The 288358-nt window shown below is 39.8% G+C and overlaps 2 protein-coding genes and 1 pseudogene across 10 annotated transcripts; 1 reads left to right on the forward strand and 2 right to left on the reverse strand.

Annotated features, from left to right (window-relative positions):
* The first annotated feature begins 1852 nt into the window (after window positions 1-1852).
* On the forward strand, window positions 1853-174679 carry DMXL2 (Dmx like 2). 7 transcript variants are annotated; one of them, XM_004010612.6, is made up of 44 exons: window positions 1853-2211; window positions 35281-35406; window positions 37851-37922; window positions 41169-41247; window positions 42076-42211; window positions 42843-42909; window positions 90724-90902; window positions 92609-92792; window positions 95280-95454; window positions 99742-99981; window positions 101174-101445; window positions 102285-102981; window positions 103311-103432; window positions 109199-109288; window positions 112092-112209; window positions 115817-115936; window positions 118131-118358; window positions 120453-122129; window positions 125114-125224; window positions 128488-128657; window positions 131257-131354; window positions 131785-131950; window positions 135021-135285; window positions 139873-140954; window positions 141356-141547; window positions 144678-144754; window positions 146256-146383; window positions 149289-149537; window positions 153251-153429; window positions 157796-157926; window positions 158394-158479; window positions 158879-159080; window positions 160095-160212; window positions 163661-163723; window positions 164516-164602; window positions 164686-164807; window positions 165983-166121; window positions 166791-166851; window positions 166986-167113; window positions 168759-168836; window positions 170110-170201; window positions 170863-170915; window positions 172331-172548; window positions 173225-174679. In XM_004010612.6, exons 1-44 carry the CDS (start codon window positions 2125-2127, stop codon window positions 173432-173434), a joined length of 9174 nt encoding a protein of 3057 aa, XP_004010661.1. In that variant the 5' UTR covers window positions 1853-2124; the 3' UTR covers window positions 173435-174679. The 7 variants fall into 7 exon arrangements, with proteins under 7 accessions (XP_004010661.1, XP_004010660.1, XP_042108396.1 ...); XM_060417975.1 differs by having other exon boundaries at window positions 2208-2301; XM_060417976.1 differs by lacking the exon at window positions 1853-2211 and adding an exon at window positions 32720-32805.
* A 31393-nt stretch (window positions 174680-206072) lies between these two features.
* On the reverse strand, window positions 206073-208671 carry LOC114115724 (TAR DNA-binding protein 43-like; annotated as a pseudogene).
* Window positions 208672-214198: 5527 nt separating this feature from the next.
* On the reverse strand, window positions 214199-271743 carry GLDN (gliomedin). Of its 3 annotated transcripts, XM_004010614.6 has the most exons (10): window positions 271345-271743; window positions 251362-251413; window positions 239512-239529; window positions 239044-239151; window positions 230664-230801; window positions 228288-228425; window positions 224894-224977; window positions 223265-223390; window positions 222125-222275; window positions 214199-219343 (listed from the first exon to the last, which is right to left on the reverse strand). In XM_004010614.6, the coding sequence occupies exons 1-10, from the start codon at window positions 271705-271707 to the stop codon at window positions 218866-218868; spliced, it is 1656 nt and encodes a 551-aa protein (XP_004010663.1). In that variant the 5' UTR covers window positions 271708-271743; the 3' UTR covers window positions 214199-218865. The 3 variants fall into 3 exon arrangements, with proteins under 3 accessions (XP_004010663.1, XP_042108398.1, XP_060273960.1); XM_042252464.2 differs by lacking the exon at window positions 239512-239529; XM_060417977.1 differs by lacking the exon at window positions 228288-228425.
* Window positions 271744-288358: the final 16615 nt, after the last annotated feature.

Below are 288358 nucleotides of genomic sequence, written 5' to 3' on the forward strand. Positions count from 1 at the left end.
TTGCAGTTTCTAGTTTGGATGACTGGGGGAACAGTTATGCCATTAATTGAAAATGAAAATAAAAAGGCCTTAGGTCACTGGGAATTATCTTTTGACTCATTTCACTAAACAGATTACCAACTCTGGCCAGGTTTTTGCCTGCAGTCTTCCCCAAACTTCTAATTATGCTCACAGTGATAACAAAGTCACCTTCCTAAAGAAGCAGAGGTTTATACATTTCTGCATTTGAAGCGTTTGATGGACACCCCCATCCCCACCCCACGAGATTCCCAGGTGGTTCAGTGGTAAAGAATCCGCCTGCCAGTGTAGGAGACAAGGTTCATCTCTGGGTGGGGAAGATCCTCTGGAGGAGGAAATGGCAACCCACTCCAGTATTCTTGCCGAGAAAATCCCATGGACAGAGGGGTCTGGCGGGTTACAGTCCATGGTCGCAGAGTATGACATGACTCGATTGAGCAGGCACACATTCCTCGCCCCAACCCCCCACCCCCAGCCACACACATTGCAGGCAGATTGGAATCTAAAATCTAAGCTTTTTAGTGGAACATTCAGGACTCCACATGTTCAGGCTGGCCCCAAGCTAACTTCTTGGAGGTATCCATCTCATGTTTACTACCTTTCCTTTTTCCCACCCTATATATCTTCAGACTTAAACGTTAATCTAATCTTTGTTCCTCTAACCTGCCGGCTGCTAGGTCGCTTCAGTCGTGTCTGATTCTTTCCGACCCTATGGACTGGAGCCCACCGGCTCCTCTGTCCATGGGATTCTTCTGGCTAAAATACTGGAGAGGGTTGCCATTTCCTCCTCCTGGGGATGTTTCCCACCCAGGGATCGAAACTTCATCTGTCTTCTTACATTGGTACATCCTGTCACTTTACACTTCTAAGCCTTAGCTCAGGTTATTTTCTCTATTTGAAGGCAGCGTTTATGTCAGCCTCTTCCTAACACCCATCTTTTTCTTCTGTGGTGCATAGGCTTTCGTGTCTCAATCCTAACACTTTCGGCGTTCTGCTTGGTTTTATAGATGTATCTTGCTCCCTTCTACCTCCTTGCCTCAGTGACTTAAATCACACACACAGTATAGGCTGAAAACCTTGTGATGGACAGTCTAAAAAAATCAGGGAATCCATGCCATCACGCATGAAAAAAGAGTGTAGAGGAGTCACTCATTCCAGGGGGCTCCTTTCTATGGTCTAGAACAAACTTGTGACGAAAAGGGGGAACAAAATAATTTGCTGTTAGACGGCTTCTCTACACAGTTGCAAGATATTTTTACTGTTTACATCAAATAAAATATCTAATGCACTGTACTTTTAAAAAGCACGAAGGGATTTAGATTTACAGAGGTGGAATTTCCTGGTAACGGGTGTCCTCCTGAGGTCAACTGCCCTGACCGTCATGCAGTGTGCTTGGTGTTGGATTAAAGACTCAGAGAACGAAACACAAACCAGCGGTGCGTCTGCGAGAGGGATTGGGCCTTGGCCAGGAGCGGCCTCCACCCCGCCCCGCGGCCACCCCGGCGACCGCCCCCAGCGGCCGCAACCCGGAGGCTCCAAGGGAACTCCCGCAAGTCTGCGCGCGCAATCCCGGGACAGGGGTCCGCGAGGCGCGCGCTATTGCCCTGGAAACCTCTGCGCGCGCACGCGCACAAGCGGGGCGTGAGGAGAAGGACCCTGCTGAGGGCTTAGCAGCGGGAGGAGGGGTTTACCCTTCCCCTCGTCCCGCGCTGCCCAGAGGGTGGACGCGCGCGCCGCCCACCTCCCTCGGGAGGAGCGTCTCTTCCAGCACGCGCCCGGCTCGCGTTCTTCCTCACCCTTACCCCTCCCCCTCCCGCACACTTGCTCTCCTCCCGCATTTGTGCGCCGGTGCAGCCGGCGGTGGGAGCATCCGGGCATTTCCGCAGCCGAGCGGCGATCCGGGCGGCGGCGGCAGCGGCCGAGGAGCTCCTATGGCCGGGACGACGTCGGGGGGAGACGAAGGGGGAACGAGGCCTTAAGCCAGAGCCGCAGCGGGGTGGGTCCCGAGAGAGGCGGAGCGGGAAGCTTTCTCGCGCCCGGAGGAGGGCCGGGAGCAGGGCTCTTTGCGCTCCTCGCGCGTCCGCCTCACCAGCCGGGTCTCCGGAGATGCATCTGCATCAGGTCCTCACCGGAGCTGTCAACCCTGGAGACAACTGCTACTCCGTGGGCAGCGTCGAGGATGTCCCTTTCACGGTGAGCCTGAGGTCCGGGAGTCTGAGGTGAAGAGGCCGCGGGCTCGACGCAGGGGCCGAAAACACCTTGTCCCGAACCCACGCCTCCTCGGTAGGCTGCGAAGTGTTGGGGGGCCCCGCCCGCGTCCTCTTTGCACCGCAGCTTAGGGGGGCGGGCCGTGGGACTGTGAGTCCTGCGGCTGCTGAAGGAAATTACCCGTCTGGGGGAAGGTTTAGGAATCCACCGTACTGTCCGTCCTCAGCAAGCGGGCCCCTGGGGTGACTGGACTAGAAGGTTCCTCGCCTAGGATGGTCCCCGCGTCTGGGTGGAGGAAGATGAAACCACTGAAAGCCCAGAGCGTCCGTTTCGCACCTGCTCTTGGAGGCGCAGAGACTCGGTCTGTCTCGGCGCGTGGAGGCGATGCTGCACCTGGCTCCCCCTGCCCGCGGGGTTAGGGCAGCGAGGAGCCGCTGGAGCCGATGGCTTTAAGCCCGACCCTCTGCCTCCTGATATGCAGAATCTTAATTCCCACACGAAAATGAAAAATTCATTCTCTGCCCCCGAGAAATTTAGAATAGAATAATTAGAGTGACAGAGGCCTGGGGAGCTGTTATTTATCACGAGATCGCGGTTTGGTAACCTCCCTAGATAATATTTTAATCCGTTTGCGAGGTAGGCTGGTTTGTTTATAAGATAAGGCAATGTGCAAATTTTATGACAGTGTTTTTGTTTGTGAGGTTAAAGTGTATGTAAACAGTAATGTGTTAGATAGAACCTCTTAAAAATCTGGGTGAAACAGACATGTTTCTCAAGGAGCATGGCTAAATTAGTCCCTTTGAGAATGGGATGTTGTTAGTATAGCCAATTCAAACCAAGCCCTGGAGCTTCTTTTACTCGTAGGGAGACTCCCATGGATTAATATGAGTTTTTTGTCCTCTTCAGAAAATTCGTTCTTTTCAGAACAAAATGTAGACGATGAGACCTCGACTAAATACACATTGTTATCAATAACCATTCTGCTTGGTAAAATTGGAAATAGTATAATGATGTGCTTTTAAGAAAAGGGAAACACTTTGTCTGCTTTCCAGAAGCATGTTTTTAAAGCTGCAGAAATAAGAAAAGCTCCTGCAAAACTGCAGAATCATTATGTAGCACAGTGCATTCTGGAGCAGAAATTATCTATCATTGTGATGCATTAGAGATAACCCCATAATATTGCTTTTTAGGCACTCTAATTGTAAATGTAATCAACTTGGCTTTGTATCAGTTTAGAATGGACCATTAGAAAATATAATTTGCCTGACTGTATGGTTATACCTATCCTTGTCAATGTTGTCATCTGTGTTTTGTGTACTGGTAACCTAAAAGATCCATATGGTGTTGAACTTGGGCTTTAAGTGTGTAGACAGTTTGGGGGATGTAGAAGATGTTTCCTTCTCCCCTAGTTTTGTAGCTGGAGGGGAAGTTCACCAGGGTTAGAAGAGGAGGCTTTCTCCATCAAGAAACCAATCTGGAATCTTGGCTTATGGGGTATCTCTATACTATTATGGTGGTGGTAGTTTTCAGTTTCTATCTAGAATAGAGCGGTGTCTTATTGTGAGGCTGGTATATAGGGCTAAACAGGTTCAGGTGCAGTCAGGAAAAGCCAGTTAATGCTGCGCAGGTGTGGTTATGCTGTAGGCTGCCCATGATCAGGTCCTTGGAAATCATTTTCAAATCTTTTTACTCCTCCCTCATTAGTCTGTTACCAAGTCTAGCTGACTCTCTGCAGTGGCTAGCAGATTTACCCCCTTTCATGTCCTTAGCTTATTGTAGAACCTTATTTGTATTACTTAATATTAAGGATTTCAGAACTGGATTTCCTGACATCACTGATCACTTCAGTTCATCCTCCACACAACTGGTGTATAATAACCTTCAGATACCATTTTACCCTATTATTCTTGGCTCAATAATACTTAGTTGTTCCTGATAGCTGTATTGTGAAATTTAAACTTGTCAGATATTCTTCTGCTGTCTTTGACTTTATATTTGAGTGTATACTCTTTATCTTGGCCCCTCTGCTACAGACATACTAATCTTCTTACTCCAGCCTACATTTTTATGTTGCAACAAGAGAATCCTTTTTGTTTTCCTGAATAATGACTCACAATTTACCTGGTTTAGGATGACTGCCTGTGACACTGGTCATTTGGAATTTATACTCTTGTTGTATACCATCTCATTTTAATATCTTGGTTTTGAATGCACTGATCCAGCTATAATTTTGCCTTGAACTAGAAATGACCTTTTGGGCTCTGTGAAGAACAGAGTTGCTTGAAAAAAATGAGAACAAACTGTTTTTCAAGTACTTAGGAATCAGCTACCAGTTATTTCAATGCCAGTGCTAGTACAGGGAAAAATGAAATTAAAAAAACCCCTCCTTTATGTTAGTATGCCATTTGACTTGTACAGGAATCAGATGAAACAGCTCTAGTTCTGAGTCAGGTGACTAAAAAGGGGACCAGCCAGGGCTGTAATGGAAGTCTTGTGACTTCTCATCTGGTGGGCTTTTTTTCTGTATATGCCTCTTTCCTGTCAGAGTGCTTGCTCTGAAGGGTGTGTTTGTGTGAAAGGCCTAGACGTGGCCAGTGTAGAAGGAAAGACCGTCTTGGAGCTAGCCAGTAGTAATCTGAGGACCTTTGCAAAATTAGGCAGATCAATTATATCAGAGTCTACACACAAAGTTTTTGAAAAAGAGTTGTAAAAGAATTTTGATGTGTTCATGACATTGTAATTGAAAAGCAGCCATCTATACGAATTGCACTGTGTGTGGCTGTGTTGTCAGGGCATGGGCTCTGCTCTGCTGACATGTGGTGCAGTTGGTAGTGGACCGTCCCAGTGATGGGTGTACTTTTAGTGCTGGCATCTGGGCTGTGATGCTTTTCACTTGTGTTTTGACAGTTTTTTAAAAACACTCCATTGCAATTTTATAAATACACTTACATAAATGCCACCTTTAAATCGTTCTTTTCTCTTCAATATAAGTTCTGAGTTCTGGAAATATTGTTATCTTGCAATAAGTCAAGTCCCAGGTAGTTCAGGGTTGATCTTCTACCATGTATGAGCTTTGTTGTGCTTTTATTATGCCATCAAGACATTTCCAACCACCTTCTTATAGTTAGGTAGGTAGGTGGATGTTTAAGGCTTAATGCAGCAGATAGTGTAAATTTCTCCTTATTTATGTTATTACTCTCTGAAAATAGTCTTTAGTTTTTTAATTTTACTTTTCTGTAAGTCTAGTCAAGGCTATGGTTTTTCTAGTAGTCATGTATGGATGTGAAAGTTGGACTATAAAGAAAGCTGAGCACAGAAGAGTTGATGCTTTTGATGTGTGGTGTTAGAGAAGACTCTTGGACTGCACAGAGATCCAACCAGTCAATCTTAAAGGAAATCAGTCCTGAATATTCATTGGAAGGACTGATGTTGAAGCTGAAACTTCAAAACTTTGGCCACCTGATGTGAAGAGCTGACTCATTTGAAAAGACCCTGATGCTGGGAAAGGTTGAAGGCGGGAGGAGAAGGGGACGACAGAGGATGAGAGGGTTGGATGGCATTACCGACTCAATGGACATGAGTTTGAGTAAACTCTGGGAGTTGATGATGGACAGAGAGGCCTGGTGTGCTGCAGTCCATGGGGTGGCAAAGAGTCAAACACAACTGAATGACTGAACTGAAGCATTAGAATATTAATTAAAACAATGATGGTGTATGATGATGATTAATATTAAAATATTTTTTCACTTAAGGAGTATAGTCTATATTTTCAGACATATAGAGGGTGTTGATGTTATTTACTCGATTCTGATATGAATTCAACACACTGAAAAATATTAACAAAAATTAGCCACTTCTAGCCTCAGTGAATTTACACTGGCAGAGATTAAAATGATGTACATAATTACAATATAAGGCAGATGAAAGCGATCACATGTAGTTGGGAAGATAAAATATTTCCTGGAAGATTGATACTTAGAAAGACAAAGAGTGGTATTAGGTGTTTCTGGATGGCAAGAACAACAAGTGCAGTGCACGGGACACGGGTTCAATCCCTGGCCCAGAAAGATCCCACATGCTGCGTGTAACTAAGTCCGTGTGCCACAACTACTAAGCCCATGCACCTAGAACCCACGGGCCAAGCTGCTGAGTCCATGCTCACAACAACTAGAGAAAGCATGTGGGCAGCAACAAAGACCCAGAGCAGCGAAGTCAAGGAGTGGCACAGTATAAAGGATGTACTTGTTTAGTTGCTCAGTTGTGTCTGACTCTCTTGCAACACCATGGACTGTAGCCCGCCAGGCTCCTTTGCCCCTGGGATTTCCCAGGTAAGAGTTCTGAAGTGGGTTGCCATTTCCTCAAGGAGATCTTTCCCAACCCAGGGATTGAACCCGTGTCTCCTGCTTTGGCAGGTGGATTCTTTACCACTGAACCACCTGGGAAGCCCAAAGGATGCATTATTGGGTGACTATTCTTTCACAAAAGTGGTTAAAATACAAACACAGGACTTAAACAAAACAAGACTTCTTTATTAGATAGCGAATTCAGTTAGAATTTTGAGAAATAGGATTTGCAAACATTACCTGGGGCTTTTTAAATTTCTTTGCTTCTCTGGGTCTTTGTTGCTGCCTGCATGCATTCTCTAGTTGTGGTGAGCATGGGCTTCTTTTCTAGAGTGTGAGGGCTTCAGTAGTTTAGGCTCATGGGTTCTAGGTGCATGAGCTCAGTAGATGTGGCACTTGGCTTAGTTGCCCCACAGCATGTGCGATCTTCCTGGGTCAGGGATTGAACCCATGTCCTGTGCATTGGTAGGCAGATTCTTAACCACTGGACCACCAGGGAAGTCCTTTACCTATAGCTTTTTAGGAAAATGTATTTTCTGACATTCTTGACTTTTATCATTTTTTTTTTCTAGTCATGAATGAAAAAACCCTTTAATTAAAAGTTAGAAGATAATATATGATTTTTTTGACATTTAGATATATTTTAATTCTACTGTAGCATAATAGTATTCTAGTCCTAGAATTACAACACCACCAAACTTTGAAAATAATCAGCTTGTTTATACATTTAACAGATATTTGTTGAGCACTTGGATGTGTGTGGCTCTGTGCAGATTTAAGAAAACAGAACAGAACATAGTCCTGATTTCAGGGAGTTTATTAAAAAGTGTAAGAACCTGGTAATCTACTAGGGGAATTAAGACATATACTTCACCACAGCAGACCAGCTGTGTGGTATTGTGAGGTATTTAAATTCTTGTGGGAATTCAGAGGAAAAAGAGATCGCTTTTGGCAGGGGAAACTGGGGAGTTGGACAGAAAAACTTCTCCTATACTGACTGGTTATCAACAGGTATTAAGGACTTTGCCTATGCTGAGAATAAAGGGAAAGACAAGTCAAGAATTTAGAGTGGACTTGTTTTCCAAGAGAAATTGGCCCATTTATTCTGGGAGAGTAGCTTCTTGTGTGTTTAAATTGATACATTTTAGAGTTTGTAGCCTTTAGGTGAATAGGAGGTTCTGTAAATTTTTACTTATGTCCCTGTGTAGATTGTTAATTAGCCTGCGTTGTAGAGAAGACTCTTGGCAGCTACCCTGAAACTCTGGTACAGCCCCAACTAGTGCCTCCCTAGAAATGGGAGGTCAGACTACTCAGGCCAACTAGTCATTGGACCCTTGGTTAAATCACTGAAACTTTTTTAGGTTTATCATCTGTAGAATAAAGCTCTTAAATTAGGTTCACTTTAAGTATTCAGACCTTGGATGGCATTATATGGACCTCTCTAGAGTTTGCCAAGGGGCAAAGAGAAAATGGAACCAGAAACATAAAGTAACTGTGGTGAGGTTGTGGGTCTGGAGTCTGTGTACACTGCCCGTCCACTTGTATGTATATACGAGACTGTTGGTCACACTTCACAGTCAGGGAACCTGGACCTCCATTCTGGCTCAGAGATTAAGCCATACAGAGCCTTTGTGAGGTAGTGGGTCTTCTTTGGGCTCACAGTTGAGAAGGAGGCTCTTGTTTATGATTGTATTCTCAGTATCTGGTCCTTGGTACTGTCAGAGTGCAGTATGGAGTGGGAGATGGGGCCAGGGTTATGGTGTTTAGGGTCTCTATCCTGCTAGATAGATTTACTCCTTTACTTTCTGTTCTTAGCTTTTTGGGTATTTAAAAGATGACTTTAGAAATTATCTTAAAAGATGATATAAATGAACTTATTTACAAAACAGGAATAGATTCATATAAAAAACAAACTTGGTTATCAAAGGGGGTAGTAGAGGTGAGGGAGGAAAATGAGGAGTTTTGGTTAACAAATGCACATTACTATATATAAACTAGCTGAACTACAAGGGCCTGCTGTATAACACAGGGAACTATACTCAACATCTTAGAATAACCTACAAGGGAAAAGAATCTGAAAAGGCATGCATACATGTGTATACCTGCATCATGTTGCTGTACATTTGAAAGTAACATAGCATTGTAAATACGTAAATACTTCAATAAAAATTTAATATCTTTTTAAACTTGGATCTTGAGACACTTAGAACAAATCAGTTTCAATATTTAATCATCAAAAAGAGTATAGGATGTTGGGTTACAACCTCAAAGGCACAGTGGAAAAACAAGTCATGCCTGACCAATTTAATTTCCTTCGGTGATAGAATACAAAGCAGTGTTTAAAAGGGGATACTAATAGAGAATATCGGTAATTCAGATTCAGTAAGGGTCTTCTAACTTGTGGCTTAATTTTTAAACAAATTTGGAAACCAAATATTTTAATATTATGAGAAGTTTCAGGGTTTTCAGTCTTTTTCAGTTTGTAGAATCCTTTTTCATTGTATTTTTGCTCTGTAATGCTAATTCATGATATATTAGGACCTGTTATTGAGGAAGCAGGTGCAGGCTACACAGGTGGTGTGGCTGTAGCTCACGAAACCCTGGCACTTGGTATATGACACAGGAAACCGATTGACTGTGCTTTTATTCTCAATCTTTCTCATGTTATGATTGCTGAGGGCTCCTTTAATGCTCCCCTTTCCCTCCATCCTAAACACAAAAAAGATATAGTTAGCTTACATCTTTTTGATGGAGAAGTCACTCAGTATAAAGGGGTCACTGGATAGAACCAGGCTCTTTTGAACATTGTACATGATATTTTGGTGTGGTGATTTGAAAAGCATAATGACATCCTCTTAGATTATCATGTTCCTTTAGGGGTATTCCTTTTAAAATTGGACCCTTTCAGGAATAATAATTTAATTCATACTAAGTCATGTTTTCTTTTGTGGTTTTAGAAGAAACCTAGGAAGCCAGAGACTATTTGGGCATTATGCAGTGGGGCATAGAGAGGCTCCCCCCGCACCAAAAAATAAAAATTTTGGCTCAGTCTGAATTCAGAGAGACAGATAGCTTATATGGTAGCTACAGTTCAATTTAAGGCTGATATTTTTCCAGGAGTAATGACTTTGGTTTTGTGATAAGCCAGCAGCCTCCTCATGTTTTCCCTGGCCTTGACTATGTCTCTACTTAAGCGGATCTAATCAGAAGGAGATATTCAAATTATTATCATGTACTCTAACCATAGCATCTTTTATATGGATAAATTGTCAGTGTTTCCAGCAAAGGCCAGTTCCTCTATTGGTACTGATGATCTTAAATTGGAAGTGATTGTACCCCACGTAAGGCATTTGGCAGTATCTGGAGATGGGTTGTTGATAAGGTTGTGGGGGAAGGACTAGCATCTAGTGGGAAGATGCCAGAGATCCTGATCAATATCCCATGATATCCATGACAGCCCCCCACCCATGAAGAATTAGCCTGAATTGTCAATGCTGCTGCCATTATGAGAAACCCTGGTTAATATCCTAGGTCCCATCTCCTTTTATCTACTCAAGGGTATTGCTTTAGCAGTTTTTCTTTTTGCTGTCCTGTAAAATTGCTTTTTATTCTTCTTTGAAATAGTTTCTTCATTTTCCTCTCCTGGTTTTCTTTTACTTCCCTTAAGTACTTCTCAGCCTGATTCCAGATTGCTGTAACTAGCTGTTTCTTTGATATCTCCCTCTTGAGTGTAATAGCTATCTGATAATATTCTTCTCCTTCAGCCTTCTCTAAATCAGTAAATGACTACCTTATCTTTTTCCCTCCCCCAGTTCCCTTGGAATCTTTTCTTTCATTTCCACCCCAGACCTAATGTTGGCAATTTCTGTTGGCTATTCTTCAAAATGCATCCAGAATCTGCCCACTTATCACCTGTGCTGCTCCCACCCTGGTCCAGGACACCATCATCTTTTTCCATAGTTTTGGCAATAGGTTCTTAATGGGTCTCCCTGCCTGGTCTGCCTTTAGTCTTATCCTTCTTCAGTTTATTTTCAGCATAATAGTTGGAATGATCCTGCTGCTGCTGCTAAGTCGCTTAAGTCGTGTCTGACTCTATGCGATCTCATAGACCGCAGCCCACCAGGCTCCCCCGTCCCTGGGATTCTCCAGGCAAGAACACTGGAGTGGGTTGCCATTTCCTTCTCCAGTGCATGAAAGTGAAAAGTGAAAGTCAAGTCGCTCAGTCGTATCCGACTCTTAGCGACCCCATGGACTGCAGCTTACCAGGCTCCTCCACCCATGGGATTTTCCAGGCAAGAGTATTGGAGTGGGGTGCCATTGCCTTCTCCTGTATAAATCAGATCTTGTTGGTTTCTTGTTCAAAATTTTCAAATGACTTTTTTTTTTTTTTTCCAGAGAAAAGGCCCAAGTGCCTTCAATGCCCTTTATTACTATTTCTTTAAGCACCTAGAACAAAAACTTGTTGGGGTGTAAAAAAGTACCCAATGAATTAATAGATGAAAAAGGACACCTTAGTATAATATGAAACATTCCTAGGTAAACACTGCCACTTTTATAAGATTATTTTATAATACATTTGATATAGGTCAATGGCAGTTAGGCCGTATTTGTATAAATGAGTTATAGGGTGGGCGCAGGGAAAGCTCAGAGAATACAGTCCAGGTATAAAGCTTTATTGGTCTGGTTTAATCTGTGTGTGTGCTCAGTTGTGTCTGACTCTGTGACGCTATGTACTGCAGCCTGCCATGGTCCTCTGTTTGTGGGATTTCCTAGGCAAGAAAGTGGAGTGGGTTGCCATTCCCTACTCTAGGGGATCTTCCCAACCCAGGGATCAAACACGCATCTCTTGTATCTCCTGCATTGGCAGGCAGATTTTTTTACCCCTGAGCCACCTGGGAAGCTCTTGGTTTAACCTAAGGATGCATCTTAAAGTATTAAGAGGAATTGACAGATTTTGTGCCCATTAAGCAGTTCTAAATTTTTCACAATTGTGTTTTTAAAAGACTTTAATACCTAAAAAATTAGAAATTAACCTAATGCCTGGGCTGTAGGGATTCTGTATTTTAAGTTACAGGTTTTTAAAAATAGCTGAGGTGGGGTGGGGCCTGAAATTGAAAATCGAAGAGTCCAACAAAGACTTGATTGAGTTAGTTGCCCCACGTGGTGGTAAACTGAACTCAGCTAAAGCAGTATTCCTGATTAGAAACAAGATTTTCTTTAGGAAGTAATTTTAAGAATGTTGGGAATTCCCTGGCGGTCCAGTGGTTAGAACTCCATACTTTCACCTGGTTGGGGAAAGCCTTGGGGCACTGCCAAAAAAAGAAAAAAGAATGCTAATAAATACATTCATGGAACATTTAAACATGGCTATCATTTTATGCTGAAAATATTTTATATAATCAAAAGCCCAGGTTGGCCATTAAAACCAAAAGCAAACAAAAATCATTAAGAACTCGATTTTTTATTTTAATATTATTAATATGGTATCTAGTGTTAAAAACTCAACAGTGCAAACAATGATGGAATATAGTAAGTGGAAAGGAGAGTTTCCTTTTCCCAGTAGAATTTTGTTTAGCCTAACTTCCTGGTTATCTTTGATTGAAAAAATATTTGAGTGCTTAAGCATTGTACATACCCTCTAAGGCAAACCAGCTATTAAAAATGCACTGTTGTATACTGTTGGTGTGTATTGTTATAAGCTGTAAACTAGTAAAATTGCTAAAGTAGTTGAACAGTAGCTCTTCTTTCTGGCAATATTTAATAGTGTCCGTTGTATGTGGTTGACATAGAAACAATTCTTTTGAAATGAAAGGATTAATATTCATCTTGTATGTTAAAGTGGTATATGAAATGAAACGCTTTACAATTTAGATCTAGTATAGGAATTTTCAATCTCAGAATTAAAGAATTTAGTCAAAGCCACACAGCAAAACCGGTGGTAGGATTAAGACTGGAACCAGTAAGCAGATGGGATCTAATTAAACTTAAAAGCTGTTGCATAGCAAAGGAAATCATTAACAAAGGGAAAAGACATCCTGTGTAATGGAAAATATTTGCAAATGATGTGACTGACAAAGGATTAATGTCCAAAATATATAGGTTAAAAAAAATAAAAAACAACACAATAAAAAAATGAGCAGAAGACCTGAGTAGATGTTTTTTGTTTTTCCCAAAGAAGACATACCTTCCAAAGAAGGCTAACAGGCACATAATAATCGATGCTGAGCATTTTTTTTTTAATCAGAGAACTGCAAATTAGAACAGCAGTGAAGTGTCATCTCACACCTATCAGAATGGCTGTCATCAAAAAGTCTACAAATAATGAATGTTGGAGAGGATGTAGAAAAAAAGAAACCCTTGTACATTCTTGGTGGAAATGTAATGATGGTGTGGGTACTATGGAAAACAGTCTGGAAGTTCTTCAGAAAACTAAAACTATCATATAGTTCCATGCCTGAGTATATATCCAGAAAAAATGAAAATACTACATTGAAAAGACAGCTTCACCCTGATGTTTGTTTATATTATAGCTGGGATATGGAAGCAACCTAAATGTCTATCAATAGACAAATGGATAAAGAAGACGTGGGGTATGTGTGTTTATATTTATATACACACATATACATACACAATAAAATAGTATTCAGCCGTGAAAAAGAATGAAACTCCACCATTTGCAGCAGTGTGGATGAACCTGTGAATATTACGCGTAGGGTTGTTGATGTTTAGTTGCTAGTTGTGTTCCACTCTTTAGTGATGCCCTGGGCCATAGCCTGCCAGTCTCCTCTGTTTGCAGGATTTCCCAGGCAAGAATACTGGAATGGGTTGCCATTTCCTTCTCCAGGGGATTTTTCCTGACCCAGAGATGGAACCTATGTCTCCTGCTTGGCAGGTGGATTCTTTACCACTGAGCCACCTGGGAAGCTCCATGTTTAGTGAAGTGAGTCAGGTAAAGACAAACACTTCATGATGTTACTTACCTGTGGAATCTAAAAAATAATATAAAAAAATGATACTCAAAAATGAAAACAGAAGTGCACTCAGATATAGAAAATAAACTAGTGGTTACCAAAGGGGAGAGGTAAGGGGGGGGTGCAAATTAGGAAAAGGGGATTAGGCTACCCAAAAAGTTTGTCCCATAACCCAAACGAACTTTTTGGGCAACCCAATAGAATAGGTAAGCAGCAGGGATATATTGTAAAGCACAGGGAATTATAGCTATTTATCTTATAATAATTTTTAATGTATAATCTACAAAAATATTTTTATATTTGCTGAAGAGACTCTTCTCCATTGCGTATTCTTGCCTCCTTTGGTGATGATTAATTGATGGTAGGTATGTCAGTTTATTTCTGGGCTCTCTATTTTGTTTCATTGATGTATATGGCTGTTTCTGTGCCAATACCACAGTGTTTGATTACTGTAGCTTTATAAGTCTGGGAGGATTCAAATTATATTTCTTCTTGATTCAGTTTTGGCAGGCTATATGTTTCTAGAAACTTGTCCATTTCTTCTTGGTTGTACATTTTTTTTTTTGGCATTTAGCTGTTAATAATATTTTCTTATGGTATTTTGTATTTCTGTGATTTTGGTTGGTGTTTCTCCTCTTTCATTTTTTATTTTGTTTATTTGGCTCCTCTCTCTTCTTCTTGGTAAGCCTGGCCAGAGGTCTATTTTTGTTTATCTTTTCAGGTATTATTGACTTTTAAAAAATCTTTTATTTATTTCCTCTCTGATTTTTATTATTTCCTCCCTTCTGTTGATTTTAGGTTTTGTGTTTCATTCTTGAAAGACATTTTTGCTAGGTTGAGGATGGCAATATTTTCTTTTTCCCATTTTGAAGATGTCACTCCTTTGTCTCCTGGCATCCACTGTTTGTGTTGAGAAGTTAGCTGCCAGCCTGTTGCTCCTTTGGAAGTTGTATTTTTGCTTTTTTTCCCTCTAACTGCTTCTAAGATTTTTCTTGTCTTTCTGGAGTTTAACTGTGTTGGGTCTAAGTGTGCCCTTTTTTTTTTTCTTTCTTTTTTTTTTAAATCTTCTTTGGGACTTCTGAGATTTTTGAACCTATGAGTTGATGTGTTTCATCAAATCTGGAAATTTTTTGGCCAATAGCTCATTGAATATTGTCTTTGCCCCATTGCCCTCATGAGACTAATATATTAAACACATATTAGACTTTTAGTTCTATGTCTAAAACTATCTCTACTATATTTTGATTGTTTTCAGAAATCGGTTTTTTCTAAATCCATTTGCTAGTCCTATCTTAAGTAATATCTGATTTGCTCTATTGTACTTACTGCACTGGCTAGTCCTAGTTTTGTTTTTTTGTATGTGTATTATAGGATTGAAAAAAATGTTCCTTTTTTGCTGAAAGTTTTTATCATGAAGACATCTTGAATATAGTCAATTTTTTTCATTGATATGGTCATGTGATGTTTTCTTTAAGCTGTTAGTGTGATAAGTTACATTGTGATATTTTGCAAATTGAATTAGCCTTGTATTGCTGATATAAATCCCACTTGGTTATGGTGTGTATTATCTTTTTTATATAGGACTGGATTTGATTTGCTAATATTCTGTTGAGTGTTTTTGCATCTATGCTCATTCTTGACCCATTGTCTTTTCCCCTCATATTGTTTTTGTTTAGTTTTGGTATCATTGTAATGCTGGTTATGTAAAATGAGTTTGTAAGTGTTTCTTCCTTTTCTATTTTCTACCAGGGATCAGGCAGAATTGATATCGTTCTGTAAGTACTTTAACAGTTAAAGAACTATTAAGGTAATTAATTCATCTTGGGTGTATTTTTGTAGTTTCTCATTTTGGAAGAATTAGTCTTTTTCTTCTATTTCACTGTTAGATTTATGTGTGTAGAGTTGTTTAGTAGTAGTGAAAGTCACTCAGTCGTGTCCGACTCTTGTGTCCCCATGGACTATAGCCTGCAAGGTTCCTCTGTCCATGGGATTCTCCAGACAAGAATACCGGAGTGGGTTGCCATTTCCTTCTCCAGTAGGGTTGTTTACAGTATCTTATCTTTTTAATGTTTGCAATATTAGTACTGATATTCTTTCTTTTATTCTTGATATTTGTAACTTGTGTCTTCTCCTTTTCTGTGTATACTTCTAGAGGTTTATAAGTTTAATTGAACTTTTTCAAAGAACTGTATTTAAAAAAATTTATTTTAAATCGAAGGATAATTGCTTTACAATATTGTGTTGATTTCTGTCATACATCAGCATGAATCAACATCAGTTCAGTTCAGTCGCTCAATCGTGTCCAACTCTTTGCGACCCCATGAATTGCAGCACGCCAGGCCTCCCTGTCCATCACCATCTCCCGGAGTTCACTCAGACTCACTTCCATCGAGTCCGTGATGCCATCCAGCCATCTCATGCTCTGTCATCCCCTTCTCCTCCTGCCCCCAATCCCTCCCAGCATCAGAGTCTTCTCCAATGAGTCAACTCTTCGCATGAGGTGGCCAAAGTATTGGAGTTTCAGCTTCAGCATCATTCCTTCCAAAGAAATCCCAGGGCTGATCTCCTTTAGAATGGACTGGTTGGATCTCCTTGCAGCCCAAGGGACTCTCAAGAGTTTTCTCCAACACCGCAGTTCAAACGCATCAATTCTTCGGCGCTCAGCCTGAATCAACATAGGTATACATATGTCCCCTCCTCCTCGAATCTCCCTCCCTCTTCCTACCCCGTCCCCCTGGGTTGTTAGAGAGCCTCATCTGAGTTCCCTGAATCATACAGCAAGTTCCCGTTGACCATCTGTTTTCCATACGGTAGTGTATGTGTTTCCGTGCTGTCCTCGCCATTTGTCCCCCTGGCTCTGTGTCCACAAGTCTGTTCCCTATGTCTGCATCTCCATTGCTGCCCTGCAAATAAGTTCATCAGTACTGTCTTTCTAGATTGCATAGATATGCATTAAAATACGATATTTGTTTTTCTGACTTATTTCACTCTATATAATAGGCTCTAGGTTCATCCGTCTCATTAGCACTGACTCAAATGCATTCATTTTTATGGCTGAGTAATATTCCATTGTATGTATATACCAGAGCTTCTTTTTCCAGTCAGTCATCTGTTGATGGACATCTGGGTTGCTTCCATGTCCTAGCTATTGTATATAGTGCTGCAGTGAACATTGGGGAATGTGTGTCTTTTTCAGTTATGGTTTTCTTAGGGTATATGCCTGGTAGTGGGATTGTTGGGTCATATGGTAGTGTTATTCCTAGTTTTTTAAGAAATCTACATAATGTTCTGTTCTCCATAACGTTTGTAGTGACTGTATCAATATACATTCCCACCAACAGTGTAAGAGGTTTCCCCTCTTACACCCTCTCCAGCATTTATTGTTTGTAGCTTTTTTTTCTCTTTCTTTTTTTGATAATGGCCATTCTGACTGGGTGTGAGGTGATAGCTCATTGTAGTTTTGATTTGCAGTTCTCTAATAATGAACGAGGTTGAGCATCTTTTAATGTGTTTATTAGACATCTGTATGTCTTCTTTGGAGAAATGTCTGTTTAGGTCTTTTGCCTACTTTTGGATTTGATTGTTTTTCTGGTATTAAGTTGTAAGAGCTGCTTGTATATTTTGGCAATTAATCCTTTGTCAGTTGTTTCATTTGCTTTTATTTTCTGCTATTCTGAGGGTTCTCTGTTCATCTTGTTTATAATTTCCTTTGCTGTGCAAAAGCTTTCAAGTTTAATTAGGTTCCACTTGTTTATTTTTGATTTTATTTCATTACACTAGGAGGTGGGTCATAGAGGATCTTGCTGTGATTTATGTCATGGAGTGTTCTGCCTATATTTTCCTCTAAGACTTTTATGTAATTTTTGTCTTACATTTAGGTCTTTAATCCATTTTGACTTTATCTTTGTGTATTGTGTTAGGAAGTGTTTTAATTTCATTCTTTTACACATAGCTGTCCATTTTTCCCAGCATTTCTTATTGAAGAGACTGTCTTCTTCGCATTGTATATCCTTGCCTCCTTTGTCAAACATAAGGTGCCCATAGGTGTGTGGGTTTCTTGCTTGGCTTTATATCTTGTATCATTGGTCTATATTTCTGTTTTCGTATTAGTACCATACTGTCTTGATGACTGTAGCTTTGTAGTATAGTCTGAAGTCAGGAAGGTTGATTCCTCCAGCTCCATTCTTCTTTCTCAAGATTGCTTTGGCTATATGGGGTCTTTTGTATTTTGTATTTCCATACAAGTTGTGAAATTTTTGCTTCTAGTTCTGTGAAAAGTGACACTGGTAATTTGATAGGGATTGCATTGAATCTGTAGATTGCATTTGGTAGTATAGCCATTATCACAATATTGATTCTTCCAACCCAGGAACATGGAATATCTCTCCATCTGTTTATGTTGTCTTTGATTTCTTTAATCCATGTCTTACAGTTTTCTGTATGCAGCTCTGTTGTCTCTTTATGTAGATTTATTCCTAGGCATTTTATTCTTTTTGTGCAGTAGTAAATGGGATTGAGTCTTTAATTTCTCTTTCTGATTTTTTGTTGTTAATGTGTAGGATGCAAGTGATTTCTGTGTACTGATTTTGATTTCTGTGACTTTACTGTATTCACTGATTAGCTCTAGTAGTATCTTTAGGATTTTCTATGTATGATATCAGGTCATCTGCAAACAGTGTGAGTTTTACTTCTTCTTTTTCATCTGAATTCCTTTTATTTCTTCTTCTTCTCTGATTGCCATAGCTAGAACCTCCAAAACTATTGAATAATAGTGGCAGGAATGGGTACCCTTGTCTTGTTCCTGATCTCAGAAGGAATGCTTTCAGTTTTTCACCATTGAGAATAATGTTTGCTGTGGATTTATCATATATGTCCTTTATTATGTTGAGGTAAATTCCTTCTCTGCCCATTTTGTCAAGAGTTTTTATCATAATGGATGCTGAATTTTGTCAAAAGCTTTTTCTGCATCTATTGATTATCATATGGTTTTTATCTTTCAGTTTGTTAATATGGTGTATCACATTGATTTGCTTATATTGAAGAATCCTTGCATTCCAGGGATAAACCAAACTTGATCATAGTATAGAAGAAAGTCACTCAGTTGTGTCCGACTCTGCAACCCCATGGACTATCCAGTCCATGGAATTCTCCAGGCCAGAATACTGGAGTGGGTAGCCTTTCCCTTCTCCAGGGGATCTTCCCAACCTGGAGATCGAATCCAGGTCTCCCACACTGCAGGCAGATTCTTTACCAGCTGAGCCACAAGGGAAGCCCAAGGATACTGGAGTGGGTAGCCTATCCTTTCTCCAGCCAATCTTCCCAACCCAGGAACTGAACTGGGGTTTCCTGCATCGCAGGTGGATTCTTCACAAACTGAGCGATGAGGGAAGCCTGATCATAGTGTGTGGTCTTTTTAATGACTTGCTGAATTTTGTATGTTAGAATTTTATTGAGGATTTTTACATGTATGTTCATCAGTGATATTGACTTGTAATTTTCTTTTTTGTGTGTGATGTCTTTGTCTGATTTTGGTATCAGGTTGATGGTGGCCTTGTACAATGAGTTAAAAGTATTTCTTCTTCAAGTTTTTGAAAGAGTTTCAGAAAAATAGGCATTAGCTCTTTAAATATTTGATAGAATTCACCTGTGAGGCCATCCGGCCATGAGCTTTTGTTTTTTGGAAGATTTTTGGTCACTGTTTTGATTTCAGTGCTTGTAATTGGCTTGTTTATCATTTCTATTTCTTCTTGGTTCAGTCTTGGAAGGTTGAACTCTTCTGAAAATCTGTCTATTTCTTCCAGGTTGTCCATTTAATTGGTGTATAGTTGTTTGTAATAGTCTCTCATGATCCTTTCAAAGAACTAGATTTTTATTTTGTTCATATTGTTTTCCTGTTGTCATAGGACAACAATTTCCTGTCCATTGATTTTTCCTTTTATCTTTATTATTTCCTGACTACTGCATGCCAGGAATTTGAATTTGTTTTGCTCTTCTTTTTCTAATTGATCTTGAGAGTCCCTTGGACTGCAGGGAGATCCAACCAGTCAATCCTAAAGGAGATCAGCCCTGGGTGTTCTTTGGAAGGAATAATGCTAAAGCTGAAACTCCAGTACTTTGGCCACCTCATGCGAAGAATTGACTCATTGGAAAAGACTCTGATGCTGGGAGGGATTAGGGGCAGGAGGAGAAAGGGACGACAGAGGATGAGATGGCTGGATGGCATCACGGACTCGATGGATGTGAGTCTGAGTGAACTCCGGGAGTTGGTGATGGACAGGGAGGCCTGGCGTGCTGCAGTCCATGGGGTCGCAAAGAGTCGGACACGACTGAGTGACTGAACTGATGAGCATTTTTATAGTAGCACTTTAACATCTATGTGTGATAATTTCAAAGTCTGTGTCTGTTGATTGTCTTTTCCCATATGAGATTTTCACAGCTGTTTGTATGCTCAGTAATTTTGCATTGAACCTGGGCTGTTTAAAGTATTGTGTTATGAGACACAGTATTTAGGTTTTGTGTAAATTCTGTGGAGGATGTTAATTCAGCAGGCAGTCAGCTTATTTGGGTTCATGCCAAAAGGTCTGACTGGCCTCCTATAGGTTGTAGTTTCAGTGTGAGTTCCATTTTGCAGTGCTATTTGGAGATAACCTGTGTATATGCAGCAAGTGGCCAGTATACAGTAAGACCTGGGCAGTGGTCTTGCCCGTAGTTCAGATCCCCAAGGTGTTTATTCTGCTGTTTTAGGTATGATCTGTGCATGTGCTGCCCAAGGATGAGCTCAGAAATTTATAAAAATAAGCATCGGATTGTTCTTCCGAGCTCTTTCCTTTTTGTGATTTCTCTGATACTTTCTGGTTTGCTAGGGCTCCCCTTGGTGGTTCTCTGACTGGAAAGTTGAGAGTTCACTTACCCTGCTCTGTGCTTCCTGTGTCTGTGTGTGTGTTCAGTGCCAAGTAGCAGTAGGGCAGAGAAAGGAAAGTACCAGGGGTTTCCCCGAGTCTTGTGGGATTATAGCTCCTCCTGTTGGAGCTCTGAGATTGCTTGGGGATGACATATGAGAAAATGGAGAAAAGAACAGAATAAATGGGGAATTTTCTCTCCCTCTTTTGGAAAATTGAGAGTCTCTTTTCCTACTTCTTGAGCCCAAAGTAAGTTGCTGCTCCTGGAGCTCTTTTTTTCGTGTGTTCTGGTTTCATCCTAACTTTATTTTTTATTTATTATTTTTTAAAATATAAATTTATTTATTTTAATTGGAGGCTAATCACTTTACAATATTGTATTGGTTTTGCCATACATCAACATGAATCTGCCATGGGTATACACGTGTTCCCCATCCTGAACCCCCCTCCCTGTACCATCCCTCTGGGTCATCCCAGTGCACCAGCCCCGAGCATCCTGCATCGAACCTGGACTGGCGATTCATTTCACATATGATATTATACATGTTTCAATGCCATTCTCCCAAATCATCCCACCCTCGCCCTCTCCCACAGAGTCCAAAAGACTATTCTATACATCTCTGTCTCTTTTGCTGTCTCGCATACAGGGTTATCGTTACCATCTTTCTACATTCCATATATATGCGTTAGTATACTGTATTGGTGTTTTTCTTTCTGGCTTACTTCACTCTGTATAATAGGCTCCAGTGTCATCATCCTAACTTTAAACTCTCTGCTAGTACAGTAAATTTCAAATTTTGTTCTTTGCTACTTCACCTGTTATCATTTACTTTTCAGTTTTAAAATATTTATTCCATGCATTTTATCCATGTTTTAATAGCTGCATTCAGTGGCAGAGACATACTGTCATCCTTACTTGGACCTGAAACTATGATACTGTTTTTCATATCATCAGAAAATATCAAGGATCAGCAATAGATCTAATAATACATGCAGAAGACTTCTGTGGGTAGAATTTAATAAGACTTTATTGAGAAACCTAAACAACAGGACGTAGATACCATTTGTATGGACTGGGAGAATCAGTACTGTAAAGGCATCAATTATTTCCAAGCTTATTTATAACTTTGATGTATTCCCAGCCAAAAATTTAAGAGGATTTGTGAGATGTGATGGAATGATTCTAAATTTGATGAAAATAGATAGGGCCGAGAATAGGAAAGTCTTAAGATGAGAGGACTTCTGCCAGCCCAAGATTTATAAAGTTGTAGTCATTAAGGTAGTGTGGTGTTGGTGGCCTAAAAATATACCACAGTAACAAAACAGAGCGCCAGGAACAGACTCACACATTCCTTGATGCTTTTTTTTTTCTTTTGGACCATGCTGTGCGACATGTGGGATCTTAGTTCCCCTGTTGGGAATCAAACCTGTGTCCCCATGCATTGGAAGCTCAGTCTTAACCACTGGACCACCAGGGAATTCCCAATTGATGCTTGGTTTATGTCAAAGATGACATGGTACAATAGTATAGAATGATTGATTGTCTTAGTAATACTGGGACATTTTCTTATTTATATAGGAAAAAAAAGAGACTTGGCCTCTATCTCACCCCATACACCTCATCTGGTAGGTTACAGATCTAGTCTGAAAGACAGAACAATAAAGCTTTTAGAAGGCTTTATTTTCTATATTTATTCATGACCTTCAGGCTTCAAAGTATTTCTTAAACAAAACACCAAATATACCACAATTGTATATAAATAAATTTGTTTTTTGATATGAACCAGATTTCTCATTATTGAAGAAGGGAGTTAAAAATATGTAATGTATGAAGGCTAGAATGAAACCTGTGGTGGATATAATCCGATTAGAGCTGTCAGTGGGACCTCATATATATATGTGTATATCCATATATGTATATGTTATATATTTATAATGTATAAATATGTGTATATATTTATATATATTTAAAGAGCAAGAGAGGGAGAGAGCAATGATGTATAGGTATAGAGACATATAGATATGGTGGGAATGTGTGTATGTCCTGGATGTCATTGCTTCTAAACCTTTCAGTGGAGAGTTGAAGATGTATGTTGGTGTCCACATACATACACACATGTGTTTATGAATGTAAGCATGTGCACACACAGACATATCTGTTTCCTAGTCTGTCAGCTGAGAGGGGCCTGGATGCAGTTAGTACTCCAGTAGCAGAAATGACTGGCATCAAGATCTTGGTTTCTAAATGCTATTTTCCACTAAAAGGAAACAGCATTGGAGAAACATCTGATTCTAGGTTGGATGATAAGCCTAGATGGAACCTGGAATATCTTATGCCAGAAAGTAAGGAATTGTTCAAAGAATGGCGAGAATATGTCAAAAGAACGCAGGGCTAGCTTGAAGGATTCCTACTGGGCAAGTCTGGGACAACTGGAATATGAAAACAGGTGATGGTAGTCGATTATCACCCTTTGAATGAGGTAAGAATCCATGATCTTTAATATAAAAAGGGCAGAAATCATGAAGAAAACTCAAAGGGAAGGGATAAATGAGGAATTTGGAATTAACGTATACACATTACTATATATGAAACAGGTAAATAGCAATTTCCTACTGCATAGCACAGGTAACTATATTCAGTATCTTGTAATAAGCTTTAGTGGGAAGGAATATGAAGAAGAATATATGTATGTATAACTGAATCACTTTGCTATACACCAGAAACTAACACAGTGTTGTAAATCAGCTATACTTTAACTGTGCTTCAATTAAAAAAAAAAAAAAAGAATTCCCTGGCAATTCAATAGTTAAGACTCCATGCTGTCACTGCCAAGTGCCTAGGTTCAATGCCTAGTCAGGGAACTAAAATCCAATAAGCTGTTCAGCCAAAAAAAGAAAACTCTTCCTTATAGAAGAAAGTCAACTAATAATGCAATGATGGAATTAGAAAATTACCATTAGACAGCCATCATATTTAATAGTGATAACTGACTAGGTAAGAATCATCAAAGGGATGCTTGCAGGAATATCTTCCTGCAAGATACTTATTAATTACAAAGGAAAATTAATACTTTCATAGAGGAGAAACTTTGCAGATATCGCCTTTATCAACTGATCGAAGTTAACATCACCAGAGATGGGACAGATAGGTGAATGTGCTTCTTAGTAAAATGCTGTGAGAAAGTGGCTGCATTTCTATGCTGTTTCTGCCCCAAATGCATAACTGGAATCTAATTATGGGGATCTGAAAATGTAGCCCATGGATTTGGAAAAGATAATTGCCTCACATATATTTAACAAAGGTTTAGTATCCAGAATATAAAATACCTACAAATCAATAAGAAAAGAACCGAGAACTTTTTAGGAAGTAGATAAAAGTCTTGACCAGGTATTGCACAAAAAAGAGAAAATCTAGATGAATTACAAGCATACGAAAAGGGAATTTTCCTCCATAGTAATCAGAAATGCAAGTTGAAAGCATGAAATACCGTTGCATACCTACCACATTTGCAAAAGATTAATTTGACGTGTCTGGTGATGGCAAGAATATCCGGAAATGGAAATTCTTATACTTTGATAGTGAGAATATTATTTCATACAGCTACTTTGGAAAATGTTTTATCATTATATACCAAAATCTAAGATACATAGACTCTATAATCTATCAATCAGTTCCTCCTCTGTATATATATTCTAGAGAAAAACATTTGATATGCAGTATATTGCTACAAGAATGTTCAGAGCAGCATTCTGGTTTATTTGTTTTTTAGAGCAGCATGGTTTTTAATATGCAAGCTGTTCAGGGACTTAGACTGGATACATTGTGGTACATAAAAGGTAATATTAATGAGTAAAGAAAGTGAATGAATCACAGCTACATGTATCATGAATTTACCTCTGACTAAATATTCCTGAAGAGAGAGCAAGATAAAAGAATATATGCATTATGCTTTCATACACACAAAGTTCAGAGAACTGGCAAAACTAAACCAAATTATTTAGACATGCATGCACAAGTAGAAAAACTACAGAGCAAAGCAAGGAAGTGGTTTCCCAAAAAAGTCAGGGTAATGCTACTCTGCTTGCAGGAGAGAAGTGTACTTTTGAAGGGACATGTGGTCTTTTGGACTGCTGGAAATATTGTCTTTTTTAAGTGATGGTTACACACATGTTCATTTTAAGTTTATTCTTTGTGATGTCTGTTTGTTTTATGTAAACCTCTACGTTTAAAGAAAATTGGCTTAGTGGAGTTTTCTGAGTAAGTGAATACAGATGTATTTTGTTTTTTTGTCCATGATTTTTAATGAGAATCTGAAGCCTTCTTTGTAAATTAAGAAATATAAAAACAAAAACTTATCATCCTCCTCTCCCTTTCCCTGGCAAAATGTAAACTTCATATGATGGAGAGACCCTGCCTGTTTCCTATCACGTTATGTCCTGAGTGCCTGGTCTACACTAACTGCTCAGTAGACATTTGTTGACTTGAGTCCCCAACAGTCATCTTGCTGTAAATACTTGTTCAGAGTTAAGTGGAACAAGTCAAGATACAAATTACCTAGGTAATGGGGAATTGTAAGGATATGGAAGAGTAGAAGACTGACTGACTGAATGAAAACTGTTGCCTGCCATGTCAGTAAACAAAGGGTGTTGCAGCTTGGAACACAGGGCAGAGATGACTGGGCTGCCTGCAGCCAATCCTCAGCCACTCCAGCCACCCCTAGAGGTGAACCGCCAGGGCACTCAGGATGGGAAAGAGAGGGAGACTGGTCCTAGGTAGCTAAGGTGCATATCAAGCTATGCTTTCAGTGAGCCAACTCTTTCATTTTCCCATACATGGAAAAGTGCTCAATTCGTTAACTTGCGATGTCTGGTTTTCTTTAGTTAACAGTGATCTTTTAATGTTCTGACTACCTGGTCTTTGTTGCAAAACTCCTATATATCCTAATTTCTCCCTTACTACTTCAGAGCAGTCCCTCAGAGCTATCTGAGAGGCTGCCTCCCAGCCTTGAGGTCCTCAGAAAGTCCATCAAATAAAATATAATTCTGAACTTTTAGGTTGTGTATTTTATTTTTTTTCAGTCAACAAGAAAACTCTTCCAAGAATCTTGTAACACAGGGTGTACATGGTACAGCTGGGCCTCGGAAAGCAGGAAGCCGGTTCTCTCTGGAGCCTGGTTCCTTTGTCTCTGTGGGGCTCTGTGGCTCTCATAATATCTCAGTCTCTCTCTCTGTTGGATCCATTAAACCTGGCTTACATGAGGATCCCAGGGACTGCCTTGGTGTTTGTGTACAAAGTCCTGTTGGCTTTACTGCCTGCTACATTTCTTAGTATTTCCTTGAATATCTGGAAATTAGAATCTGACCCAGGTCACCTTTTTAAGCCAGGCCACATCATGGATTGCCTGCTGGAATATAATTTTTAGTATTAAATTCTTGGTCTTCAGAATCAGTGTCAAACCCTGGCTGGTCCAAGCAGCTGTATGCAGTGAATGCTGTCACGGCTGCCCTCTCAGAAGGACTGTGGGTGGGGCAGTTTCGCTTCGAAAGGTCTGTGAGTATGGTAGACAATACACTTGACATGATAAAGCATAATTTTTCTGTTATGGGATGTTTCAGTTCAGTTCAGTCGCTCAGTTGTGTCCGATTCTTTGCGACCCCATGAATCGCAGCACGCCAGGCCTCCCTGTCCATCACCATCTCCCGGAGTTCACTCAGACTCGCGTCCATCGAGTCAGTGATGCCATCCAGCCATCCCATCCTCTGTCGTCCCTTTCTCCTACTGCCCCCAATCCCTCCCAGCATCAAAGTCTTTTCCAATGAGTCAACTCTTCACATGAGGTGGCCAGAGTACTGGAGTTTCAGCTTTAGCATCATTCCTTCCAAAAGAAATCCCAGGGCTGATCTCCTTCAGAATGGACTGGTTGGATCTCCTTGCAGTCCAAGGGACTCTCAAGAGTCTTCTCCAACACCACAGTTCAAAAGCATCAGTTCTTCAGCGCTCAGCTTTCTTCACAGTCCAACTCTCACATCCATACATGACTACTGGAAAAACCATAGCCTTGACTAGATGGACCTTAGTCGGCAAAGTAATGTCTCTGCTTTTGAATATGCTATCTAGGTTGGTCATAACTTTTCTTCCAAGGAGTAAGCATCTTTTAATTTCATGGGATGTTTAGATTTCCATTAAAAATTTTTTTTGTGTGAAATTCTTAATTGGAATATAATTGTTTCACAGTGTTGTTAGTTTCTGATGCACAGCAACGTGAATCAGCTGTATGGATGCATATGTCCCCTCCCTCCTGAGCCTCCTTCCCACCTCCCCATTCCACCCGACTCCTGTAGGTCGTCACAGAGCCCCCTTTTTTTTTTTTGACTTTAAATAATACTGCAGTAAACATCTTGGTACTAGTTGTAATGTTTGTTTGCATGTCTGAATGTCCTTCAGGATAGAGTCCTAGAAATAGAATCTAAGTACTTAAATCTCTTTAGAGTCTCTTAATTCATATTACCAAATTGTTTTCCAGAAAAGTCACATGTTTTTATACTGCAATGATGTATGAGAGTGAGAGGTGTACCATATTCTTGCTCATTGGTTTTTGCTGTTTATTCTTCAAAGGTGAAAAAAGTATGCTTGGCTCTTTAGTGCTCCAAAGCCTTTCTCCAGATACATATTCTGGGTTCCAAGGGGTCACATTGTTTTGCTAGCTTTCTATCCTAGCATATCCTCATTGCTACTGCTGCTGCAATATCATGGACAATTCCACATTTTCCCTGAAGCCCTGCTCTGCATGTCCCGTGTTTGTACCAGTTGAGGTTCCACTCAGGGCAAGGGACAGAGGAACTGAAGTAAAAGCAAGGTTTATTTCTGTATACACATTGAATCATCAAGGAGGGCAGCTGAGCTTCAGAGTGATTTGAACTAAAAAACTGGTAAGATCAAACTGCCCCTTCTTAAAGAGTTTGGATGCATGTTTTCTTATAAGTTCTTTCTTATTTCTTGTTATCTCATCCATTTCCTTCTCAAACTGGTGTTTTCAATTTCAAAGTGCACATGGGTCTTAATGACTGCCTTATCCCTGAATATGTATGACTTTTCAGATCAATTCTTCTTGTTGATTCTGGTTTCTTTGGCTTAAATTTCTTAGACTAGACTTTGGCATAGCTCATCCTTTCCATCTGTTAGCCACTGGTCATTATTCTGGACCCATCCTTGTCTCCTGTCAGCTTTGAGTAGGGGAAAGAGTCATAAGGTATAAAACATTTAGCTAGGGTTCTGTGTATGATACTGTACACTGGATTACGTGATCTTTTTATCAAGATATTTGGAAGCACATTTATGTACACTTAACAGAACCACAGTTTAAAGGTGAAAGGAGTCTCAGAAGTGATCTAGTCACAGTCTTTCATTTGACTGACTGAAGAACCATGTACAGAGAGACTATGATTTTTCCATTGTTATAGTCAGTGTTAGCACCCCTAGATTCTCAGGAATGTACTCTTCCCATCATATTGTAGGGTTGGAAGTTTAATTACAATTTAATAGTTTAATCATATTAGCTGGGAAATATTTTTATGAATACTGTCAGGACTGTCTTTCTCAGAATATCAACATTTAGGTTAAAAGATTTTCTGTAAATCCCCAGTAGTTACAAAATAATTGAAAGTTTTCATAAACATTACATATTAATATTGCTATATAATACACTTAACTTTAAAATTCTTTCACATGGAAAGCATATTGAGAACAAATTAAGAAGCAAAATATTGGATACTTTCTCTATTTCTAATAATTTAATGTCCAGAAAGTTCATTCTATTTCTTTAGATGTAGAAGTTTTAAAAAGTAGTATTTTACTTCAGTATTCTCTATGAGGCAAATAGATGGAGAAACAGTGGAAACAGTGGCAGACTTTATTTTTTCGGGCTCCAAAATCACTGCAGATGGTGATTGCAGCCATGAAATTAAAAGACGCTTACTCCTTGGAAGAAAAGTATGACCAACCTAGACAGCATATTTGGAGAAGGAAATGGCAGTCCACTCCAGTGTTCTTGCCTGGAGAATCCCTGGGGCAGCAGAGCCTGGTGGGCTGCCGTCTGTGGGGTTGCACAGGGTCGGACACGACTGACGTGGCTTAGCAGCAGTAGCATACAGCATATTGAAAAGCAGAGACATTACTTTGCCAATAAAGGTCCATCTAGTCAAAGCTATGGTTTTTCCAGTAGTCATGTATGGATGTGAGAGTTGGATTATAAAGAAAGCTGAGTGCCAAAGAATTGATGCCTTTGAACTGTGGTGTTGGAGAAGACTCTTGAGGGTCAATTGGACAGCAAGGAGATCCAACCAGTCCATCCTAAAGAAGATCAGTCCTGAATATTCATTGGAAGGACTGATGTTGAAGCTCAAACTCCAATATTCTGGCCACCTGATGCAAAGAACTGACTCATTGGGAAAGACCCTGATGCTGGGAAAGATTGAAAGCAGGAGGAGAAGGGGAGGACAGAGGATGAGATGGTTGGGTAGCATCACCAACTCAATGGACATGAGTTTGGGTAAACTTCAAGAGTTGATGATGAACAGTGAGGCCTGGCGTGCTGCAGTCCATGGGGTTTCAAGGAGTTGGACATGACTGAGCAACTGAACTGAACTGATGAGGCAAATTACTTTTAAGCTTTAGAGTACAGATTTGAGGTTGAAAGGTAATTCTCAGTTTTTATATGTGCTGGCCAGTCCATAAGGCTTATTGTTACCAGAGTATAAATGAAAGTGTAAAAAGATCCAAATTTGTATGCCAGTATGTGTGCCTTGTGACTTAAAATTTTGATTAAATTGTGTAAACTTCTATTTCCTTATAGTAAAGTGGGATTAATAACTAACTTGTAGATTTACTGCAATCTTGAAGACTAGGAATATGGAATGCCTAGTATAGAACTTGTTACCCAGCAGGCTTTCAATAAATGGCAGTTTTTTCTTATATTTATTTTTCTAGCTTTTAATTATGGGTGCCCTATATTTATATGAATCAAAATCTCAGGGAGAGGTGGTAGTTTAACAGTAATACTCTGTGGAGTTTTCTTGTTAAATTAGACTGTAACACTTTATTAGTGAAACCTTTCAACGTGCTTAGTGCCTCTTGATTGATCAGTGCTATTCTTTTTAAAATATAGACGCATCTGTCACCAGTTGTCAGGGATCTTAAACTTTGCCCATTTAACTACCAGGATGTTAAAACATCCAACTGCTTCATAGAAAATGCCAGTTTAATGTACTTGTACTCTGTTTTCTTTTAGTAAAGGTCATGTTTGTGTAAGATTTTAAAGAAAATTGGGAATTCCCTGGTGGTCCAGTGGTTAGTACTCAGTGCTTTCACTCCTAAGGGCCTGGATTCATTCAACCCCTGGTCAGGCAGCTAAGATCCCATTTCTTTACAGTTTAATTTAGCTAAGACTGAAGGGAAATCTGAGAAATTAGAACTGTGTTTGTGTTATGGATATTAGTTATTTGCATTTAAAAAAGTAATATAGTCACAGTGATTAGCGTCTGTAACACTGAGGTTAGAGAAGACTCTGTATGCCTATTCAGATATACTTAATCACCGTTGAGAAGGACACTGAACCCTCTCGAGGAAGCAGCAGTATATTATGATCATGATAGTGTGTTAATTCAGAGAACTTTATGGCATTAGAAAATGAGACTTACATCTTTTTCATGTGTAACATTTTAATAAAGTAGAAGAGAGTCACTTTGTTTTTCAGGCTCAACTAATTGACAGGACTCCTAATGAAATTTTGGGCATCACAACTAAAAACATAGAATCTTGGTAATAACAAATACACAAGTTTTTAGCTTCCATGTAATAATTTTGTGGTAATATAACACTTTGTCTAAGGAAGAGATTCTTTAAGACAAAGGAGATTTATGGACCCCGGGAAAATCAGCATATTCACTTGACTTTAAATATTATTTGCAGCATTTCAGAGACCTCTCCAGATCAACTATGACTGACTCACACACATTAGGCTCAGGTTGAAAAGTTCAGCCAGGTTGGAAAGTTAGTTTCGGTGCTCACAGAGGAGACTGAACCTCTCTTTCCTCATAGGATGGATTTGGTCTCCAAAAGTAAGGTTAAAAGAAGTGAGGGTTGATATTTTTAGAGCATGTCATTGCCGTAAGAACTTGTGCTACACAATTATCTCTTAGTTATAGTAGTTATCTTTATCATCATAAGGACAGTTTAGTCCTTCCATAAAAGAAACTCCCACATGAATAGAAGGAAAAGATGCTTTTTAAGACTCTCCCTCTTTTCTTGGACTTCATCTTTGTGTCTGGACAAATCGTATCCTTGACTTAGGGATGAAATATTTTGTAGATCATACTGTTATACATACTGGTATATGGTGCTGCGGCATAGGGATGGTTCTCCCAGGAACCCAAGGGAAGATGAAGTTAATTAAGGGATTCCATTTGTTCGAGAAAGGGCTTAGTGCCCATTTTCCTGCTTCCCTGTAATGATCCTGTGACCTCTCTACCACATGTGGAGTAGCTAGTTTATGTTTGGCCAAGTCAGAGAGATTTATTTACCTAGTACAAAGGAGCCCACATCCTGTACTCTCTGGAGTTATGTTAGTATTTGCTTGTAGTCCCAGTGAGTACTTGCTTTTCTTCCTGCACTCTAAATTCTTCCTCTGGTAAAACTGAATTCTGATAAAGAAAAATGGAAAAAATTGCATTTGATCTAAAATTGAAAGAGTGGAAATCTCTTGAGCAATTATAGATTTTGTATAAACCTTCTTAGTTGCTGGTCTAAGATAGGTGCTGCGGGAAATTATACTTGGGATTGCAATCCCTTGTGGCTCAGCTGGTAAAGAATCTGCCTGCAATGCAGGAGACCTGGGTTCAATCCCTGGATTCGGAAGATCCCCTGGAGAAGGGAAAGGCTACTACTCTGTTATTCTGGACTGGAGAATTCTATACAGTCCATGGGCTGGCAAAGAGTCAGACACGACTGAGTAACTTTCACTTTTCACAAAGATGTACATAGGCCTTTAAGACATCTTAACGGCAGAGAGTTGGGGTGATGCAGTGGAAAGAGAAGGAGCTTTATTATGACACAAATGAATCCTCACTGTGAACTTGGGAGAGTCACTTATCCTTTCGGGGCCTTGGTTTCTCCATCTTTGAAAGGGGGCCTGTGAAGATACAATGTTCATAAAGCCCCTAGCAGACTGCCAGATCATAGAGGGTATTCAATAGATGGTAAATAATTAAGGAAGGCTTTGATAGATTCCCTTCTGGTGGGTCTTCTAAATCCATGATGCTATTAGATTGGAAGATGAGCCAAGATCTCTTTCTTTGTATAGCTACCATCATAAACTTGGCCAAATTATTAGTTTATATTAACTGTCTGAACTCCATATTCTTTAACCAAGTTTCCAGGTGCATAGACATGTGGACCCAGAAATTAGGATGATTTTGAATCATTTATTTGTCATACAGGTATCTGTATCTATTGAGGGCTGCTTATGTGCTCGGTGCTGGGACTACCGTGGTAAGCAAGAACCTGATCCTTGCTCTGATGGACCTTTCAGTATAGCAGCAACCGGATAAGCGCACGTGTATATAAAATCTTGTGAGCCTTCATGTAATTAGAATGCATGTGACTCAGTAGTGGCTGATGAGCCCTCTGTCCTTCCGTACTCGGGGGTTATGTGCACTTTAGACTCTTTGGAGAAAGGTAAAGAATTATAATATTCAACTTCTTCTGTACTTTCCCACCTCTGTGTGTGCAGTAGTTCATGGGTTCCATTTTAGCCATGACCATGGATATTATATAAAATAGTAGGCGTTACCCAGGTGTGGTTCCACAGGAGCCTAGTGCCACACATTATTGTTCTGTTATGTTGGTTAATTACTAGTTTGATAAAGGATTTGACTCTGTTTTAGACCAGTGTTCCCTAAACTTTTAGTGATGGTGTAGTATTCTACTCTATGGATATTCATTAATTTATTTAACCACTTCTCTACTGATGATGTTGTTGTTCACTCGCCCAGTCATGTCCCTCTTTTTGCAACCCCATGGATTGCAGCACGCTAAGCTTCCCTGTCCTTCACCATCTCCCGGAGTTTGCTCAGATTCAACTCATGTCCATTGCTTCAATGATGTTGTCCAACCATCTCATCCTCTGATGCCCTCTTCTCCGTCTGCCCTCAGTCTTTCCCAGAATTAGGGACTTTTCCAATGAGTCAGCTGTTCACATCAAATGACCAAAATACTGGTTCCTACTGATAGATGGTATGGTTATTCTCAGTTTTTGCTGCTTTAAATAATGAAGCAGTGAATATCCTTCTCTATATATTTTGGCAAACTTTGTAAGTATGCTTATAGTAAAATAAGGACTTGTCTAATCAAAGAGTATGTTGTATTTAATTTTGATAGATATTGCCAAATTCTTTTACCCATGAAGATTCTCATTTAGTAAGTCTTAGGTGGGACCAAGCAGTTTGTATGTTTAACAAGTTCCCTAGGTGGTTTTGATGCAGCCAGGTTTGAGAACTATTGCAGTTCAGGAAGATGGCAAGATTCTCTACTGCTAAGGAGCACGGTACATGTCCTGTAGTAAAGGTCAGGCAGTTACGGCCATCTAGGGAGAAGTAAAAGTCCTCTTCAGTGACTGAGCAGCAGGAGCCCAGGTCTGGAGCAGCAGCTGCTGGGGATGGCCCATCTTCCACAGGAGACATATCTGAACTATTTCATGTCTCTTTGACATGTCATGTAGGGGAAAAGAACATAAGAATTATAAGGACCTGAATTTGAATATCTTCCACTTACTGTATAATTTTGGAAAAATAAATGAACTTGAATCTTTATTTATATAATGATAGTCTCTTCCTTTCAGGTTTGTTGCAAAGGTGAAAGAGGGAGTGACCTAATGTTTATTGAATGCCTTTTGTCTTCTGCGAGTAACTTTAACACATCTCTCTCTGTTGTGGCAGTTTATCCTTTAATTGTGATTGGTGATTCACTAGGTGATCTCCCTGTTAGACTCACTGGGACCACATCTTGGGTTTTTGTATTCCCAGTTGCTAGCCCAAACTTGGGACATCATGCACTGTTTTGTTTCTTTAATGAGTGATGTGTGCTAAGCACTGTAGACAGAGTTTCTACTTTAATTCTATTATCCTATGAGGTAAGTACTGTTTCTTCCATTTTACCACAAGGAAAAGCTCAGAGAACTTTGGTAACTTGCTTAAGATCACGTAGTACTGCAAAACAAACATTGAAAACCCTGCCTGTGGTGATTCCAATCTCTGTCAAGGTTTGCTCTTACCATCAGTCTGCTTTGCTGAGGTAATGCTATAAAGCACTTTGGAAATTGTGAAATGTTTAAGGGTAAGATTATTTTTGTTATTTTAATAATGTAAGTGTAAAGACTTTTCTGCCTGTACTATTACCAATCAGTTTAGCTTTCTCGAATGTATAGTGTGGCAAATCTGCCTTGTCTGGGAGAGTGTAAGTAGTTATTTCCTCCTGTGAGTGATTTTTTCCCCTGTATTTCCTGTGCTTAAAATTCTGTTTTTGTTTTTCCATTTGGGAAACTTTTTGGTACACATAAACACAGGAGTTGAAGATAGTTTATAGTAGTTAGAGAAGGGTTTTGGTAACATTGGAAGTTTTGGTAACAGGTAGAAATAGTGTCTGTCTTTCTCTCTGGTCTTTACCTTCAGTTCCCTCTTTCATTAACAGCTGTATGTGGACCTCACTGGCTTAGGTGTTAGCAGATGTCAGCCCTGGCTACTGGATATCTATATTTTGCAGGATGTGACCATGTTGCTTAAGGCTGTAGAAACAGTTGGTGGGGGAAACACCTCATAAACCTTATATTTATGGTACTTTTAAATTTGAGAATTATCTTGCTAGGTGTTTTGAATATTTACTTGTAAGTTGAGTTTGGAACAAAAAGAAAAATGTCCCCATCCTCTGCCCTTTGTGTCATCATAAAATTCACAAAGTTGCAAAACAGGAATAGCACACACCAAGAAGTGTGGCAATAGGAAGAAATAATGTGGTTTTGCTCAGTATAGTTCTGTTGAACAAGGGAATTTTCCAGGAACTTGACTTTGTGCTTTGCTTTCCATAGCAAATATTTGTCACATTTTATATATTGGTTTGTTTTTATTTTGTTTAAATGTGTGTGTGTGTAGTCACTTTGAAATGGTTTCCTCCCCATCTGTTGTGTCTCTCTCTCTCTGTGCCTCTCTTTATCTATGCTTGAGGGGAGGGGGCAAGCAGGCTTCATCATGGATTTATTTAGGCAGTTGAGTTTGGTTAGTGTTTGCCTGTAGTACATGTAATTCTGCCTCAGGGGTTCATGTCTATTTAACTAGCTCTTTAAGCCATGTGGAATTGTGTTGGAAAATGCATCTGATTTCTATCTTGATCTTCCTGAAGCCTGGTTTGAACCCTGGGAACACAATTGCAGCCTTCAATGCCTTATTACTCTCAGATGAAGGTTTTATTTTTTAGGGTCTCATTTCATCTTTGAGATGAGCATCAGAGAGAAATTCCAAACAAAAGGATTAACGAGGTATGGAGGCTGTAATGTTTAAGACCTGGAAGAACCTTTTTTCCTGTTAGTTAGCAGTTATTGAATGATCATGTATGGTGTGTCATGCCTTTGGTGTGACTTTTAATGTTCTGATTTGGAAATTGATATTTTTAATATTACGTTAACTATATTTGTAAGATATATCATAGTATCCTTTGCAATAGCAACAAAAACGAAGATAAACTAATAGTAATTCACAAGTTACATATTTTACATAATATAAAACTTTTGTTTTTAGGCGTATGGATCAGGCTGTGATATTGTTATTTTGGCAAGTGACTTTGAATGTGTGCAGATCATCCCTGGTGCTAAGCATGGAAACATCCAAGTCAGCTGTGTGGAGTGTTCTAACCAACATGGAAGAGTAAGGGATTTATTTACTTTCTAAATATCATCTTTTAATATATTTAACTATCTCAGAGAATATTCTTATGCTTCTATACAAGGCTTGCCTACATTTTCTAATTATAAATAGTATACCTTGCTTAGGTGGCTATTGGTAGCAAAGGGTAATGATAGGTTGTATACAAATTAGGAACAACTGTTAAGCTGATAAGTGATAATTGTTCTTTCTGTATATACTGTCTTAAAAGATCTGCAGGCTTCACATTCCTGTACCTATTGATATTCTGCCAGTTGATAATTCTGGCAGCTATTATGCCAGGAGCAGGAAAGTGAACTTTTATCTTCTATACCTAGCATACCTTATCTCTCTCAAATTACAATAATGTCAGATTTTTTATCAAGAAATGTAGCAAGTTGTTAACATCTAGTATAAAATTTGTCATATAACTGACTCTTTGTAAAGTTTCTGTTAATTTAATGAAACTATTTGTTATTTGAATATTAAAGCTCATACATTCAGATGTTGAACAGAGAATTTATTTTAAAATTATTCAAATTTCAGCATTTGTTGCTCTCCCCCGAAATTTCAAACATGATATACATCAAATTTTGATTATATGTAAAGTAAATATAGCATTTATGCTGTATATTCTAGCAGTTCTTTAAGGCCAGTGTTGTGTAGCAGAGTTAAATGTTTCTATGAGAATATAAGAATGATATTTTTCCTGTAATAGTTTTAGTGTTCTAGAAATTTGTATTTACCGAGTAATAACAAATTTTATCAAATATTTGTTTAATCAGAATATTTATGGTGCTACAAAGTAATGTAAATTTATGCCAAACAATAAATTACAGTTATTATACCATTTCTACCCCTGCCCACCTGCTGGGTACCACATCGTCCTACCTTCCTGTTTGTATCAAGCTTTAATGTTTGTATGAATAATATGACAATCCAGTATAAAAAAAAACCTGACATAGTATAAAACACTGAATTTCCTGGTGTTTTCTGATACTTGTTTCTTGCTTTTCTGATTTTTTTCCCCTATTTGTTCTCCTTAAGTATTATTTACTTTTTAGAAAACACTCAGTGTCAGATTTCTCATTAATTTTTCATTGCTTATCTCCCTATGCCAAGTGTGGTAACTTTAAACCTGCCTAGAGCTGTTATGATAGTTGTCAGAGATGCGTTTTAAAAAGTTATTTATGTGCTGGTGATAATAAGAATAAGCAGATTCTCTGGGAGCAAAGTTTTGTTTTTTTTTTTTTAATATAGAAGACCTTGGTTTTCATAAGTGTGATTTTACTTTTTCTAACCTGGTTGGAGGTAAAGAAGACCAGGTTGGGACATCCCTGATTCATTGTCTTTTATTGCCATCTTTTAAAATTTTCTTTATCTCCAGTCCTTGTGATGATTACTCTCAATTTAGGACTTTGTATCAAGCCATGATAACCATTTGTTCATTCATTCATCTACATGTTGAATGTGATCATTCATAACACTTTCACCTGAGTGTTACCTTAGCCAGGCATTTTAAGTAGCTGTCCTCCTACCATTGTGGAGGGAAAGCTTTTTCTTGAAAAGAGTGTTCGATATTGAATAACAATTAAAATAACTTTTTTTTTTTTTTTGCATTAGAGTGCCCTGAAATCAGAGTGGGTCTTTTTGGTTGATCTTAAAAACCAATGCATAATTTAGCTTTATAGGTTAACTCATAGACCCAGAGGTGTGAGAAGAGAGGGTTTTTGGTCTGTTTCCTGCAATTGATTCTCTCTTGCCAACAGGAGGATAAACTGGGAACTGGCTTTCAAGCAATTACTAGAGAACAGGCATTGATAGCTCCTAGGGAAAGAGGAATTTGTGTGTCTTGTTAGGTGTGTGACCTGGAACAAAGTCCTCTTGGCCCCCAGACCCTTGGCTTAAGTTCATTGGAGATGTCCGAATCAGCTGTTTACCCTCGAGTTGCAGAATGTCTCTCTGGTTTCTCGCCAGTCCCTTTTTTCTATTCCTTCTTCTCCATGGTGTTCCCAATTGGTAGTTTTTGTTTCTTTGTTTGACGGTATAGTTCATGTCATTTTTTTGATATATTTTTAATACCTGTTGCTCTTTGATGTCTTTTTCTACTTCTCATGGTTTTAATAGTATTTTCACTGGACTGTAAGTAAATTTTACTTTGTTAGTAAAATTTATTTCTGTATTTAAAAATGAAATTTTTATAGGAAAAGATGATTTCTTTGAATAGGTCAGCCTTATATTTGATACGTGAAATAAAGCCTGCTGAATTCTTGAACAGAGAAGAGATTCTTAAGTCCAGGACTTTTCCAGCTATATTTATGGAAAAGAATAAACCATGAATACTGTATTCAGATTGCATGCAATCAGTTTACACATTATTGTAAAAAGGAAGTTATTTTTGTTTTCTTTTTTCCTTAAATATTAATACTTTGTTTATTCTCTTTTAGATTGCAGCTTCATATGGTAATGCTGTTTGTATTTTTGAGCCCTTGGGCATAAATTCTCATAAGAGAAATTGTGTAAGTATTAAATGGTAGTAGAAAAATTTTATAACTGAGTTGGAATCCAGTTGACAGCAGTAAAGAGCTCCTTAGGAGCAGGTGCTGAAGGTGGGCTGGAATATCGGTGTGAAGTTAGTCTGGTGATTTATGGTAAGATCTTTTACGTTCACTGGAAATATATCCCTAGGCCTTTTAGAAACTCAGTTTTCTAGAGTATTCCTAATTGAGATTGCCTTGTTAATTGGAATCTACCCTAGTTGAACTCTTATTTATTATTTCTTATCTAGATAACTAGATTAGTCTCTTATCTAATATCTATACCCCTTGCCTCTTCTCTTAGCAGAGTAGATCATGACATTTTTCTGCTAAAAACTCTATTATGGCTTCATATTTCTCACATTTAAAGCCAGAAATTCTTAGAATGGACCACAGTTCTTCCTCCACCCCTCGTCTTGCCCCCTCAACTGTTCCCATTTATTACTTCTCAGAGCTCATCTCCTATTTTTGTCCTCTCTGGTCACTCCAGCCATAGTGGCATTTTCACTGTATGGATAGTTGCCCTCCCATCTTAGGGCCTTTACATTGGTTGTTCTTTTGTCTGGAATGTCCCTCTTTCTCTAGATAGCTCCAGGGCCAGCTCTTACAGGCCCTTTAAGTTTTTGTTCAGTGGTACCTTTTCAGTGGGATGTGAGTTGACTGTCAGAATTGCCACTTGCTTCTCCCGCCTTCATTCTAACCTGCCTGTCCTTCTATTTTTAACTTTTTTCCATAACACTTAACCTTGTTTATTTATTTATAGATTACCATTCAGTAAGTAATGTAAGCTCCATGTAAGCTCCATGAGGGTAGGGAGCTTTGTTACTTTAGCTCACTGATGCCTCTCAAGTACTTAGAACAGTATCTGGAACATTACTTCTACTCTCTGGGCATTGAATTATATTTTATGTTATTTAATACTCAGAAAATCCAGTATGGGTAGAATGCTTTAAAAAATTTAAAATTACTATATGCATTGGGACTTCACCATCTGAGATATATTTTCAACTGCCAGTGTGAAATCTGACTGCCAGGATTTCACTTTTTGACATGTTTACCAATAATTTAAAAAATATTATATTATTAAATGCAGTAAATAAGTGGTTTTGATATTTTTCATTAAATGTATGTATGTTAATATTACATTTCTTTTCGGAAGTACAAATTATATCAGTATTTTCCCTCTAATAGTGTTATGAAATACATATCAAAGTTTTGGGTACTTAAGAGTCATCTGGAGTACATATTTAAAAATTCAGATTAAGTGAATAAATGATACAAATGAACTTACAAAACAGAGAGAGACTCAAACTTCAAAAACAAACTTACAGTTACCACAGGTAAAAGATAGGGGGAAAGTATAAATTAAGAGTTTAAGATGAACTTATACACACTAATCTATATAAGATAGATGATCAACAAGGACCTACTGTGTAACATAGGGAACTCTACTCAGTATTCTGTAATAACCTATATGGAAAGAAATCTGAAAAAAATATATGTATATGTATAACTGATTCACTTTGCTGTACACCTGAAACTAACACAATGTGGTAAATAACTGTACTCCAATATAAAATAAAAATTTTAAAAAAGGAAAAAAATTCAGATTCCAGACCTCACTTCCAAAATTTTTGCTTTGTAATTGGTCCACAGGTTATACTCTGAGAAAATATTAAAGGAAAGAATACTAGGGATAGCTCCAGTTTTAGGAATGATTTAATTATTATTTTAAAATAGATCTGTTGAACAGTATTTAAAATACTGTTGTGACTTGTTGGGTTAGTAGGGATAGGGTTTAAAAAATAACCTTTTCCCTAATTAAAAAATATAAAAATTTATATATATATATATTTTATATATATACTGAAATTCAGGTTTTGTAGTTGTATTTTAAAATTCCACTTCTAGATAGTCATGAAATCTTGAATAAATTATTTAATTGTTAAAAATATTTTTAAGGTATTGTAATTAGGGTATTATCATTTATTAAATTATACTTGCCAAGCAATTAATATATAACTTGCCTAATAAAAAGCCTTGACATGGCTTTATGTTGCACCATACTTTCACGAAAGTACATTTTATGTTTGTCTACTGCAAAGAAATAGCTAAACTTTTTTTTACTGTATTTCATGTGAAAGGCCTTTGGCTTTTAGATTTTAAATCTTCTTTCTATACTTTAGAGTGAAAATAGTAAGAAAATAGGATGCAGATTACTCAAATATATATATGTCAGCTTTGTGGGTTTTATGTATTACATAGTTTAAATTTGTTGACTTTTTGGAAGGTTGAAAGAAAAAGTGAAAGTCGCAGTCATGTCTGACTCTTTGTGACCCCATGCACAGTCAGTGGAATTCTCCAGGCCAGAATACTGGAGTGGGTAGTCTTTTCCTTCTCCAGGGAATCTTCCCAACCCAGGGATCGAACCCAGGTCTTCCACATTGCAGCTGGATTCTTTACCAACTGAGCTATCAGGGTAGACCTAGTTTTATTTTAGACTTTGATGCCAGCAGATGATGTTAATTTGCACTTCATTCTAATGTGCATTTGCTTTGTTTTTACAAATGTTTATTGAGCATCTATGTACTAGTCATTACCACAGTCAGTACACAAAGCTCATTATGGCATAATTCCTGCCCTTGAAGAGTTACCGTGTAATAGGAGAGTCAGACATATAAGCAGATAATTCAGTCTGATCAGCGTTATCATGGTGCGTGTGTGCTAAATTGCTTCCATTGTATCTGACTCTTTGCTACCCCCTGGACTGTAGCCCTCCAGGCCCCTCTGTCCATGGGATTCTCCAGTCATGCATTCTGGAGTGGGTTGTTACAGTGGTATAATGGAAGTAAAAACTGCTCTGAGTGCTGCCAAAATGTCAGAAGAGGCTTCACTGGAGAGGTAATGGTTTAGCTAGTTATTGATGTAACTGTAGGAGTGTGCAGGTAGAGAAGAAAAGATACCGTAGGAATAAGAATGTGTTTATAGACAAGGAAGGAAGCCTGGGAGACATGCTTTGACTGGGCATGGCAAACAGCTTTATATAGTAGAATAGTAAGTTGAACCACTGTAAATGATTTTTAAAACAGTATTTTGAAAATAATAGTGAAATATTTATATCTTTGTTTCAGATCATAAAGTCTTAAGTTGAAGAAGATGATAATATGGTAGTGTTTGTGGATATTATTTTGAAAACGTATCTTTTTTTTCTTTCTCTATGTATTTCAGCAACTCAAGTGTCAGTGGCTTAAAACTGGGCAGTTTTTTTTGAGTTCCGTGACATACAATTTAGCATGGGACCCTCAAGGTATTTAGCAATTATCTTTAGAAATTATGGAAAGTTAATAATTTGTTTTAAGTGTATGATTACAATGTGATATAGCCTCCCACAATAAGAAAATAATCAGTAATATTCTTTTTTTTTTTTTTTGCTACTGAATGAGTGTACTTTTTCCTTTTTCATATACACTGCTTTGTATAGTGCTTAATTTACTGTTAGTTCTGTGCTTCCCCCCCTACTTTTGAATGTTTTGTTCCAAGAAACGATGACGATTTGTTTCATTAGTTAATGTGCTGCACTTTACTCTTATTCTATTTATTAAGAAATCAAATCAGGAATGAAACAAGATTAAAAAACCTATCTCACTTTGTTATTTGTATTTCAAGAAATTATTGTCTTTAATATTGAAAGATTAGAAACTTATAATAATGATGGTTATTGTCCCTTTTTACATTCACAGTTAATGAAGGTAATTTTAATAGTCGATGTAGAAAAACAAATTTTATTAATCTTTAGTTATGTCTTATAGCCAGAGAATATCCTGTGTTGTATATATCAGAGTTTTTTGGGGTTTGTTTTGTTATTCTACTTTGCTGTTTTTTTTTTTTCCTAGATTTTACCTGATAGACAATGTCTCTGTAGGCTTTTTTGTTGTTGTTGTTCTCAGATTTCTCTCAAGTTTTCTTATCTAGTAGATTCATGCAACTTTTTAAGTAGATATACTCTACAAGTGTTTTTCATAGACAGTTTTGCTTATTTTTCACAGAACAGTTTATAGACTGGAGTAGACGCCCTCATGTGCATTTATTTCTCCAGATAATCCTTGCTTATTACAGAACATTCTTTAATTTTCAGATAACAGATTGTTGACAGCAACTGATGCTCTTCAGCTGTGGGCTCCTCCAGGAGATGACATTCTGGAAGAGGAGGAAGAAATCAATAATAAAATTCTTCCTGTTTTAAATGATTGGAAGTGCATCTGGCAGTGCAAGTTAGTGTCTCACTCTGTTGTTCATTAATTTAAAAAATGCTTTCTAAACAAAGTTCCCTTTCATAATGATCTTAGTAGCCTAGAAAATAGACTTTTTCTGGCCAAAACCCATTATAACATCATCCTCTAATATGTGCTACCATAGATTATTTAAAAAAAATGAAGATATTTTCATAGTTAATAACCTCAGGACTTGGGTTGAGAAGGTTGACATAAAGGAATTATTTGTTAATGCATAAACTATAGATGGGAAGATGTGGTGAAAGGATGGCTGTACCATTGACAACACAGATTATATGAAGGGATCCAACTAGCCAGGGAAGGTGATGAACTCAGTTTTTAAAATGTTGCATTAAGATGTTGGTGGAGCATGTAGGTTGTGATATCATGTAAGCATGTTAATTGCATTCTTTGGATCCCCACAGTGAACCTTGGGTTGGTTTTAATGAGTTAATTTGTATTTTTAGGGAGGTGAAATATTTAGACTTATTTTTAGAGAGGTGAAAACACTCTTGTTTGATGCTATGAAAAATCTTATTTTGACCATTTATATATATATATATACATATATATATATATAAAAGGTGTTCTAGATTTTAAAAATGCTAACTGTTGAACTTTGTCTTTTTAGAACCTCAGTATCTGTGCATTTGATGGAGTGGTCCCCTGATGGTGAATATTTTGCTACTGCTGGAAAGGTAAAGGAACAAACAATACATAAATAGGAAAAAACAAAAGAATTAGAAATATTCCTCACTCATTCTCATTTTCAGATTTTTCATCTGTAAAATTGGAAGGATCCTGCATTACAAAGCTGGCCTGAGGAATAGGTGATAGCTTTGTGAAATATCTGATATGTCTCTCATAGGCAGTTAGCATTTGAGAAATAGTGGCTATAATTTTTATTATTTGACCATTGCAAAAATTTACGGTTTTTTAAAATAATTTTTATGTTTAAAAAATAGCATATATGCATAATTTTAAAAGTAAAATAATACTACTAGATTTGCAATGAAAAGATGCACTCCCTTCTTCCCACTCTTAATTCCTGTGTCCTAGAGGCAGTGATTTGTAAAATTGCATATTTAAATACTTCTTTCCATATTCTTAAGTAATTTGCTTATGCTCCCATTGTTTAATTATTATTATTTTTCTTTTTGGTTTTATGTATCATCTCTGGCCTCACTACTATGGAGGCTGAGACTAGTTCTCTAAGCTGATGTCCCCAATTCCATCTCCACTTAACCATACATATGTGTATTCACTTCCCTTCCTCCTATCTTTCTGCTCTAAGTGTCTCATAATATTTGGGAAAACCAGTATTTATTATGCACATTATTAAGAGTATGTAAGAGGTTCTTCATAGAATAATTACTTTGGTGTTAATAATATGTTTTACTGTTTGCTTAGTTTTCTGTATACCTAATTCCTATACCTAATTCATCCCTCACACCTCTGACGTTCTTTGCATCTCCTCTCAGTATAATTCCCAGTAGAAGGTATCCTGGAAACATGTATTCTCTTTGCTCTGACTTAGTTGCTCAGTCTGGCTTAGTTGCTCTTGGAGTCTAATATAGAGCTCTCAGTTCAGGATTTTCTTCTACCAACCTCAGGGGATTCTCTGCCCATCTCCTTTCTTAAATTCTCTATTTCTTAGCATCATTTATCTTCTTTCCTTGTTTTGATGGAGATATCCTTTAGTAGGTTCCTGAGAAAAGATGAATGGGAAAAAAACACATTAGAGGCCTCTCAAATCTGAGCAGTTCTTTCTTCTGCTGTTATGCTTTATTTCATTGGGCATAGAATTTGGTAGGAACTAATTTTCCTTGAGAATTTTAAATGTCATGGTTCTGTTGCCTTCCAGTGTTGCTATTTGAGAGGTACAGTGCCATTAAGACCCTGTTCTCCCAGCTCCATCCATTTTGTAGAGGTTTTAAGAATCTTCCCCTTATCCTGGTGTTCTGAAATGTCAAGATGTGGTGGAATGGGTCAACCAGCTATAAGTATTTGCATACAAATATATACATATAAGGGATAAAGACTCTTTTTGTGTAGGTAATTTGATGTACCCATTCAGTCTGAAAGCTCATGTTCTTCAGTTCAGGGGAATTGCTTTATATTATTCCTTTTGTGTCATCTCCTTCCTTTTATACTCTGTTTTCTCTCATTCTGAATCTCCCCTTATTCAGTTGTGGATCCTTCTATACTGATCCTCTAATTTTCTGTGGGCCCCCTCATTTTTTTTTGTTTGTTTAAATTCTGGGGTTTTTTTTTAGCTTTAATTTTGAAATAATTTTTTCCTACTGTCACATATTTTATTTTCAGGAGTTTTTTTCACCTAATTCTATGAATGCTCCTTCAAATTTAGGTAGTATTTCATAAGTATAAAATGATAATTGAACACATGCAATGTATTTACTTATATTCAGTTGTGTATGGAATTAAAATTTCCATATTACAGTTCACAAGGCAAGGATAGGTTTTCCAACAACATCAGAATTCACTCAAGGCTCTTTGAGTTAATCTTCAGTTGTAGAACACTCAACTGTTTTGTGGTTGAATAATTATATGGCACAGAGCTAATCAGTTGCTCAATAGTTGATGACATTATAGACAGGAAGACTCTGTAACATAGGCAGAAAGACTGCAATTGTGTGCACTTTAGTAGTAAACTGATAAATAACTATTTCAAAGAATATTTGGAGGTATTTGCATGAGGTGAGCTGTCATGTAATAGTAACATATCTGTGATTTCTTTTAGACACAAAGTCACAAATACTGTTAATACCATTTTGGTATGTTCTTTATATTCATAACTGAAATTTAGCAATTCCTTCAGTTCACAGTTATGAAAATAGAGAAGTAATTATTTTCCCTGACTCAAGTTCCTGGTATCTTTGGGTCTTGGTTTCTCAAGAAGCAGACTCCCAAACAAGGATTCTAGTTCAAGTTGTTAATATGGGTGGTGCTCACAAAGAAATATACTGGATTTGAGGCAGAGAAGTAAAAGTGCTTTAAAAAGACTGTATTTATAGGTGATGAACAGGCTTAAATCTCTGGGTAACTCTGGTGGCCAGCGCTGCTTGCAACATTATGTTCCTCACACTCTTCACACACATCGCACATACACACATTAGTTAAGGGCTAGTGAGGGCAGAACATTGGTTCTCAGCTTTTACAAACAATTTCTGAAAAACTCAGGCAAAGTTATGTAGATACTGTCAATTGGAAATAGCTCACTGAAATGCTAAGGCATGAGAGGATACAGTTGATGTATCAAAAATATTTTTTGTATCTTGAATTCTATCTGCAGGTGCCTTGGACTAGAAGACCTCAGAACCTCTGGTCTAAACCTGGATATTTTATTTATTTATTTTTAATTAAAGGATAATTGCTTTACAGTATTGTGTTTGTTTCTGCCTGACCTATGAATCAGCCATAGGTATACATATGTCTTCTCCCTTTTGAACCTCCCTCCCACCTCTCTCCTCATCCTACCTCACTAGGTTGTTACAGAGCCCTGGTTTGAGTTCCTTGAGTCATAAAGCAAATTCCCATTGGCTATCTATTTTAAATATGGTAATGTAAGTTTCTATGTTACTCTCCCATCCATCCCAGCCTTTCCTCCCCGCAACCCCTGCACTGAGTCCGTAAGTCTGTTCTCTGTGTCTGTCTCCATTGCTGCCCTGCACGTAGTCTCATCAGTACCATCTTTCTAGATTCCACATACATGCATTAGTATACAATATTTGTTTTTCTCTTTCTGACTGACTTCACTCTATATGATAGGTTTTAGGTTCATCCATCTCATTAGAACTGACTTAGATGCATTTCTTTTTATATCTGAGTAATAGTCCACTGTATATATGTACTATAGCTTTATCCTTTCATCTGTCAGTGGACATCTAGGTTGCTTCCATGTCCTAGCTGTTGTCAATAGTGCTGCAGTGAACATTGGGTACATGTGTCTTTTTTGAATTTTGGTTTGCTCAGGGTATATGCCTAGTTCTGGGATTGCTGGGTCATATGGTGGTTTTATTTCTAGTTTTTTAAGGAATCTCCATACTATCTTCCATAGTGGCTGTATCAATATACATTCCCACCAACAGTGCAAGTGCAGGTCGACCAGTCGTGTCTGACCCTCTGCAACCCTATGAACTGTGTAGCCTGCCAGGCTCCTCTGTCCTTGAATTCTCTAGGCAAGAATACTAGAGTGGATGGCCATTCCCTTCTCGAGTATCTTCACAACCCAGGGATCGAACCCAGGTCTCCTGCATTGCAGGAGGATGCATTACCATCTGAGCTACTAGGGAAGCCTAAAAGTACTGGAGTGGGTAGCCTATCCCTTCTCCAGATCTTCCCCACCCAGGGATCAAACTAGAGTCTCCTGCATTAAAAGAGGCGGATTCGTTACCAGCTCAGCTACCAGAGAAGCCCAGCAGTGCAAGGGGGTTCCCTTTTCTCCACATCCTCTACAGCATTTACTGTTTGCAGACTTTTTGATGATGGCCATTCTGGCTGGTGTGAGCTGATATCTCATTGTAGTTTTGATTTGCATTTCTTTAATAATGAGTGATATTGAGCATCTTTTCATGTGTTTTTTTAGCCATCTATGTGTTTTCTTTGGAGAAATGTCTGTTTAGATCTTTTGCTCACTTTTGGATTGGGTTGTTTGCTTTTCTGGTGTTGACTTACGTGAGCTGCTTGTATATTTTGGAAATTAATCTTTTGTCAGTTGTTTCATTTGCTTTTATTTTCTCCCATTCTGAGGTTGTCTCTTCATCTTGTTTATAGTTTCCTTTGCTGTGCAAAAGCATTTAAGTTTAATTAGTTCCCATTTATTTATTTTTGTTTTTACTTTCATTACAGTAGGAGGTGGGTCATAGAGGATGTTGCTGTGATCTAACTTATAGAGTGTTTGGCCTATGTTTTTCTCTAAGAGTTTTATAGTTTCTGGTCTTACATTTAGGTCTTTAATCTACTTTTAGTTTATCTTTGTGTATGGTGTTAGGAAGTGTTCTGATTTCATTCTTTTACATGTAACTGTCTAGTTTTCCCAGCACCACTTATTGAAGAGGCTATCTTTGCCCCATTGTATATTATTGCCTCTTTGTCAAAAATAAGGTACCCATAGGTGTATGGGTTTATTTCTGGGATTTCTATCTTGTTTCATTGTTCTACATTTCTGTTTTTGTTCCAGTACCATAATGTCTTGATGACTGTAGCTTTGTGTTACAGTCCGAACTCAGGAAGGTTGATTCCTCCAGCTCCATTCTTCTTTCTTAACATTGCTTTGGCTATTCAGGGTTTTTTTGTTTTCATAAGAATTGTGAAATTTTTGCTTCTAGTTCTGTGAAAAATGACATTGGTTATTTGATAGGGGTTGCATTGAATCTGTCGATTGCATTTGGTAGTGTAATCATTTTCACAGTATTGATTCTTTCAATCTAGGTACATGGAATATCTCTCCACTTGTTTATTTGTCTTTGATTTCTTTCATCAGTGTCTTAAATATTTTTCTGAATATAGCTCTTTTGTCTCCTTAGCTAGGTTTATTCTTAGATATTTTATTCTTTTTATTGCATTGGTGAATGGGATTGATTCCTTAATTTCTTTGATTTTTTCACTGTTATTGTACAGGAATGCAAGTGATTTCCATGTATTGATTTTGCTTTGCTAAATTCATTGATTAACCTTAGTAATTTTCTGATAGTATCTTTAGGGTTTTCTATGTACAGTATCATGTTGTCTGCAAAGAGGGAGAGTTTTACTTCTTTTCCAATCTTGATTCCTTTTCTTTCTTTTTCTTCTCTGATTTCCATAGCTAGGACTTCCAAAACTATGTTGAATATTAGTGGTTAGAGTGGGCGCCTTGTCTTGTTCCTGATCTTAGAGGGAATGCTTTCAGTTTTTCACCATTTAGAATAATGTTTGCTGTTGGTTTATCATTTATGGCCTTTGCTGTGTTGAGGAGAATTCCTTCTATGCCCATTTTTTGAAAAGTTTTGTGTTGTTTAAAATCAAAAAAGCCTTTGAATTTTGTCAAAGGCTTTTTCTGCATCTATTGAGATTATCATATGGCTTTTATCTTCTACTTTTTTAGTATGGTGTATCACATTGATACAATCTGGATATTTTATTTTTTGTCATCCACATTTAAATCTAAAATCCATGTACAAAAATTCTATGGTTTGACAAAGAGGTCAGGTTTCACTTTTTCCATATGGATATCCAGTTGTGCAGCTAAATTTATTGAAAAGCCTCTGTGTTGCCACCTTTGTCAAAAGCAAATATCCAAACTAGTGTGGCTTTGTTTCTGAATTCTTTTCTTTGGTCCATTGGTCTTTCCTTGTAGCAATGCCACCTTCATTTCTATAGCTTTTAAATTGTCTTGATGTGTGAAAGAACATATCTTCACATCTTGTTTTTCTTCTTACAAGATTATCCTATCTACTTTTGGCCCTTTATATTTCCATATAAACTTTAGAATGAGTATGATAAATTTTATAAAACCAACAGAAAACCTCTTGTGATTTTAATTGATATTTCATTGATTCTATAGATTAGTTTTGGGAGAATTGACGTCTTTACAGTTGAGCCTTCTCATCTATGAACATGACATAATTTTTATTTAGATCTTTTTACTTTTCTCAGTAATGTTTTATAATTTTTTGCAGCAGTCCTAAATATCTTTTGTTGGATTCATTCGTAGGTATTTGATATTTTTGATGTTGTAAATGACATCATTTTATAATTGTATATAGAAATGCAATTAATTTTGGTCTTTATATCTAGCAGTCTTAGTAAACTCAATATTAACAAGTCCTCTGTAGATCTTTCTGTATTGTCTGTGTGCATAATTCTATTATTTGTGAATAATGACAGTTTTATTTCATCTTTCCTAACTCTTAAGTGTTTTAATGTCTTTTCCTTTTTTTACTCTAGTATCTAGAACTTCCAGGATAGTATTGAGGAAAGGTCTGGGATTGGTTATCTTTTCCTTGTTCCCAATATCAAAAGGACACCTTTCACAGGGTCGCCATTAAGTATAATATTTACCATAAGTGCTTACTATACTCTTTTTTAGATGAAACAAGTTTCCTTCTGATTTGTAGATTGCTAGAATTTTTAAAATAGCAAATACTTTTTCTGCATCTAATGATATTGTCATTATTTTCTTATTTTCTTTATTAGTGAGATGAAATTTGTTGGACTTATTTATATAAATCTTGTGTTTTTGAAATAATCTCAACTTAATTGTAATGTGTTGTCCTTGATGGATTTGTTTTGCTAATGTTTTATTTAGGATTTAGGAGAGCTCTCTGTTAGAGTGAGACTTGGCAAATATTTTTTCCTTTTTTATACAGGTATACCTGGTTTTATTGTGCTTTCCTTTATTGGGCTTTGCAGTTAATGTGTTTTTTAGCACCTTGAAGGTTTGTGTCAACCCTGTGTTGTCAGATGATGGTTAGCATTTTTTTAGCAATAAAATATTTTAAAATTAAGCTATGTACATTTTAAAAGATATAATGCCATTGCACACTGAATAAACTACTGTATAGTGCAAATGGAACTTCTGTGTGCACTGGGAAACCAAAAAATTCGTGTGGACTCCCTTTATTGTGATAGTATTTGCATTATTGTGGTGGTCTGGAACTAAAAATGTAACATCTCTGAGATGGCCTGTAGTGATTTTGATTTCAGTGTCATGCTGGCCTCATACAATGAATTGGATATATATATTTAAAACATAGTCAGTAGAATGGGTTTCTGCAAGGTTGGTGTTTTATTCTTAAATGTACTGGTGAAGCCATCTGGACCAGGAGTTTCCTTTGTGGGATTCAGTTTTTTAAATAGTTATAGGGCTGTTCAGATTTTATATTTCTTTTTTTATGTAAGTTTTAGTAAATTAGGTTTATATAGAATTTGCCTGTTTTAACTAAATTTTCAGATTTATTGGTGTAAAATTGTGCAAAACGTCTTTTTAATATCTGTAATATATATGTGATGTTTTTTTCATCTTACTAAGAATTTATCAATTTTATAAATCTTTTCAAAGAACTGACTTTTGGTTTTGTAGGCTTACACATTGTATGTCTGTTTACTCTTTTATTAATTTGTTTGGTTCTGTTTTTTTCTCAAACTTTTTAGATGGATGTTTAGCATTTTTTGTTTCTTTGCTTTTTTCAGCATTTGTTGTTTCTCATGTGTACATTTAACTCTATAGATGTCCCTTTAAGCTTAGCTTTATCCCATAAGGTTTTTTATTCCATAATTTTTGACATGTATTATTTTCATTATTATTCTAAATACAAATTTTTCTAATTTTCAGTGTGGTTCATTTTTTGATTCATGGGTTGTCCAGAGTATGCATTAGAGCATGGTTCAATTATGTTGGGTGGTGGTGGATGATGTAGAAGTGTCTTCTTGGTGGTGACAAATTTATTTTGCGTTACTAAGTAAACTTAACAAGTAATTGGTTGTTAAAGTAATAACCAGCGATAGTGTTATAATAGCAACTACTAGTAGTTGACAGTTATGTACCAGAAACTGTGGCTTCAAAAGCTATGGGGCAAGTGTTTTACAGAAGGGTAAACTGCAGTTTCACAACTTGCCTGAGAATACAAAGGTAGTCAGAAGGTAGAGGTGGGATTTTAACTCAGATGTTTTGGATTTCATACCCAAATCAGGTGGCTTTATATTTCATGAAGAAATACTGCAAGTGCATTTGTGCGGATGCTTTGAGGCTTGAGTTGAGTATGCATTCTTCTAGGAAAGGTGTATATAGTTTCTACCAGGTGCCTAGGAAGTGAAAGAAAGTGTTAGTCTCTCAGTCATGTCTGACTCTTTGTGACCCCATGGACTGTAGCCTGCTAGGCTCCTCTGTCCATGGAATTCTCCAGGCAAGAATGCTGGAGTGGGTTGCCATGCCCTTCTCCAGGGGATCTTCCCAACCCGGAGGTTGAACCTTGGTCTCTTACACTGAATGCAGATTCCTTACTGTCTGAGCCACTAGGTACCTGGGGGCATGCCCAATTCAAACTAAATTCTCAGCTTGGCAGTCGTACCATACATTGTGTGCTTGGGTCTCATGAAACCTGTTTTGTGGGTGCAGATGCCCAGCAGAGACTTCTTCCTCCACTCAGCGTCCAGGTGCAGGAGAATCCTTCCTTACCATACTCCTTTTCAGAGAGGGTTTTTTCTTGATTTCACCCTTTCATTTATGGATAGTCCTTAGGGTTGTTCTTTTTTTTTTTTGTCCCTTTCTTTCTTTTTTTTTTTAATGGTGTTATGCAAGTACCTCTGGTCTGACTTCTCACCTTGCATGTACACTACGTGCTGTCTCTATGTAGCTACTGTATTTTATTTTTAAAATTTATTTTTGATTGGATCATAATTGCTTTGCAATATTGTATTGGTTTCTGCCATAACAGCATTGTGAATCAGCCATAAGTATGCATATGTCCTCACCCTCTTGAACTGCCTTCCCACCCACTACCCCACCCCACCCCTCTAGGTTGTCAGAGAGCACCAGATTGAGCTCCCTGTGTTATATAGCAGCTTCCCACTAGCTAGCTATTTCACATACAGTAATGTATATGTTCTAAAAAAGGTTTTGTAGGTCTTCAAAGAACCGTTCAATACTGGTTGGGGCATAGACTTGGATAACTGTGATATTGAATGGTTTGCCTTGGAAACGAACAGAGATCATCCTGTCATTTTTGAGATTGCATCCAAGTACTGCATTTCAGACTCTTTTGTTGACCATGATGGCTACTCCATTTCTTCTAAGGGATTCCTGCCCGCAGTAGTAGATATAATGGTCATCTGAGTTAAATTCACCCATTCCAGTCCCTTTTAGTTTGCTAATTCCTAGAATGTTGACATTGACTCTTGCCATCTCCTGTTTGACCACTTCCAATTTGCGTTGGTTCATGGACCTGACATTCCAGAGCAATATTACTCTTTACAGCATCGGCCCTTGCTTCTATCACCAGTCACATCAGCAACTGGGTATTGATTTTGCTTTGGCTCCATCCCTTCATTCTTTCTGGAGTTATTTCTCCACTGATCTCCAGTAGCATATCGGGCACCTACTGACCTGGGGAGTTCCTCTTTCAATATCCTATCATTTTGCCTTTTCATACTGTTCATGGGGTTAGAACAGTACTGTTCACCTTTTAAAACTAACACCCCAAAAAAGATGTCCTTTTCATTATAGGGGACTGGAATGCAAAATTAGGAAGTCAGGAAACACCTGGAGTAACAGGAAAATTTGGCCTTAGAATGCAGAATGAGGCAGCACAAAGACTAATAGAGTTTTGCCAAGAAAATGCACTGGTCATAGAAAATGCCCTCTTCCAACAACACAAGAAAAAACTCTACACATGGACATCACCAGATGGTCAACACTGAAATCAGACTGATTATATTCTTTGCAGCAAAAGATGGAGAAGCTCTATACAGTCAACAAAAACAAGACCAGGAGCTGACTGTGGCTCAGTTCATGAGCTCCTTATTACCAAATTCAGACTTAAATTGAAGAAAGTAGGGAAAACCACTAGACCATTCAGGTATGACCTAAATCAAATCCCTTATGATTATACAGTAGAAGTGAGAAATAGATTTAAGGGCCTAGATCTGATAGATAGAGTGCTTGATGAACTTATGGAATGAGGTTTGTGACATTGTACAGGAGACAGGGATCAAGACCATCCCCATGGAAAAGAAATGCAAAATAGAAAAATGGCTGTCTGAGGAGGCCTTACAAATAGCTATGAAAAGAAGAGAAGGAAAAAGCAAAGGAGAAAAGCAAAGATATAAGCATCTGAATGCAGAGTTCCAAAGAACAGCAAGGAGAGATAAGAAAGCCTTCCTCAGTGATAAGTGCAAAGAAATAGAGAAAAACAACGGAATGGGAAAGACTAGAGATCTCTTCAAGAAAATTAGAGATACCAGGGGAACATTTCATGCAAAGATGGGCTTGATAAAGGACAGAAATGGTATGGACCTAACAGAAGCAGAAGATATTAAGAAGAGGTGGCAAGAATACACAGAAGAACTGTACAAAAAAATCTTCATGACCCGGATAATCACAATGGTGTGATCACTCACCTAGAGCCAGACATCCTGGAATGGGAAGTCAAGTGGGCCTTAGAAAGCATCACTAAGAACAAAGCTAGTGGAGGTGATGGCATTCCAGTTGAGCTATTTCAAATCCTGAAAGATGATGCTGTGAAAGTGCTGCATTCAATATGCCAGCAAATTTGGAAAACTCAGCAGTGGCCACAGGACTGGAAAAGGTCAGTTTTCATTCCAATCCCAAAGAAAGGCAATGCCAAAGAATCCTCAAACTACCACACAATTGCACTCATCTCACATGCTAGTAAAGTAATGCTCAGAATTCTCCAAGCTAGGCTTCAACAATGCATGAACCGTGAACTTCCAGAAGTTCAAGCTGGATTTAGAAAAGCAGAGGAACCAGAGATCAAATTTCCAACATTTGCTGGATCATGGAAAAAGCAAGAGAGTTCCAGAAAAACATCTATTTCTGCTTTATTGACTATGCCAAAGCCTTTGACTGTGTGGATCACAATAAACTGTGGAAAATTCTGAAAGAGATGGGAATCCCAGACCACCTGACCTGCCTCTTGAGAAACCGATATGCCGGTCAGGAAGCAACAGTTCGAACTGGACATGGACAACAGACTGGTTCCAAATAGGAAAAGGAGTATGTCAAGGCTGTATATTGTCATCCTGCTTATTTAACTTCTATGCAGAGTACATTATGAGAAACTCTGGGCTGGAAGAAGCACAAGCTGGAATCAAGATTGCCGGGAGAAATATCAATAACCTCAGATATGCAGATGACACCACCCTTATGGCAGAAAGTGAAAAGAAACTCAAAAGCCTCTTGATGAAAGAGGAGAGTGAAAAAGTTTGCTTAAAGCTCAACACTCAGAAAACGAAGATCATGGCATCCAGTCCCATCACTTCATGGGAAATAGATGGAGAAACGGTGGAAACAGTGTCAGACTTAGTTTTGGGGGGCTCCGAAATCACTGCAGATGGTGACTGCAGCCATGAAATTAAAAGAATCTTACTCCTTGGAAGGAAAGTTATGACCAGCCTAGATAACATATTGAAAAGCAGAGACATTACTTTGCCAGCAAAGGTCCATCTAATCAAGGCTATGATTTTTCCAGTGGTCATGTATGGATGTAAGAGTTGGACTGTAAAGAAAGCTGAGCGCTGAAGAATTGATGCTTTTGAACTGTGGTGTTGGAGAAGACTCTTGAGAGTCCCTTGGATGCAGAGAGGTCTAACCCGTCCATTCTAAAGGAGATCAGCCCTGGATGTTCTTTGAAAGGAGTGCTGCTAAAGCTGAAACTCCAGTACTTTGGCCACCATGTGAAGAGTTGACTCATTGGAAAAGACTTTGATGCTGGGAGGGATTGGGGGCAGGAGGAGAAGGGCAGGACAGAGGATGAGACAGCTGGATGGCATCACTTACTTGATGGACATGAGTCTGAGTGAACTCTGGGAGATGTTGATGGACAGGGAGGCCTGGCATGCTGTGATTCATGGAATCGCAGAGTTGGACATGACTGAGCAACTGAACTGAACTGAATATGTATGTTTCAACGCTACTTTTAGTTTGTCCCACCCTCTCCTTCCCCTGCTGTGTCCACAAGTCTGTTCTCTATATCTGCCCTGTGTGGGTTCATCACTATCATTTTTCTAGATTTCATATATATGTGTTTAAATAGAGGAGAGTGAAAAAGTTGGCTTAAAGCTCAACATTCAGAAAACGAAGATCATGGCATCCGGTCCCATCACTTCATGGGAAATAGATGGGGAAACAGTGTAAACAGTGTCAGACTTTATTTTTGGGGGCTCCAAAATCACTGCAGATGGTGACTGCAGCCATGAAATTAAAAGACGCTTACTCCTTGGAAGAAAAGTTATGACCAACCTAGAAAGTATATTCAAAAGCAGAGACATTACTTTGCTGACCAAGGTCCGTCTAGTCAAGGCTATGGTTTTTCCTGTGGTCATGTATGGATGTGAGATTTGGACTGTGAAGAAGGCTGAGCTCCGAAGAATTGATGCGTTTCAACTGTGGTGTTGGAGAAGACTCTTGAGGGTTCCATGGACTGCAAGGAGATCCAACCAGTCCATTCTGAAGGAGATCAGCCCTGGGATTTCTTTGGAAGGAATGATGTTAAAGCTGAAGCTCCAGTACTTTGGCCACCTCATGCGAAGAGTTGACTCATTGGAAAAGACTCTGATGCTGGGAGGAATTGGGGGCAGGAGGAGAAGGGGACAACAGAGGATGAGATGGCTGGATGGCATGACGGACTCGATGGACGTGAGTCTGAGTGAACTCTGGGAGATGGTGATGGACAGGGAGGCCTGGCCTGCTGCGATTCATGGGGTTGCAGAGAGTGGGACCCGACTGAGCGACTGAACTGAACTTAACTGATACATGATATTTGTTTTTCTCTTTGACTTATTTCATTGTGTGCAACAGGCTCTCTATTCATCTGCCTTGCTACAACTGACTCAGATTTGTTCCCTTTTATGGCTGAATAATAGTCCTTTGTATGTATGTACCACAGCTTCTTTATCCATTCACCTGTTGATGGACATTTAGGGTGCTTCCATGTTGGCTATTGTAAATAGTACTGCAGTGAACATTGGGGTACATGTGTCTTTTGAATTATGGTTTTCTCAGGGTTTATGTCCAGTAGTGGGGTTGCTGGGTCATATGGAAGTTTTATTCCTGTTTTTTTTTTTAGAAACTATTATATTGTCCTCCATAGTGGCTACATCAATTTACTTTCTCATTTTCAGTACAAAGAGGGTTCTGTTTTTTCTACATCCTCTCCAGCATTTATTTTTTGTGGGTTTTTTGATGATGGCCATTCTGACTGGTGTGAAGTGATACATCATTGTAGTTTTAATTTGGATTTCTCTAATAATGAGTGATATTGAGCATTTTTTCATGTGTGTATTGGTTATCTGTGTGTCTTATCTGAAGAAATGTTTAGATCTGCCCTTTTTTTGATTGGGTTCTTTGTTTTTCTGTTACTGAGGTGCATGAATTGCTTGTATAGTTTGGAGATTAATTCTTTGTCAGTTGCTTCGGTTGCAATTATTTTCTCCCATTCTGAGGGTTGTCTTTTCCTCTTGTTTACTGTTTCCTTTGCTGTGCAAAAAATTTTAAGTTTAATTAGACCCCATTTGTTTATTTTTATTTTTGTTTTTTCATTACTCTCAGAGGTGGATCAAAGAGAATCTTGCTGCGATTTATGTCAAAGTATGTTCTGCCTATGTTTTACTCTTAGTCATAGTTTCTGGTCTTACATTTAGGTCTTTTATCTATTTTAAGTTTATTTTTGTGTGTGATGTTAGGAAGTGTTCTAATTTCATTCTTTTGCATTTACACATAGCTGACGAGTTTTCCCATCACCACTTATAGAAGAGAATGTCTCTTCTCCATTTCTTGCCGCCTTTGTCAAAGATAAGGTGCCCATAGGTGTGTGGGTTTATCTCTGGGCTTTCTGTCTTGTTCCATTGAGCTACATTTCTGTTTTTATGCCAGTACCATACTGTCTTGATGACTATAGCTTTTCAGTATAGTCTAAAGTCATGAAGGTTGATTCCTCTAGCTCTGTTTTTGTTTTTCAAGATTGCTTTGGCTATTGTGTTTCCATACAAGTTGTGAAATCTTTTGTTCTAGCTCTGTGAAAAATGCCACTGGTAATTTGATAGGGATTGTGTTAATCTGTAGATTGTTGTGAGTAGTAGAGTCATTTTCACAATACTGATTCTTCTAAGAATGTGATATATCTCTCTGTTTGTTTTGTCTTTGATATCTTTCATCAGTGTCTTAATAGTTTTCTGTATACAGGTCTTTTGTCTCTTCACAGGTCGTTTATTCCTAAGTATTTTATTCTTTTTGTTGCTGTGGTGAATGGGATTGTTTTCTCAAGTTCTCTTTCTGATTTTTTGTTGTTAGTGTATAGGAATGCAAGGGATTTCCATATACTGATTTTGTATCCTGTGACTTTACTAAATTCATTGACTTAGCTACTGTATTTTAAACTGAAGCTGTATTCCATTGGACATTGGTAGAGTCCCTTATGCAGTTCATGCTACCACTGTAAGCATTTGAGCAATTCAGTGTAATCAGAAGAGAATTTTGATAAACTCCCGCTATGTACCTACCCTTGTCTCCCTACATCTGTGCCAGTGTGTTCTGCCTTCCCTTGTGTTGCCATGGATGAACTGTCTGCTTTTATACAAGTCATTTCTTCCACTTTTGGGCTGGATTCTGTTTGTCCAGGCTTCCTCAAGGACCTCACTGTTGCAATCCTCTCCTCTTTTCTCAGTTTCCCTTCTCCATTGGGGCATCATATTAGCATGTGTTATGGACTGAATATTTGTGTCCCCCCCTCCCCATTCATATGTTGGGCCCTAACCCCACCCCTCAAAGTGATGGTATTTGGAGATGAGGCCTTTTGGAGGTAATCAGCTTAGATAAAGTCAGGAGGGTGGACCTCATGATAGGAATAGTACTCTTATAAGAAGAGACACCAGAGAGCTTGTTCTCTCTCTACTACATGAAGACATACCAAGAAGGTAGCTGTCAAAAAGCTGGTAAGAAAGGTCTCACCAGAACCTGACCATGCTGACACGCTGATCTTAGACTTCCAGCCTCCAGAACTGTTAAGAAATAAATTTCCATTGTTTCAGTCACCCAGTGTATAGTATTTTGTTATGGCAGCCTGAGCTGACTAATACAGCATTGCATACCAAACATGCTCTATATAATCTTGCCCTCATTTATATATAATCTATCTAAAACAGACAGCAGCAGTTAACACAAACCATCTCTTGACCTTCTCTCTCAGCTTCCGTTAGTTCTTTGCCTCATAACACTTTGAAGGGGTTGCTTATAGCTGCTGTCTCCAAGTTTTTCTGTTTTCTTATTTTCTATTACAATTGTTATTCTCTTAACCCAGGAAAATCCTTTCCCCAGAGACCTGTGTGGCTTTTCCCCTTAATTTCTTAAATGTCACTGTCTCAGTGGGGCTGTCCCTAAGCACACCTTTTAAGATTGCATCTCACCTACCACTGTACTTTCTTTTCCCTTTGCCTGCCTTAATTTTACTCACAACATTATCACTGGGAGTTTGTGTTTGTTTTCTTTTATTGCATAACAAATTACCACAAACTTAGCAACTTAAAACCACACATTTATTATTACAGTTTCCATGGGTTAGGTGTCTGGATGCAGCTAGCTGGGTGTTGTGATCAAGGACTCTAAAGGCTGCAGTAAAGGTATTGCTGAGCTGAATTCTCACCTGGAGACTTGCCTAGGGCAGAATCCTCTTCCAAACTCTCTCAGGCTGTTGCAGGATTTCTTCCTTTGTAGCTGAATGACAAGGCTGGTAGTTGATTTCCCTCATATATTTTAATGTTTCTGTTTATCTCCTTTTGCTTACCCAGTATATGATGTTTGCCTTTGCTATGTGTTACAGCTGGCTAAGCTATGAGACTATTTTAGGATATATGGTCTTTTGACAGGGTCACTTGGTGCTTTAAAAAATATTAATGAGCCATGGAAGATGATCATTATTCATTGTCTGAACATCTTCTGATTATTTGAACTATCTCCTCTAATGAATCTGAAAGATACCTTTGTGCTTCAGACAAAAAAAAGTAATAAGACTAAAAGGTATGTCCTCTTAAATGGGGCAGCTAGATTTTAAGCTCCTCAAAGATGAGTCTGTTTGTACATTCTGTAATGCCTCATATCCTTTTTTCCCCTGAATTTATTGTGCACAGCCTTAGTGATTGATTGATTTTTTCCCACTGTGTTAATCATATTCCCTTAAGTTTTTAATGTTCAATTCTCCTGAGAGCTAAGTGCTTTACATTTCTTAGGGAAAGATAAGAACAGTTTTGGGATTGACATATATACACTACTATATATAAACGCTTCCCTGGCGGCTCAGAGGTTAAAGCGCCTGCCTGCAATGTGGGAGACCCAGGTTTGATCCCTGAGTCCGGAAGATTCCCTGGAGAAGGAAATGGCAACCCACTCTAATATTCTTGCCTGGAGAATGCCATGGATGGAGGAGCCTGGTAGGCTACAGTCCACGGCGTCGCAAAGAGTCAGACACGACTGAGTGACTTCACTTTCACTGTCTTTTCATATATAAAATGGATAATAAGGATCTACTGTATAGCACAAGGAACTGTATCCAATTCTCTATAATGATCTACATAGGAATATAATTTAGAAAAGTGTGGATATATCTATGTATATCGAACTTACTTTGCCATGTAGCAGAAACTAACACAAGGTTGTAAATCAACTATACCCTAATAAAAATTAATTTAAAAAAAAAAGAATGCCTTTGGGGGTTAATAAAGTATGTCATGGATTTAAAAAACTTACTTTTTTGAGAAGATAACCACATCTGATTAATATTATCTTGATAAAAAGAACAGAAACTAACATTGTAATGTTGTCTCTCCCTCCTCTTCAGTCTGTTCTGCTGCTGTTAATAAAGCCAAGTTTGTCTGACTTGATGAAACAGATGGTGACTGTGATCTACCACTAGAAGGCATTTTCCACCACCTCTGTTGCACATGACAGGATTTCAGTTATGGTGTTTGGGGACTAAAATTCAATTAATTTCAGGATTTCTAATATTCTAGTTCATTGAGTAATTTTGATGGTAAGATCTATATTTTAAATTTTATTTCAAATGAAACAAAGGTGAATATTTTTAATGATAAAAGGTGCAGTTCACAAAGAAGATAGACATCATAAACTGCTAGACACCTAACAACAAAGAACAGAGATAAATAAAAAATTAAGAAATGTAAGGGAGAAGAAAAAAGCATATGATCGTAGTGAGACGTATTAACATTTCTCTGAGAATATTTTATCAAGTGAAGAAAAAATAACAGCATCTTGAATGATGTCATTAATCATTTAAATATAATAGACTTACCTTTAGTTAATTTATATTAATCTTGTATCCTACACAAATAGATTTAAAATTTTGTATATCATACATTGTTATTAGATATCCATAGGACATTTAGAAAAACTGGCAAAAGACATTACTAAATTTCAAAAAGTAGAATTCTTTTTTTTGTGTGTGATTCAGTTATATGTATACACATATATTATTTTTGAAATAATTTTCCATTATAGGTTATCACAGAATATTAACTATAGTTCCCTGTGCTATGTAGTACACCTTTGCTGCTTCTTGCATATCTTATTTTTTTAAATTAGAAATCTAGCATTCTACTCTTACTAAGTCAAACAAGTGGAATCAAAATGTCATAAACTTTTTAGGCAAAAATTCATAAGTTTTCAAAATATATTTATTATACATATTATTTATATATATGCATACAAAAGCTTTTCTTCTGTACTTGATAACAGCTTGAGAGGACCTCAAAAAAAAAAGGAGAAATTGGAAAATATAAACTGAATGAAATGGGAGCACTGAATATCAAATAGAAAACGTGAAACAAATTAGATAAAAGTAAAAGATAGCCCAGTTGTTTTTAACGTGGGCTGCTCATTAGAAACATATCTGGAACTCTGGAGGAAAAAAAACAATACCTGGGCATTTGTATTTTTCAAAAAATTCCAAGGTAATTCAATATGCATATGGATTTTAAAGAGTGATTACAGGTTTTTCTATTAAATGATAGTTTTGGTGAAACAGAGTTCTATTATTTTTCTGTTGACCAATCATGATACAATGGTATTAAGTGAGTAATAGTTACATAATCACAATAGTAAAAGATGTTTATGAGTTTTCATAATCAATAACCAGACAGAAAATAAAAGATGATTACAATTACAAGCCATAATGGGAACATGATTAACCTAACATGCATCCCTGGTGGCTCAGACCTAAAGAATCTGCCTGCATTATGGGAGCCTGCGTTTGATCCCTGGGTTAGGAAGATGAGAGCATGGGAACCCACACCAGTATTCTTGCCAGGAGAATCTGCATGGACAGAGGAGCCTGGTGGGTTGCAGTCCATGGGGTTGCAAAAAGTCAGACACTACTGAGCACCTAGGCAGGCACGCACATAAAGTAATTACTTAGAATGGGGATGGCATGGGTCAAGCAGAGAGATGGGGTAAATTGGAAGTGCATACATGACTGTGTTTTCATTGCTCAGACAGTCTGTATCTTTAGGTTGGTGCATTTAATGTATTTATTGATATATATGACCCTGTTATTTTCTTAATTGTTTTGGGCTTACTTTCTGTAGGTCTTTTCCTTCTCTTGTTTTCTGTCTAGACAGGTTCCTTTAGCATTTGTTGTAAAGCTGATTTGATGGTGCTGAATTCTCTTAACTTTTGCTTCTCTGGAAAGCGTTTGATTTCTCCATCAAATCTGAAGGAGAGTCTTGCTGGGTAGAGTATTCTTGGTTGTAGGTTCTTCCCTTTCATCGCTTTAAATATATCATGCCATTCCCTTCTGGCTTATAGAGTTTCTGTTGAGAAATCAGCTGATAGCCTGATGGGAGTTCCCTTGTATGTTTTTTGTCATTTTTCCCTTGTTGCTTTTAATATTTTATCTCTTTTAATTTTTGTCAGTTTGATTACTGTGTCTTGGTGTGTTCCTCCTTGGGTTTGTCCTGCTGGGAATCTCTGTGCTTCCTGAACTTGATTGACTATTTCCTTTCCTGTGTTTGGCAAGTTTTCAGCTATTATCTCTTCAAATATTTCCCTAAGTCCTTTCTCCCTCTCTTCTTCTGGGACTCCTCTAATGCAAATGTTAGTGCACTTAATGTTGTCCCAGAGGACTCTTAGGCTGTCTTCATTTCTTTGCATTTTAATCTTTTTCTATATTCTGTTCTGTGGCAGTGATTTCCACCTTTCTGTCCTCCAGGTCATTTATCCATGCTTCTATCTCAGTTATTCTGTTATGGATTCCTTCTTGTGCATTCAGTTCATTTCAGTCGCTCAGTCATGTCCGACTCTTTGTGACCCCATGAACCACAGCACACCAGGCCTGCCTGTCCATCACCAACTCCCAGAGTCTACCCAAACCCATGCCTATTGAGTCGGTGATGCCATCCAACCATCTCATCCTCTGTCGTCCCCTTTTCTTTCTGCTGTCAATCTTTCCCAGCATCAGGGTCTTTTCAGACGAGTCAGCTCTTTGCATCTGGTGGCCAAAGTATTGGGGTTTCAGATTCAACATCAGTCCTTCCAATGAACACCCAGGACTGATCTCCTTTAGGATGGACTGGTTGGATCTCCATGCAGTCCAAGGGACTCTCAAGGGTCTTCTCCAACACCACAGTTCAAAAGCATCAATTCTTCAGTGCTCACCTTTCTTTATAGTCCAACTCTCACATCCATACATGACCACTGGAAAAACCATAGCCTTGACTAGACAGACCTTTGTTGGCAAAGTAATGTCTCTGCTTTTTAATATGCTGTCTAGGTTGGTCATAACTCTCCTTCCAAGGAGTAAGCTTCTTTTAATTTCATGGCTGCAGTCACCATCTGCAGTGATTTTGGAGCCCCCAAAAATAAAGTCTGACCCTGTTTCCACTGTTTCCCATCTATTTCCCAGGAAGTGATGGGACCAGATGCCATGATCTTCGTTTTCTGAATGTTGAGCTTTAAGCAAACTTTTTCACTCTCCTCTTCACTTTCATCAAGAGGCTTTTGAGTTCCTTTTTATTTTCTGCCATAAGGGTGGTGTCATCTGCATACCTGAAGTTATTGATATTTCTCCCGGCAATCTTGATTCCAGCTTGTGCTTCTTCCAGCCCAGCATTTCTCATGATGTACTCTGCATATAAGTTAAATAAGCAGGATGACAATATACAGCCTTGATGCACTCCTTTTCCTATTTGGAACCAGTCTGTTGTTCCATGTCCAGTTCTAACTGTTGCTTCCTGACCTGCATACAGATTTCTCAAGAGGCAGGTCAGGTGGTGTGGTATTCCCATCTCTTTCAGAATTTTCCACGGTTTATTGTGATCATTTCTGTTTGTTTCTTCTTTAGTTCTTTTATGTCTTTGGTAAACATTTCTTGCATCTTCTCAAGCTTTGCCTCTGTTCTTTTCCAGAGATCCTGGATCATCTTCACTGTCATTATTTTCTGAAATATTGCCAGTCTCCACTTCATTTAGTTGTTTTTCTGGGATTTTATTTTGTCCCTTCATCTGGGACATAACTTTCTGCTTTTTCATGGTTATTGATATTCTGTAATTGGTTTTGTTTTAGTTGCTGTGGGATTGTGGTTCTTCTCACTTCTGTCTACCCTCTGGTAGAGGAGGCTAAGAGGCTTATGTAAGCTTTCTGATGGGAGGGACTGATGGTGGGAAAAACTGGGTCTTGCTCTGGTGGGCAGGACCTTGCTCAGTAAAGCTTTAATCCAGTCATCTGCTGATGGTTGGGGATGGGCACTCTCCCTGTTAGTTTTTTGGCCTGAGGCGACCCAGCCCTTGGGGCTTGTTGTTGTTGTTGTTCAGTCCCTCAGTCATGTCCAAATCTTTGAAACCCCTTTCTTTGACTGCAGCAGGCCGGACTTCCCTGTCTTTGACCATTTCCCAGAGCTTGCTCAAACTCCTGTCCATTGAGTCAGTAATATCTTCCAACCATCTCATCCTCTGTTGTCCCCATCTCCTCCTGTCTTCAGTCTTTTCCAGCATCAGAGTCTTTTCCTAGTGAGTCAGCTCTTCGCCCCAAAGAATTGGAGCTTTAGCATCAGCATCAGTGCTTTCAGTGAAAATTCAGTGATTTCCTGTAGGAGTGACTGGTTTGATCTCCTTGCAGTCCAAGAGACTCTAAAGAGTCTTCTCCAACACCATCATGCTCCAACACCAAAAGCATGAGTTCTTTGGCACTCAGTTTTCTGGTCCAAGTCTCACATCCATACATCACTACTGCAAAAACTATAGTTTTGGCTGTACGCTTATGTTGGCAGAGTGATGTCTCTGGTTTTTAATATGCTGTCTAGGTTGGTCATAGTTTTTCTTTCAAAGTGCAAGTATCTTTTAATTTCATGGCTGCAGTCACCATCTGCAGTGATTTTGTAGCCCAAGAAAATAAAGTCTGTCACTGTTTCTATTGTTTCCCCATCTATTTACCATGAACTGTTGGGACTGGATGCCATGATCTTCCTTTCTTAACGTTGAGTTTTAAGCCCACTTTTTCACTTTCCCCTTTCATTTTCATCAAGAGGTTCTTTAGTTCTTCTTTGTTTTCTGGCATAAGAGTTGTGTCATCTGCGTATCTGAAGTTATTGATATTTCTCCCAGCAGTGTTGGTTTCAGCTTGTGCTTCATCCAGCCTGTCATTTTGCATGATGTACTCTGCATAGAAGTTAAATAAGCAGGGTGACAGTATACAACCTTGATGTATATTGAACCCGTCTGTTGTTCCATGTCCGGTTCTGTCTGGTTGGTTCTTGCCCTGCATACAGGTTTCACAAGAGGCAGGTAAGGTGGTCTGGTATTCCCATCTCGTGAAGAATTCTCCACAGCTTGTTGTTTCACACAGTCAAAGGCTGTAGTATAGTCAGTGACACAGAAGTAGATGTTTTTCTGGAATTCTCTTGCTTTTTCTATGATCCAGCAGATGTTGGCAGTTTGATCTCTGGTTCCTCTGCTTTTCTAAATCCAGCTTGAACACCTGAAAGTTCTCAGTTCACATACTGTTGAAGCCTAGTTTGAAGAATTTTGAGCATTACTTCGCTAGCATTTGAGATGAGTACAATTGTGTGGTAGTATGAACATTTGGTGTTGCCCTTCTTTGCGATTGGAATGAAAACTGACCTTTTCCAGTCCTGTGGCCACTGCTGAGTTTTCCAAATTTTCTGGCCTATTGAATGCAGCACTTTCACAGCATCCTCTTTTAGGATTTGAAATAACTCAGCTGGCGTTTCATCACCTCCACTAGCTTTGTTCTTAGTGATGCTTCCTAAGGCCCACTTGACTTCCCATTCCATGATGTCTGGCTGTAGGTGAGTGATCACACCACCATGGTTATCTGGGTCATTAAGATTGTTTTTGTATAGTTCTTCTATGTATTCTTACCACCTCTTAGTATCTTCTGCTTCTGTTAGATCTGTACCATTTCTGTCCTTTATTGTACCCATTTTTGCATGAAATGTTCCCTTGGTATCTCTAATTTTCTTGAAGAAATCTCTAGTCTTTCCCATTCTCTTCTTTTCCTCTATTTCTTTTCATTGTTCACTTAAGAAGGCTTTCTTATCTCTCCTTGCTGTGCTTTGGAACTTTGCGTTCAGATGGCTGTGTTTTCCCTTTTCTCCTTTACTTTTTGCTTCTCTTTTCTCAGCTATTTGTAAGGCCTCCTCAGACAACCATTTTGCCTTTTTGTGTTTCTTTTTCTTGGGAATGGTTTTGATCACCGCCGCCTGTACAGTGTTACAAATCTCTGTCCATAGTTCTTCAGGCAGTCTGCCTATCAGATCTAATTCCTTGAATCTATTTGTTACTTCCACTAAAGGGATTTGATTTAGTTCATACCTGAATGGTCTAGTGGTTTTCCCTACATTCTTCAGTTTAATCTGAATTTGGCAATAAGAAGTTCATGATCTAAGCCCCAGTCAGCTCCCGGTCTTGTTTTTGCTGACTGTATAGAGCTTCTCCATCTTTGGCTGCAAAGAATATAATCATTTGATTTCCGTATTGACCATCTGGTGATGCCCATGTGTAGAGTTGTCTCTTGTGTAGTTGGAAGAGGGTGTTTGCTGTGACCAGTGCATTCTGTTGGCAAAACTCTGTTACCTTTGCCCTGCTTCATTTTGTACTCCAAGGCCAAATTGCCTGTTCCTCCAGGTATCTCTTGAATTCCTACTTTTGCATTCCAGTTCCCTGTGATAAAAAGGACATCAGTTTTGTTTTTGTTTTTTTTTTGGAGGGGGGGGTGATAGTTCTAGAAGGTCTTATAGGTCTTCATAGAACTGTTCAACTTAAGCTTCTTCAGCATTAGTGGTTGGGACAGATTCTTGGATTTCTGTGATATTGAATAGTTTGCCTTTGAAGTGAACTGAGATCATTCTGTCATTTTTGAGATTGCACCCAGGTACTGCATTTTGGACTATTTTGTGTGAGGCTTCTCCATTTCTTCTAAGGAATTCTTGCCACAGTATTATAATGGTCATCTGAATTAAATTAACCCTTTCTGGTCCATTTTAGTTCACTGATTCCTAAAATGGCAATGTTCACTCTTGCCATCTCCTGTTTGACCACTTCCAATTTGCCTTGATTCATGGACCTAACATTCCAGGTTCCCATGCAGTATTGTTCTTTACAGCATTAGACTTTACTTTTCACCACCAGACACACACACATCTGGGCGTTGTTTCTGCTTTGGTCAGCCTCTTCATTTCTTCTGGAGATGTTTCTCCACTCTTCTTCAGTAGCATATTGGACACCTACCAACCTGGGGAGTTCATCTTTCATTGTCATATCTTTTTGCATTTTATACTGTTCATGGGGTTCTTAAAGGAAGAATGCTGAATTGGCTTGCTATTCCCTTCTCCAGTGGACCATGTTTTGTCAGAATCTCCACTGTGACCTGTTTTGGGTATCCATACATGGCATGGCTCATAGTTTCATTGAGTTAGACAAGGCTGTGATCCATGTGATCAGTCTGGTTAGTTTTCTGTGATTGTAGTTTTTATTCTGTCTGTCCTCTGATGGATGAGTATAAGAGCCTTGTGGAATCTTCCTGATGGGAGAGACTGGCTGTGGGAAAAACTGGATCTTACTCTGCTGGACAGGTCATGCTCAGTAAATCTTTAAGCCACCTCACCTTGGCTTCTTTGTCTTTGGACATGGGTTATCTTTTTTTTTTTCCCTAGGTACCAGCATCCTCCTACTGATGGTTGTGATTTTGATGCCCTCGCAGGAGGAGATGAGTGCATGTTGTTCTACTTGAACATCATCTTGAACCCTAAGCTGATATCTATATATATATATATTTTTTCTTCTACCTTCCTGTTTTATTCTTTTTTTTTTAATTTTAATTTTTACTTTATTTTACTTTACAATACTGTATTGGTTTTGCCATACATTGACATGAATCCGCCACGGGTGTACATGAGTTCCCAATCCTGAACCCCCCTCCCACTATATTTTTTTAATGTGTAGTAAATTAAATTTGTGGAGGGCTTACGAGTATTTTAACTTTTTGTCTAAGTAAAGTCTTACTTATTAAAGAGCCCTTTCCCCCAGGACACACCCAAGTAAATCTTCAGCTCAATAATTGTTTTTTTTCCTTTGGTTTCCTTGATAGGTTTATTTAAATTCTGTGTATGTTTCCATATAAAATTTGAAATTATTTATTCTAGTTCTGTGAAAAATGGCATTGATATTTTGATAGGGATTGCATTGAATCTGCAGATTGCTCTGAGTCCTAACCACTGGACTGACAGGGAATTCCAAGTATGGTCATTTTAGCAATATTAATTCTTGCAGTTTAAGAACACAGCATATCTTTCCATCTGTTTGCGTCATCTTCAGTTTGTTTCATCACTGTCTTACAGTTTTCTGAGTATAGGTCTTTTACTTCCCTAGGTAGGTTTATTCCTTGGTATTTTATTATTTTTGATATGGTGATAAATGGGATTGTTTCCTTAATTTCTCTTTTTGATACTTCATTGTGACTTTTAGAAATGCAACAGATTTCTGTATATTAGTTTTGTATCTGGCAACTTTACTGAATTCATTGTTGAGTGCTATTAGTTTGCTGATAGCGTCTTAAGGGTTTTCTGTGAATAGTGTCATGTCATATGGGAACAGTGACAATTTGTATTCCTTTTATTTATTTTTCTTCTCTGATTGCTGTGGCTGGGACTTCCACAACTATATTGAATACGTGTGATTAGGGTGGACACCCTGTCTTGTTCCGGATCTTAGAGGAAGTGCTTTCAGCTTTTCACTGTTCAGTAGGAAGTTTACTTTGGGTTTGTCATATATGGCCTTTATTATTTAGAGGTAGGTTCCCTCTGTGTCCACTCTCTGTAGAGATTTTACTGTAAATGGCTTTTGAACTTTTTATTTTATTTTTTTTAATTTTTATTTTTACTTTATTTTACTTTACAATACTGTATTGGTTTTGCCATACATTGACGTGAATCCACCATGGGTGTACATGAGTTCCCAATCCTGAACCCCCCGCCCACCTCTCACCCGATATCATCTCTCTGGATCATCCCCATGCACCAGCCCCAAGCATCCTATATCCTGTATCGAACATAGACTGGCAATTTGTTTCTTACATAATAGTATACATGTTTCAATGCCATTCTCCCAAATCATCCCACCCTCTCCCTCTCCCTCAGAGTCCAAAAGTCCGTTCTATACATCTGTGTCTCTTTTGCTGTCTCGCATACAGGGTTATCATTACCATCTTTCTAAATTCCATATATATGTGTTAGTATACTGTATTGGTGTTTTTCTCCCTGGCTTGAACTTTTTAAAAAGCTTTTTTTAAAATTTATTTTTTAATTGGAGGATAATTGCTTTACAATGTTGTGTTGGTTTCTTCTGTAGAATAGGACAGATCAGTCATAATTATATATATAAATCCCTTCCCTCTTAAGCATCCATTCCTTGTTCCATCCCACCCCTCTAGGTGGTCACAGAGTGCCAGGTTGGGCTCCCTGTGTTACATCAGAGTGCCAGGTTGGGCTCCCTGTGTTATATAGTAGCTTTCCACTAGTCATCTGTTTTACATATGATAGTGTATATATCTCAGTGCTACTTTCTCAACTCACCCTACCCTCTCCTTTACCCATTGTGTACACAAGTCCATTCTCTTAAGTCTGCGTCTCCTTTCCTTCCTTGTAAATAGGTTCATCAGTACAGTTTTTCTAGATTCCATATATATGCATTGATATAGAATATTTGTCTTTCTCTTTCTGACTTACTTCACTCTGTGTAACAGTGTCTGTGTTCATCCATCTCACTACAACTGGCTCAAATTCATTCCTTTTTATGGCTAAGTAATATTCTGTTGTATATTTCCTTTTATATATCTCCTTTATCCATTCATCTGTCAGTGTACATCTAGGTTGCTTCCATGTCCTTGTTATTGTAAATACTGTAAAAACTTGTTATTGTAAAAACATTAGGGTACATGTGTCTTTTTAATTGTGGTTTTCTAAGGGTATGGGCCCAGTAGTGGGATTGATGGGTCATATGGCAGTTTTATTCTTAGTTTCTTAAGGAATTTCCATACTGTTCTAAGAGTGGCTTTATCAATTTATATTCCTACCAATAGTGCAGTAGGGATTCCCTTTTCTCCACGTCCTCTCCAGCATTTACAATTTTTTTTTTAATTTTTATGATTGTCATTCTGAATGGTAGGAGGTGATACCTCATTGTAGTTTTGATTTACATTTCTCTATTAATGAGCAATGCTGAGCATCTTTACAAGTATTTATTGGCCATCTGTATGTCTCCTATAGAGAAATGTCTGTTTAAAAGCTTTTTCTACATCTATTGAGATGATCATATGGCTCTTATACTTCCTTTATTAATGTGATGTATCACATTGATCTGCAGATACTGAAAAATCCTTGCATCTCTGGGATAAATCCCATTTGATTATGGTATATGAGACATTTAATGTACAGTTGAATTTGGTTTGCTAATATTTTGTTGAAGATTTTTGCATGTATATTCATCAATGATATTGGCCTGTATTTTTTTTTGTGTGTGATGTCTCTGTCTTGTTTTGGTATCAGAGTGATACTGGCCTCATAGAATAAGTTTGGAATTATTCCTTCCTCTGCAGTTTTTTGGAATAGTTTCAGAAGGATAGGTGTTAAATCTTCTCTAAATGTTTGGTAGAATTCACCAGTGAAGCCATCTGGTCCTAAACTTCTGTTTGTTGGGAGTTTTAAAATTGCTGATTCAGTTTCATTATGGATAATTGGCCAGTTCATATTTTCTATTCCTTCTTGTTCAGTTTTGGGAGGTTGTACCTAAGAGCTTGTCCATTTCTTCTAGGTTATCCAGTTTATTGGGATATAGTTGCTTATAGTATCTCTTAATGATCCTTTGTGTCTCTGTGGTGTCACTTAAAACGTCTTCTCTTTCATTTCTGATTTTACTGATTTGGGCTCTCTGTGGTGTACACACACACACAAACACGCTCTGTGGTGTACACATACACGCACACACACACACACACACACACACACACACAGTGAAATACAACCCAGCCATAAGAAAGAATGAAATTTTACCATTTGTAGCAATGTGGATGGACCTGGAGGGTATTACACTAAGTGAAATCAGACGGACAAACACTGTATATCACTTATTATATGGAATCTAAAAAATACAACAAACTAGCGAATTAAACAAAATAGCAGGCTTACAAATTTAGAGAAAAAACTCTATAGAGATAAATATAAATATTGAGAACAGTGGTTAATGTAGGGAGTGGGAAATGGGGGAGGGGCAATGTAAAGGTAGGGAATTTTGAAAAGGGCGTTATTATGGAATTATATGAAATCATGTGTGTGAAACTTTAAAATTATATAACACTATAGATTTTAAAGGATCTTTCAGTATAAACAAATTCTGTTCATGTTTATGAAGTTTATATCTAAATACTTTGTATAACAATTGATTACTTTTTGAAATTTGAAAGTAACTTAAAATATCTTGTTTTTTCCAAAAACATTTTTCCTTAATAGAGGATTACCCACTGAGAAAAAAACTGGGCTTTCTCAGGTCTAGAGTGAGATGAATTTTTGAAGAGGATGATTTTGGCAGGAAGGGAAGGAGCAGGCTACAAAATGTTCCCTGAAACTTTTCCTCTTCTTGAGAGTGCTTCTCTTTACCTAGGTATGCTGTTTTGGTTACTCAAAGATTGGCTTATTGACCTTTATTTCCCCTTTAACATGGAAATATCTTTACTTCTTTAGCATAATATGTATTTTTATTAAGAGAAACATGCAAAGAAAATAAAAATCCCCTGCCAAATAGACCTACCTCAAGTAACAAAAACAAAAGGCCACTGTTCTCTATTTAATATATATTCTTTTAGACATTTTGATGCCTTTGTAAACTACACAGAAGTGTATGTGTATACATATTCTTTAAGCTGATTTATTCACTTAATGTATCAAAGACTAATGTGTCAATACACATATATCTTCAAAGGTTACATAGTTTTCCATTATATGAATGAATGTATATCACAGTTAATTTAACCAGATAAATATTAATGAACATTGAATAGTTCTCATTTTTTTCTGTTGCTATAAAGAATGAATATCCTTTTGTGTAAATCTTGTCCCTGTATTTTTTTGTAATTAGCTCTATGTGGTGTAATTGTCTCATTAAGGTAATTAACCTAAAAGGTATAACTAGCATAAAATGAAATTATATTTAAAATATACAGTTCAGATTATTTTGATAAATTTAGAGACCTGTGTAATCACCACCACGATCAAGTTATTGGACAGTTCCATCATCTCAGAAGGTTTCTTTTACCTCTTCCCAATTAATCTTCACTCCTGTTCTTAATCCCAGATAATAAATAGCTGCTGTTCTTTCTATCACTTAGATTTGCCTTCATTAGAGTTGCATGTGAATGAAATTGTATAGTTGAATACTAGTATATATATCTGTTGTGTCTGCATTCTTGCACTTGGCCCCAGTATTCTGTGATTAATCTATGTTGTATGCATCAGTAATTTGTTCTTTTTATTTCTGAGTTGAATTCTATTACTTCGATATTTCATAATTTGTTTATCCATTTATCTGTTGATGGACATACAGGACATTTGGCGTTTTAGGCTAAAATGATCAAAGCTACTACAACCATTCATTTGCAAGTCTTTGTATAAACATTCTGTTTCTCATGGTTGGAAAAATACAGTAGGAGTGAAATTGGTGGATCATATGGGCTTCCCTGGTGGTGCAGAGGTTAAAGCATCTGCCTGCAATGTGGGAGACCTGGGTTCGATCCCTGGGTCGAGAAGATTCCCTGGAGAAGGAAATGGCAACCCGCTCCAGTATTCTTGCCTGGAGAATCCCATGGACGGAGGAGCCTGGTGGGCTACAGTCCACGGGTCGTAAAGAGTCGGACATGACTGAGCGACTTCACTTCACTTTATGGTGCTTTACAAAAAGGTACCAAATACTTTCCAAAGTTGTACCATTTTGCATGCTCACCAACAATTGAATAGTTTCAGTTGCTTCACTTGCTTGCCAACATTTGATACTGTCAGCCTTTTTAATATTAGCCATTGTAATAGTTTGTGTAGGTGGTATCTTACTGTTGTTTTCATATGCATTTCTCTGACTTCTAATGATGTTGACCATATGTTTATTGGGTGTCAGTATCCTTTGGTTGGTAAAGTGTTTATTTGCCTTTGTCAGTTTAAAAACATTGGGTTGGTTTTCTGATCATTACAGAATTGTAAGAGTTCTTTGTAAATTTAGTGTAATTGAAAGATAAAGGAGAGCAAGAAGATGATGAAGAAACAGGATGGTGAGACCACTTTCTCCCTCACAAATTCATTGAAAGATCATTTGAATGCTGAACAAATTCCACAAAACAACTTCTGAATGCTGGTGGAGGACACCAGCCACCCAGAAAGGCATCCCATTCTCTTCAAAAGGAGGTAGGACAAAATATAAAAGAGAAAAAGAGAGACAAAAAAGTTAGGGACAGAGACCCATCCTGGGGAAGGAGTCGTGAAGGAGAAGTTTCTAAACACCAGGAAACCCTTTCACCGGTGGGTCTGTGGGGAGTTTTGGAATCTCAGAGGGCAACATAACTGGGAGGAAAAAAAAGAAACAAAACACCCCCACATATTACTCACCTAACGGCATTTCTCAGCAGATAAGTAGCGCAGATGCTTGCGTCCGCCAGTGGAGAGCTGGGGCTAAATAGGGAGGCACCAGCTACATGCTTAGGGTAAGGACAAGGGCTGAATGCCCTGAGGACAATCTGAGGGAGCTAACATGAGATAGCAATCCAAACTGTGGGATAGCCAGAGAGAAAAAGAAAATGAGAGAGAGAACTTTCCCAGGAAAAGCTCTAACCTGAGGAATAGCCTGGCCCACTCACAGAACAAAGGACTGAGCGAATAGCAGAGGAGAGCTAGTTGGCTACGGACTGGCCCCTCCCTGCACTGGAGGCAGAGAGGCAGGTGGGCGACAGCCAGAGCCGGAAGGCAAGGGGCAGTCTCATCCCTGGAGATGGTACCCTCTACCAAACTGCAAGTGGTCTCCCAGTTGCTAACCAAGTCTTTGTGGGATCCTGGATGGTTGACATCCGCAGTCAGAGATCAGCTCCCCAGAGGAGATACACAGCACACCTGAGATTCACGGTGCACCTGGGAAACCGAGTGGCTGGGACCTGGGAGGTGATGACGCACCGCCCACTTAGGGAGAATGTGCTCGTCAAGCACTTGGTTGCCTGAGGTGCTCGGACCTGGGAAGGGCACAAAATGCAGGTTCAAACGAGTCTGTGCCTTTGTGGAGTACCCAAGAACCTGAACCTGAGTGGCTTAGACCTGGGAAGTGCACGCAACCCAGGGCTAACTTTAGACAGTTCCCCTGCAGAGCAACCTGGAACCTGAGCAGTATAGACTGAGAAAGCACACACGTGAGCGGGGGCAAACCCAGCATGGTCCAGACACTGTGAGCACTCCCCAGATATGCCAGTGATATTTGTTTGCAGTGTTCCTCCCTCCCCACAGCACAACTGAACAAGTGAGCCTAAATAAATGACCACCTTTGCCCCCTTGTGTCAGGGTGGAAATTAGACACTGAAGAGACTTGCAAACAGAAGAAGCCAAATAAACAGAGAAGAGGGAACGGCTTTGGAAGTGACAGGTGCAACAGATTAAAATCATGTAGTTAGCACTGACTACGTTGGAAGGGGCCTGTAGACCTTAAGAAGAAGTATAAGGTGGAACAAGGAACTATCTGAAACTGAACTGACCCCACACTGCCCTCAAAAGCTCCAGAGAAATTCCTGTATATATTTTACTATTATCATTTTTTAGTTAAAAAAATTTTTTTTAATTTAAAGCTCTTTATTACTCCTTTAATTTTAATTTTTAAAACCTACTATCACCTTGCCAAAAAAGACCTTATTTTAAAGCAAATTTCATATATATGTATTTCATAATTTTTGCAATTTTGTTTTGTTTTTTAATATTGTATTTTTGAGAGTCTAATCTCTACTCTGGATTTTTAATCTTTGCTTTGTAGTATTTGTTACCAATTTTGTATCTTTAGGAATCCAATCTTCAGTCCCCATTTTTACTTAGGAGTGTGATTACTGACTTGATTGCTTTCTCCCCTTTTGACTCTCCTTTTTCTCCTCCAGGTCACCTCTATCTCCTCCCTCCCCCTTCTCTTCTGTACTTAACTCTTTGACTCTCTTTGGGTGTTCCGGGCTGTGGAGAGCACTTAGGGAACTGATTACTCGCCAGATTGGTCTCTCTCCTTTTGACTCCCCCTCTGCTCTCCCAGGTCACCTCTATCACCTTCCTCCCCCTTCTCTTCTCTGTGTAACTCCGTGAACCTCTCTGAGTGTTCCAGACCGTGGAGAGCAAATAGGGAATTGATTACTGGCTAGCTTGCTCTCTCCCCTTTTGATTCCTCCTCTTCTCCTCCTCGTCACCTCTAACTCCCTCCTCCCTCTTCTCCATGTAACTCAACCTCTCTGGGTGTCCCTCACTGTGGAGAATCTTTCCACTATTAACATAGATGTTTTATCATCAGTGCTGTATGGATGTAGAGGTCTTGAGGCTGCTATAAGAATAAGACTGCAAACCAGAGGCAGGAGGCTTAAATCTAAAACTTGAGAATACTGGAAAACTCCTGACTCCAGGAAACATTAATTGACAAGAGCTCATCCAAGAGCCTCCATACCTACACTGAAACCAAGCTCCACCCAAGAGCCAACAGGTTTCAGAGCAAGACATACCAAGCTAATTCTCCAATAACACAGGGACATAACCCTGAGCATTAAAATACAGGCAGCCAAAAGTCACACCAAACCCATAGACACCTCAAAACTCACTACTGGACACTTCATTGCACTCCAGCGAGAAGAGATCCAGCTCCACCCACCAGAACACCCACACAGCAAACTTTGACAAGCCACTCGTCCAACCCCACCCACAGGGAGGAACCTCCACAATAAAGAGGAACCACAAACTTCCAGCCTACAGAAAGGCCACCCCAAACACAGCAATCTAAACAAGATGAAAAGGCAGAGAAATATTCATCAGGTAAAGGATGATAAATGTCTACCAAACCAAAGAGGAGGAGATAGGGAGTCTATCTGAAAAAGAATTCAGAATAATGATAGTAAAAATGATCAAAATCTTGAAAACAAAATGGAGTTACAGATAAATAGTCTGGAAACAAGGACTGAGAAGATGCAAGAAAAGTTTAACAAGGATCTAGAAGAAATAAAAATGACTCAATCAATAATGGATAATGCAATAACTGAGATCAAAAGCACTCTGGAGGGAACCAACAGTAGAGTAACAGGCGGAAGATAGGATAAGTGAGGTGGTAGATAGAATGGTGGAAATAAATGAAGCAGACGGGAAAAAAGAAAAAAAGAATTAAATGAAGACAACCTCAGAGACCTCTGGACAATGTTAAACACCCCAACATTCAAATCATAGGAGTCCCAGAAGAAAAAGACAAAAAGAGAGGCCATGAGAAAATTCTTGAGATAATAGTTGAAAACTTCCCAAAAGTGGGGATGGAAATAGCCATCCAAGTCCAAGAAACTCAGAGAGTCCCAAACAGGATAAACCCAAGACAAAACACCCCAAGACACATATTATTCAAATTAATTAAAAATCAAACACAAATAACATATTAAAAGCAGCAAGGGAAAAACAACAAATAACACACAAGGGGATTCCCATAAGGATAATGGCTAATCTTTCAATAGAAACTCTTCAGGCCAGAAGGGAATGGCAGGAAATACTTAAAGTGATGAAAGAGAAAAACCTACAGCCCAGTCACTGTACCCAGCAAGGATCTCATTCAAATATGAAGGAGAAATCAAAAGCTTTACAGACAAGCAAAAGCTGAGAGAATTCAGGACCACCAAACCAGCTCTTCTACAAATGCTAAAGGATCTTCTCTAGACAGGAAACACAGAAAAGGTTTATGAACTCGAACCCAAAACAACAAAGTAAATGGCAATGGGATCATACTTATCTATAATTACCTTAAGTGTAAATGGGTTGAGTGCCCCAACCAAAAGACAAATACTGGCTGAATGCATACAAAAACAAGACCCCTATATATACTATCTACAAGAGACCCGCCTCAAAACAAGAGACACATACAGACTGAAAGTAAAGGGCTGGAAAAGATATTTCATGCAAATGGAGACCAAAAGAAAGCAGGAGTAGCAATACTCATATCAGATAAAATAGACTTTGAAATAAAGGCCATGAAAAGAGACTACATAACGATCAAAGGATCAATCCAAGAAGAAGAAATAACAATTATATATGCACCCAACATACGAGCACCGCAATATGTAGGGCAAATGCTAACAGGTATGAAAGGGGAAATTAACAGTAACACCATAATATTGGGAGACTTTAATACCCCACTCACGCTGATGGATAGTTCAACTTAACAGAAAATTAGCAAGGAGACACAAACTTTAAATGATATAAAGGACCAGTTAGACCTAATTGATATCTAGGAAATTTCACCCTAAAACAATGAATTTGACCTTTTTCTCAAGTGCACATGGAAACTTCTCCAGGATAGATCACATCTTGGGCCATAAATCTAGCCTTGGTAAATTCAAAAATTAAAAAATGGAAATCATCTCAAATATCTTTTCTGATCACAATGTGGTAAGATTAGATGTCAACTACAGGAAAAAAAAACTATTAAAAATACAAACATATGGAGGCTACACAGCACACTTCTGAATAACCAACAAATCATAAAAAATTTAAAAAAAATCAAAATATGCATAGAAACGAATGAAAATGAAAACACAACAACCCCAAACTTATGGGATTCAGTAAAATCAGTGCTAAGGGGAAGGTTCACAGTAATACAAGCTTACCTCAAGAAACAGGAGCAAAATCAAATAATCTAACTCTACACCTAAAGCAACTAGAAAAAGAAGAAGAACCCTAGGGTTAGTAGAAGGAAAGAAATCTTAAATGCAAAAGAAACAAAGGAGACCATAGCAAAAATCAACAAAGCTAAAAGCTGGGTTTTTGAGAATATAAATAAACCATTTGGCCACACTCATCAAGAAAAAAAGGGAGAAGAATCAAATCAACAAAATTAGAAATGAAAATGGAGAAATCACAACAGACAACACAGAAATGCAAAGGATCATAACAGACTACTATCAGCAAGTGTATGCCAATAAAATAAACAACTTGGAAGAAATGGACAAATTCTTAGAAAAGTATAACTTTCCAAAACTGAACCAGGAAGAAGTAGAAAATCTTAACAGATCCATCACAAACATGGAAATCAAAACTGTAATAAGAAATCTTCCAACAAACAAAAGCCCAGGACCAGATGGCTTCACAGCTGAATTCTACCAAAAATTTAGAGAAGCACTAACACCTATCCTCAGACTCTTCCAGAAAGTTGCAGAGGAAGGTAAACTTCCAAACTCATTCTATGAGGCCACCATCATCCTAATACGAAAACCAGACAAAGATGCCACAGAAAAGAAAACTACAGGCCAGCATCACTGATGAAAATAGATGCAAAAATCCTTAACAAAATTCTAGCAAACAGAATCCAACAATGTATTAAAAAGATAATACATCATGACCAAGTGGGCTTTATCCCAGGAATTCAAGGATTCTTCACCATTTGCAAATCAATCAATGTGATATACCACATTAACAAATTGAAAGATAAAAACCATATGATCATCTCAATAGATGCAGAGAAAGCCTTTGACAAAATTCAGCATCCATTTATGATAAAAACCCTCCAGAAAGCAGGCATAGAAGGAACATACCTCAACGTAATAAAAGCCATATATAATAAACCCACAGCAAACATTATCCTCAGTGGTGAAAAATTGAAAGCATTTCCCCTAAAGTCAGGAACAAGACAAAGATGCCCACTCTCACCACTGCTATTTAACGTAGTTTTGAAAGTTTTAGCCACAGCAATCAGAGAAGAAAAAGAAATAAAAGGAACCCAGATTGGAAAAGAAGTAAAATTCTCACTGTTTGCAGATGACATGATCCTTATGTAGAAAACCCTAAAGACTCCACCAGAAAATTACTAGAGCTAATCAATGAATATAGTAAAGTTGCAGGATATAGAATCAACACACAGAAATCCCTTGCATTCATATACACTAACAATGAGAAAGCAGAAAGAGAAATTAAGGAAACGATTCCATTTACCATTGTAACGAAAAGAATAAAATATTTAGGAATAAAACTACCTAAAGAAACAAAAGACCTATATATAGAAAACTATAAAACACTGGTGAAAGAAATCAAAGATGACACAAATAGATGGAGAAATATACCATGTTCATGGATTGGAAGAATCAATATAATAAAAATGAGTATACTACACAAAGTGATCTATAGATTTAATGCAATCTCTATCAAGCTACCAGCGGTATTTTTCACAGAACTAGAACAAATAATTTCACAATTTATATGGAAATACAAAAACCCTCGAATAGCCAAAGCAATCTTGAGAAAGAAGAATGGAACTGGAGGAATCAACCTGTCTGACTTCAGACTACACTACAAAGTACAGTCATCAAGACAGTATGGTACTGGCACAAAGACAGAAATATAGATCAGTGGAACAAAATAGAAAGCCCAGAGATAAATCCACACATATATGGCACCTAATCTTTGACAAAGGAGGCAAGAATATACAATGGAGAAAAAGACAATCTCTTTAACAAGTGGTGCTGGGAAAACTGGTCAACCACTTGTAAAAGAATGAAACTAGAGCACTTTTTAACGCCATACAAAAAAATAAGCTCAAAATGGATTATAAAGATGTAAGACCAGAAACTATAAAACTCCCAGAGGAAAACATAGGCAAAACACTCTCTGACATAAATCACAGCAGGATCCTCTATGACCCAGCTCCCAGAGTAATGGAAATAAAAGCAAAAATAAACAAATGGGACCTAATTAAAAGCTTTTGCACAATGAAGGAAACTATAAGCAAGGTGAAAAGACAGCCTTGAGAATGAGAGAAAATAATAGTAAATGAAGCAACTGACAATCTCAAAAATAAGCAACTCCTGCAGCTCAATTCCAGAAAAATAAGTGACCCAATTAAAAAGTGGGCCAAAGAACTAAACAGACATTTCTCCAAAGAAGACGTACAAATGGCTAACAAACACATGAAAAGATGCTCAACATCACTCATTATCAGAGAAATGCAAATCAAAACTACAATGAGGTACCATCTCACACCAGTCAGAATGGCTGCTATCAAAAAGTCTACAAACAATAAATGCTGGAGAGATTGAGGAGACAAGGGAACCCTGTTACACTGTTGGTGGGAATGCAAACTAGTACAGCAACTATGGAGAACAGTGTGGAGATACCTTAAAAAAATGGAAATAGAACTGCCATACGACCCAGCAATCCCACTGCTGGGCATACACACTGAGAAAACCAGAATTGAAAGAGACACGTGTATCCCAATGTTCATTGCAGCACTGCTTACAATACCCAGGACATGGAAACAACCTATATGTCCATCAACAGACGAATGGATAAGAAAGCTGTGGTACATATACACAATGGAATATTACTCAGCTATTAAAAAGAACGCATTAGAATCAGTTCTAATGAGGTGGATGAACTCGAGCCTATTTTACAGAGTGAAGTAAGTCAGAAAAACACCCAATACAGTATATTAACGCATACATATGGAATTTAGAAAGATGGTAACAATGACCCTATATGCGAGGCAGCAAAAGAGACACAGAGGTAAAGAACAGACTTTTGGACTCTGTGGGAGAAGGTAAGGGTGGGATGATTTGAGAATGGCATTGAGGCATGTATATTCAGTTCAGTTCAGTCGCTCAGTCGTGTCTGACTCTTTGCGACCCCATGAATCACAGCACGCCAGGCCTCCCTGTTCATCACCATCTCCCAGAGTTCACTCAGACTCACGTCCATCGAGTCTGTGATGCCATCTAGCCATCTCATCCTCAGTCGTCCCTTTCTTCTACTGCCCCCAATCCCTCCCAGCATCAGAGTCTTTTCCGATGAGTCAGCTCTTCGCATGAGGTGGCCAAAGTACTGGAGTTTCAGCTTCAGCATCATTCCCTCCAAAAGAAATCCCAGGGTTGATCTCCTTCAGAATGGACTGGTTGGATCTCCTTGTAGTCCAAGGGACTCTCAAGAGTCTTCTCCAACACCACAGTTCAAAAGCATCAATTCTTTGGCGCTCAGCCTTCTTCACAGTCCAACTCTCACCTCCACTCATGACCACAGGAAAAACCATAGCCTTGACTAGACAGACCTTTGTTGGCAAAGTAATGTCTCTGCTTTTGAATATACTATCTAGGTTGGTCATAACTTTCCTTCCAAGGAGTAAGTGTCTTTTAATTTCATGGCTGCAGTCACCATCTGTGGTGATTTTGGAGCCCAAAAAATAAAGTCTGACACTGTTTCCACTGTTTCCCCGTCTTTCCCATGAGGTGATGGGACCAGATGCCATGATCTTCGTTTTCTGAATGTTGAGCTTTAGGCCAACTTTTTCACTCTCCTCTTTCACTTTCATCAAGAGGCTTTTTAGCTCCTCTTCACTTTCTGCCATAAGGGTGATGTCATCTGCATATTTGAGGTTATTGACATTTCTCCTGGCAATCTTGATTCCAGCTTGTGTTTCTTCTAGTCCAGCGTTTCTCATGATGTACTCTGCATATAAGTTAAATAAGCAGGATGACAATATACAGCCTTGACGTACTCCTTTTCCTATTTGGAACCAGTCTGTTGTTCCATGTCCAGTTCTAACTGTTGCTTCCTGACCTGTATACAGATTTCTCAAGAGGCAGGTTAGGTGGTCTGGTATTCCCATCTCTTTCAGAATTTTCCACAGTTTATTGTGATCCACACAGTCAAAGGCTTTGGCATAGTCAGTAAAGCAGAAATAGATGTTTTCTGGAACTCTCTTGCTTTTTCCATGATCCAGAGGATGTTGGCAATTTGATCTCTGGTTCCTCTGCCTTTTCTAAAACCAGCTTGAAGATCAGGGAGTTATTACCCTATATATATTACCCTATGGAAATAGATTGCCAGTCCAGGTTTGATGCATGAGACAGGGTGCTCAGGGCTGGTGCACTGGGTTGACCCTGAGGGATGGGATGGGGAGGGAGGTGGGAGGGGGGTTCAGGATGGGGAACACATGTATACCCATGGCTGATTCATGTAAATGTATGGCAAAAGCCACTATAATATTGTCATTAGCCTCCAATTAAATAAATTTTTAAAAATTTAAAAAAGGAAAGATAAATCTATTGTAGATATTTCCTCCCAGATTATGACTTGCTTTTTAAATTTTTTAAATGGTGTCTTCCGATGTATGTTGTTCAGTCACTCAGTTGTGTCCAACTTTTTGTGATCCCATGGACTGCAGCTTGCCAGACTTCCCTGTCCTTCACCATTCTGGAGTTGCTCAAACTCATGTCCATTGAGTTGGCTGTGCCATCCAACAAGTTCGTCTTCTGTTGTCCCCTTCTCCTCCTGCCTTTGATCTATCTCTGCATCAGGGTCTTTTCCAGTGAGTCAGCTCTTCTCATTATGTGGCCAAAGTGTTGGAGCTTCAGCTTCTGCATCACTCCTTCCAGTGAATATTCAGGGTAGATTTCCTTTAGGATTGACTGGTTTGATCTCCTTGCTGTCCAAGGGACTCTCAAGAATCTTCTCCAGCACCACAGTTCAAAGGCATCAATTCTTTGGCACTCAGCCTTCTTTTATTGTCCTGCTCTCATATTTGTGCATGACTACTGGAAAAACCATAGCTTTGACTGTACACACCTTTGCAGGCAAAATAATGCCTTTGCTGTTTAATACACTCTCTAGGTTGTCTTGCTTTTCTTCCAAGGAGCAAGCGTCTTTTTAATTTCATGGCTGCAGTCACCATCCACAGTGAATTTGGAATCCAAGAAAATAAAGCCTGTCACTGTTTCCATTTTTTCTCCATCTATTTGCCATGAAGTGGTGGGACCATATACCATGATCTTTTGATGTGTAGAAGTTTTTAATTTTGAAGAAATCCAACATAATTTTTAAAATATTGGTTTGTGCTTTTTATGGCCTAGATTTAAAAAATTCTTTGTCATTAAAAAAAATTTTTTTGTCTATCCTGAAATCACAAAGATATTTTACTATGTTTTCTCTTAGAAGTTTTACAGTTTAAAAGAATATATATATATATTTTATTGAAGTATAGTTGACTTACACTGTTCCAAGTGCACAGTAAGGTGATTCAATTATAAAAATATACATATATTATTTTTCAAATTATTTTCTATCATAGGTTATTATAAGATATTGACTATAGTTCCCTATGTTATACAGTAAACCTTTGTTGCTTATTGCATATCTGTTTTTTTATTAGAAATATAGCATTGTACTCATACTAAGTCAAACAAGTGGAATGAAAATATAATTTATTTTAGTTAGGCAAAAATTGATGTTTTCTAATATATATTGTACATATTTATATATATACAAAAGCTTTACTACAGTTGATAAAGGCTTGAAAAAGAATAGCAAAAAAAAAAGACGGAGAAATTGGAGAACATAAACTAAATGAAATGGGAGCAATGAATATGAAATAGAAAAAATGAAACATACAAGATAAAAATAAATGATCCTCATATAGTCAAGTTGTTTTTAAACAGGACTGTTCATTAGAAACATATCTGGAGCTCTGGAGAAGAAAAGCAATGCCTGAGTATTTGTATTTTTCAAAAAATTTCAAGATAATTCTAATATGAATCTAGATTTTAAAAAGTGATTACAGGCTTTCTTATTAGATCCTAGTTTTGGTTATATAGAGTTCTTATTTTTCTGTTGACCAAATAAGTCAGTGATATTAAGTGAGAAGTAGTTATATCATCACAATAGTGAGAGATGTTTATCAGTTTTCACAGTCAATAGCCAGGCAAAAAATAATTACAATTGCAATTCATAATGGGAACATGATTAACTTAACAATATAAAACAATTTTGGGGAGGGTGTCAAGTAGAGTGTTGTGGTAAGTGGAAGTGCATGCATGCACGTGTTTTCATCTCCCAGCCAGTCTATGTCTTTTGGTTGGTGCATTTAATCCATTTACATTTAAGGGAATTAAAAACTCAGCAGTGGCCACAGGACTGGAAAAGGTCAGTTTTCATTCCAGTCCCAAAGAAAGGCAATGCCAAAGAATGCTCAAACTATCGCACAGTTGCACTCATCTCACACGCTAGTAAAGTAATGCTCAAAATTCTCCAAGCCAGGCTTCAGCAATACGTGAACCGTGAACTTCCAGATGTTCAAGGTGGTTTTAGAAAAGACAGAGGAACCAGAGATCAAATTGCCAACATCCGCTGGATCATCGAAAAAACAAGAGAGTTCCAGAAAAAACATCGATTTCTACTTTATTGACTATGCCAAAGCCTTTGACTGTGTGGATCACAATAAACTGTGGAAAATTCTGAAAGAGATGGGAATACCAGACCACTTGACCTGCCTCTTGAGAAACCGATATGATTTCTGTCTTCCCTCTGATGGATAAAGGCTGAGGCTTCTGTACAGCATCTTGATGGGAGGGAGTGGCATGGGAAAAACTGGATCTTGCTCTGGTGGGCAAGGCCTTGCTCAGTAAAGCTTTAATCCAATTATCTGCTGATGGGTGGAGTTGCACTGTTCCCTGGTAGTTGTTTGGTGTGAGGTAACCAAGTCTGTGGGCTCTATGGTTGGGTTAACAGTGAACTTCAAAAGGGTTTGTGCCAAGGGAAACCTTCCAGTGCCCCTGTCCTTGTGGTGAGCCGCTGCTGACCCATGCCTCCACAGGAGGCCCTCCAACACTAGCACATAGTTTTGGTTCAGTCTCCTGTGGGGTCACTGCTTCTCTCCCCTAGGTCTTGGCGCATGCAAAATTTTGTTTATGCCTTTCCAGGCTGGAGTCTCTCGTTTCCCCAGTCCTTTATAAGTTCCTGTAATCAAATCCTACTGGCCCTCAACACCAGATTCCCTGGGGATTCCAGTCCCTTTGTCAAATCCCTAGGCTGGGAAGCCTGATGTTGGGTTCAGAGCCTTCACAACAGTGTGTGAACTTCTTTGGTATTATTGTTATCCAGTCTGTGTGTCACACACTTGTCAGATATGGGATTTGATTTTATCGTCATTGTGCTCCTCCGACCGTCTGCTGTGGCTTCTTCTTTGTCTTTGGACATTGGGCATCTTTTTTTGGTGGGTTCCAGTGTCCTGTCAATCATTGTTCAACAGCTAGTTACTGTTTTGGTGCTCTCACAAGAGGACAAGAGTGTATGTCCTTCTACTCCACCGTCTTGAACCAGAAGCCCTTAGAGTTTTGATTTTTACATTGTGGGATTTTTTTTTTTTTTTGCATTTGGTTTGAAGTCAGTTTTTTCCCAAAGGGATATCAAGATAATTCCAGTTACATTTTGAAAAGAGAATCCATTCTCCATTGAATGTCCTAGACAACTTTGTTGAGAATCAGTTTTCCATACATACGTGGATCTGTTCTTGGCTTCCTTTTGTTCCATATATAAGTTAACACACACATTTATGTGTGTGTGTGTATGTGTATGTATATATATATATGCCTTTATGCTAATGATATGTGTCTTGATTACAATGACTTTATAGTTAGCTTTGAAATTGAGTAGAATGACTCCTCTAACTTTTTTTTCCCCTTTGGGAATTATATTTATATATACTCCTCAGCTGTTCTTTTTTTTTTGAACTTTTATTTTGTATTGGAGTATAGTTGATCATAAACTCCTTATTGTCAAATTCAGACTTAAAGTGAAGAAAGTGGGGAAAACCAATAGACCATTCAGGTATGACCTAAATCGAACCCCTTATGACTATACAGTGGAAGTGAGAAATAGATTTAAGGGACTAGATCTGATAGATAGAGTGCCTGATGAACTGTGGACAGAGGTTCATGGCATTGTACAAGAGACAGGGATCAAGACTATCCCCAAGAAAAAGAAATGCAAAAAAGCAAAATGGCTGTCTGAGGAGGCCTTACAAATAGCTGTGAAAAGAAGAGAAGTGAAAAAGCAAAGGAGAAAAGGAAAGATATACCTATTTGAATACAGAGTTCCAAAGAATAGCAAGGAGAGATAAGAAAGGCTTCCTCAGTGATCAGTGCAAGGAAATAGAGGAAAACAATAGACTGGGAAAGACTAGAGATCTCTTCAAGAAAATTAGAGATACCAAGGGAACATTTCATGCACAGACGGACTCAAAAAAGGATGGCAAGAATACACAGAAGAACTGTCCAAAAAAGATCAAGACCCAGATAATCATGATGGTGTGTGATCACTGACACTCACCTAAAGCCAGACATCCTGGAATATGAAGTCAAGTGGGCCTTAGGAAGCATCACTATGAACAAAGCTAGTGGAGGTGATGGAATTCCAGTTGAGCTATTTCAAATCCTGAAAGATGATGCTGTGAAAGTGTTGCACTCAATATGCCAGCAAATTTGGAAAACTCAGCAGTGGCCACAGGACTGGAAAAAGTTTTCATTCCAACCCCAAAGAAAGGCAATGCCAAAGAATGTTCAAACTACTGCATAGTTGCATTCATCTCACATGCTAGTAAAGTGATGCTCAAAATTCTCCCAAGCCAGGCTTCAGCAATACATGAACTGTGAGCGTCCAGATGTTCAAGCTGGTTTTAGAAAAGGCAGAGGAACCAGAGTTAAATTGCCAACATCCTCTGGATCATGGAAAAAGCAAGAGAGTTCCAGGAAAACATTTATTTCTGCTTTATTGACTGTGCCAAAGCCTTTGACTGTGTGGATCACAATAAACTGTGGAAAATTCTGAAAGAGATGGGAATACCAGACCCTGGACATGAACAATAGACTGGTTCCAGATAGGAAAAGGAGTATGTCAAGGCTGTATATTGTCACCCTGCTTATTGAGCTTATATGCAGAGTACATCATGAGAAATGCTGGGCTGGAAGAAGCACAAGCTGGAATCAAGATTGCCAGGAGAAATATCAATAACCTCAGATATGCAGATGATACCACCCTTATGGCAGAAAGTGAAGAGGAACTCAAAAGCCTGTTGATGAAAGTGAAAGAGGAGAGTGAAAAAGTTGGCCTAAAGCTCAACATTCAGAAAACGAAGATCATGACATCCAGTCCCATCACTTCATCGCCAGTAGATGGGGAAACAATGAAAACAGTGGCTGACTTTATTTTTCTGGGCTCCAAAATCACTGCAGATGGTGATTGCAGTCATGAAATTAAAAGACGCTTACTCCTTGAAAGGAAAGTTATGACCAGCTTAGACAACATATTCAAAAGCAGAGACATTACTTTGTCAATAAAGGTCCGTCTAGTCAAGGCTATGGTTTTTCCAGTGGTCATGTATGAATGTGAGAGTTGGACTGTAAAGAAAGATGAGCACCAAAGAATTGATGCTTTTGAACTGAGGTGTTGGAGAAGACTCTTGAGAGTCTCTTGTACTGCAAGGAGGTCCAACCAGTCTATCCTAAAGGAAATCAGTCGTGGGTGTTCTTTGGAAGGACTGATACTGAAGCTGAAACTCCAGTACTTTGGCCACCTGATGCGAAGAGCTGACTCATTTGAAAAGACCCTGATGCTGGGAGGGATTGGGGGTAGGAGGAGAAGGGGATGACAGAGGATGAGATGGCTGGATGGCATCACTCACTCAATGGACATGGGTTTGGGCAGACTCCAGCAGTTGGTGATGGATAGGGAGGCTGGTGTGCTACTGTTCATGAGGTCACAAAGAGTCGGACACGACTGAGCAACTGAACTGAACTGATAGTTGATTAAGAATGTTGTGATAGTTTCAGTTGAAAGTGAACGGAACTAGCCATACATATACGTGTATCCATTCCCCGCAAAACGGCCCTCGCTTCCAGACAATCATACAACACTGAGTAGAGTTCCGGGTGCTATACAGTAGGGCCTTGTCGGTTATCCATTTTAAATATAGCAGTGTGTGCATAACCATCCCAAACTCTGTTTCGAAGTCTGTTACTCCTCTTAACTTTTTTCTTTTCAAATATTTTTGGTGGTGCCAGTCCTTTGATTTCCTCACAGATTTTGTCAGTTTCTACCAAAAAAAAAAAAACCAAAACCTGCTGTGATTTTGATAGTGTTTACATTGTATCTCTACAGATCAACTTGAGAAGAATTCTACATTAATAATAGTTGGTCTTCTCATCTACAAATGTGGTATACTTCTCTTTTTATTTAGGTTTTCTTTCTCTGAGCAGCATTTCATCATTTTCAGTGTACACTATTTATCTTTCTAATGTAAAATATATTTACAGAGATTGCATTTCTAATTATTGGTAACATATAGAAATAGAGTTGATTTTTGAATTTTCAGGCCTTAATCTCATGACCTTGGTTATCAGTTCTAGCAGCCTTTTTGGGTAGTTTCCTTAGGATTTTGTGAATAAAGACAGTTTTACTTCTTTCTTTCTAATCCGTATGCCTTTTATTTTTTTCCCTTACCCAATATATCACAAGTACTAGGACATCTAGTCCAATTTGTTGAATAGAAATGATGAGAACAGATGTTCTTTTATTGCTCCCAGTTTTACAGGAAAAGCATTGTCTTTCACCACTATATATGATATAAGTTGAAGGTTTATTGTAGACTCACTCAACTTGATCATGTGATATATTCCCTTTTATTTTATTTCTGTGTGTTGAGAATATTATTTTTCTTCCATAAATTAGTGTTTACTTTTGTCAAGTGCTTTTTCTGCATATAGTGAGATAATTATGTAAGTTTTCTTTTTCATTCTGTTATCAATAATATGATGAAATGCAGTTACTGATTTTTCCAGTGTTAAACCCACTTTTCTTTGCTGGGATAAACACTTGGTCAAAACTTGTATTTTAACATACTGCTGGATTAAGTTTAAAGGTGTTTGCATCTTTGTTTATGAAACATATTCATATATAGTTTTTTTATGTCTTTGGTTTTGGTGTCTGGGATAAACACTTGGTCAAAACTTGTATTTTAACATACTGCTGGATTAAGTTTAAAGGTGTTTGCATCTTTGTTTATGAAACATATTCATATATAGTTTTTTTATGTCTTTGGTTTTGGTGTCTGACTAATAATAATGCTCTTATACAATGAGATCATTTTTTCCTCAATTTTCTGAAACAGTTTGTGAAGGATTGGTGCTATTTCTTCCTTAAATGTTTGGTAAAATTCACCAGTAAAGCCATCTAGGCTAGTATTTTAGTTACAGTTTTAGGGTTTTGTTTCGTCCTTTGGTGAGAATATTTCAAATTGTGAATTCAACATCTTTAATAGATGTAGAACTATTCAGGTTTTGTATTTCCTTCTTTGTCAGTTGTTTTGAAATTATCTTTTAAGGGATTTAACATACATTGTTGAATTGATTGGGATAAAATGGTTCATGATATTCCCTAGTTCCTTTGTTGTTTATGGGATCTGTAGTAATGTCCTATCTCTCATTCTTGATAAAAGTAATTTGTGTTTTCTCTCTAAATATTTTTGATCACTCTAGATCATAAATTTTATTGATCTTTTCAAAATAGCTTTTGGATTAATTGATTTCTTGATTTTTTTTCATATTTTATTTCTTTGGTTTTTATTCTTCCTCTTATCTCTTTAATGTGAGTTCTCTTTGCTCTTCTTTTACTTGACGCTTCAGGTTGAAGCTTAAACCATTGATTTGTGACTTTTCTTCTTTCTTGATTTATAGCATCTAAAACTATACATTTCCTTCTAAGCACTCATGTAGCTACGGGCCCCCAAGTTTGATGTTTTGTTTTTATTTTCCTTCAGTTCAAATATATAAAATTTTCTCTTGTAATTTAGAAGTGTTTTTGATTAGTTTATAAATACTTGAGAATTTTCTAATACTGATTTCTAGTTTAATCCTTTGTGGTTTTAGAGTTTTAGACAGTAATATATAAAAGTGTTGAGGCTGCTTCACTAGGGGGGAAGCTAGTGTGAATAGGAGAAGGGGCTCGATTGCCTTGGTTGTGGAGGCTCTCTGACTTTCCTTTTTAACTCCTTAGGGGCTCTCAGGTACGTTAAGCGTTTTTATGATACATAATCTGAAACTACTGACATAGATTGTGCAGTAAATTTGGGAAGGTGAAAACGATGCTAGGTGAAGAAGGTACTTGGAGGAAAGCAACTAGTGCATGGTTAAGTGCTTTGCCTCAGAGTAAGTACTTAAAGAGATCTGTTGTGTATATCAGATATCTGAATAAATGACCCCTCAGTAGAAACATACATTATGTAATATATATTGAGAATGAATACTAAGATGGAAAAGAGGCAGAAGTGTTTGTCCAGTTCAGATGAAAATATTTTCACCTATACACACTTTTCAGAAACACATAATTTCATTGTTTCTTAGAGATTGAGTTTTTTCCCCATAAATGTTATTTTATTATTTTCTTTTATAAACTTTTCACCATTGAGGATGAAGCACTATAAAAGAGATAGTTCCTGTTAAATAAGATAAAATTGTTTAGGCCTTTTAACAAAATTCTTAGAGCTAAGAAAAATGATTGTCAGTGCCTACTGGTATACCTGTAAATATCTTAAGTGGGCATAAAGGTGGTTCCCAAAAACTGCCTAAATGCCTTCTCATCATAAGAACGCATTATGGCCCAAGAGCCAAGAATGGATTTTACATTTTTTAAGGATTATAAAGAAAAAAAAAAAAACACAACAAACACAAAACCAAGAAAAATCTGTATCAGAGGCTGTGTGTTCCACAAAACTTACTTGGCCCTTTATAGGAAAAGTTTGCTGCATCCTGACTTAGGACAAGAAGCAATTTTTTAAAAAAGGTTTGACTCATCCTTTCAGATCTCTTCAGAAAGGAGAAAAGGATAACAGTGCCAGATAACATGGCTTCTTTCTTATCCAAGCTATCATCTGGTTTCAGAGTCTTTTGAGTCTTTTCTTTACAGGGAGCACCCTGGTGTATTGAAGTGGGGGAATTTGGCTTCAGTCTCTATTTGAAAACCACCTTTGTGTAGAGAATATTGGTAATGAGCATATGGTCCATTTATCCTTCATGAATGGTATCATTTAGAGTAATAAGCATCATTTTATTAATTTAGTTCTGTACTATATATATAAACTTTATATGTGTTTTTAATATATAGGTTAATTTTTAAAGCTTCTGTTCAAACCACTTAAGTTTTGAATATATATTTTTACAGGATGATTGTCTTTTGAAAGTATGGTATCCTATGACTGGTTGGAAGTCTTCAATTATACCTCAGGATCATCATGAAGTGAAAAGGAGACAGGCGTCTACTCAGTTTTCCTTTGTGTATTTGGCACATCCACGAGCTGTAACAGGTTTTTCATGGCGTAAAACTAGCAAGTATATGCCCAGGTTAGACGAGTGTGTCATATAACTTCATTTTGTATACTTATATATTTATAAAAATAATGAAAACAAAAGTTCTTTTGATTGATATGGTGACAGTTAAGAGCATAGGTTCTGGGTGTCAACTGCCTGAATTCAGATTCTGCTGTTATTACCAGCTTTGTGAGCTTTTGACTAAAGTTCTTAAGCTCTTTTTGCCCTTGTAGATGAGGGTAGCAATAGTACCTGCCTCAGAGAGTCGTGAGAGACTAAAATATGTGAGTGTGTGTGAATGCTTATACAGGCCTTTGCACATTGTGTGTGCCCAGGCAGCATTAGCTAATATTGTCAGTATTAGCAGCAGCAATAGATTCTAAGAAGCAAACGTTTGCAGGTAACAGAAAGGCACACATTAAGGAAGAATAAAACATAGTAATAAACTGTTGGTAATCCACATGCTGGTAAAGTGTAATCACATACAGTGAATAAAGTGTCCCAACCTTTTCTTAAGGCTAGCAACAGAAACTTACCAAATTTTTCTCATTGTTATAGCATCTTTTAAAAGCATTTGAAAGATTAAGCAAGCTATAAAATAGCCTAAACAAATGATTCTTGTATTATATTTAAGTTCTAAAAATGCTTGCTTAGAAATCTGTATTCATTCTTGAGGAAGGGTTATTTCATCTGCTAAGTATATCTGAGCACCATTTGCCCTTGATGGGAAATATAGCACACTCAGTGTGGGGCTCAGTAAATGATAACATGGGGAATGTATACAGTTTTGGAATTTAAATAAAAGGCTATTCTAACTTAATCTGCTTAAGTTATTTGCACCTGTGGAAAACATTTGCAGAACACTTTACCTTTGACTGAGTCAGATTCTGTGTAAGCATTTTTTTAACAGGAAAACTTTTTGTGCTTTTTTTTTCATGATGAGAGGTTAAGTCACTTCAGCTGCTTGATACTGTGACATTTTTGCTTAACTTAATGGAAATTGATTTATAGTTTGAAATTATAGTCTCCTTACAGTTTTATTAATACATGTTTCCCTATTTGTAACTGTTTAGATTATAAGAAGGATAAAGCGACTACTGTGATAAACCACATAGTTTAATTATAATTAATGATCTTTTATTATGATCATTCTATAATTTGTAATGACAGAAATGTAGGTTTCCTTTTGCTGTTTTTTTGTTTTGTTTAGGAGATACTAATCCTCCAGAGCCTTGTTTTCAAGCAGCACATGTATGTAATCTGGCATTAATTAATTTGTTTCCTTTGTCACCCCCACTTCCTAGTTTTTATGGTGTTCAGCCATACTGTGTGTGATTTCAAGCTCTTTGATTGATACTTTTTCTCCACACAGTGTAACTTCTAAAACAGTTGGACGCATACTATACTGTCATTTAGTTTAGCTATTCAGAGTTTAAGTTTAATGTATTAAGGTGAGTGTTGGGCACAGTTAGGTTGTTCTTATTTCATGGTAACAGATTGCATCCTGAGTCCAGCCTGCCACCTTGCAGGTCTGAGCAGGTAATAAATGGGTGTTGGTGAGAGTGTGAAATAGTCAGTAGAAATCTATTATCATTATTGGAAAAATAACTGCAGGTAGATATATTGTTAGTTTTGTACTAATGTCATCTTTAAGCATGAGGAACTAAGTATGAATAGCCTTTAATTTTTGATGGCATTGGTATTCATAGTAACTTCTGTTTATTTCTCTTTATCATTAGAGGTTCTGTCTGTAATGTGTTATTAACTTCATGCCATGATGGTGTCTGCCGGCTCTGGGCAGAAACCTTACTTCCAGAAGACTGTCTTTTGGGTGAGCAGATTTGTGAGACTACCACTTCCAGCATTTCCAGCAACCTTACTCATGCTGGAAAACAGAAAGACAGAATACAGCATGCTCTTGAGGTATTGTATTATATAAAACAGTAAATGAATCTTGAAGATAATGTGTCATGTAAAAGTCCTTGAAATTGGTTGTAATTAAAAATATTTTGTAGGGAATTCCTTCATGGTCCAGTGGTTAGGACTAGGTGCTTTCTCTGCCAGGGCCCAGGTTCAGTCCCTGGTCAGGGAAATAAGATCTTACAAGCTGCATGGCACAGCCAAAAGATAAAAAAATAAAATACCACAATAACCTTTAAAAAATAAACAAATATTTTGCTTTTGTTTCGTGAGGATTGAATCTTACCAACTAAAAGTGACTTGTAATTAGAAAATAAAGTTAAAAATGACTGTGAATAAGAATAAAAGTGTTAAGATATTAAGTGAACTTATATAATTGCATAATTTTCATGGTTTACTATTTTGAAAGTGAAATAATATTACTAATTTTAAAATATACTATAAAAGTGCTTTCTAAGAAGTTATATTTTTATAATATAGTGTGAACTATTGTGCCCATTATGATTAGGGAATAAAATGAGATAAACATATTACTTATGCTTATTCTAAAATTAGATTAGGAAAAAGAAAAAAAATGAGTTTATAATCCAACTCTTCCAGTATGTGTGTTTGTGCATTTTTTTTCTTTATTTATAAGATTGAGATTGTAGTAATGTTTTATAACTTGCTTTTTATACTTAATGTGTTATAAATATCTCTCTACATTACTAATTATACTTTTACATTGCATATTTACATGAACACTTTAATGGTTGCATAGCCAAAATGGTTTTTGCATTTTCAGCAGGCAGAAGTATTTTGGGGGTTTGATAGGCTTAAGGATATTGTCCTTTAAAATTTTATATAAAGTAGTCCTGCTCTGATACTATCTGTAATTAGGCAATATTTATACATTTTTTCAACATTTAAATCATAAATGTAATTAAAAGAAGTCAGAACAGAGTTATAGTATGTTTTGATATTGATTGCAATTTAGTAGGGAAAAGTATTTTATTTACTAGATGTTTACAATAATTTATATATACTTCTGTAACATTTTATCTTTAAACTATATATAAGCTTTTGGAGGCTTAAGGACTTTTAGATATTTTTGTATCCTGCATGTTACCTAATATATTACTTTCCAAGTATTTGTTAAACTTAATTACTGCCACATACAGTAAAAGCAAAAATGTAATATGTAATCAGTAATTTGACAGTTTTTGCACTCTTTTAGTAAAATGTTGTTCAGTAGTAGTGTTAAAATTGTTTTTAATAGAAGAAGCCTGATTACCTGACTTACAAGCTATTTTGCTTTCTAACACCCTTTCCTACGAAACTCCTCACTGTAAGGTATATATAATTCTATATATACTTAAATTATACCTTTTGTTTCTAGGAGAAAATAATTGGCCTTGCCAGTCTAATTTAAAATAATGATAAATGTCAAAGATCGAGTGAAAATAATTTGATAGGTATAATCAAAGAAATAAACAGGGAGACCAGAGACAGAGGACACACCATAGAACTGATACTGTTTTTCACACGAAAAGGGACAAGAGCTGTGGAATTGAAAGGACGGTGCAGATATTTTACCTTAACACAGAAATAACTGAAAGGATGCTACATTTTAGTTAACTGAATGTGAGGAATAAATGAAAAGAATGGAATATTACTAAATATTATTAGGCATGGTTTTGGAGGTGGTTATGTGACACAATAAGGAAGTGCCATGAGGTGGAGTTATGATGTGGAGAAAAGATGGTGCCAAGAGTTGACATGGCCCCATATCAGAATAGTTCAGATGATGGGGTATGTCAGTACAGAATTTTTATCATAGATACCTATCACAATTTAAGCAAATTCCATAGGTCATCACTTTCATGAGGTCTTTTCTGGCTACACTAAGTTAAGGTTTCCCGTTGTTATTCTGTATTTTTGTACCCTCTTTTTGTCTTTATAATAGAGGTTAGATGTGATTATTTAGCTGGCTATGTAGTCCTTGGGTCTGCCCTGGTGGCTCAGAAGGTAAAGAATCTGCCTGCAATGCAGGAGACCTGGGTTTGATCCCTGGTCAGGAAGATCTCCTGGAGAAGGAAATTGCAACCCACTTTGATATTCTTGCCTAGAGAACAGTGAGAATTTTGAGGAGGAATATTCTTTCTGGTAGGAAGATTTGGAATTTTTTTTAAACACTCATATGACTAGTAAATTTCATCTCAGTACTGGGATATCCCCAAAAAACTAGACTTTGGATTCCTAATCTTTATAGCAGTTTCTGTAGATAATAAATGTTTTTGAGCAACTGCTGCCTTGAACTATAAAATTTGCAAGGCCAATGGAGAATATATTCAAAGTTGTTCCGTTGTAGTTAAATTTTCCTATAAGATAGGTTTTACAGAAAGGAAAATTATAAGATCCTTAATTATCAAAAGTACTTTGATCAGCATTAGTTAGACTTCCCAGACTTAGTAATTATTCCCAGATTTAGTAATTATTTTTCTGTTTTAGACAATACACCATTTGAAAAATTTAAGAAAAGGACAAAGGAGATCTTCTGTTCTTGTAACTCACACTGAATTAAAGCCTGACCAGACGACAACACATGAAGTTCAAAGACATATTTCCCACCACGCAAATGCACTGTGTCATTTTCACATTGCAGCAAGCATCAACCCTGCCACAGGTAAAGGATAGTAAAGTTTTACTTACTATCTGCTGAAATAAGATAAATAAATAGAAAGTAGGAATACTTTTATAACCTGTTTTTAATTTTATATTAATACTCCATGTTTCCTTTTAAAATACTTCTTAATTAGAATAGAAATATAAGATGCCATTTCTTAAATTGAGACTGTGATTCTCAGGGAATAATTTCAGATAAGTATTTTTGACCTTAGTTTGTCTAGAATATAGCAAAGTTTCTAAGTAAATTAGAGCTTTAGTTGAACCTGGGGATGAACAGAACTGGCAGCTTGGTTAATTAGTGTGATATTCCTTCCTTCCTTCTGTATTTTCACTATTATTCTCTCTTCTCAGCTCTTCTTTATAACTTTATTTTTGTATAGTTTCCTTTATATTTCAGCATATCTTGTTTTATACTCTCATACACTTTCTTGTCCTGCATTCAAGAATAGTTTTTCTTCTAACCTTTATATTTTATTTTTGCTTTTTTCTTCCCCTGTAGTTGAGAAGTATTTTGAGGCAGGTTCATTGTTGGTAAGAGCATATTTAAAACTTCTGTTTAAGTCATTGTTTTCTTTCTGCATGAAAAACATGTGATAAGGCCTAGGAGTTTCATATTATATTGCTAGAAGAACTATATTTTTACAAAGTTATAGGAGGGATTTATCTAGGCTTCCCAGATGGTGCAGTGGGTAAAGAATCTACCCGCCAATACAGGAGATGCAGGAGATGTGGGTTTGATCCCTGGGTCGGGAAGATCCCCTGGAGGAGAAAATGGCAAGCCACTCCAGTATTCTTGCCTGGAAAATTCCATGGACAGAGGAGCCTGGCAGGCTACATCCATAGACTCACAAAGAGTCAGACATGACTGAGCATGCGCACATGTGGTTATGGGGCTTCCCTGGTGGTTCATTGTTACAGAGTCCACCTGCCAATGCAGGAGATGCCGGTTCAACCCCTGGAGAAGGAAATGGCAACCCATTCCAGTATTCTTGCCTGGGAAATCTATGGTCAGGGGAGCATGGCAGGCTACAGTCCATGGGGTTGCAAAAGAGTCAGACATGATTTAGCAACTAAACATAGGTATGTTTTATTGAAATGGCAGTCTGTTGCTTCAGGGTGAAGACAGAGGATTTTATTTTAAAATATTTATTTATAAAAGATGATACTCAACAAATGAAGCTGCGAAAAAGTGACCTTTATTATTTTTTAAAAATATAAATTTATTTATTTTAATTGGAGGTTAATTACTTTACAATATTGTATCGGTTTTGCCATACATCAACATGAATCCGCCACAGGTATACACGTGTTCCCCATCCTGAACCCCCCTCCCTCCTCCCTCCCCATACCATCCCTCTGGGTCATCTTAGTGCACCAGCCTCAAGCATCCAGTGTCATGCATTGAACCTGGACTGGCCTTCAGATGCTTACCCCCATTGTGTTGAATAATAGTGGATATAGGTGTGTGCTGTTCAGTATGGTGGCCATGAACCGCATGTAGCTGTTTGAGCAATTGCGATGTGGATAGTCGAAACTGAGATATGCTCTAAAATACACACTGTATTTTTAAGACTTTAGAAAACAACGAAATAATATAAGATCTCTTATTAATAATTTTATTTAATATTGATTACATGTTGAAATGATAATATTTTACATATATTGGGTCAGATAAAATATATTATTAAAATTGTTTACCTGTTTATATAATATGGCTATTAAAATAAAAATTATGTATTGGCCTTGTATTTGTGGTTTGTATTATACTTCTGTTGAGTAATAGAAGTTTGCTGTGCTACTTGATTAAGTGTTTTTTTAATAGATTATCTTTTCTGACCTAACATCTTAATTGTATTCTAAGATTTATAACACTACTTGTTTTCAAAATGGTGGTGGTTTTAGATTTTTATAGATTTTCAACCTTTGTAAAAGAACCTTATCTTGAGTTATTGACTATGATGAAGACTTGAGTTCAAACAAAAAACAGTCAGTGATAGTATGCAGATACTGTGTTAGAAAGTTTTGCATTTTACCTGTATATACTATTCTAATCAAATGAAATAGGACCACAGGATCATTCCTTGTGTATAGGCATTCTATTATATCATTTGAGTCTAAGTACTAGATGTGTTCTTGTGGCCATTAGGCCTTGTCTTCTAGCATTTTTGTTAACTTTCACCATTTAACCAGTTTTAACCATCTTCACCCTAACTTATCTACACATTATTTTAAAAATTATTTTGTACTAATATTTAACATCATGTGTTTATAGGTACTGTTTGTTAAAAAATACATTTAGGTTGACCTAATTGTTTGTTAAATACAAATAATTTTTTTTAAATTTATTTATTTATTTATTTATTTTTAATTTTAAAATCTTTAATTCTTACATGCATTCCCAAACATGAACCCCCCTCCCACCTCCCTCCCCATAACATCTCTCTGGGTCATCCCCATGCACCAGCCCCAAGCATGCTGCATCCTGCGTCAGACATAGACTGGCGATTCAATTCACATGATAGTATACATGTTAGAATGTCATTCTCCCAAATCATCCCACCCTCTCCCTCTCCCTCTGAGTCCAAAAGTCCATTATACACATCTGTGTCTCTTTCCCTGTCTTGCATACAGGGTCGTCATTGCCATCTTCCTAAATTCCATATATATGTGTTAGTATACTGTATTGGTGTTTTTCTTTTATTGCAGGACTTGTCTGCCTTTTTTTTTTTTTAAGGAAAACCTCTCAACCTTAGAGTAAAGCTGAAAGCATAGTATAGTGAATACCCATGTGCTCTTTACCCAAAGTCAGTCATTAACCTTTCACCATGTTTGCTTTTATTCTGTGTGTGTGTGTGTGCGTGCATGCGTGCGTACGTGCGTGTGTGTGTGTACCTTTTCTCCCTTCTCCATTATCTTTGGCGGAGCCATTTGAAAGCAGTCACTGACATTTTCCTTCATCCCCTAAATATTTTACAACATTACCTAAATATTTCAAAATGTATCTTCTGATAAAAAGAGTATATTATAATGGTATAGTTCCTGTTAACATCTAGATTCTTTTTTTTAATGCATTTGTTATTTCTCTTTAAATCCCACTAATTTAGAATAATCATTCTTCAACAAAATGTCTCAAGACAGTTATCTCTCAGTTATCTTTTAAGATGTCTTAGAGTAAGAATATTTGTCCATGATAAGATTTGGGTTGAGATTTGGATTTTTACCTAGTACATAGGTATGTAGGGGATGTACTGTTTTATAGGGTTGTTAATTTACATTTATTTGATTTGTTTAATTTCTGTTAGAAAAGCAGGCTTGTAACCCAGGAACTGGAAAAAAAAAGAACACTTTGGAGCTTTATTTAACATTGATATTTATGAATAAAACACTTCTAGAATATATTACTTATTTCATCTTTAGATTCTCACTTCTTTTGCAGAGGACAGTCTTTTTTTCTTTCTATTGAGTAGATTTCTTTATAATTTGATTTGGGATTAAGGAGATTGTTGTTTGTTGTTTTTGAATTGTACTATTTTGCATGAACTGATCTATAGCATGAATTTCAGTTACCCCACGTGGAGAAAATCTGCTATACTTAGAAGTTTGCTTGCCTTCCTGCGTTCTTTCTTAGCATTATTTGCCTCAACTTTTAAGGAAAGTTTAAAACAGTCAACAAAGTTGGAAGAATAGTACAGTGAACCCTCATTTCACCCACTTTGATTCAACAGTTGCTAACATTTTCCCAATTGCTTTATTCTCTCTGTGTATACACACATATGTATGTGTGTATGTGAGGGTGTGTGAGTGAAATTTTTTCTTAATGTTACAAAATAACACATCATAGCACGTCACCCTTACATAATTTAGCAAGTGTCTCCTAAGAATAAGGAAATTCTCTCACATAATCACAATATCATTATTGTACCTAAGAAAATTAGAAATAATTCCATGGTCTCTAATCATCATAGTTAAATTTCAGTCATCTCAAAAATGTCTTTTAGAGTTGCTTTTCTGTTACACCTTTCTGTTTCCTTGTCCCCAAACCAAGATTCGATAAAAGTTTGTGCATTTGGTGTGTTTGGCTTTTAAATGATTAATTCCATGTAAGTCTATGCCAGTAATTGATTTACCATTAAATTTAATTAAAATTTCAAATCCTGCTAGAGTTATATTTACTTTTTGTTTAGCACATTTTTTTGTGTAATGGAATTAGTCTTTCTAAGCACGTGTAATATTTTAAAAGATGTTAAGAATTGATATAGAAATTTTATCTTTTTTGATTTTACAGATATTCCAAATGTCTTGGTTGGCACTGTATTTAACATTGATGATGGAAATGGGGGCTTTGTAGTTCATTGGTTAAACAACAAAGAATTTCACTTTACGTCATCTACTGAAATATTTATGCAGCAATTAAGAAAACTTTCTGAAAGGCAGGTAGATCATGAAAGTGACGAAGGTGATAAAGAAGATGAAGAACGTTCACAGGAGGAAAGAGAGAGGGGTTTACATATGAAACTAGATCATGGTGAGTATCCTGTATTCAGGGTTTTCTTTTTTTCAGGCTGACAGCTTTTTGTGAAGCCACTTTTGGTTTGTAATCTTTCCTTCCTCCTCGCCTTCCTTTTTACTTTTCCATTCATTCCTCAGGTCTTTTCTGACCATCTAATATGGACCATCTAACTTTGCTTTCTTATAATGTATTGCTTTGAATAATGTATTACTTTGCAAGCAGTGTTTTTTGGCGGGGGTGGGGGGTGTGTGGTGGGGGACAGGTTTTGCTAATAATAGAAATGATAAAGATAATGTGATAGTGTGAATGAAATTTTGATTTATCTAAAACTAAGAAATGTAGTAAGTTTCAGTTCAGACCAGAAAATAATTTTTTTCTTCTTTACATACAATTTTTATTTCAAGTTTTTAAACACTGTATTCCTTTAAAAAATTTTTTTTATTTTTACTTTATTTTACTTTACAATACTGTATTGGTTTTGCCATACATTGACATGAATCCACCATGGGTGTACATGAGTTCCCAATCCTGAACCCCCCTCCCACCTCCTACCCCATATCATCTCTCTGGATCATCCCTGTGCACCAGCCCCAAGCATCCTGTATCCTGTATCAAACATAGACTGGCGATTCGTTTCTTACATAAGAGTATACATGTTTCAGTGCCATTCTCCCAAATCATCCCACCCTCTCCCTCTTCCTCAGAGTCCAAAAGTCCGTTCTGTACATCTGTGTCTCTTTTGCTGTCTCGCATACAGGGTTATCATTACCATCTTTCTAAATTCCATATATATGTGTTAGTATACTGTATTGGTGTTTTTCTTTCAGACCAGAAAATAATTTCCTTCCTTGTTTTTTTTTCCCCTGGCCATAAATTGGTAAAGGGACTCATGATCTCTAAAGATAGTATGTTGTTTATTGATTGTCTCGTATGTAAATAGGTTTCCTTGGTGGCTCAGAGGGTGAAGCCTCTGCCTGCAATGTGGAAGACCTGGGTTCAGTCCCTGGGTTGGAAACATCCACTGGAGAAGGAGATGGCAACCCACTCCAGTACTCTTGCCTGGAAAATTCCATGAAAGGAGGAGCCCGGGTACAGTTAATGGGTTTGCAAAGAGTCAGACATGACTGAGCGATTGAACTGACTGAGTATGTAAATGAATTTTTATAGTATTATTAGTATGTACTGATGAATTTATTTTCTGACTTAGAATTATCCCTAGATAGAGAATCTGAAGCAGGTACAGGATCGTCAGAACATGAAGATGCGGAAAGAGAAGGAAGTCCTAGAACCTATTCACGGCCTATTATATCAATGCCACTGCCTACGGTCCTGCTTGATCGGAAGATCGAAATGCTGCTAGCTGAATGGAATAAGAATCCTGACATGCTTTTTACCATACACCCAGTAGACGGTACCTTCCTAGTGTGGCATGTAAAGTATTTGGATGAATATAATCCTGGAATATTTAGACAAGTCCAGGTATATTTTACTGATGAAGCAGTTTTTACATTTCTTGAAAAAGTGAAACAGATGCCGTTCAGATTTAGCAGTTTTTCAGAAATATTTAACCATTTTATTTTTGATAAGCAACTGAAAAGAGAATAACTTGCTCCCAAAGGGGATCAATTATAGCCAATTTTACAAACTTGATTGATTCAAGTACAGTAAATTTAACTATGAAATGCAATAGTGAACGTCTGAATATGTGTATATTAGGTTTTTTCCCTAGGAATTACCAGTATTTTGAATAAACTTTAGAAATTACCCTACGGGGCTTCCCAGGTAGCCAATGCAGGAGACATAAGAAATGTGGGTTCAATCACTGGGTGGGAAGATCCCTTGGAGGAAGGGATGGCAGCCCACTCCAGTATTCTTGACTGGACAATCCCATGGACAGAGGAGCCTGGAGGGCTGCTGTCCATAGGGTGCAGAGTCGGACATGACTAAAATGACTTAACACTCAAGAAATTATCCTAAAAATGTGACTCAGGATGAGTCCCCCCACTTCTCCAGTTTTATTCCTTAAATCTAGCTATCTTTATCTGTTACCTTTCTGAACAATATTTGTTTAGATTTGTAGTTGTAGTCATTTATATGTACAGGCAAGATACCTGCAACTATTTCTTCACTCTCCTCATAGGCTATGAATAGAGATGATATTATATAAATAGAGGGAAAGGATTAGAGCATAATGAAGTTGAAAATGATATTTTTTGCTAGGAAGCTGAGGTGTGACATTTTGAAAATTAAAGTATTTTTAGAAGACTTTGAGAGGAGACAAACTACTTACACTGAGTCATAATAATTGTGTTTTTCAGGTTTCTTTTTCTTCTCGGATTCCTGTTGCGTTTCCATCTGGTGATGCAAGCTCTCTCAGTAAAAATATCATGATGTATGCCTGTATAAATGCTGTAAAAGATTCTCACCACACTCCCTTACACCAAGACATGCTGGCTGAATGCAGTCCTCGCGGATCACTGACGCACTCTGGATCACACAGTACAAATATGAACATTTTAGCTCCCACAGTAATGATGGTCTCTAAACACATAGATGGCTCTCTCAATCAGTGGGCAGTCACGTTTGCTGATAAGTCTGCCTTTACCACTGTTCTAACTGTATCTCACAAATTTAGATATTGTGGTCATCGGTTTCACCTCAATGATCTGGCATGTCATTCCGTTTTACCATTATTATTGACATCATCTCATCATAATGCTCTGTTGACTCCTGAATCAGATTTTCAGTGGGACTCAGACAGTAAATTAAGTAGATTGATAGATCCTGTAAGACACATAAAGGGTTCCTTGAAACAACCTCTCAGAAATGCAGCAACACGTACATTTCATGACCCGAATGCCATCTACAGTGAACTTATTCTGTGGCGTGTGGACCCAATAGGACCCTTGTCATACACTGGAGGAGTGTCAGAGTTGGCACGAATCAACTCTTTACATACTTCAGCCTTCTCTAATGTGGCTTGGCTTCCAACTCTTATTCCCAGTTACTGTCTTGGTAAGTGTTCATTTTAATAGTAAAATTAATAAATCTTTAAAACTGTTATTTATATACAAAGTAATGTATACTTATTATTATTAGGGGGCTTTTAATAAGTATTGAAATGTAGGTATCTGTCTTTAGAGTTTTGTTTTTAATTTTTTTTGCTCTCATAACCTATTTTCTATTGAATTTTTTGTTAATAACTTTATATTTATTAATTGTATCCATTTCATTGTGATTCTGGACCATGGTTATACCTAAAAAGAGAAGTATGGAATTTTTTTTCTTGTACTTCAGTTAGTTAAAAATATATATATTATAATGCAGAGTGTTTACTTTCTCAGGCACGTATTGCAATTCTGCTAGTGCTTGCTTTGTTGCTTCTGATGGCAAAAACCTGAGACTCTACCAAGCTGTAGTAGATGCAAGGAAATTATTGGATGAACTGTCAGATCCAGAATCTTCAGTAAGTATTTCCTAATCTTTATTAATATATCTAAGCTAAGAAGCCATTCTCTTTTGTCTAGGACTTTCATTTGTTAGTAGGTGTTCAGGGAGTAAGCATTTGTTCTGGGCTCTCTGTAACTAGTTTGTTTTTCCTTAATTTGTGTTTCAAGGTAAATGAGTCAAAATTACCACCTAATGATGCCTTCACTGCTATGGCCCAGATTCAGTCCCTGGTTGAGGAACTAGAATCCCCGTAGTCCAGAAAAAAAATTACAGTTTATACAGCACACATCAACTTTACATTTAAAGAAATAAATATGAATTTTTTCCTAAACTATATTTTTTTTCTTGACATTTTTCACTCTGTCATTTGGTTCTGTTAATTTTTCTTTGTTCAAGAAAGGTTTTAAGGGAGCTTCACCAAGCTGTATGTTTAGGTTGGGAAAATTTGAACTTTTCTTAGCTTGAGTCATTATTTTAAAAAGTCCTGTGGTTAGAATATGTTATCAGTGGGTGGCAGTATCTCATTCCACTCATTCTGTATTTCAGCTGGAAGTCATGCATGTTAGTTAATACTCAGGTTTGAATGGTGAATTTTCCATTTCGCTGTGAAAACATGGCTTTTTATAAAATATTTGTTCTAATAAAAATGCTCCCAGTATTGAAAATCAGTGACTGGTTTTGAATGCCTGTCATGTGTCCCTAGATGTATAGGGACTACAGTGTCTGCCTTTAAGGAGATTTAAATTTAGTTGAGAGAAATTATTAAAAGTTTAAATAACAGTTTAAGACAGAGAGGTATCTGAAGGTGATATATAATCAATTGGCAAACACTATTTCATAATTCAGAGGCGAGAGAGATCAGATTAGGGTAGCCATAGAAGTTTTTATTAAGGACAGTATTCGAGTTCATTTTTGATGAATGGATAAGATTTAGAAAGATAGATCCTTAGTCTTTGTTGAGTGAGAAGATGGCCTGAAAGTGGATACAGGAAAGCACGTGTCTAACTCTTATTCCAAAAACAGTGATAATTGGATTGGAGTCACAAGGTTTACATAGAGAAAGTCTAGAAAAGTAGCACTTAAAATTACGTAGGTGGAAGATTTGAAGTTCCCCTAGTCTAACTAGCTGTCTGATGCTTTGTTTCTCTCTACCATATTCCTGCCAGCTTGTCTTCCGACGTCTGAGGAGGGAAACTCCACTCTAAATGCAGCACATTCAGTCTTTGAATTACCATCACAGTTATATTGAAGTTAAATTTGTAATACTTAAACTCTACTTGTTAGCTGTAGTTTCATTTAGAATAAGTCTAATGTTTCTTCTGGGCTTCTCAGGTGGCTCAGTGGTAAAGAATCCACCTGCCAGTGCAGGAGACGTGGGGTCAATCCCTTGATCAAGAAGATCCTCTGGAGAAGGAAATGGCAACCCACTCCAATATTCCTGCCTGGGAAATCCCATGGACAGAGAAGCCTGGCGGGCTACAGTCCATGGGATCTCAAAAGAGTCGGGCACGACTGAGTGACTAAACAACAACATTTCTTACGTGAGAGATCACCTCAGACACCTATCTTGTAATCCCCAAATTTGTTCCCTCAGGCCAGACCTGCTGCTCCTCTGCCGATAGATTTATCTAACTGCTTTGTATTTGACCCTGGTTACTGTTCTGAGCAACTTTCAGTTTGTTTATACACTGGAAATTGTAGGATCTCTAGAATATAGCAGTATTATGCCCTCTCTCAGTAGATTATGTCTTGTCAGTCATGCCACATTCTTTGTATGTAATTCATATTGAGCTTTCAAGTAAACATCAGAGTCTTTTTTTTTTTTGCTAGCAAGCTATCTTATATTTGTGCATTTGAGTTTGGGACTCAAATATAGACTTACTTCCCTATTACATTTCACTAAAGGTACAGATGTTTAGTATCTTTTTGAATCCAGATTCTGTTAATTGTGTTACTTCTATATGACTTACATCATCAGCCTGTTCGATGAATGTTGTTCTGCGTTTTCATCTAAGTCAATTAGATGAAATTCAGATGTAATTTCTGAATTTTATTACAGAAATGTTAAATGTACTGGGCTGAAAAAAGGACCTAGCAGTATACATTTGAAATCTTTCTCCATTTTTTATTGTCTAGAATATTTCTTCAGCTTATCCCAAGTATTTCCATGAGTCAGCTTATCATGCAAATAAAATACACCCTGTCTGCCAAATCTCTTGTAATCAAAAAAGGAAGTCAGATTTGTATGAGATTGTTTTAATGTATAGTAGATTGTGTGTACCCTGATGTCTTGATGACTAAAATGTACTAAATAGACATCAGGCTCTTTATTCCAGCTTACAGAAGTATGCTGTTTTCCTTTTTGAAAATAATAACATTTGTCTGCTTTTTGTCTTTTGGCTGTGTCAATCCCCATAATTTCTCAGAGTACATACTCTATGGTTCATTCTTCTCACTGGCAAAATGTATCAATAACCTGGGCATTATTTTTCCAGGAAAATAGAAATTTCATTTAGAGCAGATGAATACGTTCTTGGAATTTTAAAATTTATCTTGGTCTTCTGTTCAAGTGTAGTTACAAATGTAGTTTTTTCTTAAACCTTCCATTTTCATTTTTTTAAAGTTAAAATGTAATATTTATTCATTGTAGAAAATTTTTGACCCTTTCTACTTTCATAAGCTAAATTCTTGAACAGAAGACTCCAGAGACAGGACTTGCCTGGTGGTCCAGTGGTTAAGAATCCACCTGCCAATTCAGGGGACATGGGTTCCATCCCTGATCTAGGAAGACCCCACGTGCCCTGGGGCAACTAAGCTGGTGTGCCACAGCTACCAAAACCCCACACTCTAGAGGCCGTGCTCTGCAACAAAGAGCCCTCACAGGCAAAATTAAAAAAACAAAAAGAACACATTCCAAAGTGCGAAAAAAAATCTACTTATCTAATTTTCTCTATTTGAAATTTTCTGTTTATAAATCTGTTTCTTATCAGTTTAGAGTTGTAACTTAAAATGAGTAAGAAGGAGAAACTTGGGAAGAAGAAAGTATGTTTTGTGGGTATAAAATTTTAACAAGACGTGTGAAATGAATCTGAAATGAATGGAAAAAAGTTGGAAATACATTATCAGATGTGATATTAATTATTATTAGAAAAAGTACATGTCAGATAAAAATTGTTGGTGGATATCTGTATCAGTTTCCTACTGCTGATGTAACAAAATTCCACAAACGTGGTGACTTAAAACAACACGTTTATTATATCTTTGAGGTTAGAGGCTCTAAAACCAAGATATTGGCCAAGCCATGGTCTCTCTGGAGACACTAGAGGAGAGTCTTTTTTTTCTTTTTTAAACCTTTTCCAGCTTCACAGGCTACCTGTATTTCTTGTCTTTCTTCCTCATCTTGCCTTTTGAAGATAGCAACATAGTACATAATATTTTCAAATCCTTTTCTCTTTCTGGTGTCTGCTTCTCTTGTCATATCTTTTTCTCCAAATCAAACCATATTTCCTCTCTTTAAGATTATATTGGACATAATACAGGATAACCTCTTCATAGCAAGATCTTTAATCGCATATGTACTTTTTTTTTTTTTTTTGCCATGTAAAGTAACATATATTCATAAGTCCTAAGAATTAGAATGTAGATACCTTTTGGGGCCATTATTCTGACTACTACAGCACACTAATTTCATGTTCAAAATGAAGATATGAAAAATTAACTGAAATGCTTTAGATTTAGAATTGCTCACTGGAGCAAAATAATGTTATATGGATAATCTTGTTTACAAAAACCAGCCACTGACTTGGTTTTTAAATATTTTGATAATTTAAGTCTTAATAGAAATTTCATCTCAAATAGTTTTAAGTGACATGCAGTGTCAGTAATTTGTAATATAAAGTCAGCATTGTGTTTGGATTTTCTAGAACCAATTCACAAATTTTACTTAGTGCAGTCTTATCCATACTTAGAGGTGGACTTGGGAACTTAAAAAAAAAATCCAGTCACAATGTTGCCCTTCAAAAAGAAGTTTCGGTAAACTGAAGTTAAATTATTTTTGGTAAAAATAAATTTTAAATGATTTTGTGAGTTTCAATATACTACCTTTTATTTTTTAATGTTTTTCAACCACTTTAATGTTCTGAAAAAAATTAACCTTAAAAAAACATATGAAAACATGTCTGTGCAGTTTTGCTTTTGTCTTGGGCTTCAGTATGGCTCATCAAGACACTATTGAATCCTGTATTAAAACATTTGCTACTTTTTCTTCATTATTATTTGCTGTATTAATTTTTATTTAAAAATACTGCATTAAGAATTTATTGATCTTTATTTTTGAGCTTTTGATGCCCCCTTAAAATTGAAGGTGACATTGAGTGGGATCCTGTAGTGTTGAACAAGGCATTCAGTTGTTTGTTAGTTATAGTGCTGGCAGATAGATATTCCTGTAAGGGGATATCAACCATGGCCATATGTTGGATGTAGCTGAAGAGCTTGTAAAATGCCTGATGATCAGATTATACCCAAGAACCAATAAGTCAGTATCTACAAATAGGACCTAAGCACCAGAGATTATTAGTTCCATATGCTGAGAACCATTGTTCATAGTTGAACCATAGTTCAAGGCTGAGAACCATTGATCTGCAACAGTACTTCTTAAACTTCAGCATGCCCATGAATCATCTAGAGAGCTTATTAAAATACACATGTGTTAGCTTTGGAGTCTAAGAGACTGCATTTGTAAAAAGCTGCTGCTCCAGTGACCACACTTGTAAGGAGCAAAGATTCATGGTATGTTAGAGAAATTCCAGTGTTCTAAACTCACTAATTGTAGGTCACAGTTGAGTCCAGGTTTCAAATGGACAAACCCAGCAGACTGTTGGCAGCACTTCCAGGTGTCTGAACTAACATTTAAAATCCTGAATCTTGGGTGAATGTACCTATAACAATAAATTCATCCCTGCCCAAGCACTTATTTTGTCTTTGTCTAATAACCCTAGAATCTGTTCCCATGCACACCCTCTGGAATTCTGCTGATATAAATTGGAAAGATTCTACAACTCCAGTGTATATTGCTACTTTCCCATAGCTAACCTTGTACTTACATGCTGGGCTAAGCTGGGATCTTACTACTCTGAGTGCTCTGAAGGCGGTAAGAGTGGAGGTAGTGCTGAGGAGGATGGGCATCTCCACGAGAAGTAATTGCTTCAGGTGATGTAACTGAAAGATTTCTGTGCAAAGAGAGGGCTGCTTGAAAGGAGAAGGAAGGAAGGCTGTGTTTTATTTATTTATGTTATTTTTTAGCAGAAAGATTTTGTGGTTTGGGGATCCAGAGTTAGGCTTCCTCTGTTTACACATCTCCATCCCAAGTCACAGAATCCTACTTCTTCTCATCCTTTGCCCCTATCGTTGAGGGCAAGTACAAGCCCTAGCAAGATTGTGTTTTTAAATAGCATTGTAGGTCTGCAGCCATCCACATAGGCATAGGGCCATGTCCTCAGCCAGGTCTGTGTTGGAGCATTAGGGTTGCTAAATGAAGACATGTTCAAAGAACTAGATGTCTTGAAATCGTATACTGCTTATGTAATCACTATAGGTTTTTCTGCTTAGTTAATTTTAAAAATGAGAGTGAGTATAAAAAGTTGAAATATTTCTTTGAATTTGTGAATTGCCATTGCAAATCAGTGACTATTTAGAAGAGCCTTAAATATCCAAGGTGCTGTGTCATACTGACAGTAGATATATTATTGACTATGAACCTTTTCTTTCTTTCTTTTTTTAACAGAAACTTATTGGAGAAGTGTTTAATATTGTGAGCCAACAGTCAACTGCTCGACCTGGCTGTATTATTGAACTTGATGCAATAACCAACCAAGTAAAAACGTGTTTGTGAATTGGTGGTATTAACTTGCTTTATCCCAGAGTGCTTTACGGGCATATGATATACAGTTGAACCTTGAACGTGGGAATTAGGAGCACTGACCCTTCTCACTATAGAAAATTCACTTATAACTTAACAGTCGGCTCTCCACGTCCTCAGTTCTGCATCTGTATATCCAACTAGCTGCAGATCATGTAGTACTGTAATATTTACTATTGAAAAAATTCCCACCGAAGTGAATGTATATCATTCTTACGTGTTGTTCAGAGGTCAGCTGTATTTCATTCAGAGAGTAATTCTGTTGTTTGATACTAAATATAGCCAATTTCTTTTGATTACCGTGGTGAAAATTTATAATGATTTATATACAGTACAGCTGCATAGAGGCTCAGTTTGTGTTTTTTTTTAAATATAAATTTATTTATTTTAATTGGAGGTTAATCACTTTACAATATTGTATTGTTTTGCCATACATCAACATGAATCTGCCACAGGTATACATGTGTTCCCCATCCTGAACCCTCCCACCTCCTCCCTCCCCGTACCATCCCTCTGGGTTGTCTCAGTGCACCAGCCCCAAGCATCCAGTATCATGCATCGAACCTGGACTGGTGATTCGTTTCATTTATGATATTATACATGTTTCAGTGCCATTCTCCCAAATCATCCTACCCTCTCCCTCTCCCATAGAGTCCAAAAGACTATTCTATACATCTGTGTCTCTTTTGCTGTCTCGCATACAGGGTTGTCGCTGCCATCTTTCTAAATTCCAAATATTATTACTTACTTCAGCTCAGTAGATGCCTTTGGAGTGTTTGGCTTGTTAGGCTAGGTATTATATATTTTTTATGAGATCGATTAAAATGAAGATAGAAGTAGGATCAAAGCATGCATTTACGCTCTAATCACAGTTCTTTGATGTGGGCAGTGTTCTTCCCTAGTTGACTTAGGAAAGAAGGAGAATGCTTTTATCTATGGGGAGTTTGTAAATTCCATCATAGCCCTCAGGATATTTGTTTCTTCAGGGTCATGTTTATGGACTAAAGGGGATAGAGTAGTGTATTCATTCCAAATATGAAAAAAGGTTACTTTGGTGAGGAAGTTGCCAACAATTTTCAAACAAGGAAATGAAGAAAGAGCTGACCATATTTAAAAACAAATACAGTTAGGTCATTATTTTTTCATAGCCCTTGCACATTATGTCAGGAAAAGTTTCCACCACTGTAGAGAAATGACCACATCAGCTCTTGGCAACAGAAATGTGGCTGCCAGACGTTACTAATTTCAGGAAACCCTTAACCTATAATTTCCTTTTTTTACTCCACAGGGATATAGGAGAAGAGTGTATTAGCTTCATTCACATAAATGTCTTAATTTTTAGTGAACTGGCTGTTAAATTCATTTCCCCAGGGTACCCCCTTCTCTACTCTTCACTATGGTATATTATTACAGACCTTTTTCACTTAGCGTTTTGATTTTTACTTCATTCTTATTGAAGAATTTTTTCCCTTTCCATTTGTGGCTCTCTTTATCACAAGGGCTGGTAAACTGCAAGCACTGACAAATGGCTTATGCTTATGAATTACAAACTTTAGAACTCATTCTACATTTGTTTCCAGTGTGCTGTATTATTTCTGTATCCATAAAGGTGTCACCCTTCCCTTTTCTCACATTTGGGCATCCCTGGTGGCTCAGTGGTAAAGAATCTGCCTTCTAGTTAGTCCCTGGGTTGGGAAGATCCCCTGGAGAAGGAAGTGGCAACCTACTTACTCGTGGACAGAGGTGCCTGGCAGAGTACAGTCCATGGGGTTGCAGAAGGTTGGTTACAACTTAGCGACTAAACAACAGCAGCAACATTCTTCTTCCCTGGAGGAGATGACTGTTTATGCTTTGACTGTGAAGGGATTTTTTTTTTTTTTTAGTGTTTCTATATAGAGAGACATAAAAATACCTTATAATTTTCATTAAAAATTTGTTGGTCAATCTGATCAATAGTCCTTTAATTTCCTTCTACTATGAAAGGAGGCTGATTTGCTTTATACCCTAAGATTGTAGCCCATCCACTGAGTGCCAGGATTATCACAGTTGCTTCCCCTCCTTGAAATCCATTGGATAGCCATCTAATTAATTGTCTTGACTTACTTCCACAGTACGTTTTTGTTTGGGTTTAGCCTGTCTTTGAATTTCAGTTCACTTTTGTGATTCCGAGTAGCTATTTGTGATCATCTTTTCTTCTCTGTGTGGTCCCACGTGATTATGTAGAATCAGCTGATTGTGATGTTTCATCCATTCTTTTAGAAATCCTACTTACTTAAATGTAGATACATTTTTTCACAGATGTGTCATTCCCACTGGCTGTTATGGGATTCTTCATAATTCCTACCAGACAGAGTTTTTGGAAGTACTTTGAGGAATCTTCTGGGTTTTCTTTTTCTGGTTCTCAAGTGGAATAAGAAAAAGGGACCTGTAGTAGTGTGCTTAATATGGTCTGCATGGCCTTCTCCATCCGGTGTTGAAACCTGTTTTTTAATTTGTTTTTTGGCAGTACTTTTTTTTTTCCGAGATGCAAACCTATTGATTTGTTTTTATTAGTTTCACAGTTCTGCTATTGACTATAGAATATATGAAAGTAAATTATCTAATGACTTTTTCTCTTGTTTTTCCCACTATACTTAGTTATTCTATAAAGAATAGAAATTGTTGGATTTATTTCTTCTGCATTGGGGTTCTTGGAGAGGTAGTGAGTGGAAGATATGGAATTGCAAAGATAAAACTTTACTTCTTTTCATATTTGTAGTGTGGCTCAAATACACAGTTGCTTCATGTGTTTCAAGAAGACTTCATTAGAGGATATAAACCACATAAGGAAGATATGGAAAAAAAGGAAACAGAAATATTTTTTCAACCATCCCAAGGTACTTTTAAAAAATAGTCTTGAGTTTGATACCTTAATCTTAAAAAAATTCTAAACTTTCACTGAGTGTAGGTCTTTTATCAAAAGTCATCACTCTCATGATTTTTTTACAAATACACCAGTTCTGTCATTATTGTTTTTTTCTGGGTAAAGAATATATGTGGGTAAAAATTGGATATATTTATTTTTTAATTAAACTTTTAATTTTGTATTGGGATGTAACTGATTAATAATGCTGTGATAGTTTCAGGTGGACAGCAAAGGGACTCAGCCGTACATATACATGTACCCATTCTCCCCCAACCTCCCTTAAAATTATATTTTGAAAGATACTTTCACTGGTGACATAGCCTTTGCCAATAAATGTTATTTATGGAATCTAGTTTAATTGTTTAAAAACTTAACCCTGATTGTTCAACACTACAGTTAAATTATTTTGATTGGTAGTAGGTATCCCTGTGGTATCTTAAGGAAGCCAATTAACTGTAGTATAAGTTTACTAAAGATTATTGATGACTATAGAAGGAAGATATTATGTTGTATGGTATACCAGGAAACTCAGGTACTCTGAGCATTAAAGGTACTGTCTCATAGATTTCCTGTCTGAAAGGTTGTATTTCCTTCTTGAGAGAAAGTAGTTCTCCTAAGGCCATTCAGGGATGGGGAGGGAGGTTTAAGAGGGAGGGGACATATGTATATCTATGGTTGATTTATGTTGATGTATGGCAAACACCATCAAATATTATCAAGAAATTAACCTCCAATTAAAAATAAAATGTACAAATGTAAACCATATGCTGTTTAGTTTAAACTTTTATTATTTAGCTTAAAATATTCCTTTTAGAGGTTACAACTTTGTAATTATAAAACATTCATGTTCTATATGAAAGTGAAATTTGAAAATAGCCATACTGAGTAGAATACTTTCTGTTTGAGGGTAGAAAGATATGTCCTACTTTAAGAATTCATTTTCTGTAATGAATAGTTTTTAATTTTCGAAGAGTTTCCAGATACTTTATCTGGTTGTAGCTTGTAAGTATTAGAAGGTCATACTTTATTTTCTGAGTATAGCTTTTATTACAGAATTATGTATAGACTTTTAAGGAAGACGTTTCTACTGAATTTGTATGGTTAATTTCATTTCCTTTAGTGGAAAATCAGAATGAGTTCCTGTACTCTGTGAGGCTAGCTCAAACATCAGCATGAATCAGCCATAGGTATACATATGTCTCCTTTAGTTTTTGTACAGTTTCCTCAATGTTCTTGATTTTATAGCTGTTTTCTTAAGGGACTTGAAGTGTGTGTTTCTCCTCTTCCCTTTCCCTGCCGCATTCTGTACACTGTTAAGTGCTTTGTTTCGGCTATGCTAAGCCTTTGTTGCTGCATGGGCTTTTCTCTACTTGTGGCAAGTGGGGGCTATTCTTTAGTGGTACCTGGGCTTCTCATTGTGGTGGCCTCTCTTGTTGCAGAGCACAGGCTTTAGTAGTTGCAGCACACGGGCTCAGGAGTTACCATTCCCGGGCTCTGGAGCACCGGCTCAGCAGTTGTGGTGCATAGGCTTAGTTGCCCCAGGGCATATGGGTTCTTCCCAGATCAGGGATGAAACCCACGTCTCTTGCATTGGCAGACAGATTCTTTACCACTGAGCCACCAGGGAAGCCCAGCATTGTTGGTTCTTAATTTGTTTGGATCCATATCCATATAGAGTCCACACATAGTGTTTCATTTCTAGGAGTCTTTTAAGCTAAAGTAATCCCCCTTTATACTCTTATCATGCCACTAATTTGTTTTAGAGAAAGTTATTTTATAGCAGTTTTTCTGACCAGTTACTTGTGGATGTCATTTAAAATTTTTCCTGTGAAGTGCAAATGAGCTCTTATGTCCATCACAGAAGGACATAAGAAAGAACATAATGTTAGGATGTCTCATTTTTAGTGATGCTAGGATTCAGAAAATTGACCTGGTGCCGCCAGTGTAACATATGCCGGCAGTCTATTATCTCATGGTTTCTTCCATTGATATTGTTGCTTTTAAGTCAATTATTTCATGAAGGATTTTCAAGTATGATTTTCTAGTTTTATCAATTCTCATTTATTTATTAGCTGGAAAGCATTTGGAAGGAAAAGCTTTTCCTTATCCACGAGAGCTTTTTGGCTGTCTTGAAATAGAGTTCTTTTTAGAAAAGGCGGAGTAAGTGCTTAGTTCTTTCTCTTTAATTGATGAATTCAGAGGAGTTTGTTCCCAGGTTCCTGTTGGTGGTTATGGATGAATGTTGTTGTCTTTCTTTTTATTTTGTGTGTCATTATGAACCCATTTTATAAAAACTCTTTATTGAATAATATGCATACAAAGATATATCAGTCATTAATTTTTATATACTTAACATATTTCAGTCAGTGCAATCATAATTTTAATGTTCACATTGTCCTGTATTAGACTGGTGAAGATACTTTCAGTTGGTCCCGAGTCCTTTTGACACAACCCATTAGTTTTGATAATTTGCTTTCTTTCAGGCACAGCAAGATATACCAGGCTTCTCTTGTAAATAGCCTTTGCAAGAATGGAGTCACCCCCCACCCCCAAATTGTTCCTTCCCATGGAGCATGGTATTCAGAGGCCACAATTTGCGTTTTAGCAGTGCTCCTTGCCAATGACTTGCCATTATGAGTTTTCATTTTTTTCTGTTCTTTCTTTTCATTGAATGAAATATTCTTTAAATTCTGTGGTGCTTTACAGTTTTCAAAAGTCTCACACCCATAACTTCATATAATGTATAGGTTTACATTTTTCAAGAAAGTTTTTGCTGTCCTTTGTGGATCTCATTATCCTATATGAAAAATGTAATTGTCAACAGGAAAAATTGTGTTCACAAATAATCTTTTCATAAAATGTAAAATTTCTAAAAAGTCTCTCTTCTGTACCACCACAATCAGCCCTCTATCCATGACTGTCTTACATATCTTACATATAGAAAAAGCAGAATATATGTTTACTTCATTCTTTGCATTTAATTTCTAGTTTTCCATTTAAGGAGTTAGTGCCCCAGTTACTTCCAGGGGCATCCAGTGAGGCTGACTTGCTCCCTCTCTCCCTCTTGCTTTCTCTCTCTCTCTTCCTTTCATTTCTTCCTTTTGGTCCTCCTTGTCCTTCCTTTCTTCACTTACCATTAAGTGCCCTCTCATTTTTGGTATTTTTATGAATGTGTTTTAATAAATTGTGTTCTTTTTTATTCTTTGTTGTTCAGATGGTCCAATCTTTGATCAGTAGGCATCCATTCATGTTGGCTTTTGTACTTAATGACATAGCCCCATTAGTCTTTGATAGCCACTTAACTTTTAGCACAAAAGATATAAAACTGTTTCTAAACATCTTTTCTTCCGTTTCCTTCCAGTACATACCAAGAGATTTTGTTTAAACAAATGTCTTTCTCTTAACCCTATAGAAACATGTGAACATGTAAAGTCACTCAGTCGTGTCTGACTCTTTGTGACGCCATGGACTGTAGCCTACCAGGCTCCTCTGTCCATGAGATTTTCCAGGCAAGGGTACTGGAGTGGGTTGCCTATAGAAACATGTTAACTTAAATATTTCTTTTCCTTTAACAATAGGATATCGGCCACCACCATTTTCAGAAAAGTTCTTTCTAGTAGTAATTGAAAAGGACAGCGATAATTGCTCTATTCTCCACATGTGGCACCTTCATCTTAAATCCATACAGGCATGTTTAGGTAAGTAATTATATAACAATTTTATGTAGCGATAATATGAGATAAATTCATTTTTACTGGACATGCTTTAGGTTGGTTAACTCTTTAAAATGGTGATCCAGTGAACTATAAATTGAATTGCTGAGTTGAAGTATGTATATGCCAAACTTTTAATTATAGGGCCATAAATTGTTAATGAAACAGGTTAATCTAAAAACAAACCAAATGGGTACATTAGACATATTGAATTAATAAATTTGATTGATTTTTAATTAGTTTGTACTAAAGGTCTATTATGACTCTGTTCTAGATACCATGTCTCTATAAGTCAGTTTTGCCTGTAAAATTAATATTATAATTTTTTGTTGGTTAATACACACTGTCATCTGATACTGTGCACATTTGCTATAGCATCTCTAAAAGAAGCAGATTTGCTATTTAGAAAAATGTGATTCTGAAGTTCAAAAGGGTGGAACTGATTTTGTGGAATATTAGGAAATACAGCAGTGATTAAAAAAAAATTTCAGCCATACTTTTGCCATTCATATTCATATTGATGTTTTTGCAAACCAGAAGATGTATAATATGAAGTACAGAAATTGATTATGAATCTTTCTTTTTAAAACAAACTTTGACTTCCTGAGAGAGAATTTAAATGAATAATTGCATGGTTAGCCTTATCAAACTGTATCCGCCTTAAATTGATTATTCCAAAATTTTTGAGAGTTTTGAAAGTTGATTTTTATATAATTTTAATGATTTTATACATACTAAACATTACAGAAAAATACTAGTGTATATGTTTTTTGTTCCCTTGGTAATCAACATCATCATGTAACTATGTAAATAGCAGTTCTAACTGGGCCCTGAACTGGCATTGAAAAAGCCAAATGATTCAGTAGAACCTTTACCCATGCCTGGTTGAGCCTAATCCTCTTGTGGTAGGAGGAATCCCCAAATCTTTTCAAAGCCTTTGGAGTTAATTCTTGGCATATGTGTTGTTTCACAGAAATGTACGAGTTGAAGGATCTAAAATCTTGTCAGGAGGAGAATTTTATTTCTTTTTTTTAAATTGAGGTTGATAGCATTATATAAGTTTCATGTGTACAACAGTTAATTTGACGTCTATATACATGACAGTTTGCTTACCACCAAAAGTCTGGTTCCCATCTGTCACCATAGAGTTGACTCCCTTTACCCATTTCACACCCCCCACCCACACACACACAGCCTTTTCCCCTCTGGTGACTACCAGACTTTTCTCCGTTTCTGTGTTAGTCTTTGTTTTGTTTGTTCATTTATTACTTAAAAATATTCCACGTATGAGTGAAACCATATGATATTTGTGTTTTTCCATCTGACTTATTTCACTTACATAATACCCTCAAGGAAGAGAATTCTTAACCTACCAGAAAATATAGTATTTTCTAGAGATAGGCACAGAGGGTGAGATGAACATGCAAATAAAACAAATGTTGCAGAGTATCTCATACATGTCACAGAAGCACAAATAACTAAATCTGTGTAGAGATTTTTCACTTGACCTAAATTTGAAAGCTGGAAACTTTTTAAACAAAGGTCAAGATCACTGTGCTTACAAAGCCATTCAACTAGTACTGTCTGAAGTTTGTCTGAAGTTTCCTATGTTCTTGAAATCGTGTTTATTGTTTCAGCATTTGATAGTTGATAGGTTCGTATTTTAGTGTCTTCTTTGCCACTAGCTAATTATAGGAGCTTAGGAAAATCATTAAGCTTTCCAAGTTTAAATTTCTTCATCTCTGAAGTGAGTCAGTATCTTGTTATTTGTCAATTTGATTTATGACCTATCTCTTTCAGAAACACCTCTGCTGCTTATTAATGCAGATTTCTGGAATCTACCCCAGAACAACTGACTCAGTGTTTCTATGTTTAGGCCTGAGAATCTTCATGTTAAAGCTTCCTCAAGTTTTTGATGTATTTTCAAGGTTGAAAACAGTGAAACTAGGGAACTTAAGTTTTTTTCCTATATCTTACATGTTGTGCTTCTTCACTGTGATGTAATTGATGATGCTAAGAAAGGGTAAAATAGTTTAAGAAAATTCTCTCAAGGAAAATTTTAAACTTGATCTTGTCTCCAGAACACTTTGAAGAAACTATATTTCTTATATTATAACAAAGTGTTCTAGTTCATGTACACAGTGATGATAGTAATGTATTTCATAATTTGTTTTCAAAGCTAAAGCTTCAGAAGGTGTTTCATCAGACAGTCTACTTTCAGTCCCTGGACAGAAGCATGTAGACTCTTCTCCAGAAACCTCTCCTAGCGTGAGCCCCATGTCACATTCCTCATCAATTGCCAACCTTCAAACTGCTAGTAAACTGATTCTGAGTTCTAGATTGGTATATAGCCAACCTCTTGATCTCCCAGTAGGAGTTGAACTAATAAGAGCAACACCTTCAGCAGGTAAGATGTTAAAACTGGACACTTGTAGCTCAGAGCAGTCTTCAGTGCATAAGATGGATGAACTCTTCTGAAGCAGATGTAAAGTTGACACTAAAAGTTTTGTTTTCTAACAGACTCACAGACTTAGAAAATGAACTTATGATTACTAATAGGGGGAGGATGGAGGACGGGATAGTTAGGGATTGTGGGCTGGACATATACACACTGCTGTATTTAAATGGATAACCAACAAGGTCCTACTGTATAGCACAGGGAACTCTGCTCAATGTTATGTGGCAGCCTGTATGGGAGGGGAGTTTGGAGGAGAATGGATACATGTATATATATGGCTGAACCCCTTTGCTATCCACCTGAAACTATCACACCATTGTTAACTAGCTATGAAAAGTGAAAGAAAGTGTTAGTCTCTCAGTCATGTCTGACTGTTTGTGACCCCATAGACTGTAGCCCGCCAGGCTTCTCTGTCCATGGAATTCCCCAGGCAAGAATACTGGATTGGGTAAGCATTTCCTTCTCCAGAGGTCTTCCTGACCCAGGGATCAAACCCACATCTCCTGAATTGCAGGCAGATTCTATACTGTCTGAGCCACCACTGCAGTATAAAATAAAAAATTAAAAAGAAAGATTTGTTTTCTACTAATGATGCATCTTTTTAGAAACATGTATATATTAGAAATTATTTCCTGTGATAAATATAAAATAAATACAATCAGCTTGTCGGATTATGGTGTGAATGTTTTAATGCAGGGTTTCTTGCCTGCGCTGTGGTTTCCAAGGAATTCTCCAGGCAAGAATACTGGAGTGGCTAGCCATTCATTCCCTTCTTCAGGAGATCTTCCTGACCCAGGGATCAAATCCACGTCTCCTGCATTGAAGGCAGATTCCTTACCATCTGAGCTACCAGGGAAGCCCCCTATAAATAGGAATATTGTGATAGCAAAATTGCAAAGAACATACATGTTCATATGTGAATTATTAAAGCTTTTTTTTTTTAATTAAGGCTTTTCATCCACATTGTGCTATTATTAAGTATGTTTAAACAGGAGTTGGCAGATACTTTGGGGGGAAAATACAGGATACAAGTTTATAGTTTGGTTTGTCTAAAGTGATACTGACTTTAGCAAGGCGGATAAAATAGTTTGGAGAGTAGGACTGACATCTGAGTTTAAAATGATCTGTCATTTGTGGAATTTGTGATTGAGGAGTTCCTAGAATAGTGGTTTTGAAGACTCAGAATCAGAGGTTCAAGACTATTCTGGTTACTGGCGAATGATTTTGAGTATGAGATTCTCTTACTCATCCCTAGCTTTTGAAACTTTCAAAGTGTTTGGAAAGTTTACGATATACTCAAATAAGTTTATTAGAATTAATAATGATAAATTCTATTTTGCAGGGACTTTATAAAATACTTTCAAACATCTTACTGGACAGTAACACTCCAACGGAAGGAGTAACATAATCCCCATTAGATAGGTAGAACAGACTCAGATGTTTAAGTGGGTTTCCCACTGTTAGGAAGGTGTTGATAGACTGGAACTTGAATCCAGGCTTTCTGATCCCAGTCTTAATCACTGTTACCCCTCATGTTATAGTTGACAATAAATAGGAAGTGTTAATTTTTGGCCATCAGGGATAAATATGATGGTTCTAGTTCAGTGTTAGGAGAGCATGAATTAAACCTGTGAAAAAGGTGAGATCTAATGTCTGTCTGGTTGACTGAAAGCATTTTGCGGTGGAGTAGATCTAGTGTCTGGATTATTTGAGGGCCAGTTAGAGGAATTTGAAGGGAAAATTCTAGTGACTGTTAATGTATTTATGATGAAAGTGATAAAAGATACAGCATGAAAGTCCAGTGAAGTATGTGTGGTAAAGATGTAATTTATAGCAGATAACAAGTTTATTGATCGATTAAACTTTGACTTGTTTAATTGATTTTGAGTTTTATTTTAATGAAATATTTGATTTAGTAAGGGACTACAGAGTTATTCTGAACAAGTTCATAGTGGATTTGAATTAATCACATTCTAGACTTTGAGTATTAGCATATTGTTTTGTAATTCTCTTATTATGATGACCTACTTTTTCTTTTTTAAGGCCATTTGAGTTCCTCTTCAATTTATCCAGTGTGCCTTGCACCTTATTTAGTCGTTACAACTTGTTCTGACAATAAAGTACGCTTCTGGAAATGTTGTATGGAAACCAACCTACAGTGTAAAAGTGATGAGAAGGAAACCTATCATTGGAGAAGATGGCCCTTGATGAACGATGAAGGAGAAGATAATAGCAGTACAGTGAGCATTGTGGGAAGACCAGTTGCTGTTAGCTGTTCATACACGGGTCGCCTTGCAGTGGCTTACAAACAACCGATCCACCACAATGGTTTTGTTTCGAAAGAATTTTCCATGCATGTTTGCATATTCGAATGTGAATCTACTGGAGGGTCAGAATGGGTTTTAGAACAAACAATTCATCTTGATGATTTGGTCAAAGTTGGGAGTGTACTTGATTCACGGGTCAGTGTTGACAGTAATCTCTTTGTGTACAGCAAATCAGATGCACTTTTGAGCAAGGATAGATACCTTATTCCGAATATCAAACATTTAGTACATTTGGACTGGGTATCCAAAGAAGATGGTTCCCACATTCTCACAGTGGGGGTCGGTGCTAATATCTTCATGTATGGGCGGCTTTCAGGAATTGTGACTGAGCAAACCAATAGTAAGGATGGAGTAGCTGTCATTACTTTACCACTAGGTGGAAGTATCAAGCAAGGAGTTAGGTCACGATGGGTTCTTCTTAGATCTATAGACTTAGTGTCCTCTGTTGATGGTACACCTTCATTGCCTGTCTCTCTCTCTTGGGTAAGAGATGGGATCTTGGTGGTAGGAATGGATTGTGAAATGCACGTATACGCGCAGTGGAAGCACGCTGTCAGATTTGGAGACGTTGACCCTGATGGTTCTGATGCAGAAGAGACAGCAATACAAGATCATTCTGCCTTTAAATCTAGTATGTTGTCAAGAAAAAGTATTGTTGAAGGAACGGCTATTGCTGACGATGTATTTTGTTCACCAACTGTAGTTCAAGATGGTGGCTTATTTGAAGCTGCACATGTCCTTTCCCCTACTCTCCCACAGTATCATCCCACCCAGCTGTTGGAATTGATGGATTTAGGGAAAGTTCGCAGGGCCAAAGCTATTCTCTCTCATTTAGTAAAATGCATTGCAGGAGAAGTTGCAGTAGTTAGAGATGCTGATGCCGGAGAAGGAACTAAGCGACACCTCTCTCGAACCATTAGTGTAAGTGGCAGTACAGCAAAGGATACAGTCACCATGGGCAAAGATGGTACTCGAGATTATACTGAGATAGATTCTATTCCTCCACTACCCTTGTATGCATTGCTTGCTGCCGATCAAGATGCAACGTACAGAGTTTCAGAAGAAAGTACCAAAGTACCACAGAGCTGTGAAGATCATGCAGAAAGTCAACCAGAGGACCAGTACTCAGAGCTGTTCCAAATCCAGGATATAACAACAGATGATATCGACTTAGAGCCAGAAAAGAGAGACAACAAATCAAAAGTAATAAATCTTTCTCAATATGGACCAGCTTACTTTGGCCAAGAACATGCTAGGGTACTTTCTAGTCATCTCATGCACTCAAGTCTACCAGGCCTTACCCGTTTGGAGCAGATGTTCCTTGTAGCTTTGGCTGACACGGTGGCTACCACCAGTACTGAGCTTGATGAAAACAGAGATAAGAGTTACTCAGGTAAATACTCTCACTAAAAATTTATAAAGTTTTTGTCAGTAGAACTGTCTGTGTTATTTATGTAATGACTCACGTATTAAATTGCAGTCTTTCTTTAAACCTTACAGGGAAATGTTCTCTCTAGTTGACAGTTAATATTAGGTGAAATGATCAGTTGTGAAAGAAAAGACAGTTGGGGTAGACTCTGACTTGTGCACATAACTTTATGTATTTGTGATATCTTTGTGCATCCTCACCTGAGTTTTTATCCTGAAACTCATATCATTTTGGACATACAGTCGTTTTTTTTTTTTTTAACAGATTGATTCCAATGGTTTATTTTTATTTTGCTTTTAGTGATAAAAATGGCCCATTTGTTAATTTTACTATTGAACCACCAGGTTTGTAAGGAGCGCCCCCCACCCCAACTCCCCCGGCACAACTTGTTCATCTTCACATTTCTAGGTACAAATAATTTTTTTATAATCACCTAATTTTCTCCAAAAAGTCTTGAGAAAGAGGTTTTCATACATTTTAATGTAATGCGTGTCTTGCGTAATTCATTCTGTAACCAGAAAAATTTTGGCTACCTCCTGAAACTAGATTCCATTCTTTCCTATGCAGATAGTTGAAGGTAATGGTGTTGATTCTAAATGATGACATTAGCAAAGGAAACTGAAAATGATTGATCATTCATTCATTCAGTAAATACTGTGGAGGAGTGAACAATTGCTCTGTGCCAGGAGCTTCATGTGCTTTATCATATTTAATTATCACAACAATCTGCTAGTAGGTAGTCATTATTATACTTGATTTTTTTAGAATAAGACACTGAGAGATTCCAGAACATATAAGGTCTCATAGATAGTAAATGGCAGAAGTGGGATTCAGATGTGGATAAATCATTGCCTCCAAGCCTGTACTCTTAATTATTTCACAAGATTTACAAGTTTGAGAAAAAAAGTCTGTTCCTAAAGCTACCTGGAATATCTCTCTTCATATAGACTTATGCCCTTACAATGTGTCTCCAAAGTTTTTTGTAGATTCAAATAACTAGTGACTTTTAGAGGATTTTGCCTATGACTTATTTTATAACTCTAGTAATTAAAATTTTTTTGAATCATTATGAGGTTGTGTGCAGTAGAGCAGGATCCTTCCCAGAAGAGCCTTAAGCCTTTGTTGCAAACTTAATATTTATTAGTATATATTAGAGATTTTACACTGGGGTATTAAGAAAATAGCTATGTCATAATCTGTGAAAAATAGTTAAAATTTTCAGATACAAAACTGTATCCTTAGGCAATATAAAAGTGGTTCCTCCTATCACAGACTTTCATGAGGTAGATAAGGCAGGAATGAATGTCTCCATTTCACAGGTGGGAAACTGAAGCTCAGAGATTATGTAGTTACTTATCTCAGTTGATAGATTCTAAGTAAATGAATCCCTCCATTGTTCAGGTGAGACAACCTAGAGGTATTCCGGACTCAGCCTTCTTTCACGCCCCAGTCTAGTCCATTGGCATATGCTGTTAGTTCTGCTGTGTGGAGACTGCAGACATTTCTCATTACCTCTCCTGTTACCACTCTGGTTCAAGTCACTGTCACGTCCTGCCTAATTACTGACAAAGCCTCCTAAAACTGGTTCATTCCTGTTGCCTCAGTCTGTCCGTCACGTGGGAACTAGTGATTGTTTTAAAACAAAATCACCTTAAATCTCACCTCTGCTCAACAAACACTGATGGCTTCCCATGTCGCTTTAGAAGAAAAGCCAAATCCATCAGTGGCCTTCAAGGCTCCAGGTGATCGGTATTCACATCACTCTACTGCATTGCCTTCCCTGCTGTCCCACAAACACACCAGGTGCAGTCGTCTCAACATCTTTGTACATGCTGTTTCCCCTGCACGGAATACTTGTCTTCCAGATTTAGGCACCCTTCACTCCCTAACCACCTCAGATTTGTGCTGAAATGTCATCTTGGTGGATAGTTCTTCCCTAGTCGCATAATATAAAATAGAACCCTCTTACTCCAGCACTCGCTTTTCTCCCAGTTCGGCTTTATTTCTCTCTGTAGCATTAATTTTCCACTAGACACATTACTTCTTTGTTGTTTGTGCCTGTCTCCTAAGATGTAAGCACCCTGGAAGTAGGGACCTTGCCTTATTCCTGCCAAATCTGCAGTACCTAAACTGTGCCTCCGATGTAGCAGATGCTTCATTTGTTGAACGGATACATGATGAGTGTATGAACAAATACAGCTAATGGGAAGTAGAGCTGGAACTTTGACAGTTTAAGATGTTTTATTTTCTTCAAGAAAATATTTGATTCAATACTCTTGAGTACTTCCTAAATGGCAGTTACTGGGCTAGGTGCTATTAGTATTTTTCTGTTTTGTTTTTTTTTTTCATCCAACAGTGGCTATAATTTTGAGTAAACTTACCATGCTTTCATACCTCTGCTCAACTTTTGACTAAGAGCACATTTGTGAAATCAGAATTGAAGTTCAGCCTTAACTTGGTAACACTAGCCTGAGGAGTCAAATTTCAAATATGGATAGTACTGTATTTCATTTGAGCTAACCAATCTAGAAAATATTACCTATGTAATTATATTAAAAATAATTTTACTTTATTATGTAATTCCTAGTTTTTAAAATAGGAAAAATTCACATAGGAAATATTTTTATAAAATATACCTAACTATTAGTTTTTATTGGATTTCAAGTTTACTTTCCTTTTCATTAATTATGAGTAGCTCTAAGTACCGTTATTACCTGTACTGATAGGTGCTCACATTTTTTGTAAATTTTTTCTTTTGACAATTTTATTATATACATGTACTTATTGAGAAGCTATATATATTGATAAAGATATCGAAGTATTCAGAAAGGAATACACTCAAAAATATGTATTTTTTGTAAATTATTATTTAATGTTTATTTTCTAACTTTCCATTGGTTTATGACCTGTTGCATTCCTTTTTCCTTAAATTTATTTACTCTTTAAAGGAAGAGACACATTGGATGAGTGTGGTTTACGGTACTTATTGGCGATGCGCTTGCACACTTGCCTTTTGACATCGCTGCCTCCGTTATACCGAGTACAGCTACTTCATCAAGGTATTGTTTGAACCTTTGTGTAATTTTTATTTCATATTGAAGTGGTTGGTATATTCACTGTTGTGTATAAACATTAGATAAGTCATCACATGCATACCCATCACTAGCCTTAAGATCTTCCTGTCACAGGGTACCCACTTACCCTTTTACTGTGTTATTTTTCAGCTGTACTCTGTGACTTTTGCTCATCTGTCTCAGTTTCTCAGACTTCAGTCATCAAAAGTCATAGTAGTTTAGGAGTAAACTGGGTAGTCTGGCTTTACAACCTAAAGTGTTCCTGAATTTCTATGATATCTGATACACTTTCTTTAAAAATTTTGCCCTATGCATTGTTACTTGTGTTTACTTTAATATAAGCATTATGTTCTAAGTTATTTACTCACAACTAAAGCTGATGTTTTAGGAATATCTGCCATATAGTAACCCAGTAGATTTGCATACTTCCAGCACACTGCCACTCTGATTTAAGATATATAGACTTGTATCAGCCCCCTAACTTAGAGATTAAAAAATCAAAACTGTAGAGTTTAAAGTGACCTGGCACTTTATTATTAGAGTTTGAATTAGAATTCCAGTGTAGTGGGCTGTGTCCCTTTTGAAACCAGCATCTTGGATACAGCCCCATAAAATATTGTTTAGTATTATAGGACCTAGAATATCAGGCTTTATAGTTCATTATTCTTACCCATAATACTTACCCTTTACTGTCAATAAATGCTTTTTTTGAAAATATGATTCTAACAGCTGTCTAATAGTCTATCATGTTTTTAAACTATAATTCATCTGTCCTTTACTTTTTTTCTAAAAATACAAATTTTGCTGTTTTTTTCTTACTTGAATTATCATGCTACTGAATGACCTTACAACTTTACATATAAATATTCATATATATCTAATTACTTCCTCATATTAGTTTTCTAGTGGTGAAACTACTGAATCAAAGGGCTTGAAAATTCTTAACACTTGTAAATATTGCTACTTTCAGAAAGACTGTGCTAACTTAAATTCCCAGAACCAATGTTAATGATGCCAAAACTCAACTCATTGCAATACTTGATATTATTTAGAACAATCTATGCCATTTGGAATAGGTTAAAAAATGGTATCTCAAATTTTAGTTTTAATATTAAAAATTTTAGTTTCAAATGATGGTCAGATGGTACTGAATCACTTAATGACAATTATGTACATTGCCTAAGGAGATTTAAAACACCTCAAATTGCTAAAGCTTTGTCAAATTCCATTTTCCCTTTGGTACAGTTAAAACACTGGAGATGAGAAAAGTGACTGGTATTGTCGGTGATGGTCTGGGGAACAGTTTTCAGGGAAAAACTTAAGTAGCTAGTTGTTGTTCAGTCACTAAGTTGTGTTTGACTCTTGTGACCCCATGAACTGCAGCACACCAGGCTTCCCCATCCTTTACTATCTCCCAGAGTTTGCTCAAACTCAGGTCCATTGAGTTGGTGATGCCATCCAACCATCTCATCCTCTGTCCCTCCCTTCTCTTCCTGACCTTAATCTTTCCCAGTATCAGGGTCTAAGTAGCTAGTAGACAAGCTAAAGAAGAACAAAGATATATTGCAAAGAATAGCCTGATGTTGGTAGACAAAAATAAGTGCCTGTTGGTGTGCCTGGTTTTTTTCTTAATACCTTTTTTCTAATAGTTAGGTTTCCAAATACAGTCGCTGCTCTCTTAATCTTATTTTTGAACCAAATTCCTCTGACATGCCTGTGTGTATTTTGGTTTCCCTTTAGTTATACCAAAAATTTAATTAATGAAATTAATTTAAGGGTATAGGGTATATTTTGTATTGTTATTTTATATTAAAATATTTGTGTCAGCAAAAGTATGCATTTTGCATTGGCTTATAATAGCAATTTCTAAATCAGTGTTAATTTTTTAATAGTTATTTTATACACTTAACTATTTCTTAAACCAGACAGATTTGATGGTGGTGGTGGTTTTTTTGCTAAGTCGTATCCAACTCTTGTGAACCCATGGACTATAGCCTACTAGGCTCCTCTGTCCATGGGATTCTCTAGGCAAGAATCCTGGAGTGGGTGCCCATTTCCTTCTCCAGGGAATTTTCCTGACCCAGGAATCAAACCCAGGTCTCCTGGATTGTAGGCAGATTCTTTACCAACTGAGCTGTGAGGAAAGCCCCAGACAGATTTAAATAGAGAATTAATCTGCATTTTAGGATCTGACAAAATACAAATTGATGTTTTTAACTTTTGTTCATTTTCCTCTACATTTATAGTGACAGTTAAGGCTTTTTGCATTGATTTTGTGGTACGATTTCAAACACAGTTGTATGTAAATGGTAGCAATGAGAAATGTGTTGAGAGTCCTGTGTAGTAGTAATGTGACTATGAGACTGTCAGTGGTCTCAGGCATTTCTTTGTTTCCAAAGGGATTCTCACGGATGGCTAGTTTGACTGTCTGGCTTCTTTCCTGGATCCTCAGGGCTCTTCCGGTAGCATTCTCACTGTCTCACATCACTCTGTGGGTCATTTCTGTCATGTTTCTTTTTCACCTGCTCCAAGTGGAATAAAGCCGGTCATTCAGCTGTTGACAGACTCATGGAGTGTGTCACTAAATCCATTTTGTTGCCTCTAATACAGCCTAGATCCCTGTCAGTTTTTTTTTTTTTTTAATCAGGGCAAAAAAAGTATTTGCTGTATATCATTAGTAATTAGGCAGCTTTAAACTCTTTTTTTTAAAGGAGACACCAAAGACAGAGGAATGTGCCTCCTAACAGTTCTTCCCTGGGGCTGTCATTAAGGTTAGAGTTTGCTCTTAGATAATACGTGTAGCTTCTTGGCCAGAGGGATGGATGGGGCAGTTTTCAGTGTCCAGTAGTGATGGATATGGCCTGCAAGCAGGTGGCACTGTGAAATGGGACCTACATGTTCATGGAGCACATAGGCTTGACCAGACCTTTTATTCTTGATTGGTTTTGGTATGTGTGAAAATGTATGAATGGCTAAATATTCAAATATCTTTCTTTCTAGTGATTAGGTTTTAATGTTTCCATTCTTCCAGTAAATACATTTCAGAAAAAGAATTGGTTTTGTGTTCCCTGTCAGTGATCTTGTATTTAATACTTACACTATAAAAGTCTGAATGAAGAAATCCTTTCATACTTTTTTTTCTGCTTGAAAATTCTTTCCAGGAGGAATAAATACATGAGTATGTAGAAAATTATTTTTGTTTGTTTTGATAGAGTTCTGATGCTTATTATTTTGTGTTTCTAATTTAGGTGTATCTACTTGCCATTTTGCCTGGGCTTTTCATTCTGAGGCTGAGGAGGAGCTGATTAATATGATTCCAGCAATTCAGAGAGGGGACCCTCAGTGGTCTGAGTTGAGAGCTATGGGAATAGGTTGGTGGGTCAGGAATATCAACACTCTTCGAAGATGCATTGAAAAGGTAAGTGTATGTCATTGAATTTTGGAGTTAAGTATTTTCTTACAGCATAAAAGATATTATCTTCCAGAAAACCTGTGGTGAGGGATTCATACAGATGAATCTTGAGATCTTGAGAATTTCTTAAATAAAAATTTTTGGACATTTCTGAATCTTGACCTTTATAAACTCTCCATTCAGTATATCAGTTGTCTTTTACCATATATACTAAGTATATAATACTTATGGAATATAGTATATTCTGCTATAAGTTGAGATGTGTCCCAGTTTAGAAAAATACAAACTGTATGTCAGTTATATACATTAGATAGAAAAAACATTGTTTGTATAAAACAGATTCTCTGCATGGCTAGGTTAATACATAACAAACTTCCTTTGCACATTTAAAATACCATTCAAAAAATTTTGATTTGTGACACTTGAGGAAGATATCTATGGCAGCAAATGAAACATGCTATACATTTTAAGATGGGTTTTTGAAATCAGTTTTCTAGTAGGAAAAAAAGGTTAAAAAATTTTTAGTAGAAGCTGGAAGTTATTTCAGTGTTGGCAGAAACTGACCATGACTGAGCACTTTTTGTGTACCAGGCTTGGTTCTAGTTGCTTTTCATAAAATATTTCATGTTATCTTCTCATCAGCTGCATGTTACTGTCTCGATTTCCACCTGATAGAACTATGACTCAGAGAGGTTGGGTAACCAGTCCACTGAAGTTCTCAGAAGTACAATTCATGACACATTTGTGGAGTATGAATTCATTTCTTTCAAGAGGAATTTACTCCTCTAAAGTAGTAGTTCTCAAATTTTAGTGTCTGACGAATCACCTGGCAAACTAATTTGGAACACACATCCCTCACTTCCATTCTCAGAAATTTTTTTTTGTTTTTTTGTTTGGCCACACTGTATGGTTTGGGGTAGTTAATTCCCAGACCAGGGATTGAACCTGTGCCCTCAGCAGTGAAAGTGGCGAATCCTAACCACTGGACAACCAGAGAAGTCCCTGTTAAATTTTTTCCATATCCTGAAGCAAAGGGAAAATGAGATCATATTTTCTCTGAAATATTCAGATATTGCCTACAAAGTCTCTTTAGTTTCTTATCAACAGTGTGTTTTGTCATTATAAATTGAGTATTTTTATAATATATATAATTAATTTACACAAGTAATTTATCTCTTAAAATTCAATCAAAAGGATAGGTAAGATTTTTTCTCTTGAAATGTATGTTATAAATCATTAACTGAAGATGAATAAAAATTCTTGTAAAAATTATTAAATATTGAAGTACTAAAATAATTGAAGGCAGAGAAAATGCTTAAAAAGGGGGAAGAGAAATAAAAGCATTGAAAGTAAAGCATTTTTGTGATGTGACTTTTAGGTATCTTCTCCTGTCTCTCCCATGCCTTGGTAGTGTTCTACTCTACCATCAGGCAATGTTAGCTGAAAAAACATATCGTTTCGCTTCTAAACTTAGTTTTATGCAGATGTTAGCTTGGTAGGTTTGAGAAGTATATGGTCTGCATGTTACTGTGTTCGAAACAGTATGATATGTACAATAATGTTACTGGGTTAATAATTTTTAAATTTACATTGAGTTCATTGGTTCTGCATAATTTAGCAAGTTTGGCCATATGGCTCAAAGGAGGTTGTCTGTTTTGGTACGTGGGGAATTATGTATTCATTAAGACTTTTTTCTCATGAAATTTCCAAGAACTAAAATTTGAAGGCTGTTCAAAATAACAGAGCTTCAACCATCTATATTTTAATCACATGCCAGAAAGCATGTGACAGTCCTTCAGCACTGTCAAATTTGGTTGAAAAATACCAAGTTATGTTTGTTTTTTTAAAAAAAGAACATTTATTTTTGCCTGTAGTTTTTTAAATGTATGTGTGAGTATAATTGATATTTGTTCATAGACGTCTATCAATATTATGAAATCACATATATATGTGTGTATATATATACCATAGAAGTCAACATTTTAACTTTAACAAAACATTAAGGAATTTAATATGCTTAATTTTTAAGAAAAGTTCTCACCAGGAATTCTCTGGTAGTCCAGTGGTTAGGACTCTGTGCTTCTACTTCTGGGGGCCCAGGTTCAATCCCTGGACACAAAACTAAGATCTGGCAAGCTGAGCAACACAGCCGAAAAGAATAAGTCATGTCTATCAAATATTCTGCCTTCTTTACTGTTTCCTATGTTAGTTTTATCACTATCTGGTTTCTAATGCCTTTTGCACCCCTTATTTACTGTGTGACCTCAACTAATTCAGTTAACCTCCCTGTGTCTCAGTTGCCCCATGTAAAATGGGGATAGTAGTAGTACTTCTTGGATCATGGTGATTCAGTAAGACAAATGAAAGGTGCCTGGTACATGGTAAGTAGTCAGTAAATACTAGTTGCTGTTACTGTTTTTATTGTAATTACAGGTATGCCAAGGGTTGTCTCTAGGAGCATGTGTTATAAGCTACTGGAGACTGTGGAAGAGAGGCAGTTCTTCCCATCTTCATAGTTTCTGTCAGCCATGGAAGTAGTAGGGAAACATTAATTGTTGTAATTCTTTTATCAAATAGTTAATTCAGCTTTTTATTGACCATTTAGGTTGCCAAAGCTTCTTTTCAGCGTAACAATGATGCCTTGGATGCTGCATTATTCTACCTTTCAATGAAGAAGAAAGCAGTTGTGTGGGGTCTGTTTAGGTAAATTGCTTCAACACTTAATATGATTTAATAGAATTAAGATTGTGCTGTGAATCGAAGATGTAACACTTTTGAAAGTACTTGGATAAATTAGTTTCCTCATTTGTGCCTTGGTTCCTTTATTTGAGAAAAATAAGCACTGTATTATTTGAGCTTAACTAAAGAATGGGATATTGTTAAAAATAAGTTGATGAAAACAACTGGGGAAGTAGAGTGCTCTTGCTTCCTACTTATGTGTATGTATTTTGAGTTTTCTCCTTATTAGAAGAAATGAAGCGAAGCTTGATAACAAATACATCTCACTAAAGTTGTTACTGTTCTTCTTTTAGCTGGCTGTTTGAGATTTTCATTGTCTATTTTCATATACTCTGTACAGGATTAAATATTTGAAATTTGGTTTAACCACTTATGTTTGTGCTCTGATACTCAGGTCACAGCATGATGAAAAAATGACAACATTTTTCAGCCACAACTTTAATGAAGATAGATGGCGTAAAGCTGCTTTGAAAAATGCTTTCTCTTTGCTTGGAAAACAACGCTTTGAACAATCTGCTGCTTTTTTCTTGCTAGCTGGTTCATTGAAAGATGCCATTGAGGTATGACTGAGAAGATGTGCTATGAAATACCTGTAAGAGCTTGAAAATCTGGGAAGGTCATAGAGGAGATTGTAATGTTTGGTCATGTGTTTGTAAGGATAGAGGGTAGAGAATGAACACAGAGGTTACAACTGTGCCACATTGTTACACACACAGTTAGAGGTTACAACTGTGCCACATTGGCACTGTGACAATGGAGTTATAAACAGATGCAAGTGAGAAGCATAAATGGGACATTTTATATAGAGAATACTGCGTTTCAAGGTAAGTATATGCATTTCAATTATAAATACATAGAAACAATGGCTTATGAATATCTTCTTCCTGGCCATCTTGTGATGCTAAACTATTCAAAGTATGCACAGGTCAGAGTCCCCTTACTTGGTATAGACAGGCAGATATTTTAAGTTCTTTTTCTTCTAAATGAAATTCATAGCTAAAGAACTGAGATGCAGTTTGTACTGTTTTGTAGTCATCTTAGATATTGGAAGGTGAGTGGGAAGAGATAAAACTTTGCATTTTTGGATATAGAATCTTGATAGCTGATTGAGAGTAATTACAAATATTTCTATTTATGAGATAGTCTTCTTAGGATATCAGTTTTAATGAATAATCCAAACAGGTGAAGGAAAAGTGTAATTGGAAATAATACATCATAGAAAATATCCAACAAAGTGAAAGTACTCTATGTATAGAATTAGTCCTATTTTCAAAATTATCTCAAGGTATGTAACTTTTAAAAATAACAAATATTTATAATTTTCAAATGGGAAGTTTAGCCTAGAAAATACTCAGGCAAGAAGGGAAATATTGATTGAGATGCTCATATTGCCTGAAGGATCTCAAATTCTCAGATGAGTAGTTACTTTAGAATACAAACTCAAGAGAGAGTAAGAATAGCGTATGTAGCTTTATTTTTTAAGCTACTTGCTATGTAAATAGAAGATTCTTTTAATATAGTAATAACAGAGCTGGACATAGAACAACAGACTGGTTCCAAACAGGAAAAGGAGTATGTCAAGGCTGTATAGTGTCACCCTGTTTAACTTCTATGCAGAGTACATCATGAGAAACGCTGGGCTGGAAGAAGCATGAGCTGGAATCAAGATTGCCAGGAGAAATATCAATAACCTCAGATACACAGATGACACCACCCTTACGGAAGAAAGTGAAGAGGAACTAAAAAATCTCTTGATGAAAGTGAAAGAGGAGAGTGAAAAGGCTGGCTTAAAGCTCAACATTCAGAAAATGAAGATCATGGCATCTGGTCCCATCACTTCATGGGAAATAGATGGGGAAAGAGTGGCTGACTTTATTTTTCTGGGCTCCAAAATCACTGCAGATGGTGACTGCAGCCATGAAATTAAAAGACGCTTACTCCTTGGAAGGAAAGTTATGATCAACCTAGATAGCATATTAAAAAGCAGAGATATTACTTTGCCAACAAAGGTCCATCTAATCAAGGCTATGGCTTTTCCAGTGGTTATGTATAGATGTGAGAGCTGGACTGTGAAGAAAGCCGAGCGCCGAAGAATTGATGTTTTTGAACTGCGGTGTTGGAGAAGACTCTTGAGAGTCCCTTGGACTGCAAGGAAATCCAACAAGTCCATCCTAAAGGAGATCAGTCCTGGGTGTTCATTGGAAGGACTGATGCTGAAGCTGAAACTCCAATACTTTGGCCACCTCATGTGAAGAGTTGACTCATTGGAAAAGACCCTGATGCTGGGAGGGATTGGGGGTAGGAGGAGAAGGGGATGACAGAGGGTGAGATGGTTGGATGGCATCACCGACTAGATGGACATGAGTTTGAGTGAACTCCAGAAGTTGGTGATGGACAGGGAGGCCTGGTGTGCTGCGATTCATGGGGTTGCAAAGAGTCGGACATGACTGAGCAACTAAACTGAACTGAATTGTGTTTTTATGTGGGAATATATTTGGAAATTAAGAGGAACTGATTATATAAAGTCGAATATCACAGGTGTTATTTAATTTAAAAACGAACCTTGTTTAATCCAAGTCTGAGATGGTACTGATATACCTTCTTTTATGCTTATTTTATAAATGAACTTTCTAGGTTGGAAGCTCCTAAGTTCGCAGTTCAGTCGCTAAGTTGTGTCCAACTCTGTGACCCCATGAATCGCAGCACGCCAGGCCTCCCTGTCTATCACCAACTCCCAGAGTTCACTCAAACTCATGTCCATTGAGTCGGTGATGCCATCCAGCCATCTCATCCTCTGTTGTCCCCTTCTCCTCCTGCTCCCAATCCCTCCCAGCATCAGGGTCTTTTCCGATGAGTCAACTCTTTCCATGAGGTGGCCAAAGTATTGGAGTTTCAGCTTTAGCATCAGTCCTTCCAATGAACACCCAGGACTGATCTCCTTTAGGATGGACTTGTTGGATTTCCTTGCAGTCCAAGGGACTCTCAAGAGTCTTCTCCAACACCGCAGTTCAAAAACATCAATTCTTCGGCGCTCGGCTTTCTTCACAGTCCAGCTCTCACATCTATACATAACCACTGGAAAAGCCATAGCCTTGATTAGATGGACCTTTGTTGGCAAAGTAATATCTCTGCTTTTTAATATGCTATCTAGGTTGATCATAACTTTCCTTCCAAGGAGTAAGCGTCTTTTAATTTCATGGCTGCAGTCACCATCTGCAGTGATTTTGGAGCCCCCGAAAATAAAGTCAGCCACTCTTTCCACTGTTTCCCCATCTATTTCCCATGAAGTGATGGGACCAGATGCCATGATCTTCATTTTCTGAATGTTGAGCTTTAAGCCAGCCTTTTCACTCTCCTCTTTCACTTTCATCAAGAGACTTTTTAGTTCCTCTTCACTTTCTTCCATAAGGGTGGTGTCATCTGCATATCAGGTTATGGATGTTTCTCCTGGCAAACTAAGTTCTAGTTTCTTGAATTTCTTGCTGTTTCTTAGTCACTCTCTTAGCCTCTGGACCTCTTTCCTCTACTCTGATAATATAAATAGTGTATAATTTCAGGAGTTTGGTGGGATATTTCATATCTCTAAATAATTATCATTAAATAAGTATTTCTTAATATTTAAATTTATAGGTATGTCTTGAAAAAATGGAAGATATCCAGCTAGCCATGGTAATTGCCCGTTTATATGAATCTGATTTTGAGACTTCTTCCACTTATCTGTCCATCCTAAATCAGAAGATTTTGGGTTGCCAAAAGGATGGCTCAGGATTCGATTGTGAAAGATTACATCCTGATCCTTTCCTCCGTAGTCTTGCTTACTGGGTAATGAAAGATTACACCCGAGCATTGGACACGTTATTAGAACAGACACCGAAGGAGGATAATGAACATCAAGGTAGGACATTTTGTGGGTTTCTCTTTTTTCTTTTTTAAAAGGCAGTTTCTGAATAGATAATACATATACTTAGATAATACACACACACACCTCATCACCGTACACACAGACACACACACACACACACCCACCTCATCGTTGAGAAATGAGTATCAAAATTTTTTGTGTGGCTAGAGGTTCAGTCACTTACTCCCTGTGATTGAATCCGGCATTTTGTTGTCATAATTTTAGCAGTACTAAAAAGACTTCACACACGTTTTTACTCTCATAGCTATATATCAAGGTATATAAGATTACCATACTATTCTAATTTCATATATATTAAAGTGAAGCATACAGCATGTTCCCACATTACATAGCTCTTTCTAACTTACTTCACTCTGTATAATAGGCTCCAGTTTCATCCACCTCATTAGAACTGATTCAAATGTATTCCTTTTAATGGCTGAGTAATAGTCCATGGAATTTAGAAAGATGGTAACAATGACCCTATATGCAAGACAGCAAAAGAGACACAGATATACAGAACAGTCTTTTGGACTCTGTGGGAGAAGGCAAGGGTGGTATGATTTGAGAGAATAGCATTGAAACATGTATATTATCATATGTGAAACAGATCACCAGTCCAGGTTCGATGCATGAGACAGGGTGCTCAGGGCTGGTGCACTGGGATGACCCTGAGAGATGGGATGGGGAGGGAGGTGGGAGTGGGGTTCAGGATGGGAAACACATGTACACCCATGGGTGATTCATGTCAATGTATGGCAAAACCCACTACAATGTTGTAAAGTAATTAACCTTTTTTTTTTGCAAAAAAAAAAAAAAAAAAAGAACCCAATATGGTCCTTGTTGTATTTATGTACATATGTCACACACACATACTGTGTGCGCACACAGACTGTGTCTGGTTTCCCACACTCTCTCCCTTTTTTGTTTTCTGGAACAAATCATAAACTAAATTGGCGCTGGTTACCTTTTAGGAATAGGAGTGGAGAGATACAAGCTTTTACTTTCATTTTGTACTTTCCTTAGTTATAATTTTATGTGTTATTTTTAAATACTTAGAGAGCTTAAATGAATAAAGAGATTCAGGCTCATTTTTTAGTTTCTTCTTTACAAAAAGAAATGTAATAATTTAATACAGTAGTCCCCTCTTATCCCCAGGGATTATGTTCTAGGACCCCTAGTGGATTTCTGAAATGGTGGCTAGTACCACATCCTATATAAACTATGTTTTTTCATATATATATGAGATAAAGTCTAATTTATAAATTAGGCACAGTAAGGGTTTAACAGCAGTGACTAATAATAAAAGAGAACAATTATAACAACAATATACTGTAATGAAAGATGAGAATGTGGGTTTTCTCACTCAGAATCTTATTGTACAGTTTTAATGCCTTTTCCAACTTTAACAAAGCACTTATCATGTACTGTGCCCATAACTTCTGCAGTTTGAAGTGTGACAGAAAAACTAACATGAATTTCTTTTTCGTTCTTCACAATTTTGTGGATAGATTTTTTCTGACCATAGATCATAGTACCCTTGGCTTATGAATTTTTTGCTTTCCTTGCTAAATAGAGAACTTTCAAATTTTCATATAAAGGAAGCACTTGCAGCTTCTCTTTGGCATAGAAGAACTGCCAGCATCATTACTCTTGCATGTGGGGCTCTTTGTTATTAAATAAAATGAGGGGGACTTGAATGCAAGCACATGATGCCCTGATAGTGGATCTGATAATCACAATGGCTACTAAGTGACTAGTGGATGGAACACTCTGGACAAAGGATGATGATCCGTGTCCTGGGGAGGATGGAGCAGGATGGTGTGAGATTTCATCTTACTTCTCAGAACAACTCACAATTTGAAAGCTTATGAATCGTTTGCTTCTGGAATTTTCCATTGAATATTTTTGGACCTCAGTTGACCTCGGGTAACTGAAACTGTAGGAAGCAAAACTGCAGGCAAGGAGGGGACGACTGTATATATTAAAACAAATTTTAAAGCAAAGGAAATAAAACCTTTAGAAGAAAAATATCTGAGCTACCCAAGTAATTTTAATAAAAGGTACACATTTTTACAGAAGGAAGATTCTATTTATTTCTTAATATTTTCCAGGTTAACTTTTAAGAGGTTGTTATTGGGGAAATTTTAATGTATACATAAAGAGTTATACCCATCTAACACAATCAGCTGTATTAATACTGCACTGTAATAGATTTATAATATTTTTCACACAAATAATACGTAAACACAAAAAATAATAAAACATTTTTAATTATACGGTATCTTGAAAAGTGCACCAAACATGTGAACTAAACATGCAAATGCCTGGTCACATCTTTGAAAGTTTGCAGTTTGAAGGTTTGTATGTAGGGAACTTACTGTATAGATATATTTTGAAGCAAACCCAACAGATCATTTCGTCTGTAAATATTGCAACATGCATCTCTAAAAAAATAAAGACTCTAAAAGACATAGCACATGTCAGTTATAACACATAACAGTTTTGTGAGTAATCAGATCCTCAGTGTTCAGATTTCCCTGGTTGTCTTATAAAATCTTATACAGTTTATTTGTTTGACCCAAGATCCAGATGAGGCCTGTATCGTGATTGGTTGAGGTGCCTCTTATGTCAGTTTTCATCCATATTTAGTTACTGCAGCGTGCCTCACCCCCCAGTTTATTTGTTGAAGAAGTCAGATTGTTTGTCCTGTAGTTTCCTGAGTTTTAGATTTTGCTGGTTGTATTCTTGTTGTTTCATTTGATGTTTTTGCCTCCCTCCGTTTCTCTGTATTTCCTATAAATTGGTAAGTAAGATTTTAGAGGATTTTGGTAGTTTTTTCTGGCAGAAATATTTAATAGGTAGGTAGAGCACTTCCACCAGGGAACTCATTTGAAAGTGTTGGTTGCTCAGTTGTGTCCGACTCTTTGTGACCCCATGGGCTGTAGCATGCCAGGCTCCTCTGGCGTGCTTCCATGGTGTGCTCCATGGAATGCTCCAGGCAAGAATACCGGAGTGGGTTGCCATTCCATTCTCTTCTTTCCGTCCAAATGATTGAACCTGGGTCTCCTGCATTGCAGGCAGATTCTTTACCATCTGAGCCACCATGGAAACCCTCAGGGAACTCATAGTGTCAGCTTATTTTGCTTTTTGTGGAATTAACAGCTATCAGTGACTGCCATCTACATCCCTTATTTTATTAGTTTTTGTAAAATGATAATATTCTAAATTTGTCATTTTATCCTTACTTTTTGAGCTGGAATGCTTCTGTAGAGTAAGTCTCCCTTGGCAATGACCTGAGTACTCAATTCCAGCCGTATACATAGTAAAAGGAATATAAATGTTTGATTCTTCTTATTTACTAGTTTTCAAAATAATAGCTTGGTTCTCTAGCATCCTAGAAAAGTGACCAATTAACTTTCATTTTTTAAGGTTATTTTGAATTCACAGATTAAGACAGAGTTGTGTTTTAATCTTGCTGGTTATTATTATGGATGCTCAGATTATCAGAGCCTCTTTAAGTCCTTGAATTTGACATTTTTCTTTGATAGTTTCTTTGCTTTCTGGTATGGTAAGATGTTTCAGGCTCATCTTATACACCTCCTGCCCAAGATCTGGAAATGACCAATCCTCCAAAGAATCCTGGTTCATTTTAGTTGGGAGTGGTATTTAGACCCCGCAGCCTGAACACAGGGATCCCCATTGCTACAGGTGTGGCCATTGTTCCTAGGTTATTTCAGTGAATGAAGCTAGGAAAAATTTTCCACCCTGGGGTACATGTGTTCACACTGACATTTCTAATTTCAGATACAGAGTTCTGATATTTCAAAAATGTGTATCATGAAAAGCTTGGATGCTTATGACATTAACATAATTATTTGCTGTTTTATATTATATATATAATAGTTTCAGAGTAATGATGCAGATATTTTTGTAACAGCATGGTTACTGAGAACAGTTGAAGCATTTCTTTCTTTTTTTTTTTCAGTTTTTTGTTTTGATGGTATATATGACTCAGGATGGTCAGTCATATTACTTAAATTTTTAACTCACTTTTTAGTTCCTGTCTTGTGATTATGGTACCAGCTTGATGCAAAGAATCATTTGTGTAATTTTGCTTTTATCATAAATTTTTGAAAAGTAAATTTCCTTTTAGAATTATATAAAATGTTAAGTGGTTTTGAAATAAAAAGTTATTTTTAGAGGAATCTATCATCTTTCCTCATCTTTCTACCCTGTTTTACTCTCCCTTTTTAGGGGACCAGTTGAAAAAAAATTGTGTATTCTTTTTCTATTAAAAAATGTGTGTGTGTGTATAGATGTGTTTTTAATTTTTCTAATTTTTTAAATAAAAGATGGCTTACTATATATGCTATTCTGAATCTTCTTTCACTTAATATATTCTGGATATCACAGGGAAATTTTAATTTCAGCTATATTGTGTGGATGTACCATAGTTCAACTAATCCTGGGTTAATAAGTTTCCTTTATTTTGAGGAAATGCTGACACACTTTATTCTTTTGTAACATAATTACAAATTAACATCATACCTTGCAATTGTCTCTGTTTGATTTCTGTAGTTATCATCAAGTCTTGTAACCCAGTGGTGTTTAGTTTCTACAACTACCTTCGAACTCATCCTTTGCTTATTCGAAGAAACCTTGTCTCCCCTGAAGGAACTTTGGCAACTGTAGGTCTCAAAACTGAGAAGAACTTTGTTGATAAAATTAACCTCATAGAAAGAAAATTATTCTTTACTACAGCCAATGCTCATTTTAAGGTTGGATGCCCTGTTTTAGCCTTGGAGGTACTCTCCAAAATTCCAAAAGTTACCAAAGTGTCTGCCTTACCCTCAAAAAAAGATCAGCCTGACTTCATTTCTAAAAAGATGGATGATGTACCTTCAGAATCAAAAACTCTGAGTGACAGTGATAGAAGTTTTGGCACTGATTGGTCAAATGTCACTTCATCACAGATTGACTGGAGTCAGCCAGTCGTAAGAATAGAAGAGGAACCTCTTACTCTTGATTGGGGTGAAGAGCATGATAGTGCCTTAGAAGAAGAAGAAGAAGATGCTATTGGTTTAGTAATGAAAAGTACAGATGTCAGGAAAAAGGATAGACAAGAAGATCAGAAAACTCCAGACCCTAATGTGTTATTGACCCCTCAGGAAGAGGATCATCTTGAAGGTGATACTGAAGTTGATGTGATTGCTGAACAACTAAAATTCAGAGCTTGTTTAAAGATCCTTATGACTGAACTAAGAACATTGGCTACCGGTTATGAAGTAGATGGAGGAAAACTCAGATTTCAGCTCTACAACTGGCTTGAAAAGGAGATTGCTGCCTTGCATGAAATATGTAATCATGAGTCGGTTATTAAAGAATATGCCAGTAAAATGTATCCCAAAGGAGAGAGTGATCTTCTAGATCAGGAAGAGAAGGTGGACAAACCAGATATTGGCTCCTATGAGCGACACCAGATAGAAAGGCGGAGACTCCAGGCTAAACGAGAGCACGCGGAAAGACGGAAGTCATGGCTGCACAAGAACCAAGACCTCCTTCGAGTGTTTCTTAGTTACTGTAGCCTCCATGGAGCCCAAGGTGGTGGTCTGGCCTCAGTACGAATGGAGCTCAAATTCTTGCTACAAGAATCACAGCAGGTATCCACCTTACATTTGTTCTCAATCTTGGTTATTTTAATAATTTCAGTAACTCTTTCGCTTAGAGTTTTAAAGCTCTTTCTACCAGTTAATTTTAACATGATCAGCTCCTCTATTCATAGAAGCAGATATTTACACTGTGCATACATATTTTTAGACAAAAGTTTTGATAAATAGAAGTAGGCTAAAAGCTTGAGAGCACAGTGTGTCAGACTCATCTCTATACCTTTTGCATCGCGCATAGTACCTAGTATGCCAGTTTTTGTAGAATGAGCAAGTACATTAACATATTGCTTTTACTCATGTTTACTGCCAGTGTTTTAATCATATAACTTTTAATTGTTTTTTTTCTCCTTGGCATTTTAACCACTTTGGAAAAAATAACCTACTGTCACTCACAGGAAACTACAGTGAAGCAGCTCCAGTCTCCACTACCACTGCCTACCACTCTACCTCTGCTTTCAGCAAGTATTGCTTCAACAAAAACAGTCATAGCTAATCCTGTATTGTACTTAAATAATCACATCCATGATATACTCTATACTATTGTTCAGATGAAAACGCCACCTCATCCCAGTATTGAAGATGTGAAGGTAATGTAAAGTTTATGATCATTTGGTATTGTGCACACTGAGAAGGTAAATAAGTTATACTTCTCTTCTGGTTTGAACTTAGAAGAAATATTTAAAGTATTCTTATTTGCTGCCTTCTGAGTCTGATCAGTTCAAGACTGTTTGTCCAATGAATGTAATTTGAAAGTAAGCATTCTTGAAATTCTGCCATTTGCCACACTGGATGGAATATTATGCTAAGTAAAATAAGTCAGATAGAAGGACAAATACTGTATGTTATCACTTATGTGTGGAATCAAAAAAAAATGACTATGTAACAAAATAGAAATGGACTCACAGACATAGAAAACAAACAGTGGTTAACAAAGTGTGCATATATGTATGGGGGCACGTTAGGGGTAGGGAGTTAAGAGATATAAACAATTAAGTGTAAAATACTTAGTATAAAATAATTTAAGCAACAAAGATATAGCACAGGAAAATATAGCCATTATTTTAGAATTATCTATAAACATATTGAACCACTATGCTGTACACCTGAATCTAATATAATAGTTTCTTCTTACTTGTGGAAAAGTTACTGTCTTCCTTTAAGACAGGCAGATACTTTTTTGGTAGAAATTAATTCATTTTCTAAAAAGTATTCTTAACACATTTTCCTTTAGATCCCCATCTCATTTAAATGAATCATTATGTAGAAATATTTATAACTGTTCCTTACATGCTGGGATATTATGAAAATGTAAGTTCAGGAAGTATCTTAGGGAAAACCATGACTGATTAGAAGTGGTCCCAGCGAAAGTAGTCTCATTGCTATCTGCCTGAGGATTTTGTTTTGTTGGAAACTGCAGTAGTTCAGGGTAATGAGAATATGGACAGAATTCAGTTCAGTTGCTCAGTTGTGTCCGACTCTTTGCGACCCCATGGACGACAGCATACAAGGCCTCCCTGTCTATCACCAACTCCCGGAGTTTAGTCGAACTCATCTCCATGGAGTCAGTGATGCCATCCAACCATCTCATCCTCTGTCATCCTCTTCGCCTCCTGACTTCAGTCTTTCCCAGCATCAGGGTCTTTTCAAATGAGTCAGCTCTTCACATCAAGTGGCAACAGTTTTGGAGTTTCAGCTTCAACGTCAGTACTTCCATTGAACACTTAGGACTGATCTCTTATAGGATGGATTGGTTGGATCTCCTTGCAGTCCAAGGGACTCTCCAGAGTCTTCTCTAACACCACAGTTCAAAAGCATCAATTCTTTGGTGCTCAGCTTTCTTTATAGTCCAACTCTCACATCCATACATGACCACAGGAAAACCATAGCCTTGACTAGACGGACCTTTGTTGGCAAAGTGATGTCTCTGGTTTTTGTATGCTGTCTAGGTTGCTCATAACTTTCCTTCCAAGGAGTAAGCGTCTTTTTGTTTCATAGCTGCAGTCACCATCTGCAGTGATTTTGGAGCCCAAAACAATAATGTCAGCCAGTTTCCACTGTTTCCCTACCTACTTGCCATGAAGTGATGGGACTGGATGCCATGATTTTAGTTTTCTGAATGTTGAGCTTTAAGCCAACTTTTTCATTCTCCTCTTTCACTTTCATCAAGAGGCTCTTTAGTTCTTCACTTTCTGCCATAAGGGTGGTGTCATCTGCATATCTGAGGTTATTGATATTTCTCCCTGCAATCTTGATTTCAGCTTGTGCTTCATCCAGCCCAGCATTTCTCATGATGTACTCTGCATATAAGTAAATAAGCAGGGTGACAATATATAGAATTAACTACCCCAAATTAAAACTATATCCGATGCTGAAAATGTAAAAGCAGGCAGATGCTAAGAAACCCTAGGGAGTATGGCAGGATCTGGAGAGTTGATCAAACTTCCTCTGTGTTCAGTTCAGTTCAGTTCAGTCGCTCAGTCGTGTCCAACTCTTTGCGACCCCATGAATCGCAGCACGCCAGGCCTCCCTGTCCATCACCATCTCCCGGAGTTCACTCAGACTCTGTCTTAGCCTGTGCTTTTTCCAGTTCCAGTGGCTGATGTTAGTTCAGTTCCCCAGCATTTTTTCTTTAAAATTTTTTTTGTATGAAATGCACATTCAGTCTCTGGTAGTGTGTGTTTCTGAAGAACCCAAGCTTTGCTGGTCATGTCATCTTATTGCATGCATGCTAAGTCGCTTCAGGTGTGTCCAACTCTTTGCGACTCTGTGGACCAGGCTCCTCTGTCAATGGGATTTTGCAGACAAGAACACTGGAGTGGGTTGCCATGCCCTCCTCCAGGGGATCTTCCTGACCTGGGGATTGAACCCATGTCTCTTTCATCTCCTGCATTGTCAGGCATGATCTTTACCACTAGCACTACCTGGGGAAGCCTCTGTTGAGATTACTTAAATTATTTGTTAGGTGAATATGGAAAAGTAGAAAATTCATTCAATGCTCATAATTAAGTTAGCATTTAATTTAGTCTAAGTTAACATTTCTAGTTCCTGAAAATTTGGATAAGCTTTGAAAAAGTATGAAACTATTTCTAAGATCCCTTCAGATTTTGATTGTATGAGTCAAAGTGTTGATTCAGCGTGGCATTGTAGGTTTTTATATTATATTGATAATTTTTTAAACTATCAAAATTTAAAAATTTCAGACTGCATTACTTTTAAGTGGATGTCTTGCTTTCTGGAAAATTAACCATTTCACACAGTGATTGATACATTTTCTAAACATTTAATTCATTCTTATTGATAAGATCAGTTCTTCAGTTTCATCAAGAGGAACTTCATAAGGCAAGTTTAAATAAAAGCTCTGAAAATTATCTGCTAATTTTGGTTCTGTTTTTTTTTTTTTAGTATTACTATTTAAGCTATTCATTAGCAGGCTAGGACAGTCTCAGCAATGTGAGACTTTGCTCAAGGCCTGCAAAACAGCAGGCTCACAAATAACAAATATTTGATGAATATGTGTATAAATCAACTTTGTTGTAAGAATGTATATTAAATTAGGGGAGTGTTATTTTAGAAGCTTTAAGGCAGAGTTAGTAGTCTCATGTAGGATCTAGTCTTATTTATGATATTGCTAGTTTCTTGGGTATTTTCTGATCTTTAACCTACTACTGTTTGTAGAAATATCAGTACGAAATGTAATTGTGGCTGTTTTGGTTTTAGGTGCACACACTTCATTCATTAGCAGCATCACTTTCTGCATCAATTTACCAAGCATTATGTGACAGTCATAGCTACAGGTAAAAAAAAAAAAATCACCCAAATAGTATTTATACAGCAAAAACATTAAACTGTACCACAGTTATATTAAGGTTCTGCTTCCAAGGGATGGAAAAATCCTGGAGTATGACCACCGTGTGTACTTTATGAGAATGAGAAAATAATTGTTTAGCAATCACCTAGTAACAACAGAGACAAATAGAAAATGACAAATAGTAAAGGAAAATTATCATCACCATCTTCTTTTTGTTTGCAAAAAAAGTATCCATTATCCAACGTAATTTATAATATGAAGTTTTCTAATTTTTTTCTCCCTTAGGAACTATTCCTTTGGCATTAGATCAGTTCCTGTTTGTTTGCTTTTCAGTTGGAAGAGGAAAAATTTTGAAAAATGATAAAGTACATTCCTAGCATTGAAATTATTAAAATCAATTTTACTTACCTATTTTGGTATCAGTCTTTAAAAGTGATATCAACTTTTATCAAGTGATATAATGGTTTGAAATTTTGTTAAATGTCTAATTGCCTTCATCAGTGTATCCTTTATATTTTAATGACCAGGGCAATATAAGTAGTAAGAAATTGTATCAGTCAGAAAGATGACCTAGACTTAAATGAATTATGTTAATAAATGAAAAGTTTGTACTATAAATAGAATCACATTAAATGTATATTAAACATTTATCTAGATTTTTTTTCTTATAAATTCAGCAGCCTCTTGTGGGAAGACTGTTATTGCATAAGGAGTTAACTCTCAAAATGGCCTAACTCTGATGTTAGCCTAGTAAGGCCAGGTCTAAGTGAACTCTCAAAACTAGGAAGTGTAAATAAGAAAAAGAGTTTATTTAGTTGACAGTGATCACCTTAATGATCAAAGACATTTTGTTTGATATCAGTCACTGCTTAAAATGGTGCCAGATGAGAATCCAAATACATTTTGTTTAAATATATCTTTTCTAGTTCTTAGGCTGTGATTGACTCTCTGAGAAGTAAGATTTATTTTCTTCTTTTATATTTCCCCCACTCCATAAAGATGAGGAAAGTAAATATTTGGGCATATTTGACTTTAGGATTTGGTTTTTCTAAAATAGTTTCCTGCAGATTTTAGTTGACCTTTTAATTCAGAATTGAGCTTGCACAACTTGGCAGGACTAAGAATACAAGAAAATAGTTGCTGAAAGTTTCTGATATTCCTGGTACCAACAGTAATCTCCTTACAGCAGACTTTTAGAATACAAATAAGTGAATATGGAAAAGATTTTTAAGTTTTAAGTGGCATTTGGGAAAGGTTTTAAAGACTAAATGTCATCTGCCCAAATAGAACATTTGGTATTTTGTTTTAAAAAACTATCAATAAATATTTATAACTAATTAAACTTTCTGAAATAAGTTATTATTGGAACATTGAATTCAGTTTTAAGAGTTTTGTTTTTGCTACAGTTATTTAAAAAGTGTATTTAAGGTATACTTGCTTATTAGCTCTGTGGACGATAAATAATGGAATTTTCTTTGGTTTGGCAGTCAAACAGAAGGAAACCAGTTTACAGGAATGGCTTATCAAGGCCTTCTTTTAAGTGATCGTCGAAGACTAAGGACAGAAAGCATTGAAGAACATGCAACACCAAATTCTTCTCCTGCTCAATGGCCCGGTGAGAACTCGAGCGCTGTTCTTATTTTTGTTTATATTTTCTATTTGGAAATTCCTTTTTACAAACCTACTGACTGGTTCCCTGATTGTTGTTGTTTGTGGGTTTGGTGAATCACTTTTTATTTGTTTGTTTTTGATGATATTTTCTGCCATGGATTAGGAATTCTTAAGTACTGTAATGTTGTCTGAAGATTCAGAAAGTTAAGGCTTCAAAAACCAGCTGTGCTGACCAGCATAAAAAAGCAAGGTTTAACATCTTTCCCAAGGGTGAGCACAATTGTGTTTCTTATCCTTAGACATCCTGAGTTAGAGTCTTAGAGAGCCAATATCACACAGGTTTTTTCACAGATGTATCAGAATATAGTCATTCTCAAGAGTGTCGGTATATATGTAGGACAGGACCTGTGACACATAGGTCATGGTGTCTGCCAGTCCTTTTCCTCTGGTTAGTTCTTTCTCACTCTCAGTATCAGTTATTTCAAACCTCTGCTCTCAACATCCTTTCCTCATTTGCCATGTCATTTAAGTTTTACTGTAGTTTTATAAATTTCTAATCATAATCTATATCTGTGATTACAAGTTAATGATCTTTGTAAAGAGGGGCAGTAGAGAAAGTGACAGACTCAGAGTGTGTATTTAAAATTCTTTTATACATAAGTCTCTCAAAACATTGTTGTTTAGACTTTTTATTGAAGTAATTTCAAACTTGTAGAAGTTTCAAAAATGGCACAAAGAATTTTTGTATAATCTTCACCCAAATTTCCCAGCGTAGACATTTTACCATACTTGCCTTACCCTTCATTCCTCCTCTCTCCCTCACGTATTGTGTGTCTGTGTGGATATATGTATACTTTTTTCTGAAATATTTGAGGATAAGTTGCAGACATGATGCCCCTTTACACATATCAGTTTATCTTTCCTAAAAATAGGCATCTGGCCCCATCACTTCATGGGAAATAGATGCGGAAACAGTGGAAACAGTGTCAGACTTTATTTTTTTGGACTCCAAAATCACTGCAGATGGTGATTGCAGCCATGAAATTAAAAGACGCTTACTCCTTGGAGGGAAAGTTATGACCAACCTCGATAGCATATTAAAAAGCAGAGATATTACTTTGCCAACAAAGGTCCGTCTAATCAAGGCTATGGCTTTTCCAGTGGTTATGTATGGATGTGAGAGTTGGACTGTGAAGAAAGCTGAGTGCAGAAGAATTGATGCTTTTGAACTGTGGTGTTGGAGAAGACTCTTGTGAGTCCCTTGGATTGCAAGGAGGTCCAACCAGTCCATCCTAAAGGAGATCAGTCCTGAGTGTTCATTGGAAGGACTGATGCTGAAGCTGAAACTCCAATACTTTGGCCACCTCATGTGGAGAGTTGACTCATTGGAAAAGACCCTGATGCTGGGAGGGGTTGGGGGCAGGAGGAGAAGGGGATGACGGAAGATGAGATGACTGGATGGCATCACCGACTCGATGGACATGAGTTTGAGTGAACTCTGGGAGTTGGTAATGGACAGGGAGGCCTGGCGTGTTGTGATTCATGAGGTCACAGAGAGTCAGAAACGACTGAGCAACTGAACTGAACTGAACTGAAAAATAGGCATTCTCTTATTAAACTTAACATTGTTATGAAAATTCAGGATATGTTAGGAAATTCAGCATCTTAATATTGATACAATACTGTTGTCTAACCTATAGGTTTTTTTCTTTGGCAGTTTCACCTGTCATCTCGCTGAGGTCTTCCATGTTGTATTCTTAGTTGTATTGTCTCATGAATCTCCTCCAATATGCAGTCCTCCTTTCTTTGTCTCTCATGACTTTGACACTTTGAAAGAGTACTAGCCAATTATTTTTTAGAATGTTCTTATGTTTGGGTTTTTCTGATGTTAATATTAGATTCAGGTTATGAAGAGAGATTGTACCTTTCTCAGTGCAAAATAGCAAGAGGCGCATGATGCCACTTTGGTCCCAGCACTGGTGCCATTAACTCTGACCACTTCGTGTGGTCGTTTCTGCCAGATTTCTCCTTTGTAAAATTATTCTCCTTTGCAATTCATAAGTATCTTTTGAAGAGAGTGTTTGAGGATTGTGTAAAATGTCATACTTTTACCTGCTAATTATAATGTTCAGTGATGACTCCTGCCTGAATCAAATATAACTGTGGAGATGACTCAGTGGTGATTTTCTAATTCCATGCTTCCTTCTACCTATTAGTTGAAATTGTGCTGTAAGGAAGAGCTTTCTTTTCTTTTTGTTTATTCAGTCATTTATTACTTTAGTGTGGATGAATGGATTCTTGTTTTATTCTGTAGGTTATAAGCCATTTCTGTCATTTATTTTGTTCAAACTATGGACTGTGATTTAGTCACTAAGTCGAGTCCAACTCTTGTGACCCCGTGGACTATAGCCCGCCAGTCTCCTCTGTCCATGGGATTTTCCAGACAAGAATACTCAAGTGGTTTGCCATTTTCTTCTCCAGGGGATCTTCCTGACTCTGCAATTGAACCCAGAATCTCCTGCTTTACAGGAGATGTAAGAGATCTGGGTTCAATCCCTGGGTTGGGAAGATCCCCTGGAGAAGGAAATGGGAACCCACTCCAGTATTCTTGCCTGGTAAATGCCATGGACAGAGGAACCTGGTGGGTTACAGTTCATAGGGTCGCAGAGTTGGACACGACTGAAGCAACTGAGCCTGCATGCATAAGTGGACTAAAACTGTGGAGATATATACACACACACACACACACACACACATATATATATATATATATATCCATGTGTGTATATTGATACTATATATATAGTATAATATAGATACATAATTGTGGTTTAATTGCAGATTTGGATTTGTTTCCCTTCTGGAGCTTTATGCTGATACACTTCTTTTAATATTATATACCCTTACAGGTGTGAGTTCACTTATTAATCTCTTGAGTTCAGCCCAAGATGAAGACCAACCAAAATTGAATATTTTGTTGTGTGAAGCTGTTGTCGCTGTGTACTTGAGTTTATTGATACATGCTCTTGCCACAAATTCTTCCAATGAATTGTTTCGACTTGCAGCTCACCCATTAAATAACCGAATGTGGGCTGCTGTTTTTGGAGGAGGTGTGAAACTTGTTGTGAAGCCTCAAAGACAATCTGAAAATATTTCAGGTAAGGTAAATTTGATAACAATAAGTATATTATATATAAGTATAAATAGTTTCTTAAAGATTTTTTAAAATGTTTTGAGAATTTTTGTTTTGAAAATCAGTGATGTTTAATGTATAATCACTCTTAGAATAATAATCTCAGAATAAAGAGTACAGTTTCAGTTTAACATTTTTTGATAAATTTGAAAAGAATAAAAAAGAAAAGGTAAAGTTAAGTGAGGAAACAGTGTTGAGGAATGAGGTCATGGAAAAGGATAATTTTTATTTTTTATAGTTTATCATGGTGATTTTGAGTTTATAAAAGCTTTCTTAATAAGTTTTGGTCATTATCATAAATAACTGGGCTAAGATTTTTGGACTTTCCGTACTGCACACAGTTGAGTTAGGTCTGAACTCATTGCCATGATATCTAGGCATGCATAAGAAAAACACTCAGGGTTTGTTAATTGCAGTAAGTAAAAGCATCAAGGGTGTTATCTGTAACATAGCATGAAAAGTTAAAGATTTCTTAACTATGAAATAGTAAGCTTTAGAACTTTCTTTAGCAGTGTTTGTTTAAAAGGTAGAAATATTAATTGAGAATTATTTTTTTTGCAACCCACTTCCTTTTCTCAGCTTTTATTTTAAGATATCACACTTATTTTTTAAAAGTTTCAAAAAAAGTTTTTAAGTAGAGAAGATTTAGATAAATCCTCATAGTTCTTACAGAGTATACCAGCAGTTAGCTTCAGATTAAGCTCATGGTCATACTCAGGCTGTTCCAGTCATGCACATGGTTTTTGAATTCCATTTTCTGTGCTCTTTTTTTTTTCTTATGGATGAGAATACATTTTTAGTCCACTTTTTAAGATGGTAGGATGGTAAGATATAGACCGATGCCATGGGAACGTTTTCCACCTTGGTGCTGTAACACAGAAATTGCCTGTCTTAATTCATCCATAGAAATGGTCATGTTACAGATGATGAGATAGTGGCCCAGAGAGCCACTAGCTAAAGGCACAGGTTCTAACCTGTGTCCTTGGTGCCCAAGATGGAATCAAATGAATAAGTTCCCATGTAAATCAAAGTAAGGGAGGTGATTTTGCTGACTCCCATGTCTCCACTCCTGTTATATATGGATATGACCCGTCTCCATCTTCCTATCCAGTTGTAATCCACTGTAAATTTAAAAGTTTTCCTCCCAAATCACTTCTTTTCTCTTCCTGAGTTTACTGTTATTGTTTCATGGTAATTCACTCGTCAAATCATCATGCTTAAACTTCTGAGGACATATTCATGTTTACATTCACTTACACCTGCCATATGCCAGGCCTTTGGGGTATGGTGAACAAAACAGAGAACTCCATACCTTCATGAAGCTTACACCTAGGAGAGGTAAACACACAATTAACAAATGCTAGTATTTCAGGTATGGTAAGAACTACAACAAAAATACAACAGAGTGAGTAGACAGAGAATGATGAGGGGAAAGAGGGTGGGAAGAGTTTAGTTAGGGTGGTCAGAAGACACATTTCTGAATAGATGACATTTGATTAGGGTCCTAGGGAAGTCAGGGATCAGATTGTGCAGATATCTGGGGCCAGAGCATTTCAGGCAGATGGAGAAGTGAGCGCAAAAGTCATGAGGTTGGACTAATTTGACTTTTTCCAGGAACCGTTGTATAGGCCAGATGGCTATCCCGAGCCAGGGAGTGTGGTCAGAGATGAGATAAGCAACTGGAGGCTTCATGGGTCATTTATTATCACTGTTATTCTAAAGGAAGATAGGAAACTACTAGAGGATTTTAAGCAGAAGAGTGATGTAATCTGATTTAGATGTTCAAAAGACCCACTCTAATTGCTGTGTGGAAAATAGTCTGTGTGAAAGAATAAAAGTAGGGAGCCCATGTGGGAGGCTGTGGCAATAGCCACTTAAAAGATAATTGTGAAGAACCAATTTGAATCAGTTCCAGTGAGGTGGATGAACCTAGAGCCTATTATACATAGTGAAGTAAGTCAGAAAGAGAAAAACAAATATGGTATATTAACACATACGTATGGAATCTAGAAAAATGCTACCAATGAACCTGTTTCCAGGGAAGGAGTGGAGATGCAGATGTAGAGAATGGACTTGTGGACACAGTGGGGGAGGGGAGCGTGGAGCAAATGGAGAAAGGAACGTCACCATACGTACACCATCAGGTGTAAGATGGACAGCTGGTGAGAAGTTGCTGTGTAGTATAGGGAGCCCACTCTGGTGCTCTGTGACGACCTGGAGGGATGGGACAGGGGGAGGAGAGGGAGGCGAGGGAGGGGATGTATGTATAATTATGGCTGATTTGCGTTGTTGTGTGGCTGAAACCAACACAACGTTGTAAAAATTAAAAAGAAAAATAAAGTCTTCTCCCAAAAGAAAGATAGTTGTGGGTTACCATCAAGAGTGAATGGATAAACAAAATGTGGTGTATAGGTACAATGGAACGTAATCCAGCATAAAAAAGAGTGAATATTAACACATGCTGTAACCAGCATGAACCTTAAAAATACGATGCTTAGTTTAAGAAGCCGGACCCAAAAGGTCACACAGTGCATGCTTCCATTTATATGAAATATTCAGAATAGGTAAATCCGTAGAGACAGAAAGCATATTGGTGGTTGCCATGGGCTAGGGGGAGGGAGGAATGGGGAGTGATTGTTTGATTAGTGTGGGGTTTTCATTTGGTATGGTGAGAACACTTTGCAGCTAGATAGGGATATTGGTTGCACAACAGTATGAATGTACTAAAGACCACTGAACTGTACATTGTAAAATGGTTAATTTTATGTAAATTCCACCTCAATTAGAAAGAGATAAAAGTGGTATAGCCTAGTGATAGACAGAGTGAAAAGTGGTCATGTTCATCAAAGAGAGATAAAATTATTATTTTCTGTGACAGGGAGCCTCAGGAGAGGACCAGGCTGACTTCATGGATATCTCATATCCAATTAGTCCTGAATTCTTTTGATATTCCTTTTATGTATTTCTCACATCTAAACCTTCCTTTCAGTCTTTACCACCCACTGTGCTAGTTCAGGCCATACCATCCTCATTGATCGTGCAGATTTTATCTCATCATGTGCCTCATTCAAGATGCCTTCATGAGAATGGCCCACAGGATGAGCTCCCAGCTTTCTATCCACAGGCTAGTCCATGCCTAACTCCAGAGTATCCTTGTTACTCCCTTCCCTGACCACCTGTCTAGCAAAAGAAAATTATTCCTCATTTAGCCAAGCCATTGATCATTTGTTTCTGGTGTTAATTTCCTCTTTTCACATTGAGCCTGTGCTTTTCTTTTAAGACATGCTTTGTATCCTGCATATTCATTCAGTGACCCTTCCTTGAACAGCATATCCAGAAATAATCCCTCATGTGCTCTCCTTACTACTTGTTGAATATACATCATTTATTTGATACGTTGTATATAGAATTGCTTGAATCCTTATTCTGTCTATTAATGGCACATAGGCTGCTTCATTGCAAGTTAATCTTTTATAGTCTATCCTCGTCTGTGTCTCTGTCATGATTGCTTAAAAACTGATGCAGTGACTAGAAAAGTTTACACGCACAGATACAGGTAATTTAGTGAAAACTAAAAACATGGCAAGAATGTTCTTTTCAAGGCTGAAAAGAAAGGTCAACTCTTTGAATTAATAATGGAAAATAATGGGATTTTTTTTTTCCTGTCTTTAAATTCAGCACCTCCTGTTCCTTCTGAAGACATAGATAAACACCGTAGGAGGTTTAACATGCGAATGCTGGTCCCTGGAAGACCTGTAAAGGACACTACCCCACCACCTGTGCCTGCAGAAAGACCATCTTACAAAGAAAAGTTTATTCCTCCTGAACTTAGTATGTGGGATTATTTTGTTGCAAAGGTAAGGGGCCTGAGGAATGCATTCTGTATGTGTGTCTGTTTGCATCACATAGGAATGATGGGGCAGCTTCTGGGTTGAATCACCATAGTTTAGACATTTCATCTCTCAACTCCAGAAGCTGAATAATCATTCAGAAATGATCAGACACTTGATATGGTTGAGACAAATTAAAATCATATGGGACCTAAGTATAAACTAGAACTCAGTTTACTAACATAATCAGCAGCATCCTTTTCTAGGGACTGGAATACTTGTATCTACCATCTAACATCCCTTCTGATTGTCAGTAGTTACCTTGGTCAGCATGAAATTAGAGCAGGAGAAGGTGGATGGATATTTGAGAGTTTCATTAGACCATGGGTTTCATGAGGCCCCATGACATATCTGTTTCTCCAAAGCAGAGGGAACTTCTCTGGGGATCAGAATACTCATGGTGACTAGATCCTACATAGTCCCATTTTGTACAGTGCTGGGTGTGTGCTTTTCCGCACTTGGTGTTTTGAGCACTTCACATTCTATTGACAGGTTTCCTTCTTTACCTCTGTTGCATTATAATTCTTCCCACTCCCAAGATTGTTTGGGAGCAAATCCAGACCTGAAATTCCATTCATAAATATTTCATTATGTATTTTTTAAACAGAAGTGTTTTGAACCAGTAACACACGAGCATTATCTCTGTCTCACACAGACGCACACATAAACACTCCCATTTACATACACATACACTCACACACGGTTCTTTACTATCAAGTATCCAGAGAATGTTCACATTTCCCCCCATTATACCTTAAATGTTTTTGAACAGTTGGTTTGTTAAATCAGGATCCAGAGTGATTCATATATTACAGTTGGTTGATATGTCTTAAGTCTCTTTTAATCTGTAGGTTCTACCCCACCTCACTTTGTTAAATTTACCCCTGCCCCTTTTTTTGCCCCAGAATTTGTCATTTAAAAATTTTCAGTGGCTTGCTGATGGCATCCCCGTGTTTGGTCTTTTGACCATATTCCTCTGATTTTCTGTTTCTCTGTAAAGTGAGAGTTAAATTTAGAGACATTATCACATTCCACCATGATTAGGTAGAAAAAGGGAGTACAGGATTTCTTCTTAGGTGGTTTTGTGTATTTCCACCAGGATACATTCTTTTTTGGGATGTTAATTGATGATCTTTGCCTGAATCCATTATCATAAATTTGGAGAGTTTTATTTATTTGCTGAAATACTTCCTTATTCATCCTATTTGGTTAACCTGAAGTGCATTTTGAAAGAGAAATACAGGATAAATGCTTTATTCTTTGCTTTTTGTACCAGTTTTCAAAGTGATGAGTTGATTCTCTGGCATCCTTCAGAGGAAGCAAGTGACTTTTGTTATTATGGATTTAAACATGTTTTATGTATTGAATATTTTAATCCACTGCAGTTATCCTGTGTAAACATTTTACATTTTGATGCCAAATGAGAGAAAGTACCTCCATGAATAGATACATTTTATAAAGCTGATATTTTTATAATTTTGGAAGCAAGTTAAATTTCCTCATCAAGTATCCAACTATTTCAAATGTCAAGGGCTTGAAGCAAGGATCTGCTGGAAATTTTATAATGCAAATCAAAACTCCAATGATGTATCATCTCACACCAGTCTGAATGGCTATCATCAAAAAGCCTACAGACAATGAGCACTGGAGAGGGTATGGAGAAAAGGGGACCCTCCTACACTCTTAGTGGGAATGTCAGTTGGTACAGCCACTATAGAGAAACAGTATCCCTTAAAAAAATAGGAATAAAACTACCATATGACCCAACAGTTCCACTACTGGGCATATACCCTGCTGCTGCTGCTGCTGCTGCTGTTGCTGCTAAGCCACTTCAGTCTTTGTCTGACTCTGTGTGACCCCATAGACGACAGCCCACCAGGCTCCCCCGTCCCTGGGATTCTCCAGGCAAGAACACTGGAGTGGGTTGCCGTTTCCTTCTCCGATGCATGAAAGTGAAAAGTGAAAGTGAAGTCACTCAGTCATGTCCGACTCTTAGCGACCCCATGGACTGCAGCCTACCAGGCTCCTCTATCCTTGAGATTTTCCAGGCAAGAGAATTGGAGTGGGGTGCCATTGCCTTCTCTGCAAATACCCTGAGCAAACCATAATTGAAAAAGATACATGTACCCCAGTGTTCACTGCAGCACTACTTATGATAGCCAGGACATGGAAGCAGCCTAGGTATCCATCGACAGATGAATGGATAAAGTTGTGGTACATGAATACAATGGAGTATTACTTAGTCATAAAAAGGAACACATACAAGTCAATTCTAGTGAGGTGGATGGACCTGGAGCCTATCTTACAGTGTGAAGTAGGTCAGAAAGAGAAAAATATCTTGTATTAATGCGTGTATATGGAATCTAGAAAGATGTTACTGCTGAACCTATTTGCAGGGCAGCAATGGAGACATAGAAAATGGGCTTGTGGACGCAGTGAATGAAGAAGAGGGTAGAATGAATGGAGAGAGTAGTATTGAAACATATTACCATATGTAAGATAGATAGCCAGTAGGTATTTGCTGTATGGTGCAGGGAGCTCAAACTGGTGCTCTGTGATAACCTAGAGGGTGGGATGTGGTGGCAAGTGGGAAGGAGGTTCAAAAGGAAGGGGGCATTTTTATTTGCCCTACAGATTTTAAGTTTATTAGTTTGAGGCAAATTTTGTTTGTTAAAATCATTTATCATTTGGAAGTCTTAAAAATACTACTTTGTCAATTTTAGATTTTCTCTTTTCTGGTAAGGCTACTTCAGATATAAAAGGTATCAAACTGCCCAAAAATACTTTGGAGCTGTTGCTGCATAGACAGTGTGTCCTTTTAAAGGATCACATTTTGACTTAGCTGATCAAATGTTGAATTTTTAAAAATTATTAAAAAAATAGGTATTAAGAATCTATCTCAAAATGTGAATCACATGAAATAACTATTCAGTTTGGTGAGTATGTTATAGTTTACATTTTTCCTATTAGCCTTTTGCTATATTTATTTTTTCATTTTTATAAATAATGCTGAGATTAATAATCTGTTTTGAAAAGCCTATTCACATTCTGATTATGTAATTAAGAAGTACTGGGTCAAAGGCTTTTGATATATATCTCCAGATTACTGATTTATACTCTGAGAATAGTGAGCACACATATGACTTTACTGTCATTAAGTATTCCTTTTTCATTTTTGTCAATTTGGTTAAATTTTTATTTCTTGTTATAGTGATATAAAAATGTTAATGAATCTACAGCCATTAGGTTTTCTACTTTGAGGAACTGACTTTTCATGTTCTTAACTAAATTATCTATTAGAACTGTAATATTTTTCTTACTTTGAATGAACTATTTATTAAGGATATTAGCAATTTATCTTACTTGTGATACTTTTCCCAGTTTATTTGCTTTTTAATTGTTTGTGTTTTTAACATACAGAAGTTTTAAGAAGTTTATTTAGTCATGTCTATTCATACTTTTATAAAATAATGTTACATTGTTTTTAAACAAAGTTCTTCCCACTAATAAATGTTTGCTTTTGTTATCTTCTCCTCTTCCTTTGTTCCCTCCTCCTCCTCATTCTTTTTAACTTTTAACTCTCCTGTTCATCTAGAGTGAAGTGAGAATCAGACTTTAGTGCCCTCCTTATCCTCTCTTCCCACCCTTACAAGTAGTTGTCTTTCCTTCCCTCCCAACAACTTAAGATGTTACCTGTGTCATACGATTAATTTCTTATTTATATACTCTTCTTGGACTATATTTTCCCATGGATCAATTGCTAGACTGTACTTGTTTTAATTACTGATTTTAATATTCACTAAGAAACCTTATCTTTCACTTTAGACAGATTTCTCAGCTAATCTTACCTATTTTTTTCTTCCCTGTGTACTTTACAGTCATTATCAAGTTTCAAAAAAGGGAAAGAAATCCCTGTGGAAATTTTTATTGCAATTACCTAAAACACATAAATTAAAGAATCATTATTTTTAATGCTTCAGTCTCCTTATTTAGATTTTAAAGGGATTTGTAATTTCCTTCACCGTAGCTCTCACAGTTTTCATCAAGGTTTTCCTTTGGTATTATGTTTCTTAATTACTTTTTTTTCTTCAGAGTTTTTGAACTAGTTGTTGCTGATATATAGGAAAAAGACTATTAATTTAAAAAATATTTGTGTTGTATGTAGCTGTTATTGAATCTGAGAGTTTTAACTTGGTTTCTTGACTTTCCCAGGTCTAGTATAATTTTCAAAAGAAAATTTTAATTGACACCACTTTATTAAGTGGCTCATTATTAAGTTAGGATAAAAATAACCCAATTATACATTCAAAAATAACTTCACATTTTATTGCAGCCATTTCTCCCTTTGTCTGATAGTGGAGTTATATATGATTCTGATGAAAGCATTCATAGTGATGAAGAAGAAGATGATGCTTTTTTTTCAGATATACAGATACAGGAGCACCAAGACCCTAACTCCTATAGGTAAATGAGGCTTTCTTCTTTTTCTTTCTGCCTTTTCTTTTGTAAAAATTCCTGATATTACTGGTTTTAAGCAACATTACTGTTATATCATGGATTTATACAAAAATTGACTTATACTTTCAGGTTAGGAATTCTTTACTTTTGAGGTAAATTGCTAGATAGTAGAGTATTTCACATCTTGTTTCAAAGAATAGCTGGCAAAAAATTTTTAGTGAGAAAAAAATACGTAATTTATTGATATGCTGTTAGATTCCATATGGCTGTGTAATAAAACCCTTTCCATTGTTGCATATCTTTTATTTTCAGATACTGTACTGCAAAAGTACTATTTTTTTTTAATAGTAAATGGTTAGGAAAAAACAGCTTATTTTCTGGGTGGGAGATTGGGCCAAACAATTGACACAGTACTATGTTCTCATGATTTTAGTTTTCAGTTAAGGTGAATTTTTTTTATTCTGTTCGAACAGCTGGGCTCTTCTACATTTGACAATGGTTAAGCTTGCACTTCACAATGTCAGGAATTTCTTTCCCATTGCTGGATTGGAATTTTCTGGTAAGTTTGGAATTTGAAAATTAATGCTAATAATTACCAAGTTTCTTATCCATATAAAAGAACTGAAAAAAAAAAAACTGCATTGGAGATGTTATGAGGTGTCTTGTTTATCTTAGGTTCCAGTGTGTGGTTTTTAGTTCACATGGCAAGAATTACTGACTACTTGGAAGGTTGGAAGAAAAGGCAGGAAACCAGCCTGTAGAAGCGGAACATTTTCTCAGCTCATATTAGAAGGCTGGTCTTTTGTTCAAAGCATTAATAATCCAAATGATGTTAGATTAACATTTTCAGATTTATTTCTATTTTCAGATGTTTTGGCTCTAACAATTTGGATTTTGTAAATATGTGGGGATGGTCAACATCTTTAATCAAAGTAAAATATATCCTATTACATTTTAGAGTTGCCTGTAACATCACCATTAGGTATTGCTGTGATTAAAAACTTGGAGAATTGGGAGCAGATCTTACAAGAGAAAATGGATCATTTTGAAGGTCCTCCCCCCAACTATATCAACACATATCCAACTGACCTTTCAGTTGGAGCTGGACCAGCTAGTCTTCGAAATAAAGCAATGCTAGAACCTGAAAATACTCCATTCAAGTAAGAATTCTCTTATAATGCTAATAAGGGTAGCTTGGCTTAACCTTTCTGGAAGACAGTTTGGCACAATATTATGCCAGTAGCCTTTAAACCATGCATGACCTTGAATTTGCAATCCTGTTTCTAGCAGTATATGCCAAAGAAAATATCTGAATTCTGGATAGAAAATTATTTTTCCTCTATTACGTATACTTCAATAGACAATTTTATAATCAGGAAGAAACCTTTATTTTTGTCATCATTTTAGGAAGTCTTAAATGCTTTGGGATAACAGTCTACATATGCACATAAGATGCTACTGACCTTTTGTCTGTAATTTAATGCTAAACACAGTAAGGTTTTTTTATTCATGTTTTGATCTTCTGTCTGTTCATCTGTGTGCTATGTGCTTAAGTCACTTTAGTCATGTCTGACTCTTTACTGGCCCATGGACTATATCCCACCAGGATCCTTGTCCATGGGATTTTGCAGGCAAGAATACTGGAATGGGTTGCCATCCCTTCCTTCAGGGATCAAACCTCTTATTTCTTGTCTTTTGGTAGATGGGTTCTTTATCGCTAATGCTACCTGGGAAGCCCCTTTTGATAAGCAGCATCCTGTTTTTGAGGCAGCTGGCCATGATGTAGAGTATTGCTCATAAACTTGAAAGAGCAAGGCTTTTTAGTTTGTTAGGCTATTAAAAATTAAATGTGGGACTTTATATTCATTGGTGATATGCTATAACCATCAGATCCAACCTAAAGGATAATTTGAAAAGAGAATAAAAAGAGATTCATTTGACTCTCAGCTCAGCTTGTCCATTTGGAGAATCATCAATTAGAGAATTAATTGCCAGATGAAGGAACAGTTTATAGAACTAAAAATTCAAAGTGAAACATTAAATTTTGTTGAGCTTAATGCTATATTTTCTTTGCAATAATGAAGGTTTAAAAAAATTATCTGCAAATAATGAAACATTTTCTATATACTAAAATAGTGTGATACATTGTTTTTGTTTTTTTTATTTTTAACTAGATCCCGGGATTCTTCTGCACTTCCAGTCAAACGACTTTGGCATTTCCTTGTTAAACAAGAAGTACTTCAAGAGACATTCATGAGATATATTTTCACTAAGAAAAGAAAGCAGAGTGAGGTATTATGGGGAAAAAAAAATCTCTCATAATTTTCATTTAGTTTTAACATTTCTAATGATTCTAGTGCTTGATTTATTTGAAATTTACTTTTGGTTTAACTCATTATCTTTCATACATCATAGGTAACATTGTACCAAACTTCAGATAATTTTTATTTCATAACAATGAAACAACATAGGTCCTTGGATAAATCCTGTATAATTAAATGAAAGTTGATAAGTCCTTTCTAATATTTGCCATTGGGATTTTACATGTAACAAACATTGTGAGGGATGGCTTAGGGAATTTAATATATAAATGAGTATACTCTATGATTCTCCAAATATCATTTAATTGAAAATACAGCATAACCCTTTATTTACTTAGCATTTAGAAATGAACAGGATAAACTGTAGAAGCAACAAACTCAAGATAATTTTGTGAGAGAGATTAAACTACAGAAATACCAAATGTGAGATGAAGGAAATTACTTTTAAAAAGTGAGGCAGAGATTCTACATTGCATGGTGATTTTTAAGCTAAATATAAGTTAGTAATGTAATGCCATACAGGGTTCAAGAAGAATCATGAATTTGAGAGAGTGGTGCTTTCGACCTTAAAACGATCTCGTTATAAAATGAGGGGTACGCAGACGGTTTATATAAGCATTTCAGTCCATTTGGTTATTTAATGAGCTAATGAGCAATTTGAAGAGTGTTCTGAGTGTAAGATGTGATTAAAGATTTGGCAAAAACAGTGAGAAAAGAAAAATGAATTATATTTCACACCAAGAGGGAAACTAACCATGTGGTTTAGTTTCCCAAGGCAGAAAATAGAATTGCCTCTCAAATGTTCCCCATGCCTATGGCATCAGAACCAAACTCATTCTTTTCACTAATCATTCACTCACTTGGATGGCCATTGTGGTCAGTTCTGGTCAACAGTCATTTATTTTTTCTGTGGATTTAAAAATTATGTACTTAAGTGAGGAACTGGAGGAATGAAGTATAGGGATTCTTTTGTGTCTTATAAGCTTTTTTGATAACAAAAGACCCCAATGGTATGGAAATTATTGATGTAGGGTTTTGTTGAGGGAACCCCAGAGCTAAATTCATTTCCTCTCATTTAATCTGTTGTTTACTGCATTTTCGATAGTGATACTGAGTCCAAATCCCATAAAGTAAGATATAGAAAGTCTAAGAAATAGATTTAAGATAAAAGATACTGCTTAATTAGAGCTCTGTTATTCACAGAAAGCCAGTTCAAGCCAGTTTATTGAAGGATCAATTTTCTGAGTGTTAGTTCTTCAAATTATTGACTGATTTCTTAAAAGTATGCTTTAGTTGTTCATAAGGTTTCTGGCAGTTTTGTTTTGTTGAATCATCAGCCTCAGAGTGCTGTGGGAAGCCAGGGTCAAGGTTGATTGGACCCTCAGTACTTGTCTTGAGATTCAGGATCTGTTGTCTCCTTTCTGGTTTCCCTCATTCTTAACAAAAGTCTCCCTGATTCTGCCCCTTACCTCCACTTCTCTGTGTCCCTCCATCTCTATGCTCTTGGAATCAGCAGGCCAAGCTGTATGTACTTTTCTGTTTTTCTACCAGAAGAGGCTCTCCAGGTACAGGGATGTGGGACAGACATAAATGGAACATTTCTTAAAATGCTCTTTATGTAAGTGTTGGTTGGCTCCAGCATGGGAAGTACGTGGCTGGGGGTTTACATGGAAGAATTTTTATCACGTACCCTTTTGTACCTTTGAATTTAAATTGTTGAATGAAATCAGTATCTTGTTCGTGCTTCGTGTTCAGTCGCTCAGTCGTGTCTGACTGTGACTCCATGGACTATAGCCCACCAGGCTCCCCTGTCCCTGGAATTTCCCAGGCAAGAATACTGGAGTGGGTTGCCATTCCCTCCTTCAGGGGATGTTCCCCACCCTGGATCGAACCCCCACCTTGTGTGTCTACTGCATTGGCAAGTGGCTCTTTATCACTGTGCCACCTCCGAAGCCCAGTGTCTTGTTCAGTACTCTCCAGTAGAACTTTCTGTGATGATGGAAATTTGTATCTGTTCTTTACAGTATAGTAGTCATCAGCCACATGTGGTTATTGAGCAGCTGAAATATGGCTAGTGTGATTGAGGAACTGAATTTTTAATTTTGTTTAAACAGCCACATATGGTTAGTGGCTACTGTGTTGAAAGCACAGATCTGCTGAAAAAATGGTTTTCATTTATGAAAAAACATTATAAAAACAATGTTAAGGCTGTTAGGACAAAATGAAATTGGTAATTTAATTCAGAAATATGCAAAATTTATTAAAACTACCCATATAATAAGAGTGGTTTATCTTTTTTGATTATTAAATAGGATATTGGTGGTCTATATGTTTGGTAAATCTAGTGAATTAATTACCAAAATTGACAAAATAATCCTAAGAATGCTAAAATGTTGGCTAATTTTTTTAAATCACAATAAAAATAAAATTCTGAGAAATGCTGAAATTTTAGAATCACTAGAAGATATGTTTACTCACTGAGTATGTTAGAGACTACTCTACAAAACAAGTCTTTGTGAAATCGGTACGTGTGGGAAGCCTAGCCCCTTGATTAAAGGTAGATAGGGTCTTCAGCAGTTGGCTTCTGCTGAGTCACCCTCTGCACACATGTCCCATTCCTTCAGCGTCAGCTGCAGCAGCCCTCGGGCAGTCACAAAGCGTGGGGTGTTGGGCATGTTGGCTAGAGAAGCAGGCACTCAGGAAGTTTTGGTATTAGGAGGAATATGTTGCTGCGATGAAACCTTCAGAGGTTTCCACAGTAGAGCAGAAATACCACTTCTGATTGTAGGCATCCCTAATGGCTCCGTCATCAACCAGGAGCAAAGTTATTTGTGTGATTTCTTTACCAAGTCTTAGCTCATCAAACATGTACTTGTAAGGAGAAAAATCCAAGATTATGTGTAGTAAATGGTTGATGTGAATTTTAATCCTTGAATCTCTCTTCATGGATATATTCCTTCTGAGTAAGAATGAAATAAATATCAGTACTTTTAATCTGTGTTTAGGAAAAGTTTTCATTTTTTACTTGAAATAAACGCCTATAAGGATAGGAATCTATATAGTAGAGAATGCATCTGCTTGTATAAATAGGTTTTATTTTTCAAAATTTTGGGTTTTTTTGAGTTTACAGTTAGAACTTCCAAGTTATATAACTGACATACAAATAATGAATTTAATGAATTTTTGTTTTGAAATTGCTTTTAAATGTATGATACATAAATTTTGCATGTTTTGTGTTGTGTTTTATCTGATATCACATTTTACTCAGTTTAATTCTTAATGTTGTGCTTGTAAAATCATTTTTACCATCTTTAAGTGATGGAGTGTCCATTTCAATTTGAAGATTTTCTTTTTTTTTTTTTTTACAATTCCGTTTCATGCGTATGTTTTGCATTTGTGACGATGTGGTGTTGTTTAAGTCTATAGAAGAACATGTGGAGCAGGTCAAACAAAACTGCGTAGCAGAAGATTGCCACATCAAGGTAGTGTTCCATGCTCTCAAATTTAGCTCATTCTTTAAAGTTCAAGGAGCTAACCCCGCATCTCTGATACTAACCATGATCTGCCCAGCTGGCTAACTAGTCAGAGTGCTCATTGCTCCCACACACCTCAGTGGCACAGGGTAGGAGGTGCTCCACTGTGTCAGGCTTGAGCTCTCTTGCAGTTGGTTCTTCTCCTTGTTGCTTCCTGTCCCATCTTCACTTCTGTCCCTTTTCAAAATCTATTCTAAAGCATGATTGTTTTATGTTTCCTCCTTCTTGATTCTGCCTCTTGTTTCCTTCCTGTCACCTGTGACTCTAAGCATAACGCTTTCCTCTCATCCATCTCCTTCATTCCTTTCTAACTGTTCTTCTCTCCAACTTCTTACTCCTATCTCATCACCCTTATTTAAAAATACTTCATTTCTTACATGACTCCATTGTCTTTCTGTGTCTTTTTCTCTCACATTCTTGCTGCTGTATCTTTGTGCACTTTGGGAAGAGACAAGAGACACATTTTCTGTTATAAACACTAATGAAAATTATGTTAGCTAATCTTTTGTGACAGTTACTCAGTATCCTGTAATCAAATGGAAATTTTGTAATTGGGGTGATTACAGGCATCAGAGAATCAAAGCTAATTCCACGTTTAATTATCAACACACTAAAATTACTGGTACCTTCTTTCTTGCTGCTGCTACATTTTCTTCTTGTCCTTTAAAGTTTTGTGGGATATACGTGTATCTTTATAAAGCTGTGCTGTGACAACTAAAACTGCTGACATGTGTCTTGTAGGTTGAAGCAGATCTGGGCTATCCAGGCGGAAAGGCAAAAATCATTCATAAAGAGTCGGATATGATCATGGCGTTTTCCATTAATAAGGTAAATGCTTCAGTCATTATGAAGAATGTAGTACTTTGATTTAGTGAAATTGCTTAGTTATTGACTCTGCCTTTGCTTTATAGGCAAACTGTAATGAAATTGTTTTGGCTTCAACACATGATGTACAAGAGCTCGATATTACTTCTCTACTGGCCTGTCAATCATACATATGGATTGGAGAAGAATATGACAGAGAATCCAAAAGGTTTGCTTACCTTATGTAGTCAATTTATTTATTTATTTTTAACACCAAAAACATTTTGCATGGGGTATAGTAGTCAATTTTAAATATAGCTTTCTTCAAAGAGTCTATTAAATGGTTATGCTTGTGATTTGAATTGTCTTGAAAACTATGTGTGTCTCTCTCCCTTCATTTGAGAAGGAGACAAACATAATTGGTTTAGCTACCAATAAAAGGCTCTCCTTTACTTCAGTGTACAAAGTACTCCTACTTCTTCCATTAGACCCTGAGCTATTCCTAGGGTTTGAGTCAGAAAAATCCTCAAAGCCTAATGCTAATTACTGACATTTAACTCCAAAGAAATGTCAGAAATTTACACAGTGGTAAATAAATTTAGCTGATTCGGATAATTACTGTAAAAAGCAGAATATACAAATATATTAAGTAGACTGAGTCATATTTACTAATTTTCAGTGTTTCTTCTTTTCTCCTTATAAGCATACCTTTTTTTTTTTTTTAAAGGTAAAAATGTAGACAGCCTTACTTTTCAGTAAAACTCTGGACACTGCACCAAGAGTGCAGGAACACTTTCCTATTTTGGGGTGTCTCCTCCACGTTTGCCCTCCCTCTTCTTTTCTCCAGACTCTTGGAAATTATATTTATATACTGGGAATGGTGCCAGGATAGCCTCTTCCACTGTTCTGGTTCTCACCTGTTAGTATAGAATATAACTAAGTTGCAGTCATACTTCAGGATAGATGGAACTGTGTTATATAACAATTAAAAATTAACATTTTAATGTGATAACTAATACCTCACTCTAGGAAAACTTTTAACTCAGATTTCTTTAAAATGTATGAATTTTATAAATGGGTATCTGTACTTGAGAACATACAATCTTTTTCTATACAGGATAAAAAGCCAATCTGTATTAAATACTTCAAAACAAACATTTGCTCTAATTTGTACAACAACAAAATTCCCCCAAACATTTAACTTACATTTTGCCTAAATGCAAAAAGTTAACCAGTACTAAAACTGGCGATGATTAGGACTTGTACCTAAGTTTTCCTCATGGATATTTATTCATTTTATTTTTTAAAAATAGAGACTGTCCTTTGGGTAGATAAAAAGGTCTGTAATTGGAATTTGTGTTGAAAAATGGAACTTTCACAGTAACACATGAATGTTTTCCACAGTTCAGATGATATTGATTACCGTGGTTCCACTACAACTCTTTATCAACCCACTGCAACATCCTATTCAGCAAGTCAGGTGCATCCATCTTCATCTCTGCCATGGCTGGGCAGTGGACAGACTAGCACTGGAGCTAGTGTGGTATGTCATTTACTATTAGGTATGGTTTCTGGATATGGACTCACTCAAAAATAGGTTTAAGTGACTTTGAAATAGGAATGGTGGGCTGCAGATCTGAGCCCTGACCAGTAGTTAGTACACCACAGTGACGATAGCTAGCATGCTATGAGTTTGTCTCAGGTGCATGCTTTTTTTTTTTCTCATAACAACCTAGGTGATTTGCATTTTATAAATGAGCAAACTGAGAGGCACATGGTGGTAAACAGAGACAGAAAGGAATTCGTGTCTACTCTGTGTTTGAAAAGTGCACCAATAACATTATTGTTAATCATGGTAGTCAAGGGGTCCCATTCTCATGTTCTGCTCTGAAGAATCTGGAGATAGTTCTGATTGTCCTCAGGGACGGGCACTTGGAGGAGAGTTCCCTTGATCCATAGATGAAGCCGCTCGGTGTCCTCACAGTCCACACAGACCAGGGCCAAGCCATCAAGTGACTGTGCTTCCCCAGCCTGTTCAGACAAGTGTCATGTATTTAGGGGGTCAGAAAATCCACAGCAGGGTTTATTTTAGTAATAATCCAGTGTGAGAGAATAAATGTTAAATTATAGAATTAGATGTGGCCTGAAGCATATCCTTCCTTATCTCTTCTGTGATGCCACAATATAAATTCATTTTCATCTTCTTTTAAAGCTTATGAAAAGAAATCTCCATAATGTTAAAAGAATGACGTCACACCCAGTCCATCAGTACTGTAAGTGTTTTATTCATCAACAAAGAACTGTGAGTGGCTTCTACCATTCTGAAGCTGGCTTATAGAATTGGAAGCAATGGAACCCTTTCTGTAGCTTTATGTCTTAAGTTTTTGCTTTTCCTCTTGTGTCTCAGATCTTACAGGTGCTCAGGATGGCAGTGTACGAATGTTTGAGTGGACACGACCTCAGCAGCTTGTCTGTTTCCGCCAAGCCGGCAATGCAAGAGTCACCAGATTATATTTTAATTCACAGGGCAACAAGGTTAGTTCTAGGGGGTTACTACTAAATTCATCGGAAAATAAGTGTGGGTATTTATGAATAAATGGCTAATAAAGCTACATCTAAAAACAAATTCAGTCACTATAAATTTAAGCTTAGCAGGCAGTGTAGTTTTGGGGGGCTCCAAAATCACTTCAGATGTTGGCAGCAGCCATGAAAGTAAAAGACACTTGCTCCTTGGAAGAAAAGCTGTGACCAACCTGCACAGCATATTAAAAAGCAGAGACTTCACTTTGCTGACAAACGTCTGTCTAGTCAAAGCTATGGTTTTTCCAGTAGTCATAGATAGATGTGAGAGTTGGACTATAAAGAAAGCTGAGCGCCAAAGAATTGATGCTTTTAAACTGTGGTGTTGGAGAAGACTCTTTAGTGTCTCTTGGACTGCAAAGAAATCCAGCCAGTCCATGCTAAAGGAAATCAGTCCTGAATATTCATTGGAAGGACTGATGCTGAAACTCCAATACTTTGGCCACCTGATGCAAAGAACTGACTCATTTGAAAAGACCCTGATGGTGGGAAGTATTGAAGGTAGGAGAAGAAGGGGATGACAGAGGATGAGATGGTTGGATGGCATCACTGACTCGATAGACATGAGCTTGAGCAAGGTCTGGAAGTTGGTGATGGACAGGGAAGCCTGTCCATGGAGTCACAGAGGGTGGATACAGTGAACAACTGAACTGAGGCAGTTTGGTGTTTGTTTATATAGCCCTTTGGCTCTCAATAAGAGCATAAATCCACAGACTTTTGTGTGGATCAACTAATTATCCACTTACAGATACACTAAATATTCTGTGATTGTAAAGAATTCTGTTTTTGTTGCATGTATTGATGGTGCCCCTGTGTGAAGTTAGGCACCTGAGAGAAACCAGGTTTTTTTTTCCCCCCTAAATTATACTACAGAAATTTGGAATAAAGCAGTGAAATAGGCATGGAAAAGCCTTTAAAAGGTGGCAGGATATCTGCAGTACTTGGGGTTTCCTGAGACCAACCTAGACAGCATATTAAAAAGCAGAGACATTACTTTGCCAACAAAGGTCCGTCTAGTCAAGGCTATGGTTTTTCCAGTGGTTATGTGTGGATGTGAGAGTTGGACTGTGAAGAAAGCTGAGCGCTGAAGAATTGATGCTTTTGAACTGTGGTGTTGGAGAAAACTCTTGAGAGTCCCTTGGACTGCAAGGAGATTCAACCAGTCCATCCTAAAGGAAATGAGTCCTGAATATTCATTGGAAGAACTGATGCTGAAGCTGAAACTCCAATACTTTGGCCACCTGATGTGAAGAACTGACTCATTGGAAAAGACCCTGAGCTGGGAAAGATTGAGGGCAGGAGGAGAAGGGGATGACAGAGGATGAGATGGCTGGATGCCATCACTGACTCGATGGACATGAGTTTGGGTAAACTCCGGGAGTTGATGATGGACAGGGAGGCCTGGCGTGCTGCAATTCACAGGGTTGCAATCTAGAGTCGGACACGACTGAGAGACTGGACTGAGAACTACAGCAGCAGGAACATACGTACAGGCAGGATGTTGGTAAAGTGGGACTGAGTGACTCTCCTCTTGATAAGTGATTTTAACTTTGACATAGCTACTCAGAAGCTGTGTTTAATATTCACACTATTCTTACAGTGTGGTGTTGCAGATGGAGAGGGTTTTCTGAGTATCTGGCAAGTAAACCAAACTGCGTCAAATCCTAAACCTTACATGGTAAGTATCACTCAGTATTCCCAGGGTACATGCAGAGGCTGCCTTGTTTGTGAAGTGTTTGTTTCAGACAGCAAATCCCACTGGTAGATCTTTTGGGAAAGGGACCACTCTGCCAGGAACCGTAGCCCAGCACCCATCATTGCCCTCCTTCTAGATCAGAATAACCAAAACTGTGGTTTGCACAGCCTCAAGGATGATCATTGTATTTGAAAATTTTTAGGGGCCTTCCCTGTGTGTAGTACTATTTAAGATACATTTTTATTATACTTTCATCCATTTTGAAATCTGTAACTTCCTAATGATAGAATTTTATAGTGATTCATTTTAGGTACTGTAATAAGAACCAGACAGTTCCATGCATGCCAGTTTGCTCCAGAATATTACTAGATTTTAAAATAACCAATCCCCATAGGCGACTTCATCCATTAATCCAAATCCTGTTTCAGTCATTTGATGATGCAGCTGAGCATGTCTGGAGATGATTCTCTTAAATTAATACATATAGACTGTGTCATAAAATCCTTATAGAAGTGGAAGTGACCTTCAATCTACCCTCTGGTCTTTGTCGTTTCTGTAATATACCAAAATAATTCCAAAGGGAAAAATGTCTGTTTTATTTTAAATACCCTGCTCCTTTTCCTGACTCCTCACCTCCAAGTTTCTGTTCTTCCACACCTGATCCAAAAAGGAGAGTCATGTCTGTCTCCGTAAGTGGTTTGCTACAGCTCTGGAACATCTTCAGGCAGTCTTGGGCAACCTTAAACCTGTGCATTATTTTGCAGGACCACTTTTACTTTGTTTTTTTATTATTGCTGTTTACCTGGAGTAAAGGCAGGGCCCACAGAGGTGGTATTAAGGTTATAGTTTGACTTGAGTCCTTCAGGTCTAAGACTAGATGGGCATATAGGAGTTGTTCCTCTTTGGGTGGTGGCTGTTTGTTTTGATTTAATATTATTAAAGCTTATTAAATGTATTTGAGATAAGCACTAAAATTGCCTGGGCCCTTAATTAAATTGCTTGCTTAAATTCATGTACTTGTTCTATCCCTTTGTTACATAATCTTAAAAAAAGTTGGTTGTTTTTACTAGCTTGTTTGATATTAGCCAAATAATGTGCAGATGACAGCAAATCCTATCATTTACTCTTTATTCTAGATTTTAAAAACTGTCTCCAGCTTTTGCATGTAGTAAATTATTAGCAGAGGTGTGTGTGTGTGTGTTTACCACATCTTACTGGGTTCTGACATAACAGCAGCTGCACTTCGTCCCCACAGAGCTGGCAGTGCCACAGTAAAGCCACAAGTGACTTTGCATTTGTTACCTCTTCAAGTCTAGTTGCCACATCTGGACACTCCAATGACAACAGGTGGGTTGACAAAGATGCAAACCAGGAATAAGCCTATTGTAGGCAGAAAGGCACTCTTGCTAGAAAGTATGGATTTCTATATTTAGTCAGGTTTTTCAACCTCAGAAATACAAAAACTTTGTTACAAATTCTTTTGAGCAGTTTTCCTTATCAGAAACAGGCCAAAATTACTCCCAATGTAATCTACTAATAAGTATGTGGAATTCTTTTTAACTGGTATTAAATACTGGCAGATTTTTGAGACTCTGTAGCATTCTCAACATTTTCTTTGCCTTCGATTGTTTTCATTGGCAGCATGTGCCCATGAACGATACCTCTCATTTCCCTGTGGTGTTGATGCCCAGGGATAGAGAAGTGTCTCTTCTACTCAGGAAATAATGTCTCATTTTCCCTGGAGTAATAATGGAAAAGAGATGAGATGGGGACGAGTCAGGTGGGACCATGTGAGACACAGAACCCTGTAGTTTGAAAAGGATAGACTCTTGGAAGAGATATATTCTCAGTCCTAACCTCTACCCTCATCCTAGTTGAGAATCACTGCTTTATAAATGTAAGTGAACCAAAAAACCATAAGACTCAATAAGTGAAAATATTTGATGTAAAGACATAGTTGATCCCAGTGATGACTTAGAACAACTTATCTATGATGTATTTTTATTAGAAATGTATGCCTCTGGGACACATTGATAACACCCGGAAACAGCCTCATTCATGGTGAGTCAACTCTTCGATTTTCATTATGCTATGAAAGAGTGCTTTCCTGGTTTTAACTAGTAAGTTCAGTGTGTATAGTTTGTTCAAGGGTTAAAAATGGAGAAATATATAGAATGAATAAAATTCTAAAAGTTAACTGGAATGCTGGCTGGCTTGCTGAGGTAACTATGTATGGTCACAGACATCCAGCTAGGCTAGAATAATCTTTGTGTTGTATTCCCTTCAGAAAATATAGTATGGGGAGTGGTGCTACTAACAAGTCTTCCCAGATGGTGCCAGTGGTAAAGAACCCACCTGCCAATGCAGCAGTCACAGGAGACAAGAGTTCGATCCCTGGGTTGGGAAGATCCCCTGAAGGAGGTCATGGCAATCCACTCCCGTTTTCTTGCCTGTGGAATCCCACGGACAGAGGGGCCTGAGGGACAGAGGGGCTTTAGTCCATATGGTCGCAGAGTCAAGGCTGTTGAAGGATTTAGTGGCAAAGTATTTATTGAGCTCAACAGAAATGAGATCATATTTTAAAGAATTAAACCTAACCGTAAAATGAAAGTTAACCTTATGATGAATTAGAAGTATGAACAATGCCAATTGAACATTATTCCTTTTGTGACATGTTTCCAGATTGCCATCCAAAAGATCAGTTTTCCACACAACGCCACCAAAAATGCTCAAAGCTCTAGTAAGTTTTGAGTTAAACAAAGCTAGGTGGACTTAAAAAAAAAAAGGTTTAAGATGAAGATGTATTATTTGAGAGATGTAATTTTCAATTTTGATTGAAAAATTCTTTTTTTAGTGAATAATTATTAACGTCTTTTAAATTAAGGCTTTAATCATATTAGAATGCAGAGAGTCCCAGGAAGGATAGCTTCTTAATTTGTAGCTGGGCGTTTTCACACTAGTGTAGTTTTAATTACTTCGTTAAGAAGAATAGTTGATTTACAATGTTAATTTCTGCTATATAGCAAAGAGATTCAGTTGTACCTACATTCTTTTCCATTATGGTTTATCACAGGATATTAAATATGGTTCCCTGCGCTCTAGTTTTTGATGAGGCTTTATATATGGAGAGGGACTGTGAAAGGGTGAATACTTGTCATTGGTGGGTATTAGTAAAGACATCGAGTATCACTGAGAAGCTTGTTCTCCTCTGTATTTTGGCTTCTGCATTCTTAGGAGACAGTATAGCTTAGTTAGAGCTTAGACTTCCTGTGTGTATGTGTGTTTTCGTACTGAGGTTATGAATAAGAAGTTTTTTCCTGTCAGTGCTTGCAGTCTTTTTACTTTGATCATGATTATAGAAATTTAGAAGGGAAACTGTGGCAGTAATTTCTGTATTACTGAAATCTGTATTTAAAAATTACCAGCAGTGCCAAAGTAGACATGGTTTGGGAAAGGCTCTTGATGTTTCTCTTCAGGTTTCACATGCCACGATCATGGTGCCACGGTGCTTCAGTATGCACCAAAACAGCAACTCCTCATATCTGGAGGCAGGAAAGGATACATCTGCATTTTTGACATCAGGCAGAGACAGCTAATGCACACATTCCAGGCGCATGACTCTGCTATTAAGGCACTGGCTCTCGACCCCTGTGAGGAGTATTTTACTACAGGTTCAGCAGAAGGTAACATCAAGGTGAGTGGGTATGAGAGATGTGCAAATGTGCTTTTATGTTTATCTTCTATCAAGGCTGATTGGGAAGGGGAACCACAGCAAAAAAACTCACCACCCTCTTTGTGTGAACACTGTCTGTCTCTTGCTTCCTTTCCTCCTTCCTTCTGTGTGGTTCTTGTTAGGACCTAGAAAACCAGATGAACTCAGTATACTCTCAGGTCATTAAAAAGCTTTAAGGAACTCTATGTGTTTAATTAACGCATGGAGTTTCTGGGGACCTCCTCCCCTCTCCCCATTTCTGTCTCCAGTCCCTGACTCTGTTTTGCACAGTTGAGGTTTCCAGATAAGTGAGGCAGTACTGTTCTTTTATACTGCCCCAGGGCCAAAGCTTAGTATGTTAGGAATGTATTTAATTGAACTAGAGATGGGGTTATATATGGTTAATATGAAATAAGAGGATGTGAAAAAAAGGAATTTGAAAGAAGGTACAGGGAACTGTAAGGATAGTAAATGAGCCCTGTTGAGTGGTGTTTCTATTAAATAAGCTGTTGGGAAGGAGGTAGTTGAGGGGGAAGTTTGGGCTTTAAAGAGGTCATTTGGGTTGGGAGAACGTAAGTGAAGGCCATGTTTTTGAAAGTTTCTCATCTCTTTCTGAAAAGACTTACACTTTTTGTTTTCACGTTTTCCTCTAAACTAGGTTTGGAGATTGACAGGCCATGGCCTAATTCATTCATTTAAAAATGAACACGCTAAACAGTCCATATTCAGGAACCTGGGGGCTGGAGTCATGCAGATCAACATCACCCAGGGCAACCGGATCTTCTCCTGTGGGGCAGACGGGACATTGAAAACCAGGGTTTTGCCCAGTGCTTTTAACATCCCTCATAGAATTCTTGACATTCTGTAGGCTTAAAGGTTGGGGCTTTATTTTTATAAACACTTCAGTTAAAAACACCCTGCAGAAATTATTAGGCATTTCTGCTTTCCAAGCAGTTGTTTACCCACTGAAAACAATACAGAGAATCTCTGTGTAGAATCTGATCGAAGGTGAGTGTTAGGCCGAGTTGTGCCTATGTGGGCTGGTAGAATGACTGTGCATGTAACCTTTTATCATGCTGACAATATTTAAATAAAGCAAAAACCTAGTATTGTATGAAGGTAGCTATTCTTCACAGCATTTAGCAAACCTGACTCAGAAAACAATCAAGGTTAGAAGTTAGCCTGTAACTAAGTTATAATAATGAGAAGACGTTTGCACCAAATCTAGGAAGAAAATGTTGCTGTTTCAGGTTTTTCTTCCTATTCTTACCACTGATTGTAGCATGCCTGCAGTCTCCTTTGTTGAATGAAGAACAGTCATAAGGAGTTTGAAGCTCCAGGTCACCAGAAACACTCTAAGCTTTGGAGCCATGTTCAGTGACTAGTTCTCTGCTGTGAGAGGTTGTTCCCATTCTTTCCTGCTGAATATTTTTCCTGTTAGTGTTTATACTGAGCTAGTACTGTAATTTGCAAATGAGTGCAAATTTAAATGCAATGTTTTCCTCACAGTTTGCACATTCACGTTTTTTGGACTGCTAGTTTTTCTATTTAAATATTTGCCTTCATGTTAGGAATGTAATAGTTGGACATGACATATTTGTAGTTAACCAAATCATACCAAGTTAATACTTCTTTTTTTAGTCCAGTTTAGTACTTTTTCTTTTCACTCTTCAAGGTTAAACACCCACAACATTTGAAGGCTATGTTGAAACTACACCAGTAGAGCATTTCATATCATAATTAAAATGAATGTTAGGCTTTTTGTGGCCAATAGTTGATGAGATTGGTGATATTATTTATTATCACAGCCTATTGTATAAACTATGCAGAGTTAAATATTATTTGCTTGAAAAATATTAGCCAATGTTGTCATATTTTGATGTACTTCTTGGTTATGACCAAACATATGTTCTTGAAATATTGAAACCAGTGTCTGTGTGTTTAAATGTTTACCAGCAAATTGTCTCATCATGTTAATGAGAATGTTTAATGCCTGTGCAGTAAATAGTAACATATAATGGCATCAAAGCACCTTTCTCTGAAGGCAGTGTGGTATTTAGGCTGTGAAATACATATGTAAAAGAAAAATAAATGTTATTTGTTAAGAGTTTTATCTCAGTTTGGTGTGGCATTCTTTGATAATATTTATAACAGTTGAGATCATTTTAACTTTAATAAAACTTTGCTTAACTATTGGAAAATTCTTAAGATATTGGGCAGTTCATTCATTTACAAATATTTACGAGTGCCTTCTATATGAGAAGCCATTTTAGGAAATGGGATATAGAGGTGACCAGACAGAAGGCACGCAATTTTGGGATTCAGTAGGGTAAGAACTAACATTACTTTATCTTCTTGTTGATTGAAGTTAGAGTGCATTTTGGTGTCCACACTGGTGAAGGAGCTAAGCTGGGGATGGTGCTCATGTGGAGGTGAAGAAAAGGGAGGATGCCTAAATATGTAGGAACACAAATGCGACAAAAATTGTAGGTATACACATACACTTACCGGGGCTTTCCCCAGTGGCTAAGCAGGTAAAGAATCCGCCTGCAACGCAGGAGACAAGTGTGTGATCCTTGGGTCAGGAGGATCCCCTGGAGGAGGAAATGGCAACCCGCTCCAGTATTCTTGCCTGGAAAATCCTAGGGACAAAGGAGTTTGGCGGGTGGCAGTTCATGGGGTGACAAAAGAGTTGGACATGACTGAGCATGCATCCATATACACTTAACCACAGTTCTGCATACAGTAACTTCTCTATGTTGCATTCTCTCCGTCACTGTATGTATGATACTAAAATAGTACCTGGTGATTTGGTCAATCTCTAAGGTAATAGAATTTTTCAAAATTGTAGAAGATGTACAATACTGTGTTAGGTGTGCAGTTGATGTATGGCAAAATCAATACAATATTGTAAAGTAATTAGCCTCCAATTAAAATAAATAAATTTAAATTTTAAAAAAGTGATTCAGTTATATGTATTTTTCCAGTTCTTTTCCATTATATTGAATGCAGTTCTCTGTGCTATACAGTAAATCCTTGTTTATCTATTTTATATATAGTGGTGTGTATCTGTTAATCCCATCCTCCTGATTTATCCCCCGTACCACCTTTCTATCCCCTTTGGTAACCGTAAGTTTGTTTTCTATGTCTGGAAGTCTGTTTGTTTTGTAAATAAGTTCATTTGTATTATTTTTTAGATTCCACATATAAATGATATCATTTGTCTTTCTCTGACGTTTACTTAGTATGAAAATCTGAAGGTCTATCCATATTACTGCAAATGGCAGTATTTCATTCTTTTCAATGGCTGCATAGTATCCCATTGTATATGTATACCATATTTTCTTTATTCATTCATCTGTTGTAAACAGTGCTGCAATGAACACTGGGTGCTTGTATTTTCAAATCAGAGTTTTCATCTTTTCTGGATATATGCCCAGGAGTGGGATTTCAGGATCATATATGCTAAATCTAGTTTTAGTTTTTTTTTTTGAGGAACGTCCATATTGTTTTCCATAATGGCTACTGGAATTTACATTCCAGCCCAACAGTGTAGGAGGGTTCCCATTTCTCCACACCCTCTCCAGCTCTTATTGTTTGTAGATTTTTGATGATGGCCATTCTGATCTGTGTAAAGTGATACTACTCCTGGGCATATATCCAGAGAAGACTATAACTCAAAAAGGTACATGCATCCCAATGTGCATTGCAGCACTGTTTCACAACAGCCAGAACATGGAGGCAACCTAAATGTTCATCAAAAGATGGATAAAGAAGATGTGGTGTGTATATATATACATATACACACACACACACACACACACACACCCAGAATATTATGCAGCCATAAAAAAAAACACCAAAATGCATTTGCAGCAACATGGATGGACCAAGAGATTGTTATACAGAATGAAGTCAGAGAAAGAAAGATAAATAGCATATGATACTGTTTTCTTGAGGAGTCTAAAAAAGGATGCAAATGAACTTATTTAACACAACAGAAGTAGAGTTACAGATGCAGTAAACAAACTTACGGTTACCAGTGGGGTAAGGGAAGGTAGGGATAAAGTGAAAGACTGGGATTGACGTGGACACAATACTATATATAAAATATTGGAGAAGACAGTGGCCCCCACTCCAGTGCTCTTGCCTAGAAAATCCCACGGATGGAGGAGCCTGGTGGGCTGTAGTCCATGGGGTCGCTGAGAGTCGGACACGACGGGGTGACTTCACTGTCACTTTCATGCATTGGAGAAGGAAGTGGCAACCCACTCCAGTGTTCTTGCCTGGAGAATCCCAAGGATGGGGGAGCCTGGTGGGCTGCCATCTGTGGGGTTGCATGGAGTCGGACACGACTGAAAACATAAGGACCAACTGTACAGTACAGAGAAGTCTACTCAGTACTCTAATGGCCTATATGGGAAAAGAATCTAAAAAAGTAGATATATTTTACTTGTTCTGAAGTCTTATTTTGTCTGAAATTAACATAGCTCTTTTAGTTTTCTTTCTCCATAGTTTACCTTTCTCTATTTCTTTACTTTTAATCTGTGTCTTTACTGTAGGTGTTGGGTCTTGGGTTTTGTTGTTGTTGTTGTTGTTTAAATCCTGTCTTTTACTGGTATATTTAGATCATTTACATTTAAAGTGATTATTGATAAGAAAATGGTAAATATTAATACAGCTATAACTGTTGTCCCTGTTGCACTTTAAAAAAATCTCTTCTGCCTTCGCTGATGTTAGTTGAGCATTTAATGTGATTCAACTTTATCTTCTCTTATTAAATCTATTATACTTCTGTAAAATGAGTTTAAGTGGCTGCTCTAAAATTTTTCTTATACATTTGCCACAAATTTAAGTTACTTTCAGGTAACATTATACCGCTTCATAGATAGTACACGTGAGCTATACTGTTCACAGTTGCTCTCTGCCACTTCTATAACATTGCTATCATTCACTTCCATTTTCCATCATCTCAGTACATTGTCTCTGTTATTACCTTTAACAGTTACATATGGAAATCAATTATGAATAAAAAAATAAGATCTTACCTACATTTATTTTTTCTATTTCTTTTCCATTCTTTATGTAGATATGAGTTTCTGATCCATATAATTTTCTATCTCTTGAAGAACTTTAACCATTTCTTGCAAGGCAGACCTGTTAGTGAGATTTCCACAGTTTTTGCTGGTCTGAAAGACAAAAAAATCCAGCATAATTCTTTTCCTTGTTTTTTTCTTTCCTTTTTTTTTTTTCTTTTTTTCCTTCTTTTTTCTCTGTACCATGTGGCTGGTGGGATTTTAGTTCCATGAACAGGGATTGAACTCAGGCCATAGCAGTGAAAACATCAATGCTAGAACCCCCCAAACAAACACATGAGGCATGGTTTCTATTGTTAGTGATAAATAGATTTCAAAATCCCTGTTTTATAGGTAAGACAGTTGAGACTCAAACTCTGCAATATAAGAATTCAAATGAGTTTCACTCCTCAATTCCAACCCACATAGCCCTGCATTGTTTTGTAAATATTGCCCTCAGTTCAGTTCAGTCGCTCAGTCCTGTCTGATTCCTTGCAACCCCATGAATTGCAGCACGCCAGGCCTCCCTGTCCATCACCAACTCCCGGAGTTCACTCAAACTCGTGTCCATCAAGTCGGCGATGCCATCCAGCCATCTCATCCTCTGTTGTCCCCTTCTCCTGCCCTCAATCCCTCCCGGCATCAGAGTCTTTTCTAGTGAGTCAACTCTTCACATGAGGTGGCCAGAGTATTGGAGTTTCAGTTTTAGCATCAGTCCTTCCAATGAACACCCAGGACTGATCTCCTTTAGATTCATGGACCTAACATTCCAGGTTCCTATGCAGTATTGCTCTTTACAGCATCGGACCTTGCTTCTATCACCAGTCACATCCACAACTGGGTATTGTTTTTGCTTTGGCTCCATCCCTTCATTCTTTCTGGTTATTTCTCCACTGATCTCCAGTAGCATATTGGGCACCTACTAACCTGGGGAGTTCCTCTTTCAGTATCCTACCATTTTGCCTTTTCATACTGTTCTTGGGGTTCTCAAGGCAAGAATACTGGTTTGCCATTCCCTTCTCCAATGGACCACATTCTGTCAGACCTCTCCACCATGACCTGTCTGTCTTGGGTGGCCCCACACAGCATGGCTTAGTTTCACTGAGTTAGACAAGACTGTGGTCTGTGTGATTAGATTGACTAGTTTTCTGTGAGTATGGTTTCAGTGTGTCTGCCCTCTGATGCCCTCTCGCAACACCTGGGTTTCTCCACAGATAATCTAAATACTTCACACAGATTCCCACGGACTCTGAGAAATATATGGTAGGCGTATTACTGATACTAGATGTTCATGGTGGATTCTTCAACTTAAGCTACACACACACACACCCACCCCCACCACTTTTAAGGGAACTAAGAGTTTGCAGGCTGACACAAAGAGTTAGAGGAAATAAGCTTGTGAGAGACTCTTATCCAGTCCCTAAAGGAAAACTGCCTCAGGCTACCTGTATAGGACAGGATCTGTTGCATATCTGTCAGCCACGCAGTTGTGTCCAACTCTTTGCGACCCCATGAACTGCAGCACGCTAGGCTTCCATGTCCAGCCCCTTTGATGAGGCCAGGGATCTGATTAGTCTGGTGGTCCGGCATATAAAGCACCGGGGGAAGTCACAGAGAGAACAAGACTAAGAAGTTTGCCTCAGGCATATTCCACTCAAATTCAAACCTAGGAAGCTAGCTTTGGCTAAGGCTCTGTTTGACCCAGGAACCTGAGGTGGGCAGGAATAGTGCTGTAACCTTGTGGACACTACCTGTAAGTATAATGGCACCACATTTGCTTAGGGCACCTGTAAGTCACAAGGCTTAGGGAGCTGTGAATGATAACCGCTGTGCTTAGGACCTGTCCTGCGGCAGGTATGGCACACCTTGGACTTTCAGGTGGCCAACTGCACAGGTAAATTTTCCAACACACACTGGAAGGAACAACAAAAAGCACATAATACTACACTCAGGGCAAAAGACTCAAGATCTCTAATTCCTGAAGGAATACCAATCAAAGGGACAAGGAGACATCAGATCCACCAGGCAAGTTAGGTATTGTCACAAGGCTACAGGCACTAAGTGCGGAAGAGGGCCTGGAGCAAAGGGAACCCCTGACACTGTTGGTGTGAAGGTTCACTGGCAACTCCCAGAAAAATGGACAGTCTTAGAATGCCTGCCAAAAAATTCTCGAGAGACTAAGCCTAGGCCCTGACATTCCCACCCCTGGGCTTAAACCCCTAGAAACCCATCATTCAGAAAGAGACGTGCACATTCACAGGCACTGCAGCAATATTCACAGGAGCCAAGATAGAGAAACTGGAAAATCCTCACTGATACGTTAGAGCTTCAACAAGATATGCTGCCTGTAAGGGATGGGCTATTACTCGGCCAGAGAAAACCCCAGTGAGAGATGGGGATGTTATGCCCCTGGAAGCCACAGGGATGGTAATTGAAGGATCCTATGCTCCAGAGACTCAGCCAGACAGCATAAGACCACAGGGCCCATGATGTCCCCCTCTGGACTGAAAAAAAATAAACATAGGATCGAATTTACACCCCAAAGAGAGACCCTGAGAATGTTCTATCTCATACCAAGAGAAACAGAAAAAAAAAAAGACAAATCCAGAAGTGAAGGGGGTGGGGATGAATTAGGGGGTCCAGGCTAACAGAAACAGAGAAATCTGTATCCATCATAGATGATCCACCAGAATTATCAGCTTGCTTACTTTCTTTCGTTTTTCACATACACACAGAAGTTTCTATCTCTGGCCCGACCACAGAAATGGCAATCTCTAAAGGTAATCCACAGAGATAGTCTCTTTCCTTCCTCATATACACTGAAAACTGGGTCAGACATAGATAATCCACAAGGACCTTGTTTTCAGCAGGGGGCATGACCTTCTGCAAGAAGCTCTGTGACCAAAAAACCCAGAAACATAGATACACCCTATAGTTACCATCATACCTGTATCAGAGGTCTGTACACTGACAAGCACAGAACAGCCAGTCAACTATACAACATAGGCACAATGTCAAAGGAAAAGAAAAGCAATTCCTACTGTATCCCCTCGAACCTACTTTATTTGATGTTTCTCCTATACCAGGAGTCTGTGCAGGCTTATGTCTCAGGTTGGGACAGGGTGAGGTCGAGACAGCCTGGCAGGGTGCCCTTCCTGGCGACCCCTTTTCAACCTCTAGTATCCGCTCAGCTCTGACTGGGACCAGAGTCTGGAGTGGAATCAAGGCCTGGAGGATCTTGGAAGCAATAGTCAACTGACCTCCACGCTTTCCTGGTGCTAAGGTTCCTAGCTCAAGCTTCCTTCCTGAAAGTGCAGCTTCCTAGGCACCTTGGTGTCTAGATCTGGGTGCTCTGAACCTGTTGGGATTAGTTAAAATGCAAGAGTGTATAGCTTTAAGGAGAGGAAGTTGTGGGACACAAGCCCCTAGGTGTTTGCTCAGACGCATTGTACCGGAAGGCACAGCCCAGGAACCTGGCATTCCCTAAGGCTCTGGTTGCACTAGGAACCCAAGGTGGATGTGGAAAAATGCTACCCGCTTGTGGACATGTCCCATCCGTACAACTGGACAGCCAGGGCTTAGGGGCACCTAGAGTCCACAGGGCATGGGGGGCTGTTAACCATAATGGCTGCCCTTAGGACTTATCCCGGGATGGGTATTGCAGAAATAAATTTTGGCCGAGATGGAACTTCAGGAAGTCAATTGCTACAGCTATATTATCTTCACACCTTTGAAGGAAAAATCAAAACCAGAAAACTTAAACCTCAGTAAGAAACCAAAATGCTTCCACATTCCTAATGACTGCAGGCATGTCCATTAGAAGGACGAGAAGAAATCAAATCCTACTGGTCTAGTTAGCATCCTCACAGGGCTACAAACAGTAACTGTGGGAGACTGCCTGGAGGAAAGGAACCCCACTGCCTATCCCTGGGAATATACATGGTCAATGCCCAGAAGAAAGGACAGCCTCCAAATACCTGCCCAAACACTGTCAAGAGAGGTCAGCCAAGGAGCTGACGTTTCTACACCTGGCTCTAGATTCCGAGAAATCTATCATTCAAGAAAACACAGGGACCCCAACATGCACTGCACTTCTAATCACAAAAGCCTCTCTGTTCCTTCTGTAGCTATTTCTCCACCCTTCTCCAGTAGCGCATTATGTACCTGCCACACTGGGGAGCTCATCTTTCAGTGCCACGTCTTTTTACCTTCTCATACCGTTCATGGGGTTCTCATGGCAAGAATGCTCAAGTAGTTTGCCATTCCCTTCTCCAGTGGACCAGATTGTGTCTAAACTCTCCATCATGACCCATATGTCTTGGTTGGCCCTACACGGCATGATCATAGTTTCACTGAGTTAGACAAGGTTGTGATCCATGTGATCAGTTAAGTCTACATGTGTATATGGTCCATATGTGTGTATGTTTACACATATAGATCAGTTAGGTGTATGTGTGTAATCATATAGCTGATTCAGTTTCTCTTCAGAAGAAGCAAACTTTGTAAAGCAACTATACGCCATTAAAAACTAATAAAACACAAAAAGTAAAATAAAATCCCCCAAACTCATAGACAAGAGAACTGGTTGGTGGTTGCAAGGGGAAGGTTGTTGGTAGTAGGGGAAAAAGAAGAAAGTGGTTATAAGGAACAAACTTTCAGTTATAGGTTAAGTCTTGAGTATTTAAGTTACAGCATGCTGAGTATAAATAATATAGATGAAAATACTGTATTGCTGATTTGTAAGCTGATAAGAGACTAGGTCTTGGAAGTTCTCACCACAATTTTTTTTTTTTTTTACCTGTCAGATGTTGGATATTAAGTAAACTTACTGTGATCATTTCACATTACATATATACATAAAATATGTATAAAGTCACTGTGTTACATGGATTAAAATTAATGTTATATTACAATTATATGTCCATAAAACTGGAGGAAAAATCCAACCAACAAATTAATTGCCTGCTCCCCCTAAACATGAAGTCTCAAATATGAAAATGGTCAATTTGTCAACTGCACATCCATATAGAAGAAATGTGAAAGGAATATCAAGGAAAATCAGTGTTTTAAGCCAAAAGAAAATGGTACCACAGGGAGGTCTGGACCTTCACAAAAGACCTAAGAACACAAGTAAGTATAGTGGGAAATTATATAAAGACTTTGACTTCACTATTTATCTCTGTTTAAAAGACAGTCAGATACCCTGAAGCAAAAATAACACAAACATTTCTGGTTTTATAACATATATACTGGTGAAATACATGACACCAATATAAAAGAGGCCAGGAGAGGAGAATGAAAGTATGTTGTCAAATACTGCACATAAAATGGTATATTGTTGAGGTGGACTGTGATAAAGATACACAGTTAAACTAAAGTGAAAGAACACAGAAAGAACTTATAACTGCTAAGCCAGAAAGGACATAAGGTGAAATTACATAAAAGTTTTCACTCCTCCAAAAGATAGCAGCACAAGGAAAAAAAGGGTGCAAAGGACACATGAGACAGCAGAAAGACAGTAGATGGAAACACAACATGTTGTGCATTGCATTAGATATAGATGGTGTAAACCTAAGGGGCCGAAAGGTAAATGGCTTCCTCTTGCAAGTTATGAAGTCTCTGTTGAAACTACTTGACTGTTGTTATAGCACAAGTGCAGCCACAGTCTATACATAAAGGAACGGAGGTAGCTGTGTGCCAATAAAATAGTGTTTTCAGAAACAGGCCATCTGCTGCGAGCCATAGCACTAAGCGCCGGCGGCTGCGAGCTGGCGCACTAAGCGCAGCCGAGAGGAGCTAACCCACGTCTGAGGTCAGGGGCAGCGGCCTAGAGTGCCAGGCTGCGACGGCGCAGGAACGGCCAAGAGGAGCTACCCTGCGTCGGAGGTCAGGGGCGGCGGCTGAGAGGAGCTACCTTGCGTCCGAGGTCAGTGGCGGCCGGGAGGAGACACCCCCCGTCCGAGGTCGGGGGCGGCAGTCGAGAGGAGCTACCCCCCCTCCGAGGTCAGTGGCGGCCTGGAGGAGACACCCCAAGTCCGAGGTCAGGGGCAGCAGCCGGGAGGAGACACCCCGCATCCGAGGTCAGGGGCGGCGGCCGGGAGGAACTACCCTGCCTCCGAGGTCAGTGGCGGCCGGGAGGAGACACCCCGCGTCCGAGGTCAGGGGTGGTGACCCTGCGGAGCTACCCCGAGCCTGAGGCCAGGGGCAGCAGCTGGGAGGAGCCACTCACGGCCGAGGCCAGGGCCAGCGGCCGGGAGGAGCAACCCGAGGAGTGGTGGCTCTGCCAGGCACAGGAGGGCCTAGAGGAGCTATCCCACTTTGAAGGTCAGGAACGCGGCGGTAAGGAGATACCCCTCGTCCAAGGTAAGGAGCAGCGGCTGTGCTTTGCTGGAGCAGCCGTGAAGAGATACCCCATGCCAAGGTAAGAGAAACCCAAGGACGATGGTAGGTGTTGCAAGAGGGCATCAGAGGGCAGACACACTGAAACCATACTCACAGAAAACTAGTCAATCTAATCACACTAGGACCAAAGCCTTGTCTAACTCAATGAAACCAAGCCATGCCTGCGGGGCAACCCAAGACAGGCGGGTCATGGTGGAGAGGCCTGACAGAATGTGGTCCACTGGAGAAGGGAATGGCAAACCACTTCAGTATTCTTGCCTTGAGAACCCCATGAACAGTATGAAAAGGCAAATGGTAGGATACTGAAAGAGGAACTCCCCAGGTCATTAGGTGCCCAATATGCTACTGGAGATCAGTGGGAGAAATAACTCCAGAAAGAATGAAGGGATGGAGCCAAAGCAAAAACAATACCCAGTTGTGCATGTGACTGGTGATAGAAGCAAGGTCCGATGCTGTAAAGAGCAATATTGCATAGGAACCTGGAATGTCAGGTCCATGAATCAAGGCAAATTGGAAGTGGTCAAACGAGATGGCAAGGGTTAACGTCAACATTCTAGGAATCAGCGAACTAAAGTGGACTGGAATGGGTGAATTTAACTCATGTGACCATTATATCTACTACTGCGGGCAGGAATCCCTCAGAAAAAATGGAGTAGCCATCATGGTCAACAAGAGTCTGAAATGCAATACTTGGATGCAATCTCAAAGATGACACAATGATCTCAGTTCGTCTCCAAGGCAAACCATTCAATATCATAGTTATCCAAGTCGATGCCCCAACCAGTAACACTGAAGAAGCTGAAGTTGAACGGTTTTATGAATACCTACAGGACCTTTTAGAACTAACACCCAAAAAAGATGTTCTTTTCATTATAGGGGACTGAAATGCAAAAGTAGGAAGTCAAGAACACCTGGAGTAGAGGCACATTTGGCCTTGGAATGCAGAATGAAGCAGGACAAAGACTAATAGAGTTTTGCCAAGAAAATGCACTGGTCATAGCAAACACCCTCTTCCAACAACACAAGAGAAGACTCTACACATGGACATCACCAGATGGTCAACACCGAAATCAGATTGATTATATTCTCTGCAGCAAAAGATGGAGAAGCTCTATACAGTCAACAAAAACAAGACCAGGAGCTGACTGTGGCTCAGATCATGAACTCCTTATTGCCAAATTCAGACTCAAATTGAAGAAAGTAGGGAAAAACCGCTAGACCATTCAGGTATGACCTAAATCAAATCCCTTATGATTATACAGTGGAAGAGAAATATATTTAAGGGCCTAGATCTGATAGATAGAGTGCCTGATGAACTATGGAATGAGGTTCATGACATTGTATAGGAGACAGGGATCAAAACCATCACCACGGAAAAGAAATGCAAAAAAGCAAAATGGCTGTCTGGGGAGGCCTTACAAATAGCTGTGAAAAGAAGAGAGGAGAAAAGCAAAGGAGAAAAGGAAAGATGTAAGCATCTGAATGCAGAGTTCCAAAGAATAGCAAGAAGAGATAAGAAAGCCTTCAGCGATCAATGCAAAGAAATAGAGGAAAACAACAAAGTGGGAAAGACTAGAGATCTCTTCAAGAAAATTAGAGATACCAAGGGAACATTTCATGCAAAGATGGGCTCGATAAAGGACAGAAATGGTATGGACCTAACAGAAGCAGAAGATATTAAGAAGAGATGGCAAGAATACACGGAAGAACTACAAAAAGGATCTTCACGACCCAGATAATCATGATGATGTGATCACTAATCTAGAGCCAGACATCTTGGAATGTGAAGTCAAGTGGGCCTTAGAAAGCATCACTATGAACAAAGCTAGTGGAAGTGATGGAATTCCAGTTGAGCTATTTCAAATCCTGAAAGATGATGCTGTGAAAGTGCTACACTCAATATGCCAGCAAATTTGGAAAACTCAGCAGTGGCCACAGGACTGGAAAAGGTCAGTTTTCATTCCAATCCCAAAGAAAGGCAATGCCAAAGAATGCTCAAACTACCGCACAATTGTACTCATCTCACATGCTAGTAAAGTAATGCTCAAAATTCTCCAAGCCAGGCTTCAGCAATACGTGAACTGTGAACTTCCTGATGTTCAAGCTGGTTTTAGAAAAGGCAGAGGAACCAGAGATCAAATTGCCAACATCTGCTGGATCACAGAAAAACATCTATTTCTGCTTTATTGACTATGCCAAAGCCTTTGACTGTGTGGATCACAATAAACTGTGGACAATTCTGAAAGAGATGGGAATACCAGGGAATACCTAACCTGCCTCTTGAGAAATCTGTATGCAGGTCAGAAAGCAACAGTTAGAACTGGACATGGAACAACAGACTGGTTCCAAATAGGAAAAGGAGTACGTCAAGGCTGTATATTGTCACCCTGCTTATTGAACTTATATGCAGAGTACATCATGAGAAACGCTGGACTGGAAGAAACACAAGCTGGAATCCAGATTGCCGGGAGAAATATCAATAACCTCAGATATGCAGATAACCCCACCCTTATGGCAGAAAGTGAAGAGGAGCTAAAAAGCCTCTTGATGTAAGTGAAAGAGTAAAGCGAAAAAGTTGGCTTAAAGCTCAACATTCAGATAACGAAGATCATGGCATCCAGTCCCATCACTTCATGGCAAATAGATGGGGAAACGGTAGAAACAGTGTGAGACTTTATTTTTTTGGGCTCCAAAATCACTGCAGATGGTGACTGCAGCCATGAAATTAAACGACGCTTACTCCTTGGAAGAAAAGTTATGACCAACCTAGATAGCATATTCAAAAGCAGAGACATTACTTTGCCGACTAAGGTCCGTCTAGTCAAGGCTATGGTTTTTCCTGTGGTTATGTATGGATGTGAGAGTTGGACTGAGAAGGTGGCTGAGCGCAGAAGAATTGATGCTTTTGAACTGTGGTGTTGGAGAAGACTCTTGAGAGTCCCTTGGACTGCAAGGAGAGCCAACCAGTCCATTCTGAAGGAGATCAGCCCTGGGATTTCTTTGGAAGGAATGATGCTAAAGCTGAAGCTCCAGTACTTTGGCCACCTCATGCGAAGAGTTGACTCATTGGAAAAGACTCTGATGCTGGGAGGGACTGGGGGCATGAGGAGAAGGAGACGACCAAGGATGAGATGGCTAGTTGGCATCAGGGACTCGATGGACGTGAGTCTGCGTAAACTCTGGGAGATGGTGATGGACAGGCAGGCCTGGCAAGCTGCGGTTCATGGGGTTGCAAAGAGTCGGACACGACTGAGCGACTGAACTGAACTGAACCAGGCCATAGTTTATTAGTCTCCCAAGTACCTCAATTCAGAAGTAAATATGGGGCATAAGTAAATATGGGGAAATAGCATGATCTATACATGCAGTCTACAACAAAGATTTCAGTAGGATACCCACAGATTAGAAGTAAAAGAATAGAAACAGATAGATATACCATATTAATGTTGCAGAGAAGAACCAATTCCGACTCCATGTTGGAACTGTTTTTTTGACTTTTGGTTGCTGTTGTTATTATAATCATACATAAAGCCCTGCCTCAGTAAACCAACCCCTCAGCCTGAATGTTGGATTAATGTGCCTTTGTTCAGCCCACAGCAGATAATTTGACCCCCTACCTGTTAACGGAAAGAAGAGATTATTGCTGCTGTGTCTGCTCAGAACTGACGCTTTGCCACCTAGTGGACTGTAGTGCACCAGGCTCCTCTGCCTGCGGAATTTTCCAGGCAAGAATACTGGAGTGGGTACTCATCCCTTTGTCCAGGGAATCTTCCCTACCTAGGGGCTGAACCAACATCTCCTGCATGGCAGGTGGATTCTGTGCTGCTGAAGGTCCAGGGGAATCCATTGATCAGAGAAACACAAATCAAAACCCCAATGAGGTATCCTCTCACACCAGCCTCAGAATGTCAATCATCAAAAAGGCTACTAACAATAAATCATAGAGGGGATATAGATAAAAGTGAATCTTCCACACTCTTGGTGGGTATGTAAATTTATACAGCTACTGTGGAGAACAGTCTGGAAATTCCTTTAAAAACTAGGAATAAAACTAATATATGACCACACAATCCATTTGTGGCCATATATCCGGGGAAACCCATCATTGTAAAGGACACATTTGCCCCAGAGTTCATAGCAGCACAGTTTACAATAGCCATGATTTGGATGCAACCAAGATGTCCACTGACATCTGCCTTGATAAACAAGTTGTGATACATATACACACAATGGAGTATTACTCAGCCATGAAAGAAATGAAACTGAGTTAAGCGTATGAGGTGGCTGAACCTCACAGAGTATGTCGTGTAGAGTGAAGTAAGTCAGAAAGAGAAAAACATATTAATTCATATATATGGACTCTGGAAGAGAGATATATATACTTCTGAATCTATTTTCAGGCAGGGCAGGACAGGAAAAGACAGGCAGTGGGGGAAGGAGAGGGTGGCATGAATTGAGGGAGTAGCATTGATAGACACACAATTACTTGTATAAAATAGATAGCTTGTAGGAAGTAGCTATGGAGCACATGGAACTCAGCTCAGTTCTGGGTGATGACAGGTGGGATGGTGGAGATGGTGAGAGGGAGGCTCAAATGGCAGGAATGCTGATTCACATTGTTGTACACCAGAAATCAGGAAGATGTTGTAAATCAATTATACTCCAACTAAAACAATTAAATATTATTTGTACCACCAAGGAATTCTGGACAGAGTGTGGAGAGAAGGGAACTGTCCGAGGCTTTTGGTGGGAACATAAATTGATACAGCCACTATGGAGAACAGCATGGAGATTCCTTAAAAAGCTAGAACTACCACAAGACCAAGCAATCCCACACCTGGGCATATACCTGACCAAAACTATCACTGAACAAGCTACATCCACTGTAATGTGCACTGAAGCACTGTTTACTTTAACCAGGATGTAGAAGCAACACAAATGCCCATCAGTGAGGAACAGCTAACGAAATCATGGCACATACGCACTGGACTATCACTCAGTCATAAGAAGAGAATGAGATGTGCTATGTGCAGAGATGTGAGGGACCTAGGGACACTCACACAGAGTTCAGTTAAGGCAGAAAGAGAAAAAAAATATTGTGTATTAATACATGTGTGGAACCTAGAGACATGGTATTGTGTACCATGTACATGTACCACGTATAGATGAACTTATTTGCAAAGCAGATCTAGAGAAACAGAACAAACCCTACAGACACCAAGGTTAAAAGGGACATTGGGCAGCATTAGATTTGGATTGACAATTTATACTGTGAGTCTATGTCTAAGATAGATAACTAATGAGAACCTACTGTATAGCTCAGGGAACTCCACTCATTGCTCCATGATGACCTAAATTGGAAGGATATCCAAACAGAAAGCTGATGTGCTTTCTGTACAGCGGAAAATGAAGCAGTAAAGCAACTATACACCATTAAAATTTTTTAAAAATAAAATAAAAACCCCAAACTCAGAGATATACAGAACTGATTGGTGGTTGTTAGAGGAGTCTCTTGGTGATGGGAAAATTAGGAAAAGGTAGTGAAAAGGTACAAACTTCCAGTTATACAATAAGTCCTGGTGATATAATGTACAGCATGTTGAGTATAGATTGTAACACTGTATTACATATTTGTAAGCTGCTCTGAGCATAGGTCTTAACATTTTTACTAATTTTTTAAACTATGGCAGGTGATGTATCTTAACTAAACTTATGATGATGATCATTTTGAATTACATGTACATGCATATATCTATGTATATATGAAATCACTATGTTGTACACTAAGAAATGGAGAATTTCCTGCCATACCAATAAATTAGGATCACAGTCATCAGTGATTCCAGCCCACCTAATGTGAACTTCTTAGCCCAGAGGGCACCCAGGAAGAAAAATATCTGCTATTCAGCAGCCATCAGCCACTCCCCCAGGGTGAGCCTTGAGGAGCTTGGGCGGAGGAGAGAAAAAGTCAGGATAGTGGCTTCTGATAGCAGAGATGCATATGACAGGAATGATTTCAGTGAGCCCAGACTCTTGCTTCTTCCCATACAAAGAAATGTGTAAAACTCCTTAACTTGAGATATCTGGTTTTCCATAATTAACAATAATATTTTGATGTTCAGACTACTTGCCCTTTGTTGCAAACTTCTATGTAATCTGACTCTTCTCCAGCCTCCTTGGAGTTTCCTCAGGGTCACTTGAGATGGTGTCTCCTGGGCTTGAAGTCCTAAAAATTCCCACCAAATAAAACTTCCTCTCAACTTTTAGGTTCTGACTAGGTTTTTCAAGTCAACAACACCTAAAACTAACGTGCCAATTATACCTCAATACTACTGGAGTAAAAAAATCCAACCAAGAAACAACTGATTACCAAATATGCCTAAACATTAAATGAAATCTTAAATATACAAAAAGTCAAACAATGGGTCACCTACAGATCCAAACAGAAGAAATGTGAAAGGAATGTAAAGGAAGTCAGTCCTTGAAGCCAAAAGTAAATGGTACCACATGGAGGTCTGGACCTACAGCAAAGAGTAAACCGCATCAGTAATGGTAAAACTATTGTTAATTATGTAAAGTTTTTTACTTCACTATTTGCCTGTCTACAGTAGATAATCAGATTGATTGAAGCAAAATAATACAAATATTTTGGTTTATAACACGTGTACTTAGGAAATACATGACAAAAATATTTCAAAGCCCAGGAGGGGGGAATGAAAGTAGTCCGTCAATGTTTTACACTGTGTATAAATGTGTATTGATTGAAGGTGGACTGAGATAAACGTGCACATTATAAAGTAAAAAACCAAAAAGAAGTTATAACTACCAAGCAGAGAAAGGAAATAAGGTGAAGTTATAAAAAAAAAAACTTTCACTCATTCAAAAGACAGCAGCAAAAGAGGAAACAAGGAACAAAGGATACATGAGACAAGAGCAAGACAGATTTAAACCAAGCATATCCATCTTTACGTTAGATGTAAATGGTGTAAACCAAAGTTGAGCAAACCTTTTCTTGTAGGGCCAGATGATGAATAGTTTCCCTTTGCAAGTTACAAAGTGTCTGTTGCAACTCCATGACTTTGTTGTTGCACAAAAGCAGCCACAGCCAATGCATAAAGAAGTGGATGTGGCTATAATAAAATATTATTTTCAAAAACAAGCCATCAACCAGGCCATAGTTTATAGTCAACAAAGTCATAGCTCCTGTTGGAACACCTCAATTCAGAGGCAGAAGTAGACTGGGGGAAAAAGCATGACCTAAATATATGCTGCCTAAAAAATGTATTTTCACAGTATGCATAGATTAAAAGAATTAAAAAAAAAAAAGTGCACCATGCTAATATTGAGAGAAGAGCCAATTCTAACTCCATGATGGAATTGTTTCTTTGAGTGGTTTTAGTTGCCGTTGTTATAATCATACATAAAGCCCTGCCTCAGGAAACCCAGTCCCTCTGCCTGGCTGTTGGACCAAAGTGCCCTTTTTCAGTCACAGGAAGGTAATCTGAGCATGCCAACCTAAGCATAATTTCAGGAAAGAAAAGATTGTTAGTGCTGTGTCTGCTCTGTCATGTCTGACTCTTAGCCACCCAGAGGACTCTAGCGCACAGGCTCCTCTGTCTGAGGAATTTTCCAGGCAAGAATACTAGAGTGGGTGGCCATCCCCTTCTCCAGGAGATCTTCTCTACCCAGGGATCAAGCCCACAATTTCTGCATTGCAGGCAGATTCTATATTGCTGAACCTCCGGGACAGCCCAATTGTTAGAGAAACGCAAATCAAAAGGACGAGGTATCATCTCACAAAAGTCAGAATGGCTATCATCAAAAAAGCTACAAACAACAAATGATGGAGAGCATGTGGCAAAAAGTGAACCCTCATATGCTCTTGGTGGGAATGTAAATAAATTTATATAGCTACTACAGGGAACAGTATACAGATTCCTTAAGAAACTAGGAATAAAACTACCATGTAACCATGCAATCCCATTTCTAGGGTCTTCCTGAAGGCTCATATGGCAAAGAATCCACCTGCAGTGCAGTAGACCAAGGTTCGATCCTGGGTTGGGAAGATCCACTGGAGATAGGAATGGTATCCAGTCCCATATTCTTGCCAAGAGAATGCCATGGATAGAGGAGCCTCATGGTCTACAGTCCATGGGGTTGTAAAAGTTGTATGTGACTGAGCAAGTAACACTTTTCACTTTTCATATATATACAGTGGATATTATTCAGCCATGAAAAGGAATGAAATTGTCAGTGTGTGAGGTGGAGGAACCGAGAAGACAGTCGGTCACAGAGAGTTCAGTAAGTCAGAAAGAGAAAAACAAATATGGTAAACAAATATATGTAGAATCTAGAAACGTGGTATAGAGGAGCTTATTTGCAAAGCAGACCTGGAGGAATAGAGAGAATATACCTATGGACATCAGGGTTAAAAGGGGCGTTGGGAAGAATTGGGTGATTTGGACTGACAAATGTACACTGAGTCTGTGTCTAAGATAACTAGTAAGAATCTACTGTACAGCTCATGGAACTATACTCAATTCTCTATGATGACCTAAACTGGAAGGAAATCCAAAGAAGAGGGGATATATGTAAACACAGAGCTGATTCACTTTCCGTACACCAGAAACTAAAGCATTGTAAACCAACTATACATCATAAACAATTAAAAAAAAACACCCCAAACTCATAGATTACAGAGAACTGCTTGGCATTTGCCAGAGGAGGCCCTTGGTGGTGGGGGAAATAGAAAAAGGTAGTGTATAACTTTCCTGGGGATGTAATGTACAGCATGCTGAGTATAGTTTTTAATACTGAGTTACATATTTGTAAGCTGCTCTGAGAATAGGCCTTAACTTTTTAGAACTATGTCAGGTGATGGATATTAACTAAACTTACTGCGATCATTATATTCTATTACATACTATATATACATATATATGTGTGTGTATATAATATATATATACAATCACTATGTTGTACACTGAGAAAGGAGTATTTCCTGTCATATCACTAAACTAACGTCACAGTTATAAGTAATTCCAGCTGTACAAATGTGAATTTCTGAGCTCAGAGGGTGCCCATGAAGAACAATACCTGCTATACGGCAGCTACCAGCCACTCCTCATGGTGAGCCTTGAGGAGCTGGGGGGTGATGTGGAAAAGGCTGGATAGTGGTCCCTGATAGCTGAGATGTGTATGAAAGGAATGATTCAGCAAGCCCAGACTCTGGCATCCTCTCATACATAGAAAAGTGCTGTATTTCTTGAGATTTCTGGTTTTCCTTAGTTAACAATAATATTTTGAAGTTCAAACCACCTGCCCTTAACTGCAGACTTCTGTATCACCTCACTCCACCCCTTGCCTTCTTGGAGCAGTTCTCTCAAAGTCACTTCAAATGCTGTGTCCGGGCTTGCAGTCCTACAACTTGACACCAAATAAACCATTCTTCTTAACTTTCAGGTTGTGACTACTTTTTAGGCCGACAACACCTAAAACTAATGTTACAAGCCAATTATATCTCCATAGTACTGGAGGAAAAAAATCCAGCCAAACAACTATCTACTCTCCCTAAACATCAAGTGAAGTCTTAGATATGCACATGATCAAGTGACTCGTCACCTGCACATCTATGTGAAAGGAATGTAAGGGAAACCAGTCCTTGAGGCCAAAATAAGATAGTGTCTCATGGAGGTCTACATCTACGCAAAAGAGCGAAGAACACCAGCAGTGGTAACTATACTGGAAAATTATATAAATACTTTTACCTTTCTACTTACATCTCTTTAAAGGACAATCAGATGGCTTGAAACAAAAATAAAATAAAACATTCTTGTTTCTATAACACATGTACTGATGAAATACATAACAACAATATAAAAAAAGCCAGGAGAAGGGAATGAAAGTATGTTGTCAAAGGTCTCACACTTCCTTTAAAATGGTGTATTGTTGGAAGGAGACTGTGATAAAGATACACAGTATCAGTTCAGTTCAGTCGCTCAGTCCTGTTCCACTCTTTGTGACCCCATGAACCCCAGCACACCAGGCCTCCCTGTCCATCACCAACTCACGGAGTTCACTCAAACTCATGTCCATCGAGTCGGTGATGCCATCCAACCATCTCATCCTATGTTGTCCCTTTCTCCTTCTGCCCTCAATCTTTCCCAGCATCAGGGTCTTTTCAAATGAGTCAGCTCTTCGCCATCAGGTGGCCAGTATTGGAGTTTCAGCTTCAACATCAGTTCTTCCAATAAACACCCAGGACTGATCTCCTTTAGGATGGACTGGCTGGATCTCCTTGCTGTCCAAGGGACTCTCAAGAGTCTTCTCCAACACCACAGTTCAAAAGCATCAATTGTTCGGTGCTCAGCTTTCTTCACAGTCCAACTCTCACATCCATACATGACTACTGGAAAAACCATAGCTTTGACTAGATGGACCTTTGTTGGCAAAGTAATGTCTCTGCTTTTTAATATTCTGTCTAGGTTGGTCATAACGTTCCTTCTAAGAAGTGTCTTCTAATTTCATGGCTGCACTCACCATCTACAGTGATTTTGGAGCTCAGAAAAATAAAGTCAGCCAGTGTTTCCACTGTTGCCCTGTCTATTTGCCATGAATTGATGGGACTGGATGCCATGATCTTCGTTTTCTGAATGTTGAGCTTTAAGCCAACTTTTTCACTCTCCTCTTTCACTTTCATCAAGAGGCTTTTTAGTTCCTCTTCGCTTTCTGCCGTAAGGGTGGTGTCATCTGCATATCTGAGGTTATTGATATTTCTCCCGGCAATCTTGATTCCAGCTTGTGCTTCCTCCAGCGTTTCTCATGATGTACTCTGCGTATAAGTTAAATAAGTAGGGTGACAATATACAGCCTTGATGTACTTCTTTTCCTATTTGGAACCAGTCTGTTGTTCCATGTCCAGTTCTAACTGTTGCTTCCTGACCTGCATACAGATTTCTCAGGAGGTAGGTTAGGTGGTTTGGTATGCCCATTTCTTTCAGAATTTTCCACAGTTTATTGTGATCCACACAATCAGAGGCTTTGGCATAGTCAGTAAATCAGAAATAGATGTTTTTCTGGAACTCTCTTGATTTTTTGATGATCCAGCGGATGTTGGCAATTTGATCTCTGGTTCCTCTGCCTTTTCTAAAACCAGCTTGAACATCAGGAAGTTCACGGTTCACATATTGCTGAAGCTTGGCTTGGAGAATTTTAAGCATTACTTTACTAGCATGTGAGATGAGTACAATTGTGCAGTAGTTGGCTATGTTCTAATAAAATATTTTCAAAACAAGCCATAGTTTACTAGTCCATTGTTTCAACATCTCAGTTCAGAGGCTGAAGTAGACTGGGGGTAAAAGCATGACGTAAGTATAGGCTGCCCACTAAAAACATTTTAATATGGTAACCAAAGATTAAAAGGATGGAAAAAGATATACCATGCTAAAGTTGCAGAGAAGAACTGATTGATTCCATGTTTGAACTGTTTCTTTAACTCGATTTGTGTTGCTGTTGCTACTATAATCATTTATAAAGCCCTACCTTAGTAAACCCAGGCCCTCTCCCTGACTTTTGGACCAAAATGCCCTTTTTCAGTTCATCAGGAGATAACGGATCCTGCCTAACTATGAATGGCTACGGGACAGAAGAGTTGATGTGTTCTGTGTGTGCTCAGTCGTGTCTGACTCTTTGTGATCCCATGGACTGTAGCACACCAAGCTCTATGTCTGGGGAATTTTCCAGGCAAGAATACAGCATCAAGTTGCCATTTCCAACTCCCTAAGATCTTCCCCATCCAGAGACCATCCCACTTGTCCTGCACTGCAGGTGGATTTTGTTCGTGCTGAACCACCAAAGATGTCCAGTTGTTAGAGAAATCCATATCAAAACCACAATGATATATCAGCTCATACCAGACAGAGTTTGAATGAGTTTCATCAAAAAGGCTACAAGCAACAAATGCTGGAGAGGGTGTAGAGAATAAAGAATCCTCTCACACTCTTGGGAATGTAAATAGATACAGCCACTATGGAGAACAGGAGTGAGATTTCCTTAAAAAGTAGAAATAAAACTACCATATGACCATGAAACCCCACTTCTGGTCATATATCAGAGAAAATAATCATTCAGAAAGACACATAGCCACTGCTCACAGCATCACAAATTACAATATCCAGGACATGGGACCCACCATTGATGGATGCCTGGATAAAGAAGGCATGACATAGTTTATATATTTATATATATGGGTTTCCCTAGTGACTCAGCCGGTAAAGAATCTGCCTGCAATGCAGGAGACCCCAATTTGATTCCTGGGTCAGGAAGATCCCCTGGAGAAGGGACACACTGCCCATTTGAGTATTCTTGGGCCTTCCTGGTGACTCAGATGGCACATAATCAGCCTGCAATGCAAGAGACCTGGGTTCGATCCCTGGGTCGGGAAGATCCCCTGGAGGAGGACATGGCAACCCACTCCAGTATTCTTGCCTGGAGAATCCCCATGGACAGAGGAGCCTGGCGGGCTACAGTCCATGGGGTCACAAAGAGTCAGCCACGACTGTGGCTGTGTACAGCACATATATGTACATACATACCCATAAACATATACATACAATGCAATATTGTTCAGCATAAAAAGGAATGAAAATTAGTGTAGTGAGGTGGATGAACCTAGGTCTGTCTTACAGAGTGAAGAAAGACAGAAAGAGAAAACTATTATACATTAATGCATGTATATGTAATCTAGAAAAATGGTACTGATGAACCTAATGAACTTGTGCTCATTTCATATGCTAGCAAGATAACACTCAAAATCCTTCAAGCCAGGCTTCAACAGTATGTGAACTGAGAAATTCCAGATGTACAAGCTGGATTTAGACAAGGCAGAGGAACCAGAGATTAAATTGACAACATATGTTGGATCATAGAAAAGGCAAGGGAATTCTAGAAATACATCTACTTCTGCTTCATTCACTACCTTAAACCCTATGACTGTGTGGATCACAACAAACTATGGAAAATTCTTCAAGAGATGAGAATACCAGACTACCTTACCTGCCTGCTGAGAAATCTGTATGCGGGTCAATAAGCAACAGTTAGAAATAGACACAGAACAATGGAGTGGTTCAAAACTGGGAAAGGTGTACGTCAAGGCTATATATTGTCACCTTGCTTTATATGCAGAGTACATAATTTGAAATGCCAGGCTGGATGAAGCACAAGCTGGAATCAAGATTGCAGGGAGAAATAACCACCTCAGATGTGCAGCCGATACCACCCTACTGGCAGAAAGCAAAGAGGAACTAAAGAGCCTTTCGATGAAGCTTAAAGAGGAGAGTTAAAAAGCTGGCTGAAAACTCCATATTCAAAAAACTCAAGATCATGTCATCAGGTCCCATCACTTCATGGCAAATAGATGGGGAAATAATGCAAACAGTGACAGATTTTATTTTCTTGGGCTCCAAAATCTCTGCAGATGGTGACTGCAGCCATGAAACTAAAAGACGCTTGCTCTTTGGAAGAAAAGCTATGACAAACCTAGATAGCGTATTAAAAAACAGAGACAGCACTTTACTGACAAAGGTCCATCTAGTCAAAGCTATGGTTTTTTCAGTAGTAATGTACAGATATGAGATATGGATCATAAAGAAGGCTGAGTGCAAAAGAATTGATGCTTTTGAACTGTGGTGTTGGCGAAGACTCTTGAGAGTCCCTTGGACAGCATGGAGATCAAACCAGTCAATCCTAAAGGAAATCAACCTTGAATATTCATTGGAAGGACTGATGCTGAAGCTTCAATACTTTGACCACCTGATGTGAAGGGCCAACTCATTTGAAAAGACCCTGATGCTGGGAAAGATTGAAGGCAGGAGGAGAGAGGGATGGCAGAGGATGAGATGTTTGGATGGCATCACTGACTCAATGGACAAATTGAGCAAATTCCAGGAGATAGTGAAGGATGAGGAAGCTTGGCTTGCAGCAGTCCATGGGGATGCCAAGAGTTGGACATGACTTAGCAACTCAACAACAACAATGAACCTAATACAGAGCATAAGAAGAGATATGGACATAGGGAACAGGTCTGTGGACACAGCAGGGGAAGGAGGGTGCGGCACGAGTTGAGACAGTAGCACTGACATACACACACTTAAATGTGTAAAACAGGTAGCTAACAGGAAGCAGCTGTATAGCACAGGGAACTCAGTTCAGTGCTGTGGGATGACCTAGACAGGTGGGATGGTGAAGTGGTGGAGGTTCTGAAGCAAAGGCTCAGAAAAAGGATATAAGTATGCCTAGAGCTGAAGAGTTGAAGTCTCCATTGCAACTACATAATTCTCTTGTAAAACAAAAGCAGCCACAGTTAATACATAAAGAAATGTATGTGACTATGTTCCAATAAAATAATATTTATAAAAACAGGCCATCTATGAGGCCATAGTTTACGCCTCCCTTTTTTCAGTTCTTCAATTCAGAAGCAGAAGTAGATGAGAGGAGAAGCATGATCTAAACATATGCTGCCTACAAAAAATATTTTAATATGATACACACAGATTAAAAGGAAAAGGGTAGAAAAAGATATCATGCTAATGTTGCAGAGAAGATATATCATACTAATGTTGCTAATTCTGATTCCATATTGTAACTGTTTCTTTGACTGCTTTGAATTGCTGTTTTTATTATCAGTTCAGTTGCTTAGTCCTGTCTGACTCTTTGTGACCCCATGGACTGCAGCATGCCAGGTTTCCCTGTCCACCACCAACTCCTGGAGTTTATTCAAACTCATGTCCATTGAGTTGGTGATGCCATCCAACCACCTCATCCTCTGTCATCCCCTTCTCCTCCCACCTTCAATCTTTCCCAGCATCAGGGTCTTTGCATCAGGCGGCCAAAGTATTGGAGTTTCAGCTTCAGCATCAGTCCTTCCAATGAATATTCAGGACTGATTTCCTTTAGGATGGACTGGTTGGATTTCCTTGCAGTCCAAGGGACTCTCAAGAGTCTTCTCCAGCTACACTATTCAAAAGTATCAATTCTTCTGCACTCAGCTTTCTTTATAGTCCAGCATTCGCATCCATACATCACTACTGGAAAAACCATAGCTTTAACTAGGTGGATCTTTGTTGGCAAAGTAATGTCTCTGCTCTTTAATGTGCTGTCTAGGTTGGTCGTAACTCTTCTTTCATGGAGCATGTGTCTTTTAATTTCATGGCTGCAGTTGAAGGAGGAAACAGACGAACAGGCTCCATCGTGAAAGCAGGGCTCCATCTTGGGCCAGACTGTGGTATTTGAGCTATATGCCCAGTATCTATGGAAAGGACATACCAACTGGAAAACTGGACCCCCTGGATGGAAGAGCCCCAGGGCTCGTACCTAGATTCTCTGTCACCTAATACTCTAATTATCTGTATAACCAAATAGAATCATAAATTCTATTATGCTCATTGGGGTATGACCACAGGCCTATTGATAATTGTTTCCATTGTTAACTACCTAGGCCTAAGGCATACGAATCATGGGTTTAAGGCATACAAATCATGGGTTAACTTTGACTGTATCTTTCTTTTTCTTTGTTCAGACTAGTTTCAGAGAATTTGGGGAGGTGGGTTTGGGCATGTAAACTTAGGGTATATAAGGTTTTCAAGAACTGGTCGGGGTCCTTGGCTAAGAGGAGACTCTGCCTGGGGCCGCCGGTGTAATAGACCGCACTCCACTATCTGCATTGTCCTGAGTGAGTTTGTCTCCCGGAATGAGTGGCTACAACACAGTCAGCATCTGCAGTGGTCTTGGAGCCCCCAAATAGTCTCTTACTGTTTCCACTGCTTCCCCATCTGTTTGCCATGAAGTGATGGGACCGGATGCCATGATCTTAGTTTTCTGAATGTTGAGCTTTAAGCCAACTTTTTCACTTTCCTGTTTCATCAAGTGGCTCTTTAGTTCTTTACTTTCTGCCATAAAGGTGGTGTCATCTGCATATCTGAGGTTATTGATGTTTCTCCCGGCTATCTTGATTCCCATACACTGAACAATGCTAAATTTCTTAACTTGAGATATACTATTTTCCTTAATTAACAATAATATTTTGATGTTCAGACTACCTGCCCTTTGTTGCAAACTCCTATATGATCTGACTCCTCCCCCTTCCTCCTTGGAACGGTTCTCTCAGGGTCACTTGAGATGCTATCTCCTGGGCTTGAGTCCTAAAAATTCCCACCAAATAAAACTTTACTCTCAACCTTTAGGTTGTGACCATTTAAGTAGACAACAGCTAAAACTAAGGTTATATACCAATCATATCTCCATAAAACTGGAGGGAAAAAAATCCAACCAACAAAGAACTGATTGCCAGCTCTCCCTAAACATGAAATGAAGTCTCTTAACTATGCAAAAGTTCAAAGAATTTGTTACCAGTAGATCCATATAAAAGAAATTTGAAAGAAAAGTAAAGGAAGTCAGTCCATGAAGCCAAAAGAAAATGGTACCACATGGAGGTCTGGTTCTACACAAAGAGAGAAGAGCACCAGTAGTGAAAACTACATTGGGAAATTATATAAAACTTATATCTCACTATTTAGCTCTCTTTAAAAGAGAATCACCTTGCTTCAAACAAAAATAATACAATACAAACATTTGTGGTTTTATAACATATGTCCTGGTGAAATACATGACAACAATATCAAAAAAGGCCAGGAAAGGGGAATGAAAGTATGTTGTCAAAGTTCTTACACTGAGTATAAAATAGTGTGTTGTTGAAGGTAGACTGTGATAAAGATTCACAGTATAAAGTAAAATAACACAAAAAGAACTAATAACTACTAAGTGAATAAAGGAAATAAGGTGAAGCTATAAAAAGTTTTCACTTGTCCATAAGACAGCAGCAAGTGAGAAAGGGGAAGAAAGGACACATTAGACAACAGCAAGAAGGTAGATGTAAACCAGCCTTATTGATCAATGCTGCTGCTGCTATGAAGTCGCTTCAGTTGTGTCCAACTCTGTGTGACCCCATAGACGGCAGCCCACCAGGTTCCCCCGTCCCTGGGATTCTCCAGGCAAGAACACTGGAGTGGGTTGCCATTTCCTTCTCTAATGCACGAAACTGAAAAGTGGAAGTGAAGTTACTCAGTCGTGTCCGACTCTTAGCGACACCATGGACTGTGCCCATGGGATGTTCCAGGCAAGGGTACTGGAGTGGGTTGCCGTTGCCTTCTCACATTAGACGTAAATGGTGTAAACCAAAGATCAGCAAACCTTTTCTTAAAAGGCTAGAAGGTGAATAGTTTACCTTTGCCAGTTATGAAGTCTTTGCTGCAACTACATAACTGTTTTGCTGTAGCATAAAAGTAGCCACAGTCAAAACAAAGAAATGGATGTGGTTATGTTTCAATAAATTATTATTTACAAATACAGGCTGTCTGCCAAGCTATAGTTTACAAATCCCTCGTTTAAGTACCTCAATTCTGAGGGCATAGTAGACTGGGGGAAAACCACAACTTAAATACATGCTGCCTACAAAAAAATATTTCAGTATGATGTCCTGTACTGAGTACACATGTTCCCATGTCCAACTCTTTGGCGACCCCATGGACTGTAGCACACCAGCATCCTCTGTGAATGGAATTTTCCAGGCAAGAATACTGGAGCAGGTTGTCATTTCCTTTTCTAGAGTATCTTCCTACTCACAGATTAAAAGTAAAAGACAGACATGATATACCATGCTAAAGTTGCAGAGAAGATCCAATTCTGATTCCATATTGGAACTGTTTTTGACTTGCTTTTGGTGCTGTTGTAATTATAATCATATAGAATGCAGTGCCTCAGAAAACCCAGCCCTTCTACCTGACTGCTGGACTAAATTGTCTTTGCTCAGCTCACAGGGAGATAATCTGACCCTGCGCATCTGTGATCACCTACAGGAGAGAAGAGATTAACACATTCCTTTCAGAAGTTGGCAGTTCCTAGAGCTGTTTTGCAAGTCTGCCTGCCCCTTTTTGCTTTGCTTCATCACTGCCTGTCCCTCTGCATTCTGCCTTTTTCCTTTATTTCCTCACTGCCTCCTACCTCCATCTCTGTTCTACAAAAGAGTCTGGCATCCTGACCCTGATAAATGGGTATTTTGAGACACTAGTCTGCCATCTTCTCGGTCAGTCAGCTTTCTTACTAAAGTCATATTCCATGCCTCCACACCTTGCTTGGATTTGTTGGCCTGGCAACTGTGTGGCCTAGAGATTGAGTTTGGACTCGGTACCTTTAATAGGAACCAAAGGGAAGGTGGAGGGTGCATCTAGAGCAAAAGAGGGGTAGGGGAAAGAGAAATCAAACAGAAAGATGGCTACCTCTTCTGCCAAATGAAGCAGGTTGCCGGTATTTATTTCATCTCCAGACTCTAAGGAATGAGACTCACCAAATAAGACAGGAAACCGCTGTTATGTAGCTGTGCCTTTAGCCTTTCTACTGTACTGGAAGGATCAAAGGAGCTAGAAAGAATGGAGGGATCGTAGGCTTTTCTTTTTTTTTTTTTTTTTTTTTTTGGTGGCAACAAAAATTTTTATTCAACTGGTTCAGAAAAAAATTTTGGAATGAATACATTTAGATAACCAAATACACTTTACAAACAAATCTTTGCCAAATAGTTTACTTTAAACTTCAAAACAATTTTTTTGTAATGTATAATTAACTACCCATAGCTATGTCATACCATAAACATGCTAATAGATGGTTGTTCTCAACATTCAAATCTTTCTAAGACTGGTAACCAGATTTATGCAAGTGTTAATAAGGGATTAAAACCATGACCTTGACAAAGTTAACTTACCCTGAGCTCTTTGAAGTTTTGTCTGTTTAGTCTTTGGAGGTCCCTGAATATCATTTTAAGTGCTACCATTTTACTTCTGCTGGATAATAGTGCAAGTGCTAAAATGTAAAAATCACGTAGTACAAGGTTTGGAGATCATGCAGTTTAGATGCAGAAAAAAATTAAATTAAGGCAAGATACTTTTACTGAGGAAACTGAATAAAATGATGTGGTGACCATAAGTCTGAAGGATGGCTTCATTTATAAAATTTTAACATGTAACCTGTAAAATGACAAATTTATTTATCATAATCTAATTAGATAAGGGCATTAAGTAAATTATCAGCACAAAACTGTCATTCTTCCATTAGAAAAGGAGCTCGACTCTCACAGAAGTTAGTTACAATTTAAGTACAATAGAGAAGCAACATATTACTGCTTTTACATACTTAACAATGCATCTCCAGTGTCTGAGTTTTGTAAGCTATTTTATCAATATTGTTCGCTTTTTCATTGGCTCAGACAGTAAAGGAATCTGCCTGCAATGCAGGAGGCCTGTGTTGGATCCCTGGGTTGGGAAGATCCCCTGGAGATGGGAATGGCAATCCACTCCAGTATTCTTGCCTGGAGAATTCCTTGGACAGAGGAGCCTGGAAGGCTATATATAGCCCACAGGGTTGCAAAGAGTCAGACACAATTGAGCAACTAACACGTTTACACCTTTATCAATAAAACTATTTCCTCACTTTTGGAAGACAAAGACCATTTTGCTTAACACTTCCACAGATAGACAACCCACTTTGCTAGTTCTTAAAGCTATCAGGCTTCTTGACAGATTTCAGGCACAAGATTATTTGTGGTTTCTTCTACTTCATCCTTATTGCAATTAATCCCCAACTAGAAAGGTGCTGATATTCCTTGCATTTCAATTGACAAGCTTTGCTACAAAGCATTTTAAAATAATTAACATTGTTTTGCCCACTCCTTCAAATATGAATATTTTTAGAAGTCATGATTTCTCAAAGGAGATTTATATAGGCCATGCAAATAGAACATCACCCATATGCACAAAGGCACTAAGAAAAAGCTAGAGGGTACTGCTTAGCATTTTAGCTGCAGTCACCTAGACATTAAAAACTAGATTTGAAAAAGCAAAACAAAAACTTTTCATTTTGGGCAATGCAAGAACAAATAGCAGTTGAATCTGGGTATCAGCTGTCTATGTATGACAAGTGAGAAATCCATTTGACTTCAGACAACTTTTCAAATAAGTTTATTTGAAGCAAAATAAACTATTACCAAGAAACTTCATGAAAATTTCATCTCAAAAGGGTCAAAAAAGGAGAATTAACTGCTTTGAATTTTTTGCATTCAGGGCTGCAAACCAAATACATATTATCACTTAAATCAGTTTTATTTAAGAATTTCCAACATTGACAACTCTTGTAAAAAGCATCCAAGCACAGGAGACAGAGCTGCCGTACACAGCATTCTTATGGGTAAGCCACAGACATCTGAACTTCCACCTTACTTGGAGACACCATGAGGTCACTAGTGAACTCTGCTTCCAAGTACTCCTGCAAAGCACACCATAAGCTCAGTACATGTTCTCAGCCCCTCAGCTTCAGTTCACATTACCACACTTACAGATCTGTGACAGAAGAGGACACACACCATACAGCATTCACAGTAGCTGACAAAAAGGGAAAATACAAACATCGTTTCACTTAACACATTCAGCTAACGTAGGTTAACTAAGAACAAACCTAAAAGTCTTCCAACAGATGCAGATGTCCTTTGAATGCAAAAAACATTTGTATGTTATTTGCTATCACTGCTCTCAGCACACTCTTACCAAAGCCACAGGGCTGAGAGACACATCTTGCCAAGTTAAAAAATATCCGTTATGCACCACCAAATCTCTGCACACGCTCTTTCCTTTCCTCGCTCATACTGGCACCATCATCAATCCCACACAAGGTTTCAGAAGTTTTAACAGGCCTCTGGCTCCCTATCACAGCCTTGCATTCACAGCATTGATACAAGTCCATGAAATAAAGAGTAGTGTATAAAAATGAGACACGTATTATCAAAGATGCAGCTTGTGCAGCGTGATAAGAATTCTTGAATGAGAAAGCATGTAGACAGAAGTATTCCTATGGTAGAATTATTTACAGCACTACTTTCACCAAAGTGCTTCTTCCATAAACATTTGAAATGAGATGAACTGCAAAGATTAAATGAAGGCTTTGTATTGTACTTTTGTACATGAAGGAGACAAGTGTTAAAAAAAACAAAAACAACAGAACCAAGCACTGTGACACCATGCTCTCTAAAGAGATTTCCCAAGGAAAAAACTTGATATGGTGGGATTTGAATGAAAACAAGAAAAACATAGTTCTAATCAATCGTTTCCATTTTGAGCATGCAAAGAATTCACTTCACAAGTCCATGGATAAAATATTGCAGGAGAAACATTTTGATATCAATTGTAGTGTGTTGGTTTATCAATAAGGTTAATAGCAGTTCACTTTCAAACACTCAATACTTCAACCCTTTACGTAACAAAACTTAAAAAATTTAGCTCTTTTTCTAAAGAAAAATGCCAGATATACTGCTGAATATACTCCACACTGAACAAGCCAATTTTAGAAAGCTGTGGTACATATACACAATGGAGTATCACTCAGCCGTTAAAAAGAATACATTTGAATCAGTTCTAATGAGGTGGATGAAACTGGAGCCTATTATACAGAGTGAAGTAAGCCAGAAAGAAAAACACCAATACAGTATACTAACGCATATATATGGAATTTAGAAAGATGGTAACGATAACCCTGTATGTGAGACAGCAAAAGAGACACAGATGTATAGAACAGTCTTTTGGACTCTGTGGGAGAGGGAGAGGGTGGGATGATTTAGAAGAATGGCATTGAAACTTGTATAATATCATATATGAAACAAATTGCCAGTCTAGGTTCGATGTATGAAACTGGATGCTTGGGGCTGGTGCACTGGGATGACCCAGAGGGATGGTACAGGGGAGGGAGGGGGTTCAGGATGGGAAACAAGTGTATACCAGTGGTGGATTCATGTTGATGTATGGCAAAACCAATACAATATTGTAAAGTGATTAACCTTCAATTAAAATAAATAAATTCATATTAAAAAATAAAAATTCTTAAATACGTATTTGACAATATACTTACCATGCGTTTAGAAAAATTTGAATTTTATACAAACTAACCATAACCCAATGTCAACATTCCCTAGCCAGAAGATTCAGAATCCATGCTTGGGCCAAAGCCTACATTAAAACCACTGCCTGACCCTGCATTTGATGCTGATCTACAACCAATTGCTGCACCTGAATTAGAACCACTCTAAGAGTTATTTCCAGTACCAAAAGCCTGACTTGGCTCCCTGTGCATGCTGCCTTGGCTTTGGTTATGACCTGAGAGGCGTGGCTGGTTCTGGTGACTGGCTAACATGCCCATCATACCCCAGCTGCTGTGCAGAGCTGCAGCCATCATTGCTGGACTAATGCAAAAAGCACCAACATTCCTCCGTCTGCCCATATTACTCCCTGGTGGCTCAGAGGTTAAATGATCTGCCTCCAATGTGGGAGACCTGGGTTCGATCCCTGGGTCAGGAGATCCCCTGGAGAAGGAAATGGTAACCCACTCCAGTATCCTTGCCTGGAGAATCCCATGGACAGAGAAGCCTGGTAGGCTACAGTCTATGGGGTCGCAAAGAGTCAGACACAACTGAGCAACTTCACCCTATTTCCCAAACCAGCTCCGCCCTCTCTACGGCTCATCTACCAAATCCACCCTGACTCCCAAAGCCACCTGGTCACCACCACATCTTCCACTGCTGTTGCTATTGTGTTTAGGTTCAGCCTTGGATATATGTATGCCAGTTCCTTTAATGGTCACGTCCTCTCCACAGAGAGACTGGGCAACCTGATCATCTGCAAATGGAACAAAGGCAAAAGCCCTGAACAGCATGGGATAGAAGACATCTACCACTTCCCCGTACTGGGAAAAGAACTGCTGCAGCTCATCAGCAGTCATGTCCTCTGTACAGCACCCAGTAAACACCTTTCTGCTTCCCAAAGGCTCCTGTGGGCTTTGCTTAGAATTTGGAAGTTTACAGTCACACTGTTGTCCATCTATCACATGTTGCTGTGACATGACTTTCACCTGGGTTTCATATTCTGTAAAATGAACCAAGTCAAATCCTTTCAAACGACCAGTTTTTAGAATATGCATTTATTTGGCTGTGTCGGGTGTTATTAGTTGTGGCATGTGAACTTTTAGTTGTGGCATGTGGGATCTGTTAATAATTCCCTGAACAGGGATCGAACCCAGGCCCTCTGTATTGGGAGTGCAGAGTCTTAGCCACTGGGCCACCAAGGAAGTCCCTGAATGACCAGTTTTAGTATCTTTCTTGACCTGAACCCTAAGAACCTCTCCAAGGGTACTAAAATACTCTTTTAGATCCTGCTGTTTCCATGGGAGACCCAACACTATTTCTGGACTACTTTTCTCGTGGTCACTGCTGACGGAGCATCCATTTTTCTTTTGTTCTTGTTGTGGTAGTTGACATCATACACCAGATTCCCTCAGCCAGCCTTAGGGGCGTGCAGAATACCTCTCATATACTGAGGCACTGGCTTCCTGTAGGGCAGACCACGTGCCCCTAGAAGCTGGGCTGCATTGTCCCATCATTTTATGATGGTATTCCAACGGGCTCGTCATTTTCATCTTTGGTTACCCGAATATATTCAGACATCTTTGCTTGCCTTTCTGCTAGGCTGCTGCTAGGAAGCCCGACAAAGAAACTGAAGCAGTGAGGAGTCCGACAGCAATCTGGCTACCACTTCACTACCACACCCCTGGGTTTCTTTCTGAGAGGCAGGAAATAGCAGTTACTCACAGTGTGGGCTCTAGTATCTGACTTCTTAAATTTGAATCTTAATTTCACCATTTACAAACTGAGTTAGAGTGAATTTCTTAGTATCTTTTAATCTGGAAAAGGTGGATATTTATACCTTATGGACTTTCTGTGAGAATTATATCAGATATGTGAAGCATTTGGTACACGTCTCACAGTCAGCACTCAAGTGAACTCTGATGACACTGATGTTGCCAACCACCATGGTATTCCTTTGGAAAAGATGAAGTATTTTACGCTATTTGTGCAACAGTTCTTAAGTTGACACAATGACCTCCATCCTCTAGCAATAAAATGTTCTTAAATACAAGTACCATTTGAACATAGATAAATAATAAGGACTTACTATGGTAGCACTCTACTCAATACTCTGTAATGACCTACATGGGAAAAGAATATAAAAGAGTATCTATGTACTGTTATATATAACAGGGATCCTATAAAAGGGACCTACGTATATGTAAGAAAGAAAAATTACCGTTCGGGATAGCATGACTTAACCCAGGTGAATAAGGGAAAATTCAGGTTTCTAGCTTTTCTTTTACTTTCACACTACAACTTCTGACACCAGATGTGTGGGAGTTTTCTTGCACTACAAAATTCTTGGATATTCGTTGGTGTCTTAAAATTCTGCTCAGTTCTGACATCATCTCCCTGGAGATAGCACAAGAGCCCACAGGCTAAGGGCGCGGTCCTGCACAGGTGCCCCTGTTTCAGACGCCAAACCCAAGTCCATGCAGTTTCCTGTGCTTCTGAAGTACCAGCAACTTCCTCCTTGGTTGAGATTAATTTGCAACAGCATCTCGCAGAATTCAGAGGAACGTTTTCCTTACTAGATTACCACTATAAAATGATAAAACTCAGGAATAGCCAGATGGAAGAGATGCATAGGGCAAGGCACACCAAAAGGACTTGAAGCTTTCATGCTCCCCCCCCCCACCCCCCACATCTCCACATGTTCACCTATAAGTTCTCCAAACCGTGTCCTTTTGGATTTTTATGGAGACTTCATCATACAGGCATGATTGATTGAATCATTTGCCACTGGTGATTGATTCAACCTCCAACTCCACTTCCCTCGCTGGAGGTTGGGGTGGGAGTGAAAGTTCCAATCCTAATCATGGCTGGCTATACTGGTAAGTAGTCCCTGTGTTTACGTTACTTAGGGACTTTCCAAAAGTCACTTCATTAACAATAAAAGACACTTTAATGGCGCTCATCACATGAAATTTTGAGGTCTAGGAGCTCTATGCCAGAAAGTAGACAAAGACCAATATATATTTATTATAAATCGTGAAATTATATCAGGTCTCAGCAACCTGAAATTAGGTGCAGGTCAAATCCAGCCCACACCTTTTTTGTGCAGTCTACAAGCTAAGAATGGTTTTTACATTTTTAAATAGTTAAAACCAGGACTTCTCTGGTGGTCCAATGGTAAAGAATCCCCGGCCCAGAAAAATTCCACACGTTGCGGGGCAGCTAAGCCTGTGAACCACAGCTACTGAAGCCCATGGGCTGAGGTAGAGCCCGTGCTCCACAACAAGAGAAACCATGGCAATATGAAGCCTGTGCACAGGAGGAGGAGCTCCCGCTCGCCACAACTAGAGAAAGCCCGTGCACAGCAATGAAGACCCAGCACAGACAAAAATAGATTTATTTTTAAAAGTCATCTTTAAAAAGAATAGTTAAAACCATTTTGTGACACATACAATGATAAAATTCAAATGTCAGCGTCCATAAACAAAGCTGTATTGGAATCAGCCATGCTCACTCATTGACCTATTGTTTGTGAGTGTTTTAGCCACAGCAGCAGAATTCAGGAGTTGCAACAGAGATGATGTGGCCCACAGAACCTAAAATATTTATTATCAAGCCTTTTACAGAAAATAAATTTGCCAACAAACTTGATCTAATGCATCCTTGAATTTCCCCATTATTTCTAAATGACCACAAACGGCAATTTGGAAACGGCCGACCCAGATAGCCCCATCCCAGATGGCAGAGTCCCAACCTTTTCCTGGCCAGGTCCTCACCTTGGTGTGGCAACCTTCTTTTGCTGGGAGTTTAATTTTCTTTGAAGCTTGGCAAAAAGCTTCTTTGGAGCTGATCTTCAAGTCCGCGGTCTGGTCTTCAGCTTTCTCTGCCTTCCACTGCAGAAGTCAAGAGCCTCTTTGCATGCTGTTAAGGAGGCCCTGGGCTTTCCACGTAACTTTCAGTTGGCAATTGCTCTCACCTGTTTATTATCTTTTTTCCTTAGCAAGAGCCACCTGATTTCATGATCCTTTGGTTCCCTGTTTCTTCATGATCTCTAACACCTGATACGTAACACTAGCTGATGCATTCCTTTTCCACTGCCACATCATTCCAGTTTCCCACCAATGAAAGCTTTAATGATTGGACCAACTCATCTCACTGGCCATTTTTGCTCAGTCACCATCAGCCATGAGGTCCCTGTTACAAACAGGGTGGTGGATGATTCAGCTTCAAAGCTGCATCAGCAGTTTCTTTCTGGGACCACTTCAGATTAGGGGTGCCAGATTTAGCAAATATAAATACAGAACTCCCAGTTAAATTATGAATTTTGGATAAATAAAACTTTTAGTGTAAATATGTGCTTGGTCACTCAGTCATGTCTGATTCTTTGCAACCCTTTGGACTGTAACCATGGACAGTCCATGGGAGTTCTCAGGCAAGAATACTGAAGTGGGCTGCCATTTCATTTTCCAGGGGATCTTCCTGACTCAGGGATTGAACCCACGTGTCCTGCATTAAGTTCAGTTCAGTTCAGTCACTCAGTTGTGTCTGACTCTTTGTGACCCCATGAACCACAGCACACCAAGTCTCCCTGTCCATCATCAACTCCTGGAGTCCACCCAAACCCATGTCCATCGAGTCGATGATGCCATCCAACCATCTCATCCTCTGTCGTCCCCTTCTCCTCTTGCCCTCAATCTTTCCCAGCATCAGGGTCTTTTCCAATGAATCAGCTCTTCACATCAGGTGGCCAAAGTATTGGAGTTTCAGCCTCAACATCAGTCCTTCCAATGAACACCCAGGACTGATCTCCTTTAGGATGGACTGGTTGGATCTCCTTGCAGTCCAAGGGACTCTTAAGAGTCTTCTCCAACACCACAGTTTAAAAGCATCAATTCTTTGGTGCTCAGCTTTCTTTATAGTCCAACTCTCACATCCATACATGACCACTGGAAAAACCATAGCCTTGACTAGATGGACCTTTGTTGGCAAAGTAATGTCTCTGCTTTTTAATATGCTGTCTAGGTTGGACTTTCCTTCCAAGGAGCAAGCGTCTTTTAATTTCATGGCTGCAATTGCCATCCGCAGTGATTTTGGAGCCCAGAAAAATAAAGTCAGCGACTGTTTCCACTGTTTCCCCATCTATCTACCATGAATTGATGGGACCAGATGCCATGACCTTAGTTTGCTGAATGTTGAGCTTTAAGCCAACTTTTCACTCTCCTTTTCCCCTGCATTACAGGCAGATTCTTTACCCACTGAGCCATCTGGGAAGCCCCTAGTATAAGTACAGAAAGAAAGAAAATGAAGTCGCTCAGTCATGTCTGACTCTTTACGACCCCATGGACAGTAGCCTGCACCAGGCTCCTCTGTCCATGGGATTTTCTAGGCAAGAGTACTGGAGTGGGTTGCCATTTCCTTCTCCAGGGAATCTTCCTGACCCATAGTATAAGTATATCCCCTGCCATTTCTGGGACATATTTATATTTTAAAATTTTTGTTATTTATCTGAAATTAAAGTTTAGCTGGGCAACCTGCATTTCACCTGGCAACTCTACAGCAGGTTCCTCGGGAAGCAAATTCTGAGATGGAGCTTAGTTAGCAGGGTGTCATTAAACAGTGCCCTTGCTATCAATACCTGTGGGAGGTCTGCAGGAGTAGGAAGCAGGATAGCAGAAAGAAAAGTCTGTGATGCAGGCCCAGTGACAGGTCCGGCTGAGCCACGGGGATCTCTGGTACTAGAATGGCCCTTTGCAGCAGTTCCAAGTTGGGCTGAATTGTCCAAGCCTTTATACTCACACTGATCCATCACTGGATGAGGAGATGCTTCCTGGGTGAAGCAAATCTCTGCAGACAAGGCAAATCCTGAAGGGTCTGACAGCTGAAGGCTATATCCTGACAGCACTCCCAGCACCAGGGGCAGAAAGTCTTTCCTGATGTGGAATCCATGTCGTGGGTACATCACAGTGTTTGCTATGCTTGGAGAGAGGATAAAAACATTGGCCAGAGAGAGTAAATGATGTTTAAGAAGGATATCAATGGACATGAGCTTGATCAAACTCTGGGACACTGTGAAGGACAGGGAAACCTGGCATGCTGCAGGCCACGGGGTTGCAAAGAGTCAGACACGACTTAGCAACTGAAAAACAACAAGGACTTTTCCATTTGAGCAGCTATGATGCTCAAGTGAAATAATGAAATGACGTGTTCCATTGCCTAGAAGAGGCCATGACACATAGATGGTAAGCACCAGGCAGCAGTTACATTGATGTCTCGAAAACATTTGGGCAGGAAGGGTTGTCCAATGGTGAGACAATTTTTAAAGTAAAAAGCAGTGCTGTGCCAGCTTATTTATCTACCTCTTGGAAGGTGACGACTGTTGAGAAATTCTTTGTTGGGGAGTGTTCTATGCCTGAGTAGGCTTAAATTGGAGAAGGCAATGGCACCCCACTCCAGTACTCTTGCCTGGAAAATCCTATGAACGAAGGAGCCTGGTGGGCTGCAGTCCATGGGGTTGCTAAGAGTCGGATACGACTGAGCGACTTCCCTTTCACTTTTCACTTTCATGCATTGGAGAAGGAAATGGCAACCCACTCCAGTGTTCTTGCCTGGAGAATCCCAGAAACGGGGGAGCCTGGTGGGCTGCCGTTGATGGGGTCGCACAGAGTCGGACACGACTGAAGTGACTTAGCAGAAGCAGGCTTAAATTGGCAAATTCCTCTAGATACAGCTTTTTAAAAAGGAACACCTTTTGAAAAAAAATCTTCAAAGTTAATTACTGTCTTTTTCCAAAGACCAGATCCTTCTCTTGGACATGTATGAGTAAGGTGGAAACCATGATCATAAAGTTAGGAAACAATGTCTTATCTTCACCATGACACTTAAGCTGTGATGTTAGGTGAAACTTCTCTGGGTTCACTTTTCTAGGCTTTAAAATGAGAAGCTTGGAATGGTTTTTATGTGAAGGTTCTATCTAGTGTTGACCTTTTGTAATCCTGTGATTGTGTATGTGGCTTCTTGGCAAATGAATTTGGAACACTAACCAAGCCAGGTTGCTAGACACAAGACTTTATCAATTTTAGAATTAATTTTTTTAGATTTTTAGAAAGTAGTTTAACAACCACTGTTCAAGTAACTCAATTTTTGAGGCTGATCATGACAGATTGTTTGGAGGGGAAAGTAGGGAGACAGGTTAATTTATTTATCTTAAATCTTACAGTGAACAGCTATAAAACTGGATATGTTAGCATCCTATGCAAAGTCTGAACGGTCCAGGTAAAGGGGAAAGGCTATCTTCTCTGAGGACTTTTATTTCTTTTTTTGCTTCGTATTATTTTCATGACAAAAGTCATCAGTAGTGCATGCCTGGGCCTGTCAGGAACAGAGACTCTTCTGGGGAAGGTTATAAAGAAGTTCTCTAGGTCAAAACAGTGGGTCCTTGAATTTTTTTTTCATGATTTGAGGGCAGTTTTACTGTAAATTTGTAGCATGACTAAGGGACCATTTTTTTGGTGGCCTGAAGTGTTAACTCCCTAGTCACACAGATCAGCAGAGAGACACTGTTGATGCTGTATACCTCTCACTCAGTTCAGCAGCCCCTGAATAAGGCTGAAAGAATAACAGGGTTGCTCTGGTTCCCTGAAGGTTTGAAATATAAAAGTACCACTTATGATTTATCAAGAATCATATAATTTTTAGAGCACTTTTCATTTCACATGGAAAAACCAAAGGAGGTAAGTAGTACTATCCACATTTTACAGATGACACAGAGCTTCTGAGAGATTGAAAGACTTGCCCAAATTCACACAAATCCAATTTTTAAAATTCCTTCTCTGTTTAGCCTGTAACATCATGTCCTTTTTAGTTGCCTAAACTAAGCCAATAAACTAACAAATCTTCATTGCACTTACGTCTGTACGTATCTAGTTTTAGTAACTAGCTGCACATTTTTCATGTTTTCTGATAGAGGAAACAATCCATGTTAATGACTTTTTTCAGTACTCAGAAGGAGCCAGCAAACTATGAGAGTTTGAATAGAGGAGCAACAAATATGAATATAATTCTACCACAATACTGGTTTTTGGTTATTTTTTCTTCTAAACATTGTGTATAAATTAACAGGAGGTAATAACAGTACACTTGTTTCAACATGTGATTATGTTCAGCAATGATTATTTTTATTGACTAATTAAAGTTAAATAAATTACAACCAAAAAAGATACATTCACCATGATCCATTCATTGTTCAGAATAGCTTAGAATCTGTGGTTACAGATTGGAAATGATGGCTTTTAATGATGTGGTTCACCAGGTCATAGCAGCTGCATGAAAACTGAAAAGCTCCGTCGTGAACCTCTCCTTTAGATGGTCTGTGATCAGCTGGTCACAGTCAAAATGTAGTCCGTGCAGTTAGAAAGAGACGCCTGGTTCTTTAAGAATTTTAGAGTCTTGTTTGACTTTTTATCTTGCAACCTTGGAAGGTAACAGACTGTGGAGGCACCTAAGATCAGAACTCCTCATTTTAAAACTTTCCTCCCAGGATTTGTTCTTTGTCATAACACCTGGGCTAAGTGATAGGACACAATATCAGTTTGCAAGAAAATGCTTTGAAATGGGTCCACCCAACCTCTGAGGTTGAGAGGGATGGTTCTGTTTACTCTCTGGTGGGAAGTTACTGGCTTTAGATTAAAGAAGAATTAGGGAATTATCTGGTTTGATTCTGACATCAGAAGTGCAAATGTTTGAAAAGTGCTTTAAAGTCACTTTGCTTATAAGCATCAATGTAAAACTGCTAAAATGATATCTTGACTTAAAAACATTAACTGGTACCTTCTATTTTAGCAGTGAGCTCAAACCTCTTTTAAAATCAAGCACTGTTTGCAAGAAAGAATGAGTAAAATCTGAATTCTTTTCACTCTGTAAAGACAAACTTTTCAATCCTATATGAAATTACTCACTAATTTTTGTTTGTTGGTCAAACTCAGTTGTCCTTATATTACTCTACCATAGTAAAAAAAAAAAAAAAAAAGAGAGAGAGCGAGAAATCCCGATCTATATGTCTCTAGCAGTGAGTATATGATTCCTTACCAACAGTTAAGGGTGCCAAGATAAATCAAATACCAAGACTGGGGTTTCTAAAACTTTTTCTAAAAGAAATATGGGCTAATTCAATAACTAACCTCTTTTGGTTGTTACTGAATGTACAGTTAGTATTGTGTATATTACTATTATAATCATCACTATGAAATTATATACATATTCAGGTCCCCTGTGTCCAGAAACAGCCAACATATATTTTTAAATACTTTAAAAGAAGAGTAGCACATATTAAACGCATTGATCTTGAACATGAAACTCTATTTTACTTTGTTATAAAACATGAATCTGAAGAGGACATTTTTTTAAAAAGCTGTGATGACATGACACAACCAATCTAATTAAAAAGTGGGGGAAAAGTTTCAAATACCCATTATTTTGAGAACACAGCAACAACAAATTCCCTCATAGCTGCCTAGGTTTATTCAGGGGTGTGGAGACTCAAATGTTTCAATCTGCACATTCCCTGAGTTTTAAAATGCTTCCACTAATATGGTATAAAACCAGGACTCAGGGCCACTGAGAATCAGTGATGCTCCAGTGAAAAAGTTTCAGAAGCTCCCCCCTAACACATACATGTACTCAGTGAGGGCAAATTGCTGAAAAATCTTTACATAAGTATTTCCCTAGGTCTCTTTCCTGACCGTAGGACCCCAGGACTCCTCTCTACTCTCAGTGGCCCTGCCTGGACCTCAGTCACGATGGTGTGATCACTCACCTAGAACCAGACATCCTGTAGTATGAAGTCAAGTGGGCCTTAGGAAGCATCATCACAAAGCTAGTGAAGGTGATGGAATTCCAGGTGAGCTATTTCAAACCCTAAAAGATGATGATGTTAGAGTCCTGCATTCAATATGCCAGCAAATTTGGAAAACTCAGCAGTGGCCACAGGACTCCTGAGGCCTGTTTTCCTTCCAATGAAAAGGTCACTTTTGATTCCAATCCCAAAGAAAGGCAGCACCAAAGAATGTTCAAACTACTGCACAATTGCACTCGTCTCACACTTTAGCCAGGTAATGCTCAAAATTCTTCAAGCCAGGCTTCAACAGTACGTGAACTGTGAACTTCCAGATGTTCAAGCTGGATTTAGAAAAGGCAGAGGAACCAGAGATCAAACTGAAAAATCTGCTGTAACACAGAAAAAGCAAGAAAGTTCCAGAAAAACATCTATTTCTGCTTTATTGACTATGCCAAAGCCTTTGACTGTGTGGATCACAATAAACTGTGAAAAATTCTTCAACAGATGGGAATACCAGACCACCTGACCTGCCTATTGAGAAACCTGTATGCAGGTCAGGAAGCAATAGTTAGAACTGGACATGGAACAACAGACTGGTTCCAAACTGGGAAAGGGGTACATCAAGCCTGTATATTGTCACCCTGCTTATTTAACTTATATGCAGAGTACATCATGAGAAATGCTGGGCTGGATGAAGCACAAGCTGGAATCAAGATTACCGGGAGAAATATCAATAACCTCAAATATGCAGATGACACCACCCTTATGGCAGAAAGCAAAGAAGAACTAAAAAGCCTCTTGATGAAAGTGAAAGAGGAGAGTGAAAAAGCTGACTTAAAACTCAACATCCAAAAAATTAAGATCATGGCATCCGGTCCCATCACGTCATGGCAAATAGATGGGGAAGCAATGCAAACAGTGAGAGACTTTATTTTCTTTGGGCTCCAAAATCATGGTGACTGCAGCCATGAAATTAAAAGACGCTTGCTCCTTGGAAGAAAATCTATGACCAACCTAGACAGCATTCTAAAAAGCAGAGACATTACTTTGCCAACAAAGGTCCATCTAGTCAAAGCTATGGTTTTCCCAGTAGTCATGTATGGATGAGAGAGTTGGACTATAAAGAAAGCTGAGTGCCAAAGAATTGATGCTTTTGAACTGTGGTGTAAGAGAAGACTCTTGAGAGTCCCTTGGACTGCAAGGAGATCCAACCAGTCCATCCTAAAGGAGATCAGTCCTGAATATTCATTGGAAGGACTGATGCTGAAGCTGAAGCTCCAATTCTTTGGCCACCTGATGTGAAGAACTGACTCCTTAGAAAAGACTCTGATGCTGGGAAAGATTGAAGGCGGGAGGAGAAGGGGACGACAGAGGATGAGATGGCTGGATGGCATCACCGACTCGATGGACCTGAGTTTGAGTGAGCTCTGGGAGTTAGTGATGGACAGGGAAGCCTGGCGTGCTGCGGTTCATGGGGTTGCAAAGAGTAAACACAACTGAGCGACTGAACTGAACTAGGAGCAAGTTAAACTGGATTTTCTCCTGGCATCCAAAGGGGCCAGATCACATTCTTTAAAACTATATTTGGGTAGTTATAAAGTAATTGTCCACCAATTAAAATTTTTTAAAAAGTCACAAGGAGAAAAAAAAGCCAGATAACATATATTAAAAGGAAAAACTACGTTAGGGTAAGAACAGTTCATTAACTGCTCTTTTGGGGGACACACTTAATTTTATGCTGTTCTCACCCTTGTGCTTTACTATAAACTCAAAGCATATAAATGACCACTTTTTAGTCTGAAACAAAAAAAAAAAATATAACAAACAGGCTCAGGTGAATAAGCCCTTCTAAGAATCAGGCTCACTTTACTATTCTAGATCAGGGGTTGGCAAACTACTGCTGTAAAGGGCCAGAAAATAAATGTTTTAGGTTTGGGGAGCTGTTACTCAACTTTCTTAGAGTGATTCAACACTGCCAGTATACAGCAAAAGTAGTCACAGCCTATAATACGCCGGTGACTGTGATAATACGCAAATGCCTCTGACTGTGTTGAATAAAACTTTACAGAAACGATGGGCTGCCTTTGGCCCAAGGGTCACAGTTTGCCCATCCCTGTTCTAGATAATACCCACGAATGGCACCTTTCTTCTGAAAACTGCAAAGTGCCTCTCAAGGTTCCCGCTGGATTAATGTCCACTTGCACATTGTTTGCTCTGAGAGCAGATCCAGATCTAGGGCAGAAAGACCCTGCAAGACCTGCAGATTCAGTGTTTACGAGCCCAGCTGCAGGTCGGCATGGTCAGAAATTGACAGGAATCCAGAAGCGCCTGTTTCTGCTTCAATGCAGGCAGCTATTCCTGGCTTTGGCTAATTTTGGTGGGGTAATCAGGAGCTAAGGATGATGCCCACTTTGACGCTCTGGTGGCAGGTGAAGATGCAGAGAAAGGTAATAAGTTAGGGATAATAAGGTACCTCAACAGCCTTAAAGGGTCAGTGCAACTTCCAAAACAATAAACATAAGTCGGCACTAAGGAATTTATTGCTCAGGCCACCAGGCTGATCAACTCAGAGGTAAATCTGCTCAACCATGGCTAAAAGCCAAAAACAAAATCCAAAACCAAATACATAAAAGTTGCGAGAGCAGCAACAGCTAGGAATCACAGAATTCCCTACAGGTAAGGAAATCTTACCAATCAGCTTAGCCAGCCCTTTCATATTACCAGTGGGAAAAACAAGACCTAAAGAGGCAGAGGTAACTTGCCCAGCTAGTTTGTGAAGGAATTACCAAATGCCAGCCATCTTTGAGTTCCAGTCTGTTATTTCCCCCTACAGAATCAGAATTAAAGGGGAAACACCACATAAGTGCCCATGTCGTGCGATTATGACAGCTAATTACCTGACCGCCCTTAAAGACAAGTTTCCTATTGGGACACACATGGTACCAGAGGACAGCTGAAATTTACTGAGGGGAATAGAAGGCTTCCTATCACTGGTGTAACGCAGCTGACAGAAATTGCACAGGATAAAGCATTAAATGGCCATCTTCCCAAGAATACAAATGCTGGTCTCTCATATTGTATGATAACATGGCAAGAACAGACTGTGAAGTTCTTAGAGCAAAGTTTGCATTGATCTGTTTCCCTCCTAACAGATCAAAGGCAAACGTTATCCTCGTATCTTTGGTGTCAGTGACATAGAGGATCCCTCGGGCGATGAAGGCATTGCCAGCCTTGGACTTGGGGTATGTAGTGTTGATGTGCTGCACCACGGAGAAGGTCCTCTCCTCCAGCTGTGCAACAAGGATGCTTGAGCCGTCCGCGCTGGAAGCATAGATAATCCAAAGGCCCTTTTCATCTACAGCTAAATTGAAGTATGTCTTGGAATTCGCAAAGAGGTATTTTCGATCAAAATACAAGGCATTTTCAAGCTTCAGCGTTTGGGATGTTTCTTTGCCAAATTCAAACCTGAAATGTGTAAAAAAAAAAAAAAAGTAGATATGAGACACCATTTTTATGGACAAGCGTGGTTTTTAGGCTCCTCTGTTCACCTAGGGTGGGGCCTGGGATTCTGCCTTTCTAGTAAGTTGCAGGTTGCGCTCATTCTGCTATTACATCTGCAGCACCGTGAGCAGTGCGGATGCAGAGGCTGGTGACTGCATCTCAGTGTCCACCTACTAACCACGTGACCCTGGTAAAAGTCCTCACTTCCTGAATCCTCAGGTGTCTGCTGACCTCCTGATATGCCCCCTCAAAGCTGCAAGGGGCCTTAAAAGATAATCTAGTCTGTCATTTCATTTTACTAATGAGAAAAGGAGATGTGACCAGCTCAGGAATACAGATAAGCAGTTTAAACTCAGGCTTTTGATCTCCACGTTTGGGGTGATTCCTCTACTCCACGCTGGAGTTTTAAGATAAAAATTTCACAGCAGGCTCAATGAAGGAAGTCAGCAGCTGAGAAGTGAAGGAGCCAAGTCATGGCTGTGAAGTCACTTTTCTTTCTTTGGTAAACAAGGAGATCACTGAAGTGATGGCGTGAAACCCCATGCCCCTCAGCTCCTGGAGGCTGTTTGATCTGGCAGACTCCAAACCTACATCATAGCAAAGTGGATTTTGATTCAGCTTCAGGAATGAAAATTCAGGGACTCAAGGTTAAAAGAAAAGAAAAACACCAGAGGGCGCCATTGAGCAGCAGCAGAACTGTGACAGGCGCGAAGCTGCGGGTCTGCACTGCAGTACAGCAAGCTTGAAACCAGTTAAGAAATCCTGAAGTAAATTTGAAAAGAAACTAGATAAGAGTGAGGGCTTGAGAAGGTCTTTCATGCCCATCTCTGCTCTCAGGGCTCCCTTCCTCTGAATGCCAGGGATTCAGGACCGCCACTGGGTCCCTGTCTGATACTGGCACTTACAGTTGCTTTTCTTGAAGAGGCTCGTCTCTTCCAGCAAAAAAGGGTCTAATTCCAGTCTGCCTCTGATTCTCCTCCCAGACTGTAGCCAGGCACTAGAGCAGGGCCCCAGTATAGTTGTTCTAACCTCACACAAGCTTAGTGTCATTAGAAGCCACTCTTTCTTAGGGTGGCCAATCCTCCTCTGGCCCTCATTTACCCCAGAATACCCCACGTAACTGCTCTCAGTTGCTCAGTCATGTGTGACCCTTTTGTGATCCCATGCAGTGTAGCCTGCCAGGCTCCTCTGTCCAAGGGATCGCCCAGGAAAGAATACTGGAGTGGGTAGCCATTCCCTTCTACAGGGAATCTTCCCATAGATTGAACAGCTTTGATTGAGTCTGTTTGGCAGGTGGATTCTTTACCACTGTGCCACCTGGGTGGCTCTATATATGGCAGCCACAAGGCTTCCTAGTGGTAAAGACCCTGCCTGCCAAGGCAGGAGACAAAAGAGATGTGTGTTGGATTGCTGGGCTGGGAAGATCCCCTGGAGGAGAGAATGGCAATCCACTCCGTATTCTTGCCTAGAGAATCCCATGGACAGAGGAGGCTGGTGGGCTACAGTCCATGGGGTCGCAAAGAGTCGGACACGACTGAAGCAACTTGGCACATGTTCACATGCAGGGAGCCACGGGACTGAATGGGAACAAACGTCACAGAAAGCAGTGTGCGGGGAGAGAGGGCTTCTGAATGGGTGGCGGGTCAGTTATCTTTTTCTTTTAGTGCAAGATTCTGTCTAGATGAGGTAGCCAGGAGGTGCTGAGGTGGTGAGGGAACCCAGGGGGGGAGGTGGTGCAGAGGCACAGGAGGGGGTGCCTCCAGCCACAGCTGACATGGGTGTCTGACGTGGTTGGTTTGACCACATGATGTACTAGCAAGCCCATGCCCATGAGGGAATCCAGTCCTCCCTCAAGATACAGGTCTCTTGTTTGGAATGATGAGGACCACAGCTTTCATAACACTGGAATTGTCATTTCCAATGGGAGTACAGTTGGAGGGCTGCAGAGGTTCTCATCCATCTTTCCATTTGTAGTGAGGACACAGAAATTACGGGAAGTGGTGTCTCTTCTCTGAGGTCACAAATAAGTAGGTGGGAGGGTTGGAACTTGACTGAGTTCACTGCTCCCTTGATTTGCCCAAGATGACATCTGCTTCTAAAGCCCAGGACTTGATTTCTTCTTGAGCCATGCAGACAACCTTTAGCAATTCTTGTGCGGAGCCAGGAAGCCTGGGCCGCTGTCCTGGGCCCCGACTACCTGGGTGGCCACCTCTCCTGCCCATGGGAAAATGGAGGGTGTGTGGAGGCGGCTTGGTGAGGGCTCTGTCGGGACGACAGAACCACCTGAAGGCCTTGCAGTCTCTAGTCCTCAGAGATCTCAGCTGTGACACGAAATTCTTCACACCCAACGGTTTTCAGAACAAAACTCATTTGGGGGTGTGACACCTTCCTGCCAGAGGGAGGCCTGGATTCTGCTTTCTTTCCTAAAGGGTAAGAAAGTTTCTGCGTGCCCCCACCCCCGCCCCCAACCCCCGCATCACTCCCAGCCTCCTTCTCTCTGGCCCTGAACTTACACTTGGTTCCAGACCAGCAATAAATGCAATGGGGGCTCACTCCTTGTGGCCTGCGGTTCATTCAGTCAGCAAACCCTGACTGACCTCTGGCTGTGTGCCAGGCCCCAGGAACATAAAGAGGGTAGAACCACAGTCCCTTCCCTTAAGTAGCTGATGTGTGACTAAAGCGCCATGCACAGTAGGTGCTGGCTGGGATGGGTGAGGAGGGGCAGCGGGGCCCTGAAGGACTCACCTCACTATGGTGTTGGAGCCTCCCTTGTGGTAGTAGAGAGAGTTATTGTGAACAGTGTGCCCACAGCCGTGGAAATAGTACGGGAGGTGGATGAGCGTGTAACTGCCGTTCAGCAGTGAGGGCTGGTCTTCGAATTCCTTCACCCTGATGCCTGTAGGAGGGAAATCAGGGAAAGGCAGTCACAGCTCGGAGGTGAGTCGGGGGGGGAGGGGTAAAAGGACAGAAGGTGAGACTCAGACGTCCTGCAAGGGTCCTTGTCCAGTTTCAAGATCCCAGGCTCCCAAACTCCAAGGCCAATTCTCTTCCGTGGACTCCTGAACCATCTTTTGAACACAGTAACCAGAGTTGCCTTTGCTCCTCCCAGGAAAACGGTACCATGCCCTCCCCTACAATTTCATCAACTTTTCTGTCAGACTGCCACAGGCCTGCATTGTGAAGAGCACCTGTGCGGTCACCTCCCACCACTGCACTCCAAGGGGGCCATGGTGCCTCAATGGCCTTGCTCTTCCCTTTAGAGTCACAGATTCCCTTTCAGCTGGTCATCTGAACAGTTACTGCCAGCCGATGAGTGTGCTTGGATGAAACCAAAGTAGCATGTCTGAGCTGTTGCTCTGACTAGTAGGCATGGCCAGCCCTCTTCCGGCTTGGGGCCACTGCAATTCCTAACCACATCTGTTTGGGACAGTGTGGTGCAGTAGACCTTCGAGATGGTACCTCACCCACTCCCCTGGGCTCTCAGATACTGCAGTATCTGAGAAAAGTGGCCAAAAGGATTTCTTTAAAGAAAGAGAGCCTGTGCAAAAATGTCTCTGGCATTTCTTCTTCATTATGGTTTCAGGGTTCATAAAGGGTTTATCAGTCAGGATGCTATTTGTTTCCTCCCGGACACTTTGCCAAAAAGCTACAGTGGAGGTACCCTGGTCATGTCCCTATTATCTGAACTGTGAGGCTTGTCACCAGTGTGCTCAACTGAAAAGAGCATTCTGCCCACTCATTTGGGCTTTCTAAAATTATAAAAAAGCAATTCTGTTACACCAGTGAGCAAGTTTCAGACACAGAAACAGGATAAGCCTGAAGGGAGGCAACAGAGGAAAGATAAAATTACAACAGAGATATGGATTATCTGCCAAGTAAAAGCACCTGAGAAATGTTCAGTCACCCAGATGCGTTCATCGCTCTTGTTAGCAGACTCTCTTATCCAAGTCCCAAATGTCTCTTTAACTTTCAACACTTGTATTGGATTTCCAATGGATGTGATCATGGATTCTATCAAAAGAAGAGAAAGTTACTCACCTCCCAGTTATGACTGTCACCTACAAACTGGCAGTTGCCATTGGCACTTGCCACCTACCTCTACAAGGATTAAATCATGTGCTGATGCAGCTGCTGACTTTCCACATCCCCTGAAAGGAGCTAAGGGTGGAGAGCAGAAATGAGGCACTCTGTCCTCAGTGGAGGCAGGAGTGGGGGACTGGTAGAACAGGTCTTCAGAGATATTTTCAGGAGCTGATTTTATGAGCGCAGGCTGAAGAATTGATGCTTTTGAACTGTGATGTTGGAGAAGAGTCCCTTGGACTGCAAGGAGATCCATCCAGTCCATCCTAAAGGAAATCAGTCCTGAATATTCATTGGAAGGACTGATGCTGAAGCTGAAGTTCCAATACTCTGGCCACCTGATATGAAGAACTAACTCAATGGAAAAGATCCTGATGCTGGGAAAGATCAAAGGCAGGAAGAAAAGGGGACGACAGAGGATGAGATGGTTGGCTGGCATCACCAACTCAATGGGCATGGGTTTGAGTAAACTCTGGGTGTTGGCGATGGTCAGGGAAGCCTGGCATGGTGCATTCCATGGGGTCACAAAGAGTCAGACATGACTGAGTAACTGAACTGAACTGAACTGAACTGAAGTCACGTTCATATGGTGGCTCAGACAGTAAAGAATCTGCCTGCCATGTGGGAGACCTGGGTTCAATCCCTGGGTAGAGAGATCCCCTGGAGAAGGAAATGGTAATCCACTCCAGTATTCCTGCCTGAGAATTCCATGGACAGAGGAGCCTGGCTGGCTACAGTAAGTGGGGTCACAAAGAGTCAGACATGACTGAGAGACTAACACTTTCACTTTCTAAATATCTAGAAAAGTACCCAAATCCTTCATGGTGATGACTGCTCCATGTGACTTGCAGAAACTTTGATTGCATGTACTCCTCCTTCACCAAAACCACATATATACTGACCTTTCCCCCTACTGCTCTGGAGCAGTTTCTCAGAGCTACCTGAAATGCCTTCTCCTGGGCTATAGTCCTCATTTTGCAACAAAAGAAACATGACTCACAACTCGCACATTGTGCTTATTTTATTTTTTTAGTCCATATGACTTTGAGGTGTCTGATTTCTGAGTTTTAAAACAGGATGCTCTGGGACTTCCCTGATGGTCCAGTGGGTAATAACCTGCCTGCCAATGCAGGGAACACAGGTTTGATCCCTGGTCCGGGAAGACGCCACATGCCGCAGAGCAACTAAGCCCGTGACCACAACTACTGAGCCCACACTCTGCAGCCCTCGAGCCACAGCCACTGAGCCTGTGCAACACAGCTACTGAAGCCAGTGCACCTAGAGCATGTGCTCCACAGCAAGAGAAGGTGCTGCAGTGAGAAGTCCTTTCACCGCAACGAGAGTAGCCCCCGCTACTGCAGAAAGCCGGTACACGGCAATGAAGACCCATACACAAATAATTTAAAAAATAAACAGGATGCTTTGTTTCTGTACCTGCTTGCGGGGAATGGTGTTCACTGACTTTCTCATCAGTTTTTCCAACCAAGGTATCATCATTTGGTACAGCACACGTCTCACCTAAAACAACAAAGATAATCAGAGCAAATGCAGTTGGCACAGTGAGATGTGTATGACTTTATAACTGGTGCTTTCAGCCACCTCATTCCAGATTCAAGTTCCATAAGCATCCTTGGTTTTTGCTTGCTTGCTTTTAAGCACCAACTCATATGCTTCCATTTTTTTCCCCTCTGCCTGGTGAGTTCCCAACAAGCATTTCATGACCATAGTTGCTAAGACTGTACAATCCCGAGAGGATGTCAGTAATAGGAAAATGTCACCTGAGTCAGCTATCCTAACCCTCAACAACCTGGAGGGGGGGGAAGGCTTACTGACACGTTCCTGGCCACTCTGGGCAGGTGGGAATCTATCACAGTTTGCATTTTCTGGAGGGCTTTTCACCCTCAGGGAAGTTGATGGGGATGAGGAGCAGCCTCACGATGGGGTGGCCCATTTCACCCTGTCTTCCTGAACTGCCAGGGAGCAGAGGAAGAAGAAGCCTAGACACAGCCCAGACCAGAGAGGTCGGGGCCCCTTTCCCCTCCCCATTTTCCATGGTTTTTTTTTGCTCAAAGACCTGTGGGACCCAGGCCCTTGAAGGGCACCTGATTCATAGCTGGTTTGAGGCTATGAAGCATAGATTCATCTTCCTTAGCAAATGGGCTGAACTCAGACCTTTGGTGAAGAGGTGGCTCAGGTGGCAGAAGCAGCCCAGAAGGCGGGGGTAGTGTGGCCAGTGGGAGATGAGAGGGCGCAGACCGGCTGGCAGCAGGTCTCAGCAAATTGGGCTTTCCGGGAAAGGCCAGGACCCCACTTCCCTAGGCAAATTCTGAGGGTTTCCGATCACCTTGTGGTTGCTAGATAGAAAGGAGCACCTCCACCGTCACTAGGGAAACACACAGAATAAACTACAGAGGTGTCTATATCAGTAAAATAGGGAGACTCTTCTCAAACGTTCCTTTAGCTGGATGAGCCCTGTCTCTCTGAAGCCCATCTGCCATGGATGAGAGTGGTCTCGGGGCTGTGACTCTCCACACACAATCCTGCCTCTCAAGTCCCCCCCCACCCCCCCCGAGTTTCCACTTAAGGGCCTGGGCTTCGCACAGAGAGAGTCAGAGAGACCCTCTCATTCTCAGTCTGAAGAAAGAGTCTCATTAACTTGTGCAGGACTTACCCACCAGCTTCTGAAGCTGAGGGGGTGGGACGGGGTTAAAGGAAAGGGATAGGAGGGGCAGGAGCGAGGGCCAAGCTCAGATGCTGGATGCCTGGCAACCAGGACTCACTCCTAGGAGGCAGAGCAGAAGGAAACGGCCTCTCTTTTAAAGCAGTTTTCACAACCCTGAAGCTCAACCCCTGCCGACCAGCCTCTTAGCAGATAGGCTAGGCTGGGAGGGCACCTCTCTAGCACCCCTCTCACTGCTGACAGAGCCTCTGGCAAGTCCGAATTCCACAGAATCAGGGTCGGACTTCCCCTCCTCTCAGGGGATGGTTCTGCTCAGCCTGCACCCCCAGGGAAGCTGAACAAAGGGCTGATGCTAAGGGAAAGGGTGGTGTTGAATTAACAGCCTGCTCACTGCTGGGCAGGGTCATAATCAGGCTCCATTTACTGGACATGATGGTGACATCTCTGAAAGCTCAGAGTCACCCATTCTGACAGGTGAGTGTGTGCCCCTCCACCCACTCAAACATCTTCCAGAAAGAACAGTGTACCAGACAGAATGAAAGAGTATTTAGGAAAGTGGTGGAGAAATCCACAGCAAGTGAGAAAGAAACCCCAGTCAGGACCCTCTTCTCTGCTTGCCAGGAAGCCAGGCATCCAGTTGTGCCTCCTCATAGCCCAAGTTAGGGGAATAAGTCCCTGAACATCGCTGTGTGGAGAAGTTATAGCAGCATCTGAGATTGACTTTTCATTAGCATGGCCCATGATTTCTTCTTAGCTCTCAACCCCATGGCCACCCCTGTCACAACTGGCCGAAGAACAAGCCATCCAGGCTGGCCAGAGATCAGTGCCCTTGCATTACTTTGCCAACAAAGGTCCATCCAGTCAAGGCTATGGTTTTTCCAGTGGTCAAGTATGGATGTGAGAGTTGGACCATAAAGAAAGCTGAGAGCCAAAGAATTGATGCTTTTGAACTGTGGTGTTGGAGAATACTCTTGAGAGTCCCTTGGACTGCAAGGAGATCCAACCAGTTTATCCTAAAGGAGATCAGTCCTGGGTGTTCATTGGAGGAACTGATGATGAAGCTGAAACTCCAATACTTTGGCCACCTGATGCGAAGAGCTGACTCATATGAAAAGACCCTGATGCTGGGAAAGATTGAGGGAGGGAGGAGAAGGGGATTACAGAGGATGAGATGGTTGGAGGGCATCACCAACTCAATGGACATGAGTTTGAGTGAACTCTGGGAGCTGGTGATGGATAGGGAGGCCTGCCGTGCTGCAGTCCATGGGGTTGCAAAGTTGGACACAACTGAGCGACTGAACTGAACTGCCCTTTGTTGGCTTATTCTCAACGTGTGGATTTCTGTCTCTGAAAGGAAAATGCTCCAAGCAGGGGCTTTACAGGCAGGCACACAGGTTTGAATCCCAGCTGTTGCTTACTGAGTGGCCATGGACAGACTATGTAGCTCCCTGGGGTTTCAGCTTTGTATCTGTGAACTGGTCAGAATACGACTCCTATATCTTAGGGCTAGTGTAGAATTAAATGAACTGAGCACTTAGCCCTATGCCTACAATGTCACTAGCACTGTTAGAAAAGCTTAGAGGTGGTGATGGCAGTACTGGGGTATCTATTGGGAGTTAGACGATCTGAATTTCCCCATCATCTCCATCCCTCCAGCATCAGTCAAGCCCTCCATGCTCGAGAGATGGCAGATCTGGTAAGAAAGAGGAATAGTCTGGTGATGGCTCAGCCTTTATAGAGAATCCACCTGCCAAATAGGAGACCTGGGTTTGATCCCTGGGTTGGGAAGATTCCCTGGAGAAGGGAATAGCTACCCCATCCAATAATCTTGCCTGGAGAATTCCATGGTGGAGCCTGGCAGGGTACAGTCCATGGGGTTGCAAAGAGTTGGACATGACTGAGCAACTAGCTCAAGTGAAGGAAGAGGGATGAGGGCAGGAGGCAGGAGGCCTGATTCTAAACCTGCCACGAGTCCTTACCCTGGGCAGGCTGTTCAGGCCTCCCAGGTTGGTGGAGAAGGGGAGGGAATACTCGCTTTGGGCAAAATCTCCCCTTATTTAAAACAATCTGGTCACAAAGTCTGGGTGAAGCCTGGGAGCTTGGGATTGTTAACTGAAGAGGTGGCTTCCTAGGGCAGGGGTGTGTGACCTGGGCACTGGCCGTTGAACATGTTTGGCTGCCGAGGGCCTTTGGATCTTCTGCTTCCAGGGGGACCTGGAGGACCTGGAGGGCCTGGGGGCCCAGGTGGGCCAGGTGGGCCAGGTGGGCCTTGGTCACCTTTGGCACCTGGAGAAAGAGAGAGAGAAGCAGGGGTGGGAGTTGATTAGAGAGCTGTAAGCAGAGATGGGTTCCACACAAGGGAAAAGGAGATGGAGCCGCTCCAGGGAGGCTGGCCAAATCCTGGACAGTGGTCCTCCAGCACTCACTCACACAGGGTCAAGGGAGCTCCCACAGAAGGCGCTGAGTTTCAACTCTGTGCCAGGAACTGTGCTGGGAATTTTAGAAATCTCCCCTTCTTCCCTCCCAAGTACTCTGTGAGGCAGTACCAGCAGCTCCTCGGGTGACCCGGGTCTCAGGGAAGTTCAGGGCTTGGCCCCAGGTCACAGCTGGAGCAGAGCTGCCCCACCCCCCCAACACTCAGGGCTGTTTCACTTCTTAGCTCATCCTCTTTTTGTTGGCTGATGTTGGGAGATCTCAACCCTGACTGTTTATTAGAATCACCCAAGGAGCTCAAATACAATTATAATGCCTGGACCCCATTCCAGATCACTTCATCAAAATGATGGGGAAGCTGGTCATCTGTAGTTTTTAAAACCTCCAAGGATGCTTCCAGGCATGAGAAATACTGCCCCATGTTGTGGAAGAGATCAGGGGGCGGCTGTCCAGCTTTGGGACCTTGGGCAGGCAGTGTATCCCTCTGAGACTGGTTCTTCATTTCCAGATTCTCAAACTCCCTGCCCTGCCCTGTGAGAACCCACTGAGGTCACCAGGGTGAGTGCGCTGATGGTTGGATTCCCTACACATCAGCAGGTGGAGTCACTACACACCTGATTCTGGTGGCCATGTGGGTGCAGCCCTTTGCAGGGGCCTTTGGCTCTGCAAGTTGCGTAAAGATGCCGGTAGTCTGGGATATTCAGCCCTGTGGTTCTATACTCCTTTCCTGGGCTGACGGGTGATCTGAGATCTCTTTAGCTGCCTCTTCCCAGCCCCACCAAATAGGCCTTTTCAGCTGCTTTAGAACTAAAGGGGCAAGCAGGGGTCACAGAGGCTGAGGGTGGTTCTAAGCCCCCAGCAGAAAAGGCAGAGATCATGGCAGATGTGGTCCAGCCCTCCTTTTCCTTCTCTGCCCTCTGGCCAGAGGACACACTGAGCTCTGGCCTAGTCTCTAGAATTGGAGTACACTCAGAGATGCTGCTTTCCTGAATGCTTTGTGGTCACCCTCATTTGTTTGGTAATATAGGGGTGTGCGATATTCTGGATGTGTAGATTTCCCATATAACTAAATATAACATGATCTTATAGTTTCAAAATATATTCAAACACACACACACACACACACACATATATATATATATATATATAAATCCTGTTGAAACACCTCTTAAATTTTACATATTTTGTGCACAACCTCCTTTTTTGGAACAAGGCATGCTAAACCTAATTTGATTTTTCCTGGGTGCTTTGATCTTTTCATAGCACCTGGTAAATGGCAGGTGCTCAAGAAATTTTGAAAGCTGGATGGGACACTGATTCAGGGTCACTGTCCTGAACATCTATCATCCTGGCTTTTTGAGGACAGATATCATGTCTTACTCATTTTCATATTTCCATTTTCAGCTGTTATAGCAAAGTCCCTAATTCATAAATGGTGTTCTCTGATATTCAAAAATGCTTATTGAACACACGAATAGGGTAGTTATGCTTTTATAGTACAAATGGTCCCCAAAGTAAAGTGCTTTTAAAATTCTATCTCTTCCTCCTCCATGACCATCAGCTGTCACTTACTCTTTCCACCATGTCATTGCCTTTCTGAAGCTTGCTGTGCCACAGATACCAATTACCTGCTTTTAACCTGGGCTGGAAACCAGATAAAGAAGATCAGCAACCATGTTTGCCTCAATCCTATGTTAAGAATCTTAGGATAAGGGTCTGAAGATGGCCTGAGCTCAACTCTGAAGCTTGTACTTTCTGTTGTCCTTTGAAACTTCTCACTTCTCTTGTTCTGGATTGCACTGGATTTAACAGATATTTGAAGGAAGTTTCCTTCATCCTAAATCCATCCAACCATGGCATGGTGCTTTATCTCAACTACTTATACTTAGATCTCAGATTTGGTCTTACTAACATTGGGCTTACACATGGTTTTCTCCTTGTCAAAAGCACAGAACTGTAAAACATGCTAAGAAACAGATGGGCATCTAGGGCAGATAAGGAGAGATGACCCAGAGCAGCCTTGGTACAAGAAACCAGGATGGTTTCTGGGCCCATTCGCCCCAGGAGAAGACCACGGCACCAGCCCCTTACCTGTGGGGAGCACATCATTGGACACATCCCCTTTGTCTCCCTTGTCACCCTTCTGCCCTGCTGGGCCCTCGTTTCCAGGCAAGCCCAGCTCACCAGGGTCTCCCTTTTCCCCTGGAGTTCCTGTGGCTCCAGGTGGCCCTGAGGAACAAAAATGATTTATGAGCCTGTTGTGCAGGAAATTCTGGTATACTACTTTGTAATACTGTGCTTTAATGTTTTTAAAGTGAAGCAGCTTCAGAAACCAAATACATAACACTTCATAATCATTTTAGGACAGCAGCAAGGTATAAATTCATGAAAGAATATACTTCTAGGTCATTCTGTTGAATTTTTTTAGAGACATTTTGCTGGGCCAACAGGTTGGAGAGAGGAGTGAACCCCAAGAGGGACAGTCACAGTGAGAGCAGAAAGAAGGGGAAGCCTCATCAGAAATCTGCCCTTCCCACCCCAGCAGGGAGGGCTGAGCACTTGGAGGACTTTGTTAGGCCCTTGAACAGTGGATGTTGTCATCTGCATTATCTGGTGTATCCTTCACAATACTGGGGTTGTAGGCTGGTCAGTTTTCCTTACTCTCACTTGGTAGAAATTGGAAATAAGGCCTACAGGGTTCACAACTGAGGCTGCTAAGTGAGCAGCAAAAATCTTGATTCCATCTCCAACACCCTTTTCTTTGACATTTGGATGCAAAATCTTTTTAAGCAAAATAGCAAAACAGATCACACTGCTTTAGGACAAGCATTATGAGGGATGGAGATATTGTGAACAACAGGTAATGGACAAAATTTCTGTCTCTGCTCACAGGGAGACATCACTACAGGAACTACAGTCCTACGAGGAGTAGTCAAGATCACACAGTGACTCATCGCAGCATTGGAAAATGGGCAGCACAGCATTCTGATGCTGGGAGAAAGGAAACCAATCTCGCACATCATGTGATGCCCCAACTCATAGCAGCTTCCACACAGCAGCTTCGCTGAGGTGAGGAGACAAAAAAGTAGAGTTTGGGGAGATAAAGGTGGCTGGGATTCATGGGACAGAATATGAGAGAGGAGGTCATTGTGTAGAAAGAGCTCTGGTGAACTTCAGAGGGGTTTCCTCAAGTCTTTGGCAGAGTAATAGTCTGTATAAGGTGAAAGTCTACCAGGCAGGGAAAAGAATGAACAGAAAGCCGCTCACTATGTGGCTCTCAGAGCTTGAACAGGGAAGGGTCCTAATTCCTGCCGGTCAAAGCAGAGGGATCTCAGAAAACGGCAGGCTGTAAGGTAGAGCCCTGGAAAGACTTGTGTTAGTAGCGGGGCTAAATTAGCCCACAGTCAAGGCTGCTGTGGACCTACCGTAACAAACCTTAAAAACACTGAGCCGTAAGCTTAACTGCCTGCCAGGATAGAATTCAAAATCTGAATCATTTAGTCAATGTAATGTAGCATATTAATAATTTAAGCAAGGAAAAAATTACATGATCATCTTGATGGATATAGAAAAGACATTTGATAAAATTCAACACCTATTTTGAATAAAAATTCTCGTCACACTAGGAATAGAAGGAAATGTCCTCAGTATGAAAAAGGGAATTTATGAAAAGAACCTACAGCTAACATCATCTCTAGAGCTTCCCTGTTGACTCATATAGGAAAGAATTCTCCTGCCAATGTAGGAGACTCAGGTATGATCCCCAGGTCGGGAAGGAAGAGGACATGGCTACCCACTCCAGTATTCTTGCCATGGACAGAGGAGCCTGGTGGGCTAGAGTCCATCAGGTCACAAAAGGTGGGACATGTCTGAGTGACTAAGCAACAACAACAACATTCCTAATAATGAAAGACTATATGCTTTCCCCCTAAGATCAGGAGCAAGACAATGGTACCTATTCTTGTCACTTTAAATAAAGTACAATAAGGCAAAGAAAAAGAAACAGAGGCAAACAGATTGGGGGGGGATGAATTAAAACTGTCTTTATATATGATATGATTATTTATGTAGAAAATTTATTAAAAAGCTGCTAGAACTTATGGGCACCTAGGGATACTAAGAGGGAAAGTGATTGCTTACTATGTGCAAAGATATTGCCAAATATGGATGAATTAATATGATATCCGATTGCAGGCATCATTTGTTCATTTTGACAGGAGCCTCCTGGAGATATCAGTCAACAGAGATATTTTTCAAAGGGGCAGAGATTTCAGGCAACAGAGAAGAGCCAGAGGCAAGTTTCAGTGAAAAACTTCAGTTTCTCTCAACCTCTATAACCAAGAGGCCTTAGGATTCATTGTTTTTCTAATTATGTGGCCAATCCCAAGCCTGCCTTAGGATTCATTGCTTTTTCTAATTATGTTGCCAGTCCCAAGCCCCTTCTTAAAGGTTCTGGCTGAGTTCCCCACCAGCTTGGCCAGTCCTCATTCCCTAACTGTCATTCTATGACATTGCAACTGTCCTCCCTCCAGATTTAAAACCAATTCTGATCCCCACCCCCAACTTCCTACCAGCTACACAGGATTCCTATATGACCATCCCAAGAGAATCATAGAATTTCAGATAGGAAGGCACCTTAGAGGTCATTTAGATTAACCTCCCATCCAACCCTGAACACCTCTCGACTCCCACCTGACTGGCTCTTCTCAAGCCCTTGCAGCAATGGGGAGGTTATTATTAATAAATCGTGTCACACCACAGATGGCGCTGCCATCCTAGCCCATTATTCCCTAAAATGTGCAACTGGCACTCCTAGCACCTTTTCTCTATGCCAAGGGGGTGATAAGCTCTTTTAGATTCAAGGGAGCCTACACAGACCATCCCAAGGAAGACAGCAGTGTATGAAAGAACCTGAAAGTGTTGATCACATTAAAAAATGCAACAAACAGGGAAACATTTGCTCAATTTCTGCCAATTGAATTGCTGGGGACACGGTGGAAGAGCATGTGAAGAAGAGCAAGGGAAGCCCCTGCATTGTAGCTACTGGAGGCTCTGCCGTGGAGTCAGTCACATGGTTAAGGCAGGTCCCACAATGCCTCTCTCACACCACGCTGAGATCCCATGGCTGGGGGTCACCTCTGCCCACAGTTATCAGGACATCTTTCTGGAAAGAGGCTCACTCACTGAAAAGCCCTTAATCAGGGACCTCTGCACGAGCGGACGTTCTTTTGTCAGTATTTTAAATAGGCAATTTGGCACATTATCTGAAGGACACAAAAGATGAGAACGTTGCCATAGAGTCCAGCCAGCACAATGCACCAGAAGATAACTGACACCTCCGAAAGGTGTCCTGTGACTCACATTCAGCAGCGCTCAGGAAATGGTATCTTCTAGTTACTTGAGGGTTTTCTTTTTCAAGCATTTATTCTAGTCACAAAGAGCCTTTGGCATCATCATTCGATTTCCTCTTCTTTTATTCCTTCCTTTTATGCATTTTTCCCCTTTCTCAAAAAGGCCAGGTGTGAAACAGGAGAACATTCTCACAGCTGGCATAATGCTCAGGGGCTGGTGCCTAATGCTCAGGATATTAAGGACTTTGCTCATGGGTGTATTTTGGCGCTCAGCTGCGTGTGTGCATGATCACTTTCTTCAAGAAAGGGGAGGGGACGTTTTGTCTATGTCGTCTTTGCCACCTCCACAAAGTTGTCCCTCTTCTTGGTTGGTGCAACCACCTTGGCCGTGCCTGGCCATGGCGTGCAGAAGCACACCACCACCTCATCACGTTCGCTGGCAGAGGTGGCGGATGTGGCACTGTCTGCCTTCCCCGACTTGGCTACGGGCAGGGACACTGTTAAACTCTGAGTGGCCTGGACCAGGGCAGTGTCTGTCCCATGACTGCTGGCAGGCTCGGAGTCAGCACATTCTGCTGCAGAAGAAAGGCCAGACTCTGCTCGCCTTGCTCGGGTGCTGGGTGTGGCTTTCTGCTATTTTCCTTTCTCGTCGCCAGTGCCCACTCAAAACAAGTCATTTTCCCAGCTTTAGAGTCTGGGGTTGTGTGATCAACTGGGGTCAACGCCATCTTCATTGCAGGGGGTGAAGGAGGACATCTTATTTTTGGCAGCGCCATCTGTCACCCACTGAGGTGGAGGAGATGGGAGCTGAGGGTATTATGCAAAACCCAGACCCAAGGCTGGGATGAATAAGGAGGAGGATGTTTATTTCTGTTTTTGTGGGGACTCAATTTTTAGAGAAAACACTGAAGCATTAACTCTTGAGTGAGAAAGTGAGAGGCAGATGGAAAGAAAGAAAATGCTTGGTTTTGAGGCATAGCATGTCAAACTTCGGAAAAGACGCTGTTTGCAAAAATGTTCAATTCTCTCTAAATCTAAGTTGATGGTTTCAAATAAATGTAGGCATTTCCACTCAGATTTCCTTCCCCACCCTTTGAAACAACACTACCACCTAATATCTAAAACTAATGCAGCACTTGCTCTGTGTCAGACCCTATTCTAAGCACTTTATATATATAAATTTAATCTTCCTAAAAACACTATTACTATTCTCATTTTCCAGTTAAGGAAACAGGGCGATTAAGTAACTTGCCCAGGTGCACACAGCTAGTAAGCAGACGAGCTGGGATCCAAACCAAGACTTCAAGCTCTGACTCTGGCCTATTCCACTCTTGTTCTTAGCTTTCCTAAGATCAGAAGGTGAGGGTTAGCTTCATATTTCAATATCCTGGAAACAACCGTTAGTCTGGAGCTCTAAACTCTGGTCTCATTAGGTTGGTCTTCTCAAGAGCCCGCAGTGGCTCCTGGCTGCCTCCTGCAGACACAGAGCTGAAACCCCTGCTCCCTCCCCACCGCACCATCCTCACCTGGGGCCCTTCTCATAGGCAGGGCCAGCCTCCCTAACAGTGCCTCCAAGTAGGGCCTTTTCCTTCTCTCCTTGCAGTGCCCTCCCCATTTCCCCTCTATTTATTTCCAAGGTGTGGATCACATGTCTCTCTCTTGTCCTTTACACTTAGCTCCACGGTACAACCCATCCTCTATACAGGATCCTATTTGTCCATTATCTTCACAATTAAGTTCAGATTTTTCTTCTGGCAGCATTCCCTGCTGTACAGAATAAAGCACCATCATATCAGAATAACCAGTTACAGAATTCATGCTGTATATAAACTCTATCTTCTCTTTCAACAGGACTGCAAGCCCTTATGGACACAAACTATGTCCTACTGTTCTCATTCCTTCCTTCTTCACTCATCAGTTCTTTACTGAGCCTTAGCTGGGGCTGGCAGAGAGCTGTGGCAAATAACAGGATACACAAGGCACAGTCTCTCCTTCACAGACAAACACTGGAGCAGACTGTTTCAAAACTGGAAGCCATGTTAGAGTTGTTGGAAGCCCGGCTCCTCGGTGTACAGGTGAGGAGACCCAGGCCCTCGAAGCCAGGCAGAGTTCACGGCAGGTGCTCCCCGAATGCCTTTCCTGGCTCCCTTCTGCTTGCAGAGCAGGGGTAATTCTTTCCGCCTGACACGTGGGTTCTTGATGAACTGTGCATCCAGCCTGTGTCCTATGGGCTTCTCTGAAGGGCTGGTGTCTTCCCACCCTCCTGGTGAGACTCAGAATGAGGCTCAGCAGCATCCTTAGACAATTAATAGCACTAGCTCCCAGGGCCCGGGCTTCCTTCCCCCTGCTCCTGCTTTGTAGCACCTCGGGTAATGCCTCTTGGACTCAACCCCCTCCAGCCTGGAAGTGTTCGGTGCTGTCGTGTTTAAGAGCAGGGGTCCAGGAGCCAAGGCCTGGAGTCAAGCCTGCCTCTTACGCTTATTAGCTTTTGGACACTGGGCATGTTATGTCCACTATGACTGCCCGCCTTCACTGGGTGCACCAGGCTCTGGAGCCTGGTTCTCACGGACCTCACGTTCTCCCTAGGCGGCCAGACCATCAGCACATCAGCGAGCAACACGAGCAGAGGAGTTCAGGGAGGGATCTATGCTTCGGAGGAGAGCAGGGGATGTTACTGAGCTGGTGAGGCAGGGGTGGGAGGGGGTGGTGAGGCAGATACGGAGGTCAGGGGCAATCTTGAAGAGGAGGAGGAGGTATCAGCTGCAATTGCTCCAGGGGAGGGATGGGCCGGGGCAGTGGTGCACAGGCCCTGCCAGAGGGCCCGGGCCTGTTTGGAAAATGGAAAGATGAGACTTCTTCATCTGGGAAAAATAAGGCTCGCAAACATCCCCATCTCCTGGGGCTGTTGTGAAGACTCAGTGAGGTAAATGTAGAGAGGATTTGGTAGAGTGCCTGACAGTGAATGTCAGCTGTTAATATATACCATTGTTCAGAGACCACTGCTAGAGTGCACAGCCTGCTGCTGCTGCTAAGTCGCTTTGGTCTTGTCCAACTCTGTGCGACCCATAGACGTGCACAGTCTAACCCAGTCCTATCTCTGCGGAACACGGGCTCTTTAGCCTGTTTTTGGAAACAGCACTTGTTGTTCCCTCTTTCTGGAAGGCATGCCCACTCCTCCCCTCTCCCAACCCTGCCTGCCAAACCACTAAAGATCCTGGAGCTCTCTGCTGACGTGATGGCCCCTCCTTCTCCATGGCTATGACCCTGGCCCTGAGGGTCACATCCTGCATGTGGCTGGCAGAGAGACCCAGACCACCATGCAGAAGGCTCTGGAAGGGCCTGGCCCCCGCCTCCCACCTCACCTGGCTGTATGCCGCCTCCCCCAGCTGCCCTAGCAGGGCCTTGGCAGGTGTGTGCACCCCACTTGGGCCACCGTCTGCCTTGCTCTTATTCCTCAGGTCTGACCTCCGACATGACCTCTTGACCCCCTTTCTCTGCCCCGCTTATAGCACACTGTTCTTTCCTTTCTGCTCCTCACCCCGTGATTACAGATGCATCTGATTGTGGACTTTACGTCCGCCTCCCCACCAAGGACAGTAAGTTCCATGATACAATAGGGGCTGCATCTACTTTGTTTCCGCACCAGCACTGGGAACCCTCTCAATAAATGCCTGCTGAGGAATGCTCCCACCCTCTGCTAGGGCTTCTCCTGCTGCTCAGCCTGTCCTTGGCCTCCTTTGCTGGCTCCTCCCTCCTACTTGGTCACTAGATACTGCTGCTCCTCCTGGATGGGCCCAGGCTCTCCTCTTGGGTGGCTCCCTCCCGAAGGGGCTGGGCCCATGGCCCCAAAGCCCATCTCCTTGGGTGACTCCCTAAGGTACACCTCGAGCCCCAGGGTTTCCTCTGATTGCAGACCGGCATCTTCAAGGCCCTCTGACACCTCCTCCTGGACATTTCAAGGCGTTTCAAACTGAGCACATCCCATGCTAGGACCTAAGTCGGTCCAGGGCTCTCTCCACCTTAGGGAAGGGTGGTCATGCAGGAGGAAGATCTTGGAGTCAGCCTTGGTACTTCCCTCCCCCTTCCTACTTATATTTGCCTTCCCCAAGTACTGTTGATTTTACCCCCAAAACATCACTCAGCTCATCAAGCTTTGCACATCCCACCTGCATCCCTTCTGCCTGCCTGCTGCGTAGCCTCTTCACTGTCTCCCTGCCTTGGCTCCCATGCTTGCTCGAGTTTGTCCTCCCCCAGTGGGGGTATCACAGAAAGGCAGATCTGATCATGTCCCTCTCCTCCTCAAAACCCCTCTGTGGCTTCTCTTGGCTCCCAAAACAAAGCCAGTTCCTCTCTGTGGCCCTGCCAGCTCTGGCCCCTCCTCCCACTCCCTGCAATTACACTGGTCTCTGGGTGGGAATGAGAATGCATCCTGGGCCCAGGAAGGGAGCAGGGGAGGGCATTCACAGCCCCTGGGCTTTGGCAGGGTGGCGGGGACAGCAGAGCCCTTGGTTTCTAGTCAGATGGTCCAGGCTAGAGTCTGAGCTGGTTGAGGGCTGAGCCATGCTCCCAACAGCCCGTCCTTGGACACAGGGTTTTCACAGCCTCCTCTCTTCCCTCCTGCAGCCTCCCTTGTGTGGCTGCCCAGGGAGGTATGCAGGGCAAGGGGCCGAGTACAAACCCTGGTTCTTAAAATGCCCAGGGCTAACCTGATTTGGCTGAGTTACCTCTCTGGTGTCAATTTGACCACAGTCACCTCTCATCCTCTCTGTCCAGCTACCCTGGCCAGGGCAGGAACTGACCCTTGAACAAACTTGGGGTATCAGTACAGACACTCTTTCCTCTTCCATCTGTCTGTTTGCATCAGAGCAAGCAGAGGAGCGGACATCAGTTCCCAGGAACACTGCTTCTCCCAGGCAGCCTGGACATACACCGTCATCAGGGTTGGACCAAAAGGAGGCCCTTATAGCCTCAGAACACAGCAGCTTCCAGGCAACACTTAACCAGCTTTGCATTCAGAGATGCAGCACTTTCCCCCACTGCACCAGTGTTGGCTCATCCAACATGCTATGAGGGAGACAAAACAACCAAGGGATTTAATTAGAAAAGCTGTGCCTAAATACCCATTTTTCCTCTTTTTCCACTGGCTCCTTTTTCGCCTTTTGGGCCCTGGGGACCAGGCTGTCCGTTTGATCCGTTGTGTCCTGGTAATCCACTGACTCCGGGAGGCCCTGCATCAAAACACGGGAAATGGGAACACTGAAAAAATTTTTCACTGAAGTTAATTTCCTTTAGCCAGTGAGACTGGGCAGGCATCAAGACCTCTCCCAGAGCTTCTCCTGCTTCTTCCTTTCCTTCCCCACCACCACCCAAAGCAGTGTCAGGTAGGGAATGGTGATGGCAGGCTCTCAAGTGGAAGGGGGCCGGAGAGCTGGTGACTCGGGCAGAGAGAAGGTGGGGGGGGGACACAGCAGTAGTCAAGGCTGCCTCCGGACTCTTCCCCCCTCCCTGCCTCAGTCCCTTCTGAGGGATCCTGGGGAGCCAGCCACCCACATCCTCCCTGCAAACTCAGAATATCTATAGGTTCTTACCTGCTGGGCCAGGTGGTCCTACAACAGAAGAAAAATTTAGATGATAAACCACAGATAGAAGTAAGCTAAGTTAACTTCCGAACTCAAAGAACAAAGAGCATCTTCCCCCTCTTAAAACAGACTGATCATCTATGAGCCCCAAGGAATTGCCCTGTGCCTTTTATTTAGAACTCAGTATATTTGCCCAAAGAGCCTTAAAAACAATTAGACAAATACCCATAGCCCAGTCAAACCCACTTTTGCTCAAGTTCTAGTGGACTAAGAATAATTTCTAAGTGGCTTCACCATAGACTCCAAAGTCAACTTAATTACATGAGGTTTGGTGATCATGTGGGTGGGCCTGCAGCAGTTTGTGTGCAGCTAGGTGTCAGGAAGTGCTGCATTTGCAGGGCTGAGCCAGCTGTCCTGGGAGCAGCCCTGAATGCACTCATCCAGACAGCCTGTCTCCTCTGGGCCACCCAGGGGAGTTGAGAGCAAAAGCTGGTTTGCTGGGTTTCTATTTTGTTGCACAAAATTGCCTGAGAAAACCTGAGGGCTCAGATCAGGTAACAAATACCTTTCTTCATTTGTAATCACCCTAAAAAGGATCTAAGGTGTTCGGGTGAATCATTTACACATAATCTAACACAATAAATTGTTCCACAAACAGTTTTAGTGTCAATTATTCCACTTAATAAGCACTCATACAGACCAGTCAGGTTGCAACATGAACAGCTGAGGGTCTTTGTTTCTCTGACCACATAAACAGTCACCAATATTGGAGTGGGTGTGTGCAGGCTCAGTTGCTTCAGTCGTGTCCAATTCTTTACAACCCCATGAACTGTAGCCCACCAGGCTACTCCATCCATGGAATTCTCCAGGCAAGAATACTGGAGTAGGTTGCCATGCCCTTCTCCAAGTGGAGTGAGAAGGTCTGTCTAAAGATCCAAGTCCTGTGACTTTTCAGAAAACCACCATTTACGAAGCACTTACTGTGTGCACCAAAATCTACCCATAGAAACCCTGGGACTTCCCTGGTGGTCCAGTGGTTAAGAATCCACCTAATAATGCAGGGGACATAGGTTCAATCCCTGGTCTGGGAAGATCCCACATTCCTCAGTGCAGCTAAGCCTTTGCACTGCAACTACTGAGCCTACACACCCTGGAGCCCATGTCCTACAACAGAGAAGCCACTGCAAGGAGAAGCCCATGAACCAGCCGGCAGTGAAGAGTAGCTCCGGCTTGCAGCAACTAGAGAAAGCCAGCGTGCATCAATGAAGACTCAGTGCAGCCAAAAATATTAATAAAATAATAATAATAATAATAATAAAGAAATCTTGGTCCTTGAATCTGTCATGTTTACAATCGAGCTGAGTTAGGTGAATACTCTGAAACCACAGCGAGATATGAGGGAGCAACAGAGAAGCAACCACAGAGGTGCTGGGACAGTCTGGGCAAAGGGCAGTCTGAGCAGGACTTCAGAGAGGGTAAGCCTTCACTTGTAGCTCTGAAGGCCCAGGGGGCCTGAGACAGCTGCAGGGCTGAGGTATGGGCACCCCTGCACGAGACCAACTGGAGCAAAGGTCCAGGGGTGAGAGAGAGAAGGGAAACTGGCCCAGCTGGAATGTGTGGTGATGAGGCCGGGGTACTTGGCGGAGGGATATGGCGCAGCAACGCTTGAAGGCCTGGTGGCGGGGCATAGGCAGTATCTGCAAGGCAGCACGGAGCCGTAGTAGAGTTTTAAGAAGGGAAGATGACACTGAAATCTGCGCGCTTGTGATCCTTTCTGTAGATGGAAATAGAATACAACTAGGGAGAAGGAAATGGCAACCCACTCCAGTGTTCTTGCCTGGAGAATCCCAGGGACAGGGGAGCCTGTTGGGCTGCCGTCTATGGGGTCGCACAGAGTCGGACACGACTGAAGCGACTTAGCAGCAGCAGCAGGGAATGAGATGAGAGAGAGAGAAAGAGGCGGGGGTGGGGGTGGGGAGGAGAAAATATTCAGAGGATGTTTGTAGTTCAAACTTGGGACAAGGTTGAAGATAAATGTGGTTGGTGGCTGTAGCGTTGTAGAGGGAGCTAGAAATGCGAGAGGTATTTTCAGCAGAAGAACGGGCAGGACTCCTTGTCTGGTTGGAGGCAAAACAGAAGGCCTCTCAGATGATTCGGTGCCTGGAAGTATCCAGTCCTATTTGAAAGACATGAAAACCTTCAAAAGAGCAAGTGTTTGACAGTATGCTTTATATATATATATAGTCCTATGTTGCGCAAAAATGATTTGCTGAAAATGACACGGCATTTTCTAGGATCAGGGTAGCCTGTAGTCTCACCACAAGATGGCGCCACAAACGCCCTTGTAAGGACGCAATGTGGACTTTGCATAGCTGTCAGAAAGAAATCAATCCACAGTCAATCCAGATTGCCGATAGAGCCAAATTCAGATGTGCAGATTGGTAGAAAAAAAGTGAACAAGCAAGAATCAACTGTATATAGTAGGTTGCAAGAGTTCTCGGGACAGTCCGTTTCCATGCAATGGAGTATTCGAGAGAGGTCCTGGCCGGAGCTGTACACTTAGGGCACATTAGTTAGGGCCAAGGATGTTGCTATGATGAGGTGCTTAGATTAGGGTTTACTGACCCTGACCCGACGTCCTTGACATCCTACGGCTATAGTTCTTAGTCACTTGAGGCCTAGAGTCAACTAGAATGCTTGTAAAGATGCAGATACCTGGGACCAGTCTGGAGATTCTGATCCAGTTTGAATTAGCATGAGGCCCGGGAACCTGCATTTTTACCAAGCACCACAAGTTACTGAAGTGCAGATGGTCCTGGGTCCCCTGGACCTGATGTGAAAGTTCTCTGGGAAAAGAATCAGTCATTGTCCTTACAGGGGTTCCTGACCCTAGAAAGACTGGGAGATACTACCCTTGAGGTAAGAGTGAAATATCTGAGCCAAATCTGGGGATGCAGAGAGGGGGACACACCCTACCTGGAGGGAGGCAGGAGACAGAAGCAGCACCAGGAAAGAGAGAGAGAGAGTGCTCTGGAGATGGAAGAGCGAGGCTAGCCCAGCAGGCCTCATGCATGCGTGCAAACTCAGTTGTGTCTGACTCTGTGACCTCAAGGACTGTAGCCTGCCAGGCTTCTCTGTACATGGGACTTTTTGGGCAAGAATCCTGGAGTGGGTTGCCACTTCCATCTCCAGGGGATGATCCTGGCCCAGGGGTCGAACCCAACATCTCCTGCATCCCCTACATTGGCAGGCAGATTCTTTAACACTGCACCACCTGTGAAGTCCACGCTCAGGCCTTGAAACTAGAGAATTTCAGAAAAGAAAGGATAACAGTTTCAAAGAGCTCAGGAGCAGAGTGATGTAGACTGTCCTAGGGTCCCCAGGATACCAACAGAGCTGCTCATGGCCCCTCACACCCAGACGCAGCCCCAAATATGAGTCATTATAATAATGTCAGATGTCAAATAACATGTGCCAACTAGCCACTAGAAAACTGTCTTGCAGGATGTTTTCTCAGCTCCTGACCCTTGTCCCCTTCTGGAATAACAGACCCTCTAGGAACACGTGTAGGCAGTCACATTCATATTAAGGCTGTACGCAGAGCTGTTCCCTGGGCCTGCCACCAGTGCCCTTATACAAGGTTCCATGCTAAGAAGGGGGCTTCCCACTTGGGTTGGACAGCTTTGAGGCCTCAGCTCCCACCCTCTGTGTGCTGGTCTACCCTCTACAACTGGCCCTGCTGCCAGCTATTCTGCCAGTCCCAGGGCACCTGATGTGGAAAAATATGTATCTTTCCCCACATGCCCCATTAAAGTGGAGCTTTGGTCTAATCTCTTTTATTTGGTGCATTTCAATTTTGGATTATGGCCATGAAAACCTTAAAAATGTGAAGAGTTGGATATTATTTCAAGTGCCAACTCCAATCAGTTAGGACAACTTTCTGCAATACCACAAAAGAATGACCTGGGACCTGAGGCCATGCTAGGTAGCAACAGTGGTCCACGACTGATGCCTGGGTATAGGATAAGAAGAGTTATCACAGACTTGGAGTCATGTCTCTGCAAGGAGAATGGGCACTGTGGATCTGAAGCACCTTGGTCCCAACAAGCAGTTCAGCAATATGATGATTTAGAGATTTTCCAATAAGCCTATATGTGGAGGCCACTGGAAGTGAAGAATTACCCAAGACCTGCCTTCTTCACGATAGCCTGCTCTTCCAGAAGACACACTTCTGGGGTCCCAAGGAAACCTGGGATCAGGGGTAAGATGCATCCAGAAAACCATATGTCATTTGACAAACTCTGCATTAGCAAAATCCTAAAGCCTGACTACTCTGGCTTGTGAACTGCCCTCACTATTCACCTGAGATGTCACAGGCTGCACAAAACTCCACGGCATCTGTCCTTGTCCCCAGAGCAACCACAGCTGAGTCCTGGGAAAGGAAGAGGAAGGGACTTTCCTGGTCACAGCTGGACTAGCCTCAAGTCACAAGCACCTGCTTTTTCAAAGATGACTCCAGTGAAGAGCTAGATCTTGTTCTCAGGCCCAAACCCAGGGTCTGTCCTGGCAACCCTTCCTGAAGGTGTCATCTGGGAGCCTTGTAACCTTGTAACCTCTGGATTGCTGCTCTCTGCCTCTCCCCCTGAAGCTCCCCAGTTCGGTCCTGGGTCCTCTTACCTCCCTGCCCCCAGTACAGGCACCTTGGCCTATCCCTGGGTGCCTCCTTGCCTTGTAAAAAAGTACATACAACTTGTACTTTTCACACCTAAGTTTTAATTGAAGAGCTTTCTGTGTAAAAGAAGACCCAATTTCAAGCTGTCATGAAAAAAGGAACTGGCTTTTGAAAAGCATTTTTAGGTGCCAAAGAATAACCTCCTCAACCCATCTCCAGCACAGATGCGATCCTGTCAATCTCCCCTAAGTGGTCTCAATAGCTCTGGCCCACATTCACTGAACAGCCTGGCTCTCATTCTATCACTATAAAAATCAAAAAGGAAGAGGCTTTTCCTGTGCCTCTCAACAGCGCTTTTGTGCCTGTAATTCAATCCATTTGAGCATTTCTCTAGCGCTCATTACTGTCACATGCAGCAACGCTGAAAAGGGACTCCCAGAGACTGTAAGAAAGGTGCTTAAGCCACAAGGGTTTCAGAATAAAGGACTAAGCTGTTCTGAAGATATTTAATTTTCTGTAAGGGCTGAAATGTGACTTGAGTAATAACTCAATTAGCATTTTCTAAGAAGCTACAGGATCACAGCTTTTCTCTCAGGTTAAACTAAGCCAAGAGTCAGGTTTGGACTCAGAGTTCCCCAGGAAGCATCTTTCTTGCTAGCCCACCACTCCCATTAATCACTTACAAAAGTCAGATTTAGTCACTCTACAAATGCGACCAGAGCTCCTAATGCCTGGCAGGTACTGAGAGGTCCTGGGGAGAATGTTGCAGCATAGGTTTCTTCCAAGTCCATGCACACTGTGCAGGGGTTCTCAGCCTTCCCCAGTGCAGCCCTGTGAAGTGACCAGGACCTCCTCAGAGCCTGGAGCCTAAGACTGAGGAGACCCAACACAAGCTCCAGCTGGCTTCAAAGTCTTGTGGTTATCTTTAGAGTCCATGAGAGCTGTGCATTTATTCCATAATAGAATTTTTTTTCAATTGAAGAATAGTTGGCATACAAATTATATTAGTATCAGGTGTAGTACATCATGATTCAACATTAATATATATTACAAACTGATCCCCACAAGTCTAGTAATCTTTCACAATACAAAGTTACTGTGATAATATTGACTATATTCCTTATGCTGGACACTACACTCCCATGACTCATCTATTTTATAACTGGACATCTATACCCCTTAATCTCCCTCACTTATTTCTTTTATCCCCTAACCCCTCCCTCTTGTCTCCTCTGGCAACCACCTGTTTGTGTCTGTGAGCCTGTTTCTGTCTTATTATGCTTGTTCACTTGTTTTGTGTTCTAGATTCCATATGTAAGTGAAATCATACATTTGTCTTTCTCTGTCAGACTTATGTCACTTAGCATATTACCCTCGAGGTCCATCCATTTTGCTTCAAATTTCGGTCTTTTTTAATGACTGAGTAGTATTCTATTGTGTGTATTTCTACCATACCTTCTTTATCCATTCGTGTATCATGGGCACTTAGGTTTTCATATCTTGGCTATTGTAAATAATGCTGCAGTGAAGACAGGGGTGCATATATCTTTTCTAATTAGTTTCTTATTTTTTTCAGATAAATACCCAGAAGTGGAATTGCTGGATCATATGCTACTTCTTTTTTTAATTTTTTAAGGAACCTCCATACTGTTTTCCATAGTAGCTGCACCAATTTACATTCCTACCAACAGTGCATAAGAGTTCCCTTTTCCACATCTCCTTGACACTTATTTTTAGTTGTCTTTTTGATAACAGCCATTCTAACATGAATGAGGTGATATCTCATTGTGGTTTTAAATTGCATTTTCTTGATGATTAGTGAAAATGAGCATCTCTTCATGTGTCTGTTGGTCATCTGTATGTCTTCCTTGGAAAAATGTCTATTCATGTCCTCTATCCATTTTTTAATTAAATACATTTTTATATTGTGTTCCTTATATATTCAATATTTTGGATATTAACTACTTATCAGATAAATCGGTTGCAAATATATTCTCCCATTTGCTTGGTTTGCTTTTCCGTTGATGTTTCCTTTGCTGTGCAAAAGATTTTTAATTTTTTATAGTCCCATTTTTAAATTTTTTCTTTTGTTGCTTGTACCTGAGGACACAGAGCCAAAATTTATTGCTAAGACTGATGTCAAAGAGTATATTTCTTGTTTTCTTCTAGGAGTTTTATGGATTCAAATCTTATATTTAAGCAATTATTCTGTTTTGAGCTTATTTTTGCAGATGGTGATCCAGTGTCATTCTTTTGCATGTGGCAATCCACTTCCCCAACACGACTGAGCGACTTCACTTTCACTTTTCACTTTCATGCATTGGAGAAGGAAATGGCAACCCACTCCAGTGTTCTTGCCCAGAGAATCCCAGGGACAGAGGAGCCTGGTGGGCTGCTGTTTATGGGGTTGCACAGAGTTGGACCCGACTGAAGTGACTTAGCGACTTAGCAACACCATTTTATTGAAGAGACTGTTTTTTTCCACTGTCTGTTATTGGCTCCCTTGTCATAATAAATTAATTGATGATAGAAGCATCTATTCTGTTCCATTGATCTATATGTTTGTTTTTGTGCCAATACCATACAGTTTTGATTCACTGTGTTGTACAGGAGAAAGTAACAACACTGTAAATCAACTATACTCCAATTTTTTTTTAAAGAACCATATAGTTTTGATTACTATCTTTGCAATACTGTTTGAAATGAGGAAGTTTGAAGTTCTTTGTTCACCTTTCTTAAGATTTCTTTGGCTATGTGGGGTCTTTTGTGGTTTCATACAAATTTTAGGGTTATTTCAGTTCTGTGAAAAATAACATTAGCATTTTGATAGGGATTTTATTGATTCTGTAGATTGCTTTGAGTAGTATAGTCATTTTAACAATCTTAATTCTTCCAGGTCGTGAATACAATACATCTTTCCATCTGTTTGTGTCACCCTCAGTTTCTTTTATCAGTGCCTTGAAGAAAAGCTACCCAGACAACCCAGATCAACCCAGACAGCATATTAAAAAGCAGAGACATTACTTTGCCAACAAAGGTCCATCTATTCAAAGCTATGGTTTTTCCAGTAGTCATGTATGGATGTGAGAGTTGGACTATAAAGAAAGCTGAGCACCAAAGAATTGATGCTTTTAAACTGTGGTGCTGGAGAAGACTCTTGAGAGTCCCTTGGACTGCAAGGAGATCCAACCAGTCCATTCTAAAGGAAATCAGTCCTAAATATTCATTGGAAGGACTGATGCTAAAGCTGAAACTCTAATACTTTGGCCACCTGATGTGAAGAACTGACTCTTTGGAAAAGACCCTGATGCTGGGAAAGATTGAAGGTGGGAGGAGAAGGGGACAACAGAGGATGAGATGGTTAGATGGCATCACCAATTCAATGGACATGAGTTTGATTAAACTCTGGGAGTTGGCTGCAGTTCATGGGGTCACAAAGAGTCAGACACTACTGAGCAACTGAACTGAATTGAAATGTAGTTTTCTGAGTTGTTTTTGTTGTTCAGTTGCCATGTCCGACTCTTTTGTGACCCCATGGACTGTAGCCCGCCAGGCTTCTCTGCCCATTGGATTTCCCCAGCAAGAATACTGGAGTGGGTTGCCATTACCTTCTCCAAGGTGTCTTCCTGACCCAAGGTCTGAACCCGTGTCTCCTGCATTGGCAGACAGATTCTTTACCACTGAGCCACATGGAAAGCCCAGTTTTCTGAGTACAAGACTTTTGTCTCCTTAGTTAAAGGTTCACATATAATAACTTATGTATAGAACAGTCTCTTTTAAGTTGGTGGTCACTTAAGTTTGAACACATTCTACAAGCATTACACTTTTACCTTCCTTTCTTTCATTTTATGTTTCTGACATCATATTTTACATGTTTTTATTTGTGCATCACTGAACTAATTATTTTAGTTATAGGTAATTTTACTACTTTTTGCCTTTTAAACTTAATATTAACTTTCTTGGTAGTTGATTCACTACCTTTACTATATGTTTGCCTTTACCACGGAGATGTTTTTCTTTCATAATTTTATTTCTAACTATGGCCTTTTCTTTTCTATTTAAGGAAGTGTTTTTTTAAAAAAACAAACAAACAAAAACAAAACACGTTTCTTGTAAGCCCTGTTTAGTGGTAATGGACTCCTTTACAAGCTTTCTCTTGACTGCAAAACTCTTTATGTCTCCAATTCTGAATGATGACCCTGTTGGGTATTCTTGGCTGTAAATTATTTTTCTTTCAATACTTTCAATATATCATGCCACTCCCTTCCCACCTATAAAGTTTCTGCTGAAAAAACAGCTGATAGTCTTATGGGGGTTTCCTTGTACATAATTAGGTTTTTTTTTTCCTTGCTGCTTTTAAGATTCTCTCTTTAATTCTTGACATTTTAATTATAATGTGTCTTGGTGTGGACCTCTTTGGGTTTGTCTTTTGGGGGGATTCTCTGTGCTTCCTTTACTTGGATGTTTGTTTCCTTTGACAGGCAAGGGAAGTGTTCAGACATTATTTAAGTAGGATTTCTGTCCCTTTCTCTCTCTGTCTTCTTCTGGGACTCCTGCGATGCAAATGTCAGTACTCTTGATCCAGAGGTCTCTTAAACTATCTGATTGTTTAAAGTTCTTTTTTCTTTTCAGTGTTTTGATTAGGTGGCTCCCACTGTTCTTCCAGACTGTAGTCTTCCAGACTGCTGATCTGTTCTGCATCCTCTAATCTGCTGTTCATTCATTCTAGTGTATTCTTCATTTCAGTTACTGTATTCTTCAGTTCTGATTGGTTCTTTTTTCTTATATTTTCTCTCTGTTTAAATTCTCACTGAGTTCATCCATTGTTTTCTCGAGTTGGTGCGCATCTTTATGACTGTTACTTTGAACACTTTATCTTGTAAATTGCTTATCTTTGTTTAATTTAGCTCCTTTTCTGGTGTTTCGTGTTATTTTTATTTTTTATTTTTTTTCATTTGAAAGGTATTCCTTTGTCAGTTTATTTTGCCTAACTCTCTGTACTTGTTTCTATGTATTAAGGGTGTCAGCTACATCTCCTAGTTGTAGGAGAGTGGCCTTATGTAGAAGGTGCAGCTCAATGGCGCAACTGCCACCTGGTCACCAGAGCACTGCTGCGGGCCTGCTGATGTGTGGAGCTAGCCTCCAGTGCAACTGGCTTTAAGGTCCGGCTGGGACTATTGTGAGTGCTCTGTGGTGTGGGGTGGGCCCCCTAAAGTGGGAGCTGCTTTGGAGGGGTGTTGATGCCAGCTAGGGCTGCCCTCTGGGTAGGGCAGGGCAAGAAGTATTCTGGAGGGACTGGCTGGAGTCAGTCCTCAGGGGAGCATCAGGGTAGGGCACACAGTGTCAGTTTGGTGGAGAGTGACAGAAATGGTGTCTGCCAGCACTTCCATTCCCAGAGGAAGTTCCTCCAGATCCCTGTCCCTCGAGCACATGCCTTAAAATTCATCAGTGAATCTCCTTCTTATGTGACCCAAGCACTTTTCAAGCTGTTGCCTCTGTGCTGGAAGTTAGAGTGAATGAAAGTGTATGCAAGGAGCAGAGTCCCAGATTCCCACGGCCCTTCAGCTTTCCTGCATGAAAGCCTCACTGGTTTTCAAATCCAGGTGTTGTGGGGGCTCATCTTCCCCATGCACATCCCACAGGTTGGGGAGCCTGATGTGAGGCTTTGACCCCTTGCTCTTCGGGGGGAATCTCTGTGGCTGTGACATCCCTCCTGCTTGTGGATTGCTGCACTGGGGGTGTGGGTTTGACTAGACTGTGTCTCTCTTCATCCTACATGGGTCCCTCACTGTGTCCTTTTCTTTCTGTCCTTAGTTTAGAAAATCTGTTCTGCTAGACTTCAGGTTGTTCTCAGAGATAATTGTTTTGTAAGTAGTTGTAGTTTCGGTGTGTCCACGGGAAGATGAGAGCTCAGGATCTTCCTACCCTACCATCTAGATCCAGACCTCTTCATAATAGATTTTTAATGCAAAAATAACTTCCCTCTGTTTCCTCAGAATGCTGCACCCCTTTCAAAGAGACAGGAAATGCAGTGTCTGAGACTAGGCACTGTAGGCCTGTCCTTGATGGTCAGTGCCTGGTTGGGCAGAGAGTGATGAATTGGGCGACTGGCCTCATTTCAACGTACCACACATTCCTGATTACCCAAGACCTAGTTATTTTCCATGGTGATACTGCTATGGTAATAATGAAAATGTTATTATTTTTCATAATTATAAATTGATTTTTAGCCCATTAAAAATGTCTGATAAAAGCAAATCAACATGTATTTTCATAACCTAAAGTGTTTCTAGGTGCTCATTCTGTCCCCAGCCCTTTGGCCAGAGCAGCATTCCGCATGTGAGCTCTGAAGGCAGTGGGCAGGCACTCCTCCCCTGAGATAAGAAGCCAGTCTCTGCCAGAGTCAGGTATAATCACACCAAGACCGCTCCCCAGGGACTTCCCTGGCTGTTCAGTGATTCAGACTCTGCCCTGCCACTGCAGGGGACACGGGTTTTGGTTTGATTCCTGGTCAGGGGAACTAAGATCCTGCATGCCCACATGCCTTGCAGCCAAAGAAAACCAAACACCATGCCTCTCTTCCCTTGCTCCATCCATCAGCCACTCCAGGTCCTAAGGCTTGATGTGCCTTGAGGTTAATTCCCTCCTTCCTTTCTATTTGTCTTTGATTCACTGAATAGAAGGGGACAGGGTGTGACCAACCTCCAGTCCCATCGAGCACATGGTAGGCATCGCACAGAGAAATGGTCATAAAAAACATTTTCTTAACTGATTAGCAGTTTGCATCTAGAGCTTCCCATTCAAGCTATATGTACGATATGGGGAAATAACTACTTCTGGTAAGGGCTCTCTACTTCTTAGCAAGGTCTTTTTCCTTTCTTTTCCCTTTTAAAGCACTAATGGGAATTAGTGTTGGCCTCAGTTCAAGGTACCACATATTTCTAATTACCCAAGACCTAGTTATTTTCCATGGCTGGATTTCTATGGCAATACCAAAAATATTATTGTTTTTCACAATTTATGTTACTACTGAGTTTTAGCCCATTGAAAATATATGGTATACAAGTAAACCAACAAGCATTTTCATAAAGCTAAGGAGTTCCTAGGTGTTGACTCTACCCCAGGCCCTTCGGCCAGCACGTGCGTTCCCCATGTGAGCTGCTCTTGTTCAGTGCCGGCCAGCTTACCCGTGAGGCAGATCCCCCTGGTACTGTTGCACAGGTCCACCATCACTCGGATCTGTGGGAAGAGAGGACCATTACCAGCAGCACGGTAGGCAGTAGACCCTGAACTTGCTCTTTATTCAGAAACGCAGAAAACAATAATAAAAATTTCCAAAATAGTTTCAGAAGAATAGGTAGAAGTCTGAGGAAAAGTTAATCTAAAACTTAAAAGACACCCCTGAAAGACCTAAAGATACAGATTTTTCTTGTATCAGCAGCTATTTCTATCGACATTCTCAACAGAATCTCCTTGATTTCTATCAAACTCTGAGAAGGCAGAGGATGGGGGAGGAACAGCCAAATCTAAACCCATGCTGGCTCCCCAGGGTCTGAAGGACTCAATCTGTGGATCTGAATAAACAGGACTGGTGAACTTAGCAGTCTGAAGCACATACTTAACTCTGTGAGTGGGTATGGATAAGGTACTTCGCTCCTTGATGTTTTGGTTTCTTCTGAAAATGTAGATTATGTGAATAGCTGCTTTTAGGGTTAGGGAGCTCCATGCGTGGCGTGTGGAAACTACCCTGAAAGCAGTGATTCTCATGTCGTGGGGACACTGCTTACTTGCCATTGGATGGCCATCTGGAGTGCACGGTCACTGCACTGCACTGTCAGCCTGACACAACATTCCCTCACACCATTTAACACTTCCCCCATTCATTTTCCATGCTGTTGCTTGTGAGCTCCACAAAACCCAAATCTGATCAGGTTAGCCCTGATTCAATCACTTTGGTGATGCCTAGCTGCTCTAAAGATACAGCAAAATTCCTCTGTATCTGGCCTCATCTCACACCATCCCCTTCTCTCTTTCTGTTCTCTAGTTCCACTTCCCTAGTGGCTTAGTGATAAAGAATCTGCCTGCCAATGCAAGAGACGCAGGTTTGATCCCTAGGTCAGGAAGATCCCCTGGAGAAGGAAATGGCAACCCACTCTAGTATTCTTGTCTGGAGAATTCCATGGACAGAGGAGCCTGGTGGGCTGCAGTCGGGGCTATAGTCCATGGGGCTGCAAAAGAGGCGGACACGACTTAGAGACTAAAACAACAAATTCCATTCTGTCTCAGTTTGCTTATCTGTGAAATGGAGCTATTAGTAGTACTTAACATCTTAGGATTGCTGTGAAACTTAAGTGAAGTTATATATGAAGTTCTTAGAACAGCTCCTTGGATGTAGGAAGCATACACAAAAGTGTTTTCAAAAGTACAGATGAAGGCATGAATCCTGAAGTCAAATTGCTTGTGTTCAAATCACGGCTTTGTCATTCACAAATAGTATGACTTTGGGAAAGTTACTTAACCTCTCTGTGCTGTCCTCGTCTAACCTCATCCTTGTCTATAAAGGAGCTAACAGTACCTACCTTACTTATAGCATGGTTATGTGGATACATGATTGAATACACGCAGTACACTCACAACAGGGCCTGGTATGGGATAAGCAAACTCTATTTATGCTATTGTTTTGATGGTCTCTTGGATATGCCAGGAATGATTTAGTTAATTTATCAATTTACCATCTAAGAATTTCAAATTCATACATAGAGAAAATTTTAAACCCAAGTAACGTGGCATTTCAAAACTGTGGGAAGAAACCTTATCAATTGGGAAATGGAGTTGAGACAGCTGGATACACATCTAGGGAAAAACATAAATTCAGATCTCTGTTTCACTCCTTACACTAAAAAAGGTAATTGAGCAGCCTTAGTTGAAAATTTTAAAGTTAAAAACAAACTACTGAAGGAGACCTTTGGAAAAATATTTATAATGGTATTAGAGTAGGAAAGACTTTTCTAAGAAAGAAACAATCCCCATACCATATATAGGAAAAATGTGATAAATTTGACTGTCTAATAATTAAACATTTCTAGAAGACATAAAGTACTATAAGCAATAACAAAGGAGAAACACAAACTTAGAAGAATAATTATGCAAAGAGCTTGTATACAAAGAGTTGCTACAAAGCCTTAAGTAAAGGAACAAAAAAACAAAGGAAAATGGGCAATGGATCCATGCAGAAAGCTCAAAGAAGAAAAATAAAAGAGTGTCTTATCTTCACTTATATTTGAAGAAACACATCAAATTATGAAATACTATTTTTACCTTTCAGTTTGTGAATAAAAAGAATAACAGAGTACTTCTCACAAGGGTATCAGGAAAGGAGCATTCTCATACTGTGTTGATGGAAATGCAAAGGGACACTGCCTCTTTGGAGGGCATTTTGACAATATCTACTAAAATTTAAATGGATCTGTCTTTTGACCCATTATATTTTATGATTTATCCTACAGATACACTCATGTATGCATGAGAAGATATATGTACAAACATGGTTATTTTAGAAATGTGGGCAAGAGCAAAAGTTTGAAACAACCTCAATATTTATCAGTGAAGTCTGGTTAGAGAAACTGTAGCATATTCATACAATGAAATACTGTGGAAAAGACTAAATTTAAATCCATAAAGCCAATATTGAAAGATCTCTAAGATAAATAAAAAAACCCCACAAAATATAGAGCAGCATGTATAACATGCTTTCATTTAAGTAAAAAAGTAGTACATATGAAAATGCTTCTATACACTTTCTCTCTTGCTGCTTTCCAGATTCTCTCTTTGTCTATGACTTTCTAGACTATTTCTGGAGAGAATCCTAAAAAGGGGAACTAAAACCCCAAAACTCCTCCTCAAGTAAGGAGGAGTAGAGAGCCAGGGTGGGAGGGAGCTATACTAATGCCCACACTTAATAAAATGCACTTTTGTTTTATTCCAAAAATTTTGGTGATTTCTCTCTCAAACTCTTTTTAAAGGAAACTTGTTTTGATTTGAAGAGAAAATTTGTTTTGTCTTCTACCTAGGTTTATTTTGTTTGCTAGGGGACCTGGAGGAAAAGACTTGTACTGCATTTACTGTTTGTGAAGTGTGTCACAGGTGCTTACTGACTACTTTAGAAATTTATTGTGAAATATATCATATATACCACAAAAATACAAAATGTGTGCCAATAGTGCAAGATGGATAATAAAACAAACATCCATATACCACCTCCAGCCAAGCAATGCATTAGGACATCCCAGGTGTCCCTCCCAATACAAACCATTCCCTCCTAGCCCCCAAAACTCTCTGAGCTGAAGTATGTTGGGCAGTGGGACTCTCCCTTTTGTATAGATAAGAACAGAGAGGCTTAGCAAGGTGATGTCATTTACTCAAGGTCACACAGCTTGCTGGTGGAAAAGCTGGGCTCAACTCCGGGTTTCCTGATTCTAGGTCTACTGTATTTTCTGTTGTGGTTCGGATGAGCATTATAACACAGGCAGAAGAAATTTCGATTCACTGCTTTGAGTTATTTTCATAAATTAATGCAATCAGCTGTACTACAAAATTTATCATCTTAAAATATGCATAATTGTTCACTGAGAGAACCATTAGAGACTTCATAAATGCCTCATTTGTTGCCTGGGGGATCACAGCAGGAGAAGTAGTTGGAAACAACAGAAGCATCAATAGGAAAAATTAACCTCTCTTTTATGTTCATCACTGGTCTGGAGTTAGCATAGCTTCTATAAAAGTGATAAATAAGGAGTTTGCATTTCCTGACCTTTTGGCTTCATTTATATGCTAAAAGTTAATTTAGATATTTATCAGTAAATTGTGTCAATCTTCACTTGGGAATATTCTTTAACAAACATGGTTTATATAAGATTGTATCAAAGTAAAACATGGTGTGAAAAGGTATGACCATAAGAAAAAAAGAAACATTTTTTTTCCTAATAATAATGCTTAAGAGTTTGGATGAAAATCAGAAAATTCAAAATTGAAAGTCATAAAAACCTAGCTTGTCAAGTTAAGGAGTCATATTTGGTATACCAGGCTTTCTAGATCTTCATTTAGGATTTGAGAATGGTGAATTGAAAACAGCCTTAAAACTCATAGCCCTGGGGGTTATGAGGATCCATGCAGGACGTGGCCCTGTCCTCTCTCAAGACCATCTACCCCCACTTCACCACTGTTGGACTCCAATCACACTGACCATCACCACTGGTCTTTGCCAAGCCTTATAAACTGTGTTCACATCTTCACAGAGGCCTCAGCCCAAATGTCACCTAGTTAAGAAGGCTTTCCCTGACTCCCCACCTGAGAGTAACCCTAGCAGCCAGTCCCCATCACCTCAAGGCTTTTGGCCTTTGTAGCACTCACTGTTATCCAATATTATCTTGGCTTCTGTATGCATTTGTTTATTACCTGTGCCTTTTCTCTAAAGAATGAAGGCATTTTGACAGCAGGAGAATTTGCTATTTTGTCTGTATCCCTGTGCACAGAACAGTACCTGTTTCCAGACCTAGAACTTTTCCACTGGTGAGATAAGGTTCAAGTAGGAAAGTATGTCAGTGGTCTCCAAAAGACAGCTTGTCTTGAGAGCAGATGACAACGGCTGTCAACCTGGGTGTAACATAAAGAATGGTACCCCCAGATAGCTTAGGTCAGGAGTTTTGCTGAGGAGGTGGGGCCATCCTCCCAGAAGAAATGCTGTGTCATCTCAGGGTCACCTTGAGGTCATGCTGCAGTGGACGAAGACATATCACAATACATGGGGACTTGCTTTCAACTTTTGTAACATATGGCAGCAATGAAGGAAAAGACAGCCCAAAGAGGTCCCATCTGTGGCCTGACCAGATCTCCCAGTTTTCTCTCTGGATACAGAACTGGTCTCACTGGATTAGTAGAACCCATGGAATCTTGGGCAATTCAGGGGCAAGGAAAAAGCCTCTGGAGAAAAATAATGGACTTCTTGCTAATTTGGCACCAGTTAACTTGAGTTGTGTTTAATTCAAACTGAAAATAGATGGGACTAATTCAGCAGCCTCTATGAGAAAGACCCTGCTTATTTAACTTATATGCAGAGTACATCATGAGAAACACTGGACTGGAAGAAACACAAGCTGGAATCCAGATTGCTGGGAGAAATACCAATAACCTCAGATATGCAGATGACACCACCCTTATGGCAGAAAGTGAAGAGGAACGAAAAATCCTCTTGATGAAAGTGAAAGAGGAGAGTGAAAAAGTTGGCTTAAAGCTCAACATTCAGAAAATGAAGATGATGGCATCTGGTCCCATCACTTCATGGGAAATAGATGGGGAAACAGTGGAAACAGTGGCAGACTTTATTTTTCTGGGCTCCAAAATCACTGCAGATGGTGACTGCAGCCATGAAATTAAAAGATGCTTACTCCTTGGAAGGAAAGTTATGACCAACCTAGATAGTATATTCAAGAGCAGAGACATTACTTTGCCGACTAAGGTCCGTCTAGTCAAGGCGATGGTTTTTCCAGTGGTCATGTATGGATGTGAGAGTTGGACTGTGAAGAAGGCTGAGTGCTGAAGAATTGATGCTTTTGAACTGTGGTGCTGGAGAAGACTCTTGAGAGTACCTTGGACTGCAAGGAGATCCAACCAGTCCATTCTGAAGGAGATCAGCCCTGGGTGTTCTTTGGAAGGAATGATGCTAAAGCTGAAACTCCAGTACTTTGGCCACCTCATGTGAAGAGTTGTCTCATTGGAAAAGACTCTGATGCTGGGAGGGATTGGGGGCAGGAGGAGAAGGGGACGACAGAGGATGGGATGGCTGGATGGCATCACTGACTCGATGGACGCGAGTCTGAGTGAACTCTGGGAGTTGGTGATGGACAGGGAGGCCTGCCGTGCTGTGATTCATGGGGTCGCAAAGAGTCGGACACGACTGAGCAACTGAACTGAACTGAACTGATGAGAAAGAAAATGCTATGAACTGGGAACCTCACTTGTAAGAAGACTATACAAGGATATCTGACGAGAATGTTCATCTCCACACTGTGATGGCAAAAGCATGCAAACAATCTAAATGTTTATCAGTAAGGCACTTATTGGGCTTCCCTGGTGGCTCAGATGGTAAAGAATCTGCCTGGAATGTAGGAAACCTGGGTTCAATCCCTGGGTCGGGAAGATCTCCTGGAGAAGGGTATGGCAACCCACTCCAGTATTCTTGCCTGGAGAATTCCATGGACTGAGGAGCCTGGTGGGCTACACAGTCCAGGGAGTCACAAAGGGTTGGACATGACTGCACAACTAACACACACATACACACACACACACAACAAGGCACTTATTCAGTTCAGTTCAGTCGCTCAGTCGTGTCTGACTCTTTGTGACCCCATGAATTGCAGTACGCCAGGCCTCCCTGTCCATCACCAACTCCGGGAGTTCACTCAGACTCGCGTCCATCAAATCAGTGATGCCATCCAGCCAGCCCATCCTCTGTCGTCCCCTTCTCCTCCTGCCCCCAATCCCTCCCAGCATCAGAGTCTTTTCCAATGAATCAGCTCTTCACATGAGGTGGCCAAAGTACTGAAGTTTCAGCTTTAGCATCAGTCCTTCCAAAGAACATCCAGTACCAATCTCCTTTAGAATAAGGCACTTATTAAGCAGATGCAAAAGAATGAAGTAGATCTATGTGACTAATCTTGAAAGCATACTGCTGAGTGATTAAAAACAACACAAGCCACATAACAGTAGAACTTCTTGGTTGAAAAAGAACATTTAGATATGTCTGGATAAGCACAGAGAAAACTTTGAAGGCTTATGAACCAAACCACTGAGATCTTGTTTCCTCTTGAAGACTGAGACTAGGAGATTAAAGGGTAATTTTCACTTCTTAGTTTATATCATTTGAAAAGATATATTGGGATTATGGGTGGTTTTTACTTGCTGTGTTTTTAATAATTCAGAGTGAGAGAAGAGAGCATGCAAACATTATATGAGCCCAGAGGATGGTTTTAATTACAGAGCTTTCCCTAGGAATCTCAATGTCATATATTCCTCATTACGCCCATTACTTGCAATAACTTGGACAGATCTCTGTTTCTTCTAGACAAGTGAACGTAGAATGAACTAGAATAGGTGCCTAGTGATTTTGAAGTTGTTCATTAATCTTAAGATTTTTCTTTTTCCCACATAAATTGCCAACACCTCAATAGAAAACAAATAGAATGGAGCTACTCTGGGTTGACTTATCCATAAAATGAGAGAGTTGGATGATTTCAAATTCTACTCCCAGGAGGAGTTGGGGAGGAAGTAGGGGGAGACAACCAGAGACCTAGAGTCAAGCGGAGGAGGGATGAGAAAGCTGAGGTCCAAAGAAATCAAGTGAAGTAGCTGGCCCAGGCTCCCAGAGCTGGCTTCCAGGGCAGAAGTCCTATTTTCTACCACATCTATATTTTTTACAGCTTCCCTGGTGAAGCTAGTGGTAAAGAACCCGCTTGTCAGTGTAGGAAACCTAAGAGATGAGGGTTTGATCCCTGGGTCAGGAAGATCTCTTGGCAACCCACTCCAGTATTCTTCCCTGGAGAATCCCATGGACAGCCTGGTAGGGGTTGCACAGTGTTGGACACAACTGAAGTGACTTAGCATGCACTACCATTTTTATACCATTTAGATTTTGCAAAAGGAATTGTGTGAAATTCAACAGGAAATGCAAATCTCTGCTTTAGTTTACTTTGAATGTGAACAAGACACTGGATTTTTCCTAGTTGATTATGCATCAACGTCAAGCAGTCTCTTCTGTTCAAAAATGAAAGGCTTAATCAAACGTGTTTCTTTCTCATCAGGATGAATAGAGCAAAATTCCGTGTACTGCCACTGCTCATCTGCACACAAAGCCTCAGGTGGTTGGCTGGCTGCCCTCTTGAACTCCCTTCCTCTCACATTTTACTCTCAGGACTGATCATAAAAAAAAGTGAAAGAGCGAACCTACCCATCACCACCAGTTTGCATGCTGCTGAAATAATATGTCCTGTCACGGCTTCCCTGCCATTCCCTAAGTACTGGCTCTGGTTTGCTGTGGAGAATGCTGTTTAATTTCAAGTCACCTTTCAGATGTGACCTATTTTGTAACTTAAATTCCATTTTTCTTAGACAACTAAATACCCTTTATGGGTCTCCTTAATTGTGCAAATTGCTGCTATTATGTGCATGCAAATGGTCCTTTAGAAACAGCTTCCTGGGAGTGGATAATCAGCCTGGGATTAAGCTAGGAAAGCCTTGGCCCAGCTGAAGGATTCGACCACAGGTGTTGGAGGAATCCCTCATGGAGTCTGAAGCTGGGGTCAGCTACCCCGGACTCATCCCTCTGAAAGGCAGGAATTCACACTGGGACCAAGATGTGGTGATGACAATCTATAGACCCCAACAGGAAGGCAGGCTTTGCCATGTCTGCGGATGAAATACTGAGGCATGACCTTTTTCTTGAAGCCCCACAGGAAGATCAGCCAAAGGTCCAGGCATTTGTTGATGCAAGGGAACAAATGTTGGCCATCCCATGCTGATGGCTTGGGGCTGAGTGCTCTTGGTTTAAATGGGTATCTTCAGAGTCCAGCTAAATCCTGCCCAACCTTCCGCAAAGACCTCCATCCCCACTGGCTGATCCCTTTATAGCCCAGCAGCATCACTGTGCTCCTTCATGTTGCTCTGGCTCCCAAACCAAATAGGCACCTATTGGTGAGAACTCTTTCATCTTCTTCCTGTGTGCCCCATTCTCTCATCTGGTCCCTTTGCCAGCATTAGAATGACATTCAGCATATAGTAGATATTTCATAAGTATAAACACCTCCGTCTAGTCAAGGCTATGGTTTTTCCAGTGGTCATGTATGGATGTGAGAGTTGGACTGTGAAGAAAGCTGAGCACCGAAGAACTGATGCTTTTGAACTGCAGTGTTGGAGAAGACTCTTGAGAGTCCCTTGGACTGCAAGGAGATCCAACCAGTCCATTCTAAAGGAGATCAGCCCTGGGATTTCCTTGGAAGGAATGATGCTAAAGCTGAAACTTCAATACTTTGGCCACCTCATGTGAAGAGTTGACTCACTGGAAAAGACTCTAACGCTGGGAGGGATTGGGGGCAGGAGGAGAAGGGGACAACAGAGGAAGAGATGGCTGGATGGCATCACCGACTCAATGGCCGTGAGTCTGAGTGGACTCCAGGAGTTGATGATGGACAGGAAGGACTGGCATGCTGCGATTCATGGGGTTGCAAAGAGTCAGACACGACTGAGCTACTGAACTGAACTGATTGATTACTCAGTCACCTGGGAACAGAATGTGCTCTTCAGCCAAAGACATTATTCATTTTTGACCAGTAGATTATGGGAACCAAACGTCTAGCATGTGGTTACTGTTTCTCTTTGTGTCTATTTGCTTAAGATAACTTTATTTTGGCAAATACTCCATTAATCCCTAGAAAATGGGAGCCCAGAGATTTGAGGCTTATGCTATTGGGGTCCCTGAGACATGGCCACCTCTCTCTTGCCCATAGCAACATCACTGCAAAACCAGGAGCTATTGATGTGCCCCTGGTTTGGACTGAAATAACACAAACCTTTCATGCTCTATCTGGTTAGGGCTGGGTCAGCCAGACAGAGACTGGGGTGCTGAATGAAAAGTGGTCTCATACATCAATGAAAATACAGTGTAAAATTAAAAGACTTGCTCCTTGGAAGAAAAGCTATGACTAACTTAGATAGTGTATTAAAAAGGAAAAACATCACTTTGCCAACAAAGGTCTGTATAGTCAAAGCTATGGCTTTCTAGTAGTCATGTACAGATGTGAGAGCTGGACCATAAAGAAGGCTAGTCTGCATTGAATTGATGTTTTTGAACGGTGGTGTTGGAGAAGACTCTTGAGAGTCCCTTGAACAGCAAGGAGATCAAACCAATCAATCCTAAAGGAAATCAACCCTGAATATTCACTGGAAGGACTGATGTTGAAGCTCCAATACTTTAGCCACCTGATGCAAGAATCGACTCACTGGAAAAGACCCTGATGCTGGGAAAGATTGAGGGCAGGGGGAGAAGGAGGTGACAGAGGATGAGATGGTTGGATGGCATCATCCACTCAATGGAAATGAGTTTGAGAAATTCTGGGAGATAGTGAAGGACAGGGAAGCCTGGCATGCTGCAGTCCATAGGGTTGCAAAGAGTTGGGCACAATTTAAGAGACTGAACAACATAATCACCACCCCCCCCCCCCCCAGAAAAAAAGAAAACCCTGTAGAAGAATTAAAAGATAACACCCAGGCCTGAAAGGTGTGGTATAAAGTACATGCGTTTTGGGAGTCAGACATAGTTAAGTCTGATGTGAGAGCCAGTTCCTTCACTCACTGGCTCTGTGACGTTGAACAGGATGTGTTATCTCTCTAAGCCTCAGTGACCTCAGGAGTAGATGGACTGTTGGTTAGAGTCTCCCTGTGTCCAGGTAGTGAATATTATCATGCTCGGCCTCCCCACTATTTCTTAGGTACACTGCCAGCAGGGATTCCCTCCCTCACAGACTCAGGTATTCAGCTGCCTCTTCAATATCTTCACAGAAACATCTAACAGAAATCTTGGTGTTAACATATCCCAAGCTGAACTCTTGATATTCCCCTCAAAATCGTTCCATCTGCAGTTCTTCTCTCGTTAATGACAATTCTGTCTTTCCACTACTTGGCCACTAACTTTGAAGTCATTGAACTCCTTCCCCCCGCCCTCCACCTCACATCGCAGGTTCAAGCTGTCAGCAAATTCTAGCAGCTTGACATCAGACATATCTAGACAGAGTCCACTTAGCATTCCACCCCTTAGCCAGTACCTTTTTTCACTGCAATAGCCAAGTAAATAGCTTCCCTGCTACCACTGCCCACGCTTCCCCTCCAAAGAATCTAGTCCACTGTAGTGATCCTTTGGCGGAGAAGGCAATGGCACCCCACTCCAGTGCTCTCGCCTGGAAAATCCCATGGATGGAGGAGCCTGGTAGGCTGCAATCCAGGGGTCCCTAAGAGTCAGACACGACTGAGCGACTTCACTTTCACTTTTCACTCTCATGCATTGGAGAAGGAAATGGCAACCCACTCCAGTGTTCTTGCCTGGAGAATCCCAGGGACAGGGGAGCTTGGCGGGCTGCCGTTTATGGGGTCGCACAGAGTCGGACAGGACTGAAGCGACTTAGCAGCAGCAGCAGCAGTGATCCTTTGGAAAGGCAAGTCAGATCATATCACTCTGCCTAAAATCCTTCAAAGACCGCCCCCCCCCCCCCCCCCCCCACTCCCTGTGCATAAAGGCCAATGTCTTTACAACATCCTGCAAGGCTCTACATGAGCTGGTCCTCTGGTCCTTTCTCTGCCCAGTTATCCTCTGACCCCATTTCCTACTACTCCCTCCCACTCCCTCTTCTTACTGTTCCTTGTGCTCTCTGTCCACTCCCCCATCTCAGAGCTTTTGCTCTCGCTCTTCCTTCTGCCTGAACAGCCCTTCCGTAGATTTCCACATGGCTCACTCCCTCACCTCCTTCAAGTTTTCTGTTCAGATGTCACCTTCTTAGTGAGGCCTTTCCCACCCAGAAGACTTCTAACTGCATCTCCCCCTTCCTGCTCCCTAACCCTCATGCTGCTTTCTTGTTCTTCATAGCACTTTCACTTTCTAATGCTGCAGGTGATTTACTTACTTACCTTGGCTCTTGTCTGTTGCTACCCTCCCAGAATGTAAACCCCAACAGGACAGGGATTTGCATGGTTCGCTTACACTGTTTCTTGTACACCCACGATAGTGCCTGTGATATAGTAGGTAACTACATGTCAAATGAATGAAGGAATCTCCAACAGGTAGAGCAGGCCTGCTAAATCAGTCTTACCAATACCTGACACAAACTCCTATTTGATGGATAGCAAGAATTCTTAGAAAAGACTTTAAAAAATACTCCAGGACTCATCTCCAAAACTCCTCATGTGTAAAGAAACTAGATTCAGAAACCGGCAGATATCTTAGTCTATATTTGCCCTTGCTGAGTTGTAGAAGCATGTATCAGTGAAGAGATATTCATCAAATACCTCGCTAATGGTGTAGCAGAGTGGTGAGATATATTTAAAGAGACAAAGGTGACTAGAGATGACAAATCAGAGACCAAAACTGTACACAAACAAAGTTTTAGTTGTGTGATACAGACGATAAGTGCATAAGAGGTTATGGGTGGAAGAGATGAGTGTTTTGAAGTGAGCTAAGAATCACTTGTCTCCCCTAGGCCTCTAATGGATTTTTCTGAAGCAGGAGTGCTGCTGGAATAATCTTTCACTAACTGTTAATAATACTATTCTGTGCTCTCATTATTCCTTTCAACAAGCATCTTCAGATAATTTTGATTCTTATCTAAGTATGCTTATCTTCACCTTATAGTCAGAAAAGTATACATAAATGGTAGTTAAGTAACTTGTCCAGTGTTGGCGGGAAGGACAAAGAATTAATCCATTATCCCAAACTCTGCCCTTTGGCATCCTTTGTACATAGCAAAACCATTTGTGAAGATGTTTTGTCAAGCTACTCCCTGCTCAGCCCCCTCCTGCCTCTGCACAAGGAACAGCTATAAGAAGTTAGTCCAGAAAATATTTAGAGGATGTCCCTGGGTTGAGAGGAGAAGGAAATGGCAACCCGCTCCAGTATTCTTGCCTATAGAATCCTGTGGACAGAGAAGCCTGGTGGGCTGCTGTCTATGGGGTCGCAAAGGGTTGGATATGACTGAAAGGACTTAGCAGCAGCAGCAGCAGCTGGGTTGAGATGCTCACAACAGTTGTGGATGTTGTTAGCATTGAAATATTGGCTGGATGAAACTATTGGTTTGACAAACATGCTGTTTCTGTGGCGTTCAAAAAGCTTTGATCAACAGAAGAATGAAAGCATGAGTCCACCTTGAACATGAATATTTACAAATTATGCTTAGTGTAATTAACTTCCCTATATTCAATAACCAGCATATATGTATGGTTTGAACCCCTGAACCATAAAAACGACTATCTGGGAAATAACATTCTTTCTAGAGGTCATTATTTAGGCTTTGGGAACTGACTTTTACTTTTTAGACTTGTAAAGACCTCTCTGATGGAGAACACATAGTTCTTGGAAGAAGGGTATTCTCTTTTCCTTGAATATTCTTCCATTCTTCAGTTTTCCTTCCCCTTTTCCTCTATTTTCATCTCATGTTCAATCTCAAAACAAATGTAGCATTCTCACATCAAAACTAACCCACTTCAGTTTCCTCAATTCTGATCACTCCACCGTCTTTGGATGGATGTGGACCAGGTGGCTCCTTTCTCTTTTCTTACATCCAATTAGTTTCCAAGTTCAATTCATCTTTATTTCATGGTATTTCTAGGATATAGATCTTCTCCATTTCTGATACCATCACCTCAGCTAGACAAAATCATTTCCTGCCTCGACTAAGGCAATAACTTCCTAACTTTCTTCCAGCCTCTCATCTCTCCCCAGTACAATCTTTCCTGTATTGTACAGCCAGATCAGTCCTATAAAATCGCTTCCTTCATGAGTGCCCCATGGAAAATTCTCCCAATTGCTCATCAGATTCATTCTCAGCTTTTCAAAAGTAGAAATTCAAGGCTCTCCTGTGGCCCCCTTAATTCCTCTCCCACAGCCCAGACTCCTCAGTGTAGGAAAGCTTCTTGCTCTCTCAGCCTTGCAACCATGTTCTTTCCTGTCCCCAGACCTTGGCTCAAGTTATTAACTGTACTTGCACTGATTTCCCCTCCTTGCCTGCTCAAATATCATCCACTCTTCGTTACCCATTTCCAGTTCTGCCTGCTCCACAAAACCTTCCTTCATCAATTGAGTGAGGACTGGTTTTCTCTGTCACTGCCCTGATGCTCACTGTTAAAGAATTTTCTCTAAAGGCCTGACTGTTCAGAGGGATGGATTCCAAGGACCTCAAGTATTGCCTATAGGAAGACGGCATTTTCCACTTTTGAGTGAAGATTCCAGACCCCAAAAGCACTGAGTCACTGAAAAACTGGGGAATTATTTTGCAGTTGCTGGCTCATCATTTTAGCTTGGGTACAGTTACCCACAATGCATTTCCAAGTCCTTCACAGTTTTTACATATAGCTTATGCAGCATTTCCAACGGAGAAGGTGATGGCACCCCACTCCAGTACTCTTGCCTGAAAATCCTATGGACGGAGGAGCCTGGCGGGCTGCATCCCATGGGGTCGCTAAGAGTCGGACACGACTGAGCGACTTCACTTTCACTTTTCACTTTCATGCATTGGAGAAGGAAATGGCAACCTACTCCAGTGTCCTTGTCTGGAGAATCCCAGGGACGGGGGAGCCTGGTGGGCTGCCGTCTATGGGGTCGCACAGAGTCGGACACGGCTGAAGCGACTTAGCAGCAGCAGCAGCAGCATCTCCAAAATTCCCAGCAGTTTGACGAACACAAGAAACTTTCTGAGTGGCCGGAAGATGGGGTTACTCTACTTATAGCATTCTGAACAATTCCACGAATTGCATTTTAAGTGATCTTTAGTTGGCCTTGTTCTTTTAACTCCAACTTTCAGTAAAGAAAATTGTGTCTGAACTTCAGTTAAACCAGAAGTAAATTATATCTACTTAAAATATAGAGCTGTTACAACTCAAAGAGCTACATAAAAAAAGCAACTGACGGGCTGAAAAATGCTCCCTTTGTAGCAGAATTACAACCTAAAAGCTTCAGCTTGTTTTACACAACATGACCTTTAGTCTGTAGATAAAATGCATGTAAATTAAGCTTGAATGTCAACTAGATTTGGCCAAGGATATTTTTCTGAGGCAGGGAGGGAAGAAGAGTTTGAAGAATGTAGATTTTTAAAATGTCTTTTTTCCCCAGATAAGTTATGTCTTATAAGATCTAGGACTATTTTGATAGTTCCCACATAGGTACCCATATCCTGGAGAACATGAGACACCCTACCCCAAGAAGGAAATTGTTTCCCTTTCTTAGAATGTTTTTGCTCTACCTTCCACTCACATTTTATCAATCTTTCAAATGAAAGCATCCAGAACTTTTTTTCAGAACTGCCATCAACAGAAATCAACAGGAGTACACAAGAACTATGCCAGTAGCTCAGAATGGGGGTGAAGATGACTCTCCTCATGGGTGTCGAACCTCGTCATCAGTGACCGTGAAGCAGGGGTGAGGCCCTGGCAAAGCCTGAACTGTTGAAGAAGCCACATCAAGGCTAATTCTGTTTTGCTTTCAATGACGAGATGATTTAGGTTGGTGTGATGCCACCCTAGGCTTCAAAAGGCAAAATAGGATCCCAAAGCAGCAGCTGATAACAGCACATATGATCAGACAACTTGGCATTCTGCAGAGACTGAAGATAAATAGTAAAGCCAGAAACAAGATACTGAGGGCATGGGGCAAGGAGGGCTACATGATAAACTCACAGCGATTAATCTCAGCAACAGCTACAGTGAACAGTTACTGGAAGTCTGGCTATACTGGGCACTGTCCTTTACCTACTTCCAAACAACTGTATGAGGTGCATATTCAATATTATTATCTCAGTCTTACAGAGGAGGAAACAGGCTGGGGGAAGTTAACAGACTTGCCCAAAGGTGCCCAGCTACCAAGCTGTGGGCCCAGGATGAATCTGTCTGATTCCCAGGTCCACACTACTTATTGCCATAACATACTTCAGGGAAGCAATGGGGAGAGAGAATTTGCCTGGGAACCTGACCATGAAGAAGAAGGAATTCCAGGTCTCCCGAGTTAAGGGCAGCCACATAATGGCAGCAGCATCACCTGAAGGCAAGCCTGGACCAGCCAAAGAGAGATCCTGAGATAAAGGCTTTGTGGAGGGTGAACAGTCTCTCGGCTTTGGAAGATTCATGGTCTGAGAAGTTCTGCAACGCACCCAGAAAGAGCCTTCTACCCAGAGATCTCTCAGCCTGTCATCTAGTGGGCAGTGGTGCGAAATGACAGGCAGGTCTGAGGGATTCAGCCATCTCCCCGGAGTGGAGTGGTGCTTTTCCAGAGGGTGGAACATGACCTTGAGTTCATTTTATCCTTGGCTCAGAAGGTTGAAGGAAAGGCAGGGAAACAGCAGAAAGAGATGGAAGTGGACAATTCACCAGGCCCTGGGAGGTTCATCCTGCTCAGGTTGTATGGGCTCAGGGGGCCCTATTCCTGCTGCCCTCATCTCCGCTGCTATGGCTAGAAAGAAACTAGGAGCTTTCGCATAACCACAGGACCCGAGAGTAGGTCCAGACAGTTCAATGCCTTCCATGTGGCCAACACAACTTCCCTGTCCCACAGGTCCAGATGCTCAGTCTTGACCCACTTGTTTCTTCCATAAGTCCTTAGACAAGCATGACAACTGTACATCTTCACTGAAGGTTTTATCTGCATGTGTGCAGAATATGTATCAATAAATAAAGTGTCTGAAGGATGCAGCTAAGGGGCCAGCCCTCTCCTGTCTTCCTCACATACCATCACGACCTGATACATGAACAAAATTTATGAGTGTATTCATAGTACCAACACCAGACACAGTCTTAGCTGAGATGTAGCTTCAGGTTTTCTCTTACCCTTCACTGATACTTGGACATGGCTTCTGACACGCAAATTAACATGTGACATCCCAAGTGCCCATTAGCACAGGCTGCTATGAGAAAGGCTGCAGAACCTGCCTCCTCTCCTGCCACAATCAGGCTCCGCATGTGGGTTACTGCTTTGGCCGCCCAGTCTTTTGTTCTGCTCTGTCAGGCCTCTGAGCTCTCATCAAGGCCCAGTCTATATGACAGGACCTAATGGGGTATAAGTGTCTCCCCTGCAACTGAACAGAATAGATGTGGTTTGAAACAAGGCCTTGATATGCAGCTGAAGGGGTGGCTATTCTAACATCCATTCCAGACTTGGGAAGTCAGCTACTGAACAGAACAGATGTGGTTTGAAACAAGGCCCTGATATGCGGCTGAAGGGGTGGCTATTCTAACATGATCCATTCCAGACTTGGGAAGTCAGCTTAGAAGGAACCAGGCTTGTGGGCTGGCTCAGTCCCACTGCTTCCCTCTAGAGTGAATCCCTCTCAGTGCAGCTCTGGCCTGGACTCTGTGCTAACCAGAATTAACATGCTGAGTTGAAGTGCTTTCAGCCAAAAGCATAGAACTTAGAAGCACTGGTTGGCTTGAGAAGGCTCATCTTGGATAAATGAGCCATTTTCAGAAGACTTTTTGCAATGCTGAAATTAGTGTGCATACAGTTTCTTTGTTCCGAGATCTCTCAGGACATGGGACTTCAGTAGTGAGGGGACCTCTGATCTCACCCTCACTGAAGACCTACTGGCGCTATAGAAAAAGGTGAGGTAAAATGTAGACTTCAACCCTAAGAAGTTGGTACACTCACCTCCATGCTGTATACTACATCTTTAATAGTGCTCTTAGCAATTTTTCTACTTAGGTGCCCTGTTGTTCAGTCGCTAAGTCATGTCCAACGCTACATGCCCTGAGAAAGTTCTTTTTAAAAATTGTTTTCTCATGTGAATAATTCTCTGTTCTGAGAAACACAGGGAGTAAAGATGAGGAAAATCTACAGAGGTGGATGGTGAGAATGTTGTCACAATAAAGTATGCAAAAAGCTTTTCACCTTAAGTTTGTTCCTTTGCCTAAAGCAGAGGCCTCAAGGGAGACCTGGTGAGAATGAGGTGCTTAATACAACTGACCATCATCAGGAAGGCATGCCAAGGCTCTTTGTGTTGGTGAATGGGCACCTGCCCTCGAGCTGCACTCCTAATAATTAATTAAGAATCTCTGGGAGATGGGTCCTAGGCATCAGTCAAGTTTAAACTCCCTATATGGTTTCACTGTGCCAACCACTGCTCTAGAATGGAGTTATTCAAAGTGTGGTTCTCAGACCAGCAGCACCAATATAAGGGGGAGCCTGCTATAAATATAGAGCCTCAGCCCCCAATTTAGAGCTTCTGAATCAGAATCTGTATTTTTTATAAGATCTCCAAGATCTTCATATGCACATTAGAGAAGTGGTGGTCTAGAGGAGCGTTTCTCAAAGTGTTGGCACCTGGACCACCTGTATCAAACTCACCGAGGGGTTGGGAGGGTGGGAGATAGGTAGGTTGGGGGACTTAAGGAAGCTGGTTTTGGAGATTATAATTCTACAAGTCTGAGTGGGACCCTGAAATCTGCATTTTTAATGTGTTCCCAGGTGAACCCTAAGTCTACCGTTTGGGAACTACTTCCAAAAAGACTGTGATGGTGACTTTCTCCTGGCTTGCATGGAAAATCCCTCAGTGACTCCTAAAGGTCAAAGCATATCCATTGCAAGTGGGGGATGAGTTGGGGATAATCTTCAAGTGCTTCTCATCCAGATAAATGTAACGTAATGTCTCTTCTCTGACTTGCTACAGAGCAGGTAGTGGTAGTTAAATCAGCTTTCATACTGACACAGATATGAGTGTCTGCATTCTCTTGGATTAATGATGAACAGAATGCAATCTGGATACATAAGCCTCTACCTTAAAAGCAGGATTTAAAATATAAAAGGTTGGTGCTCAGGTGCAACCTTCTTGGATGGTTTAACAAACCCCTAAAAATGCACAGTGGAGAGCCAAGAGAAAGAGTGAATTTCCCTAAAGAGATTTCTTTACTTTACAGAGGTCCTTTTCTGAAACTTTTGCTTGCGTCCAGATTTTTACATGATAATGTGGGTAAAAAAAAAAAAAAAATGAACTCAGCAATGGAAAAATGTGATCTTTCCCAAAAGATGTGCTTGAAGTGCGTAGTACTTTCATGTAGTTATGAAAGCACTTCAGCTCATGTAAGATATTTAAAAGCTTCTATGATAATAGGATTAAGTGAATTTATCTTCAAACACCTAGGATTCTGAAATATGGCCCACACTTGAGATGACAACTGAAATCTTTGTAAATTTAAAGTAAAATATCCATCACAGCTGTAATAGATAATGAAATAGAATGGGGAACTGCTATGTGATCCAAGTGTAATGGTTAGATAATTACTGAGCTAATATCAGCAAAAACAAATGAAGTTAAAACTGGAAGAAAGATTTTTGAGGCTTTGCTTTAAAGACTTTTTAAAGTGCAGTGTTTCTGAAATCATTTTTGGGGAGCACAGTGGCCTTTGAAAATCTAATGAAAAGCTCTGGACTCTCCCCTAGATGCATGAGCCTGTGAAGAGCTCACTCTGACATTTCCTGAGGTTCCATAGACTTCTTAGGGGCTTCCCAGGTAGCACTAGTGGTAAAGAACCCTCCTGCCAATGCAGGGGGCGTAAGAGAGGTAGGTTCGATCCCTGGGTCGGGAAAAACCCCTGGAGAAGGAAATGGCAACACACTCCTGTATTTTTGCCTGGAAAATCCCATGGACAGAGGAATCTGGTTGGCTATAGTCAATAGGGTCTCAGAGTCAGACACGGCTGAACGACTGAACTGATAGACTTCTTGCAGCCCACATGAAACCCCAACCTTCACACTGCGTTTTGACAAAGTGGCTCTATGTTGATTTCCATTATTTGTAACCACTTGGTACCCAAGAGTAAGTTTCCCCTCAAAAAGGTCCCAGGGGTTGGTAAAATTAGGGCTGTTTTCACATAAACCGAAACTATTAGGTTGTCAGTCTTGGGTGGGATGAGCTGAGGCCAGGTGAAAAGCCAGACCAATAGATGATGTCAGAGAAAGAATCACTTTACAGAAGTGTGTGCTCTTCCAGAAATGTGTCTGTGCTCTCAGGGGCCCCCTACGAATTTCACAGGCAGAGCTTAGGCCGCTGTGGTCCTGTCACACCAGAAGGTGAAAACCTGTGTTCAAAGTTACGAAGTAGGCTCTTAAGAACATTGCCTATCCCCTAATTTATCTGCAGTCTGAACGACGTCAGAGCCGGAAGACTTACCCCCTCCCCCATTTAACAGATGAGGAAACTGACCACAGATGGGATAAGGCGCTAGCCAGGGTGATTTCCCCAGCGGGTTCACACCCAGGACTTCTCCCCAAGGCACCCTGCCATCTGGCCAGGGGAGGAGAGGATGTCCGAGGCGCTCTCCCTACACTGCCCGCTGCCCACCCCGGCGGGGGCGTCAAAGGGAGCTGAGACCCCGCCTACCGGCACCATGGAGTAGGTCATCATCATCAGCATGTCGTGGCTCTCGGCACGGATGTGCTGCGCAGGCTCCCCGCCGTGACTGCGCTTGTTGCGCGCGGCGCTCGCGGGGTCTGGGGGTGGCGCGGGCGCCCGACGAGGCGCGCGACTCAGCTCCGCCAGGAAGGCGCGCAGGGCGCTGTCCTCGCGCTGCTCCCGGCCCCGCTGCGCCTCCAGCGCCCGGAGCGCAGCGCTCAGCCCGCGCCACTGGCACAGCGCGAACACCGTGCCTGCAGCATTGAGCGCCGAGAGCAGCGCCACCGCGGCCAGGGCGCCGCGCAGCCCCCAGCCCGCGCCCCCGCGGCCTCGCTCCGCGCCTGCAGCCATGCTCTGCGCGCCTCGGAGCGGGTCCGGCAAGGCTCTGCCGCCTCTCACCCCGGCAGCCTTTATATGCCTCGGGCAAGCCGTGGGCTGGTGGCAGCGCCGTGAGTCACGCCGCCCTTTGGCCCTGCTGGCGGGGCGGGTTGGGGACAGTAGTAGTGGGGCTCGAGCAGCCCGGAGGGACAGGCCGGCGGAGTGGGGGACAGGAGCGAGACAGTCTGCGGAGGCGGGCAGGCTCACACTCCTGGTGCCTGGCCAACCAAACTAGCAAACCCGCCTCTCCTTCCTTCTCCCCCACTGCCCTGACCGTGGCCATTACCATGGCCCAGACGGGCAAAACGAGGGTCAGACTGAGGGGGAGAGCAGGAATTCTTATGGCCTGAGATGTCGCTGGATTCCACCCCCTCCTCCCCCCACACTGCCCTCTGTGGAGAAAAAGATCAGCATGCCCAGATGCCAAGGCATGTGCCCACTGCCCCTGGGCAGTCTGCTGTTGGGCTGAGTCCCAGGCTGCCTGTCATTCCTCCCCAGGGTCACAAGGCCTCATGTGGCCACTGAAGACCCTACTCCATCTTTCCTGGAAGAATGGATAGAGACAGGGAAACAGCTGGCATTGGATGGTTCAAAAAGCCATCCATCAGAAGGAGAGAGGCCCAGCCCTGCATGACAAGCAGGGGGCATCTGTGAAGGCCAAGAACTTTCCTATGAGATCCATATCTGGGAGGTAGCAGAGAGATAAGAAAAAAACCCCAGAGTGGAAACTGGGAGGAAAAAAAATACTCCTGGTTCTAACTTTATTCTGCTGCTACCCAGCTGGAGGGCTTTGTCCCAAGACCACTCTGGTCTGATTCTGAGGTGCTCTCTGGCTGAAGTTTGGGATGGTGGCCAGGCCCCTACTGGACTTTACCTTACTTAGTCTGTCTTACTTGAGGGGGCAGTTGCCTCATACCTCCTGGCTACCTCTTCACAGCTCCCTCCAACTCCTGTTACCTCATATGCTTCTTGTGCCTCAAAGGCCACTAACCACCCTCTCCCCCAAGGCAGAGTCACTTCTCAGTCTCTCCCAGGACCTCTTCACTCCCCATTTTTCTCAGCTTCCTCTAGAATGTCTGCCTCCCTGGGGCCCCAGGGCCTTCAGGAGGCCCTGGTGGTGTGGAAGCCACAACTTAAAACCAAAATTGCTGTTTCCATAGCCCATTATCTCAGAGAAGGAGCTGGCTCCCTGCCATTGAGCCAGCTGGAGCTGTCAAGGTTCTGTGTCAAGGTCCGGATTCCTTAGTTTTAATCGAGGCTGACCAGCTTGCGTATTCTTAAAAGAACATCCAGGATGAGGAATCAGGAGAGCATAAAGGCCCAAGTGCTTCATGAACGACCTCAACTACGGGGACATGAGGTCTGGTAGGGGATGGACGTGATACAGACAGTGTCCCAATCCCAGCATACTATGACCTATTGGAAGAATTGCCATGTATCCTCATCTCTTTATTTAGGCTTAGGATGCCAATTGTCAGGCTTACAACCAATAGGGAGAAGTCACAGAGAGGCAGACTGGGGGTCAGCCCCAGTAAGATCTTCATTTAATTTATGCTCAGAGGTTAAAGCGTCTGCCTGGAATGCAGGAGACCTGGGTTTAATCCCTGGGTCGGGAAGATCCCCTGGAGAAGGCAATGGCAACCCACTCCAGTACTCTTGTCTGGAGAATCCCATGAAGGGAGGAGCCTGGTAGGCTACAGTCCATGGGGTCGCAAAGAGTTGGACACAACTGAGCGACTGTACTTTCACTTTGCTTACTGACTGCCTACTGTATTTCAGGCACAGTAATGGGTGCTGAGTACAGAAATGAACAAGACAGTTTGCAGAGGAAGCAGTTGGAGTCTCATGGAGCCTCCTGAACGTCGTTTTAGCCCAGCGTTCATACAGTTACTGTTGCCTGACTATCTGTTACCAATGCCCACCATTAATGACAGTGTACAGCTTCTGAAGTCAGGGGCCACATCTTGTTTAACCCTGTCTCCTCGCAACACCTGACACAGTCCCTGGCTTAAAATGGGCATTCAGCAGTTACCTGTTGAATGAGCAAATTAACAAATGAATGAACGAAAGGCTGTATGGTGAGCGCATGGCTTTGTCAAATGATGTGTGTGTAGTGATAGCAGAACTTAAGCATGAAACTGCTTATGCCACAGAACGTGCCCCTCTGTCCTTGGCAGGCTGCCTGTCTAATGGTCATGGGAGTGAAAGCAGCCTGAAACACACATCCCCATCCCTTCTGGTTCAGAGCCCACAGCCTGTAGAAGGAGTTCCCCTTGGAACAAGCCTGGCTTTATCTGACAACCTCAGACCAAGTTGCTGCCCATCTTGGGATATAGGACTCCAAACCTTCGGCATGTACGCTGGGCTGGATGGTTAGAGTACCTGAGATATTGTATTGAGAGGCTAAGAAGTGGGCAAGAAGAGGACAAAGGAAAAGCCAGATTTCCCAGAATCTCCCACCTGATTCTTCTTCCCATTCCCTCTCCAAGTCTTTCTGTGCAAGAATACAGTGTTTTACAAGAAAGGAGAAGGCTGGGGCATGTTACGGTGGCCAACGAGGCAGATTTCTTCACTCATCCCTCACCCCAGACTAACTGTATCCAAGCAGCTGACTTTGCTCTGTTCTCTTTCCCTGTTCTCCTCTCTCCTCCCTGTGCCCTGTTCACCGCACACCCATCTTTCTCCTTCTCCGGTCTATCTCAGGGTTGCCCCTGTTTAAGATCTAGCTCAGATCCTCCTTCCTCGTCAGGCCTTGCCGTCTATGCCCACCTCAAGCTTTCCCACTCCCTGAACTCTGCAAGCCTCAGGTACTCAGAGGTTCTGAGCAAGGGCTTTGGAATCAGATGGAGCTGAGCCTGAAACTGCTTTTTATGCGACTTTGGGTACCTTACTCAACTCATCTCAGGAGACTGTAATTATACGTATCTCATGGGGTTGTGAAGATTTAATGAGAAAATGCATGTAAAGCACCTGGCAAAGAGTTAATATTCCATGGGCTTTAGTGTGGTTGGCTATGGGCTGTCTGAACTTGCTGACACCCATACACTGTGCCTTGTGCTACTGACCAATTTCTTAGTTCTTCCGGATCTTAGTTCTTTAGTTGGGTTATAGTGTGCTTAAGGAAGGGACCTCTCTTCACTGTGTCTGTCACAGCAGGGACTTGTGCCAAGTGAAAATATTTGATTAATTGATTGTCAGTGTTTTTTTTTCAGGAACAGAGCTTTGAGTGGCTGGTAAACTTGGCCTCTTGTCTGAATACAGTGACTTTGAGGTTGGTTATAGGTGGCCCTTCAATCTTTGGCTTCTTAAGTCTCCTGAGACTTTTGAGAGGCAGGTATGTCTGTAGACTGCCTTGCCTAGTATTCTCTGGATGAGCTGGTACATTCTACTTATTATTAAAAAATAAAGTTAGCTATTAATCTGGCCTGTTGTGGTCACATAGAGGGTTCAAGGTACAATGGGAACCTGGGGAGATATCTGAGTTTCCTTTGCTGGAGACCAAAGGAGCCAAGAACATCATGTGCTGTCTTTACAATGATAAGTAGTTTTTCCATTAAAAGGCAGATGCTTCATTTTCAAAGGTTAAATAGAATGGTCTTAAAAAATGATTCCAGGTTAGCTTTAGGGCCCCAGAGTATAAAATCCAATTCAAGAATATACTCCAACTTTAATTCCATAGCATTTGCTCTTGATGGTGAAGTGAATAGTTTTCATTTACTTTAAGGCCTGGCACTTGGGTATTTTGGTCCAAAGGTTGGCAGCTATGTTGTGACTTCTGATGGTGCTTTGCTGCCTCCCCAGCCCCATTCTTCCTCTTTACCACCAGTTAGGGAGAAAGTCTCTCTGATTTTTGTCAGCATGTACATCTATCTCCCACCCAACCGCCTCTGCTTTTAACTCCCTATTTCTACATTTTAACCCCAAGAAATTCAAGTCACCCAACCGAAGTGAGAAATTCTCTCATTTTCCTTGTTTGTTCACTCACTCATTCATTCAACGTTTGTTTATCCACTTATTCGACAATTGAGTGCCTACTCTCTGCCAGGAACTGTGATGGGATCTAGGAATAAGATGGAGAGCGAACTGGGACACCATTCCTGCCTTCCTGCAACCTACAGTCTAAGTAAGGAGATAATTAACCAAATAGATCTCACAGATGTGAGGGTATAATTCCAAATGAGATGATGAGATAGACGCCCTGAAAAAACTGAATGTGATTCTGTGAGACAGGACCACTGAGGAACCCGTCCTACATGTGGAGCAGGGGGCCAGGGAAGGCTTCCCAAAGGAACTGATGATGGTCGTGTTGGAAACTAAAGGTGAGTTGTCATTAACAGGTGACAGTTTGAGTGGGAGAGTTGCAGGCAGAGGGGACAGCATGTGTGAGGCCCTAAGGAACCATAAGAAGGCCAATGTGGCTGCAGCGTGGAAAACACTGGAAACAAGGAAGGGAGAGTGTTCAGTGAGCCTGGAGAAAGAGTTAGGGGCCAGTTTCTGTGGGTTAGACCTCATTAGGCTGGGGTCTTTACTGAAGGAGGAGTGGGAAGCCAGTGAGGAGTTTTAAGTGTGTGTGTTGGGGTGGTGGGAAGTTGGTTTGGTGGACCACAGATGACAGATTTTCATTTTCAGAGATTACCTTTTATTGTAGGATTTTCAGTGGCTCCTGTCACTACTGAAACTATGCATAATCTCTAACCCCCACCAGACTAAATCTCAGTCTTTAAACCCATTTTTCTGAATGAAATAAGAAAACACTGAGTTCCAGGAAATGCCACTTTTTCTTTCACTGCACATTTAAAGGCAGTTGAAACATAAAACCCTTACATTTGGATGATTTGGCTAATCTTGGTATTAACTGAGGTTTTTGTATAATACCCAGTAACATTTGCATTTTCTGAGAAGTCAGCCTTCGGTGCCTTAGGCTGAGACCACCAAATCATGTTATGCCTAGGACTGAGATGATGAGATAGATGCCCTGAATAAGGCTGGATGATACTGCGTCCCTTATGAGATTTTGGTAGTAGCACATTTCTACCTATCATAGTTACTTAGACATCTGGGTAACCCAATCATTGATGGATTGGAGCTGTCCCAGGTTGTACAGTAGTGCTATTTCAGATTTCCCCTCTACCTTTCCGGTGCTTTCTTTGTTCCCTTTGTTTGCAGTAAACCTACCCCTTCCCCAAACCCATCCTGCCCTTTTAGAGCATGGTAGCCAATTGTCACAGGTTGGATACCCTGGAGTAGATGCTGAGATGGAATTTGGGGTACAAGATATTCATTAGGGATCAGCACCTATGAAGGGAAGAGAGGAAGTAGAACTGAGCAGAAGTCCAGTTCAGTGTAGTCCTACCAAGCTGTAGCCAGACCAACTGGGAGGCTCTGGATTGAGTACTGCCCATCAGTATATTGTGTCAGGCCAGAATGACTGGGCTTTCTCCCTCGTCTCTCTGGGTCACGGGGGCAGATGTGGGCTGTACTGGGGAGGGTGTGGCCTTAGGCCAGGCAGCTCTTGAAGCTGAGGCTCACCTGCCCTACTCCTTGCAGCAAGTCCTTCCTTGAAGGGGGACGTGGGCACATCTCCATGTCTACATCTCTACCTGATTGGTGACAGACAGGGCCCCATACTCCAACATTAGTAGAATCTAAGTTGTAACCTTGTTACACTAAAGAGAAGCTTTCTTTTTCAACCAGAGTTAAGGTCTTTGAGTAAATAAAAGAAGTGACTGTTTTCAGAAACTGAAGGAAACATATGAAGAGGAGCTTTGAGTGGTTCTGAAATGGCTAAATCCATGGAAGTAAGTTAATACTGCAAAGTCCCACTTAAGAAATTTGAACCACTGTTTTCAAAAGAATAAAACAAAGCTTTATATGTGTACAGCAGTTCTGTTTTCAAAGTACTTTCTCATGTCATTTGAGCCCTATAATAAGCCTGTGAACTTTGCAGGGTAAGTCTTACAACCATTTTACAGATGGAAAAGCAAGGCTCAGGTTGGGTAAGCAATTTGCCCAAACATCATTCTATGGTAACCTCACCAACATCTATCCATGCCCTTTTCATTGAAAGTGGGAACCTTTTGGGCCCAAATCTTGGCCAGTCAGGAATGCTCAAGATGATGGGCAGGAAGTAGGGAAAATAGGACAGGGAAAGGATTCAATTTGATGAAATGGAAAAGGGCTTAGAGCGGCGCTTGGCTCCAAGGCTTAAAAACAAAGGCGGGGTAAGCACTCACTGCTAGAATGTGTGAGCTTTGCAAGGGAGAGGAAACCAGTCCTAGATCTGGCATTTTATGGTGGGTTCACAGAGAGCAATGATGTCAGAATAGGATCTCCTGGAGACTAGGTAGTGGAACCATCATTTCTGCATCTCAGAGATGAATAATAAACCTGAAAGAAAGATGAACTAGGAGACTAAGAGCCCAGAAGAACCTTTTCTTCTTGGGGTCAAAAGGCAGAGTGACAAGCAAGATTATATATGCCTCATCTCTCCAGCGGCTAAGTGGGAGGGACCAAAGGGATTCCTGCCAATATCAAGACTGGTGAAGATGGCACTCTATCTACAGAGCCAGGGGGCTGAAACCAGGCATTGGAGGACTGCCACCAGCCAGGGGGAGTGCAGGTCAGACTACAGATCCTGACTTTGATGGCTTTCTTTTTTTAAGAGATGTGCACAGCTATGATATCAGGCTATGTCTCACCTATCTTTCCCTCTCTCTCATTCTTTTTTTTCCCCCCACTATCTCACACAACAATTAGGAATGAATTACTCTTGTGTGTCATTTTACCTTCTTTCTTTTTAAAACATTTGTTGTGGTAAAAACACTTAACATGAGCTCTACCTGCTTTACAAATTTTAAGTGTGTGATACAGTATTGTTGACTGTAGGTACAGTGTTGTACAGCAGTTTGCTAGGATGTAGTCTTTGTGCTTAACTAAAATATTATGTTCTTTGATTAGAAACTCTCCATTTCCTCCCCCGCGCAGTCTCTGGCAACCACCATTCCACTCTTTGATTCTATGAACTTGACTATCTTAGATACCTCACATAAATGCAATCACGCAGTATTTGTCTTTCATGACTGTCTTTTTTCATAATGCCTTTTTAGTATAATGTCCTCAAGGCTCATCTATGCTGTCTTGTATTGCAGAGTTTCTTTATTTTTTAAGGCTGTGTAAATGTTCCATTGGGCTTCCCTGGTGGCTCAGACAGTAAAGAATCTGCCTGCGATGTGGGAGACCTGGGTTCAATCCCTAGGCTGGGAAGATCCCCTGGAGGAGGGCACGGCAACCCACTCCAGTATTCTTGCCTGGAGAATCCCCATGGACAGAGGAGCCTGGTGGGCTACAGTCCATGGGGTCACAAAGAGTCAGACACAACTGAGCAACACATGACTGAGTGACTAAGCACACACACAGACGTTCCATTGAATGTATATACCACATGTTTTTAATGCATTCATCTGTTGATGGACATTTATGGTTTCCACATTTTGGCTATTGTAAATAGTGCTATAATGAACACAGAAGTGCAGAAATTTCCTTGAGATCCTGATTTCAATTATTTTGGATGAATACGCCAAAGTGGGATTGCTGGATCATGTGATAGTTTTAATTTTTTGAGGAAACTTCATACTGTTTCCCATAGCAGCTGCACTATTTTATAGTCGTACCAACAGTGTACACGGAGAACGCAATGGCACCCCACTCCAGTACTCTTGCCTGGAAAATCCCATGGATGGAGAAGCCTGGTAGTCTGCAGTCCATGGGGTCGCTGAGGGTCGGACACGACTGAGCGACTTCACTTTGAGTTTTCACTTTCGTGCATTGGAGAAGGAAATAGCAACCCACTCCAGTGTTCCTGCCTGGAGAATCCCAGGGACGGGGGAGCCTGGTGGGCTGCCATCTATGGGGTTGCACAGAGTCGGACATGACTGAAGTGACGTAGCACAAAGTGTACAAAGGTTTCAATTTCTCTACATCCTCACCAACACTGTTGACTTTTGCTTTTTGATGATAGCCGGTGTGAAATGATATCTCATTGTGGTTTAGATTTGCATTTTCATAATGATTAGTGACATTAAGCAGTTTTTCATATACCTGCTGGCCATATACAACAAATGTTGGCATATGTATATATTCTTTGAAGAAATGTCTACTCAAGCAGTTAGCCCATTTCTTTAATTGGGTTATTAATAGTTTTTGTGCTATTGAATTGTGGGAGTTCATTATATATTTTAGAGATTAACCTCTTATCAGATATATGGTTTGCAAATATTTTTTACCACTCCCTATGTCATCTTTTTACTCTGTTTATTGTTTCTTTTGCTGTGCAGAAGCTATTTAGTGGGATGTAGTCTCACTTATCTATTTTTGCCTATGCTTTTAATGTTAGATCCATGGAACCATTACCAAGACCAATGTCATGAAGGATTTCCACTATGTTGCCTTCTAGAAGTTATAGAATTTCCGGTCTTACATTTAAGTCTCTAATCCATTTTGAGTTAATTTTTGTGTATGAGGGTCCAATTTCATTCTTTTTAATATTTATATCCAGTTTTCTCAACACCATTTGTTGAAGAGACTATCCTTTTCCCTTTATGTATTTTTAGCACCCTTGTCAAAGATCAGTTGATTATACATGCATGAATTTATTTCTGGGTTCCCTATTCTGGCTCATTGTCTATATTTCTGTCTTTATGCCAGTACCATACTGTTTTGATTACTACAGTTTCGAAGTATATGTTGAAATCAGGAAGTGTGATGCCTCCAGCTATGTTGTTCTTTCTCAAGATTGATGGTCTTTTGTTGGTTCATGTGAATTTTTAGAATTGTTTACCCTATCTCTGAAAAAAAAAAAAGTTGCCACTGAGATTTTGATAGGGATTGCATTGAATCTGTAGATAACTTTGGGTAGTATGGACATTTAAAAAATATCAAGTTTTGTTATCCATGACCACAGACTCTCTTTCCATTTGTTGTTGTCAGTTTTGTAGTTTTAAGTATGTAAGCCTTTTACTTCCTTAGTAAAAAGACTTTTACCTTTTTGGTGCTATGGTAAAGGAATTGTTTTCTTAATTTCTTTTTCAAATAGTTTGTTGTTAGTGTATAGAAACACAGCTGATTTTGGTATTTTACAACTTTACTGAATTTGTTTATTCTAACAGTTTTTTTTTTTAATGGAGTTCATAGGGTTTTCTATTTATAAAATCATGTTGTCTGCAGACAAGGATACATTTACTTCTTTTCTTCCAATTTGGATGCCTTCTGTTCCTTCTTCTTGTCTATTTGCTTTGGCTAGGACTTCCAGTATTGTACTATGTTGACTAAAAGTTATGAACGTAGGCATCCTTACTTTGCTCCTGATCTTGGAAGAAAAGCTTTAGTTCTTCAATATTGAGTATGGTGTTAGCTGTGGGCTTCTCATTTATGGCCTTTTTTTATACTGAGGTATCTTTATGCTATTCCTAGTTTGTTGAGAAGTTTTTATCATGAAAGAATGCTGAATCTGTCAAATATTTTTCTATATCTATTGCAACAATCATGTGATTTTTATCCTTTATTCTGTTAATGTGGTGGCTCACATTAATTGATTTTCATTTGTTGAAAAATTGTTGCAACCCAGAGATAAATTCCATTTGGTTATGGTGTATGATGATCTTAATGTGCTGTTGAATTAAATTTGTTATTAATAGTAAGGATTTTTGAGTCTATATTTATCAGGGATGTCAGCCTGCAGTTTTTTTTTGTTTTTTTGTGGTATCTTTGTCTGCCTTTTGGTATCAGGGTAGTCTCATAAAGTGAATACGGAATTGCTCTCCCCCGCCTTTAAATCTTTTGGAAGACTTTGAGCAGGACTGGCACCAATACTACTTTAAATGTTTGGTAGAACTCACCGATGAAGCCATCTAGTCCTAGGCTTTTCTTTGTTGCAAGGTGTTTGATTACTGATTCAACCTCTGTATGAGTTACAGGTCTGCTCATATTTTCTATATATTCATAATTCAGTCTTGGTAGGTTGTATGTTTCTAGAAACTTATCAGTTTCTTCCAGGTCATCCTAGTTTGTTGGTGTAGGATCATGCGTAGCAGTCTCTTTTAATCCTGTTATTTCTGTGGCATGGGTTGTTCTGTCCTCTCTTTCATTACTGATTTTATTTGAGTCTTCTTTTTTTCTTAGTCTAGCTAAGGGCTTATCAATTTTGTTTATCTTTTCAAAGAACGAATTCTTAGTTTCATTATTTTCTATTAATTTTTTATACTCTATTTCTGCTCTAATCTTTATTATTTCCATTCTTTTGCTAGCTTTGTTCTTTATTAGTTTGTTCTTTATTTTGTTCTTTATTTTGTTCTTTATTTTTCTTGAGCTGTAGAGTTAGGGTGTTTAATATCTTTCCTCATTTGTAGTGTATTTATCTCAATAAAATGCCCTTTTAGTATTGTTTTTGCTACATCTTATATGTTTCAGTATGGTGGTCAGATGGTAAAGAATCTGCCTGCAGTGCAGGAGACCTGGGTTCGATCCCTGGGTTGGGAAGAACCCCTGGAGAAGGGAATGGCTATCCACTCCCATGGGGTCACAAAGAGTCAGACACGACTGAGTGACTTTCACTTTCACATGTTGTATTGATTTGTCTTGAGGTATTTTTCTAAATTTTTTTTGACCTCTTCTTTGAGCTTATTATTGGTTAACAGTGTGTTGATTAGTTTCAACACACTTGTGAATTTTCCAGTTTTCCTTCTGGTGCTGATTTCTAGTTTCATTCCATTGTGGTCGGAACAGGTAACAATCTTCTGAAATTTATTAAGGCTTGTTTTGTGACCTAATATGGATCAGCCCTGGAGAAAGTTCAATGCATAATTGAGAAGAATGTGTTCTGCTATTGCCTAGAATAGTCTGTGTATATCTGTTAGGTTCATTTGGTCTACAGTGTTGTTCAAGTCATATGTCTTCTTATCAATCTTCTGTCTAAATGTTCTATCCATTATTGAAAGTGGGGTATTGAAATATTCTATTTTTTATTGTTCTCTATTTTCCCTTCAGTTGTTATAAACATTCTGTTGATGTTTACTTATATGATGAAGTGCTCTGATGTTGAGTGTGTGTTTATGTATATGTGTATGTATGTATATATGTGATATCTATCTATCTTCCTGGTAGAATGACACTTTTTTTTTTTTTTACTTATTTTTAGTTTTTTATTTTTTAAATTTTAAAATCTTTAATTCTTACATGCATTCCCAAACATGAACCCCCCTCCCACCTCCCTCCCCACAACATCCCTCTGGGTCATCCCCATGCACCAGCCCCAAGCATGCTGCATCCTGCGTCAGACATAGACTGGCGATTCATAGAATGACACTTTTATGTAATATACTTCTATGTCTCTTGTAACAGTTTTTGCCTTAAAGTTTATTTTGTCCGATATAAGATTAGCCACTTCTGCTCTCTTTTGTTTACCATTTATATGGAATATCTTTTTCTATCTCTTGTTTTTCAGCTTATGTGTGTCCTTAAATCTAAATCGAGTGTCTTATAGACAGCAAGTATTTGGGTGCTGTTTTCTTATCTGTCTAGCCATTCTATGGCTTTTCATTGAGGAGTTTAATCCATTTACATTTAAAGTAATTATTTATAGGGAAGGATTTCCTATGGCCATTTTCTTATTTTCTGATAGTCTTGTAATTCTTTTGCTTGTCTTTTCCTGTCTTACTTTGTATTTTGTTGATTTTTTTTGTATTGCTATGTCTTGATTTTTCTTTTGTGTAACTTTAGGTATTTTGTCTCTATGGTTACTTTGAGGCTTACATAAAATATCTCATAGCTATCAGAGTCTATTTTAAGCTAATAATTTAAATTCAATCAGATACAAAAGTTCCACCCTGTAACTTCTCCTGATCCCTCCTTCTGTTACTATTGTCACAATTTACATCTGTTCATGTTATGTATCTTTTAACATATTTTAAAATTATAGTTATTTTAGTATTTTTGTTTCTTAATATATACACTAGAATTAAAAATTATTTACCTACCACCATTACAGGAATACAAAACTCAGAATTTGTGCATGCATTTACCTTTGCCAAGGTTTTCATATTTCTTATACTATTGTGTCGTTGTTTAGTACACTTTTATTTTAATTTGAAGAACTCCCTTTAGCATTTCTGATATGGAGAGTCTAGTGGTGATGAACTCCTTCAGCTTTGGTTTGTATGGAAATTCTTTGTCTTTCCTTCATGTTTGAAGGATAGTTTGCCAGATGTAGTATTCTTGGTTGGCAGTTTTTTTCCTTTGAGCACTTTGACTATATCGACACCATTCTCTTCTGTCCGGCAAGGTTCCTGCTGGGGAATCACTGATTGTTTTTTGGTGGCTCTCTTCTATGTGACAAGTTGCTTTTCCTTTGCTGCTTTTAAAATTCTCTCTTTGTGTCTGAATTTTGACAATTTGATTAAGTTTCAATGTGGGGTGTTTTTTTTTTAAATTTTGTTCATCTTATTTAATATTCTCTGGGTTTCTTGGGTCTAGAAGTCTATTTCCTTCTCCATATTTGCTAAGTGTTCAGTCATTATTTCTATGAATAAGCTTTCTAGTCCATCCTCTCTTTTCTCTTTCTGGGATACTCACAATGCACCTATTGGTCTATTTTATGATGCCCCATAGGTACCTAAAGTTTCTATATTCTCTCTCTTTCTTTTCCTTTTGCTCCCCTGACTGAATTATTTTCAATGATTTGTCTTTGAGTTCATGGATGCTTTCTCTGTTTAATCAGTCAGTTGCTGAATTCCTCTAGAAAAATGTTCAATTTAGTTATTGTGTTCTTCAACTCCATGACTTCTGTTTGGTCTTTAAAAATATTTTCTGTCTTTTTGATAAAATTATAATTTTGTTCATGCATTGTTCTCTTGACCCCAGTGAGTATCTTTATGACAGTTATTTTGAATTCTCTGTCACGTGGATCATATAATTCCATTTCATTAGAGTAGTCTTCTGGAGATTTATGTCTTTTCCTTGTTTGGCACATCTTTGCCTGATTTTTTATTTTCCCCAACTTTCTGTGTTAGTTTCTGTGCTAGACAAATTAGACTGGCCTTGTATGGGAGGAGACATCGACCAATTAGCCTAGCCAGCAGTTCTGAGGGCCTCTCGTCTTTCATGCTAAGCTAGTCTACTTCTGTTGTTATTTGCAGTCTGCAGATGTCTAGGTTATTGGACACTCTTTGTAACTTTTTTCTTTCCTAAAGAGAATCTGGAAACTAGGTATTAAAAAAAAAAAAAAACAAAACCTGCTTGCTCTATGCTGCACAATGAAAAGGTACTATGCAAAAAGCCTCTTGATGAAAGTGAAAGAGGAGAGTGAAAAAGTTGGCTTAAAGCTCAACATTCAGAAAACGAAGATCATGGCATCTGGTCCCATCACTTCATGGAAAATAGATGGGGAAACAGTAGAAACAGTGGCAGACTTTATTTTCGGGGGCTCCAAAATCACTGCAGATGGTGACTGCAGCCATGAAATTAAAAGACGCTTACTCCTTGGAAGAAAAGTTATGACCAACCTAGATAGCATATTGAAAAGCAGAGACATGACTTTGCCAACAAAGGTCCATCTAGTCAAGGCTATGGTTTTTCTAGTGGTCACGTATGGATGTGAGATTTGGACTGTGAAGAAGGCTGAGCGCCAAAGAATTGATGCTTTTGAACTGTGGTGTTGGAGAAGACTCTTGAGAGTCCCTTGGACTGCAAAGAGATCCAACCAGTCCATTCTAAAGGAGATCAGTCCTGGGTGTTCTTTGGAAGGATTGATGCTAAAGCTGAAACTCTGATACTTTAGCCACCTCATGTGAAGAGTTGACTCATTGGAAAAGACTCTGATGCTGAGAGGGATTGGGGGGAGGAGGAGAAGGGGACGACAGAGGATGAGATGGCTGGATGGCATCACCGACTCAATGGACATGAGTTTGGGTGAACTCCGGGAGTTGGTGATGGACAGGGAAGCCTGGCGTGCTGCAATTCATGGTGTCACAAAGAGTCGGACATGACTGAGCGACTGAACTGAATTGAACTGATGGTGACTGCCAGCTAAAATCTATGTCTTTGCTTTCACTAGCCCCAAGTTGTATAGATTTTGCCAGATCCCATCAACATTCCAAGACAAACAAGTTAGAAGCTAGTCTTGCAGGAAGCCCTGGGAGAAGTTGTGGTATTGGAAATCTGGGCCAACTCTTTCCCTTGCCAAGGAGAATCAGGCAGCTATGTTTTTTGTTTGCTCACTCTGTGCTAAATAGAGAGGAGAAGCCATAGTATCTACCAGTCCACCTGACTGTCTTTGTTCTCCCCTGTGCGGTTAGACTATGCTGGACATGTCAGAGCTCTAAGACTGGCAAGACAGAAGTCAGTTCTCTGAGTAGCCCCCTTGAAAAAAAAACTGGCACTGGACATGTGGAACAGCTTTTTCCTTCCTAGGAGAAACTTGGAGCTATGGTTTCTCTTCTTGGTCATATGGAACTGTACTGGGGTAGCAATTATTGCAAACAGGTGTCTTGACTTTCCTTACTAGCTTCAGCAAGTCTGGCTTAATGTTTGCCTATGGTACATGAAATTTTCAGTTGGTTTCTGGGTTTCTCACTGAAGTAATTTTGTCCACGAATTGTTGCCGAATTGGTGTGTTTGTAATAGGAAAGAGGGCCTAAGTCTCTCTACTGTAATATCCATCTCAGATGTCACTCTGAAATGATTTCTCAAATGGAATCATACTGTTTTCTTAAAGCTGGGCATGTGAGCACCTGATCTCTACACTGCCCCTTCTTCCGTGATCATAGGAAAGCACCAGTATCTGGCACCAGTAGGTATCCTGGCAAAGGGACCTGGCTGGGTGAGAGGGAGAGGAATCATACAGGTATACTGAGTTTATCTTTGTTCCTGAGAGTAGGAAGTGAGAGAAAACTGGGGAATGAGAGTCTTCCTCCTGTGGCCTTGATAAGGGGACTAATACCCACCACCTGTGGGGCTGCTTCTTCTTAAGCGTCCCTAGCAGCTGGCACTGAGCCCAGGGATCAGACAAAAGGAAAGACTACCATAATACCTAAGGGGCCCAGCAATACTCTTAGAAGAGACTTACATGAAACCAAGCCAATAGAGAACAATGATAACTTTAAAAATAAGATTAGGATGTAACGATTGTACTGAACACAAAAAGACTCTGAAACTAGAAGGGAAGCTCTGCAGACAAATTAAGTAGATGGAAAAGAGGTCCATGGGGGTCACAAAGAGTCAGACACAACTGAGTGACTAACACTTTAAGTAATAGGAAGTAAAATTTCCAAGCTAAATTAAAGTCTGCTGATTGGAAGGTTTCAGTAAGTCGTGGGCAAGACAAATGAGTCATAGCTTGGTAAATTCCTGAAGTCTGAGACTAAAAAGAAAAGCTTGTTCTCTTCCAGAAAGAAAGTACAAGTTACTTACAGAGGAAGAAGTATCATGAGGGCATCAAATTTCTTGTCTATGACACTCAAAGCAGAGAAGACTAGAGTGAATCATGTGAGGATTACCAGAAAAAAAATACTGCGTACTGAGAATCCTGTAGCAAGATCTTACCCTCCTGTCAGAGCAATAGAAATATATTTGAGGATATGCAAGAATTCAAAGGACATGTCACCCACATCTTTTATCAGAGAAAATGATACTAAAAAGAGAGCTGATCAAACAATGAATGAATCAGTTTAAAGGCTTCAGAATGGAGGGAGGATAGAAAGGGGGAAAAAAAAAACAACTGTTGAACAAGGATCTGTAAAATATATTATTAGTTACATTTGGGTGGATAATAATAGTCCATTTAGGAATGTGTAATAGAACTGCACAAAATAGAAGAGACATATTTCAAGGGAAATGTTAAGAATAGCCTGGAACTAAAAGTACTAAAGGAGAAAGAGGGGAAGTAAAAGTTTTCCACAGGTCTCATGTTGCTGTGTAAGAGTGAGAAGTGAAAGCATTCTAAAGATTTTATCCTGCAGAGGAAGAGAAATAGCAGGAGAATAGTGAATTTGGAGGAAATAGTTGGACACATCTTCATATAATGGGTCTGCCTGTGAGTGACACAACAGAGATGGCAGCTGGTAGAATGGAAAGGTACAGCTCCCAAACTAAGAAGGAAAATAAAAGAAATGAATAGCAACTTGAGCTAATTAATACAAAGGAAATAGGGGGAGGGATGAAATAAGTAATGAATATTAAGTGAAATAAAAGAAATAAGTCACCAATGACTTGTTTGCTAAACACAGCATATACTTTTCTGCCTCACTGTCAGTCTTGCTCTACCTCTCTGCAACATTTGGCCACTCACTCCCTCCTTGTCCCTCCTTCCTGCCTTGGTTTCCATGATATCGCTTTATTCTAGTTTTCCTTCTATCTCTCTGAGCATTCTTTCTCCCCTCCTTCAGCTGCCCTTCCATTTCTTTTCACCTCAATGGCCAGTATACTTCTGGATTTTGCCTTCTGTGCATGCTTAGTCACTCAGTCTCGTCCAGCTCTTTGCAACAACATTGGACTAACCCCATTGGACTGTGGCCCACCAGGCTCCTCTGTCCATGGAATTTTTCAGGCAAGAACACTGGAACAGGTTGTTATTTCC

The sequence above is a fragment of the Ovis aries genome, chromosome 7 (assembly GCF_016772045.2).
Source record: "Ovis aries strain OAR_USU_Benz2616 breed Rambouillet chromosome 7, ARS-UI_Ramb_v3.0, whole genome shotgun sequence".
NCBI lineage: Eukaryota > Metazoa > Chordata > Mammalia > Artiodactyla > Bovidae > Ovis > Ovis aries.

Coding starts and splice junctions, on each gene's coding strand:
- DMXL2 (XM_004010612.6), top strand. CDS start 2,125: ATGCATCTGCATCAGGTCCTCACCGGAGCTGTCAACCCTGGAGACAAC. Junction 112,210..115,816: donor ATTTTTTCAACCATCCCAAG/GTACTTTTAAAA, acceptor CTTTAACAATAG/GATATCGGCCACCACCATTT. Junction 153,430..157,795: donor GGGATTATTTTGTTGCAAAG/GTAAGGGGCCTG, acceptor ATTTTATTGCAG/CCATTTCTCCCTTTGTCTGA.
- GLDN (XM_004010614.6), bottom strand. CDS start 271,707: ATGGCTGCAGGCGCGGAGCGAGGCCGCGGGGGCGCGGGCTGGGGGCTG. Junction 228,426..230,663: donor CAATGATGTGCTCCCCACAG/GTAAGGGGCTGG, acceptor CTCTTTCTCCAG/GTGCCAAAGGTGACCAAGGC. Junction 219,344..222,124: donor GGCTCCAACACCATAGTGAG/GTGAGTCCTTCA, acceptor TACACATTTCAG/GTTTGAATTTGGCAAAGAAA.